General features: G+C 40.0%; 1 protein-coding gene and 1 long non-coding RNA gene across 8 annotated transcripts; both read left to right on the top strand.

Moving 5' to 3' along the window:
• The first annotated feature begins 59,177 nt into the window (after positions 1 to 59,177).
• Positions 59,178 to 208,096, top strand: EML4 (EMAP like 4). Of its 6 annotated transcripts, none has more exons than XM_040058237.1 (24): positions 59,178 to 59,277; positions 137,908 to 138,090; positions 148,912 to 149,041; positions 154,048 to 154,221; positions 156,324 to 156,452; positions 159,507 to 159,532; positions 159,984 to 160,016; positions 171,889 to 172,012; positions 176,842 to 176,991; positions 178,442 to 178,511; positions 179,762 to 179,872; positions 182,275 to 182,370; positions 184,608 to 184,742; positions 184,972 to 185,107; positions 186,891 to 187,042; positions 188,594 to 188,719; positions 188,839 to 188,970; positions 189,580 to 189,647; positions 193,608 to 193,696; positions 194,864 to 194,961; positions 198,834 to 198,921; positions 200,198 to 200,296; positions 204,653 to 204,783; positions 205,257 to 208,096. In XM_040058237.1, exons 1-24 carry the CDS (start codon positions 59,253 to 59,255, stop codon positions 205,719 to 205,721), a joined length of 2,970 nt encoding a protein of 989 aa, XP_039914171.1. In that variant the 5' UTR covers positions 59,178 to 59,252; the 3' UTR covers positions 205,722 to 208,096. The 6 variants fall into 6 exon arrangements, with proteins under 6 accessions (XP_039914171.1, XP_039914172.1, XP_039914168.1 ...); XM_040058238.2 differs by lacking the exon at positions 59,178 to 59,277 and adding an exon at positions 93,043 to 93,163; XM_040058234.1 differs by lacking the exon at positions 59,178 to 59,277 and adding an exon at positions 119,768 to 119,842.
• Positions 208,097 to 262,234: 54,138 nt separating this feature from the next.
• LOC120750786 (uncharacterized) lies at positions 262,235 to 274,447 on the top strand. 2 transcript variants are annotated; one of them, XR_005700144.2, is made up of 6 exons: positions 262,235 to 262,386; positions 265,080 to 265,237; positions 266,890 to 266,945; positions 268,449 to 268,641; positions 271,413 to 271,589; positions 273,733 to 274,447. It is a non-coding gene; the product is annotated as an uncharacterized LOC120750786 (long non-coding RNA). The 2 variants fall into 2 exon arrangements; XR_005700143.2 differs by lacking the exon at positions 266,890 to 266,945.
• The last annotated feature ends 13,911 nt before the right edge of the window (positions 274,448 to 288,358 follow it).

The following is a 288,358-nucleotide window of genomic DNA, read 5'->3' on the forward strand; positions in this document are numbered from 1 at the left end:
TGACTCAGTTCTTATCAAGATAATGCAGCTTTGGCCATGCTGCCAGCGTGGTAGGAAACACTCTGCACCTCGACCTCCTGAGCAGAGCCTCTGCAGCCCTGTCCCAGAGCACTGCCCACCACCAGCTCCTTCCCAAAGCCCATCTGCTGCGTGCAGGCATTGGCATGCTTGGCCTTTTGAGGAAGGAAGTGACCTTGCCTCAGAGGGGCACAGTCGCAGCCAAAACCGCAGCTGCAGTTCTGCAGAGGAACCACCAAGACCTCAGCTGATGTTACCTTTTCTCTTCCTGATTCTTGCACTAAAGGAAACAGAAGCCACACAAATTTGGAGGAATATCTTGACTGGCAATGAAGTAATTCTTTGAGTTCCACCCTCTGACACAGCTCCCAGTGACCTAAGGAAAATTATAAGCACAAAGGGCTTCACCTTGCATGAAACCGGTATATTGCTTTGTGGAGGAAAAGAAGTAATGGAAGAACAGAGAGAGCTGACAGACAGAGCTGTCCATCCAACTCCAGCCTGGCGAGCAGCAAGTACACACACCTGGTAGCTTATGCCAGCCAGCAAGAAGCACCTACAGTTTTCAGCATAAACTTATTTCCTTGGTTGTTTGTATACTGGAAACCTAATAGTTCAACCCATCCTCTTCCCTTGTACTCTGAAGGAGGAAAGTGCAAGTGAAAGTCTTCTCTCAGTTTCTCTGTGGAACCAATAGTCGAATCAGTATTACAAACTCATGGTTTGTCCAGGCTCTGCTCAGTTGCATTTTGTCGAAGTATAAACATGCTGGGCTCTGTTTGCCATTGATCTTGAAACTGTTGGTCTTGTTTTCATTTTTAAAGAGATTTACTGCCAGAATTCCAGAAAATGGAGCCTTAGGCTAAAACCAAAAAGGACACCATGTTCACAATACCCTCGATAACACTAAGAGCGTTCATATCTTTCAATAGCCTCGCAGTCTCTGCTGAGTTATCGGGTAAAGACTCACAGAAGAAAAGATTTGGTTTAGCAACACCCAGATTATAAAAAGCCAACCTTTCAAAAAACAGGAAGCCAGAACTCTGTGCCAGCTACCTGACTCATGGCAATGGAACCATTGGTGAAGCGCTGTTCAACACCCAGTCAGTGAAGGCCTTCTCACAAAAGGTCACTGCTACATTTTTTATTCTTTTTGCATTATATCTTGTTTTTATTATTTGGGACAGATTTACTTTCAGAGGCTTTTATATGCTATGGGGAAGTCTATTAAATCATTACACTGCACTTCCTTGTTTTTACATTTAACCTTTTATAAACTTGAAATCTCATGGTGTTCTCAAAGCAGGCTTTATCTCTCTTTTAGAGAAAGGGAAAGAAAGCAGATCACTGCAGTCAAGGCCAGGAGTTGATGTCTGAATCATGATTAAGACCATGGAGCTCAGCCTGTCATTCAACTGTCGTCAGGGATGGTCTTTGGCAGACAGGGGTCCATCATGGCAAGGCAGCATTTTGAGCTTCAGCCTGAGGTTGCAGGGAAGGTGCAGTTATCTACGCGATTTGCAGAAGGGTTTTAGAAAACCAACAGTTAAAGTAAAGTCCAAGTTATAGCAAAACAGAGGGTAGAACTGCAGTTTCATTATCCTCAGATGTTTCTAAAAAACGTCAGCCTGGTGCTGGTGTATAACACAAGTTTAATCACCTTAATAATGCCCAAAGAATTCATAGCTTGGCCAGGTTTAGAATTTAAGGGACTGTTGTTTGTGCAAACTCTGCTCAGAAGTGTTTTGCTGTCAAGAGTTGGAAAACATCCCACAGACCAAAACCTCAGACACTGTGTTCATTTGCCCAGAGCACAGTCTTGGATACTCTTTGTGTGACCCACCTTTTTGAAGCTGCATATGCATCATTCTGCCTGGAAAGCAAAGCAGAGTCACAGAGGGCTCAGAGCTGGACGGTATCAGAAGGGCAAGAAATCAGTGTCTGAACAACGGAATCACATTCACTGTACTGGGGTAATTAGGTTGAGACAGCCAGTGGTGCTGCTGTCCTACTAGGAGTTCTTCATAACAGATGAGAGAGATTAATAAAATAGTTTAGATTTCTTTTAGCTCTAGCACTGCCTATTGCAACAACCCGATCAACACTCAAAACTGTGCCTTCAGCTATTGTTAGTACTGCAGAGTATCTCAAAGTAGTGAATATTTTGGATTGAGACATTTTGCATAGTCTAATGGCTAGAAAAAAATCCATTTCTAGAATAGTGCATTCAGCTTAAATCACAATCCTCTTAAATCACAATTCTCTCAGAATTTTAGCATAATAGTTGAAAAGGCTGCAAAGCATCTCTCAATATTTCAACTTTTCAGCAACCTTGCTCTTAATTTCCATGTAGACAGCCTGGATGCCAGCACACAGACTACTATATTTTTAAAATATCATATAGGCTCGTGGAAGAAGTTGCCTATGCTCTTGAAGAAAGAAATGAGTTGAATGCCCATGCCTACAGGACAATCACTTTCCAAAGTGTTTAGTTTTGTGTATAGCAATATCACCCATCTTCAGCAGTTAATTATCTTGCTTGGTATTGCTGTGATTTATTAAATATTCGTTTGTGTTTTGATCACAGTGTAGAAACCCAAAACAGGTACTCTGGGAGAGACCAAGATTCCTGTTCTTAACTGTAGGTGGCATTCTTCATCTGCTCATCTGAGTTATTGCTGAAGGAATTTCGATATTGCTGAGACCACTGAGTTATTTTCATGTTCCCTTGACTAATGTTATCAGTCTTCTCCTACGTTTAATTAAATAGTACTTTTAATTGGAATGAATGCAGGTTCGTAAAACCTAAAGTTGCATAACAGCGTTACTTGGAAAGATTAAAACTACTTTCTGCGGTTCTAGCCCTAGAAACTGAGGAAATGACACGTCTTTGAGTGATCTGGAGAGTTTCCAGATAAATTTTTCTACCGTGTGCTATGAAGAAGAAAAAGCTGTAAGGCCTAAAGGCCTAGAGACCATTTTCAAATGCTGCCTTGCAGCAGTAGCGAGCAAATCCAACCACATTTTGAATTTTCAGTGTTATCTCTAGAGAAATCTCAAATAATTTCCTCTAGTAGGTGGATTTTGACTTATCCAAAATTTCTCATGTGTACTTGGTTATCTGAGAAATGCTGCACTCTTCTAACAGCTTTAGAATGGTTACAAGGGGAAAAAAAAAAAGAGATTTCCCTCCCCCCCCCCCCCCTTAAATTTAGCAAAAAATGTAGCAAGCTTAAAAAAAAGAGCTAATCATGACTGGCTAGAAACAGACTGAACTACAAGAAAGAAAGTTATCTATGAGTATCCCATGTATCCCTGAGGACATTTTGCTCTCTAAGCTTTTCCAGCTCTGATCCTTCTTCTGATGTAATTCCATCAGTGGTATCAGATTATGTACATCCTTCATGATGCAGGCAAACATCCACAGAGGAGTAGACTTAAGGACACAGGGTTCATATGCTCTTGTGACCTGGGAGAGGAGACAGCTTCTAATCCTGGGAATAAATCTTCCAAATAGAAATGCAATTCAATTAAATTATTCATTTCCCTTCTCAGCTTAATCAAAGATTAAGCTACGAGAAATACATGCTTTTGCCAGATAACTGAAAACAGATGGCTGAAATTTGTTTAGTTCACCAGAGAAATTGGTAGGTCAAAGACATCAAGTCCCTTATATAGCAGGCTTTCTTTTATAAAAAAGAACTTAGTTTAGGAGTGAGTCTTTTGATATCTACATTTTTATTTCTGTTGTGAGAGTGAGCTGCAGTCAAAAGTGTTAAATGATCTGTTGTCCACATGGATGGGATTATAGGAAAGATTTCATGGGGATGTATTATTTTTTTCATTTTTCTTCTGTGTGAATAGTGTTATCGAAACATTAATTTCAGCCTTCTTTATTACTGAGTCAAACCCAAGTATTTGGGTCTTATTGAAAGAGAAACATCCAGGAAAACTTAAATAAAATATTCTGGAAAGTTTAATTTTTTTGATGGCAGTTTGAGGCCCAATGCAAACAAAATAGAACACTGAATTCAGCTACAGAACTAATATTAGTTTTGATTAATTACAAATAATATCACTTGTTATTTCTACAGCACTTTTTAGCAACAATCTTGAAGGAATATGAATTCTTTTTCTCTTACAAAAGTTCAGCTGGATGATAGTGCTGCTGAATTTCTTTTGTAGAAAAACCAGTGATTGAAAGATGAAAATGATTTAGCAAAACCCTCTGCAGGAGCTGTGCCTAGATTTCACTTAACCTTGTATGGATTTCCTTAAGACACTGAAGGGAGACTAAGTAAATTGTACTTATCTTTTCCTCTGTCTCTCATTTTTCACAGCTTGGGTCAATGTGCCTTCATTGATAAGGGGCAGTGAAGAAACTCCCATTCACAGTGTTGATGGGTTCAGCCTTTAGCTTTTTGGAGCAGAAATACAGATCAGTCACCATAAGAAAACTCGGAACACCCTGTATTCTTGAATGCAGCACTTAGATACACATTTTTCTTCATAGCTGAAAAGGTAACACTGTTCTTGTTTATGGTCTATTATCATTAGACAGGCACAAAATGCTGCATTAGAATTGACAAAAAAGGCATTAATTAATTGTTTTTTTGTGTTGGTTCATCTGCTAAGTAACTGTATGAAAACTAAAGATGTCTGCTCAGGGTCCAGCCTCAGTGGATATCACACAAAGAACTGCCTCCTCAGGCACCAGGTGAAGGCTGGACTGCAGCCTGTGGAGTGCGGTGTACGTGTAATGACTAATGAAGTCAGGCTTAAGTTTGCTGTTGATTATTCAAAAATGGCAAAATATTTCACAGAGTTCACTAATATCATTAATATTTTAGAATATTTAGCTCTGATTGGTGGATAGAAAATGTATTACTAAAGCTGGTTCTGTACACTGGAGAATCCATTCCTGTGCAAATTCCTGGTCATGTTCAAAGGTCCAAACTGATACATGGTCCCTAAAGAAGTCAAATAAAAAATAGGATTCTGCAGCTCAATCTGTCTAAGCTCATGGATGATTTAAATCCGAGTCTTTGTTATCTGGGTTTTGTAAAGGGTCATCAAAGCAAGTTCTTGAGTTAGGGGTTTTTCTTTTTCAAATTGGACCAATGTAAAAGAGGTCTTTAGCAACCTGGCTGATAAAGATGAGCAGCCATATTCTCTGAGGAAACAGACCACAGCTATATAAAGTCATCCTATTGTATGTTTTACAGTTCCTGGTATGTTCTCAGATCTGGAAAATATGCTTCACAGTGACAGTTTAACTAGACTGCTGTGAGCTGAAGCATGCAACAAGTTTCTAGGTTTCATTTCAGGCAGAGAAAAAAACCCCCAGGTTTGGTTTTTGTAAACATGAGCCATTTTGGTATTAGCTCCATCTTACAACTCAAGTCTGTTTCAGATAGCTGTGGCTTTGCACAGACCTATAGAGTAAAGCAGCATGTCAGCGCCTCGCTCAGCAGCACACCACCATGCAGAGACAGCAAGTTTAGAATACGCATTCATAAAGTCACATTCTATAGTGCAATGTTTTTCTCACTTCGGTGAGGATAACACCTGATGTGGTGCTCCAGATGATGTCATCTACATTACAATTCTACAGCAAATCTGATGTCAGCAGCATTCCAGCCATGTTGGCTGCCTGGGATCATAAGCATAAGTGTCTTTAATTAATGGGCAACAGTGCAGCTATTTGGAGTTTACTTTGGTTTATTTAAAGCTGTGCCAGTGTGTTTCCTGTGAACTGTTACAAGGGCAAAGATTAACAAGACCAAGGCAAAATCCATCCTTAATGGGTATAGTTAAATCCCACCTCAGACATATCCCTTGACTGTAGTGATAGATTCCCCACGTTACTCATGCAGTTGTAAAATCTCTCCATTTTGCACTCAGTAAAATGGAGAAGAGATGGTCATGGATCCTCTACAACAGCCTGGGGACTGAGGCAACACATCAGGGCAGCACAGAACCTCATGCTCTGTGCCATGATATGTGGTCCTTACAGGTGACTGTGGGAATTAGTTCACAAATCCCTTTTCTCAAGTTTAGTAAAGGGATTTTGCTAAAGTAAAGATCACCATATAATCTGGAAACAAACTCAGAGGAGTAATAGTCACCACTTTATGGATTTAATAATGCGAAGTTTCAGGTGACCCACCTGGACCATATCTTTGCAAATCTTGCTGTGATTTTTCCACATCAAATCCATTCAGTGTTTTGAAACAGTGCCTTGGAAAAGGAAGTTCATGATTCTTCTTGTATCCTATGAACTCTGTGTAGGCATATTTTCTAATACCATGAGAACAGATAGTGCACTTTCCCACTCCCCTAGAAACTGAGTTAATGCAGCATGACTAATGTATCTGTTTGGACTGTCAAAATACTCATTGTAAACTTGATGCATAATTTAGCCTAAGTACATCACAGCAAAGGACACAGTCCAAGGAACACAGTTTCTTTTCCCTTGATTAATAAAGACTTGGAAATCAGACACAAGAGCATTCTGTGCTCCCTCAAGGTCAAGAAAAAGATGCAATACTTAAAAGTATTTCATTCTGAGGCATTAATCAGTACTTTAGCTCACCCCACATTGCTCAATAATTTGCTTTAAAAACTTCCATGTGGTTTCATCTACCTTTCCCCTCTCTCTCTCCAATGTCTTGTTTCTCTATCAGGGTGGTCAGTGCAGACCCCAGGGCTGCTCAGGCAGTTTTTGTGCCATGGTCAGTGGTAGTTTGACAGAGCTCTTGGAAAAAAGCATGCACTTCAGACTCCTATAAAGTGTCTGCTTCATAGGAAATACTGTGCAGATCCTTGACAGAGACTAGAGCAACCCCCAAAATTTATTTGCCTTTTATGCATGATTTCTTGGGTTTGGAATTTGCCACCAGATAATGCAAGCTGACTTTATAAGGGTGATATAAAACATAGGGAAATGTCAGGTTTTGCAGGAACTACAGGGTCAGGTTCTTTAGGAGCTATGTGCAGCATCAGCAAACATTTTCCTTACAGATTTCTTACCAGCAATTTATTTCCAAAATAAACTGTGGTGATTGTTCCAGTACTAAAACAATCATTCCCCTGATTCACCAGTGCTAATAAACTTTCTGACACACAAAAAACAGGGGATATTCAGACAACACCAGGGTTTGGTTTTTTTTTTGGGGGGGGGTTTGTGTTTTTTTTTTTTTTTTCTGTCATAACACTGAAAAATAGCAGTAAAGAAAAAGAAAATATTTGTGAAAAAAGATTACCAAACCAATGAGCATCACTTGGGACCAACCCGACTGATGTGGGAGAAAAAAGCTGGATCAAGGAATAGTATGAATGGCTCATGGGGACAGAGTGCTGTAGCCATCAGCCCTGGCTGGATGGTGAAAGTCCATTTGGCACTCTTGAAAACTTTCAGTGGTGAACAGGACGTCTGCAAAATTCAGAATTTTTTACCTTCCTAATGCTGTTTCGGGTTTTTAGCCATTTTACAGAAAAACAGTGATAACACGGTTCAACAAGGTCTCCTGCATGTGTGTTTTCCATAGCATCTTATAGAAAATTTATTAGTAAGTCTGAGGAACTTGGCTGTAAATAATTTAATTTTTTTTCTTCAAATGACAACACACTGAAAGTATATTTTCTCTCCTGGGGGGGGTGGGGAAAGAAAAGTCTTTTAGTGGCTTCTATAATACGCAGCACAGAATGTCTTGATTAATGAAACCCCAAGGGTATAGAATAGAGCCCATATCACAGGAAAAATTGGAAGGCCCAGAAGCCTATTATTTTGTAATAATCACAATGGAATTACAAACATTGATTGCAGCATGTTCATTAGGAGCATTTCTATTTTATCATCATGGAAATAGTCTAATATATCCTGGTCAGCTCAGAGATGTGAGCTTGATACAGGAGGGAAACAGTTCTTTTAAAGGGTGGAAGGTGCTCATTGATCTATCTCGGGAGCCAGTCTGAACACATCAGAATAACACTGCTGTTTAGAAAGGAAGAAGCTTGGGCTCCAATGAAAAACATAAATGTCAGGTTTGTCGACATGGTGTCATAAAATCAAGTACTTCAAGTCCCCTCAATGGCTTGTGTATTTCAGGTGCCTTCTTTTCATTAATAAAAGGATAAAAGCTAAAAATGGAGGAATTGTTTTCACTGCATTTATGAATTTGAAACAACAGAACAAGAGCTCCAGTATCTTTTTACTGCTCCTTCAGGATTTATCAATCAGCTTAAAAAGATATGATAGCCAGAGTTTTGTGGTTACAATAACAAATAGCTGCAAATAAGAAATAGTAAGAAAAAGAAATGTGCATAAAGCCTCACTAATTTCACATTGTAAAGCTTCACTCTTATTTCCAATATCCCTCTATTCAATTCCATAGTTATCTAATTATGTACAATTAGATAAAACAATAAATTAGAGGCACATAGTCATTACGTGAACAAAAGATATAACTTATTTGGTGAAAAAATTATAAGGATTGACAACAGCAAAATACTATGACCAAGGTAAGAAGAAAAAACTAAAATGCTCAAAAGTTAATGAAGCTTTAGTGAAGGTATGCAGTGGAAAAGAATGTGGGGAAGAAAAGTTTAGGAAAAATGCAGTAAAGGGATATGGATAAAACAAATGGGAAAGAAAAAAATAAACAAGGAAAATGCTATTTAAAAAAACCCAGAGCTGGAAATATCATATTCCCCCTTCATTGAAAACAAATCTAGTGTCTATGTCTTCTATGTTCAGAAGGGTAAACACTGGCTGAAACATGCTGGCTTCCAAAAGCATTGCCAACATAAATACTGCCAGGAAACACAAGCTGTCCCTTGCATTTGCCCTGGAGTTAATTCTGTTGTTCTGACTTTCACAGGCACAAAACTTTGTGCAGGTTGTTGGTTAACGCTACACCTGAACAACGGGCATTAACCCAAACGCCGCTGGGCTGGGCTCGGCTGTGTGCAGGGCTGCTCAGCAAAGAGAGGGGTACCCGAGCTGTGAGATCTCTGTGGTGCACTGTGAGGAAGGACCCAGAATCCCACAGGATTTTCTTTCCCTCTTTTCTGCTCATTAAGCTGTTCAAACAGGGTATCTTTCAAACTTGGCATTTCACCTCAGAAATGCAGAAAAGCTACAACTGCATCATATTTTACATTGGTGTCTCCACAGCTAAGGAAAGTCTCAGAGCTGCACACTCAAGAGCTGGAAACTTCTCTCAAATCTTCATTAGCTACCTGCCTTGTTTGCCCAAAATCCATCCATCCATTCACACATGGCTAAAACAAATTGTCTGTGATCAAGTTTCCCTACTGATAAGTGTGTGATAAAATCCTAGAGTATGAGAATTGCAGAAAACTCTGAGGGCTTTAGCAGATCTTTCTCAGGTCAGCTAGAAATGACAGGGTTGCCAGATGTGAGAGACTACACGGAAAACCTGCCCACTGGGCCACAGCTGCCAGCATCTGCTAAGGGTGGGCATAGAATCATAGAATTGTTAAGGTCGGAAAAGATCTTTAAGAACATTGTGTCCAACCCTTAACCCAGCACTGCCAAGTCCATCAGTAAACCATGTCCCTAGATGCCACATCTACATGCCATTTAAATAACTCATCTTCTCCCCTGGGTAGCCTTTTCCAATGCCTCACTACCCTTTTGGTGAAGAATTTTTTTCCCGATAGCCAATCTAAACTTGCCCTAGTGCAAGTTGAGTGTGTTTCCTCTTGTCCTGTTGGTTGTCACTTGGGAGTAGAAACCATGTCAGCCTTTCTGAAGGCTTTTCTGGCTCTGTCAATATCCTTTTGCTTGGCGACTTCCGTTCCTTGCTAAGGGAGGAGGCAGGGTGGTGAACAAGCAGTTCTTATGGTTCAGAGATTCTGCATAGGGTCCACAACATATGCCTGGCATTCCACATACCTGTTCTTCCTGGGGCTGGAATTATTTGCTGCTGTCATTGGTTTATTTCCCCTCACCTCGATGTATGAGTGAGATAATGGCTTTGTAGAGAAAGAAGATCCAGATTGGGATAAGGTCCTCAAGCAAACCTTCCTGAGGCTGGGATGTGCTCAGTGCCAGCAGTCTGTCCAGCAGCACCCATGAGCCAGTCCATGCTTAACAGTACTACTGGGACAAAATTAGGCAAACACAAGGTTGTTTTAAGTTTAGACTATTACTGAGCCTGGATAAAAACCAGATTCCTTTTCCTTTTCTGAAGACTTGCTATATGTCCTTCATACTCTTAGGACAATCAGAATTAGTTATTTGGGGAGGAAAATATGAAATGTTTTTATATCATGTTTCCATTCATTTAAAGAAAACTTTACATGTCATGGCTTTGCCTTGAATATTCTTTCTTTGATGTAGGAAAGAAAGTTAACATCATATTTGAAATCTTTTCATGGATGAGTGTAATATATACTGAATCGGTGTCAGGAACAAACATTCCTATCCTTTCTCGCCTCGCCAATTAATTTTGCATTAAATAACAACATCTGCCTTATTAAAATTTCTGTGCTTGTGACACAGCTAAAAGTGTGAGCGACTTTTACAACTGAAATTGTGAGCTAAAAATAAACAAATCCTCACTTGATTGCTGCCTCCCATATATTTGAAAAGGTAATGTATGAAGGTAGTCACTGAACCAAAAATATGCAACAATCCATGGATCACTCAAAACTATTTCTCCCATAGACTAGAATCTGGAAATTAGTCCAAACGAGGAAACACTTAGATACAGCACGTACAGAGGTAGCAAGCAGAGCTCTGTAATGCCTTGTTAAGGTTCAAATACTGCTCAGTATTTTCTTACTCAAGAAGCAATGTTCAGCCATCTCAGGTCTTGAAATGAGGTAGCAAATTTCTGTTGACAACTGTGAATGCACTTGCAACTCAGATTTCCCTGAAGTCCAGGTCTTGACCCCACAAGACTGATTTCCTATGTCACCAGTAAGTCAAGTCATTATTTGACGTAAAATACATAAAGGCAAAATGCAAAAAATGTAATTAAGCAGCATAAATGTATCACTAAAAACCAGAATACCTGTCTTAAGAGAGGACTGGCCAGCCTGTTACTAAGCAAAAATAATTGACAGTGATTCCCGGAGTGGTAGAATCGCTTTGTTTTTCCCATATCCTAGCTTGAGAATGAACAACAGAAAAAAAGGATGACATTTTTAAAACTATCCAGAGCTAATGTTTTGAACGTACCAGACTTCTGAATATTCAAATTAAACTGCATGCATACATTACATATATATATATATATATATATATTAAGTGTAAGAATTGAGTGCAAAAGTGATGTATGACATGCTGTGCAACCTCTGGGCAGTTTTATAAGGGAAATCAAGGTCTCTGATGTTTTTCCATTTATACTAAAATACACAAACAAGACTCCATAACATTTATTCTGTTTACTTGTTTATTATTGATTTCTTTTATTACTTTTTTCTATTACTACATCCTCATTTCGTTTGTTAATAGCTAAACATTATACATTTCTTTTGGGTTTTTTTAAAGCTAGGCGAGCTCATCATTAAAAATAAGATTAGTGGCAAAGAAATACAGGCTGTTTTAAATCAGAAAATCAAGAAAGTTAGAGTAATGGCCCCAGGTAGAAAACTCCAAATCTTTCTGCCTGCCCTTGTGAAATGTTGCTGCTTCTTTCTCCTCTCCAAGCAGCCTGACAACAGGAATTTACAACAATGAAAACGAAGAGTAAATACAACTGAGAGTGCTTGACAAAAAAACCCAAGCTGTGTCTCAAATGGAAAGCTTAAAAATATATTTGTTAAAGGCAGAGATTTTGCAAAAAAAAAAAGTTTGCTCTTATAAGCCAATGATTCAGTAGCATTTTTGAGATCAGGAAATCCTTTCTCTACAATGGATACTTTGTCATGCCAAAAGACGGATCTAAAATTGCATTGTGACTCATTCATAAGGCATTCAAACATTTTTATTTTCCTCAAATGTCTGGAGTTTGAATCATCCAAATCTCCATTAAAAAAAAAAAAAAAAAAAAAAAAAAAAGGCAGCAAGCAAGCCCTCTCTCCTTTCAGACGGGATGTTTTGTGGAGCGGCTACGCCTTTCTCCAGCCAGTGTGGCCATGTGTGACACCCTAAGTTTGGTAACATCACTCAGTGGTGTTTGCAGTATCCTGGGGGCTCAGGGGCTGCTCACCAACTTGTCTCTACAGATTTTTACCTCTAATAAAGCTTTTCAAAGAACAAAATTACTTTGGCTGGGGTAAGGTATGTGTACATCATTATGACTTTGTACAAGCTATGTACCATTGAAATTAATCTGTTTAGACAAGTTCCTCATCTGATTCACAGCTTAAGTAACATACCTTGAAAACATTTTCATGGGGGTTTATTAATTTCCTGTTTTGCTTCTATTCAAGTATTGCTGATGTAAAATTTTTTAGATTAACACAGGAACAGCAAAGATCTTAATCACTGACATTCATGAAACTCCACAAATTGCTCACAAAACAGATTTTATCATGAAAGCACTAATAATGCATTCAAAGGGTGCTGAAAGAATAAGTGCACAAATATTTTAAGTCAATGTTCACTTGTGAAATCTTAGTAGTAATCTCTGAGAATTTTTGTTTTAATTCCTGGACAAACCTACCCTGGTTATTTTGTTCCTCCTTTTGGTCATCTGCTGCTCTTTCACTTGTGTGAAACAGAAAATGGAGCCATACATTGAGAAAGTTTGTTTTGGTATATTCTATTTCTTTCTTCTATGTGGGAGTGATCAGATTTTGATAATAAGTTCAAGAATTACTGGATATGAATAATTTAAACTTTATATGACAAGTACTACACAGTGTAAAGAATCAAAAATCTTGATTTTTCCATCAAGTACAAACCATACCATGCCATTTGTTGATCAAGAACCAGTGCACCACATCACATAAAACAACTAGTCAGCTCACAGTTTAAACCAAATCAGTATTGAAATGGTTGGCAGACCTACTAATGGCCCAGGGTTAAACTGTGATCACAGATTCAAGATCAATATTCTGTTAATACAACAGATACACCACAGTATCAGGAATTTGGGAAAGGTTAATAAACACCTGAATATTTCTAAACACATTTCTAGTCCAGTTGTGGCTACTGCTGTTTCCTTCCCAAGGTCTCACCTTTTTTTGCATCTCACCAGATGCAAATCTTCATGCTTCTTAGACCATTAACCTCTCCCGAAACTTATAGTAACTAATAGTAAATAAAGAACTGTGAAATATCTAGGTTCTCGCTTACCAGGCAAGTAAATTAACTAAGTTCTTACAATTTATCCATTTAGCTGTCATTGAAATTAAACAAAACATCTCAAATTTAAGACAGTGATCTTACAGCCTCCTACAAGCCCCTGTAGGACTGCCTAACTTTACCACAAGGAGCAATTCTATTATAGCATGGACACACAGAGAATAATGAGAATAAAGCAAACTTACACATGTTTGCTAGACTGGTATTCCATGGCTTAAAAGTTGGTATATTGAAAGGTATTCAGTTTAATGTACCGATTACCTTGACTTTTTTTTCATGACAGTTCAATTTTTAGTCTGTTCGTTGCAATGGCGATTAAGCAGCTGCTTGCTACAAGCCTTAAAAAGTATTAAAAGTAGCTAGAATTACATATCGAAGTTTCATTTTTATTTTTCAAAAAATAACATGAATATTTGATTAGTCAGTTCACAAATTTTATTTAATACACCTATGAAATTTAATTCATAATGAGGGAATCTAAGAAAAACCTAGCTGTTTACACAGCTTGGGAGCTTATATTTTCAAATTCTTCAGACGCACAAAAAAGCATACCTGAGATTCCAAGCCTTGGCTTTACAAGATTTCCCAGCACCCAACCTTAGAAAGACTTATCAAGAGAAAGTACAGGCTCTCCACATCCTCAATACCTGCCTCTGGCTCTTGCAAAGCAGACACACAAATTCTGTGAAGATTGGCATGCACAATTGTTGGCTAATTGAAGAGATATGCCATGGCCCCTATACCATGCACCTGTCTGCATTTCCACAAATGTATCTGTCTGCAGCACAGTTTTGGAGGTGTTAAATATGCAATGCCATATTTTGGAATCTAAAATTAGAAAGAGGTTTTTTTTTCCAATTTCTGTCAATTATAATGGACCTTAAAAAAATTATTTTCTACAGAGCAGTTCTACCGCATTCACCATCACCTAGAACATTACAGAAAAACATTGTACTTTTTCTACATCAGGCTATACATTTAGGAGAATTACCTTTTCAGGTTTAGAGATATATGTGCAATATATTCTTTGCAGTCTTAGTTCACCTCTGTTCAGAGCTGGAACAATTCTATGTAAGAATTGCAAACTGGAAAAATACTGGTGGGGCAACAGATTTGCCGAGGGCTGTATTACACCATGCAACCATAAAAACCCCAGGAGCATGTTTCAGCCACTCTTTCCAGAATAATTTGTCCTTGTCTGCTGTAATAAGTCATATTAAATACAGAGCTAGTTCAGTGGCAGCCTTTACTGACACTCACCACCAGCAGCAAGTGACATTTTAAAGTAGATCATTGTAGGTAGATCTTTTAAGGTAGATGATTGTGGGCAAAATCCTGATCTTAGTCTCTCTCTCTCTCTGGAATGCCACTGATGCCAGTAGACAGGGGTTAAAAGATGGTTAGATCTGAACTGCCTTTTTTTGGAAAAATAATTACATTTCAGAATATTAAATAGCAACACAGATTGACACTTTTGACAGGCATCATTTTAACTTTCAAAGGAAAGTTACAGCCAGTGAAAATCACTACTGCCTGCCACTAATTTGCAGAGAAACTGGCCATTTCCACAGTATTATGTATTCAGCCTCCATTAGATTAGGTGGATGTTTTCCTTGTGAGGCTTTTGCAGTCCACAGTGTTTATGAAAACTCATGCAGTAGTGGATTGTAACTTGACTCATTGAATTGAACAGTAAAACACAAACTTCCCTGGAACAGAATATCCATGAATATACCAATCCATCTTAGACGGCTTATGAATGTTTGTCATAGCACAATAAAATTGCTTTGAATAAAACCCAATTAACTTCCAAATACTCCAGCCAAAACTAACCATGAAGTCCACATAATAGTAGAGCCAACAAATAGAACCTACTGGGAAGGAGCTTAGGCTATCACAGCAAGCCATGCCACATATTTTCCTCTCTACAAGCCTTGTGGATCCATTAAAAAGAAAGAAACGTGAATAATTCCCCTCTGCAGTCCACTAGTCTCTAGGTGCTGGATTGTTGGTCTGTGCCTGTTGGTTGCTAGCACAGGCTGGAACATAATTCTGAATTATCTCAGCTGTAACAAAAGAAAAAAAACCAATCCCACTTGAGGAAGGAAAGCTACAGTCTCTGATATCTCTGCTCATCCTTTCCTTAGCCCTGCCAGCTTAGTCAAGAAAAGTTCAGTACTAACAGATCATGCGACACAGAGGAATAATTTTGCATTCAAAGCAAAATATGTGATGAATATACCCACAAATAGTTCAAGACTAACAAAGAGCCCAAAATTATTACTGCTCAAATGCTCCTCCAAAGGGAGGCACGTTCTGCTGTTCTGAAATGAGTTATGCATAGTATGAAGAACCCTGTGGTATCGACCAGGAAGCTAAGTAAGAAACTCACCCTTCCAGCTCTTTGTGCTGTAGGAAATATTTAGTGCAGCACATTTACATTTACTGTTCTGCTGCTAACAAAAGGGATCTCTCGCCTGGAATAAGGCACTGTCAGTGTCTTTGACCAAAAGACACATGGCAGAAATTTTCTTCAAGTACTGCAGATGGCACAGTGACCCCGGTGGACCTACCAATCCTCCCAGTCATAGTGTTACTCAAAACAGGCTTCTCTAGGGATGATGGGGTGAGTGTCTTTCCAGATCCATCACAAAGCATGCCTTCTGAGCTCTGATAACAGCATAGGAAAATGGCAAGAGGAGTCTTGGTCTAGAGAAAGTAAGAAGACAACCAGAGAACAATGAAAAATTACAAGCAATTACTCATAAAGGTGTATTTAGTCATCTATGGAATGACACAATCATAAAAAAGTTACCTTTTTCTGTACCCTGGTCATGCTTTTTGACCAGACTGTTATTCTAGAAGTCCTGTCAGACCATTTCAGAAGCAGACATGGCATGAAGAGCAGCTCTGGCTCTTACCATGCCCCATGAATTCTGCCTGTGTAATGCAGTGGTGTTAGAAAGATCCAAAGGCTGCTGACACCTTTGTACCCACACACACACACCAACCAGGAGTGCTTTATTTTAAGGAAAGCAAAAAATACTCAGGAGAACATGCTCAAGCCAGGAGAGAGAAAGTGAAACATTTCAAGTCTCAGTTACTTTCCAGGTGACCATTGCTTGTTCCCAGGGACTTTGGGTCATCCCAAACCAACAGAGTTTCAAATGGAGTCATCTCATTTTCAGATGAAGGACAACAGGTTAGCGAGGCATATATGAAGAGGGGCTATGGTGAATCTCCAGAAAATGTCTTACTTAGAAAAATACAGATATTTTTTCACTCATTCTTTCTTTGCACTTTACTGTATGTGCTAAAAACCTCTGTGCTGTGGGCATTGGTAACTGCAAAGCAAACATGTCATGCAATTTTATTCTACATCTCTGTTTACTCCGTGAAATCTCGAAACACTGTAGAAAGGAAGGGAATTATTGCCATTCCTATTTAAAGGATGGTTCCTATTTCACAGATGTAGTTGCCACACCACAGGTTCCCCTCAGACAGCAGAAATGTTTCCTCTAAGAATAAAGAGAATCATCCTAGTGATGCATTTGAACCAAGACACACAAGTGGGATAATACATGGCTTGAGGCATTTTATTTCAAAGTCTGTATCTCTAGAGGACCCGTGAAGATTAAAGATCTTTCTCACAGACACACAAGTGCAAACACCTGTATGTTCTTTGGGCTTTGTTGTATATAATGACTTTTTTCCATTCTGTTTAACCAGCACATCTTCCCCACAACTGGAAATTGTTAGAAAACAGCAGGAAAGTGGGGTTGGGAGGGAAGCTGGGGAAAAAGAGAATGTTTACATGCTGCTTTAAATATTTTCCAGATTTGAGGTTTCAAGGTGGGGGGAGAAAGAGGAAGGGTCTGTTTCTCTAAAAAAGCATGTGAATTCAAAAGTCAAAATCTTTACATTTTTAAATGACAAAATTCAGTGGCATTAAGTCAAAACAGATGTTTCATTTCAGTCTTGCATTTTTAAAATAGACATAACTTTGAATATTGTCATGTCATAACAAGAATTTCTGTTTAAAAATGCTATAAATAACTTAATTTTCCTATTTCTGGAGGCTTTTTGAAGGGGATATCTAAAGGGAGGTCTTAGCAGGAAAAAAAAGAAGGGGCATTCTGATCTCCTCTACTTCCCAGCCTGACTTAATCTGCAATGAAAACAGCTCATCTCATAATCTTTATTATGCTCTACTCAGAAAAAGATGACCCAAGAAGGTGTTAGAATATTCCCTGCTGGAAAATAGATGATGATATAATGCCTAATGGGTAATGCAGACAGTATCTTTTATCACTTAGAATTTATGGAGAATCTATAGGATATAGTGGGATAAAGTAAGACATAAAACTGAAGAAGAGGAGAGTACATTTTTCATTTTGCAAAGTAGAAATGTGTATTTCTTACAAATTTCTAGGTCTGGGTTGACTTTTTTAAAATTATTTTTCCTGATAGAGTTGTCATAATGTTTAAAAAACTTTTTATGTTCAATACTTGACATTTTACATCTTAGTTGCAATTTTTTGAAAGACGGTATTATACTCAGTTGAAAGAAAATTAGAGCAGACCATGCAAACATACATATTAAAAGATACATGCCTGTATTTTCATTTTTAATTGCAGCAATTTACTTTTATATTACAGCATGCTGTAATACAAAGGGTAGAAAAGGATTCTAAAGGCAGTTTTCTTAACTGTGTGCTATATTGAAAATGATGCTTTGTGAATGAAATGGTTGGCATATTTGCATGGAAATGCAAAATCTTTTTAAATTTTGAAACTAAGCACCTGGCTTCTGCAATCCAATTCCTTTGAAAGAATTCCTGCACCACCACAGTGATATTTATGCAAATATGCCCTCCGAGATGAGCCTGAAAGGCTGGGGAGCAGTTAAAGAGATTTTTTCGTACAATGGATAAGAATAATCTGAGAGGAAGAAAAATGCAGTTTCAAACCACAGAGTTAATGATCTGGATCCTGTGCAGAGAGAGGGAGCAGGGAGGGAGAGAATGGAATATGTGTCCCAGGATTCAAGCTAAGAAATACTAGAACTGCTTTGTGAATGGCAGAAATAGCTCCTGTCTATTTTTGTCTTTTGCAAAGTAAGTCTAAATAGCAGAGTAGAGCCTGGGGTCAGATTTTTTAAAATACAAAGGATGTAGATAAGATGATTTGGGTGCAGAGAGAAGTGTGCTATTTGTTATCCAACTCCCTTTGAGAATCATGAGGTGAGCGAGCCATTTTAACTTAAAAAATCAACCCTCACCTCCATGTGCAGAATAACATGGGAGAGTAGCATTTCCTCATTGACATGTTCTTCCATAACCCTTCAAGCAGTGATCATGTCCAAGAGCCATTTGGCAGAGAACAGAGTGCAGCAGGGGCACCACAGTACAGCAGGACATCACTTTACTATTAAATCCGCACCCACGGCTGTCCCATTATTATACAGTGCAAGAAAATACCTCCATTATGTTGGGTTTCTGTGTAGCTGGGCTGAGCCTGTGATTTCATGGCAAGAAGAAAGCCCGCAGTTTTCTGAAAGAGTGACTTTTGCTCCCTTTGTCTGGATCTCAGTCCCAGGCTGCCTGCAGGGCTGGGGCAACCTCATATTCACCCATGAATTACCAAGAATCAAGCTTCAGTTCCTGGTGGGGTTCATTTACCTATGACAGCATTTCTTGAGGGTGATGAGGTGGCTCTGGAAGTGGCTGAGCTGTAAAACCCAACTCCTCCAAGGAGCCAGCACTCGCTCTTTGGTCCCGGGTAAGCAGGGATGTGTCACCCGTGGTGGGGAGGGAGACACAGGATGTGTGGCAACTCCCTGTGCTCCAGGTCAGCTCCAACCCAGGCTGTCAGTGTGGAGACCCACTACAGAACAATGCTGTGTTTACAATTAAATGTTTTAGGATCACTGCCCCTGTGGTGACTCTTGATTCAGCTGGCTGCCTGTGGGGCAAATAAATCCCATTTCACATTGGCAGCATGCATTAATGTGGGCAAGGTGGCTTTTGGTCTGAGACAAAGCAAAGCGCGTCTGTGCTTGGAAAAAGGTCAAAGCACAACAGCAGCTCTGGCACAAAAAGCTCTCTCCTGTTTCTATTTGGATATTTTCTGTTCTCATGCAATTCTCAGTGTAATCAGAACCAAATGAAGTTAAGAAAGAGGGTAATATAAACTACATGGAAAGATACACTCTTGAGTTTCGGTGTAAGCAGACGAGAAGGGTGAGACGAAGGAGAGCACATACCTCGTTCAGCAGGGAGCTGGGGGGAGTGGTACAGCTTTCTGAAGCAAAACTGGAATGTCACTCATTTCCCTAAACCCATGTGTCACAGTCCCCTATGCCACTCTTCAGTGGCTCAGGAGTGAGTCTTCAATTTGTATTTCAATTTGCAATTTTTCAACTTAGTTTTTATTGTTGGGGTCAAACTTCCTCCTCCTTAAGTGTGTGTTAAGATAGGTATTTCTGAATCTTTAAACACAATATGTTCATATGTGCTCTGTGTGCTTCAGGACTGAAGCCTGATTTCAATGTTTACTAATATTTACAGAACGCTCTTTACACGTCTCTTGACAATCACAAAATTGTTGTTACTCAGAATGTTCTTTTTTCCCTCAGAGTCATCATTCTGAGTTCTTTTGTTTCTTTCTCCCTGGCTTGTTTGCATTCCCTTAATGTTCCAAACCCATCCTATTTCCTCTCAGGTGATTTACAAAGAAAGTCAGTGACCTTCCACTGCTCAACTCTTGTATAAACTGTCTTGACAGAATTGTGGGCTTTAAGGAAGGGGGTAGGCAGAGGGTGCAGCTTCCCCAGAACTTCAGTTTGGGCCATACATTGTTTGAAGAGCTAAATTACATCCTTACACACCATTAACTGCCCAAAAATTAAGTTGGCTGTATCACTACATTCTTGTCAATCCCTTTGTTTTGACATTAGCCTCTATTTTACTGTAGCTGGATGATTGAAATATTTCTTGTATCATTTAATCATTACTCAGAGCCAAACAAGTGTGGCCAATGACCAACGGCACATTCGTTGTGAGTCATGGTTACCTGGTGATCTGCATGGTTGCACTGATTTCCCAACATTCACATTTCCCACTACATTCAGAAAACATTGTGCAGAATGGGACCTTTGTAATACAGATAAAAAACAAACAAACAAGCAAAAAAACCAAAAAAAAAAACCCCACAAAAAAAACCAAACCAAAACAAAAAACCCCCCACACCTTCTCTGAGTTTTTTAAGTGTATTTGCTTACAGTGTGCTTTCAGTAATCATGTCTATTATTTCTGTGCTAGTTTGGAGCTGTGTCTTGGCATCTGCATGCAGACATTGCACACACACATATATATATATGTATGTATGTATGTATGTATATGTATATGTGTGTGTGTATATATATTTATATATATGTATCAGATTTAGAGCTGCTCAGGACTGGACTAACTCTTCCTTCCTGGCACTATCTTAGCACGGACATTTATTGACACAAATAGTCAATTATTAAAACAAGTCAGAAGAGGCTCTAACAGAAGTCTGTATTAAATTGGTCTATATTAATTTACTGAGATTTTGCATTGATGTAATGCAAAATCTCAGTAGAAGCGCAGTTCCTTGAGGTACAGACATCTGATCAAGGAATGTGCTGGAACACTTGCATCCAGTAAACACAAACTCAGCTTCACATGTTGGTATGACATTGAATGCTTGCAGAGAATTGATATTTTGTAGTGATACCCCCCATCCTAAAATTCCTTGTGCTCCTGCTATGACACTTTCCCTAGTGGGCTTTTCATCTGCCAACAGAAGAAAACCTCTCCCCAAAACATCCTGCAAAGATAAGGGGTGCTGCTGTCTCTGTGGTTGGGGTTGTCCAGAGAGCAACTGATGGATTGTAGCCCCAGAAAAGAAGCTTCTCCTCATCTCTGCTGGGTGAGCAGACTCAGCCACAGTCTGCTCCACATCTGGTTGTCTGCTCCAGCTTTTGGCACTGAGTCTGCAAGGATATTTACAGTCTGTTGAGGGTGTGATGAACATGTCAATATGATGGTCAAGCACGTCAGTTTTCATTTCATGTAGCATTGCCAAAGCATGTTTTTATTTAAAGTAAGGCTATTTTGAAACTCCATTTCATTCTTCTGTGATGTCTCACAGATTACTGAAACTCATTTTGGGAAGGCTGAAGTGGTTTTGAGAGCTCAACCTCCATTTTTCATGGGCTGCTCAGGGAATTTGTCACTCTTCCCCATGCTGAACACTATAGGCAGATAGAATTGCTTTCATTGTAAAGCTTTGCACGTGCAAAGAAAAAAAAAAAAAAAATCCAGTAATGTTAATTTTGGATTTTTTGGAATGTTTATATGTAACTGCAGAACAGGCTTTCTCCCTGTTGGAAGGGGCTGGATCTGAACAGCATAAGTGCTGTCCCACAACAGGGGAGCATGCTGCAAGTGAAGACAGTAAACAGCAAGGAAGGAAAAATGCAGAAATGAGGACACCCAGGGAAGTTAATTCTTATTTTTCTTTAAAGTGGATTGGTTAAACTAAATTAAAATCTCACATAGATTTTTTTTTCCTCTTCCAAAGAGATTAAGTAGTGGCAGCCACAGAAGTGTGATTAACAGTATTCACAGAACAGTTTAATTCAATTTAATTAATCAATTTCATAATTCACTCCCTAATTAAATTCAAGTTCACTTTTTAAATATACGATCTGTTGACAAATCCTAAATTAATAGCCCTCCTAAAAAGGTTTTTTCTGCTAACTTGAGAAAGGGAAAAATAATTCTAGAACACTGGGTATTGCCTAAGGGGAAGGAGCATTACAAGGAACTAGTACAAGAGGGTGCTTGACTTTGCTTTAAATTACAAGCCTTTCTATGACTTTTGCTTTAATTTTTTAATTCCTGCCTCATGTTTCTAAGGAAGAATTCAAGATGCAATTAAATTATAAGAATGCGTCAGTTTGGTGAGGAATCATTCAGTTTCAGTAGATCTGTAATGACTTGAAACTTATCAAAAATAAGACCAAGTACACTCCCTTAGAGAAATGTGTTCAGACTGGAGCCTGCTCTTCCCAAGGTTCCATCCCAGTTACCAAGAATGGGCAGAAAGTATTACATTCATTTTCACACAAAGGAACGCCAGTACCTCTTGGTTCAGTGAGCTGAAAACTCAGTGAGATCCAAGGGCTGTTGGGCAACTGGATGACTACGACTTCTAGGAAAAAGAAAAGTAAACTGATAAGACAGAGTGACTAATGACTAGTTCATTTGTGGTACAGTAGGTATTTATGCTTATGGTTTGAACCCCCAAACTGTGGTATTTGCAGGATGCACAAATGCATTTGTGCATAGCAACCTTCTAAACTTGTTAAAAGGCAGATGTTGAATGGAAATCTTCACTTTCTTGAATTGAAAGTTTCTTGAGAAACTTTGGGCAGCTAAAAAATGATTACCCAAGGGGCTATTAGGCATTATCTTGACCCAATGCAGCACTTCAGCACCAAGCTTAAGAGCTCTGCTGCACATTTAAGCCAGAGGGCTCTCCAGCATCTTGGTTATGACATCCCATGTGAAAGCTGCTGGGTGAGGAACAGGAAAGTAAAGATATTCCAGTCCTCCAAGAGTTAAAAACACAGCTGCAGCATTCCAGTAACAACATCCTGGAAACATCAGCTCCCATAAGAACACATTGACCACAAGTCTGTCAAAATTAAACACAGAAAATTGATTGCTGCTACTTTTTAAAAAAGCCCTGTCTAGTGGCAACACATTTATGAAGCAGATTTGCAGCTGCAGTTACGGCAAGTATCAAGTGAATTTCCTCTCCGCAAGGAGAGAAGGATCACAGCAGACACTCTCCTCCAAAGGTCTGGTTCAGCCTTTTCTTTTGAGTCAGGAAGAGGGAAGGTGGGCATCAGCAGCCATCACCTTCCACAGTTACCACAGATTTGGTTCACAGTCACCCCAAACACCATGCAGACAGTTTTCCAGCTGGTTTGCCAACCTAGCAGCACTGTAACTGTGTCACATTCAATACCCAAGCATGAGCTAAGATACTGAACGAGGTGGAATGGCCCCTTCAGCCAAACTTTACATGACACCCGATCCAGGCTAATAACAAAACATAAATGGGTAGATCAGAGCCTAATTTACTTTTAAGCATCAGGCCATCAAACCTCACCATCTCAGACAATGCTGTAGCACTTGTAGCCTACTGAAAAATTCCTTTTTATCCTCCAGGACTATTAATTGGGTTGGTTGTCCTCAGCAGGAGGTGACTTGTGTGCCAGCACAGAGATGTGCAGGAGAGAACTTGACCCGCCCCAGTAGGTATCTGTGAGATGGGAAACTGCCTCTTTCTGGGTGGTAGTGATTTCAGCATCTCGCCTTAATGATTCTTCCATGGCACCTTGACAAAAATCAGATTTATCCATATTCTGTCTGGCATTAAGTAGTTCAAAAACACATATATATGCCAAGACCAGCCTGAGAAAAACTGTGTGTGATCCGAAGAATACATGTATTTTTCCTACTTTTGAGATAGCTTATCTCAATGCTTATCTCATATTTTTAATTATTACATCATCAAAAGGCCATGATGTCAACAGAGCACAGAATGCAGCATTTAGAGAGCAGAATTATGCAGCAGTTGAGACATGGTCTGTAAGCAGAAGAAATAAGTTTTATGAGTCTTACTGCTGCTACAGGAAGAAACAAACTCCGGCCTTGTGTGCACTAAACATCTTCTAAACATCTTTTATTTACCTTTCCTTCTCTACAAACCATTCCCTTCTTACATCTTACGTAATAGAGGTAGGTTCAACAAACAATAAGCAAAAATGAGAGCAAGAAGTTGGTTCCATAAAAAAAAAAAAAAAAAACAAAACCCCACACCAACAAAAACATATACACCATTTTCAAGTGTTAAAATGTTAAGTAAGAACCTGGATTCAAGCATGGTCTGTTTACTTCACTTTGGGTTTTAACATCTGAAATATGGCCCAGTCCCTATTTTTGACTTATCATTTTGATTTTTGTGAAAACCAAGTAGCCCAAAAGCTGCTTGTCAGCCCTTCTGCTTGTGCCAGGCATGGAGAAAGCACATCCTTTTCTGCTAATTCTATTTTTTCCCCAACACATCTTATGCTACTGTTCAAATCTTGGTAAAGATCTATTCTCCAAAGCATTACAACTGCAGAAAATCAGATTTACAATCTGATGTGAAATATTTAGACTCTTGATTTGGAGCAATCTGTAAGCAAGAATGATTTCACATTATTTCTTTCAACTTTAGCCAAAACCTTTGCTTCTGCTAATGCTAAGGAAACTTGAAGGATGTAGCAAAATAATAGAAGGAAATACTTGCCTTCCAATTGTTTGTTTAAAACCCAGTTCAGCCATACCCTCGGGTAGATGAAGAAGGCACAACCTTACTCTATCTAGAAAGGGCAGCTGAAGGCACTAAATACAAATACAATGATCACTGAACTGTAATTTACAGCTTGATCTGAAACTTTCCACAAGCAAAACCACAGCAGGTGAATCAGAGTTTCCGCCGGGGTACCAGCACTGCCACCCTTGTTCGGGTAGTGAAATGTCTAAACCTGGCAGGGGGCCAGAGCCTCGCCCCTCGCTGGTGCTGGGGATGCTGGCATGGAAAAAGCGCCCACCCTGGCCCGTGACTCAGATCCTCGTCCCTCTGCTCTCAGGTGGTCAGGCTTTGGGACACCATTGAATGAAATATGGGGCCATCAGAAATTGCCTCCAGGCTTTCTGGAGATAAGATTGAGGGCTGACTCAGGGGGAAACATTCACCTACTTACTCTTGCAGCACCCGGGATTTTCCCTGAAAACTCCTATTCAAAAATTCACATGGAGCTGCACCAATTTACGGGTAGAGAATCAAGAAAGACAAGCGCCATCACACAGAATGAGAAACAAGATCTGCTTACTGGACTTTCTGTCTTTGATTTACACTTCAGTTTTTACTCAGTAATGCTACTGTAGATGTCAAAGAAAATTTTGCCTGTGAATCATCTGGTGCTGCTCTGAAGTACTTTGCAAAACAAGCTGCAATTTTTCACTGAAATAATCTTAGTCTAGGTTTATGGGGTCATCCTGCTAATAGCCATTGCCACAAATAGAGCCCCTGTGATATGTATCCATTGGCCTCAGAAGACTGCTTCCCCAGATTTGTAATTCTCTAGAGTCAGCTTCCTTCCATACGTACTATAGAAGCTTTAAATCACAAAATAGCCATTAGTGATGAATACTGAAGGGGTTCTAAAAACATTTTTATTAATGATGCTGGTCTTTTACATCTTTGTATGTAGAGGCAAATTACAAGATCTCTTTTTTGGAGCCTGGTTCTGCTCTTGTTTATATTAGTGTTATTTTTCAACAGCTCTATGCACTTTGTTTATATATATTAATATTTTATTGGTCACAGCAGAAATTAGAAGCCTTTTTTTGACAGCTGGTGAGCCAAATTGTACCTTGTTACGTGACCATGCACCAAAATCAAACCCTTGCATTAATTAATTGCATTTAGCAGATTCTCTATCAGAATTCTCTTTCACAATTTTCATTACTGATTTCAAAGTCTTATTTCCCTTTGCATGAAATAACAAATCTCATTTCGATCAACTTGAAAGACCCTTTCCTTGAGAAGATAAAGAGCCCTTGTACATGTTTGTTTGCAAGCTAATAAAACTGCACTGTGGCACTATGTTTGATGTTTCTGAACCTGAATGAAAGAGCTGAGTGTGGCCCCAAATATTTTCCAGATGCTTTTGAGGCTCTTTCACTAAAAATTCAAATTTTGTATTGTGGAGGATAGACACAAATAGATTTTTGGGTGAAAGGTTTTGCACGTGTTGCCTAGCCTGGCTTTTTGACAAGGTACCAACAATTTTTTTACACAAACAGGCAGAAACACTCAGAGTAGAACTCTGTGCAAGCCCCTGCTGTGAAGAAGGTGAGTGCTCTGGATTTAGATTTAATCACATTCTGGTGCATGCTCACTCATGTAGCAGTCTGTCTTCTTGCATTAGGAATAAAATATACAGCTTGTCAGTTTAAAACGTGCATTTTCCCTTCTGCTTCTGTTACTCTTTCACTGGCAGGCCAAGAAGTCATATTCTGAAATGAATTCTAAGGGTTAGGGTATGTTTTCTTTTGGCAGAACAGATTTCAAGGATTTTCTCCTAAACATGTGAGATCTGAGGTTAGCTAAGCCTCGTTCTCTTAAAAATGGGGCGACAAAGGGGGCATAAGAAAAACAGAAGCAGTTTTCCAGAAGAAGGGGGTCAAGTACCCAGAGAGGGCATGGTATCTATTGAAAAGACTTTTCATGCTATCACATATTCAGAGTCTATTTTTAGTTTCAAAAATGATTGACAGTGAAATGGGGTTTTGTTGTCAGAAGCAAAATGTCTTTCACATTCCTTTTACTTTGAGGTATTTCTGAACGTCTTCTGCAAACCCAAGAGAAGTCAGGTGGTCAGAAAGATAACTTGCTGCTGATGTAGGGTTTGGCAGCACCAAGATCCTTGGTATTCATAGCAAGTTTCATGGCTACCCCTCTTCTGGAAGGGATGAGAGGACCAAACAACAGAATAGCATGGGGCAAATGTTCCAGCTTGTCTTTCTCCAGTTTATGAGGGCACAGGCCATCCTCAGCCTACTCACTGACTCTTCATTGAGCACCAAAAGGCTGAAAGTTTGTGAAGCTGAACTTGGAGAAACATCACAGACACAGAAGAGATGAGATGGAGGAGAAGACCACCCTCCGAGTAATTCATTGACTCAGTCTCCTGATAACACCCAGCGTCTCCATTACACAGTGCAATCTCTCACCCTGTAATTCTTCACTCCTGTTCTCTTGTGCTGTGTCCCATCAGTGCTACATGCTCCTGCTCCAGCAATTTGGAGTTGCCTTTCCTCACAGCCTATTGAACAGCTCCAGCCTGCTGAACTTAGAGAAACTTACATCACTTCTAGCTGCACTGAAAGCTGCTAAATTAATTCTTCAAACATCTGCCAGAGCAAGGGGTTACTTCCCATTTTTGTCAGCATTCAGCCTTCTGTTCATATTCTCAGCTGCTCAGTCTCCATCCTTCTCCCCTCAAGTCTGCTTTTCGTTTCCTGTCACTCAAATCCAGTCTCCCCACCCCCTTTTTGAGAAGGAAGAAGAGAAAATAAAACTATCAGAATATCCTTTCACAAATTTACAAAGAATAAACTTACCTACCAAGTGTCAAGCACCAAAACTACCCACATCAAAGACATGCTTTTACTTGCACATGGAGCAGCAATGTATAGTATCTCAGAAAAACTTGGAAAGAAGGGAGTTTTTCACAACATCCTCATTTCCAGCTGTATACCTATTCTTTCCTTTTTTATCCCTGCATGAAAATTAGTATATAAAATTATTTTAATATATTTTTATTAAAATAATTTATAAAGATAGATAAGTTTACCTATATAAAGTCATGTTATTCATCTTGGATCTACAATCATATCCATACTTAAGCAGACAAAAAAAGGAGAAAAATTTGCTAACAGCCACAGGGAAATTGAAAAAAGAGGATTGCCTATTAAACAGCACCAGCATTGATGAAAACAGATTCCAGTGTTCTGATGTCCCCCTGGCTGCACTTCTTGACCAAACATATTTGCTTGGAGCTAAAATGCAGCCTGCTGGGCATGGGAGAGCTTTTACAAAGCAAATGGCAACTTAAAAGGTAGCAAGGCATTAGTCAGCATTGAGTTTCCCTCACAGACCCACGAGCCCTTGCAAACTACTACTAAAAGCAAGAGAGAAGTGTCCTGTGGCAACGAGGTGCTCTTAGTAACAGACACCCAAATAATGCCACAATACTCATTGCAAGAGTGCCTCTCAGGAGCAGATGGGTATCGCTGCGGCTATGAGGAAAGCGAGGCTTCTAGGGGAAGACAAATCATTTCTCTAGACTAGATGTACTTGGGAGAAGTGAACAAGCTTTGAGGAACACAGACTGCTCAAGGCACAGTCTGAAACCATTTTCAGCTTTTCTTCTCCCAGCCACTCCTCACTCCCCAGGACAGATCTGGGCTATTGCCACACCTGTGTCCCCAGCCTTGGGCTGCTGGGACTGCGGCCTTCCTGTAGCAGTGAGCAACCTGGAGGCTGCAGCACGAGGGGAGAGCCCATGGAGACAGGAGACGGGCAATGCTGGAATGACAAGGGGACTCCCTGGCTCAGGAGCACACAGGAAGGCCACATCCCGTGGCTCTCCCCTGCTGTTACCTTCAGGACTTTCTCTGGGGCTCCTGGGGGACAGTTGTGCACAGTGGTCCAGCACGGCATGCCTCCCACTCGCAGCCCTTCAAAGCAGAGGCAGAGAGAGCATCACCCTCCTCCTGCCCCCAGGGAAACCCACCCCTGACGCTGTCCTAGCCCTAAGGGACTGCTCCCTCCTCAGCATGCCTAACTCTCACCACGTTCAACACCTTCAGGGCCCTGCAGGCAGCACTTCAAGTCCCCATCACACATCTGAAGTGAGAATTTTTTCTGTACAGCTGCAGGGGAATCCCACAGCTTGAGCTGTGCCAGAGCCCTGGTGAAGAGAGTGCTTCCTTAAGGATAAAACCCCCTGCCCTTCCAGCTCCTGTCACTGCACACACCTTGTTTTTCAGGAGGGGAGAGGAGTGGGGGATGTGGTTGAGGATGGCAGTGGGTGACAGACAGCCCAGGGCAGGTGCCACAGTGCCAGAAGAACTCAGCCTCACTCCCAGCCTGGCTCCCAGGGAGGGGTGCAGCTCCCAGGGAACAAAGCTTCTGCTTTCCCATCATGCTGGGGAAGAGGCTGCTCTGGTGAGCTCTCACGCCACTTCTGTGGGAGATTTACTCACTGGGGAGCTGGCAGCTACTTCCAGCAGCCCATGCACTGCTCTGCCTGTGCCTTTGATAGTCCTCACCTTCTCTCAAATACCTCCTTGGCTGAAATGCCAGGCTCGTGTTGCAACTACCTCCCAAAGCCTTTCAGGTGCTCTTTTCCTGCCTGCTGAATCTGTGAAGTGAAGCCTGTCCCAGCTTGCACACATCCCTGTGCTTCCCATCCTGAGGTCTGACCTTATAGATAAGTTACATAATGCATAATGTTAGCAGAAACTCATGCAGCTTGTAATTTTCCCAAGATCCCAGTTCTTGGCACACAGCAAGGTTTTGGCTTTCTGTTTTATTAAGAATAGTTCTAGCCCTTATGGAAGTAGAATAGAAAAAGGAGTGCTGTCAGTCTAGAAAATAAAGGGCAACCAAACCCAGAATCCATAGTTATTATTACAAAAAACCAGACATGGTATCAGATGCTCTCCAGATTCCTAAAGGCTTGGGGTTGGCAATAAAAAACCAACAACCTGCCTCTCATTCCTTGAGTCTGGAGAGAGATGTATCTGCACTGCCAAAGCACCGCAATAGAGACTTCATTCTCATCCTGTTATCAACCATCATCACTCTGCCAGGCACAGACACACACAATTTCAAGCAGTCTGGGCCACATCCTTATTTAGAAAATAGTCTCAGCTTCCTTGCACTTTTGCTTGGTGCCTGCTCATGCCATGCAGTCCATTAACGTAACAGCTGACAGAATTAATCAGCAGTAATAAAAGCATTTGCATGACTTGACCTGTGTAATCTATTTGAGGACATCTCTCTTTTGCCTGTTCTTTCACTCACCCTCTATGTTTATGTCTAGTTCACTTATTCATACCCATCATCTGCAGATCAATTTAAACGTGCTGCAGCACTTGGGTGATTACTGAGCTGCACAGCAGAAGTTACTTTTGGCAGAGGCTATACAAAGCAGGTCAGAGATTTCTGCAAAACTGGTTTTAGGCGGCCTTATTTTTGTTTTTCTTTCTCTTAATGAAGACCTCTACTAGAAAAATGTCACCAAAAATGTCCTTCCCTCCCCCCCAAAATCCAATTAAGTTAAAAAAAATAAAAAAGAGGCAAAAAAGCCCCCAAACCCAACCAAAACAACTCCACCCAAACTTCAAAACAAAGCAAACAATAAAAAAATAAACTAAAGAAGAGAAGGAAAAACTACTTCTTGGAAATGAGCACAAGATTTATTATGCTTGATGGGAGATGTCACTCTTGTGTCCTGATGTGTTATTGTTGTTAATGAAGTATATTTAATACAATCAAAGGAGACAAAAGGGAAGTGTTCAGACTAGTGTTCAGACTAGGGCAATGAAATTTTTTACAGATCTGTGGGCCTTCCTTACAAGAAGAAATGAAAATGCCTGATTTTATTACATTTGCAATGAAGTAAATGATAAGGACTCGAGTAATTCCGTAAAGGACCACTCAGGAAGAAGTAAAGCAACAATTATCATTTCAGCTATAATGCAAGAAGAAAGATGGCTTTCTGCCTGGACTGGTGGTGGAGACGAGGCAAGTCAAGCAACAGGAAATTCCTTCTCATGAAGCTACACATATGCATGCTTTACATGGGAATACTGGTTCATGTTTCTCCCTGAGGGCTTACCCCAGGAGACTTGTATTGGTGGGATCATCTCTGGGGAGGTGCTGCATGGCGCCTCAGCTGACAAGCTGTGAGAGCAGATCTCCAGAATGGCCTGGCTCTTCCTGCTCCCCCGGGTGCAGGTGACATCCAGGATGTGCCAGGAGAATCTGATATTGTGACTGACATGGAAAAGGATTCCTTTCTGCCCCTACCTTCTCATGCACGTGGTGTGACTATCCAACCTTTCCCAAGAAAGCTGAAGTACAGGCAGATGCAATTCCCTCTGCTACTTTTGAATTTGGAAGCATGCAAACACCCTTGCAAGCAAAGCATGGCCCAGGAGACCTAGGCTGCTGCCAGGGTAATGCTGCATATTTGAGGGGGTTCCTTGATTAGGCAGTTACATAACTGCTCCCCTGAAACAGCCTAATGATTGCAAGATAAATTCTCCACCTGAGTCAGAAATGTATTTCCCTTCCTTCCCTATACGTTGTTGTGTTGATAGATCACAGTTGCAAAATTTTTGCCCATAAAAGTATTGCAGGTGAAGATGAATAAATTAAACCCTACCTTATTGAAGACACTTCAATATTTGTTTTGCCTGTATGCTATCTATTTCCAGATGCCAGTTTTTCCAACTGTGTTTTATTGATAAATGTTCTCAGTACATCTCTTATTTCATACCTGGTGGATGTTTCATACCTGTGGAGCTGCCAGATAGAGCTGTGTGGGGCAGTGCAGAGGTGCTATTTGCTGCCTCGAGGAGATAATTAAGCCTCTAAAGAAGATGAGAATTATTAGGTCAGGCTCTAGAAAAAACCTTTGAGAAGCGCACATCTTAACACTATTAAATCTTCACTGCTAGTGTGTTCCAAATAGCAAATCTGAAAAAAAAATTTCTTGGATTTTTTCTTTTCTGAGTGCAAATAAAAGGAAAGGATTTTTGGTACAGATAAACAAATCTGTAATGGACGGGAAATGGTTGGGTTTACTTTTGATTTTTCCTGTGTACCATCTCCTGGAAGTCCTTAATGACAACTCTCCTGTGAGACTAAAGCTAATGATCCTAATTAGATTTGTAAGAAATATCAGCTTTTTGGATAATTTAATGGTTAAGCTAGTGTCTAATTTAATGGCTGAACCAAACCATTCACCAGTTGAAGAGTTTCTGCAGGTATTTTAATTTGCTTTAAACTTCCCAAGTGGCTTCTACAGGCAGTCACACAGTGGCCAGTAACAGTGCTTTTGGCCTGTCATATTTTCCTTCTTGCAGCCGGTTCTGTTGGTTCTGCTGAATCTGCTGAGCCTGGATCCAGCTATCTGAAACTAACAGAAAAACTGAAGGGGTCTTGAAAAAAACATATATTCAGAGAGCATCAGTTCAATGTGGAAAGCGCCGTGAGTCTCAACCATTTACATCTAGTACATGGAAGAGGATAAGCCAGTTTTTCATAGGGTGGAAGGCAGAAAACAGCCAGCAAGCCATGAAAGGAAAAAGAACCTAGTAAAATTCTGCATAGCTGGAAGCTTCCAGCAGCATCAGTAGCACAGAGTATGACGAAAGAAACCTTGACATTTAAAAAACAAGTGCAAGAAAAAAGGAAGTTTATTATAAAACGATGCGTAAGAAATATATCTTATGACACATTGTAAAACCTTGAAAAGAGGAGCAAAATATTAGGGGCCAGCAGAGATAAGAACAGTGAGATCTTTACCAGACTAAGAGTGAAAGGACTAAGTTGCGTATGTTGCAACAAATGGTCATATCAGCGCATATGTTGGAACAAATGGGTCAGCTTGGAGAAAATGGACAAGTTTTTGACAGTAACGAACAAGGGAGCATGTCTCACATTAGTGGGAGATTTTGGACAATTTCTGTTCAAGAATTTTACAAGAACTGTCTGAGAGCTTTTCTGAACTCCCTGCTGGAGTCAAATTTGGTTCTGGGTTTTTTTCTTCAGCAGCTGTTGGAATGTAGGGGAAAACCTGAGAGGAAAGATGAAAATCTTTTAGGATTGTGCCAATATTTAAAACAGGTAGGTAAGGTGAAAGTTATTACAGGGGCGCTTGTCTCTGCATCTTAAAGAACATATCCATATATCTCTCACCAGGCTTAAGAGAGTGTATCTGTATTGCACAGTGCAGCTCTTTGCTGAGATAATATCTCAGTTTCAGGAACAATATAGCTGTATCAGTGCAGCCTCTGCCCTATTTTAATTAGCCTGGGCATACCACTGTGCTGATGCCGCTGAACTGTTCCCAGTTCTGGAGCTGGTTCAGTTGGAATTATGTCAGGTATTGTAGCATATTTTGGTATTGCACCATAAAGACAGAAAGGATAGGATCCATATGTCTGGCCATGCAGTATAGTGCTCAGGGACAGAGTCATACTTGCACTAGTGAAGAAAACTTCCAGTTAGAACAACAGGCAACAACACAATATAAGCCTCACTATCCTTCCAGCAGGGTAATTTTTAATTGTCTTCAGCAATCATGCACTTGCAGTGTAGCAAACAATGATACATGAGCATTCATGTGAAATATGGTTCAGATGTTGCCACTATATCATGTATTATTTTGCACAAGATTTCTTGGTGCAGATGAAGTCAACAAGGCAGCGCCAGCCTTAATGATTTATGCACACAGAACACAAAGGGGGAAAAAAAGTTGAGAGAAAATTAGATTAGAAAGGCAAAGAAAAATAAGGGAGACATAAGAAATCACTACATAATCTGGTATACAGTCTGTGGAAGAATAGAGGATGGGATCTCTCATCTGTGTATCATTTTGTTTTTCTTTTCTGCAGCTGAGTCTCTGCTGGGTCTCTTGGAGTCTAATGGTATTTATTCCACAGTAACTGCCATGGAAGCTATTATCCTAATTGCACAGATAATTTGTTCAACCCACAGGCTAGTATTTGGACTTGGCTTTCCCCACTGCCAACTTTTCTTTTTCCCCCAACAGATTTTCTTTCTTGTTTCATGCCACACACCTCATCTTTCTCTTTTCCTCCCTGCTGTGAAAGTATGTTTCTTTTCTGCTCTCTCTAAAGCTCTTCTTGCTTGAGAAGAAGATCTGAGATCCTGCAGAACCATCCACATAAAGGCTCCTCATAAAGGGGAAAACAGCATCTGCAGGTTCTGCTGGCTGCCTGGGGCAGTACCCTCCCGAGTTACCCCAGCAAGGCCCTGCTAGCTGAGAAGTACCACTGGTTATTCCTGCAGGAGTGGATATGTGGCTTCTACTCCTCAAAGCCAGCACTTCCCGTTCCAGTGCATCCTTGTGATGCCCAGTTGATCAGCTCACCGTGTCGTGGCTCAGGCTTTGGCCTCACTGGGGCGGCTCTGCCTGGGTTGTGCTCAGGTGTCAGCCGGCAGGGGGGAAGCCCCTGGCTCTGCATGTGCACGGTCCCTTCATTTCGAAGGACATCAGTGCCATGACTTGAATTTATTTAGTTGCTTTTGTCACTAAAATGACAAGCAGAAAAAATTCATGGGAGCACAGACTAGAAGTAAGCCCACCTGGGCACAACAACTGATCCTCCCTCCAAAACAGAACAGAGATTACAGACTCCCATCATCTCCTCAATATTCCAGAACTTTCACCCCTAGTTACAAAACATACCTTCAACATCCCTGAATGTGAACATAAAATCTTAGGCACAAAGCAGTGGGAAGAATGAGAAAGAAAAACTACTGTCTGTATCTATGGCTCCTGCAATGAAAGGGGAAGAGGGAGGTAAAGTAGTAAAGGAAGCCCAAGACTACTTCATGGTGGCAGCAAGGCTTTCTTTCCCAAGCTAACACCCAATCTGCTTTACCACGAGATTAAGGAAGAAAGAAATACAATCTGCATGATTAGTTCCAGAATTTGCTGAGAGATGCTTAGTTCTGCTCTCACAGAAATGCTTTTGTGTCTTTGTGCATGCTTTTTAAAGTCTTTGGCAACCTCCCATCCCTACAATATATTGACTGCACACATACGTGTCATATTAGAAACTTATATTGTCCTTTACCTTCCCTCATCACGTCAGCAGCATCAACTTCTGGAATTAATTTGATGTCCTCTCTCTCCATTCTTATTGTAATAAACCCATCCTTCTCAGCTATTTTTGTAATATTTTGAGTGTAATATTTCTAACTCTTACCATTTGAAAGTCTTGTGTTTTGTTAGTTTGTTCTTTTTTTTTTTTTTTTTTTTTTTTTTTTAAATTTTGATTTCTAGATTCCTGTAGGTTTCATTTGAAAATTAATTTGCCCTCAGGATTACGGACAAAAGTGGAAGCAAAATTGAAAACTTTCAACAATCCAAAGCAAATGGAAAGAATTGCACAGCTGGTATTTTTCTATCTTCTGATTTTCAGACCTGCCTAATGATTTTTGGACTTTTGAATGCATAGGACTGGTGCCTGAGCTTCAGTCCCTGTTGAACTGAGGGGACGTGCTCTTAACATGCTGAAATTCTGGCACTTCCCAGGGAAGAAACCTTTTCTCCAGAGGTAGCTCTGCCTGTAGTTCAGGATGCTGCCCATGTAGAGAAAGGAACAAATGCCGGGCAAGAGAAGGTCCAGCTGAAGGAAGAGAGATGTTATCTTTTCCCCCAATAATTGTAGTTGGATTTTTGTTCATCAATTTTCCGCCTGTGATTTTTTGCTCCCTCAACCATTACCTTTGCACTGCAAAAGGCTTACACAGAGCAGACATGAGTTTTCACTTATTGCACAGGCACAGTCCATTTCTGCAATTTAGATTTTAATCTCACTGGATCAAGAAGGAACTTACTCGTGATTTAAATCTTTATAAAGTAGGAACAAACTGGGTTTCTGACAGCCTGTTTCTCCTGAGTCGTTTTTGGTTTTTGTGTGGGTTTTTTTGAGGTGTAAGGTCTCGTTGCAGCTCTGTAGGCAGAGCCCAGGGTCTCTCGGCACAAACTGCTGGTTTATCTGTCCTGTGGACACCCCTGCACTGCCAAGTCTCAGCTCCAAGCCAGTTCCCAATACACACACTGTACTATGCTGCCCAGTACATATGCACAGTTGAAGTAAAATAAGCATTTTCGTGCATTCTCTGCACGTATTGTGTATCTCTGTTTCATACAGCTCTGGTAGAAGTTATTCCAAAAATGAAGGTGCTAAAAATATCATGACTTCAGAACTGAAATAGCAACTACATGCTACAGCTTTTTTTCCCACGAGGTATATGTCCTTCTTATCAAGAAATGTTAATAAGACTCACAAACAAAACAGTATCCCACTTCTTTTTTATAGTGTATTTTTTAACAGCATGTTAAAAACATGACAGACATTTGGCTAATAATCATTGGAAGACATGGCACAACACTAACCCAGTTCTTGCATTTAGAACCGAAAAGAGTCTTTCTTACTTCTTTACTTCCATAAATTAAATGCACAATATGCCCCTTTTGGAAAGTGCACACCACATTTCCAACATTTAGTCATAATGAAAACCAGAAGGCCATAGTCTGGCTGCTCTGGAGCTTGTGTGCACTGCAGAGAGGAGGAATAAGGTCCATTTCCTCCGTTTGTGTGTCTCTTGTGAATGAAATGATATGTGCAAAATGGTGGGGTCAAGAGGCTGCAGAGTCCATGTCCTGAGATTCAGCCCTGCAAGCCTGGGACTGTGGAGGGTCTCTGCTCATGCTTCAGTTCTGATGGACATCAGGGCTGGGGGGAAGAAAAGCCAGGGAAAAAGCCACCCAGTTTTGTATGAGCAAAATCAGATTCTAAAAGCCCTGGGTTGGAGAAGTAGGGAGTCTCTCTCATCTCACATGTAGGTGTGTGTCAGGATCCTCAGGAACACACTTTGGCACCAGAGCCAAGTGCTCCAGAGGCAATGGGCACGATGGAGACAGTGCTGGAAGAGATCTGGGATAGCCTCACCACAGCTGAGCAGGGAGGGGGCTGCCAGGGAAGTTCAGGAGAGCCCTGGCACTGCAGGGACTCAGGCAGAGGGGAGTCATGACACCGTGGCCTCCTCACCAACCTCCCTACTCCCCAGGTGCCTGGGGACCCCTGATGCCAGCAACGCTTCCATAGGCAGCTATGGGAATGCAGATCTCCTGCCTGCAGCACAACTCACCCATGAAACAGCAGGGAAGTGGCCGTTATGGTCCACAGAAAATTGGACAGGAATACAGCACACTCTTAGCTAATACATCTAAAAGTCTGCTGAAGGCATTGGAGGCAGCCAAATACTTTTCTCCCTCTGTAAATACATATGATTTCCCTGTGTCTGTGCACGACACTGCTGGGTAAGAACAGCCACACACTGTACCAAGATGTACTTTCCAAACAGTAATCAAATTTGCCTCGTTTATATTCTCATGCTTTTTGGATCTTCTTTCTGAAAAAAAATTAATGTGAAAAGCTTCTTCTCAAAACTGCTCGCCTTGAAAGAAAAATGTTGAAATTCATAAAGGGACGATGTGGAGGTTTGTAACTGAAGGACTGCAGAGAATAAGGGGTAGTCTGAGACAAAAGTGTCCCAGGCAGGGGTTGCTGGGCCAGGAGCCAGATGCCAGGCTGGCATTACTAAAAAGGTACCAGGAGCTGGTGCTCGGGTGTCTCTCTTTCATTGGGGTCTGCCTGTGCAGAAATCCACCTCCTGCACCTGCAGTGAACTGAGAGCACGACTCCGTGGAAGAGTGGCTGAGCCAGAAATAAACTCTGCTGCCTCTCAGGGAGACCAACAGCCCTTTCAGGCTGCAAGTAACACCATTAAAGAACATGACTGACAAGGGAAGAATCTCATGGTGAGGGAAGCATTTGTTGCCTCCTCTGTGTAACAAATGGAAAACTATAAGGAGGAGAGAGTACTAAATTATGTCTGCGATCTGCTTGGAGACATGAAAAGTCAAAGGTAATGAGCAGCTGAGAAGCAGAGCACAGGAAAAAGAAAACATTCTGTTGTGCTAAACACATTACACATCTCTCTGAGGGCTCGCAGGAGAGAACACTCAAAACTCCAAAGGATGCCAGCATGAAGTGAGCAGGACTGAAGTTTATTCTTTGGGAAGCTCTTCAAATTCAAACATTAGACTTTACAAAATAGTGAAGGGACAATTAAAAGACCACTAAAAGAAAGAAACAATTCTAAGAATTTTATCCATTTAATCAGAAAACATAATGGTGTGACGGGTTCATCCAGATCTGAACTCCAGATCACATTGTTTAAATAAAAACTGTGGTTCCTCTGCTAGCATAGAAATAGTTCTTGCAAAATATTTTCTTCATAGATAAATAGAACAATCCATACATTCACAGTCTATGAGGGAAATGAGAATTACATTGGAAGTACAAATAAGCACATAGCTTTGGTTTGGCACTTTGTGCTGCTGAAATACACTCAGGTTTGTGTGCACCAGAGGTGGATCCAGATTCCGGTAATTTTCAATGCTATTTGAAGCTAACTGGCAAGGCAGATCTGATGGTGTTGTTCCCATCTATTTGCCCATTTGGAGTAAGCACAAGGGATCTATTGTTCAGCCACACTTCCTGCAGTGGTTTAGGAATAAAGCTCAGGTTGCTGTCAGGGTGGCTTTTGCAGGGAATCCATTGACATGATTAAGGCATTACAATGGCAAAAGAGGAAAAGAAATTTTTATCTATCCATTATCTCCCCAGATTTTTCTGCCAGATAACATTTTTTTCTGCCAGGTAACATTTTGTGTATTCCAGGTAACATTATCTGTTTCTCTCTTTATAACTCTATAGAACCCTTTTAATCACAGATAGACCTGCCTTAATGTGAGAATAAGGATAACATCTCTATTTAGGAGGATTTGGAAGTCACTAAATTTAAAAAGAAAATTTGGGAATGGGAGCTTTAGGAAAATGTCAAATAGTTAAGATATGGCCAAGCAAATAATTGTTATTACATCTAGACAGACAACTGTGAAAAATGTTTATGGACATTTCATACTTGCAGCCTGGCTACAAAGGGAGGATATGGACAGTAATGGAGAATGTGAATTTATAGAGCACCAATTATCCAGCACTAGCTCTCTGCCCAGACACCCCTAATGCATAATGGATATGGCATACCTTATTCCTCTTTTAAAGTAAAAGTGGTAGCTTTCCTAGGAATACATCTATCCAAGACTCTGCTCTCCATGACAGTGATGGGGGGGGAGAAGGAAGAGGCAGTTTGCGGAGAAATGCCTGTTCCTAAGCTGTTATCACACCCTGTGTCCTAGATGAAAGCAAGGGGTCACAGCGGGTCCTGAGGAGGGTTCAGCAGGATGCAGTGAAGAGAAAGGACTGGATAATGTGAACTGGCGGGAACACAGAGCTCTAGGATATGGAAGGCAGTATTTTTCCCAGAGAGATGTAAAACTTCTAAACTCCTTAATTCAATGCAGCATTCGCCCAGCAATAGTTTTCAGCAATTACGTGTCTTCCTCATGCAAATCCTGTTCTAATTCAACCCTATTCCAAACAAAAACTTGTCCCACTAAAACCAAACTCTATGTGGCTTAAAAATACATCTTATAGTTCTTAGTGAGGAATAAATTCCTCTTTTGAAAGAAGATAGAAAAATCTGACTTGACAGCCAACACAGGAAGAAGAGCATTCTTCCTCCCAAAATAATAACATCCAAACGACTGCAGGGATTTCTGTGAATACCAATATAAAGAAACAGGTACTGGAAATTTATACCTGCTATTTATTTGTGAGTTCAATCATTACAGGAAGGAAGGAAGGAAGGAAGGAAGGAAGGAAGGAAGGAAGGAAGGAAGGAAGGAAGGAAGGAAGGAAGGAAGGAAGGAAGGAAGGAAGGAAGGAAGGAAGGAAGGAAAGATAAGAAACTTTGAAGTTCCATGGTATCATTTTAATCCTATACTACTTATCCTACCAACTCCAGGTAGAACTGTAATGATAAATAGAAGCTTGGAAGTTTGAAGAGAGGGAATAAATGTGTTCTACCAAGACATTTATTCAAACAATGAAAGGGCACAGGCTGAGTGAGTCACAGTGGTTTTTCAACAGAGGTAAACACCTAGAGGAATAAACTGAACTAACACAGATTAGGAGGTGCATGTTAAAATCTTACCCTGATATTTTCTTCTCATGTTCACAGCACTCAGTGCCTGAAATGTGAAACTCCAACTGTATTTACTAAGACTTAAATTCACATCATTTTGACAATTGATGGCCATCCCAGCATTGTCTTGGCAGACTGAGAAAAAGAAAAAAAATCTCATTTAGAAAATAATAGGTTAATATTAGTAATTTCATAAAAAAGGATATAATTATATAAATTTAATTAAATTCCATTTCTTTGCAATCATCGGCATTAACACTTACATAAAATTGAAGTTTTGTTATTAACTTCAAAAAATAAGGATTTCATCCTTAATTATATTTTTCAAGGGCAATTTTAGGGGCTAATGCAGAACCTTTTGAAGGTAACAACAAAAGACTGTGGTTGATGTCATTGGATTTAGTGAGAGTAGGTGCTAATTTAACAATGCATAAAGCAGCTACGGAAAATACACAAGGATATTTTCCATATCTTCTAGAATGTCTGTTTCAAATTCTGTATAGTATATTGGTTATTGAGACATATCCCAGTAAGTGTGAGTGAAAGGAGTGTTTTAAAGTTCGAGCCTTCTGCTTCTGGAGCAAGTGAAGTTTTGCCTCCCATTTTTATTGGAAGCCGTCCTAGTCCTTTATAAAGCACCAAAGCAGAGAAAAGAATGAAGTATTCGGTAAAACTGTAACGCTGCAGAAAGTTTTTTCATGAAAATTATTCATGTGTGCTAGGTGCAGTCTTTGCTTCTTTTCTGTTTAATTTATTGCAAAATATGCTCATCTCAAACAATTTCTGATAAACAGTATTAAGGCACATTGCATCAAATGCTTACCTGATACTTTCAATTGGTTCAAGAGAGGCTGGAAAAACACATTCATGGGTGGAAGGTGTGGTAGCAGATTTGGTGTCTTTGCTTTTCTTCCTCTTACTATGCAAATGTGTCCTTCTCAAAGAGGTGTTGGAGAGCCACATGTATTTATTCCAAATAAGATCCAGGCTCAAGGGCTATACTCCTGCAGCCAGCCAGTAGTCCCTTCTCACACCAGATGTCCCTGACTTCCCTGGGAGTCCCTCAGGCAAGCCCACGGATGGTGTCCATATCAATCACAGCTAATTCTCCCTCATAAGGAAATGTTGGTAGGGTGCAACTGATAAATAACAGGTGGTCAGTGCAAAGGAATGCAGGCACATAACAAAGACTGTATAGGGTTAAAACATTGGGATTTTGCCTGCAGCTGTCCACAATAAATATGCATAAGTTCATTTTTTGCTTAGTTATGGATTCATCCACCTGTTTTCTTAAGAGTGCCTGACATTTTGAACTCTAATTATTACCAGGTCCTATCCAAAGTCCATTTCAGTTAACACAAAAGAAGCTGTCAGTGATCTTGGGGATCAGGGATCAAGCCATATGGAACAGTTTCACCATCATATTTATATTACACATTCTCATTTTTGACCTTACATTTGGTCTTTCTGCAAAAGGCTTAAAAATTCTATGCCGTTCTTATTGCCAGGTAGTTTTTTGAACATAAACCTGTGCTGCTCTTAAATTATTCCAACAGCTATTGTTGCAGGACCACAAAGTCAGGGGAGGGTTCAGAGCTGTGGCAGCAGTGAGCAGAGATGGATGTTGCTCTGCTGATGGCTCCCAGCTCAATTCAGCCTCCAGACCTCCCCAACCAACTTCAAGGCTCTCTCCAGAGCTGATTCAGCTGCAGAACAACATTGGCCATAAAGCAGATGAAGTGTTGCTGCCACAGCAATGAGCACACACTGCTCCCCAGGAACACTCCTGATGCTTCTCGCTTCCTACTTCTTCTCTTTGACTATGATCTTAAATTTATATCTGACCTTTTTTTTTTTTTTTTTTTTTTTTTTTTTTTTTTTTTTTTTTTTTTTTTTTGCCTCTCTTGCCTTGGTTCCCAGGTGAGCCCATAGGGTATCCTGCAGGCATAGCTCATCAGTAAATCCACAGGCGGAATCACAACCCTCAGAAATGAAACCTTATCAGGAAAATACCTGTAATTTGTGAATACTCCAGAAAATGTCGCATCACGATTTAACAAACAACCCCCCCCCAAACCATAAAACATCAACAGCAAAGGTGTACCTAGAGAATTCTCATGGGCAGAACTGAACAGCTTTGTAGATAATCAGATGTACAAACTATCAAGCATTACCAGTTTCCAGTTAGCTTTGGGATCCATTTTATAAATCTAGAATTGCATCACACTATATGCTGTTATTTTATAATATATTTAATTATGCAAGCCATTATATTGTGCAACCTGGCCTTCTCTATTCTCCATTTTCCTTCTTAGTGAAACAATCAGTGAAGCAATTTCTTCAACATGGTTATTCTGAATCATTATGCCTTGCTTTATAACAAAACCTCTAGTTAATCAACATCAGACGAATCTTTTTTATGAATGTTTATTACTTTGAAGATGTTGGCTAGTCCTGAAACTGAGGCAGTAGAAATGTGTTTTGCATGTTCACTGTCACCTCTCTGCACAATTAGGTTCCGGTGTGAGTCACTCGGGATGGAGATGTTTGTCAGCCAGGTTTTGGGAGGTTCATGGACATGATTAAGTGGCGCTGTCCCAAGAGGCTAGTGCACACACAACAAAAAGAAACCAGTCTTCCAGTCTTGGCAAGTAAATTGAGGAAGAGCTGGCCTAAACTTTTTTCTTTAATACATCTTTAGTTATTATTTAAATTTCTTCATTACTACCTTATACTTACATTAGCAGACTAAGCTAAAATATCATGAGTAATTTTCCTTTCTTCAATATTTTAATTTACATTAGCGGTTAGTTAGACCTGCTTATGTGAGCTGTTAGTACAATCAATGGCTTGTAAATGAAAAAAAAACCAAAAAACTTCCAAAGCAATCAGGAAGATTATTTCCACAAATTGACTCGCTTTCTAAGGGCTGCAACACAGGGTTTGAAATATCTGCAGTTAAAAATACACTGGTGAGCCAAGATGTGTTTCCTTGCTGCTGACCACTTTTCACGCAGCAGAGCCGTGATTTTCTGAGGAAGAAGAGATGGAATCCCACCGCTGGATCTGGGTGTGGAGTGGGGCTGATTGCTGAGGGTGCCCCAGGAGAGGCTGAGGAGAGATCAGCTCTTGGTGGTCCAGGTTGGTGTTCACTTAACCGATCCCTGCTCTCTTTTTCTAAGTGCTCTGAAACCAAATCTTCTATCAGATCTGTTGTCTTGATGGATGTATTTTTTTTTTAAATTAGAAAGTGTGCTAATTTCAGCATAAAAGCACTGTGCAGCAGTTTTAGCTTCTGAAAGTTGCTGCAGCTCTGTGGATGTCTAATTATTTACTCACTTTTTTTGAGACATCAGCATTTTAGCAAAGACTATATACCCTAGTTAGAGATTTTTATTGGAATATATTTTATTAAAAGACCATGTATGTCATAGAATATTGAATATCAAAACACAAGGCTAAATGCATTGCATATGTATCATATAATTATTCTTGCTGTAAGTTATTAAACTGATTACTAAATTATAAGTATTTTCCAAAGTTCTGAAAAATTACATCTAATTCCAAGAGAATTTCATGTAACAGTTAAAACAATTTCCATATCCCCAGGTGTAAAGAAAGCCCAAAAACCTAAGTTGAATTCAGACAGAAAGGAAATAAAACCACACATATTTGTGAAAGACTTCTGCAAACTGATTTCTTTCAGTGAGTAGAAGCCTGGTAATAGTTGATTGAAACACCTGATTAAAAAATAAAAATAACTGCTAGCAAGCAAAAACTGAAATAAATCTTTGCACAAGTATGGAAGCTTTTCCTGAACCCTGGGCCCAAATGCCTTTTAGCTTTTCCTGGTATGGGTGAAAAATTTTAAGAGACATATTTTCCTTTTAAACTATTTCTCAAAAATAAAAATACAATAGGACTTCAGAATAGAATCTCCTGGGAGCTGCATAATGCTTCTCATTGGAGTTTGCTGCAGCAAGTTAGACTGTGCTTGCTACTGCTGAGAATTAAAAAGATAATTAGCAAAAACCAGGCAGAGATGCTTAACTGGATGAACTGGATTGCATCTGTAGAGCTCATATGCAATCCAAAAAGACTGCCAAGACAAGATGAAGACAGACTCAAGACTTTGCTTTGTATTTTCCTTGGATATACAAATACAGGCATACAAGATTAAAGCTACGTTTTTAATAAAGTCCTATAGCTATAATACCTGATGCAAAATTGCACTCGACTTTAGGAGCCTGGCCCACATAATAAACTTTATGGATGAGAAGTTAGTAATTGATTTGGCTCTGTATTGAAGACAAAGCCTAATTTCTCAGAAGCATCAGCATAAGCTGTAAAGGGACTTGTAGTTCATGAGAAAAACACGCACTGTAGAAGCATACTGATTTTACCATAAGTGATCTGCTTCAGGAAGAAAGTTCTGCAAAGAAATGTCCCCTCAACTCAATAAAAACATGAAGCATTTCTTCCTAGTAAGCCTGAACCTTTTTAATTTGGATTATCCCATGCAATAAATATGGAAAGAATCACCCCTAAAAATTAACTGGTCTTACTAAGCATCACTGATAATTTATTTTAAAATCTAACATGTAAATGTAAAGAGAGCTTAATTTAGCAAATGGATTGTGAATTTTGCAGCAAATGATTTTCCTTGCAGATGAGCATCCAGAATAATTTCAGTGTAAGTGGGTATCAATTAAAAAAAAAAAAAAACCAATCAAACAAACAAACAAACTACTTCAAGGATACTAAGCAAGAATTTATCCTTGTTTTTCATAATATTTCAAAAGCAATGATCTTAGGAACCTGGAAAAGAATAAGCTACATAGTACTAACACTAGAAGAACTAGTTCTGCTTTATCTAGTTAATGGTAGAAATGTTGCTGCAAATGTGGATGCCAGTATTTTAATGATACAAATCTTTGATATGTATCAATAAATTGTATTCACATTATAAATATTATAATTTAAGATTTCATTTATCAGTATCTTCGAATAGCTTTAAGTAATTTAAATGAAATGGGGTAAATCTAGTTCAACTGAAAATCTTGACTGTTTTAGTGCTGTTCTGTGTTTGATATTTCTGAGTGTCCTGAGATATTATGAAAAGATTTTAATATTCAGAATATGAAGAAGTAAATCATTAAATATAATTTTTCTAGCAGATGAATTCACTATTCACTGGTGTTGATACTTCATTGTTTTGCATCTGGTGTAGTCATTTAGAGATGTGCAAAGTCAGTGCAAAACATCACAAAATTAGAATCAGATTTTTCCAAATCCCTTTATGAAGGTGCTCAAAATGTAAGGCAGGAAACTGGAAAGTCACTTCCAGTGTCTTGTGGATCTCCTTTGGATACTGAGCTAGATTCTAATTTTATTCACCTAAATTCTTCAGAACTGATCCTTTTTATTGTTAATTCACAGTTAAGGATGAGATATCTGGACTGAACTCAAAAGTTCAGCCATGTACAGCATGGTTCCTTTGAACAAAATATAACCAGTGGTAAACAGGGGCAGACTCCCAATTATTCTCCGTGGGGGGTTTTCTTAGGCATTTGCTGGAATTCTTACAAGAAGAGTCTCCTCTGTGTGCTTTGCTGGACAGAATATGCACACAAATATTTTTAAACTAAATGCAGCTGGTTCTAATCCTCTGATAATTCAATCTACATGGATCCTTAGCTTTAACGTGAACCAAGCCATCTGTAAAATGTTAGTTACATTAGAAGACACAAATCCAGTTTTTGACCAGATCCGAGCCAATCAATAAGTCTTTCTTTCTTTGATCTTTGTATTTTCTGGAATAATGGCAAGAAACCAAACCAAAGTCACCACGAAATCAACCCAAGCCTTAATACACTCTTAAAACTACTAGGAACAGTTTTTGATGAGGGGCTTCACTGCTGGTAGGGTTTCTCTCCTTGAGACATGCATTCCAGTGGTGATTCAAATTTTTCTGCTGAAATGAGAGGATAAACTGTCCTTGCAATCATATAGCAAGCTGTAGGAATCCTAAAAAGATAATTTTAATTTAAAAAAAATATATATGGCCTTCCTTGGCTTATTTCAGATGAAATCCAGACCAAATTTGTTTAAATAACCAGTAAAGACAATACAGGAACTAAATGCAGGAAGAATGCTGTGAAAAAAAACCCCAAAAAACAAAAAAACCAACCAAACAAACCAAAACCACAGCCAATTCCAAGTACACTGAAAGAATTTTATTCATATTGTATATTGACGCCACATTCAATAAGCACATTCATGTGCTTATTCCATACTCACACACTCCAGCTATAATGTGGTTCCAGTGACATTTACAGATAACAGTTTGTATTTAAAAAGCCATGGGGTTTTTTTATTAAAAGGCAATGAATTTGCATGAGAAACGCCATTCTTTTTGTGGAGGCCCCTTTATGCATCAGACAGTTTTCCTCCATTTGTGAGACACGTATTATTGAGCAGGATTTTCACTACCCCACATTTATATAAGTAAGAGACAGTGGAGTAGGAATGAGCATAAAGCACTGCTGCTGGAGTAGGGCAGTATTTTGATTTTTCTTGGTGCAATTATCCATGCAAGGGAGGGATGAGCAGAGCATGAAACTGGTGTCTGTCCTCCAACTCCTCTGTGGACCTTGAGGAAAGACAGCAACACTCAAAATGCTCTCAAGTCATTTTTTTGGCTACATACAAAGATGATTCAAATGCAGCTCTTCATTTTCTGCTGAAAACAGCATGTTACCCTGGTTTTTCTGAGTTTTTCTGAGCCTTTTGATTTTCTTAAATGGAGTCAGATCTTTTTAGTTATTGTACAATATTAAGAGCAGTTTTCTACCTTTCCCACAGATGTAACATAAACAAATCCTTTGTTTTTCATTCTCTGTCCTTTGTTTGCATATTTCTAACCTGAAAACAATTGTAACTGACAATTGGTTTGGCCACTGAGGCTGAGGGGTGGAAACCCCAAAAAGCCAATCTTCTGCTAGACCCACAAATGTATAAAAAGTAAGAAATAAACAAAGGGGCTCGCTTCTCTCCGCTCTCTCAGCTGGGAGCTGGGTCGGAAGGACCTCTGCGAAAATCTCTTGTCTGCGTGTGACTGCTTTGTGTGTCTCAGTGACAAGCATATTTTCAGCAGAATTCCCCCTATGTACATAAACCCGTAAGGCACAGAAATCAAGAAAAAGATTACTAACTTGATTCCATGTCTGTTAAAGAGAGGTTGGTCTATTCTTCTAGTTGCCAGGTGTAATTAACAACTTTTCCTCCACAATTTTTTTCCTCCCTGTTCCTGCGGTCCTGTATTTTTCTTGCCATCTTATTAATGCTTCTTAGCTTTACAATGCAGTTTTTGCAGTACTCAAAATCAATCACTTTTTTTTACTGACATGGAACCAGCTAGAATAATTTAATAGGTCTTCCAAACACCTGACAATACAATCAAACTTCTACTACTTCATTTACCTGGAACTCTTACAGTCTATGTAGTGGTATTTTCATTTGAACTATTAACAAAAATCTACTACTGCCCAATGCTTTTTGTCTTTTCTCTGCTATCTTCATCCCCTTCTTCCATGCTGGTAAAAGATTTGGGCAGACTCCATCGTTTCATCCACTCTGCTGGTGTGGTGTGCCATGGAAATGGTTTTTCACAGTTTTATGTTCAGTGCAGGTAACTGGTACTCCCTGCTCTGAAGGATGCTGGAAAGCTGACAGGTAGGGAGGGACACTGTTGTGTTCCTCTGAGGAATGGTTTTTCCCCTTGGAGTCCCCCTGAAACCTGTGTCATGTAGTTTAACCCTTTTTCCCTATCATACTTACCCGTGACCCTATTGGCTCAGGGCCAATATCTTTCCTTGGCCCAAAACTAGATAAACCCCTGTTTCTTCCTGGTTCTCTCTCTCTTCTCAGCCTCCTGGAACAACACATCGAGAATAAAGCTTGGATGGAAGCCTGGGGGTGAGAGCCACTCTTTTGCAATCTTTATTCTGTCTCTCTGAAATATATTTCCCTAAAACCCCTGAATAACTGAGCTAGCGAGAGCCGGGGGGTGGCTAGAGGGAAGTGTAGTTTCAGGACATGACAAAAAGAACCTTCAGTTCTGATCTCCTGGGCTTCAGAACATAACCTGAAGTACAAAAACCAGGAGCAATCTACTGAAATTAGAAAAATATGAAAGATGAGTCAATTCCACCTTTCCTATGCTGCCACCTGTCCTCTTCCGGAAAGATTCTGGTTTGATAGACTTTTGTAGAAAGAACACTTAAAGGAGATTTTGGTCTTCATAAATCGAAACAGCTGGAACTGCTCACAATGGCTTTCCACATGAAAAAAAAAGCTGGTGACATCTCTAAATCCTTAGATTTGGCAGAGGACAATAGTATGTATCTGTCTGGTGCATCTTTTATTCAAACCCAAAATGTCATTCCATGCCATACATACTTCAACCAAAGCATGCAGAGATACAGAATGAGAGAGGCTTTAAAGGGCTTACACAGAAACGGAGAGCAGTGGAACTTTGAGGTCACTATGAAGCCATTAGAAATGTTGCTGGTTTAATTTGAAACAACCTTCAGAATATCACAGATGTGAAGCGAGACTGGGACAGGCAGTCAACTTGGCAGGGCTGTCTGAGCCAAACAACCTCTTACATCTCATAGTAGAAGGGAAGATTGTGAAAGGATTGGCACAGTTGAGAGAAAAAAAAAAAAAAAAAAAAAAAAAAAAAAAAAAAAAAAAAGAAACAGCCCCAAAAACATTTAGAAACATTTAGAAATGTCCCCTGAAGAGGCCATTTCTGAAATGAGGCCTGTTCTGAAATGTGGTAAAGGAGTGTACAGAGCATGAAACACCATTCATAATGATATAGGAATGGTTAACTTCAGACATTTTTGCCAAAATTGACTCTGTACTGTCCCTGTTTTCCTCAGCTATGAAATCCTAAAGAAAACTTGCCCTTCATAGTTCAAGGTTTATTTCCTCAAACAATGTTATACCTCTGAAAATATGGAGCTGCAGAACCCAATGCCAATGCTTCAACTATGTGTGGAAATCCTACATCCACTGGTTGCTGTTCTAAAGATGAATTTATGAGCACCTGGATATTAAATGAAACTTTTATCTTCAATGCCTGTCTCACAACATCAACAATATTAGGTTTTGAATGGCATTTTTCTTCCTCTTTTGAGAAGCACTGCCTTTGCCCATGACACCATGTATGCATCACATGATGCTCAGGAAGCAATTTTCTCATTTCTGGTTGTCTCCAGCCTAAAACATTCTCTGTATGCAGAGTAAACCCCGGGAGTTGTAGCCCTGACACGTTAAGGATTTTGTCAGAGAAGCATGTTTTTGAAGGACAAATGTCCTAAATCACCAATACTATATTTAAAACAAAACAAAAAGACCAAGTTGCTCTGGGCACTCACCTTTGCCTCCAGCACCATTTCCCAAGCATTACAAATTACATAAAAAGACAAAGGATACTTCAGTGCCAGTCCAGAGACACTTGAGCCAAGAAATACCTTTTCAGAAGGAAGATCACAGACATTGAGATCACATGCCTGAAAGAGGGTGGGATTTTTTCCAACTTAAGAGATATTAGCCAAGAAATGATTCAAAGCCTCCCCACCCAAGTGAAGAGGGAAAACCCCGGATTTGGATGCTCGGTCAGTGTTGCTGCCATCTGCTGTTTTCACGTGGAATGGAAAATTTCAAATTTTTCCCCCCACCGCATTTTTCAAATTTTTTAAATGCAGCCATATAAGGAAGATTGGAAGGGGAGCTTTCTTTTCCACAATTCTTGATTTAAAAATGCAAATTTACTAATTTGACCTGAGAATTTTTCCTTTTTTAGTATTGCTGCCTATTTCAGGGCTGGTTTGGCGGGGGGTGGGGGTTTGTTCTGGTTGGGTTTTTGTTGCTGTTGGTTTGGTTTTTTCACAAGAATTCCCATTTGGGATATAGGAAAAGGCTGTCCACTTCTACAGAAACGCAAAGAAAGCAGATTAATAGGGGAAATAATGCATTCATTTGGGTGTATTATATACTTTCTATGAGTAAATTTTAATTGGATGACTTGCATAAATGGAATGTAAATTTGTCTGCAGCGCAGCATGGGTTTGGTGCTTTAAAAGCCAAAGATCAACTACTGATGTCATTAATTAGGAATTATAATTAGTAAATGTAGGGTAAGTAAAGGAAATGAAAACAAATGTGGTTCATTAACTGTTCTTCAAGCACAGGTAAATATGAGTTCATCCACTGCAACTGTGCACTGCATGCCTGAGACAGCCTTATTAGGAATGAAGTAATAATCTACTGCCTCTGACTTACAGAATAGGTAACTCCCCTGGTTACATTTGTTAGGGATCCATGACTAGGAATCACAGTGCAAGGCAGGTTGGAAGTTTCCTCGTTGAACCTTTACAGTTTTGACCCACAGAAAGATCAATTATCACTGCCCCTATTCCACTGTGAGCCAGAATGACCTTGGAGGTCTTCTCAAAGCAGGAGATATTAAGATGAATGGTTGTCACGGGTTAGTACAGTTTAGTTTTTAGTTATAGAAAAATGTAAAATAATTCTCCAGGTCAGGACCTGAGAATTGCTTTGGAAGAGACAGAGACCGATCAGAGAGTTAGTTGGAATATTGACATCTACTCTGACCACTGAAATTGTTAGCTGTGACTTTGGGAAGTACCATATAAAACCCTGTGAATTTCCTGTAGGTGGGTCCTTTTTTTTTTTTCTTCCTTTGGCCAGAGAGAGACAGGTAACATCGAGCTGGGCCTGCTGCTCCCCTCTTTTGGGGAGAGCTGGCCTGAGGCCTGGCCGGATTCCATCGGCTCCCGGGTGAAGGGGGGAAGGAGAGGTTGTTGTTCTGTAACAGCTACTTTCTTCAGACTTCTCTAGAGCAGGGAGAGATCTCTGCTGGGCTCTGATAAGAGCTATGGGCACCATTTGGGCCGAAGCCACCCTGATTTACACTGAGGGGTGGCTGAGAAGGCATTTATGATCTTGCCTGGTTTTTTGTGATTCCAGACTGCCCGGGTACTCCAATCTCTGATGTTTCTGTGAGTTCTTCCCCCCTCATCAGCTCGGCCTTGAACACCTAGCACCACGAGCTACAGAGAGAGAGACAAAGACTCCGAGCAGATTTAACTCTTTCTTAGCAACATGAAGCTTCCAGAGCTTGGCCCTTCTCTGAGAGAGTAAGAAAGGACAGAGTGAACATAAAGAACAACAGGATGAAGTCAGTAGCAAGAGTAAAAAGACTATTGGGACAGAGGGTTGAAGAGTTGGTCGTTCTATTCTTACTTGAGCCATGGAAATGAACTCTATATTTAGGTCATTCCTTTAAATCATAGAAAAGATATGCATTTGGGGAGATGATTGTTTAATTTGTGTGTAGATTTAAGCGAAGGTGTTTGTGATGAACTAAGTAATATCCTAGAAGATGCTTGAACAGAGATAAAGATGAGAAGCCCCCTGCACCAGTGAAGAAGTGAGAAGATATCTCTGTACCTTGAGGTGAAAAATCCTTTGCTTTGGAGTTACTCATCTTTAAAAGGTGACACCCCAGTATGCAAAAGTCTAAGACCCATGACCCCTAAGCAGCTTGGGAAACTGCTCCTGGGAGGGTCACAAAGGCAGGTTCCCCCAGGCAGCTGTTTTTGTGACAGTTTAAAACCCACAAGAGAACTGTTCTAAGTTGTCAGTGGGATCCATGACTCGAAAAGATACTCTTCTCCTAATGAATTGATAAAAGACTATTGTCAGATAGTGAAACTGACTGAAAATTACAAGTTTTGTCTCTTTATGTTGTTTTGTAAGAAAGTGAACTGTTTGTAAGGGGAGGGAAAAGTGGTTTTGAAGTTTCATTCCATTTTAGTTTTTTCCCAACTTTCTTTTTTTTCTATTCTTTTAGTGTATGTTAATAAACTATTTGTTAATTTTAAGGTTGAGCCTGCTTTGTTTTTCTCCTAGTCTCTCTCTCACAAAAAGAGTAAGTACCGAGACCAAAATTTAGTGAACGCGAAACCACTACAACGGTTTTGATGACCATTAGGTAGCCAAAATTTATTTTCTTGATTATTTGTGATGATACCAATATTATAAAATCACGAAGACACAATCAGTTGCCTCATCAGACTTTGCAAGTGATACATCGTTTCTGTATGACCCAGCTGAATGCTCTGTGCCCCTGAGCCTGGCAGAAGCTCCTTCCTAGAGCAGCATCTTCTCTTTGGGCAGTAAAGTAAATGTCTGATACTGCAGATAGGAAAATACCAACGACTAAAAGCTCAGTTGTCATTGTTGGTATCCAGAGAGAAGCCTTGCCCTTAATCCAAGTTATATATAGACAGCTATTATTGCAAAATTAATATTTTTTGAATGGCAAGAGAGTTTCCTTCCACTTTATTTCAGTTTAGCCCATGCTGACCCGTTTTTGGTCTTGAGACTCCAGCCTCTGCCTTACACTAACACCCTTATTGGCGCTCTCAGCCCGTAGAACCGAGGATGATCACTGTGTTGCTCACTGAATTAGGGTGCTAACACTATCCTTTCCAAAGGAAAGACTCAGACACCTGCCCTGCTGGCCAGTAACCAGGCAGCAGGATGGTTGTCACAGCTTAAAAAGGTAGAAATGGAAACAGAAAAGAATCCCGGGCTCCCAGATGGGCCAAGGCCAAACATAAATCTGTTGCTGAGTACGGCATAGCTGAAAGACAATAAAAGGTTCCTTAAACTGGGCAGAACAAGAGGACAAAAGAAAAAAACAAAACCTCCTAAACCATGTCTGTTCATTTTTTATTATGGGGTGGGCTGCAGCCTGCCAGCCTGTTTTAAAATCAACACTTCCCAGCAAGAAACTACACAGCAATGTATCACTTCTTGGCAGGCACTTCCTTCCCCTGACAAATGGTTCAGGCACAGTAATAGCTTAACCAGAACCGCACCGAGGGGCGACCAGCATGGAGCAAGGAGGATCTGTAGGAAATAAATCTGTATTTATTTACAGACACATACACAGGCACACAGCTTATTGCGCAGAGCAGCTTCTTCTTGTGGAAAATGAGCTGTATAAAATGCAAAGCTACAGGAGATGTTTTAACACTCAGGGGGAAAAAAAATAAATTCCACATGTTACGCTAATTTATTCGGTCCCCAAGGGGGATCTCCATAAACTTCTCAGTCGAAAAATCAGCTCCTCTTCCAGCAGTTTTACTAGTTAGCAATCCTTGTTAACATCATTAACCTGCTAGTCTTACATTTTCCTAATTTTTCAAAGAAAGGAGAACAGAAAAGGGATTGTTTGAGAGCTCATCATAGTGCTCCTGAGTACAAGCTGAGGCACATATTTTCCTGAGGCAGAGAATAAACTGCACCCTAATGTAAATGGCTGATACAAAGCCAATACACCAATTTATGCCTCAGCTAAATCCTTAACTTAGCACTTATGTAAGACATTAGACTTTTATAGCACTTGGACCAAGGTAGGAATTCATGAGGAGCTCACTAATTTGAGAAAACAACTTGAGTGTACTTTTCAGTATGACAAACCAGACCACTTATCCAATTAGGGAGAGATGAAGGAAGATAAATTCTATTTTGCCAGCTTTCTGAAACGTTTTACAGATTTTTTCATTTAATACAAGCTCGATACAAAGCTGCAGAATAAATTTTTTAAGCTGCTCTCTAGTTAAAATGCTAAGCCTTTCCTCCCATAAAAAAAAGGTATTGTGCATGCAGGATTTTAACTATCTCTGATCAAATTCTGCCAATTTTCAAATGCTTAGGAATCACACTGAATCTGCTCATTCCCCACCAGGGCTGGTAAATGAATTAGCACTAGAGCTCTGCTATTTTTCTCTTCCTCAGTGGTCACATTTATAGGAGACTATTATTTTTCAAACACATTAATGTAAGGATGGGAAATTTAGCATAAGATAACAGAGATTGTAGGTTCTACACCTGAACCAAAATGCACTTTAATGAGGACCCCAGGAAAAGATGCAGTGCTTGCCAAAGTGCCATTAGTGGCTTAGAACTAAAATTTTGGGATAATCAACATAAAGAAGCAACCTGTAAGCAGGATTTTTCAGGATATGGATGCTTAACACATCCTCAAAATATAGCCATCTCTATTGAGTCTCCGTCATGAAGACTCTCACAAATCATTTCTGGCTTTTTTTGACTGACAATAAATTGTATTTGTGCTGAATGAAGACATCTCTGAACATTTGGAAACAACTTTTCACACTGTGATGAAAACCTATTTGCAATAAAATGAAAAAATAAATGTGCAGAAGTGAAACAAAGACCAGCTCTATACAGCTGCAAAAGTCAAACTCTGAGATTTTATGTTAATCAGCAAAGAAGCAGTATGACTATAGAAATGACTATGATCCATCCTACTAGTACTACAAAGAAAAGTCAACCTAAACAGAACTTAGCCACTGGAAAGCTCTGGCAAAGACACTGGAAAACTTTGGCAAACTCTAATATTTTTGTTTTGAAGAACAATTTCTGTTCTTACTTTTTAAGACAATGGGGGAAGACAAGGAGATGCTTAGGCATGTGTTAATATCAGTCCTCTAGGAATATTTTATAAAAACTGCAGGAGGCATGTACACAGAAATATCAAAAAGGTTTGGCTACTAAAATGAATTCTACAGGACCAGCTTGGTGTCTTTAACAAAATGAGTGAGGCTAGACAGAGCAGTTAATTCATCCTCATTTTAAAAATCCTAGGTCATATTTTTGTTAAACACATAATTAGAAGCCTTAATGGAAGTTCTCTTAGTTCTCCTCAAGTTCCTGACAAGACTCTTGGTGGCTTCTAGCCCATTCAGTGTTACAGGTGCTGATTCATGCCCTGGGTAATTTAGAGGAACCGAACCTTAGGCTGCTTCTTGGGGGAGGCAAAATCCCAGCCCAGAAAGAAAACCTCCAGAGACTCTGTGATGAAGGTAAGAGAATTAACCTCTATAAATCAGGAAGAAGTAATTTAATTTTTCTCTAGGTCAGGCATCAAATCTTTTCCCTTACATCAGTGACCCCTGGGTAATGAGACTCACTTGGGAGAACTAACAATATTCCAAGCTTCATGGCAAGTCAAGAAAGTTCTTCTCAAAGCTGATCTTTGAAACAAGGCATCATAAAGAATCCACCTATCTGCAGAGGACAACAACTCCAATGAGCACGGGGAGAAATCCTACACTGATTACACCACCAGCTGTGGCACAGCTGGTTACAAACAGCATCACCTCTTCTCCCTTTCCTAGGTCTGCAGGTAGAACAGGAGTGAGGCAGGATCAGGCTTCAGGTTTTCTGACTGCTCGTTGCCATCTGGTCTTTTGCTACTCACCCTGAAGAGGTGCACCAGAAAAACTGCAGGAGGGAGAAGATGAGTCCTGTGGGAAATACATTTCTCCTTCTAAACAGTAAGATGAAATGGCTCAGGTTCAGACTCCCACCTTCATGCACAAGAATCTCAGCAATTTCATTGTCAGTTGTTAGTAATTTTTATGTTTCCTCAGTGGAAAAATGCTTAAATGTAATTTACATCCAAGCCACCAAAAGGTTATAAACAATTCCCAGGCTGAAGGCTGCCAAACTATGTCAATTCAAAAAACCACTAAGACAAACACAGGTATTCTTGCAAGAAGTACTGTTCACAAACCTGCAGTACAAGGAAAACGCACCAGAGAAACGAAACAATGGGGAAAAACCAGCCTATTTCCTTCAAGGGCTGTGTAAATATCCGTGGAATGTGTGTATTTCAGGGTGACCTCCTTTTGCATTTTCCACAACCTCCCTCTGGTTCAGAGGGGACTCCGTGTGTAGCTCCAGGTCCCCAGCTATGGTCTGTCAGCCTTGCCTGCCGCAGTCAGCAGCACCAAACTGACTGAGCGCAGCTGAGGCACTGGCTCATTGCTCACCAGCTATTCTGAGAAGCAGAGCTCAGGCTTTGCCTGTCCCAACATTGGTCCAGCTGCCTCCTGAAACAATGGCAGTCACAAGGGGTCGGACTCCAATGCAGGGGGAGCGAGAGCGACAGAAAAGATTTAGATCTCCCAAACTGTGAATCTGTCAAACTGAAGTCCTGCTCTGTGGTATCACATTTATCTTTCTCTATTTGCTATTTTTGTGCAATAAAGCACTGGATGTTTAGCTGATTTGAAACCTGAGGTGGGATATTCCAAGTCTACTCCAGTCTTGAATAGCATTATCTTTCCTTTACATCAAAACATAAACTAGAGGGAAACAATAACTGAGCTTGTTAAAACTTTGTAACAACTCTCTGGGTCGTGTTTCTGAATCACTATCAACAAAGAAACACAAGTTAAACCCCTTAAAACACTATACAATTCCTCCCTCCTGCAAGTCAAACATTAGTCCTATATTGGAGGTAAGAAATCACCTTTTCCTTAGGGTTTGCACCTGGAACAGTCACACGGTTAACCAGTTTACAGCCATGCTAAACAATTTGCAATTTGCCAGTACCTGTCTGAAACTGATGCAAATAAGAGCATATTTTTCTATAATTGTAAGTTCTTCTGCTCATCAGCCAACTAAAATTGTTCAGGATTACATACACATGGCCATGTAAGTATTTACGACAGATTTTTTTTTTTTTTTCCCTGAAGTTCTGCTTGTGTATTATCTATACTTTCACAATTACATCTGTTGTATATACTACAAAGACAATCAAGAAATAAATTAATGTTTTAATAAAAGCCCCACCTAAATTTACATGGCATACAGAACTTGGCTTAGACTGAAGAATTTAATATAAGAATTTATTATAAGAATTTAAAAGCTGGAGTTTGTCATGTTTTTGCTCTTCAGAAATTCCTATGTCAAATCACATGTAAGTAAACTTCTTTCCCAAAGGTCTCAGTTTTGTTCAGTTCCTTAACTCTGCAGCTTTACTTTGAAAATACTGGAACCAGATCTTGGGCTTTCAACAGTACTCCAGCCCCATACTCACGTTCAATATAAGATTATGGAGAACTGGTTTTCTTTGCAACTCTTTAAGCTTTTTGCATACTTCCATGCAAGCTCTGCATAACCCAGCTGATCAAAGGTATTCATTCATGCTCCTAACCAATTTCAGTAGGGATTAAACATCTGGACAAGGATCTATGATGCCATCCTCCCTTCTGCACCTGTTTCCAGTCAACAAAATAGAGGCAACACTTACAAATGTGAGGATGTTTGCAATACCTCACTCATGGATTCATCAGGATGGTTTTGAAGAGCTGAAGAAGGCAGCTGGGCTTGCTTTTTGTTTGGTTGGGGTTTTTTGCTTAACAAAACAGCACACCTGATGCACACAAGTCCCACCAGAAGAATTTGCATAAGGCTCTGTCTCAGGGAAAGGGACTTTTTTTGTTGTTTTGTTTTTCCCCTGAAGAAAGTTGTTCACAGGTTCTGCATTCCCAGGGCACCTTTCCTTTCCTAGCTTGAGGAGATTTCTCTCTGTTTGCTCCCAAAGCTCTGAGCATCTTGGAAACCTGCTGTGAGGCAAGCAATAAATGGGGGGTGGTGAGGTAGGACTGGAGCTGTAGTGCCCGGCTCTTCTTTTGTTTGTAAAATGAAGCATTTTAAAGGGAATTTTGACAGGGCTATAGTGACTACAGGAGCCACTTCTCATACCTAAAAGACCATGAACGTAGCCTTTCTACAGCATACTCCGAGTGCAGGTAGGAACTCTAATGCCTGGTAATAACTAAGACCAGACCTTAGAGGTCAATGGTGGCTCATTTATAGCAGATCGGTTACAGGGCATCTTTTTCTGACGAGACTAAAGGATGCACGATGGTGGATTATTAATGTAGTTGGCAGGCAGCTGCACTCAAATTCATTGCTGTGGCAGCTGTTCAGTAAAATTTGCTGGAAAATCCAGCGGAGATTAGGTTCTGATGAAAAATTTCGAGGCGCTTTTCCCTAACGTGAGCAAGCACAAACCTCCTGGGTTTATCGAATATTGCAGATCGGCGAGATAACGATGCTTTTGCCTAAGCGGATGGAAGGTGCTGGGAAATGTGGGCTCTCCCAGCAGGTCTGTGCCGCTCTCCAGCTCCGCATTCTCCCCAGTCCTGTTCCACAACATCCACAGCCTGTCATTAGCGGGCCCAGCTGCAAATGCCAGGGCCGTGCTCGGGAGGCAATTACCCACGCCTCTGTGTAGCTGCGGCACTCGCCTAGAGTGCATTGCAGGGAAATACTTATAGCAAAACAGGATGTTGCGATGGGTACGGAGCTTTTCCTGACCAAGGCGAAAGTGCGTCATGAAACTTGATGATGTTGCTTAACACACGAAATCGCCTCGGCCGGGCGATGAGATAGTAATGGAGCATGGCTGCCTCGAATTTCTGGCCCTGCTTTCTCATTTCCCTCGACATCAAGCACATGGCTGGAAGTTACAGGAGACGGTCAGGAACCCGGCTGGCTGGGAGAGGCGGGAGTGACTGCTTATGCTCTGCTCTAAGAAATGCGAGGGTACAGAAGTGACAGATCCTCTGCCTTAACCCCAGTGAGGAAAAACTTCCCCGAACTAGTATAAACGAACGTTTTCAGATTCACCTAAGAAGATCTGTTTTGATTGCTGGGGTGGTTACATTAGGTCTCCCAATTAACACGCTCACAGCCCGCCCGATAGCACAAGCTTTTGAAGGTAAACCGAAATGCTGCTCCCGGCCGATCCACGCCTGGGGAGGCGCGCTGGCCCCGGCGTGCCGCTGCCCGGCCGCGCCCCGCAGCCCGTCCCGTCCCGTCCCTTTCCCTCCGCGCAGCCCGGCGCTCGGGGCAGCGGCCGCAGCCGTGGCGGAGCCGCGGCCCGAGGCGCTGGGCGCTGCCCGCCCGCCCGCCGGCGGAGGCAGCGGGGCCGGCCCGCCCGCAGGGGAAGCGGCGGCTGCCAGCGCGGGCGGAGTCGGAAGCACGACAGCACGGGGCGCTGGGGCGGCGCTGGTGGCGGGGGCGGGAGCAGCTCGGCACTCGCTGCCGTGCTGGGGTCGCGGCTCAGGGACGGAGCCGGGCAGCGCCGGCCCCGCAGCGGCGCGAGGAGCGGCAGCGGCAGGACGAGGAGGAGCAGGAGCCGCCGGAGCCGCCTCCCGCCGCCGAGCGCAGGGAGCCGCCGGAGCCGCTGCCCCGGGAGCCGCCGGAGCTGCCGGAGCCGCTGCCCCGGGCGGCTTGCGAGCGCCGGGCTGCGGCGCCGCCGCTGCCTGCCGCCGCTCCGCGGGTGAATGAACCTGTCCCGGCCGACCACGACGGCGGCTTCGCCTCGGGCTCCGGCACCAGCCTCCCCCCGCGCAAGATGGACGGTTTCGCCGGGAGTTTGGGTGAGTGGCGGCGGGACGGGACGGGACGAGGTGCGGGCTGCCCGCCGTGCGGCGGGGCCCGGGGCGCGCACCTGCGGCCGGCGGGGATGCCCGAGCCGCGGGCTGGCGGTGCCCGGGGCCGGCCCGGCCGGTGCGTGCGAACACCGCCGGCGGCGGGAGGGGAGGGGATGCCAGCGCGAAATCTGGTCAGCTTCAAACCATCTGTTGCGAGAGCTCCGGCTTGCACTTGCCTTCTTTGTTCTTCCCTCGCCGTGGGTTTGCGCTTCCCCAGAGATAGTTGCTTGCCTTCGGGCTAATGGTTTGGCTTAGGTTGTTTGGATTTTTTTTGAAATGCTATTTTGTTTTTTGTCTCTCCCTTTTGCTCGGTCGGTCCGGACGCAGCGGGCCCGGTGTCGCCCCGAGAGCGGCGGGGGCAGCTCTGCCCTGTCCCGGCTCAGAGCGGCTCCGAGGGCAGCGCGGCACCCCTGGAAACTTGGGGGCGCTGGTGGCATCCGCGGGAATGTTAACGGGACGCTCGGCGCCTTCCCGCTGTCCGAGCATCCGTCCGTGCGCCCGAGCAGCCCTCCTGGCTGCCTGGGCGGCAGGTTCCTCTGCCGGAGCCGTGGCGTGATCGAAAGTATTTACTGCTTGGTTTTGTTGCCAGAAAACTGATAGGCTGTGCTGCCTTCGGTTTTATGAAGGCTGCGGGAAATTCTCACCAGTTTCTTGAAGCAGAAATACTCCACCAGCCCAGTTTTTGACTTGTTCGGGGGACAGGTTGCGTGTGCTGCCGGGCTGTGCCGATTACAAGTGTGAGCTGAACGTGTGTCCATACGTAAGAGTTGTAAACCGCGTAAGTTTCCATTTCTGCTAATTACAAGACCACTGGCTTTGCAGTGCTGGCTACCTGCTGCTCTCATTGTATTCAGTGTCGGTGCGTCTGTTGCAGACATTTCGTGCTCAAACTCACTCCATCTTTTGTAGAATAATAAACCTGTGCCTCTTCAAAAATAAGATTAATTTATTTTTATGTCGCTCCCGTAAAATCTGTAGTAACAGTGAATAGTTCTCAATTTTCTGGAAAAATTGACTCATTTAAATACTTCTGTGTGTGATCCTAACCTTTCAGGTTTTTGAAATGTCAACTCCAGCATTTTGGGCATCTCTCCAAACCAAACTGGTGCACCATAATTAACAGTATGCTTTGGTAGTTTGGCTTTTTGCCAGGTATACTGTCCTTGCTCAAGTAACTGCCATGGCCATTTTAGATCTGGCGATCGGGAAGCGACACATGGAGGAATTGTACGGGTTCTCTTCCCAGTTTTCTGAGGGAGGATTGCGCCTGTGGGTGACAATATGCAAATGAACCATGGTTAATATTTATGAGCCTCTTAACCCAGCAGAAGAACTGATCACCATATCAAAGCACACCGATATTGCTTTTAACTCCTGCAGTATTGGTCCCGTGAGGTCGGTATTTAGAAACAACTCGTTTTTGTTGGAAGTAGAAAAAACTCAACTAATATGAAATAATAAAGTTTTGCTTTCTTGCGTGGAGGTTCTGTGAGTGGGCAGTGATGTGGGATCATCGCGTGGCTCAGCACCTTGTGCTGGAGCCATGATGGGCTCATTGGAGCATCCCTTGTTGAGGGGGAGCTCCATCTGGACCTTTAATTTGTTTCACCGTTTATTCGAGAAGGCGCTGTGATTCTATGTGAATTTAATGAAGATTAAGCTCAGCTCAACCTTTTCAAATGTGTATTGTGATATTCACTGTTAGCTGGCCTTTGATTTTGCTCTTGTGGCGAGCACTGATGTGCAGAGAGGTTTTCTGGACTTGGGCTGAGAGGAGGGCATTCCCAGAATCTTTTGCTTTGAAGTATGAAACTTTGCGTGACTTTTTTGTTTCCAGGTTTGAATCATGCTGCTTAGATCTCTTCTGTATTTATAATCACTTGTTGGCCGTTCTAGCTGCTAATGAGCACATAGTGTTCGCGAAGATGTGTGAATTGTTATGAGACCTTTTTTTTTTTTAAACGTCTCTAATTAAAATCTAATGGCTTGAATTTAATTAGCTGTCTGCTAAATGTCTTTTAGGAGGGCCATAAATTAATGTAATTTAGAATGAAATGTAAAAATTAATTAAAATTATTGTTGGCAAAACTGTGCTCTCTATGTATGTGCATGCTCAACCAGTCAAGCAAGCTTATTAGAGAGCGAGTTGTCCTTTTAATGCCTCTTGTCATTATCTGGAAGGCAAAATGTTATTACAGATTGTGCCCTCTAGCACAGGCAGAAATACCTTCTTGCCTGTCTCTTGCAGTTGAAAATACTTTACGCAGCTGTTTTCTTTTGGCTTCCACATTGAAATTTTTATGAGAATAAACAGATGAAAGAAACCATCTTGCGTGTAATTTAGAAAATTGTTTTGGTTATTGGCTTAGTGAGCGCTTATGTAGCGCTCTACTTATGGGTATGCAATTTCTGTATACAGTAAAAAAATCTATATGAGTTAACTTGCACAGTTGAAATAGGTATTATTTTGATAAAGCACTGAGGTATTTCCCATTTGCTGTGACTTCAGTACCTTTAGAATATCACAGTGATAGTTGCATCCCATTTATTGTCTCAAGTAGGACAGTTGTATCTCACGTTTGGCATTGCCAACATGATGGCTGTCAGAGGGCTCAGTGGATTCTGGCCATCTGCTTTTTCAGATGCGTCTCTCGAAGTCAAAGAATGTGCTTCTGAATGGGAACAAGAAGTCTGTGAACTTGGACTGGGCGCCTGGGCTCGTGCCCTGGCTGAGACAGGAGCACAGCATGGGCGTCTGGCTCTGATGCTGCCAAGTTCCCCTGCCTCTCAGGGTCCTCATCAGAACAGGGGTGCATCGGCGCAGAGAAAGCGCTACTGATTCTGCCAAAGGAGTCAAGCAGGGACTTGTAGCGAAAGGGGGAAAAAACAAAAAAGGCAGATAAAAAAGCCCATGTGGGAAACAGTGCAGCTAAGGCTGTCAATAAGTGTTGTCCTGCTTCATCCCTTGCTCCTGCTTGTTCTGCACTACTGCCCTCCGTCTCTTCCGCTCTCACGCTGGTGCCTGTGAGCCCTGGCTGAGCTGGTTCAGACATGCCCATCAGAGGGCTGCAGAAGACTGACAGTTTTGCCAATAATAATTTTGCTTTTTAGGTATCATCAGGGACTGTGCTACTTTACTGCCTTGCTGCTTGCCCCTGCTGTTTGGGTGGGTTTCTGCCCAAATTGGCTTGTTAGGGAGTAGGAGAAGCATGTCAGGTGGTGGGAGGGCAGCAGTGGGAGCCTTCAGCTGAGGGCAGGTGTGACCAGGTGGCGCTGTCAGCTCTGAGAGTGACTCTGCTGGGTCGTGTCTAAGGTGTGAGATCTGCTAGATTTAGACTTAGGAGGAGCCAGCTGTGGCAGGCTGCCTGGGGCTGGTGAGGAGTGAGTGCTCTTTGCTGGGACAGTTTTCCATTGCTTTTAGCAGCTGCATTGTTTTCCCTTCTGAGAAAGCTTCTGCTGATTGAACTCTGTAACAATAACTTGTGGTAAACAAAGATATGGAAACATTCATCAGATTATATTAAAAAAATCACTACAGCCTTTTCCAAGTTTGTCCCCAGTGTGTGGTAACAATGTGGAAGAAAGCATTTCAAAAGGAAATGCTCCCTCCATTGTGGAGGTCTGTGGCAGAATAGTAACTCATAAAAAAATGGAGAAGTCTCAACTTCTGATTTCAAAACCATGGTTTCTGTGCAGCTGGGCAGGATGCCCTGAAGGTCAGAAGGAGTCTTTCTGAAGGATTCTCTATGGTTGAAAACATTTTCACAGAGAAATTAAAATCACTCTTGTCTTGAAGTCTCAGGCAAGCAGAATAATTAAGGATTTTTTCAAAAGATTCTTTGAGCCTGTGCATTTTTTTTGTTTCAGGGAAATAGAAAGTAAAGGAGAGCTGAAATTACTAAGTGGAGACCAATGCTTTGCTCTGCTGTTGTTACTGGAGGAAGAACTGGAGGCATAATAAAGAAGAATCTTTTTTTATCATTTTGTGTAATATCTGCATTTTGTTCTGTCACTGTGTGTATTGCTCCTAACTGCAGTTTATATGCTAACCACTTACTGGAGGGCTGACTTGGAGATGAGTTCCTATCATTTTGCCCCATTTCTTTTCCTGGGTGTTGTGCAGAAGCTGTCTGTGTCGGGTGGGTTCTGAGGCAGTGCTATGAGTAGGTGCTGTTCCTGTGCCCTGGAGGAACCAGCGCTGTCTGTTGAACCTGTGCCTTTGCTAAAACCCAGTAAGGCTTCTCCGAAGACCCAGTGTGTGGGGGCAGAGCTGCTGCGGGGCTCAGGGTGGCTCAGGCAGAGAGGATCTTGTGGTCGCTGGTGCCGTGAGCCTGGAAAGCGTGTGTGCACGATGATTCATCTCTGGCTGGGCTCACTACCGAGAAAAATGAGCGTGTGGGGTATTTGTCATTTATTTGGGCTAGAATATTAAGTTTTATCGTTGCCCGTCTAGACTGCAGAAGTGGCCGTGGTGCTGCAATGCGATTGCTCATAGCAACAGCGAGCTCAGCCTAATTCACAGAGCTCTCTGCTCGTGGGATTGCTGTGTGCTATTGTCACTGTGCTGGTCTTCTTAAAAATAAAAACTTTGGCAGGACTTCATTCTCCCCTGCCTGAGAAGGATGGCCTTGGCTGGTGCCAGGGGAGATTAAACTCTAGCAGCAAGGAGGGAACAGGCTGTTTGCTTTAGAAACTCGGTGGCGGCGGCTCACCTTTTGCTAAAGAGGTCTTTAGTTCATGTGCAGTGAGGAGGAACCCTTTGCTCTCTAGCCAGCCGAAAAGCAAAGGATTCCGTGTTTGAAAAACAATCCTATTTTTGCACGGAGCAACTGGCAATATTTGCTCTCGTTGTGAGTAGTATCTCCAACACAGGAGCCCGTTAGAACTCCTCCTCTTAGAATTTCTCCTTTAGAAAGGCTTTTAATGCTTGGGATGCTTAGAATAATTTCTAGCCTTAAAGTGTGTTTTTCATATTTTTAAACTGAATTATTTTACTATGGCAGTAGAGTTATCTGACAGGATTGTATCTTGTCTAAAAAAACCTACTCTGAAAGGATTTTTTCTTTCTATGCTTTATGTCATGAAATAATGTAAGAGGGGAAAAAAATTGGCCAAAACCCAGTGTTCTTAGAAGTTCTTTGAAGCAACATTTTGTTCTGTAAGCAGCATTATTATTTTTAATTGTGCTGTTAGTAAGTACAGGGTGATCTGCTTGTCACTCCTTGCTCTTCAGAGCTGCTTCCTTGGTATGGTTTGTATCAATTACTTGGGTTTATTTTTCCCTTCTCTTTTTAGGTCCTTGCTAAAGCTAATCCTTAATGAATGCAATCGTAAGGCCAAGAATGTTGTTCCTGTTTTACGCACACGTAACGGGAAGGGTGTTAGAAGGTAATTAATTTTATAGCACATGGCATGTATGATGACAGTGCAAGTCTCTCTGCTCTTGCTGGTGTTGAGCATTTGTAGTAGGGATATTCTTCTGTTTAGGAGGTGAAAATCACCTGATAAAGAACTTTTCATAAGCTTCACAAACTTCCTTTTCAAGAAATCTTTCTGCAGTTACTTACGAGCTCAGGTGGAACCACTGCTCACCTCGGTTTTCCCCTCTGTAAGCAAGTGAGCACCAGTTTAAAGAGGAATTACCTGCCTCTTTTTCTTCATCTGTTTGTTTAAATTGATGCAGAATTCTAGTTTTCTGGACTTTTCTTTAATTGAATGCTGAAGGATGGATAGCTGGACACCACACGGTGATGTGTAATTTTTTCTGAGAGATTGAATTCTCTTCAGGAAGTACACATGGGAATTCAGATTGCAAACGTTCGTGTCCATGGAGCGGCTTGGAGTCTGAACTGATCATTCAGTCAGCATAAGTGGATGGGTGGTGCTGATGGGGGGGTGGGATGTGGAGAGCAACACAATTTTTAATCATCATTAAAAATCTGAGTTTATTGCTAAATCTTGGAACATACAGAAAGTTTTTTCTCTTCTCATTTTGCCTTTTTTCTTTCTTTCTTCCTTCCTGCTCCCTTTCTTATTTTTGTTTAGCTTTTTTCGCTCCACAATGCAAGTATTCATGCTGTGATCCATCAGTGAGTGCTACGATATTCTTAAGCTTTCTGCCCTGAGTCTTCTTACTGGGTTGAACGAGCTAGGGTTTTTTAATTAGTTTTTTGATTGTTTTGCCTCTCAGTGGGTTGCCTCTTTCTGCTTATCCTCAATAGTTTCAGCCTAACTTGTTTACTAAATATAGCTGTGTCCTGTTGTTCTTTAACTGCTGGTTTCTTGATCCCTTTCCTGACTCTTTAATGGCTGCGCTGCTCTGCTTTGATTGGGAAGTTGCTGTTGATAGGGAAGGACCGCTAACTTTTACCAAGTGTTTGGAGAATCCAGTTTCTTTCTTTGGTTGCTGGTCTTCACTGCCTTTCTGCCCCATCCATGCATGGATTGCATGCTCTTGTAGCTTCTTAAGCAAGATATTTTTGAGTGCAAATCTGTCTTATTGTAGAAGTGGGCTTACTTTCTGTATTTAATACCTCTTCTTTCTGAAGCTGCTTGTACTTGTGACTGACTCTTATGCGTAATAGAAATTCAGTGTGGAGGACACGAGCAGGAGCAAACAGCTATGCACTGTAAAGGGATAAGATATATTTTGGACAATTACATGGAATTTCCAATGTATTGAATTGAAGAAAAATACTCACTGTTGCCTGTCCCCTGGTTCTCTCCTTTTGCTGAACCTCCACTCATTGCTGTAAATGCAGTGTTCCAGCCTGGAGTTGGTTCCCATTTCTCTGGCCAGTTTTGAGCTTGAAAAGTACGGCAGGGGGAGGCTGAAACCAGACTGGCGTATGTTTGATTGTATTTTGGATTTGTGTAAACAGTCTTAATGCATCAAGCTAAATTGGCAGGCTTTCATAAGCCTCTGGGAAAATTGGGAGTTTGAAACCCAGCGGATAAATGAAAAAAAAAAAAAAAAAATGGTTCTAAGCCCCAGACTTGGCTCACTTAAGGGAATGCTGTAAATTAGTTAGATCTAGAAATGTGGCTCAGTTAAAGTAAATGAAATTGTGTTTTCATGAGAACCTTATAATTTCAAAGAGTTGGATTTCTTTATTCTGAGTTGAGACACAAAAGCGAGAAAATGGCTGTTGACAAGAAATTTATATTTGCTGTCCAAACAAAGAGGTAATGATTTCACCACTTTTTATAGTTTTTAATGAAATTGTGACATAAGGGTAGTAGAAATTACTTTAAAATACTTAAATTCATTCAGTGGCTGAAGTAAGCAAGCCTGCACATGCATAACTAATTTAACAATCCCAAATATACATAAGATGAATGGTAGAACTATTAGTTTCCTTACAGTTTACTATGTGTTACTTTTTTTTCTCTTTTGGGAACAAAAGAAAAATGTTGCTTTTACATCAGGGTTCGGACAAGCTGTGTGCCCATCACTGTAGGAAAGAAGAGCAGTAGGGTGAGCTCGAGTTTGTTTCTGTCCTCCCCTTATTCTTGGTCACAAGCAGACCGTGCCATTTCCTTAAGGTGTTTCCTGCTGTGTGTGCATTATGTGGATCTTTCCTTCATAGAACTCGAAATTTGCATTGGCAGGCTCTGTTTAAACAGAGGCAGAGCAGAGCCCAGTCTCACAGGTTCAGTTTTTGAGGAAGGATGTCACCCTCCCAGACTAGTTTTTGGTTTTTTTAGTCTCTATTATATATCTTCCAGTACTTCTGGCTTCTGTAACTAATAGGCAAAGTTTGGAGTGGCTTTGAATTGTAGATATAGTAGATGTTATTCTTCAGGTGGGGCACAACTGACCAAATTCCTTTCTGGGAACATAAATATTGGAGACCTGGCCACATGGAATGGAAGGAAAAGTACTGCTGTTAAAGATTTTCTTGCACATCTCTGTTTTGGTGCTGATGTGGTGAAATAACTCTTTGAGAGGGAGCAGTTCCGAGGTAACTACTCCACACATCCATCTGGGATTCTCTGGAAGCAGAGTCCACTTCAGTTTTGTGAACATGCATCACAACTGGTACAGTTTGGGGGTTGTTTGGATGCAGTTTGATTGAATGGAATTTCAGAAGAGCATTTCTAAAAATGCTTTTCAGTATTTCCAGAGAGGTGTGGAAAGGAGGAACCTCCAGGGGTAAGAACCATAAATTACACTCTTTCAGCCGCAAGATTCAGAGGCATGGCAATACTCACATCTGCGTAGTATCACTTAGCTTCTTTAAACAAGAGCTCTAACAAGGAGGTAATTACAACTTTGTTTAAGTATGAAATTCTGCATTGAACTCCTATCCCCTCCTCTCCCAGCGTGTGCTGTGCAAATGCCATCAGAGAGACCTGGCAGGAAATCAGTGGTTTGTGTGCCTGTGGTGCTTGCTTTCTGAATTCTAAACATATCCATTAAAACCATGAGGCAAGAGGGACAGTAACAGGCAGTCCAAACTCTGTTTGTTTGGGTTTTTTGTGTTTTTTTTTCTTTTTTTTTTTTACAATTTTAATTTTTTTTTAATATCCTTTCACAGGATAAGCATGAAGCAGCACAGAGTCCATCTGCACATCTGTTTCCTAAGCATTTAATGATGGCATTTTTCCGTGAAATTTATATGACATATTTAAGAAAGATGACATGCTGGCAGTGCTGTTCTCGAGATCTGGATTTTTTTCTGTGTTTTCTATAATCTGTGACTGTAGTATTTTCTGAAGGATGCTTAAAGGGATGAAGTGTTGGTTGTAAACAAAGAGTTGGGTGATTTGAGATATTCTCAAAGGGGCTTTAAAAATAGAAATTGCTTCTCTTCCTCTTAAGCATAGGGAAAAGTGGGTCTTAGGCATAGTTGTAGAAAACAGTAAGCAATTCAGGTTCTTGTAAAACGCTTTTTTTTGGTTTGTTTTTTTTTCTTCCCCCTGCACACTTCATTGGGGTAATTACTGGTTCATTAAAGGTGATATTCCAGTATGGCACTATTCCTGTGCTGTTTGCTAGAATAACTAATCTGAATTTTTTGGTACAAAGTCCAAATAGGAAGAAACAATTGCTAGCCCCCAAGTGCTGTAGAGCTTTGGGTGGTGCATTTCCAAAGTCTGTCCAGCATATTAGGCAGTGATGGTATTACAAACTGATACACATTTTTATGATTCAGTTGGAAAATTGTGGAAGTGTGGAGATAATTTCTGTGTGAGATTAACATTATGCCTCAAGCTTCTGCATGCTAGCTGGTATAGGTGCAAAGAAAACAGGTAGAAGATGGCAGTCTTCAAATCTGTAAACTCTGAAGGTTAGAACCAGCCCAGCCAAGAACTGAAAAACAATCCCACTTCATTCGTGATGTGGACAAATACAGGCTAGAAGTTGTTGTTTAATCACAGACTGATTTGGCTTGGAAGGGAGTGAAAGATCATCCAGTCCCTGCTGTGTGCAGGGGCACCTTCCATTAGACCAGGTTGCTCCAAGCCTCATCTGATGACAAATTTAATTATGAAACACACTTCCATTTTTCATTTTTAGATGCCAAACCTTTAGATGTTAATAGTTGTTATTTAAACTTTGGAGGGATTCAAGCTGTGGGCGTCAGGTTGGTGGATGTTACCAATCTGTGATCTTAGTGTACTGCAGAATAGTTTATGATGGGTTAAATGTCATGGTGTACATTAGCAAGTGAAGGAAATACTTGTTTGGAGGAATCTTATATTGCTTTTTCATTGTGATAATTTGTCAGTGAGCTGGTGTGGTATTTTGTGGAATTCTCCTCTAGCATCCTACTTAATGAACTGGAGACAGGAGTCCAGTTTTTCTTTATGTTAAGTCATTTGAGTTTTGAACGGATTTTTGATCACACTCCTTTTGTGTGCGTATACCAGGCTTGCTGCTCTGAGTGTATTGTACTTTATTGTAGAAAAATATGAGGTCGGGAGAGCATTTAATTTGACTTTGAGTAGTCAAATGTCAAAGTCATCATCCACCTCAGACAAAGAGTGAAAGCTGTTTACTACTGGATTAAGGTATTCGAAGCATTGGTAGAGTGGAGATTTTACTTCGTTTCCCTCTCTGCCCATGAGCTCAGTTATTACCTTGCTAAATAATACAGGCTTGTGTGTAGAGATTCTTGCTAACATGCTTTTAATTATCTGCATTTACTTAATTATTATTTTCAGTAGACATTTCAGTTTCCTGCTCCTATAGCTACAGCAGCTTTACCAACAAAAAGGCTCTAACTTGGCTGCTGGTTTTTTTGTGAATGAATGGCAATGAATTTGCTGTTTGTTTTCTATAGATCACAAAGGGATTTTTTTTTTTTCTTCCAAAGCTATAGATAAAATGATAGGGAATTGCAGGAAAGTGAAAGAGAATTGACAAGAAAGCTTGCATAGGGTATTTGCAGCCTAAATTGTATTTGTCAGTTTGTGCAGATTTGTGTTTGATAAGATCACTTACATCTGCCTTTCAGCATTTAATTGAGGTTAACTTAAAAAGATAAAATTTTAATAGTCCTTATTTTAGTTTCCAGAACTAATTGGGAAATTTCCAGACTCTGGTGTCTGCATATGTATGTATATATATAGTAACACACCCACTGACATCCCCCTACCCTCTCCCCCAGTTTTATTTAAGGGATTCAAAGTCTGGCCACTCTTTCAGTGAAGGAACTTTTCCCAATATCAAACCCAAACCTGTCCTGATGCAATTTCCTGTGTTGTATCACTTGTTTCCTGGGACCCTGACCCCCACCTTATATATTCCAGATCTCTCATGTAATACAGCCCTATCTGGACTTCTTGTGTGTGATTAAGGCAACATTTGGTTTCCTGTCAGTATTACTTGATTATCTTAGGCATTGCAGTATGTATTTTGGTTTTGAAAAACTTTAAGCTAACTTTGAAGTTGCTTTTTTTTGGTCTTTGCCATGTTGCTGTTTATGGAGTCTTTTGCATACAGTGTGTGGGTTAAAACTCAAAATAGCCTCAAAGTTAAACGAATTAGCAGGCAGAAGAAGATAGAAATCTTTACTAGAAAGAAGTGACTTGTCTAGAATGAACAAGAAGCTGCATTTTGACAAACATCTTTTCTGTACTATCGTACGATCTTTGGGTATGCATTTTTAGAAGAAAAATGGGTAGGGTTGATGTTGCCTGTTGACTCTTAACTCCAGTTTTCTGCATCAGCTTAATTACTCCAGGATGTTTCCAGCCCTTGAGTCGCAGTACTGACTTAAACAGCCTTGGGTACAGGCTCCTGCCTTTTATCTGCATCTTTCTTTGTTGAGAAATAGGGGTGCAGAAACAGCCACTTCATAGGGATTTTCACTGCCTCATCAGCTTTAGTGTGTGTGTGTGCTAACATCCCCCCCTTCTCTTGGGTGCAGTTCATGTTGTGCCCTGCATTCTCCTCCTAGCTCCACGAAGAGCAGCTGCTTGGTGGCCTTGAGCCGTGTGCTGCCGTGCTGGGGAGCAGAGCCAGATCCCCACTGGGATTTGGGGTAACCCCTCTGGGGCAAGACCCTTGAGATGGAAACCATCTCTGCTTCTCTTTGCTGATCCCCCCGTAGATGCGGTCCAAAGTGATGTATGGAGAAGCTGGGTGGTGTGACAGCAGAGACTTCCATGTGGCTGGACAAAATAGGAGCGATGCTGATAATTACATGTCACATACAGTTTTGACTTTCTGTGAGCAAGCAGTTTTGTAGCAGGGAAGGGAAAGGAAGATGTCTGCCCCTGAAGGAAGGTCTGTAATTGGAGACTTGCAGGAGCCACCCTGGTAACTCTGTGCGGGGTTTCATGGGCATGCTGACAAGCACGCTCTGCAGCTGCTGGAGGGATGCTCTGCAGAGCAACTTGTGTTTCTTCCTATTGTGTTAGACTGCTGTGACATGTGCTCCTATGAATACCTAGGTTGTCCAGTGCTATGTAATTCTGTAGAACTCCCATCCCCTCTCCAGTATCTCTGTGGATGCCTTGTTGCGATTGTTTGGGGTTTTTTTTAAGTTTTATCCTGTGTGGAATATTATTTTCTGTTTTTCACTGAATGCCATTTAACTTCAAGCTTTTTCTCAAAAGCTCTTGAAGTGGTGTACGACACGCTTGCCATGTTCACCATGCTTGTCATGGGCAACTTTCTGTCATGTCACCCTCTCTCTACTCTGTGCTCTCCTCAGATGCTGACTTCTAGCGGTTTCAGAGTTATAGAAATGATTTTTGGTCTCTTGGAAACAGGTGTTAGTGTAGGTTTTAATCATTTACCTCTTGTGCTACGTGAGCCATTTGCACTCTCGAAATGGAAAACTCAATCACATTGATGCTCTGATAACTTGATGTCTTTCTGGGCCGCTTCCAGGGATCTTGGAGCGGGAGGGTGCTGCTGCTGTGGCACTATACTGGCTGTTCAATCCGACAAGGTTCTGCTCCTCAGTTCTCTTCTAACAAGAACCATCCTTCTTATTTAATAAGATAATGGCTGCCATATGGTTTTCTTCATTACCCTCTTCTCTTCTTCTAATTTTTCATCTGTGCTTATGTGCTAAAATCTTCCGTGCTAGTAAAACACTGAAAATAGGTAAGTTTCTGCTTGTGTAGAAACTTCTTAGAGCTACACTTTTTTAACATGTAGCAAATAATCACAAAGGCGTTTATATTAGGTTTTTTTATACTCTGAGGTACATTCCACTTATATGTTAATCGTTATCAGTTTGTTTTGTTTGACATAACTCATTTTTCCAAGGACTTTATTGCAGCAATTACACATGTGCAACGTGAAGCTTAGAAGGAAGTGCAACATCAGGTCACTGGGGATTCTCTGCTGCTTTTATGGCTAATTTTTATGTTTTGTGGTGTTAAAGTTAATGATTTCTCACTGTTTCACACGTGTAATGCATATTGTGTCTGCTTTATCACTGAGAGTATTTTTTTGAACCCACATGCGTCAATGTAATTAGCAGGAAACTTATCTTTGCTTTTGTAATTGAACACACATTTGTATTTAGGTGTTTTCTAGTACCGCCTCTTTTATTGATCTAGCACAAGTGACTTGTAGCAGTCATGTAGAGTTGTAATTACCAATAGGTACTGCAGCTCTTCTGTTATATGTTGTGATCTTTTTATTGTGTGGTGTTCTGCTCTCATTTTGCATTTCACTTTTCTACCCCCTTTCGAGTAAGCTGCATATCGAGCAGTCCATCTACTTTCTACCTACCATAAAACCCCCTCAGTTTTAGTTTTGAGGCAGTAATTTGTAGTCCTTTAGTAGGTCAGGGTTCCTGTTTGTATAAAAACATTTCTGGAAGTGTCAGCAGGAGCAAACCGGATGGAGTCAAGCTCTGGTGGTGGTTTCCCTGCATTCCCTGCTTGGAGGATGGACAGTGTTTGGGAGTGTGCTTTGCTCTGTGTGTGTAAGCTCATCAGCGTGGTGAAGGGAAGAGCTGGACCCATCCCATGGCTCAAACCATGTGGTGCATGAAGCTGTGTTGGAGGACTGTGGTGGGCTGGTGAGAGACAGCTCTGGCAGTAGAGGACAGCAGGCTCCTCCTGAGTGTGACTATCCTGTCTTGGGAAGCAAAGAATTTTCTACTTGCTTTGTTTTACCCTGCTTTTAAAACCCCTCCTCAGGTGAAGACTGCGTGCTGGCTGTATTTGAGGGCAGTAGGATGAGGAGGACAAAAGGTGAGCACTTGTAGCCCAAATGATGGCTTGTGTAAAATGTTTAGGATTGGCTGTGTGCCCATCAACGTGATAATGAGTGTGTTTCTGCAGAAAATCGGCCAATTCCTGACCCGAGCTGCCAGGACAGATGGTTTATCACGTGGTACCTGCCTTCTCACCTGTCCAGGGCGACAGCAGTAACTCTTCTTTTAGTTGTGTTGGAGAAACCCTTGAGTCTTTCTGCGGAGTTTTGAGGTGCTGAGCGTTGTAGGCTCAGCTTTGCTCTCCCCAAGGAGCCCAGGGCCAGGGGGCTGCACCAGTGCCACGTCTGCCTTTGACTTTGGTGGGTCACTGTTGTGGCTGTGTGGGAGGTTACTGGGAGGGTCAGTTTGTCTCTCTGCCTCCGGAGGATGGAAAATGTGCGGAAGTGAGCGGGGAGGTAGTGGTTTGGAAGCTGTAAAGATAACGCAGTGTAAAGAAATTAAAGAAGGTGCCTGGCTGGTGTGTGCTGCCCAGTACAGCCAGCCTGTGGTCCGGTTCCCCTTTGCAAAGAGGAACACCTGTCTCTGTTGTGGAGCTCCTCTCTGCAGCGTGCTGGGTGGAGGTGGTTCACTGCACATCACAGAGGTGAAAGTATCTCCTTGATTTGTGGCTGCAGGACGGGTGCTGTGAGGGAGGAAAAACAACTTGGTGTGGTAGTAGAGCAGTTGGGGAGACAGTCGGATGCTGTTGGACATCCCAGTACTCTCCAAATCCCAGCAACTTTCTTCTCCCTCTGCTGCTTTTCCTCCACTTCTTCCTGTCCTCCTCCTGCCATTCTCAAAAAGGGTGTACGAGAAGGCAGAATGGATTTCCCTTTCCAAAGCCTTCTGAGAAATCCACATATGTCATTGTGTCTTCTCAAAAATCAAATATAAATATAGTACTGTCTTCTTAACCAAACCAACCCCAAACTTGAAATCAGCTAATGATGTAATTATCCCATTTAATTATCATTGTTTGTCTTCCTGTCCTTATTAAGGCAGTTATGCATATGTTCCAGATGAGAGAATGTGTTTTAATTTCGTTTTACTGTTGCTGTATGCTAAATGAAAAAATAAGCCAACTTAATTCCCCTAGAATGTATATTTTATGGAAAATGTATATTCCCTTAGAATACAGATTTTATGGAAGTATCTGAAATCAAGGAGTCAATAATTTTAACTTAATACTTCAGTTATAAGACTTGATTTTGAACTTCATATTCTAAAGCTAGTGTGTTGTGGAGCAGCTAATCATAAGAAAGGCAAATAAGTATCAGATTACAAAACTTTTCTACATTAAAAATATGACCATATGTGCCTCTGAATAATTCCAGATGGAAAGGCTGCTGGCTTATAATTTGTTTTATATTACATTTCTTCAGAATTCTTTTTTGGTGAACATAAGTTGTGAATCCAGAAATATATTACAAGCAGAAAACAGTAGTTTATGCCAGCAGAATTGTAGGTTGGACATTCTGAAAGATTTCTTCACAGGAAGGTTTGTAAAGAATTGGAACAGGCTGCCCAGGGGAGTGGTGGAGTCACAGTCCCTGGAAGCGTCCCGAAAACAGTATGGCACTTGAGGATATGGCTAAGTAGCGAACATGGTGGTGGGTTGATGGTCAGACTCGATGAACCTAAAGGTCATTTCCAACCCTAGTGATTTGGCTTTGCTTGCTAGGTGTGTAAATTCCTTTCCCACATTCCGGTTGTGTACTTGAGCTAACAGAGGCGTCATGTTTGGATCAGTTGTACAGACTTTTTCATAAATTATTGTGTATTCCCTAAGTGGTCCCATTTATAGTACAATTCTTTTTTAGTGTGTATTTTAAGAAGCATATTCAGATGCTTATTGAGGGAGTTCCCAGAGTGAATGTGAAACCTTTGAAATAAAAAGGGAAAAACTTGAGAAGGTTACAGACCTCTGTAAACATGCAAAAACTATTATAATAAAAGTGGTTTTGTGACCTTGGCTCTGTTTGCTGACAGTAGTGCAGCATGGAACTCCTTTTGAAAGAAACATGTTCTTGAGAGCTTCTCAGCTTATTTTCTTTCATGGGTCCTCTTTTAAAATAGCCTTTTGTTAAAAAAAGAACCTTAGAAACAGGCATATGCTTATTAAGCACAAGTTCATCTTGTCAAAGGCAGTGGTTAAGTATTTTATCTCAGTAGTTGCAGCAGCACTTTCATGGTAAGGTGAGAAAAATGCAATTTTAGGTTATAGTTAATGAAACTGTAATTGTTCCTGTATGGGAGGTCACTTGGGACTCCTTCACTTCAGGAGTGGGTTGTAGTAATCCTCTTACCCTCCTGCCCTGGACAGCTTGATCATTCTTGATCCCCACGTGGAATGCCTGAATTCCTTTCTGGTCCTTTTTAGTCCTCGCTTGCTTACTCTTTATGAGAGAGCACTACCAAGTTCATTCAGGATGATCATTTCAGTTTTTACTATTGGTGTCTATTTATAGCATTTTCCTTGCATTTATGGCATTTCCTTTTTATTTACTAACTTCTGACACAGTTTTAACAGTATTTTATAAGTCCCTGTTGTAGGGAATAATTACTGCCTTTGTTAATAGATTCTTTATGTTTAATTTCATTCAAAACATCACATAGGAACCATGTGCAATTTATTAATAACACAGATGATGAGCTTGGCATAAAAAGTGCCTGTTCCAAGTTGCTTTTTCATCTATATCCTCTTTGTTTTTTATTTGTTTATTTCCCCACAGTCAAATTTCAGGACTTTAAGAAAGGCTATGTACAGTATTTACTTAATGGCAGACGAAAGTATGGGGTTTAGTTTTGGCCATGACAATCACAAAGAATATCTGGAAAACTTATTTCCATATCTGGAAACTTTATCCTTCTTTTACTGCTTCTTAGGTCTAAATATTGATTAAATTACTGATTATTCAGGAGTCATGTGAAATACAAAACGCTTCAGAGCCTTTAGCAGCATGCCCCAATGCCTTTCAATGGGCCATATAATTAAAGAGGTGTTCTTCATGTGCTTTGCTGAGGCATTTGCTGCTTGTGTCTGCAAAATGCGGGGTTTCTTTTTGTAATGCAGGCGAAGCAAGTTCTGCGGTATGTGCTTTTTGCAATAAGTGTAAATGTTTTTAAAAATCTGATCAGCTTCAATGTTACAAGCATGTGCAGCTTAAGAGAAATCATCTTGATTTCTCAAAAAGCATCATCTTTATTGAAAAGTGCCATTTGAGTAAAATAGTTTCTGGAGTACAGAACCTCCTGTACGGTGCTATTTCTGAAATACTGCTAGGAAAGAGGCCAGGATTAGAAGGGGAGCAAAATTTAGCAGTATGGAGGACTGGGATTGCTAATGGTAAGCTTTTTCTCATGCTTGTGACTGCACCATTTTTATGCAGGAGTCTTTTAAAGAGGGGTATTGTGATACTTCTCCTAAGCTCAAGTACTTCTGTGGTCATCTTTATCTGTGGTATAGACTTTTCTTGGTTCAAAGTCTATACTTTAAAGGATTTTATCACTTTTCTTTGAAACCTTTGCCCTGGCCCTTTAGCATTTTAGATGAAATCCATCCTTTAGGGCTAGGAATTCCCAATAACTGGCTTGTTTCTCACACAGAGTAAGTTTAAATGTATTCACAAGCCCTTGTGTATAAAGAGGAGGGTGTCTCTTTGCAGTTGTTTTGAGAAAACAGCGGAGTGAAGGAGCTTCGGCAATATCAGGCTTGTTTGCTCAGTTGCTGTTATAACAACCCCCTCCGGAGTGCTGCTTTGTAAATGACACCCTGCCTACTGTTAATTATTTTTAATTCTGAAATTAATGCTGTTTGGTGAGCATTTAACCTGGAAAACTTGCCTTGACATGTAAGGCCGATTAACTTGCCTGATGGTGTGGCGTTCTTTGCAGGCAGTTTTTCATTTTTTAAAGAGCTGATGTAGCAGCAGTGAGACACCATCTGGCGTTTCTTAAGGTTTGTGATGATTCCTCTGCATTAGGGTTTCAGGAAGACACTGTCACCACACCCTCCAGCAGCTCCCTCTTCTCTGGGGACTCCTTTTCCTTTTCCTGGTGTTTCCTGTGGTGCCTGTGAGATTCAGCCGTTCAGAATTTGACTTGTTTTACCAGGTCACCAGATTTTGATCAGGAGTCAGAAGCCCATGAGGAAAACCTGCCCACCTGTGCCCTTGGAAGGGATGGAAGGCTGGGTTGAGGGGGGTGTGCGTGACTATCTTGGAGTTAATTGTGACAGAAACCGTATTTTGGAGCAGAAATGTGTAGATCACTCAGTTACAGCAGCACCAATTTTCTGTGTGGAGCACAAGGAAGATGGTGTAGGATGGGTGCATAATCAGCTTAAAACGTGGCTGAGTTGGTTATTCAGTCTTTCAGCAGGAATTGCCTTTGAGTAGAAATCAGGCACGGAGAGCCTGTGGAAGTGATTAGCTGCAAGTCTGAAGATGCAAGATTTGAAAAAGGAGAGGGATGCTGTAAATGGGAGGCGTGCCTGCCTCCCCCAGCATATCCTTTCACACAAGCTCATGGTGTTTCCTCAGGTGAAGTGTGGGCTGGCACAAGACAGGAGCCAGCATTATATCTTGAAATAAACACTGAAATCTTTAATTAAAAGCAGCTGTTGGGGGGGAGAAGATGCCTTAGGAGCACAGGCAATTGCAATAACCAAAATGTGTTGAAAGATAAGGTGATGCATTGCGTAACAGTCTAGAGGATTGTTGAGTGTTAAAGCTCAGGGATACAGTTAATTTCCTCATAGAGAAGACGTTCCTCCGCATTACTCATTAAAACATGCTAGGGATCTTGGCATGGATATCTTCATAAATGGATACTTTTTGGCCTGAAAGTCGCCTTTTGGTCCCTTTCCTCTTTCTGTATGGGTATGTTAGAGGTTTTTAGTGTGAGTGAAAAAGAAAATGGTAGATGTGTTCTTGGTTCTGCAAAACATTGATGCTCCCTAGTAAAACCACTAACTAGAGGTTGTAATTGTTTAAAAACTCCCTGTACAGGTGTTCCCTGGTTAAAATGCATAAATATCAATGTTTCAGGTTTATGTTTCTGTGACTGGATCGATAATGGCTTCTCCAGCTCCTTTTGGTGGTCCAATCTGCTCACTTTAATGGTCTAAATAAGCAAATGGTGTGGCATGGAGATGACTGTGGGTTGCGAAAGTGCAACTGTACAATTTTCTTGTTATTTTTAGTAGACATGTCTAAACTTCTTATTTGTATAACCTTCCTAATTTAATGAACTATAGTACCGATATTAGATGCAACTGCATACTTTATTCAAATGTCTGAGTGGCTATTCAGTTTTTCTGGTTTATAAATGAATTACCTAGATGTATCTATTTAAATCCAATATTTCTGACGCTACACTGTCTTGAGTCATGGAGCCTCATTTGCTCGGGCTGCATTTTTGTAAATGACACTTGACAAGCCAGCAGACAGGAATTTAGGAGCTGCTAAGTGTTGGCATCTTCAGTTACTGATCATATTCTGTCACACACGCCCTCAGAAAGGGTTTTTAGGTATGGGTTTTTTGTTTCCTCTCCTTGCATCTGTTCACGCAGGGCTAAGTCTTTGTTGGCTGATCTGCAGGCGCACGTTAGTTGAGTAGTTTTTGTGTTGTATTTTTTTGGCAATCAGGGAGCTGACCAAAACTGTAGCTGTGAATGTCTTTGCAGGTGCCTTAAGCTGTTGGTGTACGTGGCTTTGCTTTGCAACAATGTAATGCATGCTCAAAATGTTAATTTGCAGCTTGGCAAGAATGGTGAGGAGTTCAGCATTTGGCATCTTTGCTGTGCTTTCAGTACATTCAAACACGTTTGATTGTATTCCTTTCATTAGACATCTCCAGAAGACTCAGTGTTTGGGCCAGCAAAGCAGAAAATCTTCTGAAATAATTCCTCCTTCCTTTCCATTCTCTTTAAGATTTTTTTTTTCTTTTCCTTCTTTTCAGATGATGATGCATGATTGTATAAATTTCACTCAGTTCAATAACTACTTGTACAGCTCATGCAGAAACTCTTACAATATTCTATGTTTTCCAAATGTCAGAAATACGTTCTTAGTAATGGTTGTCTGCAACATGTCTTAATCTCTATTTTTTAATTCTATATTAGTGCATAAATTCTCCAGTATTTTAACTTCTGAAGTTATTTTCACCCAAGTCCATTATCCTCAGTCTTCATGATTTGCTTGTGGGATTCTTCGTAAATGCCCACAACTTTATCCAGCATGGAGCAAGTGAGGATTTTTTGGAGGTGTAGTGCTGTTTACTTTTGTCTCCCTCACAGGCCATCAGTGAAAATTAAATTCTTAAAAATACTAGTTTTTCAAATGAAAATAGACTTTTCAGTGAGTAGATGAGAAATGTTTTTGTGACTACAGGAAGAAGGAAGATCAGTGTGTGTGTAAGAGACAGCTTATTACTGGCTTTTATCTTCTTGTTGGGTTCTACTGGCACCTACACTTTTCACCAGTGTAGGTTCCTCTTGTTCCACCTAAGTTATGACCAGGTTCCAGCCTTCATAGTAAATTTCTTTTAGACTTCTAAAGCTAACTTGAACTTTAGACACATAGTATCTTTATTATACTTATTAGCAAAAAAGTAATTTTTTTCTTCTGTATTCTATATGTGTAGAATAGACTGGTTTCACATCCTTCAGAGGGGGAGCAAATTCTGTCAACTTCTGGCTTAAATGATCAGATACTGAAATGAGTAATCCCTTGCCCTGTTCTTAACCAGCTCTCTGTTGGGAGGACTGTCCCTCAACATAAATCAAAGTTATCACATCAGAGACTGCTGAAGTTTTTTCGACATACGCAACCAAAGCACAGCAGGCCAGATCCCCTCTCCTTGATGGGGTTCTGTTGATTAACATCAGCTGAATTTCTGGCCCAGCGTGTCCAGTGCTCTCAATTCCCAAACACAGCCCTACTGGCTCTGCAAGGCGCCAGTGCCACATTTATATTGGAGGGAAGTTTGTTGTATCAGCTGTGTTACAGAAAATCTCTTTTCCCTGGGCTGTTTGTTACAGACTGTTCATTGTGACTTTGGCTGGCTATCAGATGCTTCTATTTAAACAAACAAATTTCTTCTCCTAGTTTTCCTCAAGATGTCCTGCAGCGAAGTACCTCTAACTGAGACAAAATGAGTGATACATGTGTATTCAATAAATGACATGGGATTTGGTCAAACACATCAGTAAAGCAGTCATTGAATTGTGACTTTGGAGTAGGTTCTAGTGGCCATAAAACAGCAACCAGCATCTCTAAAAATTTCCATTTTCAGGACACTTATATTTGTCCTAGATGTTTTTTCCCCTTCATGGCAGATTGGTGCCACCAGCATCTGTACTACCTGTGTTGTTGCTCAAAGGTGAGCCACAGGAAGGAAGGAATGGTCTGCCCTGTTTAAGGTAGAAGTCCTTATGTACAGATATGTCAAAGCAACTGTGTTTGCATTTCTGGATCGTTTTTTCCTTTTTTTTTTTTTCCCTTGCCTTTTCCCATGAGTTTCGGCACAGCATTTTGGGACATCTGTTGATAAGAGTATGTCAAAAGAGCGTAGAGTGGTATCTTCTATTCTTGCATTTTGACTGGCAGTGTGTTTTGGCTTGCTGGTATATTACATTTGTAATTCTATACTATGCATGCTGTCCTAGAATAGATCATAGAATCACTGAAAATGTAGGTTGGAACTGCTGGAGGTCATCTGGTGCAACACGCTCCAGCGGTGATGGCTTTAAAAACAGATGGTGTTACTCAGGGTCTTGCTCCAGTTGAGTTTTGAGTATCTAGAAGAATAAAAAGTTGCAACTTAACAAAGGGGAAAAAAAAATGGGTTGAGGGTGTTTAAAAGCTAAAACAGGTGGCTGAGTTAGTTTCCTTTGTTGTCCCTTCCTTTTGTATCTATGAACAGAGTTTGATTCACTTTTTTCCTGTAGTCTGTACTCCCCAAGATAGTGGAGAATTGAATTGGCTTCTGCTTTGATTCTCCCACAGCCTCTGGTCTTGCATGATGTGCTGCAGCCTCCTTACCACTGGCTCTCTCCAGCCGGCCAATCTCCTCTCTGCTGGAAGACACCGAACTGGACGTGTGTCTAGCTGCCACCCAGATGGGAATAATAATTTCTACCAACGTGTTGGCTGCAATTCTGCTCAGACAGCCCAGTGTGTGGGCAGCCTTGGTCACTGCAAGGGTCCCTTGCTGACTCCTCCCAGTTCCTTCACCTGGATCTTCAGCTTCTTTGAGCTGGTCATCCCAGCCTGAATGGCCGTGTGGGATTTTCCTTCACTGCTGCATGACTGCATTTGTCTTTGTTGAATATTGTGAGACTTTCATCAAACCGGTTTTCTAATTTGTCCTGATGCTGGGGAGCAGCAGCCCTGCACCCCGCCATTTCAGTCCTCCTCAAGGCTGATGTCGTGGCTTCACAGAATTGTTCAGGTTGGAAAAGACCTGAGAGAGATCAGAGATCAAGTCCAAGATCCAAGATCCAGCACCACCAGGTCCACCACTAGACCATGTCCCTTGGCATGTTCCTTGACATCTGCATGGCACTGAAATATCTGCAGGGGTGATGACTCAGCCCAGAAGTTATTTATGTAATGTGACCTGAATTTTTCCCTTAAACTGCATTAGGAGTGGGGTATTGATTACTCTTAAATAGGATGAGGGTGTGTCCATCCCATTGGCCAGATGAAGCAATATTGACCTGGGTACTGACGCATGAGAGGGCACCATTGAGATCAGCCACCAGTGGCAGCATTAGACCACAACCCCTGCATTTGAAGCCTGATGACCCAGACAGTTTTTCATCCTATGCCTAAAAATAATCACATTTCTTTTTCTCTCACCCAATCCTTATGTTTGAGCAATGCAGATTTAATAAACAGGTTAGTGGAATGGAAATTGTTAATACCATAGACTTCTAAAAATGCATCATTGCATTTAAGAAGGAATTGGGAATTGTTTGCGGAAAGCCGACAGTCCAGCAGAGGAATCTTTTTGTTTGTTTTTTTTTCAACCGGTATAGATTTGTGAAAGTATCTCATTCAAAGAGATTTGAGCGGAGAAGAAACTAAAGGGAGAATTGAAATTGGTTTGAGTTAACTTTTTGGTACTAATTTACATTGTTTAAACTTTATTGCACCGGCTGTGTGTGGAGGCTGTTTATGGGAAAAGCAGCTGAGTTAGAGAGGTTTTAAGGAGCATGCATGGCAGTAAAACCACAAAGTATCAGGAGGGTTCAGCATATTGGAACTCTTTTTAGATAATTTTTGCTTTAAAGTCATTGAAGTTTTAAAACTGTTAAATGTACAATTTGTTTGGGTTTTTTTTGTTTTCTTTATGCTTTGTGATACTTTTTTAAGCCCAACCATCCTGAAACACTTGTGCTCATCCGAGCCTTGAGATGCAGCTCTGGGCACGATTTAGTGGAGACAGGGGCAGGGGTCCTGTTTTGTAGGACAGTGAGACAACTTTGGGTGAGTGTTGGGAAGTCACAGCTGAACACCACGGGGCTATGGGCTTGCTAGGGAGAAAACAGGGATGGGAGAGCACATTTACAGCTCAGGGACAGGGCATGTCTGTGAGCTTTGTGGGGAATTTTCCCACCGTGTCAGCGAGAGGAATGGAGTTGCGGATAGGGGAGATGGCTGTGTGGGCAGAGGTTTTGTACAGCAGCTTAAGGCAGGAATAATTCAGTCCAACACTCCTGTCGTAAGGGGGGATTAGTGTGATAGTCCTGTGTTGTGGTGCTTTTATCCCTCTTTTCCTGTTCTTCCTCCCTGACACTTCCATCCCCTTCCCCTTGTCAAACTCACTCAGCACCCAGCACAATCTGCTGCATTGACAGACGCGTTCAAAGAGGTGTATTGTATTTAAAATATATACCCATACCTCTGCATTAGTCAGGTTAACCTTGCATCATGCCTTAGTGCATTAATTTTGCAAATCTCGCTCCATTATTACTTACACGTTCTTTCCGTTTCTTGTTTGTTTTGAACTCAAGAAGGTTTGCGCAACCAAGGGTGCATTTGCTCACCTTTTAATTAAGCCAAGCAGCTTTGATTGGCAAAAAATACACAAGTATGTTGACTTTCCTAGTGGACAAGTGTTTGGTAGATGACTTGAATTCCACAAAGTCTGTGGAAAAAGTATCTTCTGTGAGGCACCGAGGCACCTTGATGAATGAACATACATTTTCAGTATGGCGTAACTTGTATAAGCAAATGCGGTATCAGAACGTCACCTGCAAAAGATAACGTGGTGGTGGCAGAGATCAGAATTAGTGTGCTGGAAAGGAGCAAAAAATTATTCTTGAAAATTTGTGTGTGCTATTTTTTGTCCTAAATGTTCATACAATATTTTTGGTCGTTATATAAAAAAGAGACTTGATTTTTTTTTTTTTTTTTTTTGTGTAAGCAAAATAAAAACCTAAGATTTGTTGGAATCAATGCAGAAAAAATTCCAGGTATGAATTTTTACAGCACATTACTAGAGACACTGACTTTTCAAATGTAAAGGAATACAAATACAAATGGAGGCGCATTGCCCTCTTATTCTTAGACACTCGAGTTTGCTGAAAGCACAGAAAGTGATTATTGCTCAAGGTGCTGGATGTATAGATGATGCCAGCAGGAGTGCTTACAATAAAGAGAATGCCTTCAGTTTTGAATAGAATTCATACCTGTGTTCACCATACCCTGAGGAGTAGTCTTCTAAAAATAATCTGCTGTCAAATACAGGGGAAAAACTTGCAATCGAGTTTAACCTAAAGGAAGATGTTTATCTTCTTTTAATTTTTTTTCATTGTTGACAGTGGCAAATGCGTGGAGCTTTTTTTTTTTTTTACTCCTTGTTTTGTTTATTTTTGGTTTTTTGTTGCTTTTTGGGAGGGCTTTTTTTCCCCCTCTTCTCTCCATATATTTCCTGCAACTCTCCTTGCAGTAGTTGAATATGGAATTGGTCAGCAAGGTTTATCTGCTGAGAGGGGCTGCAAGTTTACCTTAAAGTGCTGTTTTTAGTGAGAGCAGACTTTGGTGTTGGGGAAAATTGGGGCAGGGTTTTGAGAAGGAAAAGCTCATGTGCAGTTGGGAATTTTCCCTAACGGTGCTGCAGGGAAGAATCATGTGTTCTGTTTTCGCTGTATACAATCACTGGAGATCTTGGTCTTTGTGGTGACCTAATCAAGATCATGTGCAATCTTTGAGTTTCTTTAGTTCGGCGAAAACCATTAACTTTTAGGCAGTTCTGATGTTCATCTCTGCCCCTGGGTGCAACCTGACATTTGCAGTTATAAAGGCGTTTCTTGGTCTGTCAGTCTAATTGAAATTCAACAATCAAATTAATTTTTGGAGAATATAATTTCTAATCATAACTAGTAATATAGTCATTACTGTGCAGATGCATCAGTTTGAGGTACCCTCATATTGAGCTTTTGGTTTACAAAAAGCTTGTGATAAAAATCTGATCCTGGTCTGTGAGTTTGTTAGATGGAGTTAGTGGGGTTGAGTAGAGACAAAGCAATTCAGCTTCAGTCTCCAGGATTCATCCAACTGAGATTGCAGTCACTTCTACCACAAAGCAAGAGAGAAATACAGAAGTTCCCACTCCTTTCTTCAGTTTTTTTTCCCCTTACACATTTCAAGTGCTGACTGAAGATGGAGCAGCTCTATGTGTGACTACCTATAAATAAAGTTCAGACAGCAAGTAATATTTTGTAGCATTAGAAACGAAGAGCTGGAAATCCGCTTCTGTGATGCACTGGCATTTTTTCCCATCTCTTGCTCTACTCCATCCCTCTGCTCCTCTGGCTTGGCTGCTGCATTTTTTAATTTCCCCAGGTGCAGGCAGGTACTTTAAACAAGCTCCTGGCAGGGACTAGCACCTTTTTCCTCTTTGTTGGCTGGATTTGGTGAGGTCATGCGGGCACTTGCTCCAGGAGCTGGGAAATTGTGTTGCAGTCTGTTCCAGGAAGGTTTCTGTGAGTAATTGCAGGCTTCCCTTATCTGTTTTGTCTTAAGGGTTTCTATTGTTAATTGACTCAGTTGCATGAGGCTGAGACAGCTGTGATAAGCCTTTACCAATTTTACTTCCAGTTAAATATTTATAAAACGTGAATTTCACTGTATGTGGCTCGAAAGTCAGATGGAGAGTCTCGGAGTGTATTTGTTTAATTGTCTGTAGCCAAGTACAATTAGCATGTACTGTATGGGCAGTGTAATTATCCTGTCTAGTAAGCATGCAGAATTCTCCCTTACTAGAAGATGATTTTATTGTTCCCTTGGTGTAGCGTGGGGCAGCAGTTGGATCCCCGTGCTAAAAATAAGAAAGGAAGATGTGCATTTTATGTATTGCATCAGCTTTCAGCAAGCTTAAAATAATGTATTCTGCAAGAACACGTCCTTCAGCTGATTCCCTAAAGACTATTGACAGGTTTAACTTCTTTAAGCCACACATACCCTGCCCCCCTGCAACGTATGGACACAGAAATAATATCATTCTCTTTATAAAATAACCCATCCAGCTTATAAAATAGCTCATCAGTTTTTATGCATTGGTCTAAATTCAGGAGGAATTTGGATTGTTTGTGTGGAAGAGGTAGCATTAGCTTTAACTAAAATATAATACTCTGAATGTGATTGATTTGGCATGTGTGCTGGTCTAATTAAGTGCTTTCTGGAAAGGTTGTGTGTCCATCATCCACTTTCTTGGGTTTCCTTGTTTCCCAGGGAAGGGAGTTGAAGAATGAATGTGTCATGTGAAACCTTTTTTTTTTTTTTTTTTTCCAAGTGAACTCACATAAAGATGTTTTGGAATGTCAAAGCTTAGTTTATTGGCTCAGTCTTGTTACCTGTAAACTGGGCAGGACAAAAAAGAAGTTAAGGAATTGCGTACAGGGTGGGGAGGAGATCACTGTGACACTGAAGTTTGCTGTTTAGGGAGGAGAGACCTTGTAAAAAAGCTGTTATTATAACTTTTCCAAATTGAATGGGTGGTTGCACTTTGTTGATGTTTGAATAAATGCTGAGATACAGCTTCTGATATTTTTTATACTTGCAGTGGAGCAGAATGAGCCCATTTAATGGAAAGACTCATAGTTTTGTTTTTTTTCATTTTAACTTGCTGTAGCAGGACTGATCCGAAATCGTAAGTCTCTTTAATTCCGTATACTAGAGGCAATCTCTTGATTGCAACTCTTGGAGGATCAGCAATAAATGCATCCCAAATACCAATTATGCATTACTGCTTGTACTTGCTCATAAGTTGACTAAATGACTGTGGTAATATACGTAATATCTTGTACAATAGAGGTGTATTTCCCGCACAGAGGTGCTTAGAAATAATTGTGTATTGCTCTTTTCTCTTTCACTTCCGCTGTAGAATAATATTTTTTTCTCTGCTTTGGTAAGTTTCGTGTGTTGCCTCAATATAATTAATACTTAAACAGACAATATCAATGGTTGTTCCAGTAAGCCGAGTAGCTGTTGACCTAAATATTTAAAGCTTATTTTGGAGATGTGAGATGAAAGTATAACTTCCATAAATGAACTGTCAGCTTCAGTGTTTGAGACTTCTATTTATTTTCTGCTCTGTTTCTCACTGTGATTTTTTGGGGTGTAAATTAAAGGTAATGGCATCATTAGGAAGTGAAAAAAATGAAAATGTCATTCATATCTGTTAGGATAGTCACAGGTTTCCTTGTGCTGTTTCTGTGCACGTGTTTCCTTTGAGGCATTCATCCCCGAGGTTGGTGTGGAACATCACTGCTCATTCCAGTGCTTCTCTTATTTCTCCTGAAACAGGTGGCAACTGGCTCTAAACTGCGTCTGTGAAGCCCCAGTGTCCTTTTGTCTGTCCAGTACTTACTGCTGGGATCTTCATCTGGCATTTCTTGGGATGACAGAAGGGGATTTAGAAATGTGTACAAATATCTGAACTCTGACTTGAGTGACCCAGCTGTTGGAAAGACGCTGCAAACACGAGTCGCAGAGTAGGATTACTTTTAAAAGCATCAGTTGATAGCAGTGGTAGGTTGTACTGTATGTTACTTGGGGAAGGTACTGAACTGTGCAATATTGTGCTTGAATAAACAGGATTACATTTAACTTGGAAGAAAAAAGGAAGCATCTGAATGAAATGTTTTAGAGTATGATTCTAATACTATAGAAGAGGCGATTCTAATACTGTAGAAGAGGCACAGTTGCAGTTTATTCAGGTAGTTTATTCTGCCTTGGAATCAGGGTATAGGTAGCCATGATACAGGTAGTCTTCACCCTCTATAATGTTAAAGAAATTAATTCTGAATAAGGCTGATTTTTTTTTTTTTTTTTTTTGGAGGTGATGTTTTTCCATTTTTGTGGGGGTTTTTTTTGGCATTTTGTTTGTTTATTTTAAGAAAGATGTGTGTATGCTTTCAAAACTTGCATAGAGAGCTGACATTTCTGTATGAGTACTTTTAAAAGTCTGGCACATCTACCAAAGTGAATTGAGACAATAAATTGAGGGTGTTTGACAGTAATTATTTTTCTTACTTGAATCTGAATTTTGACTTGTGTAGTCTACAGAATAGATTCAAAATTGCAAAATTGTTTTTTGTCTCTGAATAATGAAAGGTATCCAGATACTGCCATGCACAGGAGCCTGAAATTACCATTAGTACTCTGTTAAACTGTATTAAAATCAAATCCATATATAAATGTGCAGAGTAGAAATGATACTGCATCTAATTGGCTTTTGATATTCTCATGAACTTTACTACTCTACAATTAATCAAATGTTGATTCTTATTTATTTAATAATTTTTGGTTTGAATTTTACATCGAATTGTATTACAAGGGATTTAATCACAAGCCTGTTGCTCTTTACTTCAATTTTTTAATGTATAGTGCAGGCTCTTTTAAAAATACATAAATGACCTTAATCTACAAAATGAATGTTCCCAGCCTTAACTAGTTACTGAAACATAGACTATCAGTGATATCATTAGAGATGTGTATCTTACTATTTGGGCTTCTTTTTGTTTGAGTCTCTTTATTTTGTTTTGTTTCTGTTTATGGATATGCCATTTGCTCATACTTAATTCTGGTTAGCCATGGATTTTTGGAACTCTTAATTTGGTATAACACTTTTCCTTTTTTGTGTTCTGCTACTCTGTATGTCTTACCATGCTGAGTATAAAGGAGCAGTATTTTTTTGCCAGTAAAAGAACTGCTTTATATAATCCCACATTAAAAGGTGTTTAGGGAATTTCAGCAGTATGTACTTACCTGGAACGATGAGCTAAACTGCACAACCTGCTTTAACAGGTTCCTGCAGTTTTGAGTGCCTGTCTTTCCTGTGCAGTAACACAGAGGCAGCTGACTGGGGCTGGCCAAGTTCTGCTACTTCAGTTGTAATTACCTAAACTTAGAGATGCCAGCTGTAACGAGAAAAAAATTAACTAGGTCTTCCTTGTCTATCTTCTGTCCGTTATTTAAAGTAAAAGCAGATTACCTCTGAGTCAAAAGTGTTTTTAAGATCTTTGTGATAGGGGAAATTGAGCCATGATGCTTTTGTTTTCCACTTGTGAGAGGTTTTTCTAGATATTTTCCCAAATATAAGCTAAAAGAGTACTGCTGAAGTGATCACCCTGAGCTGATAACTGTGCCCTGCCCAAACAAGCCCAGTGAATTAGTGTAGGTAGGAGCTTAATTCCTGTCTGCCTACCCATTTAGACGTGCCATCAACAGTTTGACTTGGGAAGCAAAGAACCTTGAATAATTTAATTTAGGTCATAAAAGTTTAAGCAACATCCTGTCTCAAAAAGGATACATATGTCTGGAGGGGGTAGGAAAAAAAAAAAGACAAAAGGGAAGCAGGAAGAGAGAGAAGTACACCAAGGCTGAGTCAACAGAAGCCCTTTGGAAAAGGGGAATTCAAGCCTAAGGAAACCAATATAGAAAGCCATAAAATACATCAGGCAAATGTATGGGGAGGAAATCAGAAGGGTGAGAGGTCTGTGAAGCAGATGGTCTACATTGTAATGTGTCACTTCACAAAAATAGGAAGTGAAATAGTTCCTTCTCCAATAGGTAGTTAAAGGACAAAAATATGTGGGGCTGTGGAGATAAGTACTCTAGTTCTGTGGAGGTGTCTTGTTTTGTTTGTTTGGTGGCGTGGTGTTTTTTTTTGTCCGTGAGAGGGAATCACTGTCACGCTTCAGGACATCGCATAAAGTGATACTCAAGCTGGTGCATTGAAATACAGCGAATTGTTGTGACCAGTTGGATATGCCAAAGAATTCTGGGAGAAGTCAGGGATGATGAGATTGTTCTGTTCCAAACATGCATTTTGCTGTCAGCGTGAGCATGATGAAAGGACCAAAAGAATAAGTTAGTTATTTGGCTAAAACTAGACAAGTTTATGAGGCTGCAGGGTAACCTGATGAAGCAGCAGGAGTGAGCAGTGAGAGGAGACAAGGACAGCGTGTTGGGCTAAGAGGATTTACAGTGCCTTAATTACTGTCTTACCTTTTGAAGCAAGGGGGCAGGACAAACACAAGTTTACAGATAAATGAGGACATTGATGTCGAGTCTAAATCCAGAACTGGGCAGCCAAATCTTAAGTACATGGAAGAAATTAGAATGCTTTATCTTAGTGCTTGTCTCCAAGGTATCAAAAAAAAAAAAAAAAAGGGGTGGGGGAAGCATATGAGACAATGGAAAGGTAGAGCATCTCCTGTGAACAATGAACACTCAGCGAAACTAAATCCAAGGAAAAGGAAATACTCCCACCCACTCTTTTTTCCTTATCCTTGTTCTCACAGAATCAGTGTTTACATTGAATAAGACATCTCTTTCAGAGGCCGCTGAAGCTGAGAACTCTTCTGAGAATTCAAATGATTTAAACATTTGTATGAGTGGCAAGTAGGAGGTGTTACAGTAAACATTTCATTTTTAGCCAAGTATAGAATTATCATGGGTTTGGATATCGGCCAATTTCAGAGGTGTGGTTTTTAGTTTTTTTGGTTCTTCCCCCTCACTCCCCTCCATTAAGTATGGAATAATAAATTGTAATCAAGTATGTCTAAATACGTTATCAACATAAATGGAGAAGCAAATGCTTTCCCCTTTTCTGATGCATGCTGTATCAGAAAATAGACAGATTCACCAGTACTCTCACCAGATTGAATGTTTTTCTGAAGTACAGCCCTACCACATGGGCAACTTCAGACTTGAGTGTCTGTCAGGGGTGATGGAATGAACATTTGTTTATTTCTTTTTAAAGAAATGAACAATGAAAGCAACCAACCTTCTCCCTGCAACAAACAGACAAGCAAAACCCCCAAATCAAATGCTTTGGTTTTTCTCTTGTTTGACTGGTGCTTGGGAAAGTTATTAGGAACTGTTTGTCTTATGAACATATGAGTATTTCTCTCCAGTGTTTAAGGAGCTGCTGTGAGGCTGTCGCATCAATGGAGATGGTGTCGGCTGTTATCTCTGTGGATATAAACAGAATTAAAAAGGAATTGCTCTGGCTGGAAACCGAACTCCCTTGGCAGTTCAAGTGCTTCCATGCACTGGTGGCTGTTGGAGCCACAGTGCCTTCATCTGCCCAGTTCTGCCTGCTTTGCAGCCGCTGCTGTCACCAGGGTAAAAGACTTGTGAGGAGTTGAGAGCTGCCCCGTAGCACGAGAATTTCCATCTCAAATATGCAAATAGAAATCTGGGGGCTGAGCACAGTCTGGTGTAAGAGAGTCAGTCCTGAAGCTGTCAAATACAACTATCGATTTGTTTCTTTTTTTTTATTAAAGAGAAGTGAAAGTCAGTTGAAATCAGGTTGGGCATGTTGGATCTCCTTGTCTCTCCCTGAGATTTTTTTATCTGATCTAGTGCAGATGGTGGCTGCTGGTCATGTCTCCCTCCTGTGGCACAGGGAGCTCCATAATTCATGCTTATGAAATAAATCTTTTTTTTAAATTTTTTGATGGTCAGGTTGGATCCTATTAGTGAGCATCCAATGCAATTAAATACTTTTTTAGAGGGGCTTTAAACTTTATAATGCACTTAACAAGTATTCTCTCATTCACTGTGTATTACCAGGGACATTTGCAAAGCAGTTTACATGCCTATTGCATTTATGGTGGATTAGTTATGTTTTTTTACCTAGAGGGGTATGTGTAAATCCTTGATGTGTGAATTCCTTCTGCAGATAAGTTCAGGTAGAAGCCCCACACTTCAAGGTCTGTATGTTATGGATGTAAAGTACTTGGGGCAAGGTGAGGCCCGTGTCAAAGTGTTATCTCAACAGATGTTTCTGAGGCTTGCGAAAGGAAGGTCCTTTAACTTGGACTTTCCTGCTTGGGGGACGAGACCTGTCTTTTATTACTGTTTGTGCTGAATTATGGGAGTTAATCATTGTTCACGTGTGTGTGTGCATTGAGAGAGAATGTGTTCACCAAAGGCAGTAAATCTAACTGTTCGAGATGTTTTCTTCTGCTCGGTGCGCTTTGTGCAATATTCATTAATGATTTTCCCATGTTAGGTGCTTTGAGAGCATTTTTAAATGCAGTAATCAAGGGTGACCAGTGTCTTACAAAAAATGCTCTTGCAATGTTTGGGTGATTGGTGTATAGTCTGAAGCACAGTAAAGCTGATGCGTGGTTGTACATTCTGAAATACAGTTACATCTATCAAAGCATTAGACATGACAACTCATACATTGGTCAAAGGCAAAATGCCCTCAGCAATCATATGATTTTCTTCATTTTCACTTAGTCTTCAGTTGACAATATTCAGTTTGCCATAACTGAAGGATGCAGAGGCAGGTGAGTTAAAAGAAGGTGCTGTTTTTAACCATTATGATGATGTAAAGCCTATAGTAATAGTTTCCACACACCTGGTGACCTTCAGTATGAGAACATCTATTGTCTGTCTCGGCCAGTGTCTTATCTAACTTCAGGCATCAGCAGCCTATATCAAAAAGGGTGTAAAACCTCTCTGCCAGACAAATGTGGGATGATCTTCCTCCTCATTCTCAATGAAGTTGTTTCATCATCCTAAAGAAGGGTGCTTTGTATCTCTTCTAAAGCTTGTGTTTATTTTCTTTATACACTTTGCATAACATGTCTATTTTTAAAACTGGCTTTTTTGTTTGTTCTGTTTTTGGTTTTTTTTTCTTTAAACCTATTTTTGTCAATGGTAATCTGAATGCATTTATTTCCCTCCTGAAAAGAATAAGTGACATTTTTAGGAATGGTTGAAACCTTTGACATTACATTTTTTTAAAAGTAAATGTTTTTATTAACTTAAATACAAAAATACTTGTAATTCAAGTGCTGTTGTATTTTTAAGAGTATTGATGCAGCTTATATAGCCTTATGTTAACAAATACAAAAATACTGCTTCTGCAGTAGAGTTCTGAAGAAAACTAAGACCCTGTTTAATATTTTTCTCTTCTTAAAATGGTTTTGGAGGCAACTTTTTCTTTTACCAAAGTCATTAAAGCAAGACATTTAATTTTGCTTTAATTTGCCAAAGTAATAAAAACTAATTTTGGTTGTAATGAATGTTAAAAATTAGGTGTAATAGAGGAAAAATACGAACCTGAGAAATATTAATTGATTTTTTTAAAGGGTATTTTTGTTCTTGTTTATTTGTGGTCATTTGGAAGGAAGTATGCACTTTGTCTCCTGCCTCCTGTGGAAGGCTTTGAGTATGCATTGCTTGGTGCTAACTTTTTTAAAGCGTTACTTATGACTGACGCATCCTGGTGTAGTTTACTCTTCCCGCTAGTGACCTTGAAAGCATGTCTGTGCAATAATTGCTTATTGCTGGAACAAAAGATAGTTCTGTCTATGATTTGTTTGAATTCAGGAAGCCGTGTTTGCCAAAGTAAAATCTCGATGACGCAACTATGTCAGGTTTCAGCAGCCACACCTCTGCTAAGCAGTTTCAAGTTTTCAGCTTTAACCTTTGTTCATAGTCATATTCCTTTTCCAGCAGAACATCTGAGGTGGTTTGCTTTCTTCCTTTTGCACTGAAGCTGTGCTAAAGAAATGCCAAGTTAGAAGGAAAAGCAGCAGCAAGTACTGTTGAGATTTCCAGCCCTTCTGTGCTAAGGCAACTGGATGGTAGCAGGATAAATGGACTCTCTTCCGGATCATTGTGGTAAGGTTGACACACAGTATTCTCAAGTGTTGGATGGCATAGATTGTGTGGGTTTTGGAGAATAGGATTTTATAATGAGCTAGCTATGCTCGATATCTGAAAAACAATGCAGAACACCATCACTGAGCTCCAGTTGCCTTCCATTGTGAAGGGATAGTGGATCCAATTAAGTAGGTCCTTCTTCACTGCTGTAATGAAGTTTCCAGCGTGGCTCTGAGGTATTGCATTAACATTTGTCTTTGATATTGGTGTTTAATGCAAGAATACATTTCTAATGAGCCAAGCTGCTGAAAGTGCTCCCTCTAGGACTGTGTGAATATCGTTTTCATTGCTTTATGATGAGGATTTGCCTTTCTGTAATTATGGATTTGTAAGAATCCCTTCAAAATTAATAGGTTTTGGACAGCAATTACAGTTTTGAAGTGTATATTGCCGTTAATGTGCCGAGTTGGTCCCTGTGCTGTGCCGGCTGCATATACTGACCTCTACTCAGGAACAAGTCTTTGGCGAGTGCAACTTCTCACCGTTATCAAACTGCAAGCAGGCATTTAATTACAAATTAGCTGTTTTAACTGCTTTGGGGAAAAAAAAAACCCAGCAGTGTTTTCAAATTAAATCCTGAAGGATCAGGATTTCAAAAGCAGATCCGTTCATTTCTGCCTGGAGCCATCCATGTTTATGTGCATGCGTACACACGTGGCTTTTAATTATCAAATACCAAAGTTTCGTACTGAGATTTCTGAAATTTGACCCTTGGATGCAGATTCTAATTTTTGTTAAGCTCCAAAGTGCTTTAAGCATCATGTTTGAATGTTTTCTGAGTGTAGAGGGCTGAAATCAAGAGTCATGGTCTTGGAGAGCATTCAGAGCTTTGTTAATACTGCTCCCCAGTCAGATGCGATGCCAGGGGTCAAATCTTTGTTTACAGCAGAAGTAAATGAAGCAGTCATTTTACAAATGACGTGTGAAGAAATGATAGTAGTGGCGTGTGGAGTCTCTCTAGTCTGTTTGTTGCTGCATTCAGCCGTGCCTCGTCTTTGTCCTGCCTGATTTACTGCCAAATTATGGGACAACTCCCAAAGACCATCACTGAGAGCAGTTTGTAATCTTCTACCATGTTGAGTACAATACCCCATTCATCATCACAGCCCACTGTTTATGAGTTAAAATGGGCATGCAGAACTCATAATTTACAAAAATAGACTTTTTTTTTAACTCCCTTCTAACTTGCTAATACTGTTGTGTTTCTTGCTCTCCTGTGCTTGCTTTGTGACAGGACTTCCAGAGCTGATCAGCACCACTCCTTTCCTAAGTCTCTTGGAGGTGCTTGGTGAAGGATTCAGGCATATTCTGTACCTTGAGAGACTAAACTGTACTTTCCACTAGGCACAGGCTAGGAAAATGAATTTGCAAGCCCAGTTTTTTGTTTGTTTTTTTTCATGGGCATCACTTTCCAACCGATGCAGTGGTCACCAAATACTGAAACACTTTTTTTTTTTTTTTTTTTTTTTTTTTTTTTTTTTTTTTTTTTTTTTTCCATTAAAGATTCTAATGTGGCTACTAAAGTATTTAGCATGGTTTTTCATTAGGGAAAAAAACCCCAAACATTTCCTCGTTGAATGCATTTTCACCCACTGATATATGCAGACTTGCCTGCTGCAATACAAATAAACATCATGTGTTCGGTGTAGTCTGACAGTGAGACTGGGGATGTGCAGGGAGAATATCTTCAGCTTTACTTGAAGTAAAGTTATGATAGACACGAGACACCTGAGATCCAGGTGCTCAAGAGCAGTTTCTCCTTAATGATAAACAAAAGAAAACTGTGCGTGCCTCAGAAGAGGCTGGGGGACATAAGTCCATCAAGAATTGGGATAGTTGTTCAAGTGTTTCACATTTATTGATAGCTTCCTAGAGCAATTTTTTTTTTTTATCTCTGCAATATGCAGGCTTCAAATTGAAATGAATTTTAAAAAGCTTGCTGGATAAGGCAAGAGGTATACAACAGCTGTTATAGATGCAAAAGGTCTTTCAACTTCCAGGACTGACTAACTGTTGCCTTCCCCTTGGGCCACAAAGTAAGTGGTGAATGCTAAAGTAATGTGAAAATGGGATGGTAAAAGATTCGGAAAAAACATGAAATAATCTAATTTAAGAATGTTTTAATTGAGGCTTGGTTTTGTGGCTGCGTTTAGATATAACTGATACCCATTCATTTGGTATGTGATAGCGTCTGAGGAAGGGCTGGGATGTGCAGTGGGATTTTTATGCTTTATTAGGAAATACGTAAAATTTAGAGTGTTGATAATTGAGTACTTAAAGTTATTCTATGCAGAGATGAACCTTTTACTTGAAGACAGATTTACGTGATATTCACAGCTCGTAAATCATTCTTGCATTGCCTCCCTGCTAGACTATTGGCAGTAGAATGCATTTCTCAAAATATGCCTGTTTTCAATTAGCTCAAGGAAAGTTCTCTAGTTATGGAAAGAACATCCATCTCTATTACCTGTCCCAGGAATTAACACCCAAATGCATTTGCCTGAAGATTACCAAAGCTTACTCTGTGTAAGTGATGATTAGGGCTGATGGCTGATTTTTAAACAGGAGAGGCTAGGAAGATTTAACCCAACTGCCTTTGAAATGTTTCTAACCCTGAGATTCGTAGCTGTGATGGGTTGTGGAACAGCTCCTCAGAAATGGAGAAGTGCAGCCCAGAGCATTTTGGGCTTGTAAGGCAGGAGGATTTGGGAGAGCCAGTGTGCTGTGAGCTGGAGCTGTTTGGGCTCTGGTTCAGGGGCGTAATGGAAAGGCAGGATTCTGCCTCGCTCGTCCAGGTTGCTCTGCTCTCCTGGGCTATTGTGCTCTTTGTTGGTTTTCCCCTTTAGCAGCAGTTTTCCGTACACTCTGTATACAGCCTTCCCCTGTTTCATCTCTGGGCTCAGGCAACTGGGAGCTTCTTAGATGTGTTTTATTACGTCTTCTCTGAGCAGCCTTCAGACGCCCTTGCCTTTTGTTCGCAATTTGCCCACTTCATTGTGCTTTGGTTACAAAAGGTGCTTGTGTCCATGCCATTACAGATCCCTGCAAAACACAGTTTGTTCTGTGCTCTCACAGTATTTCTTGCATGGTGAGTTCCACCTCTCCTGCATCGACTTTGTTCTCTTAACTGAAGAAAAGGCAAGGGACACTGCCAACTTTCACAAAAAGCTTATTTTCTTCCAAGGAGAATTGAAATAGTTTTAGTCTGTGAGTTTTTCTATTGAAAACCAGATTTGTGTGAACTGGCGTACTTGGAATGAAGAGTGCCCATTAATGTGGTCGATCCAAAATCCCTTTTTGAAGGCAAAGTGGGTGATCTTGATTTGTGTGAGGTTGCCAAAGTAAATGTCACTTGAAGTCATTGGCTTGCACTTAGCTGGAACAATATACCTGGCTTTTAAATAAAGCTTTTTTTTTCACTGCCTGATCGTGGGTGAAGAGCTAATTTATTCTGTTTTGCTGCTAGTGAGCGGATTTCTAAGGTACTGACTTAATTAGAACAACTATTCTGTTTTTCCAGGGAAAGAAGCGTTTACTTCAGCACGTACATTTCAGTGTGTAAAATGACGAAGAGTCCGTGTTTCTAGGAGCATCTTGTCAGCTCCTCTGGTGGGGAGGGCAGGTTGCTTGAGAGCATGTGTGTGTGTGTATACATTTGGAGAATCTGTGTGAACATATGTCTGCTGTTCCTACAAAGTGAGCATTTCCATAAATTAATATTGTGACGAGTGTCTAGATTAAAAGGATGCTGGTGTGTGTTTGGGTTGGTAGGGCAATGCTAGGCACCTAATAATTTGTCACCTTTTCTTCGTGGTCAAAAGAAGTGGGTCGTTTTACAAAGTGCGTACGCGGAGAAGAATGCCCTCTGTGCCATTGAGACGTTGTTCTGCTGCTTGTTGTGATGCATTGGGGCCTGGTGCTCAGGCACACAAAAGATAATGCTAAGGAAATGCTTTCTGTATATTCTATATTGGGAATTCTTGACATTTTTGTTAATAGCTCGTAAGCCTGTGTTTACGAGACTCGAAAAACACTTTAGAGATCTTCACCGTTTCTGGCCGTGTCAGTACAAAACTGGGCTTTTATTAAAGGCTTAGTGGGCAGTTCTGAAGTGGCTGTAGTTTTATCATGTCCAGAAGTGCTCAACAAGATGTGTTCTGATCACTGTACCTGTTCAGGGATCTTTGTCTGCTGGCATTCCACGTGTCAAGATGCAAAATGTTCTTTAGTAAAATTAAAAAGAAACTGACTGTGGGTTTGGTTCAGTATTTGGAGGAACAGCATCTTTTTATCATATTTTTCAGCTGGAAGGTGAGAATGGGAGAGAGGGAGGAAAGCCTTGGCCATGCTAAGCTGACCTGTGTAGGTCATGGGTCAAGGGGTACCAAGTACCATTTTTGTCCCCACTTTTTAAATTTTTTTATTAAATATATCTCTGGTCTCAGGCTTCGAAAAGCTCAAGGAAACTAATGCCCAGTTTTTATGGATTCATGTAGTAGATGCCTATCCCTTTACTGTAGGGCTTCTGGAAATTGTCATTTCTTCTTAACTTGCATAATAAATTTTTAAAAATTTGGGAAGAGATAATTTATTACTTAGCTAATAGGTTCTTTAATAAGAATAATATGTTTCCCTTTTACAAATGCTTTTATGCTCTTGACTATTGCATCCTTTGATGTAACCTTTTGCTTGAAAACCTTAAACTTCCAAAAACCCACAAGGTGAGGCAGGGATAGGAAGAGAGTATTTTAAAGTGAGACTTTACTTTGTTCTTTATATTAATGCTTATAAAATACATATGATACACATATACAATGTGTATATATTATATATAGAAATATATAAGGGTATATACTTATTTTAAAAGATAAATAGTTATATATGTGACTTTTTTGCCAGCTTACTTCAGTAACAAGAAAGAACGCCTTTGGTTGGTGTTAAACCATTTTTGTAGGTTTGAAGAGAAACATTAGGGTTGCCTCTAGCTTTGAGGAAGCCAGGGTAGGGAGCAGAGATGCTGTGTCTGAGCAGTGCACAGGTCAGAAGGAAACACCACCATCAAACACAGGGTGTCATTTGTTTCACCAGGTTGTTGTACTGCCAGTGGTCAACTCTGCTTCAGTTTTAATAATAGTGTTTGAATTGAGGCTAAAAACTGAGAGTTCCTGTTCCTTTTGGAGTTTTACCCTTGATTTCTGGGGAGGAGAATGGGGGAACTGCTGGAATAATTGTTGTGTCTTAGTATTTTGTTGCTGTCAGAAGTATTTTCTAGAAAAAAATTTTCTGAAGGATTGCTGTGTTATCACCACAGCCCTAAATGAAAGTTGCTTAGAATGAGTGTTAAATGAAAATGCTACACAGGATCATCAAAAATAGGCAGAGCTAGCATAGTGCTTTGGGTTGCTTTTCAGACACAGATGATGCTCTTGAAAAAGCTCCTTTTTTGTGCCTTCCAGGGAGTGATTTTTGAACTTAAACATCCTGTCTCTTCAGGTTGTTTGGATAGCTTGCACAAGCTTGAGGAGGAGAGAATTGATGCTTTGTGCGTGAGGAAGCACTCTGTTTAACATAGTCAAAGACTAGCATGTGCCAAATACAGAAAAGCCAGAGAACTGCTCTCAGTTATTGAGGGCTTATGTATTTAAGAAGGGGGAAAGTGAATAAAAGGAAAGAAAAAAATCTTGGTGGTTATTTATTTATTTGTTTGTTTGTTATTTTTCCCAGTCCTGACTGATTGACTCTCTGTTGCATACATAATCTGTGAAAAGGAAATAATCCTAATGGGCTTGTTGGGTCATTGGTTTATGGGCCTGGCTCCAAGAAACCTTGGAGAGAATAATTTAGTTAAAACAATGATACTAATCAGGCCAAGAGGGAGATGTTCAGCTGCTTCACTGATAGGATATTGACTCTTGTCAATTCTGTCTCCCAAGCCCACTAAGCAGGGGCTTCCTGGTGTTACTTGGCTTTCCTGCTGGCACATGAGAGCTCTCTTTTCTCATGAGCTTTCTTTTGTCTGGGCTGGCTGTGTTTGCCAGGAGCCAAGGACCTGTGCATCCCCCAGGGTTCAGGCTGGAAGGCAGAGCATCCTCACCGAGGTTTCTGGATTTGAGGTGGTGCTTTTGGAAACTCAGTTTCCTCAACTCTGTCTGCCAAATCCATCAGTTGAAGGATGCTTCATTATGTTGGTGGGAGAAATAGTGGGAATGCTGGTTTAGATTGAGTTTTAGATGTCAGTGTACTTGAACAGTGGTGGTAATAAACCCCATATTTAGCTCCGTGTATCTAAAGAAAACAATTTATATATCAGTTTTCTGTGAAAACTTTCAGAGTATCAAGTGGATTTTTCTTCTCTTCCTTACTGCTATGTGAAACTAACAGCTTTGCTCAGGATGAGTCTTTTTGGGGGGTCAAGGGGGCTGGGGTTTGTGTAATTGTCACATTTGCTTTTGCCTACGTACAAAATTAACTTATCGTAGTATAATTTCAAAGCTGGTTTATAGCAGGCAAGAACATGTTGACATGGTGCCCAAAATAACCACATGTCCCTTTGAAGAAAGAAAAGAAAGGACAAAATTCTTGTTAGCAAGTCTAACTGCTTTCTTACAAGGCAGAGAAAGCTGGTTAGAGAAAAATACTACTCTGAAGAGTTTTGGTTAGGTTGTATATTGTCCTTATTTATGCCTTTCCTGATAAAAAAATCCAGCAAAGTAACACCACTGCTCTGCAAGTAACATTCTGTGAGACATCTCTAGCTCTTCCACTAAAAGGCAAGGAAAAAAGAAAGCTAATTCCTGCAGTCAGAAAGTCTTGATTTATTTTTTTTTAAGCTCTGTATCCTACACAGCTACTTTTCTTTGTGTGTTTGCTTCCTTTATCAGGTTTTGAACAGTAGAAATGTGATATAGAGGCAGATGACCTGCAAACAGCAGCACTTGAACATGAACTGAAATACAAGGGGATATTAACTTTAGGACTGTAGTTTCAGGTTCTTATATGCACATGCTATCTATTTTAATATTCCAGTCTAGCCAGAGCTTTTCAGTGAGGTTTAGACCACATCATTCATATGCAAGAAAGAATAAGGAAAATGAAGTAGGCTTAATATATTTGTCCTTTCAGGGTTGTTTGTTTGTTTTGTTTGCTTGGTTTGTTTGGTTTTTGTTTGTTTGTTTGTTTTTGATTGACTGTGAGCCTGCCATGTCGCAGGGATAAAAGTCATAATCAGTTGTTCAAGTCAAGAGCACTTTCCTCCTTTCATCGCTCATCTTGCTGCTATAGATTTAGGAGCAGGCTGCTGCTTTTTAAATGGGGCGTGTTTGCCAGATGGAGAAGGCAACTTTTTTCAAAGGTAATAATTCCTCCAAAATGTTACAGGATATGGCAAGCTGAACTTGTGTTTTAAAAAAAGAAAAGCTAAGAAAGGCTGGAGAAGGCGAGTGCGGGAAAGATGGCTGGTTTGCCAGAATAGTGTCGTGCTTTCAAGTAAAGGGAGAGACTTGAGGTGTGGCACACAAAAAGTTACATGTAAATTTGCTGAAAACAAATTATTGTGGGCTTGCTGTTGAAGTATCATACAGATAGCTTATTTGGGTTTTAATGCCGGCTTTACGCAGAATATTAAAGCAAGCAACAGCATATATTCATATCCTAACAATTAGATGATTAAAAATTAATTTTAATTGGTACTGTATTCTGTATGACACCCAGTGCAGGTAGTCCTGTTTGCTGGATGCCTTACAAAAATGTGAAGAGAACAAAAGGCCTCATGAGGCATTTCTAATCAAAGAAATGCAAAAAATGTGTAGATTTTGTTGGTATTTCAGGACAATTAAACCAAGGGATGTTGCCTGTAAAATGGAATTGAAATTCACTTTGAACACAAGAGTTTTTTGTGTCTGTGAGCTCTTAGGTTGTGTGAGCCTGTTTTGCAGTGGGGTAAGGGGCAGGGAATTTCAGTTTAATTTTGAAAATTTATTTGAGTTTGAACCTAAAACCTAAATAAACTTTTCCGTTTTTTTCTTTTAGCAGTGGGGAACTTCTTGTCAAAATGCTTAGTGCATACCTTGTAATGGAAATTGTGGGAGAATGTGAATAGAACAGAAATAGACCCAGCGTTTATCTGATAGTTCAACAAAAAGTAAATATTGAGATTTGTTTCTTCTCTTGTAATGGACTATTAAAGTACAGCTGACTTGGGAATGGAGTGCTGAAGGGGACAATTTCCCCAAACAGTCGTGTAAAATAGAAAAGTTTCAATCTAGATGGGCCTGTTGCTCCCATTTTCCATGTGTTCTAACACATTTAAAGCCTTTATAAAATGACAGAGCGTGAATAAAGCATAGTGTGCCCTAGGGAGGCAACAGAAAAGTTCAGAGACCTTTTTTTCTACATCTCTGTTATTGCAGGGAATGTGCTAAATGTAAATGCCTGGCTGAGTGGGGGAACACACCATACCTAAGCTACAGAAGTCCCTCCCAGGAAAAACTCTTTCAGACAGTAGAGAATATATAAGATGCTGTGCAGAACCTGCTGGAGTTTGTTTCCAAGTTTGCTGAAGTACAGCTTGCCAGTCCAGATGGAGTAATGCCTCAAGCTTTGGGGCAGTGGGAGTCCTTCCACCAGCCTGTGCTTCCCACCTCACCCCCTTCCTTTCCCTGAGATCCATCCTGCCTGGCATAAACATGCCTACAGAGCTCTGTTACTTTCAGCTCTTCATTGCTAAGCTAGAGGATCCCAAGTGCTTTAGCTTCCCTCATAAAACAGGTTTTTGTTGCTTGGTTTTTGTTTGTTTGTTTGTTTTTTTAACAGTGCTCTGAGTTGTCTTCTCTGCCTGCACCCGTTTCTGGTAAGCTGGTTTTGGGAAAGGCAGGTGGTTTGGTTTGGTTTGGTTTTGACTTGCTAGCCACAAATATATGTGTAAGCTACAAGTAGTGGTTTGCCAGCGCCTTATATAATTGATCACTCTGGTTTTCTGTTGAAAATATCCATTTATTGTGTGTGTAGAAGTCCTGCAAAGCATCAGTCTCAAACAGCAGTTGATGCTCTGATGGCTCCCTTCTCCCCCTCATCTCCTGTTACTGGATCACAGCAGAAGTTATTATTCAGAGTTGCTTTTCACTTTATGTGTTTAAATTTCATTATGCTAGTGTTGCTCCAGCTAGCCCAAAGGACTGTCCAGCCTCTGGGAGATGCCGTTGGGAACAGCAAATTGTCCAAACTTTGATCTCCCAGAAGTCATTATTGTATACCTGCTTTTTTTTTTGTATAGTTACTATGTAACTTAGGTATGGCCCTGATGTCACAAAATCCAAGGAACACGCATCTTCTCTTTGTTTGGATATCTTATCTCTTGTTGCCTGTCTTTAAACCAGTGCTTCATTCATCTTTAAAATGTTATACCTTAAATACTGCTGTTTATCACATCAGTTCTTGCTTTAATTCTGGATTAAGTTCAGTGGTGTAAGCTCTTTGGTTCCTTTTTTGAGGAATAAATTACTCAGGTAAAATAAAATTTGCCTTGTCTTCATTTCACTGCTCAATTACATTTCTCTGGTTTCTTTTGTTCAGGTCTTGTCTTATCGAGGTCATGCTTTTGCACTTGTAGCACCAAGGTTGCTCTTCCTTCTCTCCCAAAAGACTTCCTTTCCCCCCTCCCTCTTGTGATTTTTGGCATGTCTGTTGCTGTTGCTAGTGCCAATTATTTCAGTGTTGTGGAATGGAGATTATCCAGATCCCCTTATTTCTTTATTTGTAAATGGTCCCATTTTGTCTCCACACTGTATGTGGCACTATTACCTTATCCTCATTTTCAGTGTGTCATTTTATCTTTATTGAAATGGAAGGCAAAACATTTTCTTTGGTGCTTGTTCCTGCTTGGGTTTTTTTTTTCCTAAATGATCTCTTGCACCTCAGTGTGTAGAGATCTTTCTCCCCTTCCTTTGAAGCTGTAGCGCATAGCAACAGTGATGCCCCAGGTTTTCTTCAGCATGGTTCAGCTCAAGCAGGCTCCCAGTTGGTTTTTACTCTTCTGTTGGTGCCCTGTAACCTCTAAAACGTGCTTTTCTTTCTCAAGATTTCTTCACTTATGGGAAAAAAAAGGTTTCTTGCTTATTTTTAACACCACAGGTCAGGTTTTTATTCATCCAGGTAGTCTGGGCTCCTTAATAAGTTTGTTCCTTAGCTTGGAAAAGCAACTGAGTACCCTCTGCCAGACTGTTTGACTGTGTCTCATGAGTGGTCAGGATTGGGTTGTGATTGCTTGAGCTGCTGGTCCTCTCTGCTGTCCAACAGCGTGAGCTAACTGGGACAGCATCCCTGCTGACCTGTGACTGGTCACGACCACTGACCCAAGGAATCCTTCAGCTTTTATGGCCGCGCCACTGCTATCATTCATGTTTGTGTTTGGGTTTTTCAAAAAATAAAACATGCTAGTTTCTCAGGAGTTCACCCTTCCCTTTGATGTTATATGAGTGAGAATCTGTGGACTACAGGTGTAGATCTCTGTAGGATCTCAGCTGCTCTCCAAAGTGGTCATTGGCTGTTTCTTCTTTCTTTCTCCTCCCTCATTGACTACCCTACCTGGCAATTTTATCCTTTGTGTGTAGGTATTGGCCACCTCTCGAAGGTTGTTTCTCTCAGCCTGCTTCTTGTGTTTCATAATGTGGAAAAGACTTGTTTTCTTGAGAGGCTAATGCTTTTTCTTTTGAGTCTCTGAATTGTCAGCTGCGGTAGGACGCTCTGGTGCTAGCATGTGGAAAACAATGCATCATGCAAGAGAAATGTGTGGCCAATTTATCTGTGTGTGTGTTTATGAAAAACAACCTTTTCTGCAGGAGACTGTTACTTGGGGACTGAAGTCTGTGTGGGAGAGCTGAAATTGCTGGAAACATGTTTATAGGGGAAATTCTGGCAGGTTTTTAACTGCCATACGAGGAATGTGGCTGTCTGAAAACAAGAAGTTGTATGATTCTTTTTCCAGATGTGATCCCTTTACCTTTAATTTCAATTTTAGGCTATGAGAAGGTTTAGGAATGGAAAGACTGATATAAAATGCCTGATGACACCAATTACTGACTCGGGTTGTTTTCTAATTCCACGTGCACAGTAATGCATCTGCTTGTAGGTCCTTGTGCTGTACAGGCAGGTGTTGGTGGTTCCTCCCTGTGAAAGTGGGATGGCACACGTTCATGGTGATGTGAAGCTGTGAAAGCTGTGGATGGTTTCTCCCTCTAAAAGAGGGATGATAGATGTTAATGGTGATGTGAAACCGTGTAAGCTTTGAATGGTTAAATTTTAATTGTATGTCTGGTTCTGCTGCATATATTGTTGTACCGTTGTGGGGTTTTATGGCTCTGTTCTCTGTGTTTGCTTTCTTCTTCCCCTTTCCTCTTGCTTTTTTCCCTACTTTTCCCCCCCTTATTTCCCCCTCTAATTTTTGTTTGATTGATTTTTGTGGTTGTTGTATTTTTTTTGTTTGCTTAGCTTTACTTAAGCTCCAAAAGTGGAAGGAAGACATCATCAGCCCTGCTGGTTATGGGTCTGTAGGCAAGGGTGTGCAGAGGGTGGGGGGGGGTTTTGCTTGAATTTTTTTATTCTGATGAGTTAATGGTAAGGAGAGATGGGCAGAGAGAAAGCATTAGCAAGTATTGATGCCTGGCATGTGTTGATTACATTTGAAATAACTGGTTGTGATTTATGTTGTTTAGTTTTCAATGAGAAGGAAGAGGAAGTAGGACACATCCTGTCTAACAACTTCTTTTAATGCTCCACAATTTATCTTTGCAGCATGTGCAGTAAGACTGTTCAGGTGATTTTCTATGTGCAATATGTTCAGTACTGTCAACTGTTGAGACTTCTGCCTAATATTGTCTGTAGACTTTAATATTCGAGTAGCCCCAGACATATTACTGCTGCTGCTTCCTTAACAGGTGGGCGTGTTTTTAATGTCTATGTAATCTCCCCATGCCGAGAAAGGATCTCAAAAGTTTTGAACCCCAGACCAACTCATTAATAAATATCATTTTGTCATCTCCCTTGACGGAGTAATTCCTGTCCTTTATGGTCACTGAACAGGTGTGGCCCGTGTTGTAACTCAGTTGAATTTTGCAGTAGTCACCTCCTATCCTGGTGCTGCTTTGTCCTTTCTGACCCGCAGTGCGCTGCTCCGAGGGGCCAGGTCAGTGGGTCACCGGCGCAGTTTGCGTACGGACAAATCAATCTTCAAGGTCGCTTTTTGGTCCTCTGTGCAGGTGGGATCTTGTTTGCTCCTATCACTAAGGAACCTGCTTAACCCCACAAGCAGGTTGTTTTTAAGATGAATTCATGTTGAGATCTAGGGAGTACTGCAATCAGGTCCTGCTTTGTTAAGGAAGGGAGCCTTTCGCCTTTGTTTGGAGGAGTGCAGATCTTGTTGAGTTTTATTATTTGCCACTTGACAAAAGAAGGATTAGTTGCCAGATCTTTCAGTTTTTAGACTAAGGAAGAGAGAGAAAAACGAGAAATAAGGATTTGAAATAAATGTTTTTAATCTTTGCTGTTCCAGGGGTGGGTTTCATTTTTGTCAAGGTCCTTTTGGAGAGGGAAATTAAGTGTAAGTTTTAAATCTGTTTTTTGCAGTCTTTTTGATGTCCGGATGGGACTGGAATTGTGTATGTTGTGAAAAATCCTGGAGTAAGATTATTTGTTTCTAGGCAGAAATAGTACAAGAAATTTACTAGATTAAAAACTTTAAAAAAATATTCTTTCATGTTAGTACCTCTTTTAGTATAATAAGAGCCTCAAAACAGTTCCTGTCATCAACCATTCATGCTTTGAATAGGCAAGAAAAGCAAAAACAGGATAAAAGAAAATATTTAAAGGGAGTAAAGGTATTTTGTTGGCCATCTGTTTTCTTCTCTTTGCTAACATCCCCTAAATTTTATTTTCTGCTTGGCCCTTAGTGCCAAAAATGCCAATATGACACCTCTATTCCCAAATCTCTGGAATTAGCACCTTTGTGTGTGTTGTCCAAGAGGGGTAAACAATTTTAATGCCATTATTTAAAGGCAATCCCTGGAGGAATTTGGAAATAGACCCTCTATGCAAGGAATTTGTGGCTTTTTCTTCCTTCCATGGTTCCCCCAGGAGGTTGTCCTTGCTTTGGAGACACCATGGGGCTGGTGTGTGTCATTCATGTCTGGCACAGAGCTGGAAGCAGCTCTTGTCTTGTTCTGACAGGAAAATCAATGCAGCCAAGGGTCCTTAGGAGGGCCTTGGTCAGTGTGAGCTTCGGGGAATAAAATACTGGCTGGAGTAAGGAAATCCATCCCATCACTAGGAGGGTTTGCAGGGTGGTCTGTGTTCATGTGGCTTGTGTTTTGGTTTTCACTTTGTGTGTCTGCAGTCCTGTTGTGGACTTCTGTTTGTTCAGCATGGCTAATAAATTGCTGCCTTGCTGGATTTTCCAGTGGATTGGAAATTTGACTCTTACTATGGAAAAAACCCATGAATTTGTTTTCATTGATATGCTTTACTTCTTTGTTTTCATAATCTACAAAGGAGTTATAAAACTGTAATGGGCACAGAATTTCAGCTTACATCCAGAAGAATGAATAGAAGCAAAAAATACACAGTCTTGTCTGGCTTAAACTGGAACTTTAGGAATTTTGCATTGATAATTCATCTGGGTGGATTTGCTGTCAATGTGCAGCTCCTCCTAAATGTGTTGGGAATAATCCAGCAATGCCTAGAGCAAGGTATGTGGTTATTTTTTTATGAACCTAAAATTGTGTTAATCTTTGTGAAGGAAGAAAGGCAAACTCGTAATTCTTTTTTATTGCTTATGTGTTTTGAAGTGACTTTGGAACGCACCTGCCCATATATATCACTGCAGGTTATTTTTCAGAATGGCACGTGCTTCAGTCCTTTCTGATACAGCCACTTGCAATTCAGACAGGTTAAACAGAAAAGAGTTTTAAAGTCTTTCTGCTTAATGCTCCAGTGCAATTAAATCCTGGCTCTGTTTGTAGGAGATAGGATCAGCATGCATTGGAACAATCAATGTGGGCCGTAAAAATAATTTTGTTCATTTTTGTCATGAATGCTCAAGTAAGCCAAAGTGAAGTGAACATGACCAAGAGATGCATATCCAGGGATAGAACCTCCTACTAGAGGAGGCTTTGTACAGCTCCAGATGTGTTGGTGGTGTGTGGGAGGGTTTTTTTGTGTGGGGATGTGGATTTTTTTTGTTGTTTGATTTTTTTTTTTTTAAATTTTTTTTTTTTTTCTCCTTTCCTGTTTGTTTGGCTTTTTTGGTTTGTTGTTTGTGTGTGTGGTTTTGTTTTTGTTTTTTTTTTTAACATCATCAGCTCTACTGCTAATGGATATGATTTCATCAGGAATGTTTTAAGAGTTTGGTTTTCTTTAAGACCATGCTTGGTGAAGCTGTGAAGTATATGGAAGAGAATTTGTGGGGTTTTTTTTTAGAAAAACTGGAAATTTAACAACCCTCAAAGTTACAAAAGGAAAAAGCATGAAAATCGCATATATGTATGGGGGAAGTGATCGTGAATTAACTGACACAAGGTCAAAAAAATTGCCCTTTTCCCAGCAAGATGGGTTCTGAGGTGGCTTCAGAACACAGCTTAAACTAAGATAGTTAATTTAACCTGGCACTGTGTCTGGCTGTCCTGTTCAAACTGCATCTCTGTGAACAGATCCTGCTACCTGGTGGCTCTGCCCAGCAGACAGCCTCACCCAACTCTGGGAGGCTTCACTCTCCTCCAGCTACACCAAATATTGAAATGTACTTTTGCGGTTGTAGAACAAACTCCCACCACCACCTCTCAATAGGAGGCTGAGATTCCTCCCCCACTCCTTCTCTTTTAACAACAGATCATTAAAATAATAATAATAAAAAAAATCCAGCACTGTACTCTAAAGCAGATTATTTGTCTGTTATTCAATTAAGTCAGCATACTACTGGTTTTGTCATCTTTATAAAGAGTTTATTAAACTTTTTTTTTTCCCCTAGCAAAACAGTGTGGGAAATCAAAATACTTGAATAATTTGCAAAAGCAATTTTTTTAACTGATGGTGTAACAATATTAATAGCCATTCTTTTTACAAAAGTAGCTCTGATACTCAGTTACTGGGAACGTGATGCCTTATATGAAGCAATGAAAGCGTCATTTAATATTTAATATAACCCAAGCTATCCAAATGCTATTAGGGTGTGGTCTTGATAAAAAGTTTTTCTGAAGACTTTTGTATCTATGAGGATACCTACTGTAGTAACTTGAAATTTGCCACGTTACTGCAAATTGTATCAGAGCATAGGGTATAATAGTCCGGAGGTGAGTCCTGGTTCTCTTTCCAGTCAGCTGGAGCACCTCCTGGATTTTTAGCCTGTCCCTCACCTCACTTGAGAGGTGGTCTGTGTTCAGAGCTGTGCCCCACTTCCTTCCAGTGCTCAGCCACCAGCCAGGCTCCTCCCTGCTAAATTGGGCAGCAGGATCTAGAACTTTCCTACCAAATCACATCTTCCACCAGCGAATCCAGTTTAAACTGCTAATTTGCTAATGGTCTAAACCAAACTCCTGACTCAGAGGTTTGTGCCAAGTACGTGCTATTTCCACTCTTAATCCTTTTAGTGAAGGGTGGTACCTTGCACACAGTTATCTGCAAGTGTTTTCTGGCCTGTTGTCAGGAATGGTCGGCTCCATTCCCGCAGCTGCTGCCTGACTCCATCCTGTCTGCAGGAGATGGGACCCGTGCTGGAAAGCCACTCTGCTGTCCCCACCTGCATCAAGGTGCTCCACAGCACATGTGTGCGTGGGGTACAGACAGCCCAAGGTATTGCTTGGAGTTGTGTTCTTGTAGGCTGGAGGGCTTCGTGGAAATAAACAGCTGTTTAACATTTCAACATTATTGTGACTACAGATTAATGCAATTTTTATTTTTAAAAAAAGAGTATATGTATTTTTTAAGTAGACTAAATGCTTGTCATATGTTGATGTTTACTTGTGATGCCCTTGCTCAGTGGTCCCAGATGTAGCATAATTGGAGACCACTTTGTACGGCTCTTCAGGTGGGTGATTAAGATTGGATTACAAACTGAGTTTACTGTTTGCTAGTACATTCCTTCCAATGTTTCTTCCTATCCTGCCTAAGAATAACAATTCGTTTATAAATAAGGAAAGGAAGGAGACAATGCAAATAAGCCATGTTCTCTCATGTCCTTTTTAATGCCATAGATCTGATTTCATCAGTGAAAACATTAAGATGCTTCCTCCAAATTATTATTTAATTTAATTCTCCTCTTTCCACTTCTCCCCACGTTTCTCCAATGCACATATCCTCTGTGGGCTTTGAGGATGATGCAAGAACAAACTTAATTTCATCTGATTGCAGGTATGCATGAAAACCTGTAATTTGCCGTAATGGAAGGTAGTGCTGACCTCTTGATAGCAGTGAAGCAGATAAAATCAGTTGCCTGATAACCCATCAAATGAGTTACTCATTAAATCGTGTCATTCTCCCGTGGTGAGACCAAATGAGTGATTGGAATTCTGTCAGGAGCACAGCAAAGAAAAATACTGAGGTATAAATCTTCTGTTAAGAAAATCTTGAAAGATATGAAGTATAGTCATTTGCAGTCCTCAACTGCTCTCCCTTCACTTCGTTTTAAAGGAGCTGGGAGGAGCTGCTTCCTTGTGAGCCACCTTGTAGGGTGGCAGACCTTTTCAGAAAAGTGGTTTTGAGGGTTAGGTTTGCAATACAAATGTGTAAATTTGTTAATATCTGAGCTATGTAAGTGTAGGAAAGCTGCTCAAGTGACTTGCAACAATTCATTAATTCCTGATTGCTGTAGTAAAAGTTTACACTCTATTTTCACATGGGGTGGCAGAACATTGAGCAATTCGACAGAATAGTCAAAAAACGTGTATTTGATGGGGAAGAACGTGCTTCAAATCTGTTGTGTTGCCACTGGGGTGCATCTTCAAGTGATGCCTAAAGAAACATGCAACATTTAGGGGGAAACTTCAGAAACGGATTGGAATTTTCTCAATATTTAAGCCAATCTTCTCATTACTATCTAGTACCATTCTATTTGTTCTGATGTCCTTCCGTGTAATTCGGTAGTGCATGCTTTCCTGTAGAAGTCCTCATTTAAACAGCCCAACACACCTACACCTACTCATGCTGTAAATACAGAGTATTTACAATGAGTATACAGAGAAATAGAATAAAATGTCCAGCATTGCAGGTTTGTTACTCTCGAGCAGATTTTCCTGTGGGCTGTGTTAAGGTAGTCAGTCAGTCACTAGCAGTTGGTAGAGGAAGTAGCTGAGTTTTCTGTTCGTGGAGGTAGCAGGCAAAGACATTGCTACTAAATAAAACTTATATAGAAAGTGTAACATTGTCTGGTGCTCGGAGTCCTATGAGCTTCTGTGAGTGATTACAGGCTTGCAGATAAATAAATCACTGTTACTGTTTGTCTTCTTGTCTCGTTTTGACTAAAACTTCCTGAACATGCTATAGATTCTTTTGGCCTGAGGATAGAAAAAAGAGGAATGTGGTCTTTTCTGAGAAATTGTGTATTCAACTGAATAATTCAGTGGTCAGATGCAACCTCTGGTGTGTATGATTAAAAAAAAAAAAAAAAAAAATCTGTTAACTAATCACTTTACTAAGGTTTGGACATCTTTTGTATCCCAAGACTGTCTTGAGGTGAAGTGTTGCTCATTTTAAAAATTTTGAATACTAGAGAGCATCATAGACTGTAAGTGTAATGATGCTTTATTACGTCCATAATTTAAAATCTGTGTAACCATGTGCATCTAAGAGTTCTGCAATTCTCCATTTGGTTTTGTATAGCACTTTAAACATGGTGCAAGCTGACACGAGAGAAAGTATTTCAAATGGAAGTTATATGTTCAGAACTTAGTGTTAAAAAAGAAACACACACACAAACCCCTTTGGATTAAAAGTTATGTGTAAAGGTGTTGTCAAGTTTCTGGTTGAAAATCTTGTGGCAGAACTGTGCTCATTACTCCCTTGTGAGGAAAAGCTCAGCGATTTGGGATTGTTCAGCATGGAAATGAGAAAACTGTGGGGTGATGTAATTGTAGCCTTCCAGTAACTGAAGAGAGCCTACAAGAGCAATGGAGAGAGACTTTTTACAAGAGCCAGTAGTGACACGACAATGGGGAATGGATTCAAATTGAGAGTAGGTATAGATTGAGTATTAGGAAGAAATTTTTCTCTGTGAGAGTGGTGAGACCCTTGCACTGTGAGAAACCCCTGGCAGAAAAGTTGTCCCATCCCTGGAAGCATCCAAGGCCAGGTTGGATGGAGCTCTGAGCAACCTGGTCTTAGTGGAAGGTGTCCCTGCCCACGGCAAGGGGTTGGAACTGAATGAACTTAAAAGGCCTTTCCAACTCAGACCATTCTGTGATTCATGGTGTAAACTTGCATGTTAGGAGCTAGTTAGATGAAACCTGTGAAATTCATACTCTTACATGTTAAAACAATACAAATGCTTCTGTAGTCTGTATTAAAAAAGCAGGGCATGAAAATAGTTTTTATTATTTTATTTTGAATGCAAATATATATAGTTTATTTCTTACCCTAAGATGCTAGGAGCTTAGAGCAGTTAGTAGTGTTGTGTCTTTTGCTAGCACAGAAAGTTGCTTTTAGTCGTAGCCCTACCACCTCTACTACTCTATTCACTTCGGTAATGAACTTCATCCTTCTTAAGGGACAGATGGGTAAACTCTTCATTTGAGGCTCGATTAAATGCCTTTGAAACTTAGGATTTCAGTGTGTTCTAGATTGTTCTCTTGTTTTTCATCTCTTATTACTTGATGATAACTACGCAGATCTGGAGTACAGGAGTGTCCCGTGGTGAATTAAGGACGTAGTGAGTTGATCATATGTTGCCGTGAGCATCCCCACCTCTTAGGGCTGGTGGTTCCACAGTGTGTGGAAATGCCTCTTAGGCAACATGATACCATCAAACTCCTGCTGCTTGTGACCTTTAGCCAGTCTCTGAATCTTTAGTAAGCTCGATTCTTGAGAAATACAGCTGCATTTCTTAAAGCCATCAAGGACCATCTCCATTTTTTTTTGCGCGGTGTTTTTCCCCTGTAGAATGATGTGTCCTTGTTGTGACACAGCTGTTCAGTCTGTCAGTTCCTTTAGACCTCTACTGCACATCACAGTTCCCTCTCTCTCTTTCTCCCTCTTTGAAATTAACCTGTTTGTTCCTTGCTTTGACTTTTAGCTGTCATAACAGGATTGGTGATCCAGAGGAAGGTGGGGGGGGGGGGTTTTGGTGGTTTTTTGGGGTTTTTTTTTTTTGGTTTTGTTTTTCTTGGGTTTTGGGTTGGTTTGTTTGTTTGTTTGTGTTTTGTTTTGTTTTAACCTATTGAATGTTTTGGGTTTTTTTTTGGGCAATACCAACACACTTCTGTAGTCAAAAGTTGACCTTCATCTCCACTCCTGTGAAAGAGCTACCAGTTAAAATGGTGGGGTGCTTGTTGTCTCCTACTGTGCTTTGGTTCCTCTCCAGAGAGAGAGGCTGGCAATAGGATCAGTTGTGCCAGGTTTTTGTAATAGTATTATTCCTACAGGAAGAAAAAAATGCTAATGTCCACAGTGTTACTCAGACTTTCAAGTAAGCATGACTTATACTCTGGGAGATTTTATTTTTAACTTAGTTGAAAGGTCTCTTTTGACTTCTGTGTGTGGGTCAATGTGATTCCTTCTAAAAACTTTTTTTTTTTTTTTTTTTAACAAGCAATTTGTGGAAATAGTATGGCTTGTTCCTCCCATTTTATATTCACCAAGTTTTAGGATAGTGAGGACACTACTGAAAAACAAGAGAAGTAAACAGGAATTTCCATACTTGACTTCTTGAAAAAATATAATTGTTTATTTATCTTGTGTGTTTTTCCAATAGCATAGGTCCTAAACCCTGCCTGGGGATTTCACAATAGTTCAATCCTATATTTGTAAATAAGACATGATGTTTATTATTGTGAATGTTTATTATTGTGACGCATTCTCCTTACGAGTACAAAAATCTGTTGTTCAACTAAATTCAAAGGAATGGCATGGATATAAAACTGTTTCTGCAGATTCCCTTTAAACCACTTTGTTTGGTAGTCTGTGCCATGGGAAGGGTAATTAATTGATGCACTGTACAGCTGTTACATATAATATATCACAACTGTGTGGCTGGAAATGATCTTTTGGTAAGGTCAGCCTCTGAAGTCAGGGAATAGCTTAAGGCCTAACACCTACATCACCTTTGCTTGTACTCAGTAATATTTAAATCAGAGAAGCTGTGTTTCTGCTGCATCATCACAAATGGAGATGATCACCCCACCCCTCAGTGGAAGATTTGGGTTATGCTGGCATATGCAGAAGTCTAGAAGCCAAAAGGTGTTCCTGTCAGTCTAGATAAAGCCAGACTGGCACCTGGGAGGTTTGTCCCTCACCTACATGGCTTGCCATATGTCTGAGCCACCCTGTGGGATGGGGTGGGGTCCCCTCCCCATGATTGCAGTGCAGTCAAACGTCACCCCAGTGCACAGCTGAGCTGATCACCCACTGTGCAAGCCCTCTGCATCCACAAGTCTTGTGCTGGACATCCTTAATCAGAGCTAACTTTGTGGGAAGGGTTGTGCTTTTTGGTGGTGGTTTGTTCATAAAGGCTTTTCTACCTCCTCAGCACTTCAGAGTGGATGGTAAACAACAAACTTACTCGTCTCTGTCATAAATAGTGTGCTCTTTCCAATTCTCTTGGTTTTTAAACTCTTAGGGGTTTTTTTACTACTTTTAAAAGCAGTAAAAATAGTCACAATTGCAGCAATGTGTTAATGGAACCAGCCAGCATCTGGAGGTGTTTTGACATGCAAGAATGACATTTAATCATTTTCTGAAAGGATAAACAACCCTTAAGCAGTGCCATATTTCTAGTAGATATTTTCTTTTGAAAGTTCTTTGTTTGAAAACAGTTTGTAGATCGTCTTTGCACTGCTGTTTCCCCAATTCTGCGTGGCAGAAGCAATATTTATCTTTCTGTTGGCATAAACTAAATAATTAGACAGAAGTCATTTTACTGTAGTTAGTTCATAACTATAGCTTTGATATGACTAAGACCACCAGTTAGTTGTCATTATTAATCAGACTTTTGCTGATCACTTTCAGAGAATGGAAATGAGTCATATTCAACAACCTTGTACAATTTACCTGCACTTTTAAAAATACCACTTTATGCGAATCTTGTGCGTTTGAAGCTCAGTTCTTGACCAGAGATGAAACTGATTATCTCCATGAAGATACAGACTGTATCTAACAAGGATGCTACTCTTCACACCCTTTGTTTCCTCATGGACAGGATTGCACATTTTCATGGGCCACCACGTAGCTTATGTGGTCTGAACTGTGGTCTGGAACATATCCTAACATGAAATTTGCAGAAGAAAAGCTTTTTTTGTGTCTATGACCTAGATTTAACACTTTTTCATCTTGTCTGCTGGATAGGCAGGAAGGCAGCTGCAAGGAGTGCAAGCAAGTGCTCCGGGCAGGCAGCGGAAGGCATGCTACAGCTGTGGTTTGACGTTATGCTCAGTGAAATATCAGTCTTACACATTGCCACCCTTCCTACACTCCACATCGGCCTGCTGCCACCTCCGTCGTGTTGGCACAGCTGCTGCAGCAGCAACACCCCCTGACAAAAATAGGCATTTCTGTGGTTATTCTTAAAATACACATTGGCATTTGAAGGCCTCTGTATTATTTGCAGGTTTTCTTTTTCAGATTAGGCAATGTGGTTTTGGACAACAAATATAAAATAATTTTTCCCATTCAGCTCACATTCCTAGGTGGGTTGACCTAGGTTTAGTATGGTTTAGTTTAAAGCTGGATATGGCTTAGTTGTGGAGGACAGCCTCAGGATGAGTTTTAAGATCCAACATACACCTCTGGTTTATCGTGTTTTCTGCGTGCTGTCTCCATTTGAGAAGAATGTCGTAGGATGAAAGAGCTCAGTTGAGAGTCTAGGAGGGGGTGATAAGGGAAGAGCTGCAGCCACTGCTGCGTGCTCTCTGCCACATCCTCCCTAGCACTGCTTGCCTGGAGACTTCACTCTCTTCTCTATCAGTTCTTATTTTGCTCGGTTTTCTGGCAGTGAAATGTGATTTACAAGTGTAGCTATTTCACAACCTCTTTAAGTCATCCACAGGCAGAGCTGCTGTTCATGGGCACGATTCCCACCACTCACTCCAGAGGGTGCTGCCACCTCCCTGCTGCTGCAGCATGGCTCATTGTGCCATACACCATATGACAGGGTGAGTTTCCCTGTTTTGATGTTGATGAGTTTCATGCTGTTCAGTCTCCTGATGTGCTTCCTTGTGCAGCCCCATGACCTGTGTGTTGGCAGGAGTTGGGATGAGAATGGGAAGGATGCAGGAGAAGGGCAGGGATGCTTATTTTAGCAGTAGTGCTGCCATATGCCAACTCTGAGTGATGTTAATCCTAGTCTGAGGTCCTGCTTTACATCACTCTTGGAATTAATGCTTCAGAGAATGGAACTTCATTAGGGTTTATTGCAGTGCCCAGCACCTGGAGTGAAAAGGAGCGAGCAGAGGCTGCCACGTCCCAAAGGTGTTAAGAGGGAGCCCTGGATCCTGCTGGATCATCCTTGTCCTTTCTAGCTCACTAACCAACCTCTGAGCACCTCACAAGTACTGCTGGAAACAGGCTTGATGCAATGAGCATCCTTAACCAAAGTCTGTCTTTTAAAGCTGCTTAATTACTTTGTCTCACCTGATGAGATCGTTTTGGTCTGTTGTGTTTGCTAGGTGATAGCAGAAATAACAGAGGTTTAAAAACAAACTGAAAGAAAACATTTCCCCCTAAAGATAAAGCAATAAAAGACTTTAGGAATTGGGTGGTTATTAAAGAAATTACTTTTATTTTCTTTTCTATGGGGTAAAGCTAATGAATGCAGCTACTTAAGGGTGATACTGTTTGGCAGTGAGGTCAGTTGCCAGCTGAAACATTGCTGCAGTTTCTTTCCAGAAAGAAGAAAGCAAAATAATGGAAGGATCATTTGCTAGTGGAAACATGATTGATTTCATATATATGAGGCAACGAAATTAACTAGTACTGCCCTCTTGCAGTTCAGCAGCAAGATAGGCATTAAACTAGTGTCACTGCAGTTACCACTTTGTGATGTTTAGGTGCAGTATGGGTTTTATGAATAAAAGGTAGATAGGGAGAGTTTCCAGTAATCTTCTGGACAGAATATGACACTGTGATTGCCTCATGCAGCAGCTCTTGGATCTGAAATCTCCTAAATCTGAAGGAAATTAAGAAACCATAGTTCCGTGAAAACCGATTTCCAAATTTCATGTGGCAGGTACTTTCTTAGGGGCAGCATCACTTGCCAAGGAAGCTCAGTAGATAATCTTCCTTTTTTGTTGTTGTTGTTATTTTGGTTGGTTTGTTTGTTTTAATTTTGGGGTTTTTTTTGTTTGGTTGGTTGTTTTGTTTTGTTTTCTTTTAGTACTAAAGATGTCCTGGGTGCAAATACCTATTCTGCAGCTGAGGACATGGTGACTTTGGTGGGGGCATCTCTGGTTTCCTTAGTTAGCTCTGGGTGACTGGAAGGTAATTTTCTGGGTATGGACCCACGGGGACCTGCTTTGTTGTCCTCTTCACATGGAAGTGGTGACTCCAAAGAGTTCATGCCTTCCTGTGGCTGTCTTCAAAAGCCGGAGGAGCCATTTGCTCCCTCCCCTGAAGAAAAGGCACACTGGAGTGTTTTTTGACTCATGAAAATCTATGTCTGAAATCATTCCTTTCCTAAGTCATAAACTGGTGCTGCTGCAGTCTTTGAGACATTCACTGTTCTGAACAGCACCAGATGTGTGGTGTTCCTAAATATCCTTATGTTGTGGATAAACAAGCAATGAGCTAATCTGTACTTCTACAGTGTGCAGAGCTCTGTTCCTGGTCATTAACAGGCTTTATTTTGTTAGATTGAAGAATGTTTGATAGATTTTTCATGGTGTAGCAATGCACTTTGTACTGCTAATAATCTGAGAGTTTTTTCCTAAGCAAAGACTTACATTGTATATGTGTTTTATTTTGGCGTGTGCCGTATTTTAAGGTGGGTTTTTTTTATTATTTGTGCTTATCTAAAATACTTAAAAAGAGCACTTGTTCATCACCCACCATTCATGTTGAGTAACAGCGGGGAAGAAGGACCTGAGGTTTTTAGTCTTGAAAAGTGTAGAGATACGTGGCTTAGAAGGACAGGTATCAGAAGGATCAGAGATAGAAGAATGAAAAGTCCTAATGAGGAGGTAAAGTTATCATGAGAGATTTAAAAGCAGTGAGGAATTTGGCCAAGTCTTCAGCTGAGCAGGGAACAGGAGATGGGTGGAAGTCTTCTGAAGTCGTTTCAAAAGTTAGAGTTCCAAGGATCATTCTGATGGTGCTCTCACATTTGCTTTGGTTCCTTCTGCCTCATCCTGTATGCTTTTGATGAAGCAGACATGAAGCTCTGTTGAAGATACCCAGTGTTGCATACTCATTTTACAGTAAGAGAGCCTAACTTTAATATGTACTTTATTTACTTCAAAACTGATATATTCTAAAAGAAATTTATTGGTGTTGAACTACAATGGATACTTTTTGCCAGTTGCATGTAATGTGTCATTGCTCAGAGCGCTAATGGCCACTTAAGATGGCAAATCAAGCCTCTTTCTTCTCTTGGTACTGATCTAACCAGTACCTACGCTGTCTCTTTGGCCTCATTTTGCCTGCCATTTCTTCCAAGGCTTCGTAATTGTATTGGGAAGCATGTTGAGTTTGAAAGGATACCAAAGTGTGTGTGTTAAATTATTCTGTCTGCTCAACCCACCCAAGATAAGACTCTGTGTTTCGTCTTGCAATTAGGATTGTTTAATGACTTGATGCAACATAGGGGTTGGGACAAGTTGGGAACGTGGGCTCTTGGTCAATCCCAGTGCCACAGCTGTGTGTTGAGGCCCATGGCTTCATTAGGGTCCTTAATTGCGTGCCCTTGCCTTTTACGCTTTTTCATCTTCCACCAGGCAGTTTCCTAGCCCTTTTCCCTTTTATTAATCACAGTAGTTGTCTGGCTGACTTCATACTGCAGAGCTGTGTTCAGCTGACTGCCATCTCTTTTTTTAGATCACTGCAGAGGTCGATTCCTCCAGTCGATCAGGAGCTGCTGGAAAAGAAGTACACTACTGTAGTTATGTAGATTGTTAATCCTGGGGAAAACATTGTGTGCTGACCTAATTGTATGTGTTCTTATGAACCTATTAACCTTCTCATCAGTGATTTCTGATGATGGAAAAAAGTGCTGTCCCTCATTTTTTGAATGGAGACACAGACTTCCCCTCTTCCCACCCCCCCCCCTTTTTTTTTTTTTTTTTACTATCCCGCTGTTGCATGGAAATCTAAACTTTAATCCAGAATTATTTAATATGCTTGCAAATCTCGAAAATAATAAACTATTTCAAGTATGATAGAAGAGTCAAAATACATGCAGTACATATTCACAAATAGTTTTGTTTTGACATTTATCTTGCTGTAGTTACTCTGCCAATTGGCTTCAGGCACGGCTACCAAAAGAATGAACACATGTTGCATTCATTAGTTCTCATCTGGCTGTGCTTCGTCTTGCAAGACAGACAAAATCATGATCACATTAAATAGATCGTAATGCATTTGTAATACGAGTTCCCTTCTGCCGAACAGAATGATAGCTTTGCAAAGCTGCTGCTTTTAAGCTGCGATATTTTGCTTAGATTTCATATAATGGATATGAGTATAGTGCCAGTGATGTCATTGCTTTTTCGCCTCGAAACGATGTCATGTGAAAAATATTCCAATATAATACTGAGCGAACTGCTGCCCCCTTCTTCCCCCTCGTGTGAACTCCGCGTGTCACCGCTCCTGTCACTCATGCTGTGGCTGACGATGGATGTGTGCCGCTTCTGACAGACCGACACGCTTTGAAACAGTGATGGCTTATCTGCCTCTCCCGAGGGTATTGTCGTTAGTCAGTGCCGGTGGCTCTTTACGCCCCGAGCGCGGACAGACGGATGGCCGTGGGCCGTCTGCGCTCCGTGCACCGCTGCGAGCGCCGCGGCACCGGCGCGGGGCTGTCGGCTCCCGATCGCTGGGAGGAAGCTGCAGGACGCTGTCCGTGTGCGAGCGGCGGCCGCTTTCCCGTCCGGGAGCAGCTCGGCGGGCTCCGCTTCCCTGCCGAGCAGGCCCCGGGGTTCGCGGCCCCCGGCCGGTGCCGCAGCGAGCGCGTGGCCGCCGCCTGCGGGCGGCCCCTCCCCGGGCCCCGGCCCGGCCCGCCCCCGGCCTGCCGCGCTCGCTGCGGGGCAGGGGGACGGGCGGCGGGACCGGCCGCCGCCAGCAGCGCTCGGTGGCCCGGGACCGTGTGCCGGGCGCCCGCCGGCCGGGCCGGGGCGCGGGAGCTGTCGCCGAGGCGCGGCGGGGCCGGCTCGGCGGCGCCGGCGGCCGGAGGGATGGAGGAAGGCTTGTCCTGCCTGGCCGCAGCCTGCGACCCCTCGGCGCTCGCCGCCTTCTGCACGGGTAAAGTACCGCGCTGCCCCGCGCCGGCAGGACTCGCTCGGAGCGGCCCCCAGCGCTCTCCGCTCCGCGTTCCCCAACCCCGGAGGGGCAGAAAGGGGGAAGCCTGTCGGCACCGGGGTAGGCTCTGCCCTCCGAGGTGTGAGGCGGGCTCCGCGTTCCCTCAGCAGCCCGCAAGGTGTGCCCGCCCGGGGGCTGAGGGGCTCGCTGCCGTGCGGCATCCGCACCGCGAGGAAATTGACAAAAAAACCGAGATAAGTAAATAAAATCGGGACGTGTGTGGAGAGCGGAGGAGGCGACAGGGCGATAAAGATGAAGTCGGTGCTCTCTGGACAGGAGGCGCGGAGCAGCGTGGGTCCCTTCGGCCCGGGGCTGGGACAGGGAAGAGTTTCCTGCGAGGGACCTTTCGCAGCCCTCGTGGAAGGGCGGCTCTGGCGTGTCCAGCCCTTCCTTTGGACCCCTGGGTTCGACGCTCTCCGAAGGAAAAGCCGGAGCAAGCCCCGCTGGGACTCGCGGGGCCTCAGGCAGGCGGCAGCAAAGGCTCGTTCAGCGTGCGGAGAGCAGGACTGCGCCGGCTGCACCTCCCTGTCTGGGGAACCTGTGTTTGCCCTTCAGAACTAGGGGGTTTTTCCCCTTCTCCCTTTATTTTTACCAGGGTCATGTCATAGTAAAAATGAAATATTTCAAGGCATATTTCCTTTCCTTAAACAGCTGCGATCAAAGCAGTCTCTCTTGAGTGCAAAATTACGTAATTAATTGTAGTGTTTTGACCAAGACTATATGGTCTTAAAAAGACCAACCAACCAAAAAGCCCTAACCAAGAAATCCTATCAGAGATAAAGCGTGTTCCTCTTGTACACGGAGTGGAAGTGTTTTACTGCGAATGAAACAGACGTCAGCCAGCGCCCGTTCTTTGTTTGCTGATTCATGCCGTGCAGTTTGGATAAAAATGCAGCATCTCGCATCTTACACTTACGGCCGAAATATACAATGGCCCAAAGAAAAGTTTCCTTAGGGAAAAACAAACAAACAAACAAAAAACCCCCACCCAATCAAAAACCAAAAAAAAACCCCAAGGGCTTAATGCATAGATTTCTATGGGCATTTAGTGGAAGGAAGGAACGACCTTGCTATAGTGTACTTTGTTAAAGTGAGCAATGTGCACTTTACTTTATCTGCTTCAGAATTCAAAGCATTCCCTTTAGAATTCAAGATGTTGCAACCCTCAAGAAAGAGGGGAGGGCAAATTGGAAACGTTAACATTGTAAGTCCTTTGTATGATTTTTTTTTTTTTTTTTTTTTTGCAGGTTTGCAAAGATTTTTACTGTAGAAAAGAAAAGCTATTTGTCTTCAGAACAAAATTCAAAAGAACAGCATTTTTTATGGCTGTAGCTTAGAGCTTTGTTACCAATATGTAGAGGTTAATGTGACCAACATTTCTACTGACTTTAATGGCTTGTAACAAGAGTTTCTGTGATTGTCTGTAAAAAATGTCAGCATCTCAAACTTCAGCTTGAGGCATATCTTGGAGTTCCAAAGTGAGTGTGACATGATGGACTTACCTTTGAGGCTTGTATAAAAATCCAACAAAATAAGATACAAGAAATGCATTCTTTTCTGAATGCATGTGTTCTCTTTTAATGTTTTCTGTGTCTTAGGGAATTATTTTTATTACAATTTTGATAGAAGACTGAACATTTTGCTAAATAAGAGTTAGCATTTGTAATTAAAAGAAAATGTGGCTTTAGATATTCTTAGCAGGGTAGTGTGTTTTGTTGATTTAAAACTTGATTCCTACTTGTACAGTTAAACCTAAACCTTTATATGAGGTTTTCCAATGGCTGTGTGTTGGCTTGCATGTAAAGTTTGAGTAATAAGAAACTGATATGATGGAGAATCAACAAGTGCTTTGTTCATGTGAAATTTCTAACTTCAGCCATGAGGGCTTTTAGCAGCTTTGCACTGGTAACAAGTATGGAAAAGCCTGAGATTAAGTTCTAGAAAGTATTTTTTTCTTCTTTTTGTTGGGCTATACATGCTCATTCTTGCTTTATTTAAAGGAGCTTAAGGGTTTATACTAACAGTAGGGTATTTCAGGTGTAGGCTTGGGGTATAACTTAATTTATTTTTAATATGTATCTTAAAGTGATATACTTTTCTGTAGGAACTTCTGTGCCTTTTTTGTGATTTGTTTTGTGCACAGGTGTCATTGTAAGTACCTCTAATTGCCCATTTCTTGCCAAAGCTAAAAATTAATTTCTAATACAGCAGTAAAGAACTAGCATTTCCTTTTAACATATAAGGTACAAATGCTGTTAGGCAGCTTAATAAATTTTTTTAAAAAGCTTGTCTGGTGTCAGTAGGAAAGACATTTTTTTTCTCCTTTTTCTAATTAGCCTTTTATAATTAAAGCTAAGGCAAAGGCCTGTTCCTTAGAAAGAGCATAGCTATCAATTTGGATATGGGCTGGAATTAATCTCAGACCATACAGATCGGGATAGAAATTTTCAGTTTGACCAAGGGAAATATTTACCTGCAAACAAATCTTCAGTTGGCATGCTTCTAGATTTAATATTTGCCTCCAGTGACACTTGGCATTGAAACTGGTATTTATAAACAGGGGAAAAAAAACCAGAAAAACTCCAGCAACCCAGTATTTTTAAGCTTGTTTGCTTTCAGACTCTTGATTTGTATGCATTTGTCTTTAATGTTAAGACGAGTAGAGAGTTTGCTTAGGGTTTTTTCACAGTGGGGGGTTGGCCAGTTGCTGGAGACGCTGATGGCAAAGGTGGGGGTGTGTCAGTGGCTCTGCGGGGTTTTTCCGGGACTGAGGGTTTCTCCAGGGTTTCCCTCTGGCCAGGGGCTGTCACTGTGCTGTGGAGGGCACCTCGACTGGCAGTGGCTTTGCCCCCTGCCTCGCTGGCACATACTGCTGTTCCTGCTGCCTTGCTTCCCTGCGCAGGTGCTGGTGCAAAAGTATTTAATTTGAATAAGTATCTGACATAAGGGACTGCTGTAGGTATTCATTTGGGTGTTACAAGAGCCCTTTTCTTTCTAGTGCACGCAGCGCTTTGTGTACACAACATAAAATTGCAATAAAATTGTAAAGAGTGGGAGGGGTTTTCATCTCACACTGTTTAGAGGGCCAATTACTTTGCCTGAATAGAAGTTTAATTTCTTTAACTTCATAGTTACCTTTTAGAACTGTGGATTCATTTTTGGGTAACATTTTTTCTGTTTTGACTGTTCTGATCTCTAGCAATTTAGATCTCCTAACAGTTCTAGGAACATGTATTAGTCATCAGAAGGGGGTTGAGGAGATAATAGTAACTTGTGCAGGGTGATGGTTAGCGTTTTTTACCTGTTGGAGAAAGTAATTGCAGGATGAAGTGACTTCAAGCCACAGGTGAAATTTGCTGAAGTATTGAAATTGGTGAAATGTCAGAGGTGGAGTTGACTCAGCTAATCTGTCATTAAAGGTCAGCTTGAAAGGTTCAGACCGCACACAAGTTTCTCAGCACCAAGTCTTTGCTCTCAAGTTTTGAGTAATGCCCCAATTAAAAATGTATCATTATGAACCTTGCATCATACCGGAGAAGTTAAGTTCAGCAGGAAAGAGGAGGCATTGGGAACTTTCCTCTTGCAGCAGCTTCTTCAACCTGCTCCTTCTGCATGGAGCCAAAGCAGCTCTGAGAGCAGAACTTTGCAAAGAAATACAGAAAAAGTGCAGGACAGGCAGTCCTGCCCTGTGAGGAGGAAGAAGGAATAACCAGACGTGACAGCCATTAGTCACAGTTCATTATTGCATGATGAGAAGATGCCCTTCTCATAGAAACATAGATTTAGGTGACACATCTTCTTGCTTTGCTCTTCTCTTCCAGCACCTTTTTTGTTCTTTGTATGTTCTAAAAATGCATGAGTTTGTTGAGGTTTGCCGTTGTTTACCTGTGAAGCTCTTCAGAAGCATTTAAAACCGTGGTAATACCCACGGTCTGATTTCTGATACCGATGAAGTGCATCAAAGGGAGTGTTCTCTTCCATGAGTACCTGGTTTGAGTCGGTCCTTCAGGTTTTTGCATGATTTGACTTATTTGGTAAATAAATGCCACAATGTCTTGAGCATTAAGGTATTTTTTGAGGTTGCATTTCTTAGATGATAGAGGCAAAAAAATCAGCTGCAGGTGTCACCCTGAGTGTTTTGCACTGATGGTGTGCAGTTGCTGTGCTGGGGTTACCTATGTGCGTAGTGGCAGAGAGGCACTGAGGGCTGTTAGGCAGGGGTTTGGCAGGAGCTGGCCAGTGAGCTGACCCAGCTGAAAACCAACTGAGGGTGGGAAAAGTTTGCTATCAGGTGAACACCAAAAATTATGTCCTGCAGTAGATACTGGGGCAGAAAAAGCAGCATGATCCTTCAAGGAAAAACCCTCATTTTAGCGGCAACCCACAGTTCATCTGGCTTAAGAACAAATGAAACCATGCCCAAGACAGTAGTACTACAGACTGAATCAATACTAAAATTAGAACAATTTGTTGTTCTGACTTTTGATTTGATCTTAATGTAAAGAAAAAACTCGGTGTCTCCCAGTGTTTCTGCTGGCTTTCAGCTTCAGAGTCTTGAATGATTATTTAGGAATAACATTGAACGAAAGAAAACATCTAATGGCGTTCACTGAAGAAATCTTCTAATTGCCCATCTTTACAATGTTCTATGCATTTTTACAATCAAGGAAACCTTTAGGCATGTAATGAAATGAAAAACTGCTGAGAAGAAAAACATTTTGACAAAGCTTTTTTTTCTTTAAAGGATGCAGTTCAAAGTTTTAAAAATATCACTCTATCTGTACTATAGATAATTGTAGCTGGAGGTTTTGTTCAGTGGGGGCAGAGCTGTGCTCCCGGCCCTGCTGTGGAAGGGTCCCTTGTCCTCTCCACCTTTCTGGGAGGTGTTCCCCAGGTGTACATGTTGCATGTCATGGGGCGCTCTGCCATGAGAACTTTGTCCCGTGCTACTTGCAAGCTGCAGGCATGGTCACACCTAGTTGGAGCGTGGGCTTGCACGGGAGTTGCAGACAGCTAAGTGAAGGCGGAAACTTGGAGCATGTTGACACAGTAGGTTAGTAAATGTGGATTAGTAGGTTAAACAAGCTGGCATTTAGTCTTGAGTAAGAGCAGTGTGCTTGGGTAGTTACTGCATGGAAGCTGTGATGTTGTTAACTCTCCTGGGCATGCTCCCTGCTGGTTTATGTGGCCATATCCCAGGTTGCAGCCCAAAAAATATATGTTGTTAAAAATAAAGTAAAAGCTGTCAAATAAGATTATTGACAAGGTTAGACGATGCTCAAAAGTTATGAAATAATTTTGTTCCTGTTGATGTTATTCTGTTGTGGTGGGAGGAATATTTTTCATGCATGAAGGATCCTGTTATTTTGGTTGGCAGTGTTAAGCAGAAATAGTATCCTCATGGATGGTTCTTTTATATGTATAAATAGCTGAATTAGCATTGCTAATGCTTAGTAAGTGTATGTGGAATTAATCAGTCCTAAAACATAAGCATCAGTGGAATAAACTAGATAATTCAGTGGTTTAAGTTAATAGCTGCTTTCAGAGTAACTATTATCTTTTTGGCTTTAGATTGTCCCTGTCCCCTCCCCCCCCATTTATCAAACAAGAACAAATCTCCAGGGTTTAAAAAAGAGAATAAAACTGAATTGCGAACACTGGAGGCCTACAATATGTAGCTTTTTGTGGAGTACTTTTCGCTTTATGAGTTGAAGTGTGTTAGTAAAAAATCTGTAAACTTTATTTCTGTGGGTTCAGGCAGGCCTAACCTAGCATTGCTGTTCCTGATATGTTATTAGCACTGCTGTTCCTGATCTGTTATGAAAAGCTGGAGATGTTACCCTGTGATAACCGAAGAAGAGCTTTGACATAGGTCTGCAAGGGACCAGCAGCTGATGTGGCAGTACTGGGTTGAATGGCAATCCAGAGGCTCTCTGGTTGCATTGGTGCTTTTGTACTTTTGCAGAAAAACATTCCTGCTTTTTTTTTGAAATTGTGTCCTTTAGGAAATAAAAATTCTCGTTCAGAGGTGGGTTTGGTTGTTATCAGTTCTTGATTAATTAATTAATGCCTTAATTTTGAGGAAGAAGGAAGTAAACAGGAAAAAATGCAACTTACTTGTAATTTGTGACACAGCTGTTACTTAGTCCCAACCATATTCAAGTCTTGTTTTCCTGTCAAGTATTCATAGCACTTGTAGTATTTGTAATACTGGGCATATCCATGATCAGTTACTATTGCTATTTGCAGGGCTGCATTTTTTACCTAAAAACTGTTGCTTTATATGTAGTAAATAGTGGGAAAACCTGAAGATTTTTTATGCTTCAGAGACCCTATCTGTAGAAAGATCAGATAGGTAATCTGTTTATGATACAAAATGTGATGTAGTTAAGCAGTTTTGATAAATATATCCCTTTTGAGTGTACAAAATTTGGCAAACATTCCACAGAAGTGTGTTTCCCTACAGGATCCTTTGAGAAGAAAGGAAAAAGTATCCCTATGGAAAGGCATTTTTCCCATGTAAGCAAATTCCATGCACACATGCATGTGATTTATCAACAGTGATTGTGAGCGTTCAATTTTGTGTAGATTTTCTACAAAAAGTACCTTCAAGGTGAAATTTTAGAAGGTCTTAGCCTGCCTATGTCAATCAAAGTGTTTTGTTCAGTGTTTGATTTTTCACTGTGAAGTTGTAGCATTGTGTAGCGCTGTTTCTGAGTGTTTGTGTTTGCTTTGCTTTGCCTCTGTTCTGAAATCTGCTTTGTGGTTTCGCCTAAATAAAGGTGAGACTTAATTCTTCCCTTTTCTGGGGAGTTTTCTATTTTAGATATAGTAGTGCCAGGATCACCTACTGAAATTATGATTGAAACTGGCTTAATTTTAATACATTCATTTCTGCAGAAGTGGCCTAACTGCAGCTTTATGAAATAGATGTGCAGTCACACATAGAGATGTCTGCCATGCTGTTCAAGAGTTCTTCCTTGTCATGAATTAAATCTGATTCATTTCACAATTGCCTCATTTGTTTTATATAAGACATTTGTGGGAACTTCTTGATAGCGTCCTTGCTAAGGAGAGTGCGGCAACACTTAGTGACAGATCTGCAGTCTGAATTACTTGAAAGATTATCTTTGCAAAATAAAAAATGTTAATATTTCTACAGCTCTTGAGAAGCAGCATGTTGCAGGACAGTCACTCTCCTGTCAGGCAGCAGCAGCCACAGCAGCAGGAAAAGGTGTGAGCAATGCCGTCCACCCACACCTTGTTTACAGCTGTTACTTCACCAGGGCTGTTTAACTGCTAGCATAACAAAATGAAAAGAGCTTAACTAAAGAACCAGTCAGTTTAAATGTATTTCTACTCTTATTTCTCTTATTTTCTTATTTCTACTCTATATTTCACCCCCTTTTAGAGGGTGGCTATTGACTTTCACCATCATAGATATATCTTACTGCTGTCTGGCTTGTATTTTCTCTGACACACAATGTGCAGATATTCCATTTATTTCTCAGTAGCTCCTCCTGTGTAGTAACCAAATTGGAGGTTGTGAGTAACATGTGATGAGTAGTTGCAGATACCACCTTCCAGGTTGGCTGTGTGGGAGCCATGTGCTTCATCCTTGAAATCAAACAGATAGCTTAGTTGTGTCTATAGTATGACTGGTCTTTATGCACATGGGTTACTTCTTTTCTATGCAAAAAAACCCCAACCAAACCAAACTGCTGTGGATTTGGTTCCACCTGGAGTAAACACAAGCTGTTGTAGAGATGTTCCTCTAATACCAAAGCTGCAAGCAGTTGCAGAAGCTCTGGAAGCTTCTTGGCGAAGGTAAACAAAAGCAGGATTTTACTGCTGCTTTGCAAATGTTGAGTTGGATCAAGTTTGTGATTAGAGAGCTTTAGTCTCACATTCCTAAGAAACCGTGGACTTTTAAAAATATCAAATACCAAACCTTGTGTCTGTTCTTGCTTACAAGACACAGGAGAGGTTGAATGGCTGTGAGATGGTATCCCCTGCAGCAGTGAGGGTAACATTTGTATGACAGAGTTGGGATGAGGGGTGCCTTCTGCAGGAGGTGTCACCCAGTGGGATGGATGAGGCATGACGGCCTTGCAAGCACAACCAGCTGCTCCGGCCCTACTGCAGCAGAGCTGTGGGTGGATGGTCACGAGAGAAAAGCTAACACTGGAATGAATACTCCCACCAGAGGGCTTGTCTCCTGGAGACTGTTTTTTTCATGGGAGGGAGCGGATTGTCATCCTTAGGTTTTGGATTAGAAGACACAAAGAAGGACACTAACTTTTCAAGGTCTCTTTAACTTGGTGTGGAAGTTCAAAGTTGGCGTTTTACTGAATGGGCTCTGGTATGGAGAGGTAGTAAAGCCGCGGCCACATAGGGCTGTGAGTAAGTGGAAGGAATTCCTATACCTGAAATACCAGAAGATTAAGATAAGGCAGGGAGTTGGTGAGTGTGTTTCAAAACAGGTTTTCCCTTTATCTTAAATTGCTGTGTCCTGTGACTTGGTGGGATAAGAGCCCTGAAATAGCGCTGTGTGCACCAGCGCTGGTGCCTCCCCCTGCTCTGGTGTAAGCACGTTTCTGCTGAGCACAAAAATGCTCAGATCCTGCTTTTTACAGCAGTGCTGAAAGGGAAGGCTTTCCCTGCAGGGTAGATGAGCGTTTTGGAAGAAGGAGGTCCGTATTTCTTTGGGAGAAGAAATTAATACTACGGGCCAGGATTCTATTTTTCTTGCTGGAGTTTTGTATAGTGGCGCTTACGATAGATTGGCTCAGAATAGCAGAGAATGAGATCAAAGAAACGGTTTGTACAGTGGTAGTTTTGATGTTACAGATTAGATATTTATGAGTCCTGGGGGAAAGAAATGCACAGCGCAATGAAGCAGCCGGTACAAAAACTTTCAGAAATGTTCCAATACCTTTATTTACAGGGATAATGTCTAATTTGATTTCTAGGTAACAGAAACTACAGATTATTCATTTGTGTGCCAGGATTTGAGATGAGTAGAATTTTGTAAGTAAACATTGCATGGCACAAAATAAAATGTATCCATGAAAGAAGAGGCTGTTTTTCTTTGCCTGATGTTATCTCACTTAATGATTTCAGCGCTCTTTTGTTTTGCTGCTGAAGTGGGACTCTAGAATTGATGCGAACATGGCAGTCTTAGAGAAACTTCTTTCCTCTGGGGCAGAAATGTACTTGTCCAAAGCATACCACAAACAAAAACCCAGTCAAGTTAGTTGCCCAAATAAGCAATAAATATTTAGGAATTGGAAGATTTCCATAAGTGTCAGATTGAAAATATGTTGGTACTACTGAATTCAAATGCTTTGTAGCAGAGGAAATGCACTGCCAGTAATGGGGGATGCCAAACTTTGCCTACATTGTTGCAGTCTAAAGATTGGATGTTATGCAAACTTGGATTTTATTCACATGTTATTAGAAAAATATATATTTTGGAAATACGTTTTGGAAATAGAGCTTGGATAATCAGAAGTAAGCTGTATGAATTTGGGCTTAAATTCTGAAAAAAGAGATTCTAAATTTATGGGCACTTCTTTGAGCATGAATTAGCGCCGTCACTCTGGCAAGAGCAGTTAAAAAATAAATGGTCCTGGGTGGAGGGAGGGCTCTTTTTTCTCTCTCTTCTTCCCTCCTTCCTCTCCCCCCCGCTTTCCATTTACCAGCCTCCACACCAACATCCTTGCCTTCCACATAACTGCTGGTACCTGTCTGTGCAAATGAGTTTGCACAGTACTCCAGGAAAACCAGTGTTTCAGAGGGTCCCGTGTTTCTCCGTGAACTCTGTGTGTTCGCTGGGCTTTGTGATGCTTTGGATAGCAGTGCTTTTGTCTTAGCCTGACTGTGGTTATCATCATTCATTGTGTTCAGCAGATCAGCGACAATTAATGCCGCCATCTTTTTGTAGATTTGTGCTTTAAAGACGTAAGGTTAAAGAAGAGTTTTTTAAGTGGGAAGTCAGACTGAACTTAAAAGTCAGAATTAGGGTTGACCTTCAAGACTATATTGAAATCATGCAGGTAGTAAGATGCAGGCTTTAATTACTTGGTATCCTCCAAGTTAGAATTCTGAAAAGGTGATTCTTCCCATAAAAGCAGTTGGTTGGTATTTTGAGTTACCTTTATTTTCTTTGCGTGTCTCTCTCTTATTTATATGGGAAGGCTCTTAATCCTGCTTCTTGGAAAATTGCGTGCATTTAAACACCGACCTTGCTGTAGCACTTAGGGTAGTTCAGTGTTAGCCCACAAGTGTTAATTAACCTTTAGGCAGTGTGGGATGATGAATTTCATTTCATTTAACAGATGAAGAGTGAAGTTATAAAGAGATTAAGGTCAAAAGCATTGGCTAATTATCTAATTTTGTAATTAAGTACTCACCTAATTTGAATCTAGAAAGGCTTGATTGTCAAAGTGCATAGGAAGGACTATCCTGTACATGTCAAAAGCCTGATTGCTCAGGTGGGTTTACCTGTGAGAGCTGAGCACTTTTCCACACTGATGTCTGGTGTTTTAGGAGGCGCAGCATGCAGGCTCCTGTGCAGTGAGGCTTTGGGAGTATAGGAGAGATCCTTTCCTACTCTCGGTGTCCTGCTGTGGCCACCCTGGAGCCTCAGGCAGTGGCTGGCTTTGTCTCTGTCCTGCAGAGCTAAAGCCTGTTGAGTTTCTCTATAGCGTGGCTTGGGCACCATCTGCATTTGGTGCAGAGTTGAGTGGTGGCTGAGCCCTTAGTGAAGAGGAAGACTTCAGGGATGTGGTCCCTCTTCAGCATATGAAAAGTTGGTTTTCTTAGAAAATTTTAGCTAGATCAGTTTGGGCATTAGGGAAGATGGGGATTACCCTACATCATTTCACGCTCACTTAATTTGTTACTTCTAAATTAGCATTTTAGCATGGATGTGTTCTAACACTTCTAGTGCAATATGAAATATTTCCAGTGAAGGAATACTAGTCATTGTGTGCTAAAGTGTTAACACATGTGTAACTCACAGTAGAGCAATTTATTGCAGCTGTGTCTGGTTGCTGTGTGAATTTCCAAGCATCTGTATGAGAAAAGATGTCCCCTGCCCCTCTCCTTACTGTGACATGAAAATGGGGTGGCAGCAAATATTGATAAGAGCTTGGGGTGGCTGGGATAGCTGCTGAGCCATTTATATGGGGGATCCCATGTGGGTGCCAATAGCCCCCATGAATTCTGCGTATGGAGTGTAGAGGTCACGGATTTGTAGCAGAAATAGTATTTTGGAAGGAGAAGGGCTTGTCTTGTGGGTTGAAGACCAAGCGTTGAAGAGCAGTGTCAGGAACAATATCAGGAGCCAAGCAATCTTAGGGGAAGAAAAGTACTTAAAAACCACAAGGCTTTTTAAGCAGTGGGTGGGGAAAAACCTGTGAATGGTCTTACTCTTGAGATGCATCTCAATGGAGGTGGAGCTGATAGGAAGTATGCAGCTGGGGAAGGATATGGGGCAGTGCCTACATAATTATTCAGGTAATCAGATGGATACCAGGGTCAAATATGAGAAGTGTCTGTAAGTGTTTGTTCTGTTTTTGCAGTCTGCCTATCAGCAAGTCTGAGACGTAAAATTTTCGCGCCCATTAAATTATACAGTTACTGGGAACTTAGACAAGCAGAACACTCACGTTGGTCAAACACAGTACGGGTGGGACTGTGCCCTGTGAATCTCATGCTGATGTGTTTCTAGATTATCTGTATTAAAACTTGGGTGTTTACAGCAGCAGGTACACAACCATATTGCAAAAAAAAAAAAAAAAAAAAAAAATTTGTATGTAATTTGTGGTTATTATTGGATTATTTTTGTCAGGATGTTTTTGTATCATCTTTTAATCTTTCTCCTTCCTTTGCTTTTTCATGTCAGGAAAATAAAAATACATGAAAGCCTATGTGCACAAGTCTGTCTAGCATATATAAATAGAGCTATTCATTGTTAGGCATGAATTGGTAAATCATCTTACATGTCAGAACAGCCCTTTCAAATAAAGCTGCTTGAAAACGTGGTTCATGTTCTTTATAGTGATGCAAGCTCACAGACATGAACATGCTTCAAACTCACCGTAAAGCAGTCAACAATATCAAAGGCCAGTAGGAACTGTTGCACTGCAGAATGGGCTTCAGCAAAATCATCTCAGGAATCATGTACAGACAAATAAAATACTGCTTGCTGTGGACTTGTGATTAGAATGGTTTGTGAAATGGACTCTACTAATGTAGAGTAATACATCTTTTATTATTATTATTGTTATTAACTACTTGTAGGGCGTAAAATTGGATGGGTCTATGAAACATTTAAAAAATCTCATGAACTGTGCAAGGAAGACAGTCTGGTTGATTTGATGGTCCTTGTGCAGTATTAATCCTGAGCCAGATGAGTGATGTGATGTGTTCTTCAGGTTTTCAAGAAGAACATATATTCCTCTTGAAAACCTGAAGAAATGTATTTGAAGGAGACAAATTTAAGGTTTGGAAATGTTCAAGTGTTGGAAATATTAATATGTCTACAGTCAGTGACTTAACTGCGTTATTATTTTAAAAAGAAAATAAAGAAAGAACTTATTTTTTTTTGTCACCAGTAATGAGTGTGAGATCAAGCATTGGTGCATTGGTTTTAATTTGGTGTAGAAAAGCTGGAAGATTGGGGAAAAGAATGAAAAACTAGCAAAGGAAGCCAAAGATGTGTGGGGTAATTGAGAGAGCTAAAAGGGCAGAGTCTTGCGTTTGCAGGAGGGGAGAGCTTGGGGAGAACTTCCCACTCCACTTGGATGCCATAAGCTCTAGGTTCTAGGATAATACAGCATCATTTGGGTTGTGGGGGAACTCTTTGAATCCTCTCTGTTCATGTTGTGTGCTTTAATTCCCATTCTTGTATTCTTTCCATGACTCATGTCCTTTACAAAACTGAGATAATTTGTGCATGTGCTGGCATTCAGAGGAGATGCTGTGAGCAAAAGTATGCAGTTTTAATTCTACTTTTTTTAGTTCTTGTTGGAAATTATGAATTACAGATAAGGAACATAATTCTTGATCGTTGCACCTTTTATAAGCTACTCTTAAGACAGTTGATGTGCAGAAAACTCTGGAGAGTTTTCTTTCTCATAACATGTAGGAAAAATAAATTTGTCAGGTATCTCTCTGGAAATACAAGCCTCATCCAGAGTCAAAACTTCAGTGCTCTTTAGAACAAAAATTGGAAGTTATACAAATATGTATTTTCCTTTACACAGGAGCAGATCATGGTCCTCATAAGAAAAGGTTCTTTGGGGACAGTTACCTCCTGAAATTGTCAGCCAGATCTTTATACTAGTCCTAGTAATTTCTGTTCCTTTTCCCTAATAAAAGACTCTTACCACTCTGGGCAAAATATAGAAAACTCTCTGCGTGCCGTAACAGCCAGGGGTTTAAAATTACCTGTGGTTTATGTGGCTTTACTGGATAAAACATAGGATTTTCCACCCCGTGGTTTAAATTTCCATGTGCTGGAGTTTGTAGAATTTGTTTTTCTGAAATGCTGCTTATGTCTAAAACACATTCCTACTTAGCTGGGAGGAATTGACTCAGAGGGGTGATAATAGATGCTCTGGATTTGTTGAGGGGGCCCAGAATAGACCTCTCAGTAGTAAGAATTTTTTTTTTTTTTTTTTCCCAAATGTAGCCAGTTCAACATTGTCCTAGGCAGCAAATGATGAAGAGTGATGCTTTTCAAATGCTGGTACCCTGACATCCCTGCTAGATGACATTTTCAGGGTCATCCTTGTGTCTCATGACTAGTGAATACAAGCGTCCCATGTATATCTCCTCTTACTCCAAAAGCAAGGGAAGAATTGGATGTTTTCCTGGCTAAAATTAAAAGCCAAACTGATGAACTATGAAAAATTGCAGAACATTTTGTTTTGAAAGTTATAGTTACTGTATGGTTAGACCTAGCATGTTTTTGCTGTCATTTGAGTGCCAGTACTCTTACCTTAAACGAGTTGTTAAGACTGAAATACCTTAGATTCACATCTGTGTGGATGCCTCCTCACTACTACCAGTGAGCACTGTAGATGGTGCTTTTTTTCCACACTGGATCTTGTTCCCAGTGTATCCTTTAAACACAGGTCATCCACAGCCTAGAAAACACGACCAACACGTAATAAATGGTGGTTTGGTTATAATAAGAATAACCAGGTAACTAAAAAGGTGTTTTAAAATGAATCAAATGAATCAATAGTCGAGTACACTTAAAAATTACTTGCTCTGTTTGCTTAACTGGTTTCCCTCTTCAAATAAATTTCCCTCTGGTTTAATAAAAGAAAAGCAGCTTATGGAAGGCCTGGATAGATGCATGTCTGTGTCAGCACAAGGGAAAGGACAGATGTTTAGGAGTGGGAGAGGAGGAAGGGAGGAGTTGGAATTTTGCTTCCCATTGACTGACTTTGTTCTTGCATGAGAGCTGTTTCCTCTCTGAAGGGGGAGGGCATGTCCTTGACAGAAGGTTTGGTTTTATTTTTTTTTCTTTTGTTTGAACTTCTTTTGAAGTAGTTCTTTAGATTATAAAGTATGTTTTAAATGAAAGAAGAAATCTGGAAGAGTTTTTGAAAACTTCTGTGAAGAAAAGATATAATTGTGCAGATTTGTCAGAATGATCTCACGGATTCCAGCTTTGTTTACTTTTAGGGCATCTTCTTTTAAGATAATCCCTGTTGAGTTACTTTCGAGACACTGCCAGGAAGGGCATGTTGGAATTCAGTTGAATATTTGCTGTAAGGGGTGAGATATTTGGATTGGGAATTATTAGTTTTAATTCTCTAATAGTTGCCAGGGTAATAAATGGTTGTCATCACTTGAAACAGATGCCACTTCTGTAGAATGATAAAGAACTTCCAGCGTCTTTAACAATTGTCTTTAAGTTCTTAAAGAACTTAAAATATCTTCCAAGTTTGCTACTGTATTCTTTGATCAACCAAATTAGTCTTGATTTCCCGGTGGTATCCTTGCCCTCCAGCTTCTTTCAGTCGCTGTGCCTCCTGTGCCTTCTCTGCAATGCAAAGCAGCCACTGGTGGTCTGGAACCTCCTGTTTTACAGCAGGGCACGTTGCTTTGCTTGGTTTGGAATCAGCTGAGTGGCTCAACCTTCTTGGCCTTTTCCTCATGCCCTATTTCTATAGGTGTGTCCTCTGGCAAGCTGCTGTGCTGAGAGGCTCCTTCTGCCTCTCAGAGCTCGTGGAAGAGAGCATTGGCCAACCCCTCTGCCATCTCATTGGGTGTGTTGAGGAGGTCAGAGCATTGCAGCTCACCTTACACAGGGCAGAAAGATTTGTTCTCTTGTTGTTGTTTGAAGTCCTAATGAGTGACATAACTGTGCCTTTGTGAGCTGCAGCAGCCAGCTAATGCACCCTGATTTTGGGCTGCTGGGGTTCAACAGCAGCCCACTGGTCACTGTTAGTAGTTCGTGGGAAATAAGGATGTCCAGAGATGTGCAGAGCGTTTGCTTCTGTGCTCATCAGAGACCGATCAGCAGTGGAGCCTTTCCTGGTTTGGTAATTACTCTTGTTTGGACTCTACGCAGGGAGCACAGTAATATTTGGCTTCTAAAATGATGGCTTGACACAGCTACTTATTGCTTTTATAAGTGTTTTATAGTGATCTGTTGTATATTTATGCAGCCTCAGAATGTATCCATAATTTGTCCATTATAGTGGATAATATCTATTAATTGAAGACTTTGGACCAAAAAAACCCCACAAAAACATTAAGTTGGGGGGGGTTCCCCCCCCCCCCCCTTTTTTTTTTTTTTTTACTTCAAGGAAATGTCAAACTACTTTCTTTTGTTTGGACTGCTACTCAGTGTAAGAGAAGTTACAAAGTTTATAATATTTTCACAGTAATTGTTTTCTGGAGTGTTCATTCTCTCTGGTCCACTGCATCAGTTTAAAGGCTAATACTTGCAGGATAGTAGAAACATGAATTATATTTTAAGTCCATTTACTTTCCTGAAGTAAAAGGTTTTCCTCATGGATTAATGTACATTTATCTTGGTTCCTTTTTGTATGCTGCATAGGTACATACACATGTAGAAACTTTTCTCAGCTCCTTAAAACAGATGGGCATTTATGTTCTGAACATGAGGGTTTTAATAAAAGAATCTTACAGTCCTTCCCAACCTGGGGTAGTGTCACAGATCTGGGTTTGTAAAGTCCTGCTGAGAGAGCATTGGATGTTCTGGGCTGTGGAGTCATTAAAATCAATTTTCTGCATATAGGGAAGGTACAGTTATGGATGATGGTATTAAAGGTATTTTTGTTGAGTCCTAATCTGTTGTCTCTGGATCTTGATTTGATTATGTACCTTCAGTTGTCTTCATCAGCCAGAATGAATGTAGTACTACGCATGAAGTGTTCACTTCTGCTTTTGCTTTAACCAAATAGTGAATTAAAACAATATGCAAAGCTGTCATCTAGGGGCTGTTTTATTATTGTAACCTTAACTGTTACTTTCAATTCAGTGATAATTTCATTACTAAAGGGTTTTTAGTTTTTTTTTTTTTCCTAATTCATTGTAGGAATTTTGTTTGTGTTGTGAAAGTAATAATTAGGATGATTTATTTTGGTTGGTTCAATTCTTGGTCCTTCAGTAATGAGTATCATGTTTTAACTGAGTGGAAGTTGGCATTAAATTTCCTAATCTCTTTGACAGTGAATTCATTGGAGAAATTTGTCTCAGTATTTCTTTTGTTTACATGTGCTTTGAAAGTGCCCCATTGCAAGTATTTCAAAGATTAAGGGGTTTTTTTTAGGGAAAATCAGAGTATTAGGATTGTGGTTTATATAAACTTTTTTCTCCTTGATATGTCCTCCTAAAATTAGTGAAAACGGAAGTTTAGATTGAATAGAATCACAGTAAAAATACCAGCTACCTTTACATTTAAATTTGCTGTGTTTATTTTGTAGAATATGAACTTACGTGAACTATACAATATGGGTGAATTTTTGTAAAGCTATGTTAGAAATTTCTTCCTGAGATTTTAGGAAGCCTTAAACAGGATGGGTAAGGAATTCAGTACCTTGGGACTGAGTAACATATTCTTTTATTTTTTTCTTGGATTTTTTTTTTTTTAAGTGATTTGCCTATGATTTATTAGAACAGCCAAATACAAAAATCTGTTATGTGTTATTTTGGCTTGGCAGAAATAATGCAAAGAACTGTCAAAGGCCAAGAGTAAGCAGAAGCTGTAATTTCCTTTTTACCACTGAAGAATAGATTTGGCTGGGTTAGGCCTTCAAGGCTAATCTATCTCTGTGTGGCCAAACAGATTTTTGGAACCTTTTTGTAGTGCATTTATTTTCTCTACGCTTCAGGCCAAATGTTATAAGGTTGTATGTTTTTTGGCACATCCAGGGTGGTGATGTGAAAAAGTTAAAGAGAAGGAATTGAAATTAAAAAACTCTAAGCTAAACCATTTAAATTGAGATTGCCACTTGATGTAGTTAGGTCATTGTTAACAGTACTTGTATGTTCGACTGTGGACTTTCTTTTAACTTTGAAACTTGCTTTAATATTAAGGGTCATAGTTAAAATTCTTCAACAGTTCCACAAGAATATATTGCAGAACTTTTCTGCAGCTTTATACCTTTTTGGGTAATTCAGTTGGGTGTTTAAATAAAGTTAATTTCAGTCTTCCTTCTGCTTGTAAGCATATTTTTCACAGGAAGCACATTCCCTCTTGTGATTTTAATAGGACCATGCTCCTTAAGCCTTGTCTTAGCTAATCATTAGTAATGATTTCTGTCTTGAAGCATTAATTTGATGTTTGTGCTAATATCCATTCTTTACTTGCCTGAACATGTTTGTTAGAATGTCTTCAGTATTTCAAAATGATGGGACAGGCATACTCGTGCTGTTCATGCCTCTTTCTGTGGCTTTTAATTCAGAACAAAGCATTTCAATGCCTCTTTCTGCTCTGCTTTGCCTCTGTACAGATGACAGCATCTCGGCTGCGAGCACCTCTGATGTCCAGGACCGTCTTTCAGCCCTGGAGCTGAGGGTGCAGCAACAAGAAGATGAAATCACCGTGCTGAAAGCAGCCTTGGCTGATGTGCTGAGGCGTCTTGCTATCTCAGAAGACCATGTAGCTTCTGTGAGAAAATCAGCACCAAGTAAAGGTAAGCCCAAATTTGGTAAACTCTTTCTGGAGTCAGGCTGTGTTATCATGTGTGAATGTTCTCCATTGGTCGCTTGTTTTTTCCCTTTTCTGTCTCATTTGGGAAGGCTGATCTATTTTGAGCTCGAGGGGTTAGCTTTATAATAGTGGCTTTAATATATTTGACCAACAGATATCTGAAATATGCTTATTAATTCTGCTGTTTGCTAACGTTTTTATGTTCTTGATACCCCTGAAAATTTTCCTTACTTCTTGCTAAAAGGTTCCTATTTTAATTTCAGTGGTGAAATGTTAGCCTGCCACTGGGGGTTCTGGGGCTTATGCACAGTTTCGAGTCTCAGCTTTGACTTTGCCTGGAAATTACTCAGCTGAAAGAGTATGTTAGATATTACATTTTCTCTTGCTCCTAAATTATAACCAAAACAAAACCCAAAATACATTGCCACCAAATAAGAAGGCTTTCTGAACATAGTTAATTTTTGGTCCAGTACCGAGACAGCTCACCGCCAGTAGATCTCATCACCCAGAAATGGCCATGTTGCAGCAATATATCTCTTTTGGTTAGTCTCTAGTTAATTTTGCATCGCAGCACTGAAAATGTAGGATTGTTTAAATGTAAAGAAACTAGGTGGTTTTTGCACTCATTTTTATAAGCTCTCCACCCCCCACCCCCCCATGGACATTTCATTTTGTGTTCTGGAGAAGTATTTGAATTGAGTTTTGAACTTACTCCAACTTAAAGATGTGTATTCGAAGAGAATTACGGCTGTGTATGTTTCTGGCATATATCAGGCCCCTGATTATATAAAAGATTAGGTCATATTTCAAATAAATTACAGTTTTAATTCACCATAATTGCATGTAACCACATCAAATCGTGCAGCACAGAGATCTCTGGGATCAATCCCTGTGTGAGTCTTGCAGTGCACCTATTACAGCAGTGCCAGTATAATGCTAAACTGATACAGTGTAGTCTATGCTTTTTTTTGGTGATTTCTTTCTTTCTATAGGCTGAAATTGCTGATAGTGTGTATCATTTTAGATGTGACAGAGGGATCAAATTCTTTAATTAAGTGTTTTTGCTGTCTCTATGCCAGATGGAAGGAAGTCATGATGCTTAATTGGCTTGGGCTCTGAATCCTGCCATTCTCTCTTGCTTGCTAAGTGGAAGACTGTCATCTCTGCTTATAAATGCAGCTTTTATCTACCCAATGTACATGTCTGGCCTCATCAAGATTGAAGCTTCTTTTTCAAACTTTTTAAATACAGCTTTAGCAGCTATTTTGACTAAATCACTCTGCTGTCTGCTGCCCATTATGAGAAAAAGAAAATGTCCGAGTGAAAAACTGTGGTCAAAACATGTGCACCATATTCTTCCTATTTGAATGCAGAGGAGCTGGGATGTGCACAAGCATGGCTAAAACCCTTTGGCTTGGAGCTGTCTAACACCCAGCAAACTGTATACAGGCAGGGCAAACTTCGTGTGTTCTGCAAATGCTTTGGGGCTATCTCCTTTCTGAGGGTCTTGGGACCATACTGAATTCTCTAGGTCCATTTGTTTGGTGAAAAATAAACTAATTATTTGGGGGAGGCAGAGCAGAGGGAGGGCAGAATGTCTAAATATCTTCAGTTTGGTCATATTATAGCTCTACAAATGAATGGCAACAGCATGGAACTGTGAAGAAAGAGATGGGAATAGGGATAGATATGTACGTGTATGATCTAATTCACTGAACTTAAATGAATTATGAATAATTGGCATTGTATTTAATTGGTGATGGATGTGTTCCCATTGTGTTCAGTTACCCAGTACCTCCAGACAACACATTACCTTCAATGTTAATCATGAAATCAGCTGTATATAGAATTTGCAGAAGAAAATGTTTACATACAGAGACTGGAATTTTAAGAGACTAAAATTAGACTTGAAGAATAAACTTGGGATTAAAACAAGTTCATACATCACTTTTTGCAATACCATAGGTTCTGCTTTTGATGTTTGTATTTTAAATTCTTTCAATGGCCTAAAAACTCTAGAAATGCCTTAACAGAGATAAATGTGTTATTTTTTTTTGAATAAGTAGAATTGGAAGATGAACTGAATTGCCATACAAAAATAATACTCCAAGAAGCAATTGTTAGATTTTCTTTGTAGTATTACATATGCATATAATGGACTCATACTAAACAAAGTCATGATTGCTGCAAAGGTAATGGTGTTCCTCCAAAACTCATTTTGGTGTTTGTGATCCTGTCAAGAATCTGAATTTCTGCATTACAAAAATTGCACTTTCATCTGAAATATTATAGGTAAATTTTCTTTAATAAAAATGCTGAGGCTTTCAATCACAGAAGTATTTTTCTCTGCAGCAGCCGTTAAATACATACTGACATAAATATTGAGTAAAGAGAACAGATGTGTATATATACTTCTGAGTACATGGGGAGAGAGGTGTTTAATCTGAAGTATGGCAACACAGTGAGATAAATACTTTTAAAACAAACTGGGCTTAATAAGAATAATAATACCAGAAAAAGCCATCCTGAATTTTTCCATCAAACAAAGGAGTTTTAGTACAAGGTGATAACTAACCTACTTTGAAGTTTGGCTTTTCTACTTTTTGCTGAAATGAGTTTTCTAAAACCTCTCAATTTTTTTCTTTTTGTTGCCACCTCAGCAGTGTCTTTGAAGAGATATTTTTCATAGGCTAAAAATAAGTGTTGTGATTAGACAGTGAATCACACTGGAAGGGACAAATCCATCCTGATCGCCTTTACACTGATTTTTCTTATTCTGAAGTTGATGGCTTGGCTTAGTGAAAAAAGTCATCTCTTCATTCTTTGTCTAGTTTGTCTGCATGGCACATCTGGTGATATAATTCTGTTCTTAATTTCCTTTATTTTAGATTGACAGATTGAAACACTAGCTGAAGATAAAGGTTTTGCATTATCCTTTAAATCTTTGTTTTTCTTTTCCTCACTACATTTCTGTCACATGCTTATTTTGAGCCTAGTCCAGTCTCCAGTGCAAAAATTCACATGGTCGGGGTAGATTTATATTTCTAACTCGTGGGCTCTCAGTCAGGTGGTTGCTACCTATGATCTTGTGTGTAAAGCTCTGTCTCAGAAGCAAACAGCTCCTCATACAGGGATTTGTGAGCTGTAGAAGATGAGATAAAGGGCAAGGTTTTTTAGGCCCCTTTGTGTCTCCTAGTAAAACCTGAAGTGGAGATACTGTATAATGAAAATACCTCTACTGGGATTGCAGCAGGATTAGCACTTGTCTGTATCTGGCAGTGAAAAGCAGGCTGGGAGTGTTTGCATGTAACTTCTCAATGCAAAGTTTTTCTAAATAAAGAAAATCTTTTCAATATAAAAAGATTGTGATAGTGCTTCTCCATCTCTGCATGCAGCTAAGAATAATTACACAAAGGAAAAATTTCCAGGTCCAAAGATAGCGTTGAGGATTAGAAATGTGAAAGGGCTTGGCAAGGGATCCTGTCCCCAGCAGCTATGGGGCTTGTTAGGGGATGACTTTATGGGTTTAATTTCTTTTCTTTCTCTCTTTCTTTTCTTTTTAAATAGATGTCTTGGTAAGAAAAATTTCTCTTGTGGGAAATTATTTGCATTTGGCAGCTCTGCACTCTTGTTGCCACATGCCTCTGCTGTTGATGCATGATTGATGCTGTTAGCATTCACAAAAAGTTCCAAAAACAAAGATTACCTGGACGCTGAAGAAAAGGAAAGCATACAGTCCGGTACTTGCAGCTGCCAGCAATATAGATTGGCTCACAGCTGGTGCCTGGTAAACCTATTAAAATCTTCCAGGGTGTCAAAAGTGTGTGTATCAGGAGAATTCATCCCTCAGGCTCTGGGTGTGCAGGCAAGTTTGTGGCACACACTTTGGCAACAGTGAAATAGCTCAGACTAATCATTTCACTGGATTATGTGCTTGTGCCTGAAAAAGTGGATCTGATGTCTGCCTGTGGAGAAGCGAACAGTTCATGTCCTTTTTCTGGACTCAGAAATAATGAGGAGACTCGACAAAGGTTAAACCTTTGGAGGAACATTTCCTATTGCTTGGACAGGAATTAATGTTAACTCGTATGCAAATTCAACTCACAAAGTGAAATTGGAATAGTGGCTCGCAGTTTGCAGAGGGCTTCCCGTGACAATGAAAAGTGTCAACCTGAGAGGCATTTTATTTTACTTAAAGCAGTGATCTTGGCAACCTGCCGAAGCAGGTATGTACTGGAAATACAGGGGGTAGGTGGCTTTTTACTTATTTTTTTCTTTCCTTTGTGTAGTGGGCTTTTATAAGAGGAGCCCAATGAGATTTCTTTCTTTTCCTGCTCCCTTCTCTTGTATGACATAGTGTGTCTCATCAAATTCCATCTCACTGCACTTAGTAAGCAAAGTACTTCAGTTGTAATTTTTACCTTATCTCAACGATGGTTTAAGTTCACTAACATTAAGTCATTTTGTTTTATGTTAACAAAAATTGATTTAATGTGTCCAGAAAACTTAATTAATGAAAGCATAAGGCAGATTTGAGTTTTGTTTTGTCTGGTCTTTACACTATTCAAAAAGCAGAGTTATTCTAATAACTGAGTACATGTTTATGTTGTCTAATCAGTAAATGTTAAAGAAACAGAAAATAAAAGTGTAAATAGGAAAATGCTTATGGTAGTGGTAGGATATAGGTTCTTATCCAAAATATTAAAACTAACCTGGCAAGCTTGTATGTGGGTCATTTTACTCACGGGAAAAGTCCTATTGAAGTCTGCAGGCTGCATGCTCACATAACAAATAATGATACTCTTGAGGTCTTAATGCATTTCCCAGGTACTGGTTTTAGTGCCATCTGTTCTTTCTGCATTTCTTCCCATTTTTTCCTATCTTCTGCTCTGACGTACTGAATATTTTCTTTTTCTTCTCTTACATTTACTGCTTTTTATATATTTCCCTTTAAATAAAGCATTTGGATCTAGAGGGCATTAATGAAATAGGGCTCACTAGCCAGCTAAACCAAGTTTAGGAAGGAGAAGTGAAGAACAAAGTTCAGAGGTTTTTTTAAAATTCTGTAACCTAATAGTCTTGTCCATTGTAGAGGAGTATTTTTGGTTGTGGTGATAAGTATCCTTATTCTTTTTCCACATGCTTCTAACAGTTTCGGGTATGATTTGTGCATCTGTGTACTTCTTTTAGAACCATGCGAGCAAGTTTTCTTGACTGGTACTCTGCTGTTCTCAATGATGCTTCTCAAACTATGGATTGTAATGTCAGAAGGGTTCAGTGTTGTCACTGACTTTTTCAGATGAAAACTTATTTATAACGCTTGAGTAGCTTTTTCATCACTCGTTTGCCAGAGTATATCAAATGGTTTCAAATTACCATAGTTAAAATTTTATTTCCTGTGCTCAGAATTAGCCCATTTGGCAATTGGTTGAGCACGTAGATGGTGCCTCTGGGAAAGTATAGCAAAATAAGGTAGAAGGGAGAAAGAAAAAGGCTGTGTGATTTGAATATGCAATTGGCCAAACAAGTCTTTAGCATCCTGTAGCATGTTTTAAAATGCCTTCCCAGAGAACAGAGACATGGCTCCCCTAACACCTGAAAAATTAGTTTTATATCCCTATGAGGCTCATTTAAAGTTAGAAATATATGGGTTAAGTCACTATTTATAAAAATCTTGTAGGAAATCAAAAATAAATATTTAATTAATCTTAACATCTAAGTCAGTTTATCTACGTAGTAGGAGAGGTGCCCTTAGAGCTCAAGTTGTTTATGTATTAGTTATACAGTCTCAAACTGTTGCTTATTAACATGCCTCTATTTGGATATTTCTTTTCCTTTTAATAGGAAATGACAAATAATGTATGTTTAATAGCTGTCTGTTGAAATTTGTGAAATTTGGCTTCCATTAAAAAAATACTAAAAGAATGTTTATTTTTTTCAGCTAGTTGTAATTACTATAAGAAAAATAAAGTTTGTTGAAACATAGTTGTCTTAAAATTTGATTATTAAACAAGAAGCAGCATAACTCATAGGCAGAGAACTGAACTACTTGTCCTGATTTGTTTTGTTCATTATCTGAGACTTAGTGTCTCACCCGACCTGTCTTCATGTGATAGACGAGGAGGACACTCTTTTAACTTAAGAAGTTTTATTCAAAACTTGACTCCTAGTATGTAAGTGAAGTAGTTGAATAAAACAGAATGCTGAAGAAAATATTTCCCTACCCTTCAGAATACAGTACTCTCTTTGAAAAGAGTTTTGGTGCTCCCAGGCTGTTTCTTTGCCAGCATCTTCCATGGGCTGAGGGACTCGACATCCTTTGAAAGTCTGGAAGCAGAGCCATGACTAGAGTTAGCTGCTTTTATACAATTCATTGTAACACCTTGAACTCAGGCTAAGATTTGTCATAATTTCTATTGATTTTGATGTTGTTCTATTAGGAAGGAAGTGCAGATAAAATCTTATGTTCTGCTATACTTATAACTATTTCTGTCTGTTTTTCCACAGCTCACTCTGTGGCCTCTCTGGCGTGTTACACACATGTACATTTGTTTAGTAAGAGTACTAAATTGGTCTTCTGTCCTTCCAGGCAGAAAACCCTGTGGCATGTAATATATTTATAATCAAGAAGTCTTTGTCACATTTTGCTGAAAGTCGAGTAGTTTAAGATTGTTGAAGGATTTGGAGATTGAATGCCTTAATAAGAAGAAAAAAAAAAAAAAAAAAAAGGAAAAATCTATCTTTAAAAAATCAACTTTTTTATTTTTGTAAGGTATAATTTCTTGAGCTTTTTCTTTTAAATCCACTTGAATTAAGTGCCCAGAGAAGTGACTTCGATGTAGCTGCAGCAACTAATTTTAAATTGAAATTACCTAAAGAAGAGAAAGAAGTGTTTGGTTTTTCCTGTAATAAAGGCAGTTTACATGTCAGAATATTGGCAAATACAAAGATATTGAGGAAATTGTTTCAGTAAATATATTTGATAACAGAATAAACTACATTTTAATGTAAAATAGTTTAAGTTTTGGGTTTGGCAATAAAAGTGTATTACTAATTGATTCTCAACTCTAGCACCTTGTAAGTATGTTTGGAGGGAAAAGCTATCATGTTATCACAGGACACACATTTTCAAACTTACCACTCTCTCTGACAGCTTGGCTTCATTTTTTTCCCCAGCTAGCTAATCAAGGCTGATAAAGAATTGGAAATAGATTTTTGGTTTATTGTGTTCTGTTTTTTCTAATCCTACTTATCTTTCATTCACACATTTGTACACTTGACAGATGTTAATAAAGTGTTTCTTTTGAACTGTACAGATACTGTTCTATGACAATGATCAGAATAGAGATGGATCCATTCCATAAAATACATTTTTACCACTTTGATCTCTGACAATTTGACTTTAATCCTGATCACCATACACTGCCTTTCATTCTACATTCAGTTTGTCTGGCTTTTGTTACATACTAGGAGATAAAGCTAAGTGCTATTCAGTCTGAAAAATTTCAGACTGTTTATGCTAGCAGGTGGCGTAGGACATGGTATTGGCAGAGATGTGCAGCCCAGTGCTGGGAGAAGTCAATTGTTTTCATGTATTGATCTGGAATTTGTGTTCTCCTGTGCTGCTTCATTACTTCCACGTCTCTGAGGCAGAAGCACTTGACTACTATGAAGGACTATCTCTGCAGTGAAGAAGGTTATTGTGTTGTTAACTTTTGACATCTTTTGACTGCCCTGGTTAAAAGTCATTAGGGAGATGAGTGGTTTGGACTGGTGGGTCAGCTTCCTTGTGTTTCTGACCCAGCTGGGAAGATCCCCATGGTATGTCTCTGTCAATTGCAAGGCTTCTCTGCCTGGGGTGTGCACAAGACTTAAACTCATCTTTCCCTTTCATGGTTTAAAATAAAATGTATTTTCTTTACATATAATTGCAGGTGATTAATTGAATTTTTTTCTTCCCTTTAAAAGTACGTATTCTAAAGTCACTTTTGACTATCTTAAAAAAGTCACTTTTGATTATATTGACATGCAGGATATAGAGGATTTGGAAGGAGTCTTGTTTATTAAGGGTGTTGAATGTGGGGTTGGGGGATTTTTGTTTGTTAGGGGTTTTTTTGCTGCTTTTTTTTCTTTTTTACATTTTATTGCACGTTGATTGCACAGAATGGTCCTCACATGGGGTACCATTTTGTCTAGATAGTGGGGGTCTTCACAGAAGACTAAAAAGCTGGGTAGTTGTAAAAGTCCTTTATTGCATGGCTAAATCAGCCTTGTGAAGGCAGAGTTGTTACAGTTTGTGCCATTTTGCAGTCCCCAAGTCCCATGCAGAAGCAGTTTTGTTACAAGAGTGTAAAATTAAGATTTTGTTATGGAGCGTAAGAAAGCCTGATATATTTTTGACACTTGAAAAAAAAAAGTCACTACAATTTCTAATCTGGGTTATGTTTAATTATTAGTCATTTTGCAAAAAAATAGTTTTTACTTCAATTCAAAAATACTAATCTCAAATGTGATTTTATGTCACTTGTTGACATTAGGAAGTACTTTGCTGATAAACCATCAATCCCCACCTTACTGGAAAACAATCCCAAAGCTGCTGTCCGGATCCCATTTTTATTGTTATTGTATTCATCATTGCACAGAGCAGTGCATATTCCTGTCATGACTATGTGCTGATGTAGAGTTTTATGTGTTACCAGTTTTGTCCCTGGCCATAAGCAGGAACTAACACTTTCTATACCTAGTCGAGGGGTATTATTCTAGATGTAGTCAGTAAACAAAATTGCAGTGTGCTCCCCATTTTAAGAAGTTCCTGGGCTGTGTCTGTAGCACTGTTGTGCTTTACACATCCCACTGAATGCCTTACCCACCATGCTGGGAATTACTGCTGTTACGTCTCCTGATTCACGTTTCTGGAAAGCCGTGCTAGAGCTGGCTGGGGAGACATGAATCTATTACAATGAGCAGACAGAGATGTTAAGGTCATACACAGTTCAAGAGTGAATCATAGGCCTTGATATTATGCATCTCCACAAAGAAGATGGCTTACTTTGTCACTGCAAAAAAAAAAAAGCTAATTTATAGGCTTCTCTAGTAAATGTGCTTTCTAAGCTCATGTGCTTTTGGTGTTGCTTCTGAGTTACATGGGGTAAAAAAAAATCTCTTGAACTTCAGAGGTTTTATGCAGTATGTTAAAACAAATTCTAAAACAAATTTTGTAATCCAAATGTTTAGGTTGCAAATAAAACAGTCTCTAAAAAGTACTGGTTGGAAAAATTATACCAAATTGATTTATACAGAATTTAGGAGGAACAATGATCTTTGAAATGTTTTTATATTTTAAGTGTGTCTTTACTTTCTTCAGATTTCCTTTATTCTCATTTCTGCCTGGGATATTCCACACGCTCATTTTGGCTTTCCTGATCTGAATTTCATATATGATCACGTGTTTCTTGATGTATTTGAAGCAGTGTTTAGTTTGTGTAGGGCAGCCCATTTCTGCATTCATCCAAATAGTTCTGACATCTAATATTCCCTTGATGGGTATCTCTTGTATATAAAGTGGTAGTTTAAAATAAGAATCAATTTGCCTCTCAACCTGCTTGAAAGAGCTATGCTGTGACAGATGACTGGAAGTGTTCACATATGAGGCATCTGTGTGAGTTTGTCCTCCGTGCACAGAGCTGTCGATTCTCCCCAGCTGCTGTTTTACTCCTCACTTTTATCTTCGATGTGTGGCCTCACGCCTTATCTATCTCACACTATTCAAAGCCTGCCGCGAACACAGACCTGTTATTTCTCTGTCAGTCGTGTCCTCTGTGTTTGCTGCTGCAGTCGGAGTGACTGGCCATCACAGCCCAGGGAGATGCAACAGAAATCTGCTGTCTGGGAAATGAGCATGTGACACAGAGGGGCTCAAATGTGATCACTGATTCTTGGATGCTTAATGTGAGATTAGCACAGGGGTCTTTCTCAGGATGTGTTGTATTTCAGAAGGGAAAATTACAAGTCTAGCACTTTAAAGGAGGAAGAGTTAAAATTCTCCTCTGAGTAAGACCTTGGTAATAAAACAGGCGCACAAAAAGAGAGGCACAGTTAGTGAGAAAGGATGAAACATCAGGTTTGAGTAAAATGCTTTGCGTTTCACTGGCATTCTGTGGAAGAGGCAGGCCTGGGAGCTAATTGCCAGGCTGGTGTTCAGCTCTGAAAATAGAAGAGCCTTTGCTCCCCCTTGTCTTCCTTGCAATCCCCTCCCACATTCACTGCATAGTTTTAAACTTCTGCAATGAGTGAAGTGGGCATCTGACAGACAACAGCTTTCTTCACATATACCCTCTTGATTTATCCCTGGAGAGAGTCTGTAATGTTCACTGGATGTGGCAGATGTTCTACAGAGTGAGCAGTATCAGAAACTTAATAGCTATACCACAGGGCATATACTGAAAGGTATTTTAAGATGGAAGAGGCAGCTGAAATGAAACTGAAAATCTTGATTTTTTTTTTTTTTTTTTAAATTCTTCGAACCACAACCCTTAAATAGCTTAATAATTCTTTCATGACATCATAACAGTAGAGAAACTGACCTTTATCACTGCATATTCTTGCCTGCCTTAGTATCCCAGGTTTTCTGTGTCCAGCTGCTTAGGTTAAGATTTCATGAATATATGTCACTGGATGTTTGTCCTGAATGCTCAGGCTACTGCTGTGTGATACCAGGTCCACAAATGAGATCTTTTGTGCGGTTCATGTGGACATTTGGATATAGCTATAAAACCTTACATTCTTCAATATTGCTTTTTTTTAGGTCAGCCAAGCCTCCGAGAAGCTATCTCAATGTCATGTATAACTAACGGGAGTACAGGAAGCAGGAAAACAAGCCACGGTTCATCCGTTTCTGTTGCCAGAAAAGAAACACTTTCCTCTGCTGCAAAAAGGTACCAAATTGTTCTTAAAATCCAAATTTTTTTTGTATTAAAAAACCCCAAAACAAAACAGAGCGAGAGTTAGATTTTTGTCTCTGCACAACACTCAGCAGAGCTGCCTGAAGTCCAGTAAGGCACAAATAAACTCTGGAGATTTATCATGTTATCGGGCTGTGTACGGAAGGGTTGTAAAGAGAATTTAAAAAATGGAGAGTATTTCTGTGGAGTGTAGTGTCCAAAATGGATTCTCATAAGGGAATAAGAAAAACGTATTTCCAATGCAAATAGAAATTTTTTCCTTCTGCTGGTAGTCATATGCCTTTTTTTTTTTTTTTTTTTTTTGTTCCCCTTTCTTCCGTCGTGGAAATTAAAGGAAGTTAAAACTGACTTCATTGTCTGGAGTGTACATAGTAGGCAATAGCAAAATAACGATGAGACAATAGTAAATTGTGTAAGATAAAGGTTTACATTTTTGGGTAGAAAATCTAACCCAAAATATAGCTACTTAGTCATTATGAAAAATATCTGTATTAGATCTCAACTGTGAAGAAATAACATTGTTTGAGTAATTTGGAAGTTAAATGAGCTAGGAACCAAACAGTCGTGGTTTTCCTCCATGTAATGCTTTCAGCTTCATACAGTAAACAAAGTGTTTTCTTAACTGCTTTTTTCTGTGGGTCTGGTAGACAATGATTGCATGGCTTCTCCAGCAGTAGGTTTTGTACCTACTATTCTTGTTTGTTGTGAAGAACAGGCTGCCAGATATAGCCACGGGGCAGAGAATACTCTAATGTGTAACTGCGGTAAGTTATGCGAACAAATTCTTGGCCTCCCTGGAGTACTCTGGTAGCTCCAGTGGCTGGTTTATCTTGTAGTGTGGATGTAAATACTGTGCTGTACAGCAGGACAGTGAAATTATATACTTCGGGGAATAAAAATGCTGCAAGCAAATATAAACTGTATGAGAACAAACCAGAAGAAGCTTTAGTGCCCTTTGAAGTTTGGGAAGCAAGGGTAGTGCCCCACTCCTCGCTCTTCTCCACCGTGTATCTTTCTTTTTATTGAATTCTTACATTTACTTTTCAACAATAAATCAGTGATCAGGGTATGTCTCTTATCTGCTAGTGCGACAGGCACAGGGACAAAAGACATTCCTGCAGGAAGGTATTTCTTAGTTAGCACTTTTCCATTAATCTTACCCCTGTGGCTCTTGGCACTTTGACGAGAGCCAGTCCGGTTCCCGTGGTGTTCAGCTTGCATTTGTGCTGAATCACCTGCTTGATTCATTGGCTGCTCAACACTTCACTGCATTAGAAGAGCGGAGTGAAGTGGCCGGCATCCCTTTCATCTGGGTTAAGGTCTTTAAAAGGAGACCTGGATAGGCCAAAAGAGAAAACCTTCACATGCAGAGGGCAGCTCTCCCTGGGCCCCTGAATAACTGTCCAGAGGAGGTATTGGCGGTCCCGGTGTGGCTGAAGACGCGTGACTCCCTTCGTTGAGACATGTTTTAGAAAGGCTCTGTTTTCAGGAGTTCCTTTCACTGTCATTACTTAAATTTGTTTGGTGTTTGGAAGAAACAAATTTGCCCTTTTGTAAAATTACCAGCTCAAGAAAGGGGAAAGGAAAGCCAAGTAAATGTCAATAGTTGACCCATCTCCTTACAAAGGTATGGTAACCATGTTTATTTCTAACACTTGTGTTGAAAAGGAGGAAGGCCAAAGGAGACTGGGAATGTTCCACCCCAGCTTATCCAGGCCTTTCTTCAGGCTGAAGCTTGAACTGGTGCAGCAGGTGGACAAGGTCATCTGTTGATAGGGAATTAACCTTTAGGTTCTAAACAGACTCCATAGCCTGCCTAGGGCTTTTCATGTTCTAACTGTATGCAGCTGTACATCTAGCCAAAATAACAGAAGGCCTACTTGTGTCGAAACTGTTACTGGTGTTGAAGCTAGTGTGTGAATTTCTTCTATGAATGAGCTTGAATTAATTTCCCGGACTGTTTAATCTTGTTCTGTGAACCTGAACATTCAGATCATGGATGTAATCAGTTGCCTCAGTAGCTCCACAGCAGCAGTATATCTCATTTCAACAGTGGCATGCTAAAATACCAGCAATCACTAAAATCAGAGCCCAGGAATGTTCCCTGAACAGCACGTAGATGATGTCCCATTGACAGAGATGAAGTCATGGATGTATTGAGAAATTTTCAACCCTATAGTTTGGACTAGAAACAGGTTTATACTTTGCAAAAACCAATCAATGACTGGCAGAGACCTGTTTGATCATTTTCCTTAAGAGTAAACATTCTTCTGAAAACAGCATCTGATAACAATAGCCTTGATGTTTCAGAGTGACCACAATCCACAGTAGATGCCAGTGTGTTGTGGTCAAAAGGATGAAACATTGTACTAAGTGAAATTAGAGAAGCTGCAAAATTAGGACAGATAGTAATAGCTCTCAACTACTCACTTGTAGACTAAAGAAATGCCGCATTAAAATTGGGTTTTGGAAAGAATTTTGGATGCATTAAATGACTGCTTCCCAGAACAGCTAGTCTTTAGAAAACCACAGAAAAAGACACTGGTTTTGGTTTGGTTTCAGCAGTTACACAAGACCTACTAGAAGAGGTATTAGTGGTAGAGCCACTCTGTGCTAGCCAGTCATAATACAATTAAGCTGAAGATTTTAGCAGAAGTGAGCAAACCAAACAAATTCAGAACAAAGATATTCAGTACTCAGACTGCCACATATCTATGTGATTTCCTTCCAAATTAAAATGGCAGTCAAAAAGGAAGCCTACTTGTAACCTGGTGGTAGATAAAAGCACTTTGTTGGAATCCGAGTGTCCCTTGTGCTACAATCCGGAGCGAAACCAGAATGGTCCGGTGATTCTCATGGCCCAACGAGAAAGTCAAGGAGCAAACTTATGGTAAAGAAGTGCAATGGATAATACACAGTGGCAAGCTCAGTGAAGAGATTCCCACACCCAACCTGTGGTTTCTAGGAGACAGATAAGATGAGTTTGGGTAGGAACACACGAGAATATGAGACTGAACCAATAAATTGGATGATATGCTGCTCTCATCAGGTTGGCATTCCCCTGAGCCTGCTGGGGGAGTGCGGAGGTGAATTGCAGAATAGCTGATCCATCATCATTAAATAGGACATTACGAAAAGTGGTGAGTGTACCTGTCATAGTAGGAATAGAGAGGACTTCTGTTTTCTTCAGTGAGAAGAGATTCCAGGAATTTATTTCACTATGCTGCATTTCTTGCATCAGACTGCAAAAAGATTAAGTGTAGTGTGCTTTGCATCCAGCAATGCAAGCTAAGTCTTCTGATTAAAAAATAATAATAAATTTCTGTGCTACCAGTTAATTAAGGATTTTGGCTCTAAATTATTAATCAAAACCCCACAGTTCTTCAGGCTTTGTTCTCTGTGATCACATATATGCCCTCAGGAAATGTGAAAGCTCTTTGTTTTGTTTTCATCTTTTTTTTTTTTTTTTTTTAAAGAAAATGTCACTCTGATGGATAATATTGACATTTTAAACTAGTTAGTGTGTTTTTCAGTAAAAATCCTGAGTGATCCTTACAGATGTGTCTGGGTTTCATATTCATGTTTTGACCTGTTTTTCAATGCTTCTCTTCTCTGAAAGTAGTTGGAAAAATTGAACTCCTGTAAGTTGTGGGGGCTTTGTCTGGTACATGGTAGATGATACACTTTAACTGAAATAACAAAAGAAGCAAAAAGAGGTTCTTAAGAATAATATGTTAAAATCGGGTGCCCATTTTTTATTACTTTATATTGAGTGTTGCTTTACTGTTTTCTTTGTGTTTTAAGAAAAAGTAAATGGAAATACAAATTATTATGGTAAGAATATGCAAGAATTCAAGGCGACGGGGGGAAATTTTTGTGAGGGAAAAAAATTTGGATTCTCATGTTCAGAAAGATGTTCTTTCTTTTTTATTTTGCAGGTTACTTTGACCCTAAGAAAAAAAATCTATTACATTTTTAGCTGGTGTTTGTATCTTGCACTGTTTCTTCACTGAGAAATTTATCTTGGAAGATTTATTTTTTTGTCTTAAAAAGAAATAGGCCATGTGCTCAAGAGTACTCTTCTCTTTCAGGTCCCAGTATTGTTTCTGTGATTCAGTATAATACGAAGTATGTAACTTCATAGAAGAGCCTTGTAATTAATCTTTCTGTTTACCTAGTAAATGTATGATTTGGTTCTTAATAGATTTAAGGGTGGTAATGACATATATTTAAATCTGTTTCAAATATTAACATACTAAATACGGCACTATGAAAATAAAGATGTGTTCATGGGTGTCATGGCTGCAGGCATTAAAGAAGTGGTGTGACAATCTGATATTAGTCAGCTACAGGTCAAAGCAGCCATGAGATTTCCTCTGAACTCCGGTGCAGCCAGGGTGAGCCCAGGGATCAGCACCAGCATGCCAGGGCTTTGGTGGCAGCTCAAAGATAGTAGCATGTATGTCCACAACCTTAGTTTCATGGTGGGCTTACACTAATGGGAGACAGCGCAAGTCACAGTCCTGCCTTGACTTGCGCTGAGCCTTGGCTGGCAGCACGACAAGGTGGTCAGTGAGCTCTGAACCAGAGAATGGTTTCTTCCTGAGGGATGGCAGACTTGTGGAGCATCAATTTGTGTCAGCTTTCAGCGCTGTAGGAGAACCTGTGAATGAAGGACACACTCAAATCAAAGTTGTATTCATTTTAGAATCGTAGTTAATGTGGTACAACTGAAATATGTCAATAATCTTCCATGTTTTCCTGTTTTTTTTGTTGTTGGGGCTAGTGGATACACCTTAATTCAGCAGAATGCTAACATGAAGAGATTGAGTAAATAATCAAAGTGTTCTTCTGGTGATTGTTTATAGTGAGTTGTTAAATGCCTCTCCCATCTTTTCGCAGAGGACATTTTCTCCCACCTTGCTAATTTATTTGCTTGTTCTCTTTTTTCCCTCCCTATGTTACACTTTATTTTACAGCGGTACAGAAAAAAAGAAGGAAAAACCTCCAGGACAAAAAGAAAAAAAAGAGGACTCTCATTCTAATGATCAAAGTGCACAAACTCAAGCATCACCTTCTCCCCAGCCCTCCTCACAGACTCTCCAAACACACAGGCAAACTCCAGAAAGCAAGAGTTCTGCTCCAGCTAAAAGGTTTTCACAGTACCACAGTACAGAACTAGAAAATGACTGTAATGATACTGAGTTCATATTTGACAACAAGTCATGTGAAATAGTTCTAATCTCATGATCAAGTTAAGGTTTGATATTTTTTCTGCTAGAGAAGATGCATTCAATTCGCATTGCTGCAGAACAAATACATAATAAGACGTGTTTTCCTTTGAATACATTTTTAAGATTACAGAGATTTTTTTTTGTTCTCAGACTAAAATCCTTTTATCTCTAATCAGCCATGATTGTAAAATATTTTATGATCACTCTGACTTGATTCTTCTCAAATACACTTCATAGATTTTGTCTGACATAGCTGAATTATGGGATGTATTTTCCATCTCATAACAGTATTTTTTAAATTCTAGTATCATTTCAACCCTTGGTTCAGAAATTTTTACTCTCAAATTATTCTATAAAAGTGACTGCAGTTTTGTTTTTGTTGGTGTTTTTTATTTCATGGCCCTTCCTTTTTAAATTCCTGCTAGGTTGCAGGATGGTTTACTTGGATTCTTTACATGAGTAAAGGTCTGGTTTTATACCCAGATCACAGAACCAGTTGACTTTAGTAGATGCAGAAATTTATTTAGGATTGCCTCTTAAGTTCTCACTCATTTTTGTGAGAATTAGGCACAGGGGGAAAAAAAAAATATGTTTTAGAGATACTAGATTGCTTTTTGAAGTCAAGAAAATGGATTTTAATATTTGGATGGCAGCTTCTGAGTTTCAAAACTATGCAGATCACTTGACATGGTTTCTTTTTTTAATTTTTTTTTTATTTTTATTTTTATTCTTTGTTACTTTACTGTTTTGGAAGGTGTAATTTTTTTTTTTTTTTTTTTTTTTTTTACTCTCTGGTACTTAGAGACGGAAACAGAATGAAAATTAAATTGGTTACTCTGAAATTTACGGTGGTTCACAAGATTGTTGTCTTGCATTGCTTGAATTCACAGCTCTTATAAATATTTAAACTTCCACTTGACTGGTGCATGTTTTAACACTCCATAAAGGCTCTGTCTCCATGTCTTGCACAAACGTGTAAGTTGTCTGAAGCTGAACCTGTGGCCTGTTGTTCTCTTGCCTGGTATCTCCCTGTAAAGATGTCTGAAGTCTTGCTTACTAATCTTTTGCAGTGTGGGGAAAAATAAATGCCTTTTTTTAATCTCCTAGGCGTTTGACTTAATTTGATTAACTTGTTTGTCACAGGACCTTTGAGCCTCTTGAGGTACTGTGGAAGGAGCTTGCCATTTCTAAGGTTGCATTTCAGGACTTAACTCCTGCAAAAAGCATTTCTGACGGGATGAAGTGTGATACTATTAGCAGGACATGTGCAAACTCTAAATCAGCTGGTTGAAGGATAATTTGGGCTAGGTTACTTTTTGAACATGTATTCCACGATTAAGGCATATGTGAAATTATTGAACTAGTGACTGCAGAATTTGCTGGTTCCCATTAGTATAAATTTGCTGCAATAAGATTGCTGAAAAATTACATCAGGATTCATGGATTTAATTGTCTGTAATATCAGGCCAAACCTAGCTTGTCTTACTCATGCAAGAGGTTTGCAGACATTTGTTTCAAAAACGATAAAAGCCATTAATGTGATTTAGTATGTGCTAAATGCAAAGCTTCCATATGAAATCTAATCTGATAGAACTGTTCTGCCTCAGAAATCAGTGTGCTGAAGCTGGTGAACAGTTAATCAGGGGAAAAAGAAATCACGTTGTAATCTACTTAATTGATTTTTAAAATATAGTTTATTCTTTAAGGCTCAATACTTAGCCTCATTTTTTCCACTATTATAATTTGTTAGTGATGAAGTATAGAGTTCAAGTCATTGTGCAAGCGCATTTGGAAATGGAAAAGAATAGATAAAACGTGTGGCAATTGTCTTGCTCAATTGTTTTCATTCATCCAGTTAGAACTTTTTGACTAATCTTTTTTCCCTGTTCCATGCTGCAGCTTGAAGGAAGGTCTAGCTCTGCTTTTGTCTCCTGCTGCTTGATCTGTCCATTTGCATATGAGTTCCAGTTATTGTTATGTTTTTATCTTGTAATTGTAAAATATTTTTTTGTTTCTTCTAGCATAAAGAAATCCTTGACTGTTGAAAAAGCTCACGGTGCTTGGGAGAGTTCAGATGACAGTCGTAACAAGCTGATGAGAGTAGCATCAACATCTAAATTAATATCAAAAGTGGCAAAGAATGCAGACAAGTATGTATTGGTTTGGTACCTAAAAGCGAGAGAACTTGAGAGTCAAAATATTATGAAATCACACAGTTCTAGTAAACTTAGTGGTGTATATGCCAGGGTCTTTTGCGTCTTTGTTTTTACTGAGTACTTACATAACCTGCCAGTTTGGTGCTCGAGGTGCCTAAGGAATTTTAAGATTATTATAAAGCAATTCTTGTATAAATGTGTTTTAATATTGCCTGTTTGGATTAGTGGGGTTATGACATTTTGTGGCTTAATGCCAGTGATGTGAAACTTCCAACTGTTTTGTTGGGGTTTTTTTCCCTAATTAAAGCTGATTTGAAAATGCAAGTGTATTTCCACAGTCAATTTCTGCATTTCATGTCGTATATTTCCAAAGCAGACTCTAATAGTAGGAGTATACTTTTATGATTTCAGATAGGTCTCTCAATTTAACTGTGTTACAGGTTCTAGACTATAGGCAGGGCTCTTCTTTCCAGTGTCACCTTCAGCAGGTGATGTGCTGTAGCCAACCATTCCTCTCATGCCCTTCCTCAGCAGCAGGTTTTCTCGGTTTTTGTTCTGCAGTCAGGGCCTCTGGGGATTGATAGCACGGAGTAGTTACTCCTGCTCCTGTCAGCACAGGGGCAAGAGTTTGCTTTTTGCTGTAACCCCACCTTGCTGACCCCTATTGTGACCCACTCTTTTCCTCACTATTCTCTGCTAGTTGGGTTTCCCACTCTGTATTCACACACTTAGTTTCTCTTTTTGACTTTGTTGAAATTTTGCTGAAATTGTGTTGATTTTTTGACTGATCCCTCTCCTACTTGCCAATATGCCCCCCAGTGTACTGGCAGCTTTTTCCAGCCTGGTGTTGTCTGCAGGGTCCTTAGATCTGCTCATTAATCTTCATTCAAATAGTCCTTAACTGGTCCAAGGCAGAACTATATGGAAACCCCTCCCATTCTGACAAATAAAGCACTTCAGACCTTTTAGAGTAATTGCCAATTTTTTTAATGATTGTCTGTAGTGCTCTCCTTAGCTTGCATATAAGACTGTCAAATCTATAGTCAAGAGTGATGCAAATGCATTCCTTCTTCCCTAGGAATGGGAAGAACAAAAGCAAACTAATCTTGGGTGTGGATATCGGCACATTTAGTAAAAGCTTTATGCTTAGCCTGAGGAGTTCCGCAGAGCAGCGGAGTGCTGTGTGTGAGGGGATTATGCATTGCATATTTTGCAAGTATTTCCTTTCCTTTTATAATTAGTTTTCACTATTGGAATTTAAAAGCCCTTTGGCAATTTAGATTATAGCATGCTACTGCTAGATAATATTTTGGGATGACAAAATCCTCTGCCTTGATTTTTTTTTGCTATGCTGCTAAAATACCCTTCACAGTGTGAACGTATTTCAAATTCGCTGAAAGTAAAAGTAAATTTTACTTGACGCTTTATGTATTGATTCAGACGTGGTCAAAATAGAGGTATTTTATTTCATTTTTCCATGATTCTGCTTATTTCTGAGAGACGTTAAATGTTGCCCTTCTACATTCTCTAATGTAGAAAAACAAGTCAGGTATCTAACGAAAGTGTGGGCAAGAAAAGTTTAGCTTTAATTACTGTTAGAGAAAGTTGTCTGTTCATAACTTGAAGCTGTTGTAACTTAACTGTATTTGGCAAAAACAAAACTTCAAACATAAATTGTAGACCATCACCTGCTTGAAGAGTGGCTGTTGCATTGTTGTGTCCCTTGCTCTTAAGCTCAGGTTTGCATCAGTGGCGTTGTTTATATACAGGAACACAAGTTAATAATCCTTTGCTACTCACATTCTGTGTTCCACATTTCCGTAAGAACTGGTTGGTATTGTGCAAAGACTTATTGTTATATTTAATTTATTGTTCCCAATTAGAAACGTTGGCCTCATTTGCTTGAAGCTTCAGGAGTCTTGTGCAAGGGAATAGAATTCTGCCCCTTATGTGGGCCCCAGGACAGAAATGTTTTACATATGCTTTGCACTATCAGCCCAGGATATGAACTGTGTTTAGGCAGCTCAGTCTTTAAGTCAGCACTGAGCTGTAAATCAGTCTGATAAAGCTGTAAGAAGTAAAAGGGTTCCCACGGCAGCCCATCATTCAGTGGTTTTCAGGCAAGACTGGGAATCAACTTTAAATTTTTCATTTGGCAGTGTGGTAAAGGGTGATTCCACCAACAGCCAGAGATGACTTTGCTCATGCATATGCTTGACCCTTTGTCACTGTTAAAAAATTTGACCTCCATCCAGCTAAAAATACTGGATGCCACTCATACCTTTCTGCTGGATTTCAAATGAATTCGAGAGGGTGTTTTATGCAATGCATTCTCCTAACAAGGAGTGTTACTCTGTTAAAAAGTAGGTCTGAGGTCTGATTGATACTGGAAAGTGGTATTTCTTCGCTCTTCACAAAAAAAGAAAAAAAAAAATTACTGAATTTTTTTATGAGTAACTAATTTCTGGCTCTAATAAGAAGAGATGTCTCAACTACACCCTGTTGAAAACTTTGTGTTGCACATCCAGTAATGCTGCAGGGATCTGGTTTAAATGAAACTGTGAGTTGCTTACATTTAATCCAAGTGTCCAATAGAGTTAATTCCTAGAAAAATTTGTGCTGTTGTGTGTTGACAGCTTATTTTGACAGGTGTTAAATGCTTTGCATGCAGGCCTGAGGATGTTTGGCAACTTAAAACATTTCGTTATTACAAGTCCTCACTCTCAAAATGGAATTTTCTGTGTGCAAGGAACATGCCTTCCATAACTTATTTTTTAAAGCTTTTTGTATTTTCTAATTATCAGAGTAATTCTTAGAAGCCCCTACCACAGGGCCAAAGACTAAGTTACTTGAAAAATACAGAGAACTGCATAGAATAATATATGAATAAAAATGATCAAGATTACCTGTTGAGCATCGTATACTGCAGTTACACTGTACACAGAATCTGATGAGATTGCCAAATGCAGTAATGGATAAAAATTGGTGGTATTGCCTTGATAAGCATTTTACATATTATTAATGATAATATTTTGAATTTTTCCACAGGCACAAAGATGTCATTGTCAGCCAAGGTAAATAAAAACATGTATTTTTAAATACCAGATGAAGTTGAAAATATTTGCTTTCGACTGAGTAGTATTTCCTGTAAATGAATACATTGGGACATATGCTTATGAAACAGGGGTTTAGAGGTAAAATGGCATTAATCAACTCCCAAGAATTTATTTGGCAAAAAGTTACTCCAGATATGTATATGAATCTTGGAAATTATGGAGAAATACCCCATCAGATTGGATCTTTAAGTGTAGAAATTTTTGGTAGGTGGGTGGTGGGAGGATTTGATTTACTTTTGTGAAACAAAACCCCCTTTTAAAAATTATTTTCTTTATGTATATGTGCATAGAGAGAGGTTATGAAAACAAAAATCTAAAGTCTTGACCTATGTGCTAGTCTTCATCCAAGCGAGTGTGAGTGAGACTTTAGAAATAGTTTTAAGATATTTTATTTCTGTCCCATAACTAGCAAAAATGTCAACTCGTGAAAAAAACAGCCAAGGTAAGAATTAAGCTATGCGCTTTGGTCGCTTTCTTCTAATTTAGCACTCTCACAAATCTTTTATTTGGCTTTTCACCATCAAAGAGCATCAGTGCATATTCTCTTAATATTTCAGCTCTCTTCTTATGGAAATGTATATGCATATTGCAATCTATATGGGGACTATTTGGGGAATAGTTAAAATAAATTACAGCACGCATAATTTTGTTGGAGAGGAATATGTGTTCAAATAGAAGTCTTGCATTGTTGCCTAAGATATCAGAGTATTAAGAACTGCCAAATAAAAGATTTGTTTTATCTCAGCTTTCTGCCTTGCCAATATTACAATATGCTGATTAGACAAGAACAGAGACTGAAGGTTTTAATAGTCTCCTGAAATAAAAAATGAGTCTCTTCTGAAGCATATGCCCTTGCACCAATGAATCTTGCATTCTGTGGCTACCTGCTGCTGCTGGCTTGTTCAGCTATGAAAAGGAGCCATCTATCAGAACATGGTGGGATGTGACTACAAAAGAAGACCACTTCTAGTGTTGCAAAACTACTCTCCTTTGATGTCCTGTGAACTGTACTGAAGCATGTGGTTTCAAAACTAAAGCATGTAACCCAAGTGCATGCTGTACACAGCAGTCCTATGTACAGGGGTTTTGTCTTGTGCTTTTTTGCTGCTAACTAACAAATCTATAGTCTTCAGATTCTGTGCTGTCAGCAACTTTATATTATTCACAGTTTGATTGCTTTTGGTCTCCTTCAAAGAAGAAAACACCCTCAGATTTTTTGAAAGTTAATGTACAAATTGTTGGAATGAAAGCAAAAATCAACTTGGATCCAATTGCTTTATCTTTTTCTAGTTCACAGAGAAATTACAGGTATAAAAATATTCTGAACTGATGCTTACCAAATGCTTCTTCAGAAACAAGATGTGTGAAAGAGAAAGAATAAGTATCAAGAACAAAGAAGAACTGTTTCATTACGCCACCACAGTGCTTAACACCAGCTGTGGAACAATACATATGTGCAGCACTGGCTACTGTAAAAGGAAAGCTAATCAATAGTGGCCAGACCAGCTGCAATTTAGCTTTGCAATTTTAAAATAAAACTACTGTATTAAAAATACCTTTCCTAGTAAAAACAGCTTTTCACAAAACCGAGTTGTGTATAGCTAAAGTACCATCAGTACTAATTATTTCCTTACAATGTGCTTCTACAACTCTTCGTGTTCTGCCCAAAATGGACCATCCTGAGGTTCTCTTATTCTGCTAGCTGTAACTTCAGTGGCCTCGGTGTGTTCCCTGTATCTTCGGTGTTACTGAGCAGAGGTTGTGATGCATGGGCACCTTCCAGGTGTGTCATGCCATAGTCTGTCCTGAGCCTAACTGGAATCAAAGAGCAGCATTATGCAGATAACAGAGCCCCACAAACAGGGGAGGTAGAGGGAAAGTCTCATCATAGGAAATGCATTTGCTCCATTTTAAACACATGGAGTGGCTAAATGTAATTCTGTCTCTAACATGGATGAAGATGCAATTAGAGGATTCAAAGTTTTGTTCGTTGGGTTTTTGGGGTTTTTTTAGATAGGGACCACTGAATGTATTTTTGACAGGTTTTGGAGTGTGTCTGTGTGTCTAAGACTGTTAGCTTTTATGTTGTGTTTACTGCCACAGGAAGAAAACCTGTGTAGGTTACTGTTGTTGCAGTAGGTTTACCCATCCTTTGAAGTAAAAGCTTAGCAATACTTTGTCACTTCTCCATCAGGGCAGGTGACTTTAGCCTGTTTTGTACTTGACAGTTGCCACATACGTAAACCAATTTCCACTTGGCACCTTGACCCAACTGGTCAGGAAGCTGAAGATTTCCATAGACAGTTAGCATGGTGTTTCTGAGGTAAATCCTGTGGACTTGGGTGGGATTTTCTTGGGTAGGGTGGGATGAAGAGTTGCCCTTGCTCATGGTGTTTGTTCAGAACCTTCCTGTCGTGGAGCACGAGGGCACAAAAAGTTACGGCTGCTGTAATGCTCATTTGTGGCTTGCCAGCCTTTGCCTCTAGGGGTGAGCAATCTCTCTGTTAATTAAGTTGCAGCAGCTCCCCTAAGCTGCTTATTTCACTGAGCTGTGTGTAAAACACTGTGTATGCTCCCAGCACACATCTCCCATAAGGATTGCATCCATGTGCTTCCTTAGACCTAGAAATTCTGTGAAGGAGGCTCTTGGGGAGACTGCTGGTGTGCAAAATGTCAAGCTTCAAAGCAAATCTGTGGTAAAAATATGTCAGTATCTTTATAAATGCATAAAATAAGTTTAGAATCAGTGTGAAATTGCAGGATTTCATAGCAGAACGTGTTTGCATAGGATAATGGGGTGGAGGATGACAATTTTGTGTTGCTTTGAACATCCTGGAATCAATTTGTTTCCTTTTTTTGATTCAGCTAATAAAAAAAAAGCTTTGAAAATGTTGGTATAGTCTCACAAAATATAGACGAATGCATCTTTGCATGCTTAGTTCATGGAATCTAATTTTGCTACCAGCAGAAGTTCCTGCAGTTGTATCTGTGTTCTGATACTCTGCGTAGATTCGTTGTGGTTTCTGTTGGTGTTAGCTGTTAAAGTGAAAGACGTGGGGAGCAAGTGAGAGTCTTAGATGAGCTTCAGCAGTGAAAGGCATTCGCTGTGGTGTTGGAATTGGCTTTGGTTTGGTGTGGAGTCCCCCAGAGAGTGTTGCATGGAAATGTCAGCAAGACCTAGGCAATCCTCTTCTCCTGCCAGCAGCAGCATGGGGAGCCACAGCCTGCAGCTGCCTTGTGGGCAGCCACTTGAGTTTTTCCTGTTTATCTCCATGGCCAAGCCACAGGTGTTGCAGTGTCATCTCGTACCTTCTCACTACCCAATTTTATTCCCGCAGTGCCTTTATCTCTCCCACTCAGGTTGAATTGCGTGTACTTCCCGTAAGGTTAGTCCGGAGCTTCGAGCTTCTGGGTATGTGCTGCAGCAGATGTCATAGGGTCACTTGGTTTGTTTGTCCTTCTAAACCACCAGCCTTTTTACAGTAAAACCCAGTACTAAAATTCTGTGAAAATCCAATAAAGCCATGGCCGAAATGGATAGGTGCTTACTACAGCCTTAAAAAGACCCTAACTAAAGCTATTCTTTTAAATTCTTTACCAGCAGGTGTTTATAATTGCCTATAAAAGCCATCTAGCTTCTCACTACAGCAGAAACATTTTTAAAGTATTAATCATAAGACATTCATATTTTTATACCCAGAAGTTAAAGACCTGGCTTATTTTAAGATAAAAGGTAATTTATTTCACTGAGATTGTGTGTTTGACTCTGATTTTCAGCAATAGCAGCTCGATATATGAATCACTTGTTCATTTATTATAAAGTAATAAGAGATGCTTAAACTTTTTGGATGGCGATGTAAACCGTATGTGAAAGAATTAATGAAAAACATGCACTGCATTCCTAAGGTTTTTTTGGTTTTTTTTTTTAATCGTACTTTTTTAGTTTCCAGTACTTTTTCTTGTGTTAGTTTAACTGTGCTATCATTTTAGCTTCATGGACAGAAGAATTGTGAAGCACACAATGGAAAAAACCCTGCTGACAATGTGTGCTCTCGGCAGAGAGTGCAAAATTCAGTGACTATCTCAGATTGCTTTTTCATCAGGCAGTGATTTTGTATCAGATGGTTGTTGAAGGTGCTCCTGTACCTGAGAGCAAATGGAGACCCTGTCTATCATTATTGGGTTTCTTGCTCTTGTTCAGGCACAGTATATATTCTTAAAACCCATCAATATTGTCACAAAACCAAATTGTGTACTTGGGAGTTTTTATCATTGATTCTTGGTGAAGTTAGGATTTTTATTTTTTTTATTTTTTTAAGCAGGAAGCATTTAGGTAGAGTCTTGTTGAGCTTGTTTGTGTCCAGTATTCCTTTTTCAGTCTTTGTTTTGCTTTTTTTAAATAAAAAGCTAAAGTTTAATATTAAACTTCAGTTATTTCAGTGCTAATGGTAACTCTTGTTAAGGCCTAGATTCATATGTCTAGACATATTCAATGTCACCCAATAAATGAAAAAGCAAAGTTTACTTATCAGATTATGTAAAATTAATAACCAAAGATCTGTTAAGAAATTTCAAGGCAGGCTGTAAAATCATTCCAAATCAGGGCAAGTCTCTCATCTCATCTGTTGTATTTGACTCCTTGGCTGTCATTGCACCAGGGCTCAGTAACAACGGTGCATGTCCGTCTGTCAGGTTCAGCAGGCATTGGCACATAATAGCTAGGGGTGAGAGATGGCAGACCTGCAGTCACATTTTAATCCCACTGTGAGGCTGAATGTAACAGTCTGGCTGAATTTGGTTATTCTGTACTCTTAGCACTGGTTTAAATTAGAAACAGGCTTCTAAGCTCTTGTCCTTCACATTAGTGGTCCTGCAGAGATCTTGGACACAGGCCTGAAAGCAGAAGGTTTGTGGGAAAGAAGCTATTTGTAGTTTTAAAAAGCATAACTTCACTGGTCAAGCAACTAGAAGGTGAAGACAGATTAATAAATGTCCCCTGGATGTGGTAGTTTATTGTATAATATTAGAGTGTTCTGCATGGCCAAGCTAGTTGGAGCCTTTGGGGTGTTTCATTTGCTTGTAAATCACTTTAGGGTTCTGCTACACACAGATAGAACCGATCTGGGGTTTTAATGCATCGGACCATGTTGGACTTTCAAACTAGATGGGGAGGGACCTTCTGAAACATAGTCAGTAATAATTTGCAAAATTACTATAATAATTCCTTTATAACTAAACTTGTGTGTGTGTATATATGTATGCATTTACATTAGACATCTCATTATGTACACACTTGCTAGCTAAAGAGCAGTTAATTACAGCAAAGACTTGAGGGGCTACCTCAATGTCTTGTCTAATGAGGAATAGTGTAATATAAAATGTGTTCTATTAAATACATTATGTCCAGTTTTGTTGAAGAAATCTTTTAATGAAGGTGAAGGTGTCTCACACGCTTCTACAAAACTACTTGATGATTTCTTTTTGCGGCATGTGTTTTGGAAAACAGGAGGATTTTGTAGTGTCACTGTCTTCAAATTTCTGAAGTATCAGAATAGTAGCTTTCATGCCTTCTGAATTGCTTTTCGCTCTATATACTTTGGAGTTAATCTACAAAGACTTCTTTGATCTTTTTTCTCCTCATTTTTTACTATTTTTATTATTTTCCCTTGCAAGCCTTTCATATTTCCCTAAGAATATGATTCAGGGAAAGTAATAAATTGCTTAAATGCCATTGCATGAGTCTTTCTGTGCTGGCTTCATAGAAGCACTAATTTCAGCTTTTCAGATGGTTTGTATTGCAATATCTTTACTCTCTGTTATCACCTGCAGGGTTTTTCATTGCCCTTACCTTCCAGCTTTCTTTCCCTGATTTGCTGGGTTTAAAACCTTCTTCCAAAGGTGATTTAAGAGAAATTTTGGGGAGTTGAATTTTAATGTTACTGAGCTGCTTTTTCTTCTCAAATTTTTTTTATAAGGCCTGATTCAAAGCTTTTCCATACTAACAGGAATCTGCTCTTGCTACAAGGAGGCTTTGCAGAAAACTTTCAGTCAGTCCACTATATGTCTACAAATTTTATTTGTCCCTAGTTTTAGTCAGTCTTGGATTGCCATGCCTTACCAACAGGTTCCTTGCATGCAAGGTGACTATGCTGGCTTACAGACACTGTCAGAGAAGATGCACTCATTTTCCTGCAGGTCAGCCAGGTTTCTGGAGCTCCCTCTCACTAGAAGCACCTTGTTTCACCAACATATCTCTTCTTTTCTTCTCTGTCAAGCTGTAAATTCCCAAAGAACATGCTGTAAGATATGGTTTCTAACATCTGCGTCCAGCCTGCTGGAACCTATTTGGCTTAGTGCTTACACTAATGAACTTAACACAGGAAAGTAGAAGCATTGAAATTTCACTGATTACACAAAGCTGGGATACCAAACTGATAGAGTTGGAAGCTGAGATTTTAGTACTGTAAGACTATATGTTCCTGAGGCTGAAGTAGTATAAAAAAATTATTCATGCAGGAGTTGCTAGCAGTGTTCTAGCTATAAAGAGGTGCTTGCCAGAATTAAACGAGAGGGGAAAGGCTAGAACATGCCACTTCATTTTACGAAGACTGAACCACTCACTTATTTTGAAAACACAAATGCAGTCCCAGAATGTATCAGAAGTAATCCTAATGGAGACAGAGGCCTTGTGCAAAGTGTTAATGCATCAAAACCCTGGTACAAGTTCTCCTCTCTAATACTGCATGCACTCATAACCATAAAGGGTAAATTTTGTGATGCTGTAGAGACAGACTAAACCCTTATGATACAAAAAGAGAGTTAAATAGCTGGGTGTTTTTATTTTTTCAGAATATGAAGGCTGGGAGGATTGCTGTTTTCATGCTCCCCCAGTTCACTTTCTGACAGCAGATGGGCAGATCTGTGCCAAAGTGAGCAGCCATGCTATCACACACACAGAAAGAAAACAACCTGGCCTTGTGTTATTGTCACCTGCAAGTTGAGAAGTTCCCAGCTAGTAGTTAGGAGGAGGTTTTTGGATGCTATTCTGAAATCAGTAGAGTGTGTTTGTGTCTCTCAGTGACAGCCAAGGCTCTGCTCTCCAAAGCAGGTGCTGCAGTACTCTGCAGAGTGAAAAACATCAATACAAGCAGAGAGAGGGCACTGAGAGGGCTTGTATCTGTCAGGCTGGACTAGGCTGAGCTGAGCCAAGCCATGATGTTCTTCCAGCTCATTACATTAATTTACAAAGCCACGTGCCTGAACAGTGTTCAAGACTACCTTTACATGTGCCCTCACCACGTCCTGGCTTCTCTCCTTACGAGAAGTGTTTTGTGTCACTTCAGTTGACTGGGGCCACATTTTAGTCAAATTAAGTAGTTTTGCATCTTTGGGGCTGAGTTAATAATTTTCCCAAATGTCTGGGGAACCCATGGAGAGCCAAGACCTGCATGGAGTCTACTTAGGTCCAGGGCACTGAGGGCTGCTATGTGAGGTAATAAGCCTGAGCCAGTCCTGGGAGCGTAAATTGGGAGTGCTGATCCTGTGTTCCCTGGCACTTGTGTAAAGAAATTTTGAGGCTCAAGAGGTGAAATATCGCAGAGCCAAGCAGAGTTTGGCAAGGGCTGTGAATTTGAGCTCAGAACTGTGCAAAAAGCAGCTACAGCTGTTCCTGGTGAAAAGCCGGCTCCTGGAGCCAGGGCGCTGCAGCCACCTGATGCTGCCTTCTGTAGCAACTCTGGGCCTGAGCTGTTCCTTTTTGTGCTGTGTGAATAATCCATGGCACCTGGGTGTGCTGCCTGCAGAGCTTCAACTGTGCCTTCAGTAGGTTTGATCCATACTTGAAAGGATTTATAGGGTGTCTGCAGTTGCAGATTAATTAATTTAGCAAGCGCTAAGGGTTCTTCACGGTATGCCCTCCTGGCCCTTTCCACGCACATCTGCCAGCCACACCTTCCCCAGATGCTTCTGCTCGGTGGATAGTGGGATCTAAACATCTCTTTATATGGAACAAAATAATTTTACTTTTATACCTAGTGGTTTCAGCCTGGTAGATACCAGAATTGTCAAGGATTTTTTGTTTGTTGGGGTTTGGTGAGTTTTTTACCCACTCTCTTTAGAAGTTCTGACTTTTTCTTCCTTGTCATCCCTTACATCCCTTGACCAAGGCTCTTTTTTTCCCAAAAGAAGGAAATAAAAGTCTAGATATGCTGCTTTGTATTGGAAAATAGTGAGGCTGCAGGAAAGGAGTGCAGTCTTATGCTCTTGATCATTCAGTTGGGCAAGTATAATATGAAAGAGTTAAATTACTGATTTCCTTAGGTTGCAAATACAGGAATTTGGCCTCAGGCAATTATTTGCTGTTTGAGAATGGTGTTGGTATGCTGTCATCCTCTATAGTATTTCAAAAGATTTTAACATTAATATTATATCTGCCCTACAGGTTATTGTAATAAAAGGAAATTTACAGTCTTAGACAAAAAAAAAAATCTTTCTGTGGGTTGTCTCTTTTTCTAATCTGTCTTCTTCTTTAGAGAGAGGCTTAATCAAGTTTTTACCTAGCTTATGTCTTTCTAACAAGTGTTTTAAATATGCATCTTCAAAGGTAATCCTGAGTAAATACAGCTAGTTAATAAAGGTAAAAGAATGTTCTTTCTTTAATGGGAAACTTCAGAGAGCTAATTTGTATCTGAGTGCCCTAGAGATATTATTTTCCCTGAGCTCCAAGAGAGCCTCTTATGCCAGAGACTTTTGACTGAACTCCTCTTGGACTCTTTATGTCTCTCATCTGCAGGGTCCAACAGGTGCAACTGCCTCCATCCGTAAGAATTTCATGTGCAGGTTGTCTCCACTGTTCTAAGCAACAATTAGAAATTTGATCCTAAATTTGTGGCATCATTTTGCACAGATCTTGTGGAACCAGAAGTGTCAAGCTCAGTGTTAAATCAAGAATTTATGATTCAACAATGACTGGTCTTTTGTAAATACCCTCAAGCTTTAATTTATAAGACCGTGGTGCCAGATTTTAATAGAAAGGTCATTGTTAATACATTACTTGTGGGTTTGGCCAGTGTTATTTTATCTCTGAATATACAAACTATAAAAATTGATTGGTGGATAAATGAGACGTGGTACTAGTTTGGAGTAATTATCTAAACATTTATGTCAAACTAGTGACAGCTCTAATCTTTAACATTTCTTAGCAATGCAATTAAGCAATGCACATGTGGTAAAATAACTGTTGTGTCTAATTTAGCTACCAGGGAGTGATTTTATTTGTTCTTTTTTATTTTATCTGGGACAGGTTTTCTACTGTTCTCAGTGGAGGGACTCGTAGGGTTCTTGTTCAAAGTACCCGTGTTTGTTCTTGGAAAGAAGAAAGAAGCAAGGCAACTTTTTTTTCATCTTTTCAGTATTTGTTCCTTTCATGCTGGATTTGTATGGCTGAATTTTCCTTGTATTAATATGCTAAATGAGAAAACGCTTTGGATATGTGTTAGTTTTGAATTGCTGAATTATCATGATCTCTGTTCAGGAATAATTTCTTAAATCTGTGGGGTTTTTTTCCCACTATCTTTCAGTTGTATTTGGACTGTTGCTTCCATCACAGGGTAAATGTTCTATCAGGATCAAAAATGACACAAAATTCAAATTTTTTTTTTTTTTCTTTCCCCCCAGAAGGTTGACCTAAAAAGACTAATCATATTTTGCAGGTCTGGGAACTTGGAAAATTTTATAATGGTCTATTTCATCAAACAAACAAAAACATTTAAAACTCTTAAGCATTTAGAGCTCCGACTACAGTGTGTTAAGGGGAAAAACAAAAGTTTTTGACAAATTGAGCCATGTGTGCTGGGAAATCTTCACAGTGAGTGTCACATCATGTAGAATAACACTTCTAACTAGCTTATGTTCAGGTGCGCAGTTTCCTTGATCTAGTTAAGTCTGAGCAATGCAGTGGTGTTAAAATCACACAGGCTCCTGGGTAGTTCTTTCTAAGTTAGGAGTTACTGGATATAATATATTATTTCCTCACCATAGATTTTTCCTGTATGTGTTGGTGCTCTCCAAATAATTGCTGTGTGCTAGGATCATCACTGCTGTGTTCCAAGCTAGTGCTTTCTGTTGTTTTTAGACCTGAGGAGGTAATCCACAGAATTTCACACAATACTGTAAATAGAATTATAAAATTCTCTATTATCATAAATACTTCTTTAAAATAAGCTAGAATATTCACCACATTTTTTTTCAGTAGTCTGGTTTTTGCTCTTCTTCTGTCTTGTCTAGCTCGAGTGTCAAGAACTAATTTCCAAATTTTGTACAAAATTAATTTGTATCTTTAATGGATGAAAATACAAGTTTTTCTTCTCTCATTCTCTGACTGCAGTAAGACATAATATGATTCTGTGGTCTGTACAGTGGGAATATTTCAAATTCAGAAAAGGGTAGAGATCCTGTCTTCAGGTTAGTCTAGTTCACAACTTGGATTATTTCTCAATCTATGCATCTTCTAAAAATGTTTCTTTAAGCAGAAGAGACTGTTTTTGAGACTTCCTTGCTTCTGCTGTCACCAAAATTACCTAGTTTCTGTTGCCTTTTTAGATCTCCAAGTTTGACTTGAGCTGTTAAGCTATCATTCTGTGGAAATAAATCTGAGTTTCTCATCATTTCAATTTCAGATATCTTAGGGAAGACCAGACATAGATTGCACAATCATGCAGTCTGAGTATTACTCTTATGCTTTATTGGGGAAATATTTCCAAGCGTTCCTTGGGCATTATGGGAAAGTCTGTTTCATGTTTGTTTCTTAAAGAAGTACTAAAGTAATTGTTTAAAAATCTTAATTTTAGAGCTTCATGTTTGTTGTGTCAAATGTGATTAGAGATTTCTTAATACCGTATTGCTAATTTATAGCTATTCTTCTACTCCACTTCTACTCAACTATTTAAATTTTGGGTTGAACTCTAGTTCCTGCGTCTGCTATGATTTTCTAATTTCCACTCATAAAAAAGTGTCAGTGTTCCAAATTCACAGCAGAATATTATATTATTTTGGTTAATAATATATAATATAATATTTAATATACTAAATTGGATATTAATTACTAATGAAGTTGGAGAGCAATAAAAAGTTACTACTTCATGGATGCAAAGTTAGTGGAATATTTAGCTCCTCGTCATCAGTGCTTTTTGAAGTGGAACTGTAATTTTCCCTGTGTAGATAAACTTACTTTCCTTGAAAACTCCTAAAGGCTTTCGAAGTGCTCAGATTGCCCCAGAGGTGATACACATGTGTTTTGTCACAGCTGTAGGCAGTATTATCTGGAGTCATTCTGAGCTGTTGCTTTTTTCCATTCTTCAGGATACAGTGCTTGATAACTCAAGTTTCTGTATTAGTTGGTGATGATATATAATTCTTGATTATATTCATCAGCAGAGCTCTTGACGCTTTTTCCTGCAGTGTCCTCGTGTCTTAGCTTGGCCATTAGGATTTGGAAAGGTGGGCAGCTGGGGCAGGGGGGGAAAACCAGTTGGGTGGTTGGCGTTGGAGAGTTGTGGTTCATGGGTCATACTGCACCTGGTGGCCAGTAGATGACACGTGGAGTCTGCAGGATTCTGGCCTGACTCTGCCCTGCTCATCATCCCTGGCAGTGGCCTGAGGTAGGTGACACAGTGCACTCTCAGGTTTGCAGTGACAGCAGTCTGGTGGCCCAGTGGCTGTGCTGGAGAGATGGGCTTGCAGGAACCTCACAGAATTAAGAGAGATAAATACCAAGTCCTGCACCTATGGGAAAGAAGAGTCTCTGGCAGGAACAGTCTGGGGACAGAGGGGATGCAGAAAGCAAGCTCTGTGGGAAAGGCCCCTGAGATGCTATCAAGTGCCAGGAGAGGCTGTGCCATCTCCATCCTAGGAGTTCTTCAAATCTGGATTAGGCAAAAGCCTGAGGAACCTAGTCTGGCCTCATGGCCAGGCAGAGATTGGACTTAGACACCTCCTCAGGTCCTTTTCAACCTGAAATACCTTGTCCTATAATTCTGTGACTAATTATTCAATTTCAGATTTGAATTTTGCCTTTATAACTTAATTTGCATGTCTAAAATGTTACATGCTCAGTCTGTTCTATCACAAATTCAACTAACGCTTGTTCTGTGCATTTAATGTTCCATTAAAAAAAAATAAAATCTGGGCCTTTACCAAGCTCACATTTCAAAAATAATTGTTAAATAACCAGTGTGATTTGCATCTCTGTGCTGGCTTCTTTTGTTCTCACTTGAATAAACTTGCCACATGATTAATGTGTCTTTTTGTTTCAACAGAGGGAGAATATATCAAGATGTTCATGCGAGGCCGACCAATCACAATGTTCATTCCTTCTGATGTAGAAAACTATGATGATATTAGGACAGAGCTGCCTCCTGAAAAGTTAAAACTGGAGTGGGTGTATCCTTAATATCAATAACTCCTCACTGTTCCCTTTTTGTCTCGTCTTGCATTTTTCCCTTTTACAGTCCAGTCTTGTTTTTTCTCTGTTAAGAGGTAAGAGCTAAAAGGTCTGGGAAAATGTTCAAATTAATTTAACAATGGAAATGGTTTGTAACTCCTGTATAGTACAACTTTAAATGGCAGACAACAAAGGTATGGAAATACTGTACTTTTTCTTTGTTTATTTTGCCATTGACACTAATTCTGATTTATTACATGATATATATTTAGTGCAAAATAAAGCATCTTTGGAGAGTTACAGAGTTTGGAAAATGTCCCCCTCTGCCTCCCACCATATTATTATGTAGGCTTTGCTTCAGGAACAGTTAGTTTTCAATTTCTGATCCTTTTTAGGAAGTTTTAGAACTATGGAAGATGTTGAGTTAGTTGTCTTTCCTGTGGAGTGAGGATTGGAGAAGCAGCCATCCTTTGCACTGCTTATGTATTTCAGCTCCAAATTGAAGCGGTTAATTTCTTGGAAACTGGTTTGTATTAAATGCACTAAATTTATCATTTGAATAACTGAATAGGAGTGTGGCTGATGACAATTCTCCAAGTTTACTAGATCAGACATTAAGTTTATTTTAAGAGATGTGCTTTTGCACACGTTTGGGTCTTCCTGTCACTCCCCCATCTCTGCAGATTTTTCCAGTAAGCTGTGATTGTGTAAGTAAGCTTCTTACTACTTCAGTAAAAGAACGTGTCTCGGCAGCACTTGAGTTGTAACAATCTGAAGTTTGATGCTCTGATGTTGCTGAAAGCAAGAAGATTTTTTAGGAATGTTGATGATCCACTGTCATATGTCAGGAAGAAAGTTTTGGATTAAAGTCTGACTGGAAGAAAAACAGAGCTCTTATTCATGCCTTGTAAAAACTGTGGTACCCAGTTTTCCAATCATTGCAGCTCTTGGTTGCTGATGCTGGCACTCATGACTGTGGAGTGAATTGGGTCAGTCAATGATCTGGCTGAAATGTAATCTCTTTTGGTAAAGTTAATTTTCAAGCAGGACTGATACATTAGTTTGATTCACCTCACAAACATGCAAGGACTGGAACTGGCATACTGGAGGAACAGCAGCCCGGCTTTTCCAGCATCAGTGAGCAGTTTGTACTGATGAAAACTGATCATGAAATCACACCCTCAGTTAAGTAGGTGCAAATCCCAGCGTGGACGCATTTAATGTCCAAGAATCTTAAGTTCAGGTTAAACCAGTTGACTGCTGAGGTCTAATTAAAGTGAAATAAATCTAGTCGAAAGAGACTGTCCATGTGTTTTGGAATGTGTTTAAGGAAATGTCATCCCAAAGCAGACCAGTGTATTTATGAAGGCAGGGTATCTTTTGGATGCAAAGGTAAAATTTATGAGGACTAAATATTGGTCTCTGTGAATTTGAACAAAATTGCTCTTCAGTTTGGAAAATGCAGCAGCAGCAGACCTTCTGCTTTATGCTTTGGTTTAGCAAGGGGAACAAATCTGCAAGGCAGCTGTATCTTGCAAACATGATGGCAAACTGAACCCTGTACACCTTATTAAAAAGGCATGGGGACGATGATTCACTTAGTATTCTACTAATGTCAGTGTTTTGCACCTGAAAGCTCAACTGAGTGTTGAATAGTTCCATTTGTAGGATTTGTTTTGAATTCTTCTAATTCTCCTGCCTTCTGGATGATTTTTTATAGTTGGGTTTTCCTTTGTTATTACTCTTTTGGAAAATGCTCATCAACTATGAGCAACTGCAAGGAAGCAACGGGCAGATTATTGGAGTGGGTTTTTTGCTGGTTTATTGGTTGGTTTGGGAAGTGGGGGGAGTCCCCTTTTTAAATGTTTTCTTATAGGTTTATTCAACTCCTGATACCCTGTACTGTAGGTTCACCTAGAGAAACTTAACTTTTGTCTGCCTTGCAGATTATTGTCATTTGAAGAAATGCTTGAGCTGCTTGGGAAGATAAAGCAACTCATGGTGAAGTGTGAGCTCTTGACTGTGTCTGGTTCCTGAGTGATGTCATTTAAATTGAATAATTTAGTTTGAACATCCCTGCTTTTTAGTGCAGTCTTTGATACTGGCCTTCAAAACTGGTTAAAGCATATCTGACATTCCTAGTAATAGTAAAATTGGCTTATTTAGTAGCTTCAGCGGTCACAGTGCAGCTTTTGACAGTGATTTTTAAGAGTCTTTCTCCCAGTGTATAGTAGCTCAGTTTCAGGAGGGTATTTCAGACTCCATTTTATGAGATTATTTTTAGCAGTAGTGTGCTCTTCTTTCTAAGAATAATTGAAGACAGTGGTAAATATACTGCTGAATTCTGGTCTAGGGTAGATCACTTTTCATGAGGACATGAGGACAGAGCTATTTTTGGCCAGTGAAAACTAAACAACAAAAACCCCTAAAACTCAAAGTTTTTAAATATATTGAATGTTGTGACAAAACAGTCCTTTTAATTGGTGAGAAATAATCACAATATCAAGGCAACTCTCTCTCAGTTTCCCTGATTTGATCATCAGTTTCACTGGAAGATTAGCATTCAGTGGAAATCAAGCATCAAAGTTGTGTCACCCCTTTTTCTGAAGAGACACAGTCAATTATTGCATTAATTTTATTGCACTGTATGTGCTGCTTTGTTTTGCATGTGTGGAGCAGGAAAGAAGTGCTGTGGAGCAACAATCTCTCTTCACTTAATATAGTCTGAGATAGAAAATGAAGAAAGCAAAAGAATTGTTCCACAAGACAGGTGCTTCTTTTATGTGTTTGAAAAACATGTGCTTCTAGAAAATGGAGCTACTCATTGGTACTTTATTTTGTGGGAGGGTTAAAAGAAAGGAAGGTACTGAGAAAATGTTCTGTGGCTTTTTTTGGTTTTTTTCTCACAGCTTCACAAATGTCAGAGCTCAGTGATGGGTCTTAAAGTATTTGGCTCTAGCTTGGCTAAGCATGCAAGACTTCTGCTGTGGAAATACATGTTTATGTAAATCATTAATGCTTTTCTAGGCTGAATGTTCAAAGATGTCAGTCTTACTAAATCCTTATCAATGCATTCCCTATTGTGTACAGCAGATGAGCAAAATCTGCCTCTCTCCTCTGAGAAGGCATTTAAAATAGCGTTCTTAATGCTTCAGGATAGAAAAAATATTTTTATTGGTTTCTAGCCCATAGCTTTTGAAAGTTCAACTGTTTGGTTTTTTGTTTGTTATTTTTTATGAAAGGCCATTCTGGGGTTTCTTTTAGTTCCGTCAGTGTTTAAGCTAAGAAAGAGGAGAACCGAGGGGTGAAGTAAATAGTAATGGAGGAGAAACAGAGGCATCCCTTTTTTCTGCCGTCAGCTTTGTATTGTATCAGCAGTTCTCTCTACATTATTTGCTTAGCAAGCCAGTGAATAATCTCTGCTTCAGAGGAGCCATTGTGTTCTTCCCTACTAAACGGAAAACAGCAAGATATAAATCTGTTTCATTTTCCACACTCCAAAGGGGTTTAATTGACAGCTGAATGCAGTGTCCCCTTTGAACTATTGTTTAATTACAGCATGTGTTTACTTTTGCAAGTGTTCCTCTGATCTGGTGGCCCTGCAGTAGAGGAAGGGTAATGGGTAGTGTAGTGGGGCATTTTTGGGGATGCGATGCTGTTTTTGGTAGAAAGGTGCCCTTTTTTCATGGAGAATAGAGGTCAGGCTATCAGCTTAGGATATGCCAGTTGAGATACTCCCAAACTTGAACTAATGTACCTGCTTTCATTTATGAGAAAGGGCCATCTTATCCATCCAGCTTTCTCCACGTAGGCCTTCCTTTTATTTACCTGTTAGCTAGGACTTGAAGCTGGAATCCTTTAGCTAAAGTTGCTTAATGTGTTTCCCATCTTTTTCTTGCTATTGCAGGTGTATTAGTTGGCAACGAAGTGGAATCTCTCTAAAGTGCACGACATAACAGGAAAATAATATTTTTGGGACCACATATGTTAAGGTCTGAGTTATGATGTTAATTGTTCCTGGTGACCCAGGGAACTGAAATATAGGCAGGCAGCCACATTAATAGTCTAGAGAAAGAAAACTGCACCTGTTCCAAAGAAATAATGAGTTGTAATAACGTTTGATCAATGCCAACCAAGGTTCGTTCACAGTGTGTAAAACTTCTGAATGTTATTAGGAGCTGTGCATATTCCTACAGAAAACATGCCTTTTATATATTTTGGGTAGATTTGGATTGAGTATTTTTCACTGTGTAAATTCCTTTTAAGTTTGGTTTAGTTTGTTTAAAAAATTCTCTTAAAAAAGTCTAAAGAAATCTTTCCTGAACTTGGCCGTTGCTGTGCAGAAACTTGCCTTTTCCTGTAGGGCATTAGGAATTGTTTTAAAAGGCCAAATGAAAGCAATACTCTGCTCTCCAGCCTGCTGATACACAGCTCTGCTGCTGTAAAAAAAAAAAAAAGTTAAATTAGAATAGTGAGTCCTGCTGTTACCTAATGAAATTTCACATGAAAATTTTCGGAAAACTGCAATACTGTATTTGCTTTACTTCTACCATATCTTATTTTTAACGTCAGTGATCTTAATTTCTTGAGGGATTTGGGTTCCTGAAGTCCAGTTATATGGGGTTTTTATATTTCTTTTTAAACTGTGTTAGTGAAATTGTGCTGCAGTTCCAGAGGGAAAAACTTGAAGAGCATTTGCTGACATGAGAGCTCCCCAGGAATCCTTTAAGGGGGGGGGGGGGAAATTCTTTTGTTGTGTTTTTTTGTTTTTTCTTTTTCCCCTTGTGTATTCAGTGATTATGAAAACCTTGACTAAAAAAAAATACAGATATGGGTATCGTGGAAGAGACTGTCGAGCCAATGTTTACCTCCTTCCTACCGGAGAAATTGTGTATTTCATAGCCTCAGTGGTGGTACTATTTAACTACGAGGAGAGAACCCAGCGGCACTACTTGGGTCACACAGACTGTGTTAAATGGTTAGTACACAACATTTGCATGTAAGTGTGTGGGTAATAATGCAGAAATACTACTTTTCCTCTCCTGCTGTATGTACAAACTAGTTAATGTCATCACAGTTGTAGTAATTTCCTGTTTAATCAGTCCCAGTAGATTTCACTGTAGTAAACACACCACAAACAAATGGGGTTAGAGCAGCCCATGCTAGCTTAGGATGTCTGGTTTAAATGTAAAACAAGGGGATATGTATACAGTCTAAGAATGACAGGTTGAAGAAAGGATCTTTGCATAAATTATTCCAAATAGGTGTCCCAGAAATCAAAAATTGTTGTTAGCCTGACTCTAAATCAGTTGTTTACAGGCAGTATGGCAAAAGTGTAATCCTAAAGGAGAACTAGAATGCCATGTCGAAAACTGAGCAATCGTACTCTCATTTTGTAAAAGATGCCCCATCCAATATTAAGAGAGTCAGGGAAATCAGAAACATGTCTGAAAAAAGCCCCCAAAATAAAAAAAAAAAAAAAAAAAAAAAAAAAAAAAAAAAAAAAAAAAAAACCTAGAAAAGGAGACTTGAAGGTTGCAAAGGCATTACAGAATTTGGTATGTTAGTCTGAAGAGTAGCGCACAAAATGTGATTGTGAATATAAACTCTCTACTGTGCAGTACCTGACTGGAGAAAACTTGAGATATAAAGCTCTTTTCTCTTGTCTGTGTAATTGCTTCCTGTGGGAGGAATGCTGCCAGTTTATGTTCTTCACATTAATAAAGAAAATTAAATTGAATTGTAAATTGTTTTGGTGTCCGTCGTTATGACCTCTTCAGGTTTGCCCTGGCCCCCTTTATTCTTTCAATGGCTTTCTTCACCATTGCAATTTTACAGAGAAAGCAGTTAAGAATATAGATCACAAAGTCCCAAGGACTCAGAGGACGTATTCGCTAAAATCTGTTTTTCACATCAGCTTCAAAGCAAAATGTAATAAGCAAGGACAGATTTTTACTTCCACTAGAAGTGCACCACACTTCATTAGTACAATTACATCAGTAACTCATTTCAAGTGGTGGTAATCCCTGACTCCTGGGTGCACAGGTTCATGACATAACTAGGTTTAGCCATAAAATACACCATAGTGTTTATAAATATGGCACATAACTGTGTGTAGGAGGTTCTTTATGAGAAAATGTAGATTTTGTCGCAGTGGACTCCCAGTGTAGTGCAAACCTGAGATGTGTCAGAGCACATATGGAGGTGGCTCTTCTGGCATTCCTGGCTGTGTGTCAGCAAACAGTCAGTACAGTGTAGAGTGAAATATCTGATGAGAAACATTCAACCTGTCTCCTTAAAAGTGGGATTTAGCATCATAAGTGTCTTTGTGGGCTTTTGTTGAGAAACAAATTAAAAAATTTACAAAACACCTCTCCGTTTTGAAGACTTTTGACAGCAAAAGCAAGTCATATTTCTGTCTGTCTTAGTCTTGCAGTTCATCCAGACAAAATTAGAATTGCAACAGGACAGTTAGCTGGAGTGGATAAAGATGGAAGGGTAAGTAATAGAGCTGTTGAGCAGTAGTATCTTGTTTTGAAAATCAGGAAAAAAGTGGTTTGGGATTTTTTAATCACCTTCTGTCTGCAGTTTATATTATGTACTACTGCACTTACTGAGATATTTTAAGTTTCTCAGGTAACAGCCTGTATCTGTAGCAAAAGGCAGTAACCCAGAAACACTCAGCCTTACATTAAAAAGAGCAGAAGCTCTTAAAGTCCTTTATCTGCAAGCAAACATGAATCTTGTAATTGATTTATAAGGCCACATAATTTCTGTTGTATTGCTTTCAATATGTCTTCTCCCAAGGGAGAGCAAATCCCCAGTTCTGTGGGTCAGTGTAGTCTTAAAGCTTCATGGAAGAGGAAACCAACTTTGAGAATACATGGAAGGTATGCCAAGCTTTCCTCTAAACTTGCTCATTTGAGACCAAACATACTTAAATGCTGCTCTCCACCTCTTGGCATGATTCTGTCAGAATTTGAATAATTGGATTATTTTCATGAAGTTATAAACAGAGGGGGGAAAAAAGACATGCTATGAAGTGTAGAAGCATGTTAAATATAATTCTTTTTCAGATGTTCAACTTAATTTTTTTTATTTTGTAAGAAATTCATGTGAGGACTTTTGTAGACGTGGTTTCCACTGAGCATTTTCTGACTCTCGTTAGAGCTGGTTGGTTTGTTTTTCCATCCATACAAAGATTTGTTGCTTTCAATGGTGAATGTTGTCCTCAAGCCGAGTTAATTTGTGATTGTTTCTTAGCTAGTTTGGGGTAGTAGTTGTATGAACCAGGGACATTTTCATTGACCAGTTGGTGATGGTTAAGAGGCTCAGTACACAAGGGTTTGTTTCTTTTCTTTTTTCCCTAATTTATATATATTTTTGATCATTGTTTTCAGTTGTTGCATAATATCGCTAGTTTGGGGTCCTAAATGCAAGATGATTCTTCCATTATTTGTTCAATTCCTTGAACTGGTTAAAAGCATTTTCACAACTACCAAATGCCACTTTCCTGCCTTGACGGCACCGCTGCCACGTTGGTAGCCCAGACATAAGGACCAACACTGCCTTGACTCTCCCCTTTTGGCTTTGAGGATAGTACCCAGCAGCATCACCAGCGCAGGTCACCCTGCATTTTGCTCTGCAGTTTGTAATTCAGGCAGCAGCTGCTTAACAACGCGCGGCCCCGGCCCGCGGTGCTTTCCCTGCCGGTGGTGACCCGTTTGTCCCGTTGCTTTTCCACGCAGCCCCTGCAGCCCCATGTTAGAGTGTGGGACTCGGTGAGCCTGGCGACGCTGCAGGTCATCGGCCTCGGCACCTTTGAGCGCGGAGTGGGCTGCTTGGATTTTTCCAAAGCGGTAAGGTGGGCGCGGTTCTGCGGCGTGTTCCATCGGACGTGGCCAGTCCTATGGGAACGGGAGGGAAATCTCTGGAGATTTTGCATGTGGTTGTCTGGCTGATCTCTTTTGGTATTAAAAGTGTGTCGCTAGAGTTTCTGTATACTTTATAAAGCAGCTGGCAGCAAACTTGGTGGAAAAACAGGAAATGGCACATGTAAAATTGCGGTAACAAACCAGCATGGTAAATAAATAGCAGGCAAGAAAAGCCTTAACTAGAAATTGAAGTCTATGCTGGGTTTGGTGGTTTGGTTTTGTTTGTGAGGAACTTGGGTCTTCTTACTCTGATGCTAAAACCAAATTTGTTAGGTTTGTGAAGACAAAATTTAGTGAGTTCTGATAGGAGGGTTAACTTTTTTGCTTTCACAGCTGGAGGAGGTTTTTTTGTCCACCAACAGGAAATGGAAACAAAAAAACCCCAAAAAACAAAAAAAAACAACCCTCACATTATCTTGTACTATTTTTTCCTGAGGAATAGCTTGTTCACTTTTTTCCTCTACCCCTTTACATAGAAAAAAAATAGAGGTCTTTGTTACTGGGCCTGTGGAATTTATCAGAAAAATTGGTAGCACATGGAGATGCACTACTTGGCATTCAGAAAATTCTCATTTCAAATTTGGAAATGAGTTGGAAGTTTTTTTGCAAAATAATCTTTAGGCTGCCACTGCATTTTTGCCAAAAGACTGAGACATATCAGACCTTGTGAAAACCCAGGCTGGATTGTTGCATTCCATCAAGAAGAATTAACATATGTAAGAAACAGAAAATGCAGAAAAGCAATGTCTGCAGTATTCTGCTAATAGAGGAAGAGATTTACAGGACAGCTGAGGTGGGAAGGGATGTCTGGAGATTGATCACCTCATCCACTGTCCTGCTTAGAGCAGGTTCTCTCAGAGATGGCTGCTCAGGCTGTGGTCCAGCTGGCTTCTGGGAATCTCCAAGAATGGAAACTCAACAGTGTCTCTGGGTGATCTGTTGAAAAGAAATTCTTGCACTTACTTTCTGCAATTTCACTTAGCAATTGAAAGACATTTCATAGCATTGAAATGTTGCTGTGTTAGATACAGTACGTTTTGTGTTTCAGTAAATAATATGAAAGGAGTACTGGCATTCCTGTCACTCCAACATACCAATGAAACTTACACACTTGGACAGAGATCTTTTTCAATGGGAATAAGAATGCATTCCATCATTTTAAAAACAAAACAAAAAAAAACCAGGGAATTTTTGAGGACTAGATTTTAGTTTTTATTAATTCTGTTTTGTAGCTGAAAGTGAATTTGGTACCTTATTACGGCTTCACATGAATGCTCACTGGACTGAAACAGTTTGTGTGCAGTATCTAGAACTGTGTTTTTTCCACAGAATTTATTAACCCCCACAAGAGCTGCGTACATCGCCAATGCTGTCTTCAGCATTTCTTCCCACCTAATAATTCACACATGTATTTGCATATTACTGCTCAGAACTATAGCCACCTCTATTTTCATAGAGAGGTGGCTATAGTTTCACCTCTATTTTGTTAGAGAATGAAGTGCAAGAATCAACTTTAATATAATTAAAATCTCCTCCAAATCCTTCTACAGATGTCCTTGAAACAATTGGTTTGTGCAAGTTTGCATTGCTGGGAATAAGTATGGGTTTGTTTCAAGATTTTTTTCTCTGTTCCTTTAATTACATATATTTGCCATTTTGTTGTAAAGTTGTCCAAAATATGTGGTTTCAGTTACTTGATACTCTAGGGGCTGCTCTGCCTCCTCTGTAAGCATAGTTTTATTCAGAAAGTGTTACCTTTGCTGCAGTTTTACCAACTACATGATGAAACTGCTGGTACTTTATGACCCATAAGGAAAAAATGAAACATGTTTACAGAATTTGATAATGTAGTTGTGTGTATGTGATGGTGGTGTTTAGGGAGAAAACACTAGTGGAGCTATGTGTCTGTCCCCTGAGACCTGAGGAAAATCAAAATATTTATAGAATAGAAAACGAAATCATTTTGCTGCAAGCATGAAGTTGCAAACATGAAAGAAAAAACAAAACAAAACAAACCAGAACAAAAAAACCTAGCAATAAAAACCGATGAACAAAAACAGAGTAAAGACTTGGCAAGATATTTTAAAGATTTTGTAGAATGGTCATTTTTTAATGCAATTATACAAAATTCTCTCTGTCTTAAAAAAAAAAAAAAAAAAGTACTGACAAAATAGTGTCATATTCAATTTAGAAACAAGGCAGGGCAGATGCATTTTAAAAAATCCACAAAGGTGCAAATATAAATTAACCAAGTCCATTTAAAGTAATTACGACCTCAATACATAATGGAATTTTTCTTTTTTTTTCTTTTTTTTTTTCCCTTTTAGGATTCTGGTACTCATTTGTGTGTAATTGATGATTCTAACGAGCATATGCTTACTGTGTGGGATTGGCAGAGGAAATCAAAAATAGCAGAGATAAAGGTAATTTTTGCACATGAATATTCTGAAATACAAGTGGCTTTATTCCCATAAATACAAGTTTGTGAGACATGCCTTTGATCTTACTTGGAAACTGCAACTGTGTAATATTGTTTAAAGGTTCTGCAGAAATGTATTCTTAACTTATTTACTGGAAGATATTTGAATATTGAAGGGTTTGTAATTACATTTTACTCACCCTTAAGAGCCAATGCAAATAAAGCAATTGTCTAATGGTTTCTTAATTAAAAAAAAAAAAATCCTGGGAACTTTAGGAAACTAAACTGACCATTCAGTCTGTAGTTGTTTAAAAAAGTAAAATATTTCTAGACATTCTTTATTTCAGTTTTGTCTGGATCAAAATCTAGTTATTGATTCCCAGTATGTGTCTCTTCTCTTTCCAAGTTCTAATTACTTTTGTGGGTTACAGTCTTGTCTGCTTTTCTGTTTCTTTTTGAACCTTTCCAAATTTCAGACCAATGAGATGTGTTCAGAGGTGTTGTACTCAGTGCTCATGTAAAGCTGATTTCACTGGGAACACCGAATCCTTTGTGTTATCCGGTATCAAGCAAGCAGATATTTCATGCATGTGGAACCGAGTATTTGTCTATTTTTATAAATCATGTTCCACAAGTATGTATGTCTATATCATTACAAACTTGCCATTTCAGGTATCAAAATCAGGTTGGTTTGACCTTGTTTTCTCTAGATTATGTTGACCAATACTGACTATTCTACAAGTTTTAATTTAATTGTATGACAGTAGTTTCATTTCCTTTTTGATATTTTATGTGAAACTCTTTGACATATGCCATGTATTTCCCACTCACTAACATTATGTTTTGACTGGCTTTGCACTCAGGGGAGTTCCTTGGTGTTTTAGAATTGGCTAAAAATTATTTGGCAGGGACAGCTTGCTCTTCAGAACTTATTCACATCTAGGACTTGGTCTTACAGTATCTCAAGCACCTTCCATGGAAGATGGTGTGAACAGAGTTGCATCCCTTGGGATGGGATGCAAAACAAAAGCTGTTTCTTAGCTGAACCTCCATTAAAGTTTTCAGTCCTTAAATTCCAAATTATTTCTTTGACATAGCAGATTTGCTCATGTGAAAACTGCGTTGGAAACATAATTCAATAAATATGACCATGAACAAAAACAAACAAAAAAACCACAAAAAACCACCAAAACAAACAAACAAACAAACAAAACCCCAAGAAGATCAGTTTTTTTAAAGTAAGCCAAAAGAGGGAAAGTAGGAAAAGTTTCTCCCAAAGATGTGATATAAGAGCACTCTTATGTAGAGATCACAGGACAGCTGGGTTGGAAGGCACCTGTGGAGATCATCTGTCCAACCCCCAAGCCAAACCAGGTTCACCTAGAACACGTTGCACAGGATCAAAAACAGCAGATCAAAAATGCTCAGGCGGGTTTTCAGTATCTCCAGAGAAGGAGACTCCACAACCTCTCTGGGCAGCCTGTTTTGAAATCCTGTAGCAATAAATGCATTTGTTTTCTTGTTTTGTAGTCACTACCTGCAGATTTGTCTTCAGAGGCAGTTTGGTTGAATATACATTAGAAGTTAAGTAAATGACCAGTCAGTTTATGATGTTTTTAAAATCTGTTGGTAAAGGATGAAATACTTTTAAGATGTTGGTAATTTAGTAAAAGTACATGCAGCCAGTAAAAATACAAAGGTGGGACCCTATGTTTCAAAGTTTCGAGTTATGCAGGCTTTTCTTCCTCGTCAGGAGGAAAGGAAAACAAACAACCCAAAAGAATTTTTAGTGATTTTCAAAAAGAGAATGATGGATATAATCCTACAATATTAGCATTGCCTTACTTGCCTCTGTCACAGCCTTGTTATCCAGAATAGCAAACCAGTCTGTGTAAAAACTAAGCAGGGTTTTCAATCCAAGAAAGTGTCTTTCATACATTATTCATTTTCCTTGGCAGAAGTCTTAGCTATTTGAGAGAGCAGGAGCGTTTGTGATTTAAAAGGGAATATAAAACCTTAACTTGTGTACTGAAGTTTATTAAAGTTCTCTTATGTATGCGAAAAATCAATGTATAAAAAATTATTAATTCAGACAGCTGACTTAGAACACTTAGAAATACTTTCAGGCATACAATGAGCTATCTAGTTTTACATATCTCTGTTCTAAAACTTGGGGGTTTACATGTGTTTCTAGTTGTTAATGTCCTACCTGAACAAATATTATTTCTGTTATTATTTCAGACTACAAATGAAGTTGTTCTTGCTGTAGAATTCCATCCCACTGATGCAAATACCATAATAACATGTGGCAAATCTCATATATTTTTCTGGACCTGGAGCGGCAATTCATTATCAAGGAAGCAAGGGATATTTGGGGTAATAATATCTTAATACCAGGACAGTTTTAAATCGAAGGATATAAAATGTAAGCTTTCTGTACATTTGCTTTGTTGTTACCATGTACTGTCTGATCAGAGAGGTAAACATACAAAAAAAAGGCTAAATTCTGCTTACGTGTATGCAGGGTGTAAGAGGGTGGATGCATTATTCTAATTATGCAACAAGTACAAGCAATAATCCCTTTCTCTTGCTTATTTTGTTTCAGAAATATGAGAAACCCAAGTTTGTTCAGTGTTTGGCTTTCTTGGGAAATGGTGATGTGCTCACTGGAGACTCAGGTGGGATAATACTCATATGGGGCAAAACTACTGTAGAAGCTACTCCAGGAAAAGGAGCTAAAGGTAGGATACGTAGGGAGTTAATCACAGATTTTGCATAGTCTGTACAGGACAAATACAAGGGATGGCATTAGGGAAGGAATAGAGAAACAGCCTTGACTCAGAGCATACACTTCCTGTCCACAACAGGTGGTACCTAAGTCCTGAAAGTCCTATGAATTTGCTGACTTAAGAGCAGTATAGAATTTCTTTAATTAACAAGACTGTGCATGAAATTAATTTAAACTACTTGATCTAAATGTTTTGCATTTTTAAAAAATGTGGTTAATCAGCTTTCCTTTGATCTGGTCATTTGAAAAAGGCTGTAGGATCACTTTGGGGATTCTGCAGGCTGCCTTTGCCTCTTAAGGCTTCTGTTGCACCATGCTTAGTTTCAGAGGAGTACCGTTAAGTGGTGGAGCTGACATTAACAGGACTTGTATGTGAAGTACAATTGCAATGCTTAGTTGTAGCAGTTACGTTAATAACAGTTTCTGGTTTAACAGACCCTCAAGTCTTTATATACCTAAAAAAAAAAAATTTTGAAATTTGAAATTGAGCTAACTCTTTCGAGCAAAGCTTTTTGTAAAAAAGAAAGGAAAGTGATTTGTTACCCAACATATGCAGACCTGGCATAGCTTAGCCCTCATAAATTCAATGATAATTCATTTTACTTGGCAGCTATTTCAAACACTCTGGTTTAAATTGTTATGCCAGGAAAACATTCATGTAAAAAGTACATTTTTAACAGTAAGTCTGATTCTGTAGGTAAATCTTTTTCTCATCTTTCAAGCTAACTGCAATGGAAAAGTAATTCAACATGTTATCTGATGTTTAATTTTTAATTTCTTGTGCAAAAATAGCCTTTTTTCAGTATAACCCTAAGCGTTATCAAATAGAATATTTACGTTGGCTTAACTAAAGGTGGGGTTTTGAGCTGGTTTATCACATTAGATTGGTCACGGGACTTGATCTCATACTCTCTTTCACAGTGTGAGAGCGCACTGATTTAAACTGACTTGAGCCATAGGCAGAGTCAGCAAAGTTAAGCTCATAGCTGGGTGGTGTTTCACTTTCTCTGCGATTGCTATTCGAAAATATGCACCACCGGAATCTTGTTTTGTTTGGGTTTTTTAAATTACTTTCCAACAGCAGTTCTTTTGATGTGGAGACCCGATGAGGATGCAAAAGGATTCTTTTGCTACCCTTGTTTAATTTTCTCATCTACTTCGTTCTTCCAAGTATTTTCCTTTGGGTAGACTGCTGTCTTGATAGATGCCAAATGCTGGTTGTACTATTTTTATGTGTGGCAGTGTCCAGCTTTAGATATTAGGTTCATGCATCCTGGAAATGTTGCTATAAATAATTGGCCTTTTATTCCCAAATGACTATAGACAACAAGTCTTTTCATTTCTTTTAATAAAGTAGCTTTGCTTCTTTTCTAATAATGACTTACTAAATATTTTTTGACTCTAAAAGGCAGTTTCTCTTGCATCTGGAAAAACTGTGCTCCTTGGAAAGCAGAGAAATGGAAGCATTTTACCAATTGTTGGTTTTACCTTCACATTTTGTAGGACAATCAATCTCAAAAAAGTTTTCCTTCAGAAAGGCGGGCCCTTTGTTTTATCTTTTTATCCTGTAAGAAAACACTACCACCTTGTGTTTGCAATACTAAGAGCCTAACAGTCTAAATGTAATTATTATTATGTACTTCCTTTATTCTTCTGCCTAAAGGCAAAGTCTCTTGTAAACCCTAGGTGAAAAAATGAGTAGCGCTCTTTCTTATTTTCTTTTTTTGTGCATACAGGAGTATATCAGATAAGCAGACAAATCAAAGCTCATGATGGCAGTGTGTTCACACTCTGTCAAATGAGGAATGGAATGCTGCTAACTGGAGGTGGGAAAGACCGAAAGATCATCCTGTGGGATCATGATTTGAATCCTGAAAGGGAAATTGAGGTAAGAAAGCAAGAATGATAAGGAAATTGCCTTGAACAAAGTATTGGTTAGCAAGACAGAGCTTTCCCCACCCTTAACAGGGGAAGTTAGGATGAAAGAAGACCTAGGTGCTGTTTTTTAAGTGAATTACCATGTTTTATTATGAAGTGTTTAAATTTTAGACAATAAATGAGCCTGTATGAGGCTTCAGTTCTCCAGTGTTTAAATTGAACAGAAATTTTAAGGGTTTTCTTTTTTCAAAATCCTTCCTTAGTTGTGTGGGGTTTTTTTAATTCATCCTGTTCAAGAGGGTGTTTGAAGATATTGTTTAGTGTTGCCTGTGTTTTTATAAGTTTGCCTCTCTGGAGAAAGACGATGTCACCAGCATTTTAGGGTTTTAGTAGAAAGTTTGACATAAAATAAACAAGTGAATGCATATTGGAATTCTGTAATAATTAATGAGCTGTAATTTCTGTAATAATAAATTCTGTAAAAATTAATAAGCTATGATGAGAACATCTTTAAAGTTTATCCTAAACCAGGAGTTCAGTCAATATGTTTGTTCTTTGTGATTTGGCAATATGGTCAGTGGGGATGAACTGGAAAAGGTAATGTATTTTGGATTTTAAAAACTTGGGTTTTCCCTTATCTTGAAATAATATGTTCTCCTTAAATGGTTCTTTAAACATTGGTTTACTCCACTTACCTATTATCCATTTATAGCAGCATTTTTTTTCTTAACACTTGTGTAAGTTCAGTCTAGAATTTGTTACTTGAATCTAATACTGACATTTAGAAAACATGGCAGAGAAGGTAACCACTGACTATCATAATACAATTCTTAGGCTTAAGTAACACACTCTATTCATATCAGTGTCCCTGTTTTCCTTTTGGTAGTAATGTTATGTTAAAGCTAATTTTCATGTTACCAGAATCCTGACAGATTGTTTTTTCTGTCTTATGTTATCACTTAATATTGGTGTATTTTCTCAAATAAAATCATTTAGAAAACAATGACACATTGTAAAATAAAGCTGTGTATTAGAATTCAAGCCTTCAATAAACAAAGTCATTAAAATTCAGAATCATTGCTAACATAAGGCATGTGAACATTTACTTTAGGCTTATCAGGAAACATTAAGAAAATCAAGAAGCATTTACTGTGTGCTACAAGATTTTTCTTCGCTTTCAAAATGTGTTTTGGGAAGTAAATAGTAACTGTGTGTTATTCCTTTCCTTGTAAGATGAGTTTTAAGGCTGTGCAGTGCATTTGTTTAGTGAATTTGACACTTAAAAGCTGTGTAATTTAATTTAGAATTTTTTTTTCCACTGAAGTTATTAAAATGCTATAACTGTTATTTTCTTGGCATAAGATCCTGGAATGCCTGTACTGAACAAATAGATGAGAGAGGTTTCAGGTCAAGCCCTGATCAAGGTCATAGTAATTGGATTGTTTCTTTTTGCTGGGAGAACTCCAGATCTGATGCTGTCACTGTGCTCTCTCTTTGTGGCCTCCAAAATGAAGCACCTATCAAGATGCCTGATGTGATTTTAAGATGTTTCTTTTCCCAGGTTCCTGACCAGTATGGAACAATCAGAGCTGTAGCAGAAGGAAAAGCTGATCAATTTTTAGTGGGTACTTCACGAAACTTTGTTTTGAGGGGAACATTTAATGATGGTTTCGTAGTAGAGGTACAGGTGAGCATAACTTGTTTTTTTAAACTAAAACCCAAAAATGTAAAGGTTTTCTCTGATGGTGTGTTATTTTAAGACTCCTCATTTTCTTAGTTGTTAAATTGCCTGTGGTTTCTTTCTAGGGACACACAGATGAGCTCTGGGGACTGGCATCTCATCCTTTCAAAGACTTATTTTTAACGTGTGCCCAAGATAGGCAAGTTTGTATGTGGAACTCTGTGGACCACACACTGGAATGGACCAGGCTGCTAGATGTATGTCAACCCCTTAATTTAAGTATAAAGCTAGAAAATAGGGAAAAGAATTCAATTTCTGAAACACTCTTGTCCCACCTGATTGCAAGCAAAAATCCTACAGTTATGCTTTTACAAACAGCTGTCTGGAAGCTTTGATAAACTTAGCAAGGTTCATCAGACATTGTGTAAGATGTAATCTGGTTACCATTGCTTGATGTCATTTTGAAAAACCAGCTTGAATCAATCTTAGTCCTTTATTCGTGTTACAGTTTATTTTTTTCCCTGTTATTCAAACAATCTGAAGAGGTCATCATACAGTTGCGAAGAATTGGCTTTAGATGTCCTTTCCTTACTGTCATTCATTTAGTAGTTTGGCTAGTTCTTTGCTAATATCCAGAAAAAATTATTTTTTACACAGAAATGTAAGCCTTTTACTCACGAGGTGGTCTTGCAGTGCATGTCACTGATACGCTGAGAGATGAGTGTGAGGGTTAGCGTGCTGCCAAGTGGTTGGTTTTTCTTGTGTCAGCTCAGCTCAGCCTCTTAGGGATAGCTTTGGTATGAGGGTTGGTGTTTGTCCCTGAGGACATGGCTGGGGCAGTGACCTGTCTGTGCCTCTCCATGCAGGAACCCGGGCACTGCGCGGATTTCCATCCCAGCGGAGCAGTGGTCGCCATAGGAACGCACTCGGGCAGGTAAACGCCTTCCAGCTGAGCTGTGATGATAAACTGTAAAGGAGACACTTCAGTACAGTGCACCTTATAGTGGGAGTCCATTTGCTTTTTATTCTTTTTGTTTGAGGTTGTGGAGGCTGAAAAGCACGGCAGAAGGGAACAGAGCATCTTACATGAGTTAGACAAAGACAGAAGAATTGTCTAATTGTTGTTAGGCTGGTTTGGGTTTTTATCAACTCTTGAGATGAAAGCCCTCATATTGGGATTTGTTTTGCTTCAGTTTTTTTTTAAGCTTTTTTTTTTTTTTTTTTTTTAGGGGTTTCCATGGGTACCCCTTTAAACGTCTTTTCCAAGTATCATGTATTTCCATATTTCCATGTGATGTGCACATTGCATTTCTTTTTGAGACAGGTAGAGTACAGATCTTTGTCTTACCCAAATCAAACACACTTTCAACCTTTTAAACTGAGGTGGAGAGGCAAGTGAACAGACTGATACTTTGATTTTTGTGTAAGACAGAGTTCATCATGGCACATTGCTGCACTGAAGTGGTACTGAAGTGTTCCTATTCTTCCTGGAGTCATCATGCCTTTGCAAGCAGTCAAAGCACAGACTGAATCTTTTTAACTTGAGCTTCTTACAGTGGGGGAAAAGTTGCTTTATTTCATAGTCAAACTCTGGCTTGGTATCATCTCCCAGGAAGGGAGTTCCAACGTACCAATTAAAAGAAAAAACTGGTTGTTCGTAGCATTAGAAAGGTGAGAGGAGCGCATATTAAATATACTAGCATTTTTGTTCTGTTTTTCAGCTATATCTCATAGTGGATAATGTGGTGATAAAATAATGCCTGGCACATTTAAGAAAATTGGGAAATTTTTTTGTGTGTTTAATTTGCCAACTAGAATTTTTTTTATGTTTAACCTCATTCCTAAAAACCATTTGAAGTTTGGATTTTAGATACTGCTGAGCATGTGCAATACCCCTAAAATTTCCTGGAAAAGTGAAATGCTAAATATTTTTAGGGAGTTTTCTCCAAGATGAAGATGCAGTCTACACTAAATTCATTAGGTATGATATCAGGCTACAAACCCAAGTTTACCTTCCCGTAAAACCTTGCTGAGCTCTTGTATATTTGATTACCACATTGAACCTTTCCATCTCACAATTATAAACATTAAATTGAACAAATGCTTCTATCTTCATTAAACAGAGCAGAATATACAGACCTAAGAGTACTTGAAACTGGGAAAAGGGAGAGAAGCCTATGTTTCTCCAGAGTTTTTTAGATGTTTTTGAACTTAAAGCACAGTCAAGGCACATTGCACAGCCAAAGCATTCAGTCTATTGCTTGCTTTTGGTTGACTTTTTTTCTGAGCATTTAGTGTTATGTTTTAAGTTTGGCACGTTCAGTTTAAGTTCTGATTTTTAATTTAGTTGAGGCAGCAAGTTTATACTGTGCTCAAGAGTTTATTATGATGGCCTTGGAGGTTTTGGTTTGGTTTTTTTTTTTTTTTTTTACCCTCAGTAAAAAGAGTTTTTAAGCAGTTATATTTTCACCATTATATTTTAGTGTGTTCTGAAATTGTGTGGTTCAATGATGGGTTTGAGATACACAAATGAAACTGAGTTGAAATGAGACTTGGTAAGTGTATAAGTGGATGAGAAATAAATGGAGTTGAGTCAAGATAAACAGAACAGTTTTAAAATTACTGCCTACCCAGCAGCATCATGCAGTGCTTTCTGTGCCAGAAAATTTGGTCTAAGGGAGTTATTTCCCAAGGAATGAGGGCTGCATGATATATCTCGAGTAACATAGGAAAAATAATCTCAAACCCATAACAAATCTTTTAATAATTTGATTCACAGCCTAAAATTCTTAAAGCAAATATTAAATGAGTCAAATCTGTTTAGAACTCATTTAACCCAAGCCTTACATGTGTCTCTTACCATTCTAGTGCTGCTCAGCTTTCAGTACAGCGGTAAGACAGGGGTAAGGAATGGAGCACTAAGAAAGTTGGGTTTGGTGGTTAAAGTTGTGACATCAAAAGAAAACTGACTTTTCTATCTTTTTTCCCATTCTTGTCTGTTGTTTTATAGTAGTGTGTCTTCTATCAGGCCAAACATCATGCTTTTGGGGGGTTTTTCACGTTCCCATGACAAATACTTCAGTATCATTTCCCCTTTTGCTCTGTCTGCAAAGGGTCTGCGGCAGGTTTGTTACAACTCCCTTAAATTCCTGCTGTGGACCTGATCATCAGCTGTTTGGGAGTACTCATTCTCTTTGTGGATTCTGCTGCTTGGTGAAAAGGCACGGCTGGAAAACTAAAAAAAAATTTGTCAAGGCACTTTTCAGAGCCTTTTGCCATGCTTGCAGTGGTACTATTTGCAGGGAAGTAGACACTTGTGTGACTTATCATGTAGAGTATCTTGAGTACTAAGCATATGAGTATTCAAAGGCACTGTGGGGAAAAAAGTGCTTACATTGGTAAGAAAACTGAAGGCTGAAGTGCAAGGTGAGTGTAGGGCAGAGGCACAAGGAAATAAATCAGGCAATAGAGCTACAGATTCCCTCTTTTCCACTGGTTCTGTCTGTCTTGCACACATGTTATTCAGGAGTCCATGCCATGTGAGGTTGGGGGCTTTCTGTGTCTATTTTGTTTAATTTCTTTCTTGTGGTTCTTTAACCACGAGCTGGTTTTATAAGCCATTGGGACCAGGCTGCTTTCCTGATGCCTGGCTGTTGGACGCTGGATGACCACAAGCTGGAGTCTCATCCCCACCCATAGAAAGCAATGGATGATGATGTTCCTGGAGTTCATTTTACAGCTTTGCTATGGAATAAATGGTCCAAGGTTTAGCAGTGTTCCACTGAGTTCACTGTGAGAAAGAGGGGGTGGAATTCCCTTGTTCTTTTCCATTGTGTTTGAACTTGCCATTTGCCATTAGGGATAGAAAACTTCCTATGGCAGTTGTACGTGGCTGTGAGAGCAGAAGTTTGGAGCAAAGAAATTAAATTCTGAGTACAGCTCCTGTGAATTCAGCCATATTGACACTGTTTTCATGATCTGTGGGTATGAACACATATTTTTATTAAATTGCCATTGTCTCTGTGTTGCTCATGTTCAGTGTATTTAGGAATTGGATGGGCATCAGGCCCATTGCAAAATGTCAGGTTCTGCTGGTCTTGCACACCTTGCTGTCAGTGGCCATTTTGCTCTATGTGCCAGTGAGTTTTTTGTAACCGTCTCACATGTGCCTCATAAATAATAAACTGCAGGGTAAAAGTTATTGGTAAAGAATAAAAAATGCAATTACCTTAGTTATAAATCGTCCAAGCAAGAAATATAAAATAAAATGGTAGTTTATGAACCATCAAATTCTAGTGAGTGGTTGGTTATTCCTTCTTACTGTGATAAATTTTTTCATGGAAGTGAAAAGGATTGAGAGAAAAATGCCAAACTAGAATATAATTTGTGTTTACAATGAGTATGGAAATGTTTTCCACTTACATCTACTACTTCTATTTTTTTTTTTAACTTTGCTTTATGAAAATTGAAAGATCAGTTTGATATAAATACTTACCTTCAAAATAGGGAGGTAAATGAAATTCAGCTGTAGCCTTAAGGCTTAATGATGGTAAGATGCAGTCAAATTATCTGTTCGGTAGCATGTTTATTGTTCAGTAGAGGTTTTGGTGATTATTACAGTGCTCAGGGAAAGGGAAAATTTTGAATGGTATTTAGAATCTTTCATATATTGTTCACTGAAACTCGTATTGCTTTGTGAACCAGAAAAGTGTTCCATTAAAAACAGATGTTCTCTGTGCTGCCCTTGAGGGGCTAGCGTTAAGATAATGAAGGGAGGCAGTGGTTATGGCTCTTTTACTTGGTTTTTTTGTTGTTGTTTTTGTTTGGTTTTTTGTTCATTTGTTTGTTTTTTGTTTAGTGGAAGTGATACTTACTGGAATTCTCCTCTCTCTAGGTGGTTTGTTTTGGATGCAGAAACGAGGGATCTGGTTTCAATACACACTGATGGCAATGAACAGCTTTCAGTGATGCGCTACTCAGTAGGTAGGCAGACTTGTACTGTCAGAATAATTCTGATAAACCAGATGGATGTTCTTTTAAATGGTGTTAAACTAGTCCCCAGGCATTAGAAAAGGCACAGCTTTGAAAAAATTGTTTCAAATGCTTAATGTGTAACTGAGGATTTGCTTTCGTATTTGTTTGTGTTTACTAAATCCTGGAATTTTGTACCTGCAAACGTCACCATCACCTTTCTCAGCCTTTTCTTCATGTTGAACTCTGCTGCTATAATAAATGCTAGCTTTGCTCCCCCCAAAAATGTTCTCAAACAGTTGACAGGTTAACAGAAAAGCCTGTAAAAAGCTTAATATTTCAGTTGTATTTTAATATCCTTCCCTGTTTTCAAATTCATTAATGCAAACCCATAAAACTAACCTCGTGTCTCTCTGGAAGTCAGCTGTTTGTGAAGTGTTTGCTCTGGGATTATATGGAGTCCAAGCCACTGCTGAGTCTCCTCTTCAGACGTGACATGAGAAATCATCAGAGACTGACTCCTCTCTGTTAAAACAGGATGGAAGAACGCCCTTGTAAACCTTTTTCTTGTTTGATTTTGGCTCACATGCCGTGTCAGCGAGCAAAATGCTCCTCTGCTGCTGCCACATGTGCCAAGCCCAGCAATTTATTTTAAATCACTGATGTTCATTAGCACTTAAGAGGTGTTTGATTGTGATTTGAGGCAGATCTTGTCCAAGTACATTTTTTGAAAAGAGACAAGGTAGAATAGAAAAATGCTTATAATGCTTGAAAATTCCACATCCTTGTATGTTTAGTGCTGATTTATTTGCAGTCCACACCACCAAAGTTAAGCTATCCATAGACTAAATACTCTTTTGCGTTTTTATGATGCATAAAACTCAAGTCTGCCTGCAGTCAACGGCTTTCAGAAATCCGGTGCAGTCTGAGGGTTTATATCCTGTCCATTGAACATTTACTCTAAAAAAAAGCAGAAGTGAAAGAACTTGTCCAAAAAACATACCCACAAAGTAAACAGATCCGGCTGAAAAGCAACATAATCTAAACTGTTATGAATCCTTCAGTACAATTCATAAGGAGTAGTTTAGCTGAGACTGTTGTCTTTGCAGTAAACCTGAAATAATTAAAATTCACAAAACAACCATTCTATTTATTTACCCCAATTATTCTCTGTTGTAGATGGCACCTTACTTGCAGTTGGATCCCACGACAACTTTATTTACCTCTATGTAGTAACAGAAAATGGAAGAAAGTATAGCAGATATGGAAAATGCACTGTAAGTTTTGGAGCATGGTTACACATTTACACGATTATTCCATCTTGTACATGCATTTTGATGTTTTACATACATTTAGATGTTAAGCAGTGAAACTCCCTCCAGACTGATGTTTTTCCCTTTTGGTTATGTGTTTTATAGGGGTTTTCAGCAGCTGATTGATTTTAAGCTTCAGTCTCTGATGGTTACTGCATCTCTTAGTGTGCAGTAATCACTTTTGCATCAAATATGCCTAATTTATCAGCCTACTGCCTTCTTTCTCTGAAATGGGAAATCAGCAATAAGATGGAGAAATGCCTTGTACCTGTATGCTGAAACTTGTTCAAGGAAAATATTACATTTGTTTAGGGATATTTTTCTCCTATTGGTAAAGTACTTCTTGAACCAACATAATATTAGGGTGGTGTAATTCCATTAGAATGTGTAGTCTTGTTACTACAAAATTTCAACTAGAGGGATGTGGCCCTGGGTAAATAGATCTAAATATAGCATGGGTAGTGGAGTTTGTTATTATTGTTAACATTGGATGCGGTTGTTCCAGTGCTGAAAAGACAGACTTTTTTTCCATAAGTGTTTACTTACCTAACATTCTGGTCCTAAGTTCAGCTATCTTTAAGGTTAGTGAAAATATTTACATTGAGAACAAGTGAAACTTGATGAGATTTGCAAATTATGTCATAAAAATAGGTTCACCTTTGAAATGTGACACACACTAGAGCACTGGGGTCAGAGCAGCCTGTGTGCAGCTGTTTTGGGACCGCAGAGCTGCCAGGGCAGGCAGCAGCACTGAGTCTGCCCCATCCCTGCCTGAGCTCACACGGTGGGGAAAGGGCAGAGACCACAGGGAGCTCAGACCAGGACCCCGGTGGGGCTGGTGTGGCTGGCAGTGGATGTCTGCACCTCAGCACACACCTCAACACTTTGTTTTTAAACACATATAAATTTAAACACATACAAAATTACTCAGAGGTGGCTAATCCTAACATACATGTTTAATTTGCTATGTATTTCAAGGCCTCCGTGAGCTCTTTGAAAATGTGTAAGATCATTTATTTCTATGTGTTATGTATGTGGAGAGAACATACTGCAATTTAAACCAACATCTGGACGTCCCTCTATCCCACTGCCTTGACAGGAAAGGGGTTTTTAAAAATCGGTGTGGGAGAATTGAGCACTGTTATACCTAGGCAGAGGTGTCAAGGCTTCAAAGCAGAGTTCTGTTATCCTTTTCCTTTCAGTGTGAGTGACCGCATGTAGAATACAAAACCAGCAGCATGGTTTGTGTCGGGGCTGAGCTCCCTGACGCTCCCAGCCGGTGCAGAAGGCAGCGATGTGGAGCTGCCCAGAGCTCCTGCGAGGCTGCAGATCCAATTTCACTTGCCCTGCGCCTCCCTGTGCTCCCTGCCAGCACCCTGGCAGGTCCACATCAGCTTGATGCTAAGCAGGGAGACACCCAGGCATGCTCGGGACCCGGAGCACTCTCCTGGCACTGCATCCTTCTGGCATTCTGTCATTCAGTAGCCTCACGGGTGACCTCCAAATAGTATGAGTCAGTCCTCCTGGTAGTCAACTTCTGGTTCTTTCTTCCAGCTTGAATACATTATTTGAATTCCTTCAGAAGGATTTTATCTACTGAACCAGCATTAGCTGGTTCGTAAGGGCTGTATGCCTGCTGTTGGGTTTAAATCCCCTCAGTCACAGCCAGGCATTCTGCTGCTGCTAGAGAGGCAAGTCTGTGACCTGTCAGCCTGTTTCCACAGCAAGGGATAGTGCTAGCTGTGATCAGATCTTCAGATGAGCCAAAACAACCATTTTGACTAGTGAAGCTGTTTTTTGAGGGCTCCAGCTATGCAGTCAGCAGTGTGAAGGGTGGGCTGGGGCTGAACTTCAGCAGTTCCTGGATAGCTGCTGCTGTTCCCTTTTGCCTTACATCAGAGATACTTTGGCAAAAGAGGAGTAAGTGCTGGGCATTTACTCAGAGGGCTGTGGGTGAAAGCCACACTGGTAGCCACACTGACAGCCACTCTGAAGTATTTGGTACACTGGATTCAACCTGAAGTAATTAGTGTGCCTGTCCTAGAGGCTGTGGGCATTTCGAACCTTGCACCAGTGACGTCTGAAAAAGATAAACACTGCCAGTGGAGGAAGGAGTTTCCATTGTCAGACAGTTTTCTTAGCTGGTGATAATATGAATCATTCATTGTGTATAAAAGTACAGAAAAGGAGAGAGTAAAATGTTGCCTTTTTGGTGGGCAGCTACCAAAGAAAGATTTTAATAGGAAATGGGATCCTCCTGTTGTAAATATGATAACAATGTCGTGTTCCAGTTCATCATTTGGCGATCAGGGATTTTGCAGCCTGGAGCCCCCTGGCCAATTGCTTTGTTCCCTCCTCCCACCACCCCCAGGAATTTTAACAGCTGCCAAATGTCTGGCAGGATTTAGTAAATGACTGACCAATTCTTTTCCATGTTGGAGTTCGATTGCAAATTAGAAGACTCGGAAAATAAGGAGAGGAGAAAAAAATCCCACCCAATTGTGCACTTTTTTTTTTCTTTTAATACCGGCTTTGCATGTCAGTATCGTATGTCTCACCCATGACTGCAAAGCAGTTATGTCCATACACAGTTCCTCTGCTTGAGGCAGAGACTACTGCATGAGTAAACAAATCATAAAGGGCCAGCTTTTCTCCTAAATGTTTTTGTAGTCTCTCACAGAGGACCTGGGAATGGGGAGGTGGGACATGGGTGTATTTCTACATGTAATTCTGGAAGCAATCAGGGTCTCTTAGAGTTCTCTGTGGAAGAAGCTGGCATGATGGGTGGCACAGCAGACAGCACAGAGCTTCTGTGCGCCCCTGGCGTGGCTGCTGCAGGCTGTGCCAAGAGACCCTGTGGGGACTTAGGGAACCCTTGTTCATAATGCCCACTGAGGGAGGGAACATGGATTGACACCTCGCAGTCCAGAATGTGGCAGTGTGCTGCCTGGCAGAATGACTGCGAAAGAGAGAAAATAGATGGTCTTACAAGGGGGAAAGGAGCAGTAAGAAGAAATGGAAGGGTGGAAGAGGAAGAGTGACATGGATGTCACTCCTATTAATTTGCTAGCCATGACTCCTACCTTACATTTGTGGCTTCTCTGGAGCCTTTCATAGCTTAATTATTACAGTTACTATTACTCTTACTTCACTCAAAAGAAGTTTGTGCACAGAAAAAATACTCTGTCCAGCTGCATTTGTCTTCTTCCTCAAAACCAAAGCCAGCTGTTTAACCCTCAGTGTGCTCTTGATGGTGATAACTAAACAACTAGACCAAAGGGTTTTGATTCTTAAAAAGGATGATCTTGTGCTTCTGCGTGATGGTTGTTAACCGAGGTATCCTAAGTTTTTAGGATGAACAAGGGTTATTTGCCAGGAGTGGGCATTTAATGGAAGTTATTTTAAATGGATAGAGAAATAAAAAAAATCCCTGTCACTTTTTTGTTGCGAACTAAAATGGATCCTGTGCAAATTACTTGCTTTTCACAATTAGTAGCCATGTGTATGTTCCTAATTCCAGTATAAATTTGGGTTCATCCATTTTTTAGCATGATGCTTTCTAGGAGTAAATCATTCTGGAGTCCAAGAGGGCCAGGCTTTACAAGGAAGAGCGGGAGAGGCACAATGCCCAGTTTGTGTTTGTTTAGCTATTAGCGAGTATGGCAGTGGGAGTAAGGAGCCTTTAAAGGAGCACAAGTGAATTGCAGCAGACCTGGGGCAGGTGGGAAGGTGATTTCTTTTTTTGCTGTTAGATCTCCCATCTGTGGGTGCAACTTCTGCTTCACTTTCAATTAAAATCAAGTTTTTCACACTGGTGTTACTGCATTCTTCTTCAGGGACATTCCAGCTATATTACACACCTTGACTGGTCCCCGGACAACAAGTATATAATGTCAAACTCAGGAGACTATGAAATATTATACTGTAAGTATGAAATTAAATACACTGGAAATTGAAATAAGTATTAGCTGTCAGAGTATGTGTTTGATTGGGCCTGTACAAAAAGTGTGTTTGATTGGGACTGTACAAAATACTTACTGACAAAGGGACTGATTTGAACTTGTGTAACCTGATATCTTGATGTTATTCAGAGCCGTGTATTACCTAATGGCAATGCCAAATATAGCTTACTTCTTTACAAGGTCATAAATCAGTTTAACAGCGTAGAATTTACAGAACAAATGGCTCTACGACTTGATGTTGGCCAAAAGTTCTGTAGATTGAAAATAATATATACAGTGGTCTAATTAGTGTCAACAATACCAGTTATTTTGGGGGAATAAAACCAGTAGGCCTGTGCCACAGTTCTCTCCTGGGATTTCTTGTTTGAAACTTTATCTTGGCTGGTGAAAACTAAGAAAAGCAGTAATGCTGCTTTAATGAGTTAGCGGTAATAATGTTTTTGTGTTTGTCTTTTTTTAATATTTGAAAACATGAATATAACACATAGTGGTTATGCCAGAAGTTCAACATCAGTAGTGCATATCAGTCTGTTTTAAAATGGTGGTTTTTTTATTCTTGTCTTCCTATGGCTTTAACTGGATCCAAGAGGATTGTAGTTTTTTCCCTTTACAGGCAACAATAGCCAACATTTTAAATGTCTGTCACCTTAACATATTTTTTCTGCCTGTCAACAACTTAAGTTTCAAATCTAGATAGTGCAGTCTGTCAAAAGGAAGTGTTGGTGCTTATAATTTCATGTATAGGGAAGAACCATGACCCATTATTACTGTCTTGTTGTATTGCAAGACAATATTTCCTTTCCTTTTCTAGTTGAAAGTTGTAAAGCAGTCTAAGGCTTCTCTGGCAGTAGTTGCTCACCGTTTTAAAAGCACAGCTTCCTGAATGATTTATTGAATTTTAGCACATCAGTGGAGCTGGTAGGAAGAAGAAATCATTATATTACAGATGCTGTTAAAGCATTTTTTAGACTTTGTAGCAGGCTACTCAAGTTGCAGGGAAGTGTTTTTGAGGTTATGATATCAGAAGAGGGAAATGAGAAGTGAATATGACTCATAAAAACCAAGTGAAGCTTCAAGTATCTGGAATTTGATTAAGATGCTGGTCTGTCTTTGCCTCTGCAATCTAATTCCAGATTGGATTTAAGATGTATTTATTTACAGCATTAGCATCTCTTCAAAGAGCACCTATGGAAATATAATTTTGCATTGCATAACTCATCATCCACTTTTTTTTACAGGGGACATTCCAAGTGGCTGTAAGCTAATCAGGAATCGTTCTGACTGTAAGGATATAGATTGGACAACATACACTTGTGTGCTGGGCTTCCAGGTGTTTGGTAAGTACTGTTTAACTTGCTTTTAAGCTACTAACACTGTGCTTTTGTGGTTTTGTTTGCTTCAATTTGTCATTAAGAGTACACTGTTAATGATTATTAAGGGATGGTGCTGAGATCACAGACCAAAGTGACTGACCACAGTATTTGTCTGTGTTAAAGTGCACCAAGTGTTCTATATACAGTGTACAATTGATTTCTACTTAGTTCTTGAAGTTTGGGGGTTGGCTCTCCCCCTATCATTTTACCCATAGTCTACCAATTATGGAGGCACTGAAGCAAAAGGCTTATATTTTAAAATGCTCAAATTGGCACATGTGCATTCTTATTTGTTTGCCTTGTTTTGGGACAGGAGCAAGAGTCTTAACGAGTGTAGGTTATAGTTCATTAATTAAAATTATGACAGCACTTTGATACCTGTATTTAAAGGTGAGTAATATACTCTGTTTGTAAAGAATAAAAATGCTTTAAAGAGTAAACAGATTTTTGCCTAGTAGTTTATTTTTAAAATACGCAAAAACAATTTTAAAAAGCTGACAGATGTACTTTTAATAGTACCATTTTAGACTTTGGCAGCCTGAAACAGTTCATACTGCTTTTGCTGTAGGCAGCTCTGTTGGCCATAAATGAGGAGCCCCTCTGTGAGCGTTATAAAAGTAAGGTCCAGCCTCACAGTGAAGTTCTGTGAGCAGGGTGCTGAACATCTCTTCACCACTGAGATCAGGCACCTGCCTCTCTTCTTCATGTTGGTGGAGATACCAAAAGTAGGTAAATCAGCTAATTCTTTAGAGGTGAGGATTAGATCTACAAATCTTCCTGTCACAGCTACTAGGAGGTCAACTTTGAATACCAGTTTACATGCAGGATTGAAAAAAAATCACTGAATTGTGAGTCCTTTCTGTAGCTTCTGACACCTCTCGTGCATATTCAAGGGCTGTCATGTGCTTAAGGAGCCTCAAAGGATTGAAACTGGTGTGGGGGCATTGACACACTTGTGTGGCACATCGGTTGGGTGGAGGGCATTTGGTGCTTAATAACCAGGCATGATTTTCTTTTTGGATACCAAAGATCTGAGACACAATAAGAAAAATAAAGGGGTCAGAGGAGGAAGCCGATAGACAGAATAAATGTTTCTGATTTTTTTGGAGCTTGGTAGGTAGCAGAAATAAACAGGAGCATGCTCTTTTCTGGAGGTGAATACTGTTGCTTATTGCTCGTTTGATGAAAATACTGGCTTTCATTAGCCTGAGGACTGTAAACCAGGTTGTGTATTTGTAGGTGATTTTTTTCAAACTATCTGGGAGAAATAGATGCATCTCCTGATGCTCCGTTCACGTAAGCCTAGACTAACAAGGAATTGGACCACAGCAGTTATTTCCTCATTGGCTTTGCTACTGTGACTGAAATAACGGTGCAACACAAAAGCCTTTTTTTTTTAAATGGAGTATCAGAAGATTCAGGAGATGCCACAGAAAGTGAAAAGTAAAACTCTGATGCTAATATGATGGCTTTCCCCAGGAGCAAGGAAAACACTTTGTAAGGACTGTATATTCCTTATATACAGGCTATATAGGCCTGTATAGAGTGCAGGCTTGGAGCTGAAACATTTTACTTTTCTTTTGCAGAGTGCTACCAGAAACATGTAGGTAGCAGGCTCTGTTAGTACTGAACTTTTTACCACTACATTTGGTAGTAGAGCAGACAGAGTAAGGGCAGCAGCTCTCTGAATCCCAGGACTTTCCCAGAAGTGTCCTTTACTCCTGACCTGAGGAGGTGAGCTGTGGGAGTGCAAAAAGTGTTTGGTTTCACATCTGGACCACTGGCTTTGTCTCTTTAACAGATGTTAGGTAGAAGCTGTTATTAGTGACTGGGGCCAGGCTGGACATGAGCAGCTCCCATAACCACTGTTTTGAGGAACCATTTTTCTTAGGGCTTTTAGAAGTGGCTAAGTCTCCTGATCCTGTCTGTGTTTTGTTTTGGATCAATACAAACTTCAACCACTCTGAATTAAGTTTAATTAGTTTCAACTGCTCTCAAAATCTTCAATGTGTCAGAGGACCTGGGAATGAAATAGATAAAGCAGATAATGTGGTAGTATTCTGGGGCAGAACAGAATACATTTAAACTTCCTAGCCAAGATTCATCACACCCTCATTTTATACTGTCTGCTAGCCTGACGCACTTTGCAGAATCTTAAAACTATGGTTTGACCTCAAACAAAGGCAAGTATTTTCCCATTAAATCAGACGGTGCAGCTAAGCCAACCTATCAGATATTTGCTAATCTGGCTTTGAGCCAAGGGTCAGCTGGCTCAGGGATCCAAGCAAGCTGGGGCTGCTCACTGGTATTCAGGAGAGAGGGTTAAGTTCTTGGGATTTGGGCTTTTGGGTGCATGTGTTTTACAATTCTGCTCTGTGGGTGGTGTGCCAAGGGTTCAGGCATTGCACTGTTGTCAGCAGAAGGAACAGAATGGAAATGTGTGGTTTGGGTGAGAGTAGCATCACTCCTTTGGCAGTTGCTATGACTGCTGGCTCAGCAGTATCATCGCTCTGCACCCCGAACACTTGAAGTCGCTCTTGGGTTTGCTGCGCATTTCCTACAGCTGTCTCATAGAATTTATTAAAATTGAAGTGCTGCTGTCATGACTTATAATAAAGTCCTATTATTTGGGTTCTTTTGTTATTTTTTACAGTTATTAAGAATTTTTGCAGTTATATTAAGAACTGAAGTCTCAGTCATATTAATGTCTTGGATTTTTCGTGTTTGCCTGATGCATTGAAAGCAAATCCTGCTGTCTTATGACAAAGGGTTGCCTTACCTTTGGAGCTGCCAAAGGACTTTGTGAACATAAAAGATGTTTAATAAAAGCTTCAATCTTGAATATTAGTCCTCTTAATCTTAAATTAAAAAGAAGAGGAAATTAAAAAGAAAAGGAAATTGCATAGTTCTTTGTCAGAGTCTGCCTAAGGTGATAGCTAAAACTTCAGGCATTTATTACTCCCACACGATGACAATACTTCATATATAGAATGAATGAGGAAAGGTAAAATTCATTCATGCTGAACTGCTTGAAAATTCTTAAATAGTACATGTTTTTCATTTTGATTTCATTGATGTGAGAACACTAAAATGTTTCTGAATACTTTCCTAAGCACTTCATGTCTTTATTTAGTAAATTACCTACAATGTAACTTACTGGCATTGTTGCAAGTTTAACAAGCTGCCTTTGTTATTCTTCAGAGAAAATAAAGTTTACTCCACCCACTGAAGAATGGAAAAAAACCCAGCTTTTAAGTTAAACGCTCTTTGCCATTTTGCTTAAAAACAAGAAGATAAGGCAATTCTGAGTTGGCTTTTTGTGTTGTATAAAACAGCACATGGTTTTTATTTTATTGAAGTCAGTGGCTGTAAGGGAGGAAGAATATTTTCATATCTGATAATCAACAGCCCTCTTGGTCAATTGGACACACAGGGGTTTTTTTGGGGGGAGGGGGGGCGGGGGCACGGAAATTCCTTCTAACTTCTAGACCTAATCAGAAACCCAAGTCTGATCTTAAAAACATGGTACCTTTGGCGTATACTAGTATCTTATAATCCCTTGCTTCTCTTTTGCTCAGCTTTCCTTGCAGATGTGAATTGTCTGTTTTATTGTGAGAATTTCTAATGTCTTTATGTTTTGTTAAAATAATTTTGTTCAGAGTCTCCCCCATCCCAAATTTGATCAGTGTTTTTCATATAGAAAATGTTATTCTTTTGTCTAGATGTATCTGTGTTACTCTTTTGACTTAAAATCATATTGAATTGTACTTAAGCACTTGACAGCGCTTACATCTGTGAAACTTGTACATGCTGGGCTTCTGTGCAGTATATCATCAATCAGTTGTCTACTCTGAGTTACACAAATACTAAGATTTAAAATACAAGAAGTCAAACAAATTAAACCAGAGAAGAAACCAGTAGGACCCTGGGTTTGCTCTGTGCTCCAGCATCACTGTTGCTTTTAATATATCTGTGCATGGATGACGGTATAAAGTTACCAGTTTTAGCAGCAAACTTTAACTAAAGAAAAGGTCTAAACAAGACTCAGTTTTTGAACAGGAGACAAATGTTAAGCTCAAGATGTTGTCCTGGCTGAAACTGAGGATTTGGGAGAACAGGGTGGGGAGAGCAGCATTAGGCTAACAAAATATTAATGATATTTAATGCAATGCACATTCCATTTTCCAGATGAATTTCTGTCTTACTTTTTGTTCATCTTGCCATTTCTCGGAGCTTTATAGATTTTATTTTTGTCCATGAATTGTCTGTTGATTTGTTTCAAAACCACCATTTCTAAATATTTTCTGCACTCTTTCCTAGGAGTTTGGCCCGAAGGATCAGATGGGACAGACATAAATGCCCTTGTCAGATCCCATAACCGAAAAGTGATAGCAGTGGCTGATGATTTTTGTAAGGTCCATCTCTTTCAGTATCCCTGTTCCAAGCCAAAGGTAAGTCTAGACCAGTGTAGTCCAGGTGTGCGTTTAGATTGTCTGAAGCTTTCCTTGCTTCCAGCGTAGTTGTTTTGGAGCCTGACAGGCAAATACTTCTTTTATGTCCAGTAACCCCCATTAATTTTACATATAAATGGAAAGTGTACAACAGTATAAGTATAAAACAATATACCTAAAAGGGAAGTGTCAGTAGTCATCCTTAAATTCCGGAGATACGAGGCTTGATACTTTGTGTTTGCTGGCCTTAGTGTTAGGTCCATTACTTTTTCTATAATGATCTAAATCTCTTCCGAGTTGCAAAGAAGGGAGGAAGTATTGTGGCAGGAAATCTATATAAATATAATTCGTTACTCTTTTGTGAACTAAGAGCTCTCTTGAGGGGCTAAGCAAAAATATTAGTAGTTTTAAACTTCTATATCATGTGCACTTCTAGTCGACGTGTGATTTATCTTTCTGCTTGTTTTCAATAGGCCCCCAGCCACAAATACAGTGCTCACAGTAGTCATGTGACAAACGTCAGCTTCACTCATAGCGACGGTCACTTGATTTCAACTGGAGGGAAAGACATGAGTATTATCCAGTGGAAACTTGTGGAGAAGGTAACTCTGCCACCAAATGACATTGTCCTGGATATCAGTGCCACCAAAGTGCCCATCCCTGCCAGTGAAAACGCTCTGCAGTCTCCTGCGCATCTCCCACAGCCTTTTAACGAAGTGAACCAAAATGAAAGCGTAACTGGCAGCTCTCCGGCTTCCTTGGAGAGCAACTTGGAGCAGTCTGCGGAGGCCAGCGAGGAGCACAGCGAGGAGCAGAGCGAGGGAAGCAGCCTGGATCCCGCCGAGCCGAGCTACGAGGAGCCCTCCAACGAGCTGAGCGAGGAGCACAGCGAGTCCACGGTGACGGAAGAGCAGCAGGATAACTCACCGGTGTCTTAATGCTGCCAGCTTGGGCGGTCATTATTTTCCCTTGGTGTGCGTGCTTTCATTACAAGGGTGAGGGTTCAAATAGGGAAGAGTAGCTGAGATTCATGACCACTCCAGATTTTGAGTTTCAGTGAGATTTTTCGTCTGAGCTTCAGTTCAATGTGTGGAACCATCCCAAGGGCCTGGCTTGATGGTCTGTAGTAAGATCTGGTCGCAGTTAGTAGTGGACATTACCGTAGATCCATTTCAGTTCTGAAATTGCTGTCAGGAAGTGGCATGAAATGCATACTGGAAAAAAGGATAAAGCTCTGAGAATTAGCTAAAGTAGACCACCTTAACTATGTGAAAGTGCTTTCTAGAGGAATTGAGCTGATGGGAAGCACTGAGCTGTTCCAGCTGGGAAGCAGTGTGCTGTTTTCCCAGGTGCAAAGACAAACAGAATGAAAAAAACAAACCAAAAAGCTCTTTGTAGGGCTGTTTTCCTTTGTTTTTCTTGAGAAAAATAGAGGAAAAGTAATGTAACAATGCCACATGTATGGCAATGCCTTCTTGATCTAACACATATGCAATTTTCTAACACACTACTAATTTCTCGTGGAGTCTGGATGTGTTCAAAGTTGGTCTGCCCTGGGTGCTGCTAGTTCTAAGGCAAATCTGTCGAGAAACGGCGTCGGCTGTTCCATTTTCACAGACTCCTAACTAGCAGACTAACCAAATACTGGCGTGTTTTCACCTTTCATGACCTGAAAGTTGACTTAAACTATAGGACATAATTGTCTCTTCAAAGAATTGCTTGCCTAGAGAGTTGGAAACTTGAGAGACTTTTTTACAGTGACTTTGATGTGAACAGCAGAGGAAGCATGACAAGAACACAGAAGTCAGATGGGCTCCAGAGTTAAACTTTAAACCTTCAAGCAGAACTTGCTCCATCCCTAGTATGAAAAATATAAATACAGTTAACTTAAATTATTAAATTGGTGCTTAGAATTAGTAAGTTGATAATTTTTTCTTCTGAATTTTTAGAGATAATTCTTAAAAATCATTAAACTGCAATTTCTACTTTCTGTTTTTCCCCCTGTTCCTTTAGCAGTTGTGATATAAGCATACAGTAATTTAGATGATGATGATGTGATGTTTTTGTTTGTTTGTTTTCCCTAGACTTGCTGATCTGTTGTTTTTGTGATTTTATTTCCACCCCACCCCTCCCCTGCATGGCTCTAAGCCATGCAGCTCTCATGTGGCTATACCTGGCCAGTTACAGGATATCTTGGCATTTGTTATGCATTTGGAAAGTACTTTTTTTACGAAGTTTGTCAGATAGATACATTTTTTTCTTAAGTGCATTCATTTCCTACTTTAAAAAAGATATAGATTTACTGGCAGATATCCATTTCCTATGTACTTGTTTATATTTTGATTACATAGAATTTTCTTTTTTATCTTGCTGCATTGTGCTGGTATTTTAGTTCTTAGTTAGAATATCATGTTTAGAAACTTTGGATGAGTTCATAAGTCTTAATTGTGCAAACGTTTACGTGATTGTGCCATTCCAAAGTGCATCAAAACTGTCATTCCCTTACTAGTGTCTTCTCAGGAGAAATGCTACAGATCAGGTATTTAGTCATCATTTGGAAAGATAAAAACAAATGGACTCCCAAAGGACATTTAGAACATTTATATATAAAATATATAAATATATATATACACACACACACATATATATATAGAGAAAAAAAAATATCCTCTTGTTTACAACAGTTCCAGAGAACCTCAAAGTAGTTCCCTTCAGATGGAGGGAGATATGGATTCCAAGCAACCTATCTGTTTAAACTGTGCTCTGTACATAGAGTTTTACTGGAGAGCTCTAGTATGCCTGACTTGCAAATTTGCCAAATAGCAGCAGTGGAAGATAAAGTTCATCAGCTCATCAAAGTTCTTGGTTACAAATGAGGAATATGCTGTAGGTTTAGAAAATAATCTTAGTAAAGGAGAAAGGATAGTAGAGCTAACGAGGCGCAGAGAACTGTCATTTTTATGAACTCCACATAAGCAACACATTTCTCTTTGGAACATCTATCACCTGGGGTTGCCATGTAAGTGAGGGTTAGAGTTGTGATAGTCTTGTGTAGTTCAGAAGACTCTACTAATATGCAAAAAGCCTTACAGCTTTCAAATGCTGGCAACTACTGTTTAACAAATAATTAAATCTGTGATAATGGATGGAAATGGGATTATGTAACTGTAGATGTTTTAGAAAAATAATTGTGAATGAATTATGATTAAGAGTGTTTCATGTGAAGATGTTTGAGCCATTTCTATCTATCATGCATTCCTGTCTTGAGGCAGAAAACTTTGAAGATTAAAAAAATAAAATAATCATAATAAAATATTGCAGTGTCTTTCTCCATATCTGTTCTGGTTCCTTCTGTACATAAAGTGGATGCTGTCATCACAGTTGCCATATCTGGGTCTGTGATTTTGAAAGAAGTTTCTCAAGATGTGCTTTTTTGATAACCTCCCAGGCTGTAAAAATATGTTAACTCAGCATTATGAATTGTCAGATCTGGCATACTATTGTCAGATCTAAATATTGCTCTTGTTTATGTCTCAAAAGTTCTTTGACATTTGCCATTTCTATTTTTCACGAACAGCTGGCATTATCCTTTTGTAGCTAATTGATGAGTGGCAGTGTTACAATCAGATTTTTGTCCTGCTGCAAAGTGCAATCTGCCTGCCAGGGTTCTGCCCAGAAGCTTTCTTCTGGAAGTCATGAGAGAAGTACAAGCTTATTTTGGCTATAATGTATTAAATAGCACAATGTTTCCCCATTCCTCATTGTCTCTGTCCAGCTGCAGGTGCAGAAGGTCACAATATTCTGAATATATTCCTTGTGAGAGATTCCTTCTTTTTAAAGGCTTTGAATCATTCGCATTTCTTGCATCTGGTTTCTGTCCTTCGCAAAAGGGGAGGGTGAGGTACAGAAGGAAGAAATTTGCAACATAGACAAATACCTCATGTTTATCCTCACTTAAAGGAAAAGCAAACAAAAACCATCATTGCCACCCTGAACTGGACTGGAAACTTAGACTCTTCCACCAAATTGTCAGGAGAATGCTGACAACAGGAGAATGTTCTACCATGAGCAACAAGCAGCTGTGCCAAGGTCCTGCTGTGTTCCCAGCACTCCTGCAGCTGTGCAGTGCTGTGCTTTTCTACGCTCTGCTCCATTTCTCTCCAGCTCGAGGTTTTTGCCCCCTCTTCTCCTGGGATTCTCAGGAAGACAGGAGTCTTCCCAAAGAGTAGGTAAGCTGGTCTTCAAGTCCTCGTTGGTGATGCAGGTGGGATAGGGCTTCCAAGTGCCCACTCTCATCCCCTGGGACAACAGCAGCCTCTTTGTCACTTCAGGAAGCTGCAGTGATGGTATTTCTTCTGTGGAGATAAGTTCAGGGTGGAAGCACCACCGAAGGCGTAAAACTGTAATTACATCCCCTTTGACATGATGGAAAACCTAAAGTCCATATTAAAATGTTTATATAATTTTGTACTAAAACACTGGGGAGTTATGGAGTGCCAGGCTTATGGATTTTTGCAGTCTGCATCCACATGGGTGAATCAGATAAAGGGATACCGGGTTTTGTGACTAATAACCACATATCCATATGGAGTTTTTTTCCCATGGAGGTTTCAGGATAGGTGAGGAACTGGGGATGTGGATGAGTAGTGATGAACAATGAGTTCCTTTGGTTTGATCTTGCTGGAATTCTCATATATATATTATTTGTTATATAAATAAAAAGCATTAGTTTTTGCATATGATAGCATGTCAAGGTCTAGTTTCTTTCTTTTTTTAATCATCCCTAGAAAGCAATGATTCTGATTTAGTCTATGAAAATGAGCAAAAATTATATTTTGATTGTTATATTGATTAGTCTGCGCTAAACAATATGCTGTATTTTCTATTTTGCGTTTCACTGCACATGTGTCACACCCCTTTATGTTTCCTTCAGTTCAGTGCAGTATTTCAACTGAATCAGGGTGAAGTTAGTAGAATGTCCTTGTGAAATTAGGCTTGGCCAAACCAACCAACCAAATTTCCACAGCCTCGTGCTAATAAAATGTGGGCTCCTGGCAGTGGAAGGGTTACTGTTACATGAGGTGGATTTTACTTGAGTGATATTTGTGCTGCATGTTTGCTTTCCTCCTGAACAAGTCCAAGCCCATTGCCTAATCTTTATTTCTGACAGATGTTTTATGTACTAACACTTTAATCAACTGAGAATGGAAAAGTGCTTACAGTAGGATTATACCCTTTAGAACCCCGGCCAGTGTACACATTTTAATGTGTTGAACGTGCATGGGTTGGCTGTGTGTGCCTGTACACGTATCAAATCATAAGCATCAAATGGATATGGCTGCTCTAGGCCTTTTTCTGGTGGTTTGAAAGAGAGATGTGGATGACTTCACAGTTAATTAAGAAAGTTTAGGAGCACGGAATAAAAAGCCTTCCCAACAGAATGGTAAGGTAAGAGGATTGGGAGAGGAGGGGCAGTTGGTGGAACTGGTTTTACCAGAGCTGTTCCCAAATTTCCCTCTTCTAGTTTTTGTCTGTGTGCTAAAGCCTATAAAAACTTTCACTTCTGTTGGATGTACTGGCTGTTTAAAAGGTGGATTTGAGAAAAGAAGTGTATGGAGATTTTGGCTGCGTTTTACTTTTAACAAATAATTCCAGAAAACAGCTTTCTTCTAAGGAACCAAAATCTACAAACAGCCTACATCTTTAAGGGATATGTATGTCCTCGTGATTTTTACAGGCCAGTATCCTTTTCAGAACGGGACCTCTGAACACTTCCCAGCTCTCACCAACCAAGTGATCTCCAGCCAGGCTGTGCCTTGTCAGCAGCCTCCACTTTGTAATTCTCTGTGGGTCACGTTATTTTTGTTCTCAGGTAGCCACCACTTTTGTTGGTTCCTTGTAAAAAAACCCAACTTCCTCTGAGTTCTTGGAGGCTGTATGAATCATAGGCAGTTACCTTGTCCCAGCTTTATTTTTTGGTGAGTGCCTTTAGGTTACTATTTCTAGAACATGCTTTTATCTGGTGAGCCAAGTGCTCCAGGGATCTCTTGGTCTTCTCTGTTTCCCTCTGTGGATGTTCCGGCAGTGCCATGTTTCTGTTGTGCGTTGCTTGTGTTGCCAGTTGACCTTGCTCTGAATCCTCTGTCACACAACACAAGGCTCCTTGCTCTGCCTATGTCACTGCCCTCCCAGGCTGCAAGCAAGAGGTGACATTTGCTTTTAGTGCTGCTTTAGACTCCTCTCAGCTTCCTTTAAATGCACTCTGGTCAATGCACCTAGCATCTGTGTCTGTGTCCCCCCTTTTTTTCCCCCCTCCATAGCTCTATCACCGATCAGTCCTTGCACTGGCAATTTTTTTGGTTTTTAAGTCTATTCACACTCCGCTAGGCACCTATAACTGCGTACAAGAAAATCACAGAAGAGAAAAGTCATAAGCTATGTGCATTGGACAATGATTACAGCTTCAAACGCTATCTAGGATGTAAGTATAAAAATCCCTGAAATTTTGTACTCTGACAATGAGTTTCTCTGGTGTTGGGGGGATGCTGACAATGGAACTGGAAACTTATAAATCTATGCATTTCCTAACTAAAAGGAACTTGGAACAAACCTGGTGTTATTGCTGCATCAGGGAGGCCTGGGGGCTCACCTCATAGATTAGGAAAACAAGCCAAAAAACCCCAGAAACAAAATTATAACCAAAGCTGCTTTTGGCTTTAGCAGAGCAGGCAAAAAGTTTTCCATCTGACAGCTAAAGCAGAGGGAGCAAATAGAGCTATGAAGTGTGTGCACAGAGCAGCCCAAAGCTGCTCTTGCTACGTTTCCTCTGGTCCAGAGGTGGGTATGAGCAGCACCCCTCTGTGGGTGGGCACTCTCTTTTCTCTGCTGCTTCAAACTACCCTGGGCAGAATTTCTGTGGAAAACATTGTTTTCAGCATTGTGTTGATTAGAATTTTTACTTGAAGAGCCAAACACAGAATTAAGAGCAGAGGGAGAGTCAACATCTTGTCCAGACACAGGTGACCTCCATTGCTAATGCTAAACAGAGATTTTCATGACTGTCTAATGTGAAATGGCAATTGTACAGACAGGACTTCTTAAAGGATCCCATTTGCCCCGAGTTTGGCAAAGGGAAAATGAAATGTCAATCGAGTGTGTAAAGCTGGGTTTCTTATATCAGAAGTTGTAATGCATTTTCAGATTGACTCACAAATCAGGAGATCTGCAGTTCCATGGGTCTTCTGCCAGCTGGGAAGGAAACACATGTGGAGCATTTAAAACTTTCAAAAAAGCATACCTATGAGGGATTTTTCAGGACAGATGTCCATTCCACCCTTTTCCAGGACCATATGGATCTGCTTACATTATATTTGGTGGGGGTGTTCATAGAATTTCTGCTTATGTTGGAGTATTTTGTATTAGAGTCAGTAATTCTCTAGGGAAAAAGACAAAAACAAATTGCATGAGTAACTATCTTCCAAATTGCTCTCTTAGTGGCCCTCCTAGGGTTGTACCTCTGAAACATCTTTCTCTGAGTAGACCTCTTGCTCTGATAGATTTTCAATTATACATAGATTCAATTATATACAGATTCAATTTTACATAATGTTTCAGAATTGTTTTTTCTCTCTTAAGAACAGGACAACCTTCCAGGTTATTTCCAGCAGTTAAATCAGAGTCATTCTCCCTAACAGCAAAGAGGGGAATGGCTTCAACTTGCCTAGGACTCGTGTCTTCAGAAACTTTTGTCTAAGGCTTCAGCAGTCCAGGTGATGTTTCTCTGTGCTGATGCTGCCCTTGGAGGCTCCAAGGGCTGGCTGTGTCCATGGGCTTCTCTGTATCCTTGTGGAGGCTCTGTGGGCTCCTCTGTACCCCTTTGGGAGTGGCTGGAGGTGGCTGTGCAGACTCTTCCACCCGCTGCTCCTGACGAGGTCACGGGGTTTTGGTGAGCCTTGCCAATGGTGCATCATCATTGCCAACCCAGGTGGTGTTCCTGCAGCAGTTTCACTTCCTTCAATGGCTTTCTCATGGAGTATTTGCAGTTTAGCCACAGCATGTAGGCTATTGCAATCCATAAATTTCTCAGAAAGGGAAGGGAGAGTATTTGGTATGCAGACTTCTCCTTTACTGCTTTGATTTTTTCCTTAATTTTTCCACGGATTTAAATCTGTTTGACTGGAAATGAGTGAAGGAACGCGTTGACACAAAGACTGACGCAGGTTTGACTGGAAAGTTTATTCTTTAGTTCCCCCCATCACTTTGGAGCCTGACCAGCATTAGAGATTTTAATGTCACAGATAGCGTGATAGAAATTCTGGCTTAGCTTTGCTGTAAGAAAAGACCAAGGGGAACTATGGCCTGTGTCCCATTTTTGGGTCCTGAATTATTGCCAATTATAATATCTCCCGCTGAAAGCACTGTCTCCCCAGCATCGCCCTGTGGGAACTGATCATAACTCCGCAGCAAAGAGCAGAAAGAGGGTTTGTGCACAGGGGGAAGGGCTGCAGATGGAGAGAGCTGCCATAAATGGCTTAGCTGACAGTCCAGCTTTCTGCTGAATTGAAAACTTGTCTCTCTGGAAATCATGGGAATCGGCTTATGAGTTTCAGGCTGGATGCATCTGCATGGATTTGTGTGCAGAGAGCTTGGCCTAGGGTGCTGTGCTCTGTGCACGTGGTCTTTCTGCATATCTGATGTGCCACGTCCCTGTAAAATATGTAAAATTGAATGGAATGTGCGTGGAACAGAGGAATGAGTACCATGTGTGCAAAGGAATAAGCAAGGTTTTGATCACCCCAACGTGCGACCCTTTTGTCACCCTTATCCTGATTTGTTCATTTTGCCTTCTTCCTTCACACTGTCAAAGGCTCTTCATGAGGTTTGTTCTCGGTAGTTCCCAAGGAGTTTCAGTTCAAGGTGATTTTCAGGGCAGAGCCCCAATTGAACAGCAGTAAAACACACCATCATTTTGTCCTGTGATCCAGAATCAGCCCAGCTACAGGTGATGGTTTGATGGAGCGTTGCAGGAGCGAGGCTCCACAGCTCCTGGATATGGTTGTGAGAAAAAGCCCATCCAAACAGTGGTGCCTGCTAAAAGCCCATTGCGGTACAGACACACCGTTTCTGCTGCAGGTATTTAGGTGTGATGATTAGAATTGTTCACCTTTAGTACTTGCTTTGGCTGAGCAATGTTGGTGCTTGTTTCTCTTTGATTCACGTGCACTGACCACTGCCTGTGTATATGTGTACATATCTAAATTAATATAATGACAGTTCTCGCCCCCTGATCTGTAGTGCTGCACGGGAACTGGCAGCTTTTTGTTGACATTCATTTGGAAAAAGAACCACCCCTTCTTACCATGAATATGGAAATTTCACACCAGGAAAATTCTAATCTGGCATTAAAAAATAGTCATGGGTACAAACCTAGGTTTGAATGGGAAGGTGACTCCTGAGGGTTGATTACAGGAAGGAAATAGGACTGACACAAAGAAAGAGAGGATTGCACCGCTGTTTTTCTTATAACAGACAAGTGATTTCCAAACACTGGCATAGGGAGTTGGGTTGGTTCAACAGTGAATATGTTCTAGGAAATAATTTTGTTTCTTGAGTAATTTGAAAGCTGAAAAGAGAGAGAAAGTTGTAAAAGTGGAAGGATTTGCTTGGATGGGCCATCCTACTTCTCTTGGCAAAGTGTGTGCTCACCAATACAGTGCATTGCAAGCTAGATGGTGGGTTTGTGATTCTCATTCTCTAAACTACAGGAATCTGACCTTTCAAAAGGGTCTTTTCTAGTAGAGAAGAGGCAATAGAAAGAATGCTTGGCAGTGTTTTGTCAAAACCTGTTACAAGGCAAACCATCATAAAGGATTTTCCTTATATCCATCCAGGAATATATTCTATTAAAAAAAAAGCCTGTGGGGGTCACTCTGTGGATACAAGCCCTCTGTTCCTCAGAAATTATACCCTCACCCTTCCCCGTACCCTGTGGGAGGCTTGGATTTCATTATTTTCCTTTTCTATTCAAGCAGGCTTCAAATATCTTCCTTCCCTCAGGTATTCTGTGGCTCTGCAATAGCACTTTCCTTAACATACAGAAAATAATAATGGTTAATTTGAGCACTGCCCTTAAAGGAATTACATATTTAAGCATTTGACCTTGTTCATCCAGTGTTCCCCTGAACATCCCATCCGTGGTACAGGCTATGCAGGTTACCTTCACCAATTAGATCCTGGACATTCCGTACTGTAGCCGTGGCCAGTGCTGGTTTTCCAGCTGTGTTATCGTGTCCCTAATTTATGTCTGACCACCAGCTCGGTACAGATTGGAGCTGGGTTGGTGACTGGCTGTGTTGCTGTCTGTCTTACCAGAAGGTGAAAATCTCCCTTTGTGGAAAGATGCTCACACATCCCAACTCAGACCTGGGAAGCACCTGTACCCACTGATCACAGGAGGATAAGCAAGAAGGCTATTTTCTTCCTCATGTTGGAGGTAGTGGATAGCTTGGAAAATGCTACAGCTTTGCAGAAATTTATACAAAGACATTTCAGAATTTTTTTTTAAATTAACTTTTCCCCATTCTTGGTGAAATACTTGAATTAATTTACAGTGCCTTTGTTACACCTGTGATTACCTAATTTGGCTCTGTAGGCTTCTACTAATACTGAAACTAAGCAGTGCTGCTGTTACGTTTTAACTTGGGAAACGTTTTCCAAAAATATATCATGTTCTGCATGTATTTTTTATTTCTCATTCACTTGCAGAACATCTGGTATTTTAACTTGCTTCAGCTAGAAACTGATTATATAATCTCTCTGCTGAAGCTTTGACCCCATGGTGAATGGTATCGCTTATCAGGATCTCTACTTTGGGCAGTGGCCAAAAAGGTGTTTCTTTCTATTCTTCACCAGAGTAAACAGTGAGTATGTAGAAATAGGATTTTGCCTCTCAAGGACATTTAGAGATGGGGTATGGGCAGTGCTGTTTGTGGTGGCGGCTTGGGTTTTTGTTGTTGGATTTTTTAATTCAGCAAGTTGCATTTTGGTGTAGGTAGTCTCTCGGGTTTAAGCTGCTCGTTTTCTGGGAAGGAATGCCAGGGGTGTCCTGCTAGCACTGACAATGTTTTGTTGCCACATTGGCTTATGAGGAAACACTTCTCTCCAGCTTAATCTCTGCATTGCAACAAACTGCATCAAGGGACTGCAAAGGACAGGAGAAATTTCAAAAAATACCTTCAGCAATGTATTAAGTCCTAGAACTATGGAATCGTTTAGGTTGGAGAAGACCGCTAAGATCATTGAGTCCCACCATTAAAGCAGCACTGCAAGTCTGCCACTAAACCATATCCCCAAGTGCCTCATCTACATGTCTTTTAAATACCTCTAGGGATGGTGACTCCACCACTTCACCGGGTAGCCTGTTCCAATGCCTGACAGCTCTTTCAGTGAGGAAATTTTTCCTTATATCCAATCTAAACCTTCCCTGTCACAACTCAAGGGTTTCTGCTCTTGTCCTGTCACTGGTTGCCTGGGAGAAGAGTCCAAACTCCTTTTAGGAAGTAAAGAGTGATAAGGTCCTCACTGAGGTTTCTTTTCTCCAAGCCAAACGACTCCAGTTGCCTCTTCCTTGCAGCCAGCGCAAGCCCATTGCACTGGTGAGCTGCAGGCTGGGATCCTCAGGTCGTACTTCTCACTGCCAGAGCTGGCTTCTGTGTGTGCAGTGTGAGCCCTTCCACAGTGAGCAGCTGCTCCCAGCCACCCCCAGGGAGGCTGCACTCTGCCTTGGAAGCTGAATTCAGCTGCTCAGACTGATCCTCCACCATATGGGATGAAATGTGTGTGTCGCTTTGGAATTTTCTTGATGCAATCTGCTTCTACTGAGCAAGTCGCCTCCATTCAGCTTTTCCACTGAAGGAGGAGGGCTAGACCTTCTAAATTCAGTGTGAGGTGCACATGTCCATGCGTGGCTTTGGCTGTCCAACCAGGCTGGTGCTGCTGGCTGTGCAGGGGTGTCCCAGGAGAGAGGTCTGTGCTGGTACAAGGCTGCAGGGCTCAGGGGAGGGTGTGTATGGGCTCTGCTGGCTGACATCCCATTTCCTATCAAATGCAAAATCCAGACACAGACCTTCCACAGGCCTGCTTGCCAGGGCAGGCTGCAGGTACCTGCTGAACATAGGTTGTTTTCATCTTAATGTACTGCACCTATATTTTTAATTTTTTTTCAGCTAATGCTAAAGGAGGGAGGCTTGCATTCATTCCTTTGCTGAACTCTTCTGATGGGCAGAAAAGCCATTTTAACAGACAACTCTCACTCTGCTTCTCCTCAGCTGGAAAAGACAGACTTGTTAGTGAATTAGCTGGTTTATTTTTTCTGTAGGGACCATGATTATGTGAGGTAGTAATGGCTGAGTACTAATAAGCTTCTTGTCAGAGAAAACTGCCCTGAAGAACTAATTTTATGGAAAAAAATTTTATGGAGGGGTCTGTCTGTATGGCCATATGAAATCAGACCTGCCATCCTAAAAATGCAGTTAGGTGAGTGAGGACACAGACTGAGCAGGGCCAGGACCATCCTAGCCCTGTTTGACAGCTGCCATCTGGGCTGGCAGGGCTTTTCTCTGCCCTGCTCTCACAGGTGATCCTCCTGTGACAATGGATTTTAGTGAGAGCCACGTGGGCTCACCCTGAGCTCTGCCACACTGCAGTCAATGCAGTCAGTGTTGAAACATTTAGACACCAGGGATATGACTCAGATGCCTGTGCTAGATAAACGAAAATAAAATAAGAACCAAAAGGAAACCCTCAGGAAGGAGGGGAGGGCCTGCATGCATGTTGAATTGGACAAAAATCAGACATTTTAAAGTCTTTCTGAAGAAAACAAGCCTAAGCCTTAAGCTAAAATGCTCTGCAGCCATTCCCTCCCCTCCAGCTGATATAACAAATGGAACCAGTTTCCACCCCCATCCCTCTTTTATCTGTTTCCTTTCAGTAAAGCCTGAAGAAAGTATTTCCGCTCCCTCACCCTCCCTAAACCAGGAGGCTGCCTGATATCCCCTTGGTCCATGGGAAATGGGATGAAAGCTGGGATGGCTCGTTCCATTGCAGATGTGCACAGCTCCTTCAGCCCCAAGGCACGGGCTGCCAGGAGGTGACAGTTCTGTGTGTGCCTGCAGCTGCCTCGGGAAAAGGTCTGAAATACATGTATGTTGTGGGAGAGAAGCACCAGGGTTTTATGCACGCATTTATGAAAATGTGAGAGCTTAAGAAGAATTGGGTCACATCTGACTGCTACCATCTGGCCCACTTCACTCCAAGATTACCCAGGAATGTATTTCACATGTGCCTTTGGAACAAGATTGTGAGCTGCCAAAAAGAAAATATTTTACAGCTGAGCGTTGCGTTTCGCTCGGAGCAGTTCAAATGTAATATCCCGTGGAGGAGGCTTCCACTGGCGGGTATCGGGCAGGGAATTTGGGCTCAGTCCCTTTGTTTTGTCTGTGCAGTTCTGTAATATGGGACTCTTTGCTGATTGCTGGATTGGTTTTAAAGGTCCTTGCTAGAACAGAAGCTTCCTAATGGAGAGTGGTTTCTTAAGCCAGAGTCCTGGGTGGGGAGCTGAGCTTGTGTTAAACTGGAGTCACAGCTCAAACAAGGCCATGGGGCTTCAGCCATGTGTCCCCCTGTGTGTAGCAAGAGGGCATCTCACTTCCGTAAAACAGGTGTGCTGCCTTGCCAGACATATATATATATATATATGTAAATGTTACTTGAGATGTCTTAAAACATATAAAAATAGGTTTTGTGGTGATCTTTGCACGCTGGCAAAGATGCAGGGTTTCTCCCTGGCACGCCAGCATGTGAGACAGAATCTTACACGGTGAAAGGGCACCTGTTGCACTTGGGCTGATGTGGGTTCATTCTCAGTAAGACAGGGAATGTGGGAACAGCAGCACTTAACTTTGCCTCTGTCTGGGCACCCTGTGAGAGGAAAGGGGATCTTTTTGCATATTACTCCAACGAGGATGGACTTAATCCTCTCTCTGCCTCAAGCAAGGTTTGCAGGACCAGAGAGCTGAACCAGCTGTTGAGGTTTCATTTCTGGCAGTGTGCTGGAGATTAGGAACTGCTGAGGTTAGTGACAGATACAGGCTCTCTACTGAGAGCTGGGATAATCCTGAGAAGCTGGGGGACTACATTCTTGCCTCTTATATATATATAGACACATATATATATACACACATACACACATTTTATATATATATATATATAAATAAATAAAATAATTAGAATCAGCTACCGTTAATTTTCGGTCTTAACTTTAGGTTTTGAGAGAGTGGACTTCTGATACTTGAGACATAAAAGATAGGACGCTTCCATTTATCCATGGGGTAGGAGCTCTGCCACACAGACTGCAGTGTGAAAGAGTGTGCAAGTGCACAACAATTTTGCTGGCTGGAGCCACCCGTCCCAAGCTTTGTATGGTGGGAAACTGTGCAAGTGTGTTCGAAGCTTCAGAAGTGTGCTTGTGGGCAAGTCTCCCCAAGGCCACTGGCCTCAAGGCATCCTCACACCCTGCTGATGTGCTGCTGGGCTTGCACCGACTTCTTCCACAGGTTAAAAATGGGCATTTTCTCAGCATGGAGGCTCCTCTCTCATCTTTTGAGGCTTTTGTGTCAGAGCAGATGGCTCCTGGTTGCTGCGTGAGGAAAGCAGCTCAGTTTGTTCCTACAGCAGTTGCACAGCAGGGAAAGGGTTAAAATTGCTACACTGTTGTGTTTCCTTCCTCTCAGAGTCAACTGCTTTTAGCAAAACAAACAAACAAAAAACACCAACAAAAAACAACCCCCAAAACCCTCATCAAATCGTGTTCTGCAGGGGTGTATTTTTCACAATTAGGAATATTTACTAAGCAGCCCTGATGTCTTGTTTGTCCTGTAAAAGAGAAGGATTTGACAACTTTTATGCCGCGGTCTGTACTTGTAAACTATAAGGGGCTCCCAAGGCCAGCAGTGACAGTGTTGGTGTTTTGTGACTGCTGGAGGCAGAAAGCACCACACAGGGTGAGACAAGAACTGGAATAGTAATTCAGAATAATCCTTTGAATTATTTCTTGCTCCATTCTGCCCATTTCTATTAGCCTAAATATAGGCTGTGATTTTGGTAATAAATGTCAGTTAATCTCAACTTGTTCTCAAACACACCCAAGGAAGAGGACAGAACTGAGCAGCAAATAGACTTTACCTCAGACTGTGTTTTCCTGGGAATATCTGTGCTCCACCCCAACAGTCTGTCTGAGCCAGTTGTTCATTACCACATGTAGCACTCAACAGAGAAGGGAATGAAGTTTCTGTACTCTGGGTATCATTTTCTGGGAAATCTCATTTTACAGAACACCTGTTGTTGGGTGTGTTGTAGGTTTAGGAAATTTAAAAAAAAAAAAAAAATAGGAAAGAACACTTAATTTTTCCTTTGTTGATCTCAGGGAAGAAAATCTACAGCATGGGAACATCATCCTAGCCAGGGAACTGCTTTCTCTAGCTTAACAGTAGGAAATGCTTAATCTCTGTCAGAGCTATCGGGGAATTTCTTCCTGCTCCCACACACTGCCAGCCTAATACATCCCTTTGGAATGCCAGTAAATGCATTTAAGGAGTAAAACCTTTGTCTCCCTCACCTCTCTTCATGTCCTTTACCATTTTCAGAGTCCACAAGCAAAGTTTTCACCTCATATCCCTTCAGGAAGATGTGGGACTCATAAATATTTTGGTTGATGTTTTCTGGGGTCAGTAAATGCCTTTCATCTGTACTACCTAAAATATTCCCGGCATGTGTGATGTGCTTACTTCAGCCATGGGGTTTAGATTTTCCTTGGTGGGACAAAAAGTAAATCAACCGAGAGCACATGTAACTGGGAAAGTGCACTCACCTGGAACTGCAGAGTGTTGCTTGTGGCAGAGCTTTGTCAACTTTACAAAGAACATAATTAGTGCAGGCTCTTTTATAATACATTACATCTTAGTAAAGGGTGTCTTACACTGCCAGTACAACTGAAGAATGAATTTCCAGTCAATATTTTCACATAGATGAGAGCATGCCTTTTGAAATCACACCTGCTTAGCACTAGGTGGCACTCTGCTATAATCTAAATTAGTTTGCTTCAGTTTTGAAGTTTGGTAAACATTTCAGCAATGGCAACAACAAAAAGAGATCAAACTCATCAGCAAATAGGCACCCATATTGTGAAACAAGGGGAATTTTATCTAGATTTTATCTAGATTGTAAAGCTTCTCTGACGTCCACTGGATGAGAAGGCAGGAAATGAGATCCATGTACTTCTTCTAATAGTGCCCGTCATTGCACTTACTGTTGAGAAACCAATATGGTGTTTTGTGGGGTTAATAATAGGGTGCCCTCTGAGGAAGTGGCATGGTGGTGCACAATTCAAGGCCTTGTCAGCAGGTAATAGACTGGGGACTGTGGAACACCTCCTAAAAGAACAGCTGTTCTGCCCCACTCATTCTTGGCACATTTTGTACCACGGAGGCCAGGAGAAGGAGAGCTGCACTCTTCAGAGTTTTCATTGGTTTGCATTGGTAAGGTTTTTTTAGTTATTTTAAGGGACTGAATTCATGGGGTGTGTGAAGATTTAGCAGGGAGTTGATTTCTGAGTCAAATATTGCCCAAATGAGTGTAGGACCAGCCCTTGGTCCAAGGGGAAGAGATAGGGTTCTGGAGCTGGGCAATGATGTGGGCATGTTTGCAGAGTGAATCCTTAGGGGAGGAAATGGAATTGAGGGATGTAGGGCTAAAGTGTAGGGCTGGAATCCAGTTTCTAGCAGTAAAAACCTGGCAACCTTGGAGTTGCACTGCAGTTCATCCAAGCTGTTTACTGGATGAATATGTATATTTGTATGTGTATGTATTGAATTTGTATATGGGATGAATTTGTATTCATATGTATATTTATATGATGATTTTTTCCTCATCCAGAAGAAATGGATAGCCTTAGAAAATATCAGGTTGTCAATGCTGTTAAGAAAAATACATGACTTGGAAAATGCCTGTCAAGCACTGGTACGTCAGTGCTGTTTCTGGGCTGCTCCTGAGGAAGGGTGACCTGTGCCTCGGAACACACACCCAGCCCTGGGATTGCTGCTCTGGTGATCAAAGTCTGACAACCCAGACTTCCTCTGTGGCTGTGAATGCAAAGGATGGATTCAGTCAAAGGCTCATCTGCTGCAGCCCCATTCATCCTCCAGCTGGCAGAGCTGGGGACCTGAGACTCTGCAGCTGGGGCATGATGAGAATTAAACATCTCTGGTGCTGACCAGAGAGAGAGTTGTTGGTAAAACTGAGGGGAGTGTGTGAATTTTGTGTGCTCAGCAGAGCTTAAGAGCACATCTGAGGCTGCTGCAGGCACCTGTCTCCTTGGGAGTCAGAGACTGAGGACGTGCCAGCAGGGAGGCAGCTGAGGGTGTTTTCTGGGAAAGCTGATCTGAACCCACTGCTGTCCTAGAAAATGAGGCTGGCAGAGGAGGAGAAGGGCGCCGGTTTTTCTGAAGTAGTTTAGGCATTAGACATCTTTACCTGGTATCTTGGGGACCCTGGGCTGTTTTTAATCCTTGGCATGCGGGGGTGCGTGTGGGGATTCGCTGTTTGCCAGGAGAGAGCTCCAGGACGCCTGCAGCACCTGGCTGGAGGAGTTGCAGGGGTTCAGGACAGCAGGAAAGTCGAATGAAAACAGAGAGAGCCTGGCGCAGCTCCGTGCTTCAGACATTTGCTTGGGAGGAAGGAGCTGGCTCCAGGTGCCTCTAAATGCCAGCCTTTGTCAACGCATCAGATGAGCTTCGTGTGAAGTGTGTGTGCCTCTCCCTGTGTGTCTGTGTGTTTCTTGCTGGCAAACGCTGACTTTCTGACGCTAGTCTGTGACCTTTGTGGTTTGGGCTCTGTCCCTAACATTAAAGGCTCCCTCCCCACATACCATTTCTTGTTCTCTGTGTAGACCAGTTCTTACCATCCCCAGTGACTGGTGCCATTTTCCTTGTCTATCTGGGCATATCATCTGTTTAACAGTGCTCTTCCAACACTCAGTTTACTGGATTGTTTTCTTTTTTCCCTGAATTTAGGCCAGCCCTGGTTTTGTCCTGTAAGGCATCTCTGGTGTTTTGGAATGCTTTTGTTATTTGCTCCCCTTCAAATGTTTACAAATAATTAACTTACCTTTTTGTTCCACAACAAATCTTTGGTTGTAACGGCAAAAGGGGATGTGTTTTGTAGATTTCTTCTTTTCTAAGGGATAAGAAAGATCAAGGCTTCTGTGTTTCTATCTGGGGGCATGTGTGCAGAGAAAAATAAAGCCAAATGAGTGCAAATGGCTATCCATACACACTTTTGTACAGGGTGAGGGTTTTTCTCTAGTCTTTTTGGGAGCTATTACTTCCCTGCCTGTAAAGATTACCTGACGAAATTTTCCGTATAAATTCAAATCCTTCTGAGGTGGTTCATGGTGAAATGTGCCCCACTGAACTGTTTTTTTTTTGTGGAGGGATACAACTGCAGTTGGTGGTTTCAAATCAGTCCAACATGTGGTGGAGCATTGGTAAAGCACACTAGGCAGCGTGTCTTCCAGTGTATATTTCTGCTGGCAGAGACCCTAGATCTCCTTGGCCAAGCATTCAGTGCTGGGATAAAATCTAGATTCCCAGCAAATTCTCAATTAAGTGCAAGATGTTTCTTGAGCACAGAGCCAGAGATCAAACTGAAATAAGGCTCACTCTGAGAAATATTTTGAAAACTGTTTGAATAACTTAGTATATACAAATATTTTAGGTCAACTATCATATTCTCTCAAGACTTGTAGGCGTTTCTGTATGGGTGCCAGCAGCACTGCATCCCTAAAGAATGGAACCAATGCTGAATTCTTACTTCTACTACTGTGTCAGTGAATCCACCCACGGCTCGATAATGTCAGTGCAATGTGGTGGAAAATTTTAATTATTGTTTGGCCCTTGTGTTGTTTTAGTGATATTTTTGCGTCAGCATTGCGAGGAAGAGGAGAGGGTAGGAAACCAGGGATAGGAAAGTAAACCATCCAGCTCTTGAAGAAAAACTCACCTCGTCTCCGTTTGCAAAGTTGTGCCTGAGCTATTCATTTTTTCACCTTTAAAACATTGGCCTTAAATTATAGGATAAACAACCTTAGACAATTTCTTCTCCTTCATTTCCAAATCTGAATGGTACACACCCACTCAAAGCCCTTCTAGAGCCACAGACACATTTGGATACCCTGTCAATGGCAGCAAATCTGGCTGAGTTTGTCTTGTACCGAGAGATGAGCCCAGCCCCACAGACTGTACCTCAGCACCAGCTTGGTTCCGTTCCTGGTGCAGACAGAGCTTGAGCCGTCTCGCTTCATCACAGAAACCACTGTGCAGGCTGCTGACCAGCTACATCTAAGTATTTTGGCAGAATCCTGTTTAGCATTGGAAGGAATGCTTTTAATAATCTGCATTTCTCCTGGAGGCCTGCATTAGGGATGTAGTTGCCTCCCACTCATGCACAAGTCTGATGGGAAAGCGCGATACGGCATGGATGTGCGTTGTGGCTACGGCGTGTCAGCAAGACAGATTGAAAGCACTTCTGGAGGAATGACAGAAGTAGTATGCAGACCTTTCAAGATCAGAGGCCAGATTGAGATTTTTCATGTATGAAAGCAGCAGCAATTTTGCTGAAGGCAGTGATGTTCTCTAATGCACGTGAAGAGATTGTGCATTATTCATTATCTGAACCAAAGCACATCCGTGCTTTTATGCTACTTTGATATTTGGTACATGGAGCTGTGAGCCTCCTAAGGAGGCACTTGCCAGCTGCTGTTAGTTTTTACACGGGAAAATTCATCTTATCCAGAATTCTTGCAACAGCTGATGGCAAGTGCCTTGTTGCTCTGCAGTCTGTGGTGTTGGAAAAGGCAGGAGGCTTCCACACACCTCCAGTCTGGTTTTTGGGGTTGTTGAAAAGATACCTGCTTGCCTTCAGAATTATTTGCCGTTACAAAGATCTCTATGGTTTGCATGTACAAAACCTCAGATGTTTGCAAATACTGTAATGGAGCTGTGCTGGCATGTGGGATGGATGAAAGGGTTGTCAGCCACAAGTATTCACAGCTTAAACATTAGTCTCTTCTCTCCCTGCCTCCCTTCCCCAGTTAAACTACAGTGAGAAGAATTTATTTTCATATTAAATACTTTGGCTTTTTTATTATTCTTTCAAATTTTTCTGGCTCATGAAATGAAGTTATGCTCTTGGATTGCACAATAATGGCTACTAGGGCTCAAAACTTATTTTAAAAGGCAAATAAAAATGTAACCCAGAGATGAAAGAGAGAATCTTTCCAAAGGCTGCTGATTCCTAAAGAGGCTTGAGGAAAATACCAACAAAGATAACACTAATATCCAGAGGCTATTGATAGGATTACAAGAAGAGATAAAAATAAAGGATTTAATTTTTAAAAAATTATTGCGTAGAACCTAAAGCAGGAGCAAAATGAGCAGAGAATCTTGAGCAGAAACAACATTCCAGTGCCTTGAGCAGAAGCAACAATTTCCTGGAAAACAGTGATGAAGCACAAACACTTTGAAAAGGGAATGTTTAGACTGTGATCCTGTGCATCAGAATTCTGCCAAGCAGAGGAAGGCATATTCTACCTGGTGTGTAAGTAGTGCATCATTTCATGATACCTCCTTTTTCTCTGAAGGATTAGAGAAACCAAGAGTTATGTATTTGAGTTAGGTGCTGGATCCAAGTATATTCTTCAAGTGGGAACTTTTATAGCAACTTAATATTTTGTGGCACTTAAATATTTTTCCAACACTTCCATAAAGAATTAAGGAATCATACACTGGTCGGTGCTGCAGATGTGACTCCTCTTTTTGATAGACCATTTCTCTACTAGTTGCCGTGAGGAAGGTGAACTGTGGTTGTCTCAACAAACCCGAGTGTTTTCAGACTGCTGACAAGCCTTTGAGTTGTCCGTATTGGTTATATGCTGATTGTTTTTTGGCAGAACGATTGTTGAGCATAAGCAGGTGTGTGAACCTGTGGGTAGGTGATTTCATCCTTTGGAGTCTTGGTAAGGAATTCTGCAGCACACCCATGCCCTTGACAGCAACTTTATGAGCATGTGTGCTAGAAAGGATTTCCTGAGATGAAGTTTGTAGCCCTGGAGAGGCTGACAGACCCACCTCTGGCAGCAGCAGTTGTGACAACAGCAGATGTTGACAGGTGCAAAGGAGATGTGTTTGAGAGAGGCATACTCGTATCTGGGATGTTGCACATGGAGAAACAGTCAAAAGAAGGTGAATTAGGAAGGAAAAGGTGTTTGTGAATGGACAACAGAAGGTAGAACACATCTTTTCACCTCTCACTTTCTTCCTTTTCCGATTGATTTGGATGAGCTAATTATTCTTCTAATGCCGCTCTTAATAAAAAATGCTCTGTGTAGGGAGATCTGTGTGACAAAACAGTGCTGGGGAGTCTGATGTCTGCAGCAAATTCTAAGGGGAAATTTATTTTTGCATAGCTCTAATCTGTTCCTGTTGACTGGCTGCCCACTAGCACAATGTGTGTGCTCCTGGAGCACATCACCCCATTGCATTTAACACATGAGGAATTAGTTGTGCCCCCTGGGCCAGGAACACAATCCTGACAAAGAGCTCTTGGTTGATACCACTCACTTCATTTTTGGTTTGCATTCCAGAAACATCTCAAATGAGCACAGGGTCACTCCAGATCACACAATTTATCCTCTCTCCCTCTTTTGGGAGAACTGTGCCTCCTCGTGTCTGCTCATGCGTCAGTCTGTCCTGAGGGAGGCTTTGGGGAGCATGGCCAAGCACCGCTGCTATCTGCAGCTTTTTAGTACAGAAGTGAGGGATTTCTCCAAGTAGGATTCCAACCCAGGCAATCCAAATCCAATCCAGGACCTTCTGAGTCTTGGCTGCTCGGTTTTAAGTATCAAATCAAAGGGAGTCAGAAAGGAAGATTAGAACAAATGTGCTTGATGTTTGCTCTTTACTGCTCAAGCCTTCCTCTCAAAGCCTGGAGGCTGGAGAGTGAAGGCTCACCTGCTGGCAGCATGTTAGTCCCTATATTTTAATGCTGAAAATTCCCATGCTGGATCTTAAAAATCTGCTTTTTTCATATCATTAAAAAACGTGTGTTCACTTCATCACAGCATGGTTCCTTGCATCACTAAGTCCTAAAACTGCCTTCCCTATTGTCTGAATTTCCATTTTCAGCTTACATTTTTTCTATTCCTGCAGGAGGCTCCCCACTTTCATTTCCACGCAGTGTTGAAACTGGGAATCCCATTAGCATTGTTCATATGACCTAGAGAATGTGAGTCAATGTTTCACAGCCGTGTATCTCCTTGGCTGCTCTCCAGGGCCTGTAATTAACTCCACATACATTCCTCTATCATGGGCCTTTAGATCTGACCTAATAGAAACAGTGAAAGCTGGAGTAGAAAGCAAAGCTTTATGGAAAAAAAAAAAAAAATCAAAGAAAGTGCTTTGCTTGCTGATAAGTCTTTAAATGTTTACTGTGCATGGTCTCCTTTTAACAAGATTTCACTCCTAGGAAAGCACTGCAAGTGTAAAGCAGCCCCTTGAAAGGATCATGTGACTTTCAACGTGCAAGAGATGCTTGGACATACTTTAATTTTTTAAGTATGATGATGAACACATCACTTGAGAGTGGGTTGAATGAATTCTTATGTGGGAAACAAAACTTTTTTATTTAATAAGTCATTTAACTATTGTGTCAGCCTGGCTAACTAGAACTGTTTTCAAAAGTAGCTGCTTTTTAAGTAATATACTTGTCTTTCTTCCTTTTGCTTTCTATAATATATGCTTCTGAAAAATATTCATTGGTTCTTTATGTAATTATCTTATGAATTACATCAAGTTTTTGACAGGACTGTAATAATTCTAGACCATGGTAACATTCGTAAAAGTAAGATACAGACACAACATGCATTCTTTGCTGGGATATTTAATTCTCAGCCTATATGGAGGTTCGGGTCTTTGCTATGTAAATCTGGAGTAATACCACTGAAACAAGTGTGCCAGCAGAGTTGGAAGTTGAACTTGGCCTTTGTTTTTTTTTAAGTACAATATTAGAATTTCAGATCTTTAACCCATTTGGTTTTCTGTTTGCTAAGTCTATCTTCCATATCTAATTATGTATATTTAAACCTGATTAGCAAAACTGTTCAGAAACAAAGGCTCTCACAATTTTTAGGTTCAGACTATTGAGATGCTTAAGAAACTGCTTGTAGAGAAATGTTGGCGGCTCATCCACCCTTGGTGTCATATTCCAGTCGATGGTTTTATGTAGGTCATTCACCTGAAACAGATGTTCTCCCTCCTGCTTTAACTGTTCCCCAAAAATATCTAAAAGGAATATGAAAATGCAATTAATATGCATGTCTATCCAATTAATTTAAATAAATTAGCATTAAAATTGATTCTGGATTTATTTAGACACCTTCTGCTGCAGCCAAAAATAATCTTAATGCAGGACTGAATTTTTCAGATGCCTCAGTAAACAGCAGAGACTTTTGTTCAAAAGAGGAATCTTTATTACGAGATGGTAATTCAGTCCTAGAGCTCTGCTTTTTGTGACCTTGGATTCTGGTCTGCTGCAAAAATGATAGAGGAGAGCAAAACCTTGAAGCAGGATGACAGCTGAATCTACTGAGGTTTTGGGGGAGGAGTAATGCAGATCAACTGTTTTACAATACAGACTATTTTAAAATACTGCACTGAGCACTAGTTAGTCCAGCAGTTCCTAGGCTAGAGGTATTTCTAATATGCTGGAAATATGGCAGGATGTTAGAGGCTCAGGTAAGGAGAATTGTCAGTCCAAGCTTAAAGGATTTCATATCCAGGGTATCAGATTGATGAACAGAATGAGGGAAGGGGATTTGCTTTCTTAAGGGGCACTTTCTCCTGGTAGGAAGTTTAGTTAGGTACAGGTATTATTTCATAGCTTTCCTAGCTTTTGCTTTCCTTCGTTGCAAGGAGTGAAATAGGTAAATAATAAAATCTATCTTTTATAAGGCACATTTCAGCAGCTGCTGCTTCCATCCCCAGTAATTTTGTCAGCTCTTTTAGAGACCATGGACCGACTGAGATGTCAGTGCAGTGGCAGGTTCGGAGACCATCTCCTGCGAGCTATGTAGGATGCCAGCTCCAATCCTTTCCAACCCAAGCTACACATATATATTTTAAGGATTGGCCTTGATCCCATAATTAAATAGCTAGGTGTGTTGGACTTTCCTGACTGTGGTTGTATTTGAGATAGAACATAAGTTTCCCCCGGCTTTTAGGGTTGACAAAGTTGGAAATGTCACGTCAGGGTGAAAACCAAGTAAAATACAGATATAAGGGCTTTTGTGAGGGACATTTCAAACTCAGTCACAAGAAGACAATGGAGTCTGACCACTAATATATTGTCTACTCACAATATGAAAAAAAATAGGAAAGGCTGAAGGGGTTGAGAATATAATTAGCTATACTTGCTTGCATGGTGTTTCCATCTTCTCCAGATTGCTTTCAGAGGCTGAAGGTTCACCCTCCAGACCACGGTGTTCCAGCCTGAGGAGAGGGCAGGCAAAGCCAGGTTCATGGGGTGCCTTTGGCTCCTGGAGATACCAGCATTCCAGGGAATCAGCTGTTCCCAGCAGTGCAGCAGGTCAGCTGGGAGCTTTGCCACCAAGGAAGGGGTGACTCGAGTTCGCAGCTGGGACTCCTGTCTCTCTCCCTCTATTGGACTTCCTCTTGTGCAGAAAACACTAAAACAAGTTGGATTGGAAGTTCCCTCATTGTATGTCCTAATGAAGCCTGTAAAAATAGCAAGTAATAACAGGACATTTTTAAAGAAGTTACAAAATTATGATCATTTTCCCATTCCTTCCCAGGTATATCAGAAGTTTAACTTGTTCCTCCCACAGGCTAATGATATGAGATGCTTCAAACAACAGGTGAAACCAAAGATGAACCAGAATATTAAAGAAAATGTACTCTGAGATAGCCATAAACTTTTAATTGGTAAAATTAGGTCAACTGTGTTTTCTCTTTTGATCTAAAGCCTGAGCGTTGTTAAAATGGATAACATGACACTTGTACCTCCCTGCAACAAAGTCAGCATAAACATACCAAATAGTTGCAATTTCTTTTAATGAAATGATGAAGTGAAAGGTTCATTTTCTGCCTTAATAAAGCTTTTGTCAGCATACCGGTGAAAAACATTATATTTTGGTGTGAGCACATCTTTTGAGGATAGTTTATTACACTCCTATAAGCTGTAAACTACTTCTGGGAGTCTGCAAAAGCAAACATAAAAATGAGAAAGACTCATGATGTACTTGCCGTTTTTTTGGGGTTTTTGTTTGTTTTGTTGTTGTTGGTTTTTTGGTTTTTTTTGGTGGCTTGGCAGTTTATTGCTTTAGGGATAAAAACCTTTTGAGCTGAGTAGGTGTGAGGGCAAGTGTGGGATGAGCACGTGGGATGTCAGGGCTGCTGCTTCCCCCACCCAGGGAGATGCCCTGCTCAGGGTGTGATGTGGCAGTGTGTCCTCACTCTGGCAAGGAATCAATATTAATATAATTGATTATGAACTTACTGCAGCGATCTTGCAAAAACAGACACCGCATGATGGAGGTAGCCAGTCAAAATTACCTCTTTTCAATCTGGTAAAATATTCTGAGGCTAAAATATGGCTTGAGAAAGGCAGCCCTTTTTTGTTGTTTAATAAATTTTGATGAGATGACTGTATTCTCTTTGTAAATGTAAAAGTAAGAAAAAAAAAATTCCCTTCATGAATACATTTGAAAATTAATATTTGAATAGTTCATTTGAGAACTGACATTTGTCCAGGATTACAGCTTTCATTGGGAAGGACTTTGGAGAGTTTCAGTGGAAATTTGTTTCAATTTGGCCAACTTTCTGAGCCTTTGAAAAATATAGAATGGATAATGCCCAGCATGTTTTTTCCACTAGGCTTGTATAGATGTATTCATCATGCATTCCAGTGTGGATAACTAGCAGTGTTATGAAATAGGAAATGAAAATCCACAGAAACCCGTGGCTCTGGGTTTCTGGTAAGTCATCTGTTCCATGAGATGTGTGCTACAGATTGGTGTGGTGAGGCACCTGGGAGCTGTTGGTGGACAGACTTTCCTGAGCTCTGGAGATGTGCAGGGTCACAGGGAAGAGAAGGTTTTGTGGTGGAGCTTTAAGGGAGCAGCACGATGTTGTTTAGAGGCTCCACTCTCTGTATTAAATATTGGACATGTAGTACTGAAAACTTACCAAATTGGGTGCAGTGACCTTAACTTTGAATGCTTTTAATGCATATGTTATGTTCAGCTGTCTGACTGTACCTTCTTATGGAAAAACAAGGTGTGGTAGCATGTGATTGTTACAGAAACTCTCTTTTTCTGCCCTGTGCTCGGTGGTGCTGTGCTTTGTGTCCCAGTGCCATTTTGGTAATCTGTGCCTGCGTTTCTCCACCTGTATTATTAGAATTGTTTCCTAGTATTCAATTTGTTACCTCTCTGACAAGTTTTTGTTTCTCCAGAGGACAAAGCTTTTACATCTGTTTTCACAACAACCTTCTAAATGGCAACTGATGACAAATGTCACGATTGCCGCTGCCTTGACTTTTACCAGCTGATCATGCTGCTCTTCTCGTATTTTAACGCAATTCTTCTTGGCTCTCAGCAAGCAGGTCAGGAGGTCAGGTGAGGTGGTCAGGTCAGCAGGAAAAACCTGTCCAGAGAAGTTTGGCAAGAAATAGCCGTGTGGGCAGTGTTCTCCCACACTAAAAGTTAAGGCAGGACTGAATCCACACACCTCCTTTTTTCCATTTTTTCTTCAGGTTGTAGAAAATGACCAGAGCAAGGTAGGTGGATGACATCCTCTGTCTCCTTCTCAAGCACAGCAGCGGCTGATGAAGAATTCAGGAGTGTAACAGTAAGCTTGAAACTGAGTCAGCAGCCCAGTGGCTTTTGCTTAGGAGCAGTGAACCATGGATTCCCATCCATGTAACACTGTCTGTGCCTCCTTATGGAAAACACAGACGGGTTTCAGGAGTGGAAATCAAAGCTGGACACCCTGCCATGTGTAACCTCAGCAGCTGGCAAGCAGGTGCTTTTCTGCAAGCAGGGCCACAGCCTCCAGAAGTTTATTGAAATAATCTGCTGGCACACCCAGCTGCCACAAATCCAGGGTCTGCAGGGAGGAACTGGAGACTAAGTAAAGGGTGGGTAATTTCTTACTAGTTTTATATCTCATGTGATCTTTCTTGAGTGGCTGCAGGGCCAAAAGCTGACAGGAAGCAGGAGGAAATATCTTTTCCCCTCCTCAGATGGGAGGGGATCGTGTAGAAGAACCCAGTGGGTTCTTCTTTATTGGGAACAGTGTTAATATCCCCTGGGAGTCAACATGCTTTTTCAATAAATGCCTGTCCCCTCTTTATGAGGAGATGGAACATCACAAAACCTATTTTTATTTAAGACCTTCCAGTAAATTATGAATATAAAAGTTTTTATTCATATTTTTAAGCGTATCAAGAGAAGAATGTTCTCTAAAATATTTGGCAGGCTTTCCACACTTCTTTCCACAAAGAAATTCTATTGTTCTCCATTAAACATCCCCAAAGGCTTCGGTTGCTCTCACATAACAGTACAGAGTTTTTCACACGTCAGGGGATAATTTATTTTTTGAATTAATGAATGTAATTTCATTGAGTTTAATATTTTAGCCAGGATTTATTATAGTGAAGTCTCTAATTTACGTTCAGCTCAGGTGAATAGTGCCTTACATTTGTCATCATAATAATGATTGATTGGAGGTCTCATTACAAAACGGTGGTGTGATAGCTCCCATTTTATTCTGAATAGGAACAATGACAAAAAACACTGCTGTCTGTGACACTTCCTTGTCACTTTCTTCTGCACACTCGGCTGATGCAAACTGAATTGCAAGAATCATTTTCTTTGTTTCTGTGGTTGTCTTTCAGGCCCAGTTTGAGGGAAGTGCATCAAATCTGAGACACCCCTCAACCAAAACTTGCATTTCTGACGTCTGCTAGGTACCTGTGGTCTTTGGCTTTAAAACATTTGATTTTCTTGAGCCTAAACCTCACTAAGGTAGACCACTAATTTTTGTGAATTTTTCTAAGTCATTGCTCCCCTCTGCCATAACAATGATCCCAAATTAAAATATATCTTAATTTCATCATCGCTATATCTGTAACATTACAGCAATTATCCTTATCTAATTAACTTTTCAAAAGAAGCACTGAGCATATTCTGCAGCTATATTTTCTGTCTTTCTCTAGAGCTATGGATTTGGGGTTTTTTATGTTAGCTGTAGGAGTTGGAGTAACTACAGCTGGGATATTTGGTATTTGCAATATGGATAATTGACAATTTACTGACAAAAGCTACTTTGTTTGGCTGTGTAAATAGAGTAGAAGGACTCTGTTCTGAAGAGACAGCAGACTCCGCAGACACAGAATACATGGATTAAAGAGGATTAAAAATTGTCCCACTGATGAACACAAAGACATTGAACGGTGCTCAAATGCTCACAGCACTCATGCATGCACACCAAAGACTGACGAAACTTTATAACTGTGCAGAGCTTAAAAGTTAAAACCCGGTATCTCTTCTGGATCTGAAACAATCCCAAAAACCCCATGGCTTCTGCTGGGATCTAAAGCTTTCTGCTGGGGTATTCTAAGAGCATAAGATGCCTTTAGGCCAAACAGAATCTGAAAATCAAACTCCTGAGGCCCTTGTTGCTCTTTTGCAATTTATCTTAGATTAAAGCACTGTTATGTAATCAAGGATTAGAGGCATTAAACCATCCTAAGGAAACATAAGGATGTAATTTTATCTGAGTTACCAGATGATATAGCTGAAAGCATTTTTTTATTGTTTAATTAGAACATAACCTTACTTTAGCTTGGACTGACTAACCAAATCATTTTAAAAGATATTATTAAAATCTGAGGGACTCTCTTCCTCCTGTTTGGCCTTTGAGAATGTGTCACAGGCTGACCATCTTTCTGATCTACTTAAGCTTCAATCAGGTTTAAATGTAGGCAGCTCACTGAACTGCAGTGACATGCATGTCTCACTTGATCACGTGAGAATTGTAGCTAGGGCTTAGCCTAGTCAGTTTTAATCCTAGTGACTAAATTTATACAGCAAACTTAGGTAGTTACTTGTTCTGTATCAATAAGCTGTCAGTAATTTACATCATTCTAAACTAAGAGTTAAAAATGATACTGTGAAATATTTAAATTTAATATTTAGTGTGTACCTTTAAAATTAGACTCTACATTAAAATTGTATTTAGCAATTATTAGCATTGGTATTAAAGGAAAACAAGAAATACTACTCCATATATTCAAAAAGAGACCTTATTTATTTTTTTTAATAGCCAACATAATATATCCTAAGTGTTGGACTGAAATACAGAGTTCATTTGGCTAGGGAGGTTTCGTGGCATGAACTAAGGTTATCTAAAGTACAGACTTTGCAGAAAATGTCTCAACAAGAGCTGAAACAGCTAATCATGGTTTGAGAGAGAGGTACACAGGACATGCTGAGCCAGAGAAGACCTTCCCTTGCTTTCCACAGTGGGAATGAAATCATTCCAGATCATGAAGCAAGCTGTCAAAAACAGTGTGTGCTGTAAGGAGGTGAGTGGTGCTGACAGGGAACACAAATCTCTGGTGGCACTCAGGAAAATGTGAAAAAGGACATTCAGATATTAAATCCAGGGTGAAGTGCTGCGCTCAGCCTCCCGCAGGTATATGCTGGAAAAGACAGCCCATGTGTTTTATATCCTAATTTCTAGTCGTGTTCAAAGCTGGAAGAGTTCCTAGACCAATTTAGGCAGCTCACGGAGCTCTAAATTTTAGAACATCCCCAGGTTTGTCATTGGCCTTTGTTTTCACCACTGGGCTCACCTCTACTTTTTCCTCTGTGCTTCGTAAGAACAGGGTGCAGCCAGCAGCCCTGGGGTCACCAGCCTTGGACAAGAATCACCAGGGCACGCTGAAGCCTTTGTCTGAGCTGACCGCTGTTGTTTTCAAGTGGCATTCAAAGATGCAATAAAAGTTAGACCATTTCTGAAGTGTGATATAAGGGATTGCAGGAAGGCAATTGCTCCCTTGTTCTCCCAGTAATTGCATTTTACTATTTCGGGGCTGTATTTTCCAAGTTTCTCAATAATAGGGAATATTTACTTAACTTAGTACTCTCAAAGCCAGTTTGGGTGGCAATTACCTTGCTTGTTGATTGCTACAGCCACAGAGAGAGGAGGTGCTGTCCCTGATGCATGAAGCTAAGGATCCGAAGTGTCGACATAAAATTTGCTTTTCTCAGTAAACACTGTGACGTGCTCTTGTGCAAACAGAACTGCAAAGTCTTTATTTCCACATGTTTTCCAATCTTTGCTCGAGGAGTGCACTTAAACTAAGACCTGACTACCAGAGGCATGGGACTCATTTCACCAGGAGCTCTGAAGGAATGTAATTATTTTTCTGCAGGTTCTCTGAAAACATTGTTGAAGTCACAGGTCGAAAAGACCCAATTTATAAAGAATTAACTGTTTATACTCGACTTCTCAGCATATGACTCAAAGTACTTTCACTGGACAAATCAAATTTTCTAGGAAACTGCAGATAAATCAGCTGAGTATTGAGATGGTAACAAATAGAAATTAATTTTGCTAGTTCCTGGCCACCAAATCACATGAGACTTGCAAAGACAGCTGCTGGCAAAGGATGAGAAAGATGTTTAAATTTTCATTATTGTGGATTCTCTGAAAGGCATTTTGGGGTTGGGGGGAGAGGGGAAAACCACCAACAAGCCACCCCCACTGTGCTGTTCCACTTGGGTGCATTACATTGATAACTGGAGTATGTCCTCTGCTGGTAAAACCAATTTCCAGCCCTGCAGCTTGACCATACCAGTATTCTGCTCCTCTTCTCCTGCCTCCATAAAGATCCAAACCTTAATGTTCCTCACCAGTATTTCTTTTAGCTATCTTACACTGGCGCTTTTTGATCTACTCTTCTCTTGTGCAACCTCATTTTTTCTCGTGTCTTTTCTGATGTGTGGCTTTGGTTCCACTTGTTTTTCATTCACAACTGTTCTTAGTGAACCACCCTCTCCTTTTACTTGCCAGCTGTAGAATAAATGTTTTTGGTTTTTTGTTTTCTGTTTTCTGTTGGGTTTTTTTGTTTGTTTGTTTGGGTTTTTTTTTTTTTTTTTTTTTTTTTGTTTTTGTTTTTTTTTTTGGGTTTTTTTTTTTTTTTTTTTTTTTTTTTTTTGGGTTTTTTTTTTTTTTGGTTGGGTTTTTTTTTTTTGCTTTTTTTTGGTTTTTTTTTTTTTTTTTTTAAGGCATGCATGACATAAATGTTTATGTATAATTTTTGATGTTGAATAATCCTGGTATTCCATATTTTTCTCTAGTTTCCCATCTGGTCCTTGAAGTCATGCTGCTGTAGTCCTTTGCTGATTATGCCTTACAAAGTTGACCCTGCAAGTTGAATTCACCTTGCCTAATCTAAGCAGGAAACATTATCTTCAGGAGTAAGTATTCTGGTTTAGAATCCTGGGGTAAATATTCAATGTGGGAGTGTTTTCTAACTAATTTGTCAGCAGCCCTGGCAATAATCCCTTAGATAAGAGGTTACTCTGTCATCAGCCCAGCTGTCATCCTTTGGTCTCAAGCTTACTGGTAAAATGCCATTTTCACCACGAAACATGCTAAACAAACATTTAAATTAACTTGTCTTACACAGTCAAATGACTTCAAATTCATTGTGATCTATTGAGAGACACTTATGGTTATTAAAAAACCAGCAAACAGCTTGTATTTGTTAAGTGTTTAATTCTGTGAATATCAAGTGCAAGAGAGTGGGCTGCATTAGTCCCATGCTCCAGCAAAGAAAGGGAGAGGAAAACACAGAGACTGATATCATTGTTCAACCTGTACTTTAAGTAATGTCACATTTGTGGTCAAGAGATAGGAAGTGACTTGTCTGAGGAACTCTCAGGGAGCTGCTAAGTAAACTACTGGAACAAATGGAAGGAGGATTATGAGTCTGGGAGGGAATAAAATTAAGACTGATAACATATGGAGTCTTGCAGGTATTTCTCCTGATTCCTAAAGATTAATTTTCGCTGGTGATATTTTTGAGAGTGATTTAATAATGAACAGATGGTTGTGGCTTAAAATGCTGGCAAAGGGCAGATTTTAGCAAATGACTGCAACATGGAGGTCACAAGAGCTGAGGATTGTAATGGCAATTTTTTTATTAAAGAACTTTCCCTGAAAACTCATGAGTGCTGAATGTGTTTCCGGATCAAAATGTAAACAGTCAGTGAAGAAGAGACGATACACACCATGATATGTTTGATTATGGTCGAGTGCTTTTACTTATTTTAAAATTGTGGATATAGGTCCTTCTAATTCTCTCCGTGAGATGTTTACAAGAAGGTTTGTGAAGTGTGTGATTTCTGTGTAGCAGGAGATGCTGAACAGAGGAGTCCCTGAAATGATGAACAGTGATGTTGCTCAGAAGGGCAGATGATGACAGAAACTTTACAATACAGCCATATGATATTGAACTGAACTGAGCTCAAACAGGCTTCAGGCTTACTCATATGAACCACTTGGGTCAACTTCATTTATCTACACACTATTGTTGACTAGCTATGAGTTTTGTTACTCTTAAGGGTCAAAATATGTTGTGCTTATTATGTTTTGTCTTCTTTGTGCATGTGGGAGCAAAGGAGGGTAGGTGATTTTTTCTTCCAATGACAGACACTCGTGGCATCCCTGGCAGGGTGTGGCAGCCCTTGAATTGATGGGAGTGACCAAGTCAGTCAGAAAAGTGAAGAGTTTAAAGTGTCAGGGGATGGAAAGAGGTGTAGGAAGAAGTAGTTAATGGCTTGCCTGAACATTTTCATGCACAATATGACCTGAACCCCCACCTGCTATGATTTAAACTCCCACTATCTGCAAAATGGAGCTTCTCTGCCAATATCAGCTGAATGAAGGGGCAGAACAATTAAAGGCTGATGCGCCCAGTTTCATGCTTTTGCTAGATTGACAATGCCAGAATCTGCCACTTTAAGAAATTTGTTGTAATCTTATTGCTCAGTTTTGTAAAGCATGCTTATATAAAACCCCACTCACAGCAGTTAATCAAATGCCTTTGTGGACAGATAAATAAAGAAGAGGCAATAGGAATATGTTAAAAGCAGTCATTAGCATGTACCTCACATCAAATAAAAAAGTACTGCAATTAATCATAAGGACATAATTTTCCTTAACCCCATTTCAGATTGCTGTTTCAAGTGCAATTTATGCCACCCACCCACCCATGTCTATTTTAATCAAACATTTTGTGCTGATGGGTGAATTAAAGTAATGTAAGAACAGTGATCTGAGATATGTGATAGAACAAATGAAAAGCTGTTATGCGCCTCATTTCAGAACCTCAATGTGCCAGGTAAAAGAGGAAAAAAGTCAACTTTTTAATCAAATAAAAAGACTTATAGATGTTCTAAATCAGTCTGACAAAAGGTCAAAGTAACATAATGTCTTTCCCATTAACCGTCTGATGTCACCAGAACATCCACGGAACAGTGGAGAATTTTCATGATTCTCATGCAGAGAGAAAGTGTTCTGATTACTGCTCAACTCTTGTAAACATTGCAGATACGGAAGAAGTAATTTAATTTAAATACAAATAAATTTTTTAACGGACAGATTCTTCTTGCATAAGCAAGACAAGGTCATTTGTGTCATTTTCAAATGGCATGGCATTATTGATGCTCTTGGTGCAGATCTGCTGTGTGTTACCTGGATTTGAACTGATTTTGATTACAAAGAGTAAGTTACCCATATGAGCCACAGTAAAGTTGCAGAGAGCATGTCTTGGAATCAAAATTCAGAAAGAATTTCTAAAGCTGTCTCACGATGTCACTATTCCTCTGACTGTTCCTTGTGCGTGAATTCCCCCTCAGTGAAATTGAGGTACACCTGCATGTACCTGCTGAAACTCCAAACAGTGCATCCACTGAACTCCTGTTAGTTCTGTTACTAGTGTAAATTATTCTTGTTTTTGCCAATAATTTAACAAACCCCTCTCTTGAAATCAACAGGAACCCTTTGTAAGTTTGTTCAGCCTATGACATTCCCCCACAATGGAACATAGAGGGAAATTATTGCCAATATCAGTATAGTTGACACTGCAGCATGGTGATGTAGCTCAGTCCCCCCACTCCCCTTTTTTCTCTTTTGGAAAATATTTGTTACACTTCTCTATGATGTTATTTTCTGGCGCACTTCAATCTGTCTCAGATATATGACTATTAAGGTTGCTCCTTTTAATATACTGATAAATATATTCAAACTTAGTCTAAAGTAAGTAGTATCAAGTCAAAGTTTTACAAGAATCAATGCAGAAATGTTCAAAATACTTGTTCTAGTGAAAGCATTAAGGTAAGTGATCTTCTGAATGAAAGATAAGGGGGAAAAGTGAGCTTTCCACTTGAACAGATTTTATGTTTAAAACTCTGTGCTTCTGAATGAATAATGAATCTGTTTCAGGTTTCCTTCAATTACTCAAACCCTACAGTAGATGTGTCATGCCACAGTCCATCTAAGCCCGTGGTCTTTGATGCAAATGGCAACTAAGACTTAAGGAAAGGTGTAAAAACAGGGGAGGCAGAGAGAGATAAGCATACCAAGCCTTCAGCCTTGAAAATCTGGTAACTCCCTGAAATTATAGAAAACAAGGATTTCATGTTCATGTTAGTGCCCAGTAGATGTGGGCAAATTCCAAAACCGGAGGTTTGCAGAATTTGGCTCATTTTTTTTAGCGAGAAACAACATTTTCAGTATTAACAAAACAGCAAAGGGCTGCCATATCTATTTCAAACAACTCTGATGCAGTCAGGATTTGCCTTTATAATGGCAAGAAAAGGCACTGGAGTCCCTCTAAGATTATTGTCAACTATTATTGATATGGACTGAAACTACTTTGAAACCAAATTCTGTGTAAGTCAGAAACCTGAGACTGTGATCCAAATTTACTAACAGTAGAACATCTTTCATCAGTACTTCTGATTTAGAGTGTGAAAAGTGTTGTTTGGTTAGTCTCTTGCTGCCTCTGCATCCATTTTTCCCCCTAATAACAACTTATTAGAAGCATTCTGAGCAGGCAGGAATTACAACAGTGCAGCTGTTATTTGCTCAGTCCAGAGAAAAATGGTCACAGTGAACAATTCTACTTTTAATCTCTGGGATGAAGTGTGGATATTTGAGCTGTCATGTCCACTCCTAATATACCCAGTTCAACAGGACTCAAAACTTCCAGTGGCACTTGGACTGCTGCCTTCCTTGAGCTGTCTGTGAAGGGATGCTACCCTTACCAGTCAGTGGCTGGTTATGGAGAGAAATCTGATGGGCTGACCTGGTTTGAGCTCCCTGCCTTGTGTCCTTTGCTGCAGGCACTGAGTTTGAGTTTCATTGGGCTCCAGCGATTCAGGTAATTCAATTTTGCCTGGAGATTGACTACACCCAGGCTTGGTTAGGGAGCAGGTGGCTGCCACTTAATCCTGGCAGGTTATATCAGGCTCCTGGGTTGCTGAAAATACTATGTAATTACCAGAGAAAAGATTTATCCTTTAGCTGGGTTTAGGGAAATCCACGCTTCCTTGAAACTTGTGTACGCAGAAGTAGGTACATCTGTACTTTTTTGTTAAAATCCCTGTGGCAAAGTCTCTGCTTGTTAGCCCTGCTAATCAAGCCTTACCCACTTCAAAAGATGCGTTCTAGTTCATAAATCTTCTCCATTGTGAACAATTTCCATGATGTGTGACCCTGCCACACGGTGTGAGAGCACAGCTCACCAGGAGGAGCAGGGGCTGTGGAGGGGAGCTCTCATCTCCGTACCGTGCTACGGGAACCCACAGCCTGTATTTGCAGAGAGGTTTGGGACAGTGGAATGAGTGACGGAATAGGCAAAATGAGACTGTAATCAAAAGCCATTGGCCAATAGTTTGGTGCCTCAAGGGACAAGGAAAACGAAAATTGGTAAGAGAAACTGGATGGCCACCAGAAAGTTTTACTTGGAAACTCTGACTTGTAAGGAAAACAAAATAAATAGAGGGATCTAAAAACAGTGCTGCTGGAAGCTCTGTATCTCCTCTTTCAAATTTTTTCAGAAATGTCAGAACTCTTTTCAGCGCTACAGGAGATTTGTGTTCCCTCCTCAAACCTGTCCTAGAAGACCTGACCCCAGATGTCTGCACACACACAGAGGCAGACTCCCTCTCCCTAAAATGAGAATTCAGACAAAACTCTTATTTTCCTTGCATCTCTGACAGCCCACCTATCTTTGTGGTTTTTTAACTGAGTTTTCTCTTCTTTGATGTTTTGGTTTAAGCTGTAGCTTAAAGTTGGAATTGCAGTGGTTTTTAGTTATGTTTTTGCAAAACTCCATTGGCTCCTTTATATTACAGAGGTTAGAAAGAACAGAAATGAAAACTTGTACCAAATATACCAAGACATCTTGATTAGCAGAACATTTTTCCACAAACAGGCTTATATTTTACAACATTTGAAACCCATCTAATTACCCCAGAAGAGCAGAATCAGTTCAGGATGTTGGGAGGATCTGGAAGGCTATTGTTTTACAGTAAATGACTTTAATCACCCTGATAACAGAGCTGTGCTTTATGCATAGAAAGTCCTGCTTCCCTTTTTTCCCCTCCATCAATGTGTTCCATATCAGCTTTCTCTCTGAGCTCAAGCCACAAAGGATGTAGACAGACATGTTATATCCCATTTGCTCTGTCTGCTGATTAAACAGGAAAGATTAGGTTAATGTCATGCTACCCTTTAAAAAATCATTGCTCTTAAAATTATATGTTGTGTTTTAAAGACATTCACCCGTTTGAAAGAGAGTGATTACAAAAGCATAAAATCGATGTAAAGAGCAGTTAAAATTGTGCATAACCCAAATTTTTGTCATTAAATCAAAAAATGCCTTCATATTGTATTGTATCTTGCATTTTCACACAGATGTAGCTGGATACCTTGGAACAGATCCTATTTCATTGTCTCAGATGTGGATTTGGCAAGGAGCTTCTGTGCTGATCTGAATTCTGGAAAGTCTGAACTCTGCATGGTCCACTTCTGTCAGAAGGAAGAAGTTCACAGATAACCTTAATTGTGATAAACAATTTTCCATGGCTATTGAAAGTCAGTTGGACAGGCACTGAATAGTTTTTGCTTGCTTAAGAGCACTGACTCACAAAAGTCACTCACATAAATGATGTGAATTTCATAACCTTTCTTTTCATTGGAATCTTGTCACCAGCCCACATTTATGCCAAACCCAAAATACTTTCTCGACAAAGTTATGCCTTACAGTGGAAAAGCACATCTGCCCTGGGCTTTAAACCCCTTCATGCTAATTATCTCTTGTACTCCAGTGGGTGAGGGGCTGGGGACCCCAGGGTCTCTGCAGGGAGCTGAGCCTCTGCTTTGGCTCAGGTCCTGCTGCTCAGCATGTGCTGAGTTCAAGGGAGGCTGAAAGTAACGTGAGAGCAGGAATTCTTGCACAAAAAGCTCAGGTGCTAGGTGCTGGATAAATTATAACTGTGTCCATGTGCTTCCTTCATAAAGAATGCTCCTGTGTCACCATTTTCTCTCGCTGCTTTCTCGCTATTTTCATTGTCACAGCTGCAACGTCTTGAGACACACACAGGTAAGTCTGAGGGCAAATCCCAACAGACAGTCAGAAAGCACAGCCTAACAGATTGCTTTGCCTTCATAATCTACTACTGTAAATAAATGTGCATGCTGGAATTGATTAATTGCTTCCTTTTCAGTGCAAGCACAATTAACCATTATTCTTCTTTGTCAGGCAAGTTCCAGGTCATTTTACATCTCACAGCTTTTCCTGACGGCAAAGGGAGGTTTGCCACTCACACGAATCACTTCAGGAGCAACTACACTGCAGCTGGGACACCTTTTTGGTACTGAAACTTGCTGGACCTGCTGCTGGGCAGGCAGAGAGAGAAAAGGCTGCTTCCTCTGCCTTTGTTTGAGTTTTCCAGAGCTATTTAACAGAAAAGTAGGGAAAAGGTCCTAACAATGAATGTCTGGTTAACGTTTCAATTTTCAGGTATTCTTTTTCTCTGTAGATCAAGGTTGAAATGTATATGCCGACCTGTCTGGAGAGTACCCAGCTGATCCACAGGACCCAGTATGTTTTTTCCCAGTTGCCTCCATAGAAGCAAAACAGGCAAGAAATTCCATGTGGTAGGAGTGCAGCCGGTTGGCCAGCCATAACTGATACCAAGTAACCTCCATGTTTTGTTTTCTGATGATGTGCACATGACAAAAATCTTCTCTTTGCAGGTGCTTAATTTGTGGGGGTCTCTTGGTCCTTGTTACAAGTGGTGTGATAGTTACATCTTAGGATGTTACAGAGGGAATTTCCCATTTAGCCATCAAGAATGTACCTATGGCCTAAGATCTCTCTTGAGGAAGGATGATTTTAGTGTGCGTGTCAAAGATGTCCAAAAATGCAGCTGTTTGCTTCCAGTAACAGTCACAACTATCAGGAAACTCTGCCCAGTGTGAGCAAATGCTAAATAATCACTGTGGTAATTCACTATTGTGTGAATCTCAGTAGAACTGGACAGGACTCGATAAGGCACCATGACTGATATCCTGAAATTGTTCTCTTGAAATTGATCCTAGTTTAGGTTATGAATCAATTGTTTTATAAAGAGGTACAGGATGCTACACAAACTTTGTCACAGGGGTCTTGCAGAGGGCATATAGAACATTCTCCAAAGTTTTGGTACTGACCACATGAAGTCTTTAAAAATTAACAATAAAGAGGTCTGGTACTAAACTGGTTTACTGTTAGACCTTTTACAGTTTGTGACTCTTGCTATTTTTATTTTTCCCAAGTACTTAAGAGGGTCTCTGGGCCCCAAAGCCCAAGGACATGGGGACAAGGAAACAGCTGTTGGTTGTGCTTCACAATACAGCCTGAGCTGGGGAGCTGGGGCTCTTTCTGAGCCTCTCATGTGGGGACATGTTTGGTACTGCTGGGATTTTGAGCACTCAATGTGCTTCAACTAGTGCATCCTATATACATTTAAGGAAAAATAGTGGAATGAAAAAAAAGAAAAAAAAAACGGGGAGAATTTCCTCTTGAGATGAATGTCTCTGCACAGTCTCCCACCCACATCGCAGCCACAGGCAGCTACAGCCAGTCCTGTCTATAGCAGTCTTAAAATGTGTGTCCAAACACAGCCGTGAATAATGTTTTAAGATATGCACAGGAAGACCAGCTATTCTGTGTTGTGTGACTGGAAGACTATGAAAGGTTCTGGGATGTCTCAGTAAATCCAGAAGGAATGGTTTCAGCACTGTGGAACATTAAAAGTTCCCAATATTTTAATATTTTTATAATGCAGTGACAAAAAATATCACTCAGACTAGGCAATCTTAATGGAAATATTTAGTCTTCTATCATGTGGGAAACAGACTACAGCTCTTAAAGTCTCTTCTGCAAATTCAGAGTCAAAGGGTAATGATTCTCCACATGGGATAAAATTGATGTATTATACACAGTTGCTGAGGTCAATGATTAGGAATTAGAAGATCTCACAAGTCTCCTGAACTCTCACATTTTACTGTGTCAGTGATATTGCTTTAACAGAGATAATTTAATAAGTAAAACAATACTGTCCCTAAAATAGACATTCTTCATTTTTTCCGCTGCTGTGGGCTTTCTCTTGCATTAGACGCATCAGCCTCAATTCATCCTTGCCATAATTTCACTGGTATGACTGGAGGATGTACACATGTGCCAGTTTGCAGCCACAGCGCGTTGTGAAACTCCTGGTAGTGAGCAAAACCATCTGGACTGAGCAATCTCTGGTGGTTTTCTGTAATCTCGTCCTGTTCAAGCTGAAATCAGACAGTGATGGCCAAGAAACACCCTTTTTGATGGACTGTGCTTTTTGCATGTTCATTGCAAAAAAAGACCACCCCACAACTACTAAGTTGAACTAGAAATTCTTAAATTATGAGTTAAGTAGTTTTACTTCAGATTGACAACAGCTACATAATAACTTCCATGTCAAATACAAAGATGGGATGAGGTTCTGCAAGACTTTAAGAAACTGGAAAGGGTGGTCCTACATGTAAACTTTATCTCTTTCCTACTGCCCAGAACCTGTCTTTGCTGCTCTGTAGCTTAGGTGGGATGTTTTCCCCACTTGGGATCACAGCAGCCCAATTTTTGTCATAAATCCTTCCTGTATCAAGCAGGAATGCTTCTCTTCAAAACATGTGTACCACTGGCCTTGGGGGAGAAGAAATTACTAAACGACAGAAAATCTGCACTTTACCTAAGGAGGCAGGGAAACAAGTGCTCCATGGCTGCTGGAAGGGGCCATGGGAGAGGATTGTGTGTAAATGAGTTTGAGGATGTCAAACCTCCAGGTGGGGACTGTGACAGGTGAGAGGAGATAATTCAGCAGCCCTGCCTTGCAGGGAGCCCTGGTTTTTCTCACCCTCCTGAGCCACACAGAGTAATTCATTACCCAGCACTGCTCAGGAACTGTCATAAACAAGCCACGGGCTGGAGTTTTTTTTCATGCTTCTCTCTGCCTAGGACACGGTATTTTGAGTACAATGGAAGTTTTGCATTACACCTTTTATTCTTACAGCAACAGGTCAAGAAACAGGATTTTAATATGAGTTTGTCTGTTGACATAGCACCTAGAGCAATGAAATATCAATAGCACTTGAGGGAAAATCCATATGTCACTACACAGAAGAATTTTTCACCTAAGGTTGAATTTGGTTACTGAAAATAATTTAAGCCAAGTTTTATTTTTCTGTTGCTTCACTTAGTTGTCTTTCCAGAACAAGGATGTGTCAAGACAATGCAGGAGATGATTTTCTCTCTCATTAGAAATAAGAGATGAAAAAAAAAAATTGTAAGAAGCTCCCTAAAAACTGCCTTTTATTGATGATTAGTACCATGGATGAGCATGTGGATATGATGATTACAATTCAAACAGAAAAAAGAGCGTGTACCCTTGTCCAGTGATGTTTCAAGGCACGTAGTGCATTTTACTGCAATGATGGAGACATCTGGGTCACATTTATTTTAGTGACTGAATTGTGGTTTTAAGTCCCTTATACTTGGAGGAGTAGTTTTCTCCAGATAAAGCAAGGATAATTCAGTGATACCCGGGCTCAGGGATGAACAGCACTGGGAATTGTCCTGTTGCAGTGCCACTGTGGTGTCCATAGGGGATATTTCCAAATCTGTAAACCAGGAACACCTGGGGAAATAGTTTAACTAAATAGTGGCATCGCATAGATCAGCGACTGTGGATTTTTTACCTCTTTCACCCTCCCTGAATTCCTGAGAGATAAGTATTGGAAAGTACAGAAAACTAAGATGGGAATACTTGGATTTAACTGTATGCTGAATTCTCATTCCAAAATACCTCCATGATTACTGGGAGATAGACAGAAACTACCCCACCTGTTCTTGTGGAGAAGAGCAATATTCTTGGTACTGTGCCAAGGGCAAACTGTGGTGTTTCCAAGGGACCAAGCTACAGTTCTGGGTGTTGTTCACTAGAAAGGGGAATTTTCCCCCACCAACTAACTGCAGAATTCTCAGCCTCAACATTTCCTTGAATCACACTGAATATGAGAATCTAAAGCTTTTTCTCAAAAAATGTAATTTCAAGTTTTAGGTGTGAGAAGAGTTAAGTTCTTGATTTTTCAAAGGCAGCTCAGTTTGGCTCTCAAAATTTATTCTTGCTCTTTCATCTGTGCACAACTATGTCTAGAAATGCATATAATTTCTTTCACTGGTTGAAGGCTAAGTATGCGTTTGTTGGCACAACCAAAGAATTATCTATCCAAGTAATATAAAACAATTGTAAAGATATTTGCAGCTCCCTTCACTTTATTCACAATTACCATAAAACTGAGGGAATGTGAGGAATGAGGTCTGGATTCATCTTTGAACAAAGCAGAGACTTCTAGAAAATAGACTTTAATTACATTCCTCCTCTTATTGGAAAGGTTATACATCAGGAAAAGTCTTCTGAGTCTTTTTTTGTGGCAGAAATGTAGCCACCATATAAAACCTGTATTAAGAATTGTCAAATATAACAATTTTATGGTGTCTGTTCATCATCGGGGCAGTGAAGCCTTTCGTAATGAATGCATTTGTCTGACAGACGAGGGCCAAGGAAGAAGCCACACAAAAGCCGTACCATGGCTTCAAGGGAAAACACAGAGGTGAATATTTGAAAGTCAGAGGTGCAAAGTTTTCCAGTTGTTTTGCCATTGCTGGTGGTGAGAGCATGAAGGTGGGTGATAGACATGAATTCAGCCAGGGGGATGGGGCAGGGCTGAAACCTCAGATCCTATGGCCCAGAGAGACCAAGGAGAGGGGTCTGAAGCACAGGTTGTCAGATACCTTGGAGGGTGTGTAAATCAAGACACATGCTGTTCAATTTTGGGTCCTTGGGTTAGTTTTAAAAACAGTGAGATTATGACTGACCCGCGTAAATAATCTATTTATATCATGCTGAATAAAATGGCAAGGATTTTGGAAAAGGAAAAGCACTCTCTCTCTCTCTCCAAGCTGAAATATAGCTTTAGTCTCTGTGTGAGTGGCTAAGAGAATCTCACAGTGTCAATAAATGACAGATGGCTTGCTTTTTTTTTTTTTTTTTTTGGTAAAGCAAACTTTCCTGACATCAGTGCAAACCTGCCAAAGTTATGCTCCAGTAGGAGCAGATCCTTTGGGCTGTGTCTCCAGTTGTTTACACAGGTGTAAATTAAATGTGAATCCACCGTGGCCAGCACAGGCATTAATCTTCATGTCAGCCTCTGAGAGTTGCCTTCAGCCTTGCATTGAACTCTCTGAGGTCCCTCTCTCCCTCCCTACCCTGTGATGAATGTGCCAGACCAAGAGTGGTGTGGCCATGCCCGTCTCACAGCACAATTCCCCTTCCCTGGCATGGTCTGGGAGCTCCAGTACCAGTGGTGCTTCAGGAAACTGCTCCATGGTTTGTGCTTTGGGACTGTCACGTGCAGCGCAGTGGTTGTCACTCGTGGGGTTGGGCTCAAAATCTGTCTGCCAAAGCTCTTTGCTAATACATGATACCTCCCTCTCTCTCCCGCAGAATTCTTGTTTCAGATTTGGTAATAGCCGCACTCGAGGATCTGTGGTTGAGCGCAGAGCACAAAGCAGCATCTCCTGGGGACAAGTTAATTCAGCAAGAGCTCCGAGGCAGTACTGGCACTGGAAAGAGACAATGCATCAGCTCCTTGGAAAGAAGCCTTAATGCCTGTTGTGAGTCAAGATTTACATGGTACAATGGACTACTGGCTACTGCGGCAAAGTATACGTAGGAAAATGTTATGGATCCACAGGAGCGTGGTAGGGATTTTAAGAAGATTTTATTATTGTGGCAGTCTGGTTCTTTTCTTTTTCACTGAATTGCAAAACTGAGTTTCGTGTTGAGATTGATTCAGTTAGTTGAGCTTGTTCTTAACTATTTGCTATTGACATTAGTAATACAGATTGTAAAATGCGGCTGCAAGGTTTTGTTGGTCTTTTAATTTACAATAGACAGAACTGGAAGTTCATACTGAAAAGTTGACTCTCAGCGTTTGTAAACCACACATATACACAAAGGAAGTTTATTTGCACTTAACTGGTTCCTCAGAGAATAGCTGCATTCTGTGTGTATTTTCTTTTTATGCCGGGTTCTGCAAGGCTGCCGAAAACATGTGAAAGAAATACCTCCATTTAAAAAAAGAGATTTCACTCGTCATGACTGCTGACTCCAGAGTTTTGGAATGTTCCGGATAAATGGCATTTTATTATTATCTTTGGTGTTTTTAGGAAAGTAAACAGGGCAAGGACATGAGCTTTAGGCTTTTCCTGGAGCAGACCACGAGTTTTTCTCTGTGAGCTGGAGCAAGTTGCAGCTGTGCTGTGGGGAGGAGGAATGTCTGTGCCACATGAGCAGGATGCAGGAGCCCTCTCAGGATGCTGTGGGTGAGCCTGAGGCACTGACACTGGTCATCCACTGCCCAGGTGTGGTCTGAAACCTCCCAGCACACAGGAATGGGCCATGTCCATCTCTGCTTCCCATTTTCATATAAATATTGAAGAAGTTACACTGAATAAACAAAGGTGTGTATTTGGACCCCTGCTCTCCATAAACATGATGTTTCATAGTTTTAGTCATGGAATACACTGTTTTTGGAGAGATTTTCCTGCTAACAGAACTTTCTCAACTCAGATATTTTGGATTAAAGAAAGCATTTGGGAACAGAAAATGAATCACATCAGTGGCACTATGAATAAGTTTTCTACATTCATAATTTAAGACTCTTCACACATTTTCTTTGGAAAACTCAAGTTTCTATTTTGAGGGCTGAATTTGTATTTTAATGAATCAGAAAGTGTGAAAGAAATATGAAAATAAGTTGTTAAGTCTTGGGGGGAACTTTAATTCAGAACAGTCTCGCAATAGAAATTTTTTTTCAACAGGCTACAACTTTGCAAAATCTGAAGGGGAAAAGGACAGCTGAATTATAATCTACATAAACATAGATGTTCTTAGACCCTAGAGTGCCTACCTTTATCCTCAGAACAGCGACATGAATGAAGTCAGTATTTTCTGTATCTATTTCAAAATTAACATAAAAATATAGAATGTACGCTTACATAGAAAGTAATATAAATTTCTTAGTAAAAATGAGAAAAAAAAAAAAAAAAAAAAGGTAATTTGAGCGACCAAAAGCCTGCTTAGAGGAAGCTGGAATGAAACCTGACATTGATTTCTACCTGCTCCTGCAGGGGCCCTTTAGCTGCCCTCGAGATGCCTGACGTGTACCCATGCTGAAGCCTGAGTGCACAGGCAACGCAGCACTACGAACAACTTTGAATTAGGAAGTTGTGGTGGATTTTACCCTCTGAACTTGGATTACGAGAAGGAACTCTTCTTTGTTTTTGTTTTTCCACCATGGATGGGTTAAAGGAGGGTTGCCCAAATGGTTTTGCCCAAAATATGATGAAACTGAGAGATGAACGTGGGCATTACTATCTCCAAACGTTCACTTGGTCCAGAAGTCACAAAGACTGAAGTTCATCTACAAGAGTAAAACCAACGTTTAAACAGGCTATGCAAGAATCTGTAGTGTGGTTTATCCAAGAAGAAAACACAAATGTAATTGATAGATAAAACTACTGTGAGAATTGGTGGCAGAATTGCGGCATTAATGTTTTAATTTTTAATGCAGAAGAAATTACAGATATTTTTCATCTGATTTTTCACAATACCATTCTTTCAGGCCTCAGAATACAGTTTTAAATACAAGACTCGGTCATTTGGTTACTAAGTGATATCTGAACAATACTGGCTTTACGAGAAGTCTGTGGTTTTAAATTAGGTTTGCCAAGTGTAACATAAAACAATCAGATATGCACAAATGAGAGCTGTTGAAAGACTGGATTATAAGGAGATAGAACTCAATGGACATTACTGCCAACAAGTAATCTGACCTGCTCTGCCATCATTATGGAGTTCCTGAGATATCCAGTGGCACATTTCAGGTAACAATGTTGACTTAAAAACAAAACAAAACAAAACAAAACCCCAAAAAAACCCCAAAACCTGAATTTCCTGTGACTTGCAATCGGGAAAGACCACAGTATCACCAGCAATTTTTCAAAGGTAGACAGAGACTGTTTCATGCTAACAATTTTATATGGGTTCATAACTCTGAGGTAAAACACCACTTTGCCCGATACCAGACTCTGAACAAAATAGAAGCGTCCATTTTTAAAAATCTTTGCTTAAATTAAAAGTTTTACCAATCACTAGCCTCTTATTGTGGAAAAAGACATATTAAAATATCTTGCTGGAAATCCTGGTGCACTTTTTAAATGTTTGCTTTGAATTGCCAGCATGCTTTTCTTTTGAGCCCTTCTGCTTTTCCAGGTAACAAAATGCAATATTAGTTCAGTCAGCTCAAATGCAGAGGAGACCAAGGTTGCTGGGCTTCCCAGAACAGCTAATATCAAGCAGTGCTCTTGTGGTTTTAAACCTGAATTAAAGTTGCAGAAATCAGGGGAAAATTGGAGCCTGATTTAGGGTTACATGGTATGCCTTGAGGTGGTAGCTCTTTGTTTTCCTAAGGACTGTCAGAGTTTAAACCAACCTGTGTGTTGGTTTAGATCAACTCAAAAGAGATGAATTCAACTGGACAGCTAAGGGGAGCTTGGCAAAATAATGCCAGTGAGATCTTGGCTCTCTCTGGAAGACAGCAGGAATTTTGCCATTAACATCATCTGGGACAGATTTCTTCCTTTTGCTTCTCATCCCTGGTGGAGTCTGCTTGATCCCCTCTTGGGCCAGGGAGATGGAGCAGCACTGAAGAAGGTGTGGGGATGTAAAGCATCAGGAATAAGTTATAAGAAGCTGTGTCCAAAAGGCTGGATAAATATTACTTTATTCTAAATCCAACCACAGAAGGAAGAAGGACTGATACATGTAGGTCTTCTTTCCAGCACAGACAGAAATACTTCCTAGATTCTTATATTCTCCACTCAAAGTTTCTCAAAAATCCCCTTTCTGTTGTGGAAAGACTTAAAAGTAGAGTAGAGTTTGTTTCGTTAAAAAAGGGGGGGGAAAAGGGGGGGGAAAAAAGGCACAACTGCTTAACATAAGAAATCATCTGTTTATCATATAAATCAAATGGAGTATTTTCTATTTGCTAATTTGCATGAGCCAAGATTTACATATGGCAAAATGAAGTAAATTCAGCATACAGAAAATATTCCAGAATTGAATGTAGTACAAATTGCTGTGGCTGAATAAATTGTCCTTCCTGGATGTATGTCACAAAGGAGAGTTTCAGCAAACACAAATTTGTCATAACTAATCCTTAACAAAGGTGATATTTCAGTGAGAAAACAGGGAAACCTGTTTCATTTGCCAATGTCATTTCCAGGTTCATGTTCAGTCTGTGTTTTCTACAGCTCCGCTCTGTCACTCCTTATTTAGGGCTCATTTTCAATTTCCCTCTCTCTTCAACTGAATTGAGCTATATCTGCTGGGGAAGCAAACCTTAAAACTAAATCCAGAATTATTAGTAATAGGATATTTATAGAAAAGGTCATTTCCTGTCCCTTACAGGTCTATAAATAATCGCTAATATAAAGATGGGTGCTTTGCTATAATAAAAGAGCAGCAAATCAGGAGGAGAAAACACTGTGTGGTAGGATATTCCATTTTGTATTGGCTGCAAAGATCTGCCTTCTTCCCTAAAAACCCAACAGTTTTGCTAAATTGCCAAAGTGAATGTTATACACCATCAAAATGTAAAATTTTTAAAATATTTTTTTTACATGACCACCTAAATATAAGTTGCATTTTCATTCCCTAGGTGTGCTTAAATATCTGCAGACTGCACTGGGCTTAATCCATATGTCCCCTCCCACCACCCAGTGTGTCAGCTTACATCCAGACGTTGGTTTTGATGGCTGTAGTTGTTGGGTCTCACCTCGTGTCAGTGCTGTTTTGGTCTTTCACACCGCTGTTTTAGGTGTGAATATTGCTGGCAATTTTTTCCACATCATGACATTTGGTATGTGATCAGTGAAAATATATGCCCCCAAGCACATGATGAACAATAAAGCAAATGTTCCTGCATCATCTAGAGTCCTTATACAAACTAAAATTTCTTTACATAAAAGAGCATCTCTGTCTCCCTCTACGCAGATTTACTAGTTTCAAAGAGTCTTAATGTAATTCAATGGAGGCTGAATTAATTGCAAAGTGTTTCCCAACTGCACAGTACAGGAATTGGTCACTAGTGACTTTCTGACTGGAATGCTGCCTGAGTAGATTCACATCCCCAGTCCAGGCTGAAATAATGACTAGATTGTATTTTTGAGATGATGCTCTATAAGCTCCACTTACATGGTTCCCGTTGCATGGATTGACTTCCCGGCAGCTTAGGAGGAGTCATTAAAAACTGGTAACTGGTAGCCTGTGAAGGAAGGACTGGAGTTCAGTTCCTTTTCCAAGGAATGCTTAACAAAGAACCTAAACAGGTGTTGGAGTGGTGACAGGGAGACAGGTTCCTACTGAAGGAAAATTTTCCCACTTTTTAGTCGTGCTCAAGATCATGCTGTGTCAAAAGGCATACTTAAATAGTCTGTTGAAGTTGAACTGTTTCCAAAGAGACTAATAAATGTAGTAAAGCAGTTACAGGTGTGGCTCAGCACAGGCATGCTGGGGCTGATATTTGAGGTGATAAATCAGGAGGGAGAAAAAGGAGATGGCAAGGATGAAGGGACAGAAATGGAGAGGCAAGCAGATGTAGAAGTTGGCAGTGAAGCCAGTCTATAAAAACAGATTACTCTGCTTCTCTTCCTTGCAGAGCCCAAGCCAGCAGATGTGCTTTGAGAATTCCCAGCAGATCAGGCTTCACAGAAGAGCCAGAGCAGTAACAAGTTCATAGTTCCCAGCAGGATTTAAGATCAAGCTGGAAGCTGAGCTGCTCTGGCTTGTCAGCTTGTGGATGCCCAGAAGCAAATCCTTTCCTTTCCCTTTCTCTCCAGAGCATTGCTCTTCAAGTGCCACAGCAAGAGGAACATGGGGCTTGAGGAATGAAATTTTACTCTTTGATTCTTGGCTCTGCAGTTAGCCTAATTATTCATGTAAATGTGGTGGGCAAGTTGTCTTTACAATATGATCCCTCCCTTTTGAGCTATCCATATAGATTGTGGGGAAAAAAAAAAAAAAAAATCTATACTGCTCTAAGATGCCAAAGTTCAGTTTCAAAATTATAAAGCCCAGAGTCCAGAAGGACCTTGCTGTGCTGTCAAGTATAACCTCACCTCCTAAGTATTTGAAAGCCTGAAGGTCTTGGAGAGAAAAATGAAGAAGGGCATCTAACTTTCATGGAAACATGGTGGTGGTTTCTTTTTTTTTTTGTTTGTTTGTTTGGTTTGGTTTGGTTTGGTTTGGTTTTATTTTATGTTTAGTTTTGTTTTTGTATTTTTTTTTTTTGGATTTTGTTTTTTGTTTTTCTTTTTTTTTTTCCCTTCCCTGATCTCTTTATTTATTTTGGTAAGAAGTACACAGAAAAAAGGACAACTTTGTTGAAATTAGTCATGTGGAACTGATTTCTGCAAGAGAGGCCATGAGGTAGCTGGGGAAACTCAAGAAAAGTCCGGGTCCTGTTGCTGTGATGTGCTGATGTACAGGAACGTGCATGACAAGAAACGGCATGGGCTGGGAGATGTACAGGATAGAGCTGCTGTCAAGGCCACAACCTGCTTACACCGGGCAGATTAAACACCAGCTGGAAGACAAAATCAAGGCCTCATGCAGTGAGTAACACAAGCAGAGAGGTGAGGTGCAGCTGTAGGGTGGTGTCCCAGCACCACCAAGGAATGTGAGTGTTGCACACTGATTCACTCCCCATAGGGGAAAGCACCTGGCAGCTTCTGGGTGAGGAGGCCACTAATATTTAAACATTTATACTGTATTTTTGTGCTGTGGCCATGACCAGAGAGAGAAATTCCAAGAGAATTAGTGCTTGGTAGGTATAGAATATATAGGCATATATAGTGTCTACAGGAATAATATGAGGACCATGCTTTCAGCAAGCCAAGAACTGAATTTTTGGGAAGATTTGCTCCCAGACTTAAGAGGCCATTGTGAAAAATACACAGCAATATAATCCATGACGCATGAACTTGAACTTTGAGGGTGAGATCTTCCAAAATAAATCGTTACCAACAAGGTCTGTGCAATCCTGGAACATTTAGCTGTTAAGTACTGTCTTTTTTTTTCTCCATAGGGGTATAATTTGCATTTTGATTGAACTAGCCAAATATTTTGCTGAACAAAAGAATTTCTTAGTAAACATAATTATGCTTTTAGTCTAGATGACCTTTTTCTTGATAAAAAAAAATCTTCATTACTTTTTCTATTAATAAAAAGTTGATTAATGTAGTTGGATGAATAATTAAAGAGATAACTGAATTAATCATGCTTACTGTAATAGTAGATTACTGGGAGCTTATAGATTAGTATCAGAATTTCCCTTCCTGTTGTAGGCTAATATTAATAGATATAATTCAAAAGGACCATGTCCCATTTTTCTGACCTTACTCATAAATTAACACTGCTCTTGTAAAACTCCTGGCATATAACAGACACGGAGTAATGCTTTGAATCAAAGCGTTTTTCAGCTTGTCTGTGTTTTTCACTTCTTGCTTTTAATGGAACCTGGAAATCTGTTCTATTTGCAAATACACATTTTAATTGTCACACACTAAAAAGAAGTCTTGCATTTATTCAAGGCGTATTTGGAGATATTCAGACCTTGCAGCTGATCAATAAGTTTTGGGCTGCTCTTTAGCTCCCCAGTTGCTTTGTTAATAACTGTCCTGTTGATGTGTTTCCTGAGATCTGAGATGGATCCTGCAGCAGCTGTCTGAGGCACATTCTCATGTTTGTACTTGGAGAGATGAGAAAGTCAACGTTTTTCTTCCTTTTCTTTTCTAGACCTTGCTATCACACAACCTGTACTATATCCATAGCTGGGACATTTGCAGAGGATGAACAAGGCGAGCAGGAGCCAGGTGACAACGTTTTTCCACACTCTGGGCATGTCTGATTCTTCCTGAGGAAGAGACTGTCTGAATCCATTGGATTCCTGTACACCTCAGCCTATGATAGACACAAAGTGCAACCACGGCCCTTGAAATGCAATGAGACCCTCATGTGCGGTGAAACAATTCCATTCTCTTTTGCCATAAAGGGTAAAAATATTCATTTTAAAAGGTAAATTACAATGAGCTTTATATATATATATATATTTATATTTATATATTTTTATATCTATATATAAGTGTCTTTATTCTGTCATACATCTGTTCAGAATATTTAGGCACCTTCAGAAAAGGGGCTGGTTTGTTTTTTTTTGTTTTTTGGGGTTTTTTGTTTGTTTGTTTTTTTTGTTTGGGGTTTTTTTTGGTTGTTGTTTGTTTTGGTTTGTTTTTGTTTTTGTTTTGTTTTTTGTTTGTTTGTTTTTTGTGTGTTTTTTTTGTTTGTTCTTTGTTTTTGTTTTTGTTTTTTTTTTTAAGAACCTCCTCCTCTATCTAAAAGGCTGCTAAAAACATCAATGTAATTTTTATGCACGTGAATGTAATGACATCCAGAGTTATAGTGGACCCAGCTCAGCAGATGGTGACCAGCAGAAAGTTCTATCCAGCATGTCTGGGACACATTGGCGGCTCCCACAATCCTCATGAGCTTTTGGATGAGATGAGAGGGAAGATGAGGCACCACCCACCAAGCAGAGACCGAGTGGTGATGATACTGTACAGAGAGGGCAGGAGCACCAAAAAGTGGGTGATGTTCCAAGGAAGTTTTTTGAGAAGCAGTCCAGGAGGTAAACTCAATTTTAAAAGCTGGTTTGGTTGAAGAGGGCTATATCCCATCCAAGAGACTATGGGGCTTTCTTTCTGTCTTCTTTTATCTTCTTGTCCCCTGAGAGCGCCTAAGGAAATGAAATATCTCCCACTCGGGTGATAAAATAGTCGAGGTGTTGGAGGCAGTGTGACAGTTTGCAGAAAGTAAGGGGGATGGCCAGACTGGCCCTGGTCAGGAGTTTGTCTGGTTTAACATCTCACTTGTCATCAGAGCTAGCTTTGAGCACATGAGGAAGGTGCAACACACAGAAATACTGAAGGAGGGCAGTGAATCCAGTAATCCTTGTTGTTGTAATGGACCCTGTCAGAGCAGACAGCCTGTATTTAGTCCCTCATTATAATTTATTATACCTTTCATATTATGTGCAATATACATTATATTGAATATAATTCATAATGTCATTTTATCATTATAACCCTTGATATTTTTCTTACCAGTTTAATGTTTAATTCTCTTTGAACTTACTTAGAAATTCTGAGACAATGAGGTCTATAATTTAACCATGTGCAAAGTGTGCATGCTTTAATGGGGAAGGATGGGAGGTGCCCCTTTCACCAGTTTTTAAATTTGTAGATTCTCGTTTTCGTGGAGTTTGGAATTTCTGTTAGATCTGAAGCTGTGCCTGGTGCTCTCCCTGCTCTAATTTCCATCTAATGGTTACAAATGCAAAGGGCAAATGCAGAGTAAACAAATAAAAGAACACCCTCTATTTGTGACATGACCATTTGAAATGTTCCTGAGGTAAATGCTTATGTCCTAAAGACATTTTGGAAACCATATTTAAAAGGTTAAAAGAAAAAAAAATCCTTATTTCTGTCTCCCAAAACATTCTTTATATTTAGTCTAATTCTTTCTGAAAAAGAGTTCACATTTCCAAACCTGATTGGTTCTAAAAAGACCATGACACATTTTCATTTTTTTAAAAAATGTAGTTAATCTCAAGCTTAAAATTGCCTACAATCTGTTGAACAGCTTTCAAGACTGATATATAAGCATAAGAAAAGATGGTCTCTAGGGAGCTAATCTTGCAGCAAGTAATGCTTTGGGTTTTCAGCCAAATAGGATTGGAGACCAGGTTTTCTATCAAGAGTGATTAAACTGTCTCTATAAAGCTCAGATTAGGAATTTTAAAAAAAATCTGTACATGAAAAGGTTTTAGTAGAAAACTAAAATCTCACAAATCTCCTTTTATTAAAAGCAGTGCTACTCATTTCAATGGAAGGATTCCTCTCCTCTCCTCTCCTCTCCTCTCCTCTCCTCTCCTCTCCTCTCCTCTCCTCTCCTCTCCTCTCCTCTCCTCTCCTCTCCTCTCCTCTCCTCTCCTCTCCTCTCCTCTCCTCTCCTCTCCTCTCCTCTCCTCTCCTCTCCTCTCCTCTCCTCTCCTCTCCTCTCCTCTCCTCTCCTCTCCTCTCCTCTCCTCTCCTCTCCTCTCCTCTCCTCTCCTCTTGTTATCCAGGAATGAAAGAGAATAAAAATGTACTTTTATGTCTTTAGCGAACCCAGATTAGGACATTAATGACCCAGTGGAAAATTCTGAGGATATCTCACTTAAGTCAAGTGGAGCAGCTTGAAATCTAACCTCTTATAGAGGGTGGAAAAACTATCATGAGAACAGGGAAAAAAACCAAAAAAGTTGAGGTAAAACCCTGTGGCAAGTCTGATTTTGGGAAAGTTCTGAATCAGAACTAAAAAGGTAAAGTAATTAAATGCATATTTATCCTCATAGTCTTCGTATACTGAGTGAATAGTAACTGGTGTGAAATTGCATTGTATAAAACAGTACTTCATTCAGGATTAAAGCAGTGCTTTCCTGCCTCCCTCTAAATTGTTAAATGCTCTGGAGGTGTTCTAGTTTTCACAGTTTCACCCTCTTGCTAACGGGAAAAGTGGCCACTATTAAAAAAAAAAAAAAAAAAAAAAAAAAAAAAAAAAAAAAAAAAAAAAAAAAAAAAAAAAAAAAAAAAAAAAAAGAAGAAGACATGATCAGAAATGTGATCATAGCTCCAGGAATGATACAAAATCTCTTTAATGAAGTCAACAAAACAAAGCCATTTTATTCTCCTTATATTATCACATATCAACCAAAAGAACTTTGCAGACTCCACTTATAAAATAAATATAATCAAAAAGGTTGGAAAGAAATATGTGAAGAAGATTAAGTAACACAGTATATCCCATCCAGCTTCAATGCAGAAGCTGTCTTTGTTTTCTACCCTCCACGTATGTATTTCTAAAATCAATCAGTATTTTTTTCAGTGTTCCTTCCCATGGTGGTTTTGCTATTGCTTTTGCATTAAGCAAGGAAATGTTTAACTGTGTAAATGTCCCAGTGGGAGTTGGGGCACAGAGGTGGAAATACAAGTTATGATGTCAGGATGGTGAGGGTGACTGGGACTAATGGGAATCAGAGAGGGCCTCCCCAGTAAGCCCAAGCCATAGGAGGAGAGACTGTGGCTCACTTTAGTATGGAGGATGTTTGAGGGGTGTATGGGGGGTGTAAGGATGGGGAATAGTTCAAGGTACTGCCTAGAAAGGTCAACCCAGACTGAGAAATAAAGCTGAGCTGAAAGCTGTTATGTATTTTAGGGTGTTGGATAATGATACTGGAGGAATCCGCGTGTATGAAGCCAAAATATCCCCTTATTTTTCAAGTCAAATGCTTGCGTACTACAGACTTGTCCCATTATTCCTAGACTGTGTTTCCAGCACACAGACTGCTCATATTTCCTCTAACCCAGTCACACAGCAAGGCAAGGCTGCTTCTCCAAGTTTCAAAAAGATGGGAAATAATGGTACAAGTCTGGCTGAACTGAACAGGTAGCCAGCCCCAAATTTTCAAGTGCTGCCGCCTTATACATAACGTATTAATATCTTCTCCAACAGGGATTTTACAAGACTGAGTTTTGGCTTATTTTATATTTAATATATTTTTTAATCAGAGCCCGCCAGATGCTACTGTGTTCTCCTCATTCAAAAACATCAACAACCATATGCTACAGAACCAAAGGCTTAATTGCAAAGATGTATCTGGAATTCAACAGAGTCGGGGGAGAGGAGAGGGAATTTCATTAGTAATCAGGAAAATAAGCACAGGCATGAAGAATAAGTAACAAAGAAATATGCTCAGCATTCTCTCTATTGATCAAGTTTTCAAATACTTCCAGGTCTTACAAATAGGGGGAATAAAATATGAAAATAATGTACATCTATGCATTCACTCCTTATTTCTTTAAGTACCCACCAGGAATTCTCAAAGGAGAGGTGAAATTAGGGAAGAAAATAAAATGTGAAGAAAACAAGTATCACTACTGTTGGGTGAGGCCTCAACACTGATTTTGGGAGGAAATCCAAACATCTGCCCAAGAATGGAATCGCAGTGGAGCCAGGTGACATCTGTGGATGGAAAAAAGCAGATGCATCAAGATGAAAATGTATGAGGTTGTTTTAAGGATTTGTGGTTATTTATAATGATCAAGTGGTTTTGATCAGTGCGGAGAAAACAGCAGGGTCTGTCCCCTGACGCAGAACATCGTTTGCCAGGGTCTGTGTTGTTGGTGCAATTCATACATTGCCACTTTAGAACTACCTAACTAAAATAAAATTAAAGACCTAGTTTCTGAATGTGCAGCAGATTTCCTCTTGTTATTTTAACAATGTATTTGGGTACACATTGAGAGGAAAAGTCACATGTATCCAGACTTGTTTTTATTTTATACAGGCAAACATATAATACAAATAAAAGAATATTTTAGCACCCCAAAATCACATAATCATCATACAATCCAATGACAATTAAAAAATTATTCCAAAATTTGCCTTATTTCCACTAGAGGTCAGTCAATAGATGGTGAATTTTCATGTTGTAAAAATGTATAACACTTAACAGCTTTCCCACATAACTTCTGCAAACCTGCAGAACAAGAGATTTATTGAATATGAAAAAAATATGCAAGAATAATGTTTTTAAATATATGACAAATTCACCATCCATGTGGATATTTTAAAATATGTAAAAGTGGCACTTAGGGTCATGGTTTAATGGTGGACTTGGTGGTGCTGGGGTAACTCTTGGACTTGATGAAGTTAGATGTCTTTTCTGACATGAATGACCCTGTGGCTCTACAAGTGCTATCAAGCAGAAAACGTGCGTGGAGAATTGCTTTTCCACAGTTGCAGCACAATCTGGATAGAAGAATCTGTGTTATTGTGGAGTGTTTTTTAAATTGCAGAAACTGATTGGAAATCTCCGTAAACTTTTTACTAAGATGAAAATGCAGTAAAACTACTGGGATTCTTTAAAGGCAATCTGTCTTAACATAAAACTTGAAAGTCTCAAATGGCTTTAGAATGGTTCTCTGGTGTTAAAACAATTTGTAATTTCAAAAAAGTTTACCCCAGCTACATTTACCACTGCCCTTATTTGCTACCTCCAAATGTGGGGTGTTCTCCATGATGATTGTTAAAGAGATACAGCTGTTAAGTTGCTTTATTTATTGTGATTTTATTTATTACCTTTTCTGCAAGCAGCATATTCACTTCTTGTAATTTTTTTTCTGGATATTGAATTACTTTATTTTTAATATAATAGCACTATTTAATGACTTCTCTTGTCTCAGGACCTCAATAATAAGGTCCTTGCCCTCTTGCGCTCTTTTTTGGCTCTAGCATACAGGCAGTAGGTTTTCAATATAGAAAGCAATTTTATTGCACAAACTATTAGAAACTATTAAGCTGAACAATATCTATGCTGTTCCTGTGTGGACCAAGAACCTCGAAAAGTGAGTAGCAGTAATGAATCTATTAAGCTATTATTATATTTGTATCTATATGCCTTCATATCTTTGCTTGTCACTCACATAGAGACATAAACTCTACCTGGTATTACTCAGTTATAACACTAAAATACTTAAACATCCAGCTTCAGGAAAGCTGAGGTGTTAAGATTATAAATTCAGGAATCGTTATCTGCCCACTGCTTCAAATCATGGGATGCATGACTACAAAAATTTTTTACATTCTTAGAGTACTTTAAAATAGTTTTCTGAAATAAAATCTATATGCAGTTCCTGCTGACCCCAAATTGCAGGTCGCTGACTTCTTAACTAAGATTTATGGAGGAGGAGTACCATTAGTACTGAAATTGTTCCATTGTGATTGGACTTGACAGCTAAGTTCAGGACAAAGAAGCTCTTTTCCCTGCAGCCCCTGGAGGAGCATTTTCAGCACTTCCTATTATTCCAAACACTACCTGTTTTATTGGGCATCTCGGTATTAAGCTGAAATGTCACACACAGTTTGAGCACAGGTCAGAGGATTTTTGAATTCAGCAGCAGCATTTTCAGAACAAGTTATGTCTTTTGCCCTGTTAACTGCACTTTCTCTGAGACCTGACATTTGAAAATTTATTTCTGGCTGTTTCAGCATGGGAAGGATGATCTAGTAGAGCCCTTGAGTCTCTTTAAAATACATTTCTTTTAGTGTTTCAGGGCCAGGATGTAATAAAAGAAATTTGCTCTGAGAGAAACTAGTTAAGTTGATATATCATCTGATATCTCAAAATGATTTGGTATATTTTTTCTTGGAGTTTCAGTCCTTAAAATTTCCTACTTCATTCTGAATCAAGATGGCATCTTGATGGCATTGTGGTGAAAATGACGAAGTAAATATATCCATATTGTTGTTAATTTACGGTACCTAAAGTTTTGGCAGTCATATTAGTTTGTTCCTTTTTTTTATGTCCTGCAGCAGAAGATTACGTTCCTGAACCTGGGAAATTGTGGCTTTGCCACATCCCTTTTGTGCTTTTACTGTGACAGATCAGATAGCTTCCCCCAAGAGGGAGCATGAGGGGTGGTGGGAGGACAGCAGATCTGCACAAAGTGATGAACATTCACAGAGAGCTGGTAAGAGAAACCCATTTCGCTTGCGTGTCAGAAGAGGTGGGATGTGCCCCAGGGAAGCAGATTTTTGGATGAAAGTTGTTGAACTTTTCCTCTGATGCTCAGAAGCGAACACTTTGCATAATGGCTACTCTGGGAAACTTACCCTGGGGCTCTTTCGACAGCTGCTGACTACAACAAATGGAGAGGGATTTTTTATTTTTTTTTTTTAATCCCCCCCTCACCATGTGAGGCAAGTTTTCACTAAATTGGGCTTTTCTGAAGATGCCCAACACACTTTGCTCATCTCTTGGATGGATTTTCTGAGGAGGAATGGCTCATGGCCTCCCTCATATCCTGCTTGGTGCACTCACAGTCTCCTTGCAGTGGTAGGGAATAGCAGCTGACTTGGGACTGCTAAAGAGCAGAGTGCCATAGGCTGAGGGGTGTTGGTTCATTATCCCAGTCCACATTAATACCTGGGATGTGCCCTTCTTCTCAAGGAGAATGCTCTAGGTTGCTCTAGACTGCACAGGCAAAGTGAGCTCCTGCAAAGGTCTCACGTCTTTGCTCGCTGTAAAAATTTCCTGGCAGCTAGTTAAGGTGCCCTTATTGTGGCACCAGGAATCCTGCAGCAGTGATTGCAGACCCACGCTGGGGACACAGCTCCAAGTGATCTCAGCAGGGCTCTGCCCATTTAACCAGTCTATGGACTCCTTATCTCCATGCAAATCCTGTGAGCAGGTAAGCTCCAGAAGGGTTAAATGTTTCTAGGAAAATACCTTGCTGGGAATCTTGAATGAGCAAGCCCACTTTGGGTTTATAACTCCTGAGAAGTTATGACTGTCTCTCTCTCTCAGGATGAATAACTGGTGAAGGCTCTTCAGGTACTGATGAAAAAAACATTACGTGAGACTTAAATTCACGTAGCTCCTATGACGTAAGAGCAATTTTATCATTTTACACCAGGCCTGCTTCAGTCTTCACCACCTGTAGCTCTGGCCCAGCAAAAACCAACAAAGAAAATGCTATCAGTACCCTTGTTCATTTATAACAACTGGTGTTTAGACCCAGACTGGCCATTTATGTGCTTTTATTTGAGGACACATTAAAAATTTCCTTGGGCACACAGAGGACTGATAGATGTATGTACATATATGTGTGCCTCTCTATGAAGCTGCTATTGCTTTATTTGCTTAGTTACATAGGTTTTGGATTGGATTAAATAGAGACATGAGTACAGAAGGATAAAAAATAAGTGAAAGGAGAACTGAGCAGTCATAAGGAAAACAAATGAAATTATTATGGATTTTAAGACTGGGAAGTGCATGCTTTTTGTATGGTAGTTTTAATTTCAACAGTCTCTCCTGAGCCCCAAAGGATGGTTGTAGAAATCACTGAGTAAGTCCAGCTGTTAGAAGGCCAGGTAAAGCAAGGCTCTGGATGCCATTTGTCATTATTGTACATCTCAGAACAAATTGGTATCAAGGAAATACTTTGACAAGAGTACGTACAAGGGTGCAATATGAATTACAGAGTACTTTAAAAGCTGATACAAGAAGACAGCTGCAAAATGCCATCTGAAAAATCCACAGAGAAGCAGAGAGATGAAAACAGACAGGACATATGATACCTTGCTCTTGGCTGGGAATACAAACCTAGTCTGCTCAACCATAATCAGTATCAGTCTGCTACGTGATCTTGACTCCCCATGCACCCATAAGAGAGAAATTCAGAAGTGCTGAGACTCCGGACAGCTAGGGCTGCTCAGATGTGTTTGGGGGAAAAAAACAGAAGAGATAATATAGTGTTGTGAAATGTGGTTAATTTGTACCATACTTCCTCCTGCCAAATCTATGACAATGTTGGGATGATGAAAAAAACCCACAAAACCCAAACCCAGGTCCAAGGGTTTTTCATCCCTTAATCCTCCTGCATAACCAGGGGGCTGGAAGGTATTGTATAATTAAGAGCTCACTCTCACAGTGAAGTTAACTCAGCAAGTAAAATAGTCAATGTGTGTCAGCTGACCTGTGCCAATTGTTCATTCGTGTGCTTGATATGTAAAATACCAAGTAATGTCATTTAACTCTCTTTCATTAGATCAAACCACTCCCCGTGTGCAGTGGGTTAGGAGTGCGCATCAGGAGGGTTTCACTGCTATAAACTCAGATCTCTCTGTCAGAGGTCTGTGTCTGAGCTGGTTGTCTGGGCTCATACTAAATTCAGTGGAAAGAAACAGGTGCATCTGGAGTGCCCTCAGCCCTCTCTTGGGGTAGCTGCTCAAAACTGTGTGCGAGTCCTGCTGCACTGAGACTAAACAGCATCTACATGATCAGCTCAGGTGTTACTCTCTGAGGTTAGGTGACACCAACATTTGGAGAGTTACCACATCTCAGCTGATGAGTGATCATCAATTTGAGCAGGAAGATGCCCCAACTCATCTTGGTATAATCTTTCACTGATGATAGCAATTAGAAATTCAGATTTTACTGAATATCAGTAGAGAAAAATCTTAATCTAGATTATTTTCAGGTTTAAAGTGTAGTTTTTCTAGTTTCTTAAAATCTCCAACTGTAGGTCACAGAGAAACTGGTCAAAGCTCACCTGCCATATTAACTAGTGCTCCTTGCTTTTAGGCACATCACAATTCCTCCCTTCTAATCTCTTTACTTCTAATCCTGCAGGTACTGGATTTTCTTTTTTTCATTTTGCAGCACAAATGGACTGCCACAGCAATCCAGTGAGAATGCGAACTCAAGCAGCATTAAAGGAAAAGTGCAGCTCCTCTCCCAGTATGATGACTCAATATTTTCAACAATTTACTGTCAGAGAAGCAGTTACTGTGGTTTTACTTCAGTCTTCCTGAATGCATGTAAGCTTTCATCCTCTCATGTGGTTTGGCATTCTTTTTTCTTGCAGTAAACTTGAGAAATGACAAGACATTTGGTTTTATTGTCCTATCCTAATCACTTTTGATGATTCTTGTAAGATATGAAGAACCCCTTCTCCAACACCCCATCTCTTCTGCTTTGAGGTGGGAAATGGTGGGGAACTTGGAAAAAAGAGCTTCCCTGAGCTCTGTTTCATGGGTATTTAAAAAGCTGTCTGAGTGTATTGATGATAAAATCTAGGGCAACCTGCAAGTTGCTCTGGGTTATATGTGATGAACTGAGTGCTCTTAGATGGAACAGCTAAATCTGCCTTCAAAAATGTCATTCCACTTCGCTAATCTAACTCAGTCTCTACCTCACTGCCTTTTGGTGATCCACATCAGTATTACAAATAACCTTTTCTGCAATGTGGGTTAAGCGGTTGCTCATTTGCTCCCATCCCCTCTTAGGCCTTCCAGTCCAATCATAGATCCTACCTTGTGCTGGCAAGAGATGGAGTAATTAAAAAACCCCCATAATATGCTGAAGGAATCCTTTTTCCACATGTATCTCTCTTCTGGCTTGCAGTGTAGCTGCTGAAGCACTTGCTCCAACTCAGCAGAAAAGAGGGAGGATGGGGGGACAGCTGCTGAATACTTGGGTGCAGCCTCAGGACAAAGACAACAAAATTGTCTTGTTTTCCCCTCTAACCATCAACAAACACTGGTGGGGGAGAGAACAAGTTATCCTTATTCCTAATAAAAACAAAGTTTAAATTCAGGATTGTGATGCTGACAAATTACAACAGGTTTAATGAAAAGAGACAGCTTGAGAACACAATATTTGGCTTTCTTTCTTAAACTCTGCATTTTCTCTCAGTGTAATGCTTTTAGGGCTTGTCTTTTACAACCTTTGCACTACCACATTCATTTATGGTATCTATTAGCAAATTAATCATAAGAAAGCTAAACCTAAGGTCAATCCCATGGTGGACTCAGATTCAGTCAGAGAAACCCTGGTGACTGGCTTGCAGCATATTTTTCTCAGATACCTGTCATGCCTCTGGAGTGGTTGGTTGCACTCTGGCCTTAAAGCAGAACCATGAATGATCCCAGTTTAGTTTCCTCCTCTCAGGACATGCTGCGGCTTTTCTAGCAGCCTCCTGTTGTGTACAGCCAGACAAAGGGAAGCCTATACTGAACGGGATAAGGTTGCAGTCTTGGACTTCAGCAGTGTCAAAAACTGGCCCCAGATTAGTCCCAGATTATGCAGTTTTGTGAAATGATATGATACATCCCCTGTATCTCAACTGTGCTTTATAAATTATGAGTAAGTGTAGTTCAGATCTTTGGGAAGAGTTCAACAAATTCCAAAACATTAGCAGTACTCAATTTACTCATTAAGTTCCCAGGGAATACACTGGGGTGTGTTCAGAAACATTGACACGCAAGATTTCATTGCCTGCTTCTGTAGGCACAGGGGAAAAAACCAACAATTTCACTTGATTTTAGAGTGAGTTGCTGAGGGCTTAGTCTGTGCTCCTTCACCCTCTCTATATGTCTGCATATATGTTAGGCCTGTATGTTTGGCCTAGGTTAGGCAAACATGCTGGCATTTGCTATTCTTTTTCTTTTATTTCATTATTTTCTTGCAGAGAAATTTCCCCTCTCCTGTGTTTTGGCAGACGGTGGGATGCTGCTCTGATCCTTGGTGGGTACCCATTGCTTTGCAAGTATTGATGTGTCCTGTCACAGTTAGTGCTGGCTTGTTCAAATGTTATTCTCTCTTGTTTTGTGCATTCCATTATGCTGCTTTTCAATGCAAAAGAGTACAATTTCTTTTGTGGAGTATAGCATAAAAAGTGCGGGGTTTGAGACCCAGGCTGACTTCTTCCTCTGAACTGAGGGTTTGAGGAGCAAACCGCTTTTGACAGCTTTGCAGCTCTTCCTCCTTCTGAGAGATGAGGTTTTTCTGCTTTTCCACTTAGAGTACAAAGGACTAATAATTTCTTGATTAGTTTCCTCATTTAACATGCGATGCTCACTGATTATAAATGTAAAAACTTGTTCGCATTTGTCACATAGTAGAAATCCAGTGTAATGGAGTAATCACCAGCCATGCTGATTTTTTACAGTTTCGTTACAGAAATACAGGCTACTTTCATGGCTGAAAAAAATGGAAAGCAAGGAGAAGGTATTCAACAGGAGGTTGCTTTCTGGTTTTTAAATTGTTTTTTCTCCACAAATTATCCTTGCAGTATTGGGCTCTAACCTAAATTGATTTTCAGAGAGATTTGTCAGCATTGTACTTTGGCTCTGCAGATAAGACTTTTGGAAAGTGTAGGCTGTGAGTGTAAGAAATGCCTAAAGTGGCTGTGGTAAGCCAGTTTCCATGCTGTCTGAGGGGGTGTTACGTGAGACGCTAGCCTCAAATATTTGTGCTTGCACAGATGATTGACTCAAAACCCCAGCACCTGTGATCTCTGCAGTGTTCAATCTATTTGTGCAGCTGTTCCTGTGAGAGAGTTACATGCAGTAATTGATTAGTTCAGCGCTCCTGCTACGGCACTGGGGTGTTATGAAAGCTGGTGAATTAAATAACGTTTCAGCAGCATATTTCCCCTCATACTGCATGACACCTCTCAGGTACCAGTATTTTGCTGTAGGAGCCCTACTTTTTCAAAATGGTTAGAACACCTATAAATACTGATTTTAAAAGGTAAAAGCATCTGTTTTCATCTTGTCTTTTACTGAAGTCAAACATTGTATTTCATTTGATGGAGAACTGATGAAGATAATACTCTTAAAGAGGACCAGGAGGTAGAGAGCATGGAGTAAACTGAGTGCAGAACAAGCAACCGTGATACCTTCTCTTTATTCCTCATCTGAAGGGAAAATCTGATGTTTGAAATTAAAAAGATGATGACAGAATTTAGCTGTACTCACAGAATTAATACAATGTTATTATTTCTGAAATACCACTATGGTTCAAAATCAAAGGACTTAATTGATCTTTTCCCATGTTGTGTAACAGTAAGAGAACAGTCCTTTAATTCACCCTCATGCAGAATAAGAATAATCTCTTCTACCATACCAGGTTTAAAACAACACTGTCACAGTCTGTTGGGATTAAAAGGGAATATAATGCCGTCCATGACCATTCCCATTCTGTTGTGCAAAGCTAAGTTTATTTTTCTGACTAATATTTTTCCAGGAGTACCTCAGCAAGAGATAATCAAGCTGTGTAAAAATTACCACATGAATTACGGATTTTTTGCATATGAAAAATTGTATTTACTGTGCTTCTGTGAACCTAACACACACTGTGAGGTGGATTTTCCATTGGAACTTTCTCAAGAGCTCAAGTCTTCCAGATTTGGTTTAAGACTAAAACAGTTTTACACCTGGTAAGTCCCATGAGTTCTGACAGGGTACACTTTATAAATATAAGCAAAAATGAGCCTTATTCTTTCAAAATGTTTCTACCCATCTACTTTTAACCTTTCTAGTACATGCTTGGGGTTTTTTTTCAGTGTCAACAGTTAATTGCAGATACAAATCTTATCATTTGTATTATTCACTGGGTCATAGTCTGCAAAACACTGGATGCTAGGTGTGCAGTGCAGAGGATGGTTATGAACCCAAATGTTTTGTTGCATTGGTTATTTATAAAGTCAGAGTCTTCATAATTTATATTTGTGTTAAGGATACATGCCTAGGCAAGGGATTAGCCAAATGATGTTTAGGAGAATCTTGATTTAGATGAATAAAATTTCATGTGTCAGTGTAGATGCAAAACAAGGTCAGCGGAGTGGGAGACTCAGGTTGTTTCGTAAATCAAGTGCTCAGAATTTAAATGGGAAAAAAAAAGGAAAGAAAATCATGAGCACATACCATTTTGAAGTAATAATTAAAAATTTGTGTAATAGAAATAAAGAAAAGGCGGAATTGCTTTAGATTTTTAAAGCTTTTTCACTTTACTGAATGGAGAAAAGACATATATGTTGCTAAAATCTAACATGTAGACATATAACTGGGGCAGCACTGTGATGACAGCATTCTCCTGTCATGTGTGAGAGATGAAACCAAGCCTGCCAAGGTGTGAGGAAACATCTAAAACTTACCCAAGCTCTGTCATAACCTTGGATCACAGTCTTTTTCCAGTCATGCTGCTGTAAATCAACACAATGCGTTCTGCATGATTTACAGCTACTCTGGGTTTGCAAATGGGTGCAATTCTGGGTTTAAAAAAATGATTCCTTGTTTTAGGAATAGCCTGGTGTTAAGCTACGTGTTCTTGTGCTCCATGCTCTCTTCAAAGTGACAAAGGGTAGTCCAGGAAGGAATGAAAGACAAGGCCTACTTAAAAGGCCTTCATGGATTCTCATCTTTCAGTAAAGCAAAAGTAGCTCATCAGGAGCCTAAGACTTGAGATGCATGGTTAAGAAATTCCTGTTAGTTTGCTATATGTATTCTTGCTGATGTAAACCACGCAAAATTCCTTAATGCAAAATAAGAATAGGATGCTTTAAAACTCAACAAAGAAATGTAAATTTCAACAATGTTTTTATTTTCAGTTGCTTTTGATACTAGAAGAAAATATCTGTCGCCCTTTGTCTTATGACTAGTCCTGAACTTTTAAAGACTATTCTTAAACTTTTGAATATTGGTGTTACAAAAAGCAATTCTCACTCTTATTTCTGAGTCAGAATACCCTTTGGTCCCATTGCAAAGGTTTCCACTAGTTTAGGATCATAAAGCTATAAAGGGGAACTGTACCCACTCCTTATTTTTTTATTTTAAGTGAAAAGTAATATTCTCATAAAATCTTATGAATGACGAGCTTAGGTCTTCAAATCATTGAATACATTGAAGGTCTTCATAAAGTTCTGAGCTGGCAGGAGTTACAATAGGTATCTGGGACTGCCTTTGAAAACAGTATGAGAAAATCTATAAGAAAAATATAGATGCATTGAAAACTGTGAGGAAAAAGCCCTCAAAACATGGAACACAGAGTCTGACAAATAGGGAGCTGGAATATATATTTTTGCAATTTTGCCTTCTTGCTCTGTGGTCACATTGAAGTGCTGTTTAGCAAATATTTTCCTAACGTTACTGAAAACCTCCAGCTTTTAATTTCCATAGCCTTTGAAGGCATTCCTGTAGAACTTTGCTGTCCTTTTGACTAAGTAGGAAGTTGCTTTAAACTCCAGTCTAGCCTCTAACCTTTCCCTGCTGTGAAACAATTATTCTTTGTTTCACTCTTTACAACCTTGGAGAATAGTTAACCTCTATACTCCTTTTAAGCAACTTTGAGATACATGAGAACTGCTGTGTCTACTAACCACCTTGCTACCCTTTATGTACTTACAAATTGATCATTTAACATTTGCTCTGGCATCTTCCAGGATGTGAAGTAAGCTGATATATGATTCCCTGGACGCTTTCTGTGATAAGGAGAGCACAGTGCTTACCTTTCACCAGCCCTCTCTGACTTCTCAGTGATAATGATTCAGAGATTTCTTTGGCTTTAGGGTACATTTGAGCATGTCCCATTGACTTCAATAGAGTAAAATTATTCATTTTCTGCTGTGACCTTTAACTGTTCTGCCTTGTTCTGTACCTACCTGTTAATATTAATTGTGTAAGGTGGCCTGCCCTTTTGCATTAGCATGCACAAAAATGGTGAAAATCCAGCCTTGTCTTTGTCATCCCTTTACGTGCTCACTCCCTGCTCCCTCAGGGTGGCAGCTGCTCAGGCTGCTGAAGGGATTCCTCCCCCTGCAGCATTCCATGGCTTCTGCTCTCCTGTCCCACCCCCTCAAATCCTCATCCACCAGCATTCCCTGCCCTGGCACCGAGGCTTGTTGGTCACCAAGTGTTCCATCCAAAGTGAAGCGGTCTGTCTTGAGGATCTCAGGCATCTCCTGCCTATTTGTCAGCACTGAATGAAAAGTATCTGCCCACCTAATAGATTCTTCTAACATCAAATACATAACCAAAGCAGTAAATCTGAGGACATCCGTGTCCTGATGTATTAAATTTCTTGCAGCTCCTAAGTCAGCTATAGCCTTTATTACAAAATTTGTTAGGGAAACCTGCCTTTGATTGTTTTGTTGCCTGTAAGAAAAGCCACAACAAATTTTGAAAACCTAAAATTAAATTTATCTCCTCTCAGGTTCAACATTTTGAATAGACTGTCTTGAAGTTAATATAAAGGCTAATGCAGGATTATTCTCCTAGAAGAGAAATGAAAGTCTAAACAAGTTGTCTTCAAAAGGCAGAGCTTTCAGAAAGATATTGCAAAACCTGGATGGATTGGTCATTACAGAAATCAACAACCCACTAAGATAATGTAAGTAAATTCCCTGATTTCCGACAGATAAAGTAAAAGCAACTATCTTGTTTGAATACTGGTCATAATAATTCTTCAGATGCTGTAAGAAAATGTTTGGGTTTTTTTCCACTTCTGTGGAGAAGTGATAAAATTGAATTTATTTAAATTCTGAAGCTGCTATTCTGAAAGATACACCTTTAAGAAGGGATGTGCAATCAGGGTCAATCTTGCATTTAATAATGTATTCTAGTGCTGCTCAGGTTAGATTTCAGTCACTGTTTTCTGAGGCTTGGGGAAATTTTCTTGTGCCTTTGACAGCAGGTTTTCTTCTTTCCTGGCTGAAACAGCCCAAGTCCACATGTTATACTATTGGTTTAGCTTCAGATCAAATGCAGAAATCCTCTAAGACGCAATAGCTTTGTGTTCACTTTCAGTTATATTTATGTCAGGTCTCTTTATGGTGTGTGTTAGAGACATCAACAGAAGAAAAGAGTAGACATCCTGTGGAGATACCAAATCATACATCAGATATTTAGAATGATGGAGGGTGAGCAGAGCATCAAAAATAAATTCAAACCATAGGCCTGGGTGCAGATGCTTGGCAAACTATTGTTTTATTGCCTTTTTTTACTGAACTGTGATTGCGTGACAGATGTAAAAGTATATAGTAAAAGAAAGGAGGAGAAGACTGGAAAAAACCTGCCGTTCACTTCCTCCAGTCCTTTAAGAGCGTGGTGAACCCCTGTGTGCTTCACAGGTATTCCTTGGGGTGGATTCCCTTCCCTCTTGCACTTCATCAAAACCTGTTCCTTGGCAGTTGTGATTTGTAGGCTCTTCATGTGCAATTGCTCATCTTGGATCTCCTCCTGATTGCCTCATTTATCTGTCTTGCAGGCACTCAAGTAAATTAATTTAGCTTAAAATTAATATCTTTCCAAAAGAAAATGTTTTATAAATACTCAGAGCCTTTGTGGGGCTTATCTGAAGTGTTAGTCTAAATGATGGCATTTTATTATCTTTTAATAATATTTTACTGCTTGTGAAGTAAAAATCAGTTTAAATGTCATTTAGCATTGTCTGCCCAGTGATAATGAATGTCTCTGAAATAAATCCAAATACATTAGCAGCCTGTTCAATAGACTTCATACTCCCATCTAGAAATCTTGTTAATTTCCATGTGTTGGAATATTTCATGTTCTCCTTTGTACATTATGCAGATAAAAGTGTCAACACAATGATATCTATCAAGGGAATGCAAAAGATGCTGATTAAGTGAAGGTGTGTAGATTTCACCCATAATTAATGAATACTTCTTCAGCACGTGTTTTCCTGATTTGAAGCAAAATTTAAGGACACAGTCATGCCGAATGGCTTTTTCTTTCTTTTCTCTATATATGGCTTTAAAATATTTATAAACCAACAGCACACAGGTACCTTGATATGAAAAGCTTATACATAGGTATTTTACATTTTAAAAATGGCAGATAAACAGGTACACCAAAAATGAAAACAATTAACCACCTGGCCAAATAGAAGGAATAAAATTCCATGAGTTATGCTGGTCAGCCTGTGGTCAGCAGCACCTCAGACCAGGTTAGGAAACCACCAAGATGCCTCCAACCAGGGCAAAGAGCTCCCCACCACCTTGCTGCAGTGCCCAGTGGGCTCCCAGCTTAGGAAAGGCAGGGGAACATGTTGGCCCAAGCACCATTGCACTTCTCCAAGTTGCTTCCAGCTCTGTGGTAACTGTGAAAAAGGATGCCATACACCTTCTGAGGATGCTTTTTATGGCAGTAAAGAAAGGGAAGTACTGATGTACTGCTGATGACAATGTCCTTAGGATGCATTTTCCACACTTCTTTAACAGAAGCAGAATATTTTGATAAAAACTGTAGGATAGACACCTCTGCATCTGACCTCCTCTTCCCCTGAATTCAAGCAGCCTCTCCTGTTCCAGGAAGACTGAAAAAGCTGTCATGGTCCTTGAAAGCTCTTGTTTTATGAGTTCAAGCCATATAGCTGACCACCACTCAGGGTTACTTGATTTAATTTATTTACCACTCAAAAGCATGAAGAGAGATATTTTTTTTTGTGTAATAGGATGGAAAAGCCTTCATTAACCATGCCTCTCCTCCTAAAATAGCATTTTCTTTTTGAACAGGGGAGAACAAAGGGATGCCAAAGAGTCCCAAAATGCCATCCATTCCTAGAAATGTTTCAGTGCAGATGGTGCTGTGAAAACTGAACTATTCCAGAGATTTTAAGTGGCAGATGGAAGTACCCGAGCCTGTGTGAGCAGACAGCTACATCCTTTCTGTTCTGGCTCGGCAAAAACCACACTGCCCAAACGATTACAAAAGGGAAGTCATGCCAAATTACCAGATCCATGAGTTCAACACATCCTGCTGTGTCACTTTATCCACATAAATTAAAGGAACTCCATTAAAAAAGTGTTATGACAACTTAGAGTTGGTAACTGGCTATGTGAAGGAGGCTCAGGAATTATCTCTGGCTCTTACTAAACAAGGTAAATATATTTCCCTACCGTATTTACATTATTCATACTACAGTAGTTAAGGGTGCCATCAGCTTCCTCAGTCAGTAAAAAAGGGATTACAGACCAATCTATCTTTTTATTTTAAGTGCATTCTGATGTCATTTCTTGTTTGGTAACTTTTGTGCCCTCTCAGCTCCTGCAGAGACAAACTCTTAAATCTTTAACAGAGTCCTCAGAATTCTGCTGACGCTATATGCGTTTCTCTTGCATTATGTAGTGGGACTTTTAACACATGGGGTATTCAGTCTTCAGGTGGAAATGTCATCAGCTTTTTATAAATTAGGTTCTAAGCCAGTTTGGATACAGTGTGGGAGCTGAATTTCTATCACAATCAGTTTAGAGATATATTTTTCTCTTTGCTAATGGATAAAAGAAAACATAGCTCCTAATAAAGAGATACAAAATTTTTCTACTTTTCAAAACTGTCCCAGTGGTCCATGTGCAATAAATTTGCTGCTGCATCCATAGGTAAAGAAGGGCAGACACCCTAGTTCCCTCTCACCCATCTATAAAGCACTGAACAATAGAAAAATATTTTAAGATAAAATAAACTTGCAGGAAACACTGACGTGTAAGCAGAATATAAAGATGTAGTTCTAAGATACAGAGGCAACAGCATGTAGTCCTCTGGCTCTTTCTCAAGGAAAGCATTCCTAAATGTTTATTATGTCTGTTTATGTTTTCATCACTGACTTGGGAGATTGGGGACAACATACTTTGTCTTCTCTTGCTCCGCAGCTTGGAGATAATACTTGTGTCTCTTTATCAAGGGCTGACAATTCCAAGGGAGAAGAAGCTGTAGCTAAATCACCTCTTTATGTCCTTTCCTCCATGCTTGCCACATAACTTACATCCAGGTTTTATGAAGATCTTCTCTTTTTGTTCTTGAAGGGTGATAGGGAAGGTTATTAGGCAATAAAAATGTTTCCCTCAACTATGATTTGTTCTGCACAATGCATTTTCAGTTGAAAACAGCTTCCAGGGAAAAAAAGGGCACAGTCTTGAATAGTAAGAAAGCCACAAATGGATTTTTACCAGCTTATATTTTATAGCTATGTCTCGCAGTCTACTGCCCTTCCAAGACACCAAAAGTCAAGCAAGTTCTGTGTTTTCTACAAAAACAAACAACAAGGAAACAAAACCAAAGTCACACTACATTTATTGTCGGAGTTACACATTTAGAAATTATGTGCTGGCATTTCATAACATCAAAAAGATGTTATATTTGTTATGTTTTTAAAGCCTGTAATTCCACTGGTTTGAGAAAGACACTATAAGGCCTGAGGTGACTCTACAAATATTTGAGTTTTGTGGAGTTCAAAGGAAGTGATCAGAAAAAAAATACCTGACTGAAGGAAGAGACTATGCTTGCAGGGAACACATGGGGAAAAAGGAGAAGTTGCGATGAATCCCATGCACATTTGGAAGGAAGCTAAAAAAGGAATGCAGACTGTCTTGGAGAATCCTTTTTCCTACATAAGTAAAATTTCTGTCTCGTTACAGTAAGGAACCGCACTCTTTGAGAAATTAAACCAGGAACAAACTCTGAGCAGACTATCTGCCTCAAGCTCTTTAAAAGAACATTTTTCAGCTCTCCTGCACAAATCACATTACATGCAATGGGTACAGTTACGATCATGGTAGACAGAGAGGGAGGAATCAAGACTTTTCCTGACAAAGACAATTTTACAGGGCCTGATGCAATGGTGAATCCACAGCAGGGCACAGAAAGAAGACACAGAAGAAAATGTCAACCTGGCAGTGAAATTTATCAAGTGAGGTTCCTACAGTACAGTGCTGGGGAATCTGGTGGGATTTGTTCCTGTTTCTAACAGCACTCAGTCTTCTGGCTGTCTGCTGGGGAGCACCTGAGACCTACAGCAAGCACATGCAGGGTGTTTTTACAGAGTCTATGACTCTGTTAGCAGAACTCATAGGAAAATGGTCACTCGAAATATTAAAATAGCTCAATCCCTATATCAAAACAAATGAAAATTGCACCAAGCTAGAGTTCCTGAGGCCTTTCCTTTCCATAATACCTATTTGGGTAGAAACGATGGACAGGAGGAGCCTAGTAAACCCACAAAGTGGTAAATTGTTTTCTTTGGTCTTTCCTCTTCCTGTAATGGGTGGGAACACTACTTAGGTTACTTCTCTGCTGTCTGTGATGTTGTGGTGATCCACAAAGAAAAAGAAGCTGAATTTCTATGGGTGTTTCTGTGTGGGGCTCTCCATGACTTTACTGTATTCTCATTCTGGGGACCAACATGTGGGGAAAAAAAAAAAACCCAGGGTGTGCTAGTATTTAGGCAGTATCTCTGGATGCTTAGTCTATGTTTTACAGTTGCTGTATTTCCTAAAACATCTCTCTTGATAAAAATTAAGCTAGCCAGAACATGGTCATACATAACTGTATGAAGATTTTAAATGAGGAAAAGTTTGTAACTCCAGTAAAATTTCTTTTAAACATAGATGTTTTCTAATTCAGTGTCTGATAAATGATGCTAAAGAAGACAGAAAAAAAATCCTCAATTTTTAGTGCAATATTCCTTTTCAAATGAGATTAGCTGTAAAATGCTACTGAAGGTTAATAGCTTGAAGCTGTGAGGACACATAATAATCTATCAATTAATTTCAGTATCCAGCAGCTGTCATGTGCAAAACAGTTCATACAGCTAAACAAAACAGCAGATTCATTGGCTTTTTAAACATTAATGCAAAGAATTAGCTTAATGGCATCCTATCACCCATGGTTTGCCTGCAGGGCCTACTTCATCAGTTTTTTCAGAGATTAAGATGCAAAGAACACAGTTGTTATTCAAACAGAACTGTTCCCTCCCTGTGCTACTTGCTATTTCTCACAGCAACACAGCAAATTATTTGTATGAGTCCAGTATGTTAACTGAAATCTATAAACTCACATTCAGTAATGCTGATTCCCTCTCGTGGCCCGGGGGTTGTTCCTCTGATTCCATCCCTGAAGTAGTCTGGGGTCTTGCCCAGATTAATACAGAAGCGCTCTGTACATGCAGCCTGTCTGCTTCCCTCCATCCCCAAATGTACAGGGACAATCAGCCCTGGCGAGGCAGACGTGGAGTGTTGTGTCCAGTTCTGGGCTCCTCAGTACCAGGAGACACGGAGTAGGTCCAGCTGGAGCATCGCTCTCATGAGGAAAGGCGGAGGGAGCTGGGCCTGTCCAGCCTCCAGGAGGGACACCTGAAAGGGAACCTCATCAATGTCTGTCAGTGTCTGAAGCGGGGGTGGTAACAAAACAACAGGACAAAAGGCAACAGGCAGAAACCGATGCACAGGAAATTCCACCTGAACATCAGGAAAAACTTCTTTACCATGCAGATAACAAAGCACTGGAACAGACTGGCCAGAGAGGTTGTGGAGTCTCCCTTACTGGAGATACTTAAGCACCATCTGGATGCAATCCCATGCCATGGGCTCTGGGATAACCCTGCTTGAGCAGGAAGGTTGGACCAAATGGCACACTGTGGTCCCTTCCAGCCTGACCCATATTGTGATTCTAATGGAAAGGAAAAGACAGGCATTACAGAGATGTTCCGTAAGACAGAGGTTTACTGTGCAAAGCCAACAAGCCTTGCTCAAAAATAAGAAAGAAAAATTACTGTGCAAACTGGCCCAGAAGGCAGAACTGGTGGATGAATGATTCTGTTTGAGATTTTATTAATTTCTCTCTGTATTCGTTCTGATTATTCCACATAACCAGAAAGGACGATCTAGTTTAGTCATCAGCAATCACAATGCTGTTTTTAAACCCTCCATGGACAGAAAGGGTCTTCTACAAAAAACATTATTCTTTGTTTATTTAGTTTTAAAAAAATGTTATTTAGTTATTTTCTTGTTTAAATTTTCCATGCAGTTTGTGTGTCATAGTCTAAATCCTCCAAAGTTTGTTCAAATTTAGCAAGAGTTGTATTCATTTGAAATTTCCATATCCTACTGTGAGTACTACAAGAATTTTCCAACACGGAGAACATCATCGGAAAAGTCTTTGCATTTTTACACAGAAGTTTATATTGGTAGAAAGAAGCAAAGTTAGTTTGTAAATGACCCGAGCAACATAATTTAATTTTTGTGGATGAATCTTTGGTCTCAACACTCTTCAGAGGGTTGGAAAACCCTTATCCTGAAATCAAAAGCAAGTTGAGACTTTAAGACCTAGCATTAAGTGACAATGACAGCTATTATTTAAGTGAACATTTCATTTATGCACCAAAAGACAAAACCAAAAAATCAAAAGAAAAAAGTGCACCTATGCAATCTGAGTCCCCATGGTTTCTTCCAGGAAGGAGCTTTCTGTATCTTTCAAGCTCTGAACTCCAGAACTTCTTAGTGATGGCTGTGGTGCCTCATACCTGGAACCTGGTTTAGTGTGTATGGTACTTTGTAGTTTACAACTCATCTTGGTGTTGAAGTTCAGCACCAACGAGACAAACAAGATACTTTTAAATACTTGACATTTGTTCCTTGAAGAAGATGAGTTACCTGTGAGTGTTAGGTTTCTTTGATATGTTTTTAATGTATCTCTATTTTAAAGAAATGGCTGGTATGCTAATGTTGTTTTCTCGTTCTAGTGAGTAATGAAGCTTAGCTAGAAGAAAGGAAACACAATTCTGGTGAATAAAATCTGTTTACAGTGAAATTAAGCCTGGTCTGCTTTGCTTCATGGAGGTTAAACAAAAAGTGTTTGCTTTTTTAACACCGATTCAAAGTTTGAAACTCCTTGGTCTCTGGTGTAGGAAGGAGAGGATTTTCTGCCACTTTAGTGCTGGAAATAAACAACTGCCAAGCTCAAAGCACCAATGGTCTCCTCTTCTTAACATTTACACATGATGAAGCAGAGATGGCACCTTGCCATTGTGCTTTTGGTATTTCATCGTAAGACCTTTCCTTGAAAAAAATGTAAGTTTCTCCAGATAAATATGTTTATCTTCAGATAAACATGGGACCCATTTCCTAAAAGGTATTGTAAACACATCCTTGTTTACAGGGGAACAATTCTGAGTACAGACTTGTATTTGAGACTGGGGAAAACACACTCAAGCATCTAGTCAACAGCTATAAATTAATCAAGAAATGTTTGGAAGTCTCTATTTCTAACCAAGTTGATTTCAGTGTTTGTGCTAGAAGAGCTGACTTTCTTTGAAGTGTTTTTGGTGTCCTTACAAAACCTTGCTTTAGCAATCCACCCATGCCTCTGCCCTTTATGTTCAGAACTGTTTTTGTTCCTAGGTCTTGTGCCAAGAAAACTAAACAGACTATTGGAAATCTTGATGGCATCGGTACATGGGGTGTCTGCTTTCATGATTTATTATACAGTGTAATTTGGTTATGAGAATAGTATCGATTTTTGAATGTTAATGAAACAAACAGTCAAACTTTGGGTGTTTGGGTTTACTTCCCCGTTAATTTTTAGCCAGCTCTTCTCAGATCTGAGACTGGAGCTTTAACCTCACAATTCAGCTTTCTCAATAATTCATAGTACGATAACCATGCAAGGGCTAAAACAATGGGATTCCCCTGCTTGTGGAAAACAGCTCTTCCAGCTATATTTAATATTTAAACACTCTCAAGCTATTAGTCGTTGGAACTGGGTAACAGTGGGAAATCACTATTCAGACATGCAGATCAATAAATTATAAGAAACAATTTATACACATTGGTCATTATCCGTTGCTCTTTTGAAGCTCTAAATTGACTCAGTCTTCAGAAGGAAGTGGTTGCCAGCAGAGCTGATTTACATCATTCTTGCACTTGACAAAACAGGGCAACCCCTTATTTATCTGCTTTAAAATTCATTGCAGCGAGGCTTAAAGTAAAAAACATCTCACTGGAATGTCATCAATGATTGGCTCCTTGAGGAAGATTCATGGTGCAATTTTAAGAGCAAAACGTGGTCTGTATATCACAAAATACTTAGGGGTAAGACCGCTGATAGCAATTGCTGCTGCCAAAAGCACTCCTCCTAATGGATTCCAAAGCCATGAGGCTCTGTGTGTACGTGCAGTGTCTCTGTCTTAATTTTCAGCTTCTGTTCTACATGTGAGAACTATATTAGTGCGTGTATTATAGACCTCGTTGTTAATCTTGCCGTCTTTTGAGATATCAGAGGCTGTAGGTAATATTTATGGAATTGCAAATTATGATTATAGTGTCAAAAGAAAAAGGAAGTTTCCTAACAGTGAAAAAAATGTAAGCAACACTGGGTAATACCTAAATATATTTTAATCTTCAGGTTTGGATGACATCTAACACCTAATGCCTTATCCAAGTCCGATACAAAGATGAGGCTGTTAAGTTGAAAAGAGCAAGACTGGTAAAGGGATAATTACTGAAGGGAAGGGCAACAAAAGACTGAACAAAACAGTCATTCTGCAGGAGTAAAAAGGATTAACAGAGATTCAGAAAGCTTCTTTGGTTTGATTTGGTTTCTATTTGTTTGGTTGTTTCTGTCCTGATCTTAAAGGAATAGCACGGGGGCTGCTTCTGCTGGCTGAGGAGGAGCCGTCCCTTTGTTCCCTGGTTTCTCGCAGGGACCTGTGTGCCATATTGCCTCTTTGGCATTGCCAGAGTCAGGGAGACAGATTGCTGCTCAAATCTGTGTAATGAGCCAGAGCATCCAGGCCCTAATATGCTCTGAAAGCATTAACTGTTTGCTTCAATTCGTATTATATTTGCAGACTGTAGTGGAATCACTACAGGGAGTGTGATTAAGACAGTTTTTAATGTCCTTCAAGGCTGAAAAGAACTGAGTCGAGATGTATGGGTCAATGATAGTATACAAAAGTTCTGAAACTAAGAATTATTTGAGTTTTATTGTCCAAATAAGGTAAAATAGAATTACAGATTTTTCTTTTGTTCATTGTGAAATGGCTTTTCGTCAGTCTCTATGTTATAACATTTTACATTTATATAACAAAAGGAGCAACACATAGAAGCATGGGTCTTGCAGACTGATCCCCCAAAAGGCTCCTGGAATAATTGGAGGTCCTAAATTAAGGAGACATCCATCAAATCCTTGTACCTGTCTCTGAATGTTATTTTTTTGTGCAGTGGTAGTAATGGACTTGGTTTTAGTTTTGCAATAAGTGGTCGCAGAAAGGAACCCCCGTGGTGCCATAGCTGGCAGGTGGCCTATCAAACCACGTCTGGTAGAGATAAAGGTCCATTTTCAGCACCAGAACTACTGGAGTAGTTAATCCTTTCTTCACTGCCACCACAGAGGCAGAAGCATGGGAATGGACAATGCAAAGGGAGTGCATTTAGGACACACATACTGTCTGACAATTTTTAATTTAACAAGAGACTAGGCAATACCTACTGGTGGTGAAAACAAGTTCTGTCTTTATGCCCTGCCAGGGGAGGGATTGTATGGCAAGAGGAGTAGAGCTTTATTGAAGTAGAAGTGAATATCTGAGCAGCAGGGGAGGCCAGCTTTAATTCTCTCCTTGCTGGGCTATAAATCCTGGTTCTCTTTCCACATGGGTTCAACGGTGTTACAGAAATAACTTTTTCAGACAGGTGTGGGTTTTTCTTCAGGCATGAATGCTGTAAAAGTCAGAGCACAAAGGAAAGCTATTTGAACAACTCATCTAGCAAGTGTATTAATAAAGTCTGGGATACTGGGAAACTGCTGCTAGCTCTCCTCATTTTTAAGTCATCAGGGTAAGCTGAAATAACTGTCCTATGAAATGAAATCATGGTAAGAAAGTAAAAAGAACTCTTGCCTGAAATTTTGCAATGTTTTTGACACTGTTTGCCAGTAGTCAAGCAACACTTTCTCATATGCAGCAGACTATACAGGTGCTATAAACCTCAAGATTCTTCTCAGAATACAAATTGACCCAAAACTGAGTTGCATGGCAAATACTGGTGTCATCATGCAGGAGAGAAACTAAGAGGGAAGGCCTTGGAAAACATGATGATAACATACTGGAAGACAAGAACAAAGGCATCTAAAGGCGCTCTTTCCATGTCATCTAATTTGGGTGGCACCAGTAATTTTTACTGATCACTGTATCAACAACCTTAGACTCATCCTGAGGGCACACCATGGGTTGTTGTTTCACTGTGAGCCATTTATTACCTGGTGAAATTCAGCTATCAGGATCAAGAAAACATGACATAGCTTGTCCCCAGCATTTTCTGGAATACTTGATGACCAAATGAGGAAGCCTAATCTTTCAGCAGAAGCTGCTGTGACTGATAGCCAGTGTCAGAGAAGATTTTGACGCTCTCTCAAAAATATTGGGACTTCGGATATCATCAACTATTGCTAGTATTGTTAAACTGAGTTCTGCCAATAGATGAAAGGGAACAAAGGCAAGAACATCAAAGATATAATGTTCAGAAACTTCTGAACTAGTCAATTAACAAGAGGAAAACAAGCTATATAATCCTAGATAAAAAGTAACAAATTGAGACCTCTAGATATAATTAGCTGAGTTGTGTTGGGATTTCTTTAACAACTGCCATGGCATCTTTTTATATCATCAGAAAGTTGCCCACTTTTGACTCCTTTGAATATGCTGTCTCTTCTCTAAGCTTGCTAATTAGCAGCAAAAAAATGCAAAGGAAGTGGGAGACTTTTGCATTCAACTAGAGAAGAGTAAGTAAACTTGTCATGTCTGCATTCAGAGACATAGATAAAGTTCTGGTTTAAATCCTTGTTTGACTTCTGGATGAGGTCTTGCTGTCTCTCTTTTGGATGTGAAATTTTATAAAAAACCCTAGTTTTATACATGGTTCTCTTTACTCATCATCCAGGACCTACTGATTAGATGTCTGTGTAGATTCTGAGGTGATCATGGCCATTGTATAACTTCTGCCCTTACATGGCATTCCAACTAAAAAAAACATGTCATTAGTTGAAGAAGAAAGACCTTAGACTAGTTTGAGGATAAGCATATGCTTACCTGTCACCTTCCACAGGTGTCCTTCAGGTGCAGAGCAGTATCCACAGCTGAAATCACCTTGTGTGGGTCTGAGAGAATGTTTTTTTAGATGATTAATGAAGTCTGCTTTATACAGTAGAAAGCAGTGGACAGGGGAGACATGTCAGGCTTCTTGGCTCTGAACTACCCTGAGCAGCAGTTCTTTACATGTTACCAGATACAAGAGAGAGACTTTGCTTTAGAATTTTCCTAACTGGAGACCAAATGCCATATCTCTTCCCTCAAGGAAAGCTGAAAAGGGTCTATCTGCTACTTTATTTCTACCAGTCAAACACACCATTTTACTATCTAAATCAGAAGGCTAGGATGCTATCTTGGGTGCTTCCCTCATGCTGATAGGGCTTCTGAGGTTTGTCCAGAGCAGCTTTTCCTACAATAAGGATTATATTAATCTTATTGAAATAAAGTACTTGGTTTTTTCAGGAGCCTCCAGCTGTATTAAAAATGTTCCAAATTGGCACAACCTGAAATTATCTTCTGAAATCACAAATATATCATCCCATAATAGATATCTTCTATGAACGATTTTAGAAAGAAAATATAATTTTACCTCTGCTACCTCTTCTTGAATTAATCTCGATGGAGCCAAGAATTTAGGCTACTAAACTGTAGTACTATGGGTTGGTTTGTATACCTCATCCTCCAAATGCGTTTTTCTGAGTGATATTCTTCTTAATTCAGAAAAAAACGGAAAGACCCATTAGTAAGATGCCTTTCATTCTGTAGCAACGGTACTGAGCAGTTTCCAAGGAAATACCATTTGTAGGAGCAGGAAGTGTTCATTTTACAATTAAATGATAGGAAGTAGTTAAATTTTTTATCAAATACTCATTAGAGCATGGAGAATTCCCAGCCAAGTGTTTCACACTGTTAAAAATAGGAGAAGAACTTCAGTATCCATGCAGTGCTGTCTGGAGTAATGTGTGGAGAGAGGGGGAATATGCAGAAAGTAAAAGACTGTCTGCAATTTCCACCGGTGAAGGACTCCAGTTTTTGGTTCCCATATGGCAAGGATTGAGCAATGGCTGGGTTTGGCTCACGCTTGCAGGCTGACCTCAGCTGCCCTCCTTGGCTCATTAGCCATGAGAACCAATGCAGAATGTGATGACTGCAGTGTTTTACGATAGTCTGATTACTGGGCAGCGAAATTATGATTAAGTCCTGAAGGTCTGCCTGCACTGTGGTTACTGCTACGCCACCTTTACTTACCACCCTCCACGTGGATTTGGCAGCACTGTTTACAGCAAGCTGGCTCCAGTGCATGTTGTAACAAGGCCTCATGGATAACATTGCATAGGATGATCAGACGCCTGGAAAGTTAGTAAATATAGGCAGTTGTCCTCTGTGGAGGACTCTATATTGCTGCAAGTAGAGTGCTAGGGATACTAGAGTTATTTTAAGCTGGAATCAGGCATATATGTCCCAAAAGAGTATATCCATGCCCTAGTAAATTTTGGGGGGAGAAAGTGTTAAAAAGCTCTAAGAAGCTGGGCTGAAGGGAAGAGGCTCAGCAATGGGAAAAAAAGCAGTAAGTGGAAAGCTGCTCTTGATGTGCTGCTATGAAGGAGAATGTGTAAAGGCTCTTGAACTAACACAGAAAAGGTCCAGGGAACAGAAGAGGGCAGGTGTGAGGTTCCTTGGCATGAGGGAGAAGCAAGTACAGGATGATCCCTCAGGGGTAGAGATTCTGGCCCAAGTAGTGGGAAGGAGTAGTGGAGGTGGTGGCAGCCCTCTGAACATATATAAACCTAAGGCAAGATCTTGGAGCAGAAAGTACAAGATCTGATGACAGATTTACAGAGATATTATCAGCAGCATATGTATGTGTGCCCACAGAAGGTGTCAAGAAACCTTCTGGTACTTACCTTTCAAGAGGAGCCTGCCTTCTGCTTAGTGTTTGGATCAATGTGTCCTTGCAACTTTGTCTCTTCCTGATCTAGTTATTCCTCAAAAAACTTAAATCACTGCACAAGCCAGTGCTAGGTGGTTGGGGTGTTTCTGCTTTTTTAAAAGAAACAAATGTGGAATTACTGTTATTAGACTAAGAATCTGGGTACTGGAGGATCTCTTTGTTTGTCTGAAAGTTTTAATGGTCTCCCTTATAACATATTGCAAAGGATGAGTTACTGCTCTTCAGAAATCATGACTCTGACTTGTCATCTTACAAATCGTAAAACTTAAAAAAATAAAGAAGGGATAGTTTTTCTTAAAAGGCTCTTTTCCTAGCCGTTATGACATTTATATAAGCACTAGAATTTCTATTTTTCTGAAATAAAATTTGAAAATTTTAAATGTATTGGATCTTTAAAGAATGCACTATCATAAGACTCGTGATAATAATGTAGGTTAAGGGTACAAAAGTTTAAGGCGACAACATAAATTAAGATATTTAGGTACTTAATTAGAATTAGGAACCTAAATATCTTTTCCAGCACAGCCTTAGTCAACCTGGCTTAAAGTCAACTTGATTCTGCAATGGTGAAAGATCTTTGTGTGCATTTGTACCTCTACAATATGTTGTTCTGAAAGGAAATTGAATTGAGTACTGTTTCTTGAACATTTCTACGTATTAGTGAGCCCTAGGAAGTGTCAAGGAAAAATCCACTTTGTTTTGGGGTTTAAGCAAGACAGCGATTATGCTGAGTCCGTCTGCTCAGAATACCAGAAATAAGCCATATTTTTGTCTTCATAGACTGTAAAACAGCTTTAGAATCTGTTCTCCTTTGCCACTGTGAATTATGGCACTATAATTTTAGTACTATTTGCAACAGTTTGCCTCATCAGTGTGGCGAGGTATCACTAAGCGTTTTGTGAAATGACCTCCCTGTGCGAGATAAAAATCCCATGAAAAATGTGAATGGTCACTAGGATTGTGTATCAGAAACTCATTTTTCTAGTGGATTCTTCATTATTTCCTACTGGGCATCAAGTGCACAGGTGTTAATTCCACATTCATTTGCAAGTAGAAAATCAAAATTTGCTTATGAAATTCTAACTTTTAAACAGAGTCCCCTCTGCCATTGAAACAGCTCTAGAAAATAAACCCTTCTGAAGATACAGAAATGGCCTCCTCAGACACAGGTATTTTGAATACATGGAGCAATAAGATTGCACTAGCACAAAGAGATTTCCATGCCCAGTGCAGAGATGGCTGTGACGTGAGGACCGAGTCATATTCCCTGGCTCTGTGAAGTTCCCTGCCAGACTTATCAAGGAGCCATGCTTTTCAGGAATTGGGGAAGACCATCATGCTAGTCATTCTTTTCCTGTTCCTGGTTCTGCTTCAGAACTTATTTTCTAGGTTAAACTATGATTGCTCCAGGGTGGACCTTTAAAGACATTGCTTTCCGTGTGGATTTTCTTTTGTTTTCCTTCTCTAAATTTTTTGAGTTGTGAATGAAAGGGAAGTGGAGTGGATTTTGAGCCTTCCTTGGTCTTTTGCAGCGGTATAGACAACATGCTGAGAGGAAATTAGCTTGTAAATAAGAATACTTCAGAAAATGGCCTTTTCCTTAATAGCAAAGCATTGTGATTCACCCAAGAAAGTGTGTTATTACTGCTGGTAGCTGTTAGGGGACTCTGAGCAAACATTACCACATAGTAATAAGGCTTGACTTATGGTCAACAAAAGCTAAATTTCTCTCATTAAGAGAAAGAAACTATTCAAAAATCAATTAAGTCTGGCTCAAGCCATGTGCCATATTGTTACTATACTGGCAAGAAGTCACATGGAGGACAGAAGAAGGGCTGAAAACCACACGGCGAAGGCAAAGAATCAGTTTTACCACCTTCCTTGCTCTTTCTGACAATAGGATGAAGACGAAAAAGAATTTTCTAGATATGTAAGAGAAAATCAGCACATAGATTTCCTGACTGAAGAAAGTAACAAACAACGTTTTTGCTTTGCAAGGGGGTACCAGTGTTAAACTTCTCAGCCTGAGGCTGGGACTGAGGATCCCCAGTTCTGTGAGGTTTCCCTGGAGCAGGAACTTCCAGAAGTCATGTAGAAAGACTTCATATAAACTTACAGGCTGTCAGGAAAGAGTCTTTCTACTTTCTTTACAATTTTTTTAGGTGCATCAATGGTTACGCTAAGTAACTAAATATGACTGAGCTTCTCCAGGTGTGTTTCCACTTTCCAAGAGATGTCTGATTTGTGTCACAGCTTGCATACTTGATTGACAAATTAGAAGCATCAGATTGCTGTTGGATGCTCATAAATCATCTGGTTTGGTGCTGTGCAATGCGTGACTGGGACAGTGTTTCAACCATGTTTTGCTGCAAGGGAAAGTTAGTGGTTAAAACCAGAACAGAAAAATTATCCAATGCACGCATTTTTTTTGTGTGAACATGAAGTGCAAATATCTTCCTCAAGGACCTGAACCTGAAACAGACCTATTCCTGCAGAGAATGGAGTTATATATTTTTTAATATTTAATTACCCATAGACACCTCTTGCTGAGTTTGAATTTCCAATTGAATTCTATAACTTGTTTCTAAAACCCTGCTGCTAATAGTTTTTTATTCTATTCTATAGAATATTCTTCTAAGTTAGAAAAATAGAAGTATGAAATGGATAGAGTTTTTAACTTACTGTTATTTGCCTAGAGTGAAAGCACAAATATTTCCTAAAGCCTGTTAACAGTGTAAAGAATATAATAACTGATGAAAATTTATAGATGTTCAAAAATTTGTTTTCTGCAGGAATTGTCATGTTCCGTGATAGTGAATATGAACAATGCAAATTTAGTAAAACAGTCAAAGTTTTATTTTTTATAGTGATAAGTATTTTATTTAGCTAAGAGTAGGAAAACTGCTGCTTTAACATGCTGCTTTAAGTGCAGTTACCTTTTAAAAATCTTTCTACATATAAGCAGATATTTTTGTGATAGATTTTATCTGCAAGGTGTCTTTAGGGGAAAGATCCAAATTCTCAAAAGCAATGATGGGTGTTAAGTGCTTCCATGGAAGGGCTACTCCTCTTCATGGATAACCCATGGAAAAGCACAGGATAGCCTAAAAATCCTCCTGATTGAGTAGATTAATCATGGTTAAGTAAGATGAGACACTGAAAAGAAAAAAAGTTTGAAGAAATTTGTGGACTCCTAGAAGGGACAATTGTCTGTGATGGACATCTTTAAAAGTCTTCTTTTCATAGAAATTATACAAGTTACTTCTCTGGTGACAGTTTACTACTGAGTGGGTGGAGCAAGGCTCACAGTGAAAATTTTATTGAATACCAAAAA

The sequence above is a fragment of the Hirundo rustica genome, chromosome 3 (assembly GCF_015227805.2).
Source record: "Hirundo rustica isolate bHirRus1 chromosome 3, bHirRus1.pri.v3, whole genome shotgun sequence".
Classification (NCBI taxonomy): Eukaryota; Metazoa; Chordata; class Aves; order Passeriformes; family Hirundinidae; genus Hirundo; species Hirundo rustica.

Coding starts and splice junctions, on each gene's coding strand:
- EML4 (XM_040058234.1), top strand. CDS start 119,776: ATGGAGGAAGGCTTGTCCTGCCTGGCCGCAGCCTGCGACCCCTCGGCG. Junction 188,971..189,579: donor AATGGACCAGGCTGCTAGAT/GTATGTCAACCC, acceptor CTCTCCATGCAG/GAACCCGGGCACTGCGCGGA. Junction 189,648..193,607: donor ATAGGAACGCACTCGGGCAG/GTAAACGCCTTC, acceptor TCCTCTCTCTAG/GTGGTTTGTTTTGGATGCAG.